This window comes from Epinephelus fuscoguttatus, linkage group LG10, assembly GCF_011397635.1.
Source record: "Epinephelus fuscoguttatus linkage group LG10, E.fuscoguttatus.final_Chr_v1".
Classification (NCBI taxonomy): domain Eukaryota; kingdom Metazoa; phylum Chordata; class Actinopteri; order Perciformes; family Serranidae; genus Epinephelus; species Epinephelus fuscoguttatus.
This window is the reverse complement of record NC_064761.1, coordinates 17,195,266-17,464,961: the sequence shown is the minus strand read 5'-3', so window position 1 is coordinate 17,464,961 and position 269,696 is coordinate 17,195,266. Positions and strand designations below refer to the sequence as shown.

Here is a 269,696-nt window from a genome sequence, read left to right as displayed (position 1 = left end):
TAGGTTAAATATCAATGCATATACAGTCATGTACATACATAGACACATGTAGACAGTTTGTTTTTGTCTGTTTTATTATTTTTATCCTGACACTGTTTTATCAAATTGTTTGTTTAGTTGATTTTTTGTAAACCCAAAAGCCTAGTGAGGGATGGGGCTATAAGTTGCAGTAGCTGTATGTATGTCATACATGACAACTGTATTGTCCCTGTTAAATAAACTAGCAAATAAATAAGTATTTTTGTACACCTATCTGAAATCAAGACTCCATACTTTCTGTATGACTGAATCCTGCCATCACATAGATGCATTTATACATATCTTGTGCATCATTATGTACAATCCCCCCAAATTTAGCCTAATATATTTGATATGGTTGGAAACTTTGGGATGTAATGATTAACCAATGGTTCAGTGAAGTTTAAGGGGTCAGGAAGTCAGCTGGTGAAGACAGGAGGAAACACATAAGGAACATAGCTTCGACTTCCTCTTCAATCAATGCTCATCCATCATATCGACTTCTGTGTGTGTGTCCATGCAGTCAGGCCTCTTGGGGCACTAAATAGACCCTGTTATTTACCACCAATACAGACAGAAATGCTTATGCTACCTCTTGCATACAGTCACAACAGGCGTAATTTATAACCACAACACAATCTCCTTGTTCAATTGTTTTGCGTCTTTGGGACAGACTTGTCCTCCAGTCACACTTATACTGAACCTCCAGGGTCCCACTGTACCAGTGTGATAAAAAAAGAAATGTGTCTGACTACCTATAAAAGTCATTAAACACAGCTACAGCATTGATTTCTTTTATAATGCCACTGTTGGCCTGAACAACAATTCATCCTACTTGCTAGCTTTAAAGACATGTATAAATGACCAGTCGTGTGCAAGCAGAAAACAAGTATGTAATTTAAACACATCCCAGTTAGCATTGAGTCAGTGATTTGCATGTCAAAAGACAAATTAGGACTTACACAGTTAAATATAGTCATTTAAATGCTGTTGAAATAATGATTTGGAGCTGTAAATCACTAAATGTATGCATGTGATAGAACTGTAGCTTGAAGGATAGTACGACAGCATGTCTGTCAGACATACACAGGATATATTTCAGGGTTTGAGTGACAGGAAAATATGTACCTCTGGATCAACCTGCTTATCAAATTCAGATAAGATGATTGAAATCCTGACAGTCGTCCCAGAGGAGGGTAAGGCAGTAACACTGGTAAGGTGCATGAAGAGGAGGTAAAGCAGTTTTTTCCCATCAGTTCTTCAGTGTGGCCTTAAACATACATTTGGTGCAGTTCATTTTTGCTGTTCAGATCCTCACGAGTGAAAGACACCAGTTCTTGCAAACAAGCAAGAATTTGTGCTATCACCTTGGCATCAACAGCTGAGTCAGTGTTGGGTCTGTCTTAGATGACTCAGGACACAGAGCAAGGCTGTATCTCTCCTTATAACCCTGCTGCAGATCTAATAGAGTGAATTTTAGCAGCTCTCAGTGTTGTGCTTCACACATGGGGCCCTTACATAATGACTTTGTAAGAGGAGAAAAACTGAATTGATTTTAGGTCTGAACGAGAATGAGAATGGAATTTATTTTAATATAAATGCATCAACAAGTTCTGTAAAGACTAGTTGATAAAGTACTATTAAACACAAAAAATGTGTTCTTCTCGCATGCCTCCATGGAAACAGGCAAACATATTGATGTATTGGTGGCCACATAAAACAACAAAACTATATCTAAACATCAGTTTACAAACTCTCACACAACTCATGCAGTATAATCCAAGTCTTATCCAAGTCCAGTCATGTGCGAAGTACCTCCTAACATATATGCATATTTGCTAAAACCTTACTGTTTAAAACTGAACTGAAAGTGGAACTTACCTGTGCTCTCTTCAAAGCCAATGTTTTCTTTGGAGGCATGCTAGAGAAAAAAAGATTTCCTCATGAATTCAAGGTAACACAGCATGACTAATTGATTTACCAATTGTCATTTTGTGGGTGAAATATTCCTTTAAATATCTGTTGAGAATTAAATAGTGTATTTGGCTCTCACACCAGTCAGGATTTAGATAAAGTGGCTGCTGCTGAATATCTGTGCAAAACCTCACAGATTAGTCACTATTTTTAATGACGTTTAAAATGTATAACTGTGGTCATTTTCTATCTTAAGTACATGCAACTGGTGTCACGGTTGACACTGAGAGCCCTGTCACAGTTGCAGCTGTTCTGACTCACTGCTTCATCCTCACATGTCCTCACAGGTGCTCTTATACATCAAAGACACGAGCAGTGAAACGCCTCTGCTGGAGGTGCTGATGCTTGATGTGATGCTTAGTGATGCAATATTAAAATCAAAAACACAGGGTGCAGCAGATCATAATGTCAAAGACAGTGAAGCGGAGCAGCACAAGGTTATAGTTAGAATACATTTCCTGTGAACTATCAGAGATGATTAGATTGTCATCACTTCCACCTTCAGACTTGCACCGAGCTGCAACCAGGAAGAGAACATTTTACCACAAAGTCACGAGGCGAGATATATTTTTTTAAGACATCTGTAAGAGTTTGTGTTACAAGATATAAGCAAAACAAGATTAAGATCACGTAGAGTGTTTCCTAATCCATATGTTAAGTGTAAGATGACATACAGGAGGGTGAAATACAAGCTGTGTGATTATACACAAACTCTATACTCTATACCAGTCTGACTGGCAGTGTCCCCCGCTTCCATCTGCTTACACAAATGAAACGGAGGATAAGCCTTTAATCCACAGTAAAATCTTCCAAATAAAATGAAATGAGCTGTCGGATTTAATTATGTATCATCAGTGGTTGTCACCTGTTGGTATTCCTATTCTTATCCTGAGTGAATGTTGCTTCACACACCAGCCGATATGCTTTCATTTGTCTCCCTCTAAAGGTCCTTTGTGATCATGTTTCATTCATCTTATCAATATGCTGTGAACTATTCATTGTGACAGGCTTTTTCATTATTTCATTTAGATTTTGCAGACGCTAAAAGAACGGCTTTCAATAGCTCGGTCATCCAGAAGCTGTGTGATCACTTTTTGACTGCTTAATTAAGCATGTAAAATACAGATGTATATAAATTTGAATAGAAATTAAACTCAAACAGACTGGTTTCTTAAAAGACAAAGTGCCGTGCTTGTCCTCTGCTGATAGCAGGCTGAGATAGTTGTGTTATGTCCTGTTTTCAACTACAGCATGTTCATTTTGCACGCAGCCAGAAAGTTACTGAGCCTCTATTCAACTTGGGAGACGGCAAGAGCAAAATTTATCTACTGAATGAGGCCCAATGTGTACACCCACATGCTCTGCATCACCTCTCCTCCTGCGTGTCTCTGTGTTTCTGCCTCGCACCGAGCTCTCTGAACAGACTGGCTGATTAAAGCTGCCAAGACAGAAGATGGCCTTCATTGCTGACAAAGCACAGACACAGTTTTGGATCCAGAAAAAGAAGCTGACTCTCCCCTTAGGGGTCCTCTCATCATCTCCCCAGCAGATCCAGTGTGTATGACATCCATCTGTGATAATAAGTGCTTTGTGCATCGTCTCAGTGATATTATTGCCTTTTGCTGTCTGGCCCTCTGTGTCAGGTGTCTGTCTCTCTCTGGGCCTGTTGGCCTGCAGGGAGGTGAACAAGGACACTGCTGCTCATGTCTGTGAGCCACCAGGACCATTTTTAAAAAAGGAATTCCATGAAGATCAAATTTAACACCCCTGGTCAATAATTAGTTTGTATTTTTTTGTATGATTGTCAAGAATGTATAACTGTCTTTACATACATATCTTGTATATAGGCATTACTTATTGTATATCTTCAGCATCCATATTAAAGCAAAAGACTCAGTGTGCTGCTATTCTGGACTCATTAGACAATTCTCCTGTGCCACAATAAACTGGAAATCAACAAATTAAATAATAGTTTGTGCATGACAGCAAAAAATACAATAAGTATTACAAGTAGTACAGATATGACAGGAAAGATCAGAAAGTTGTTTCAAAAAATAATATAAAAACATGAACTGGAAAATTGGGATGGATAAAACAAACAAAAGCAAAAGAGTGAACAAAATAAACAGAGCAATGCAGCACCAATCAGCCAAAACAACATTTAAAAAATGAAACAATTATTTACACATTAAGATTCACCATGAGTCATATCATATATAATTCATGAAGGGAATTGTGGCCAGACTGTCTGGTATTGTTAGAATGAATTTGTGGCTTGAGATCGAGGAAATTACTGAAATATGATGGTAGAGAAAGTGGCAAGGACACATGTTTATATCTCTGACATTAATGTTTGTTTTTTGTTATGTTCCTGATTCACAGAGCTACGAAAACAAGACGCATGACCGCAGTTAAACTTTATTTAAACACACCTTCTACTTCGAAGTTGCACCACTCAAGCATTTGGGACATTATTATCAGGGAGCACACTGTCATTCATTCATTCACTCATTATCCAGATGGACCACAAGTTGGTTTCTCTTATCTTAAGCCTGCCATGTCATCCTCTGGAGTACATCAAAGCAGGTTCATTTTCCAAATTGTCTGAACTAGCGAGCAGTTTTTGCCGACACTGAGGGAGACCAAAGAGACAAAAGTGAGACAGCTTCCACCGTGCAAAACTTTTAATTGTCAAACTTTAATTGGGACCACGAGCTTGACAGTTAAAAGTTTTACACTGAGACTGTGTTCTGAAACTCTTCTCTCTTGAGCTTATAGATGTCAAACTATTGCCCAACAGAAATGAAACTCTTTTGTGAACACAAGGGGGCGCACTGACTCTACTGAAGTAAACTTGACCCAGGCAACTTCTCAGTGTGGTATGAGCTGTCTCTGGGTCAGTGTTGTTCAATTTATGATATCAAGGGCTTGATACTTCCTTTTCTCATGGTGCTACAGTGTCTATGTTTACCTGACTGTTTGGTAGGCCGAGTCATTTCAACCAGATCCTGTTATCATGATTGTGTTGACACAAGCGCACTAATGAGCGCTTTTCCTCTAATTGGACCATGACATGAAGGGAAAATACCATAGCCATGATATGATCCATCAACACCTCCAACCACAAAATTCCCACAGTGCAGACCAGCCCTGAATTATAAAAATACATCCTCACAGTGATCAGTCTGGTATAGTACGAGGGATCCTGCATGTTGTTCCCTTTTAATGAAAAAAGCCTCACAGTAACTCTGTAAACACAGACAGATGTAGTTAACTGATATGGAAAACATCAAAGGGGTGACGTCAGGAAATTTAAGGTACTTTTTGGTAGATTGCTAAGAAAACACCTAGATTTCTGACGACTACATAAAGTGTTACTTCTCATAGCCCTCTGTGATATTCCTATAAAGAATATATGATGTTAAGTGAAGTACTTTAAAATTTTGGACCCTAAAACACTCTAAGAACCCCAACCTCACTCCGATGACATGTTCGGGTAAAATGTCTGTTTATTAATAGTTAAATACATTTATTACTTCAGTCAATTAATTCAATGTAACCGAACTATTTATTAAAAAAGGTCATCCAACTTTTCTGCCATGCGTTTCCTGTTCTTGTTCATACATGTGGGTAACAGTGATGGCTGATTCTGGACTAATGTGGCTCACATGGACTCACTGCATCATCTTTAATAGTTTTTAAGTGACAAAAATATGATGTGATGGGGTGGCATATGGCATAATAACTTATGATGTAGCTTTAAAACATGCTGGTTTCAGCTCAGAAAAATGTCCCATTTTACCTGAATGCATTAAGCACTCGCTCAAAACCCTTTCCCATGAAAAGCCAAGTGTATTGTGAGAATATTTTAATTGTAGGTCAAAAAGGTAATGAAATACAACATCCTACAACCATTTTTGGTGTATACCTCTATTGCTTCAGGTGTAGTAGGCTAAACATGAGAAAATCAACATGCCACATGGCTGTCCTGGCAACTTCTGGGACCAGTGGTTTTCTGACTTTGCTTTGTCCATCATAATTATCTCAGACAAATACAAATGATTGTTTCATGTAAAGCACATTTCTAACAACAATGCAGCACTATGTGCAGTGAGGGCAGCTAATCTTTATAGTGAGGAGGCATGAGAAGACACTGCTCATCTTATGGAGTCACACCTTCATGACAAACTTATAGTTGTTTTCAGCCTTGAACAACTAACATGCTAGTAGATAGGAAACAAATATATATTTTTTATTCGTCAGTAAATATGATAAATAATATGTAAATAAATTTAAAATTGTTTTTTAAAAAACATATCAATGTGAAGCCACCTCCATATTCTTAAAAACAAGTAAAAAAGAGGCCGATACCACATTAAAATTTACACAGCAATAACTGTAATTGCTGCAGTGGTGAAAACAAATATATTTAATGACACACAAGGTCATCAAACAGATTGCCAGAAGGTCGTTGTACTGAAGAGTCACTGCACACAGCCAACACAAACCAGGTCAAGTGCATGTAAACTCACTGGCTATATACCATAACAGAAAATATTTCCTCATCAGTGATAGAAACCTAAAATATAGTTACGGTAGTTAGCCCAAGTTTGCCTCTCATTACATTCAATGTGTTTCTCAGCAGTGTAAAGTTACTAAATGCAGTGACTCAAGTACTTTACCTGAGTACAGTCTTGGCACTTATACTTAACTTGAGTATCTACATTTTATACGACTTTAAATTTTCTGCTCTGCCATATTTCAGAAGCAATTTTTAACCTAGCTAGGGTTTTCAGATTAAAATTTCTAATACAGAATAAATCAGTTTGTTTTTTTTTAAATTTATCACACACTGTTATTGAATAACCACCCAAACGCATATAATATAAAGCAGTAAAAGAAATTGCTCCACTTGAATGAGCATAAGCACTGCTTTCATGTTCATGGATAAGTTATATCATAGGCTATTATAATACTGACAGGGGTCATCCTGCCTGAGGAATACTTTTACTTTTGTTACTTTAAGTACGCTGCATTTTGCTAATAAAATATGTACTTTCTTGAAAATTTTATGAATAATTTAATATTTTTATAATGTTGTTTTTGTTGCTTTTACTTAAGAAAATCATCTCATGAAGGCTTTTATCATGTATTTCCATTACATATAATAACACATCATGAAAAACATCAGAGGGATAAACTGAGGCCACTATGGCTCTCAGGGCAGGTATCCATAGACACTATCAGGTGTTAAGCCCAACACTTGAGCTAAAACAAACATGTTTTTGCTTCCTTTGTCTTTTGAAGACTAAAAGATAAAACACCCTGCTGACTATTAAAAGTTAAACAATTGAACTGACTTCAGCTGAGTTATTTGACTGTCCATATGGAAGTGATTTGACAAACCCTATGAGGATGTGAAGGTGTCCAGTTCACCCACAGTGTGACAGGAAAGCAAGTCACGACCCCTTTTTTCCCCTGCTGCTCAGAAGTGTGTGTGAAGTCAGCCGTCTGTCTGGCACAGATGTGTGTTGATGTGCTTCCAGCTGTTTGTGGGGATTCATGATGTCTGGACTTACGGTCTGGTCTGGACTGGACTAGAGGATCCTCCCTACAGCCTGTGAGATCATCTCACTTTTAATTAGACCGGATTTGCCAATTAACGGGAAGTCAGCCGGTCCCTCTCAGCCTTTTAAAAGCAGCCGTGTCCAAACGTCTGGCAGAATTCTGACAGAGGCTGAAACAAGGTGGGTGAGGATTTTCAGAATGAATGACTGACTGACTGACTGAATGCACTCTGATTTATTTATTCATTGTGTGTCTCATGCTTGGTTTCAGATGAGCAGAAGGATGTCTTCCACTGTACTTTGTGCTGTTATTTTGCTGGCGTATGTCTTGACATTAAGTGCTGCTCAGGGTGAGTACCACTTGTGTGACATTTGTTTTGCACTGAGAAACATTTACATTGACATGTAATATTTTGTATTCTGATTGCCAGGAATGTGTTTTTAAATGTAAGGCTTTCCTGGAATGTATTGTGTGTTTTCTGTTCTTGTACTCGTTCATATTTACTCTGTTGACAATTATTTACCAGAAGGGGAACGCATGTCTATATACATGTCACTACTTTAGAAATCAATTCCTGGCACAGTTTTATGATTAACACACTATGTCCTCAAGTAGTCGATGTTATTTGAGAGACAGTGATTCAACTTTTAAAGGCACAGATAGCATCATGCCCTCTTCTTTTTGTTTTCATGTGCTCTTTCTCACATACAGCGAGCTGTAAAGGTCGATGCGGTGCTGAGTACTACAGGGGTAACACATGCCAGTGTGATTACAACTGCCTGTCTTATGAAGAGTGCTGCAGAGACTTTGAATCCCAATGCACCACAAGTGAGAGTCTTCAGATGTACTAATAACCCTGTCACTAGCATTACCAGAGGTTTTTACTCTGCTGATCTCAAACTGCAGATGCTGATATCCAAACATTCTGAGTTACTGATAAAATTGTTTTTTACACTCATCAAATGTGTTTTTCATGTATGATTTACCAAGTTTGCACTAATGTTGACCAATCCCTATGGAGAGAGCAACATTTCATATACTGCTTAAATGTCCACATGAATAATCAGTCTAATATAATCAGCACAGAATAGTCTTATTGTACAAGTCTGTTGTGTTTGTGTGCAACAGAAAACTCCTGTAAAGGACGGTGTGGAGAAAGCTTCAAAAGAGGCCGACTGTGTAGCTGCGACTCTGACTGCGTTAAGTACAATCAGTGTTGTCCAGATCACAAGATCCACTGTGATGCAGAAGGTGAGCCTCGTCCAACTAAGTCAGCATGATTGTGTGATTTGTGCACGTCAACCTTGACAGATTCCCTTTTCATTTTTACTGTAGCATCACTGCGATATTTACTGTCCTGATTAAGTTAAACATAGTCACGCATCTTTGGTGTCTTCTTCTGACATTTGGTGGTCATTTGATGCATGACCAGCAAATACAGTCATGGCCATGTGACAGCATGGCTGCTTCTTAATGTCACCTTCACTTTTCTTAGCACGTGTGCATGAATGGTGAAGTGCAAAGATGCCAGGATTATTCTGACATGGCATGTCCACCAGCATGTGGCATAGCATGCAATGCATGCAGTAATCTGCACCGATGCATTGGGTTCAATTTGACAATATTTTCTGTCTTGGTTAATTACCACAGATGAAATCAGTGGAACAGCCAGTGAAACTGCACCAGTGAAGACTAATTCATGCCATAATGTAAATGATAACAAGCCCAAAGGTATATTTGAATTGGCGAAAAGGTTGATTTTTTCCCCTACATTTTCAGTAATTTAGGATTTGAGATATAATGTTTGTACAGGGTTAACTGTCTAACCTTTACTCATGAATATTCCCATAGAGCCAACTGTGAATGGAGCAACTGAACCTTCTACATTCAGCGAGGGAAATAGTGCAGGTGACTATGCTTTTTCATTTTACCAAGGAAAGCTACAAAACTTTATTTCACATCCTAAATAACAACTACTTAATTCCAGTGACAGAAACCAATGGTCATACAGTAATTTGTTTTAGATTACTTAAATCTGAGATGAACTCAGTGGATTTAATAAGACATATGTCGGGAGGATGGCAGGAAGATGTGTACCATTGACAGCCACACTGTGTTTCTGTTGCTGCGGTTCGCTTTGGGGGCCAAGTTTCACCAGAACAAGCCAAGAGCACAAGCCCCACTGGCCAAAAAAAACACAAGGAAGCAGTGTTGTCATGAGTGTGTAGGAGGGTTTACGGGCACAGGCTCAGTCACAAGAGAGGAAAGCACAAAATGAAGCCAAGAAAGGGTGACAGAACATTTTCTTGGAGGTTTTAATTGGATGGTTGGCTTGGAATAGTTTTGTGGGTGGAGATACTCTTGCATCCGTGTTACTTCTCTCTCAGGAAGAAGACATGTCGCAACATTTCCGTCTGGAATGTCACAGTCGGTGATGTGCATGCTCAAGAAAACAAATGAAGGAGAAGTACAGAAAGAACTGATTAAAAATAATGTGTTCACACTGCCAATTATGAACATCTATATTTGATTTTACCCACAGATGACCCTTCGATTCCACTGGTCAGTCCAACATCATATCCCAAAGATGATCTCACTGATGGTGAGCAACAATGTGCATGGATAATAAATCTAGCCAAACATTTCCCCTGGTAAACTTTCATGAGTGTGACATCCAGGTGTGCACCTCCTCATACTTTTCACATTTCTCTAGATGTGTACAGCCAGACTTTTCCCAGTGAATTGGACCTATTGGACCCAGAGACAAGTCCGATCCCAGAGAGCACCAGTGGCTATGGATTGTCTACAGTTGACCTGTTGGATCAGATTTCTATTGAACCCACCCAGGATCCAGACACTCTGGAGCTAAGTACAGAGACGTTTACAGTCTTCTCTGAGACACAGACGACCCTCTCAGATAATGAACCAACACAGGCCGATAACAGCCCCTCCACCCTCCACCCTATCACTGAAGGAGCCCCCACGGAGAGCACAGGTATGTGATGTCCAGGGCAGGGAAAATAGATGGGTGGCAAATTAAAGTGAGATGTAGTGACACCACCAGCCATCTATTTACTGAAGGATGAACACTGCTTATTTGGTGTTTTAATAATGGTGGAAGAGAGCACTGTCTAACCTGCTGATATAAAGCTGTGGCATATGATTCACATTTTTAAACAGCAAAATAAATTTTTTATTACAAGTTTTGGAAACTGTCTTTTCCTCCTCTCACTGCTCAAATCCTGACACTGAACTGTAAGAAGACAAAAATAATTATATTTATATTATCACAGTTTACCACTAACTCCCTATCAATACTAGTTTTTTCCACCCTGCCTAACATTTCTGCACTGTACAGTGATATTTTATAATTACGGCCGCAACTAACAATTATTTTCATTGTCGATTAATCTGTCACTTATTCTCTTGATTAACTGATTAGTTGTTTGGTTTATAAAATGTCAGGAAATCGTGAAAAATGTTGATCAGTGTTTCCAAAAGCCAAAGATGACATCATCGAATGTTTTGTTTTGTCCACAACCTAAAGATATTTAGTTTACTGTCATGGAGGAGTGAGAAAAAAAACAGAAAATATTCTCATTTAAGGAGCTGGAACCAGAGAATTTTGGCTTTTTTTTTTTTTTTTTCTTAAAAAAATTGCTCATCAATTATCAGACTAGTTGGTGAGTGATTTAATGGTTGACAACTAATCAATTAATCGTTGCAGCTCTACTTGCAACATTTTTAAATCTTTCAGTTTTAAATTATTCTCCATGTTTGTGTGGAAAATAAATACATTTCTAAAGAGGATGGTTATTTTCATACTTAACAACCCATTCACAATATAAAAGCATCTGTGTTTTCCACATTTCTCTACTCATTTATTCAGGTTTTTCTTCCACTTTGCCACCCGACTATTGACACTGTCTTTAATCTGATGATTTTTAGAAAACGCTTCTTAGTATCGTTTAATAAATTTGTTCGTAATCAGTTTGTTTGTCCTCCTCCAGGTGCCAGTGATGCTACCAGCTCATCCGATACAGGAACAGCTCTCCCTGAGTCCACAACAGCAGCTGACCATGACTCCAGCCAGCCTAATCCAACCTCAGTACCCCAGACTGAGTATTCTCCTACAGCTAACACCCCCGAGCTGGAGACAGTGGGACAGGCAGAGGCAAAGCCTGAGGAAGAGATTTTGCCTGAGGATCCGACAGTAGCCTCCTTAAATGACCCAGAAGTCTCAACCCTGCACTCCAGCACAGCCTCCGCAACCCCTGTGGCTCCAGTATCCACAGGACCCACACAAGGCTCCTCAACAATGCTGGAAACAACACCCACCTCAGAGGCAACCACTCCAGTCCTGGCAGCCTCTGAAGATCCTTCCACCAGTGTTTCTCCAGCAGGGCCCAGGGGCATGCCAGAGCTTGATGCCCTGACAACCAGTGCTCCCTCATCCACAGATGCAGTGCAGGATAACACAGCAGCTGATGTTACACAAGAAGTCGCCACTGCTGAACCGCTAAATGTCACCCCAGACTCGACTAAATCTACAACATCTGAGGCCACCTCAAAACCCCAGAAGAAACCTGACTCATACAAGCCAATGCCGGCTAAGCCAATGCCAGCTAAGCCAACTCCAGCTAAACCCAGCTCCTTCAAACCTGAGACTAAACCTCTGGACGCCACACAATCTCTTAGTACAGACGATCCTAGAAATTACCAAGCAGGTAAGAAATGTTCCTATCATCGGCCCAACACAACATCCACAGGAAACAAATAACCTGCAAAGACAGATTTCAGTGCCAGTATTGAAATTTCTTTCTGTCAGCTCTGATTTTATCTAATTCATTTTACACCAGTCTAACACTGTTGCAAAAATGGAGGCCTCTAGTTTCTGGTGCATATTTATTACAGCTCTCAGCCTGCTTTATGAGCTTGGTTGTTTTGTCATTATGCTTCTGGGTGGACAGAGCTTCCTTCAAAGCCTGGCTACGGTATATTAAGTGACAGAGGTGACTGTTTTCTCACACTGTAAATGAATCAAACGCGCCTTTGAAATTGGAAATAAAGCTCAGATACTTTAAAGAATGGAAAAAAAGTCCTTATAGCTCCTGGAGCACAACATTACATTTGACAGCCAGTAACTCAGTGTTTGATTGCATGGCTTCTCTGTCTTACTGCCTGTTCATCCAAACAGATGGTTTTTCTTACAAACTGTGTCATTTTTCCCAGACGACAGCAACGATACAAATCTGTGTAGTGGGCGGCCGGTCAGTGGAGTCACTACGCTGGGGAACGGCACAATGGTGGTTTTCAGAGGTGAGTGCCAGCCAGGCAGCCAGTCATCATTAGAGACAAGAATTGTATCATATGTTAAACCACATATCAGTTCATTATTAATATATGAGAGAGCAGTGGTGGGAAATACTTGGTTTTTTAATGTTGCTTTATGTACATCTACTACACTACATAACTTTTTTTTAGTTCACTACATTTATCTGACAAGCATGGTTACTAACTCCATTACAGAGTGATTTACATTTAAACAGCCTGAAGAGAAATATCATCAGATATTTCTCTTCTTTTATGTCCCATTAATCATGCCACAGTCTGTCAGATTGATCTCACGATCCTTTCTGAGGGCCCGGCCCCGGGGCTGGGAACCTCTGGAGTATATAAAGGACATATAAAGAAGCTAAAACTAGCTTCAGCTCAAGCAGTTACAACAATAAAATGCTATGCAGACACTGATGTATCTGCATTAGCAATCTAATAAGGTCAAAGGCAATTTTTCTGCATAATAAGTACTTTTACTTTTGATACTTTTAGTACATTTTGCTCAGTATCTGTATGTTTACAATTTTTAATGCAGGACTTTTACTTGTAGTGGGGTATTTTTACATTGTTCTATTAGTTCTTTAACTAAAGAACAGGATCTAAATACTTCTTCCACCACTGCAACAGTACAATGAGTACAGAGCTGAAAACAGAAATGATTGATCGAAAAGATGTTATGTCTCTTTTATATTGCGGTAAACTTTGAAATTGCTCTGATTGTTATTCTTGATGTTGTGTGTAGGTGAACCACACTTATGTGGCAATGTTATTTTATTTTTCAGGGCACTACTTCTGGATTCTGGACAGAAACATGGTGCCTGGTCCGGCTCGTGGCATCACCCAGATGTGGGGTGTCCCCTCTCCAATCGACACTGTGTTTACCCGCTGCAACTGCCAAGGCAAAACATACATCTTCAGGGTAAATTTTCTCGTCTGATCCAAAACCCATAAGCGTATTCTGCAAATTTGATTTCGAAGGATGTCATGGATAAAACCTTTGCACTGTATCAAGATGCATTTTGCTGCTAAAAACTCAATCTCAGATTTCCTCTTGGTCACTTGTCCACTTCTGTGAAGTGCTGCACATGTCTGAGGTGTAATGTTTGGATGTTGTCTTTGCAGGGATCCCAGTACTGGAGGTTTGAAAATGACGTGTTGGACCCTAACTATCCAAAGGTCATTGAAACTGGGTTTGATGGGCTTCGGGGCCACATTACAGCTGCTCTGTCTGTGCCTCAGTACCAGACAAGGAGGGAGTCAGTTTACTTCTTCAAGAGAGGTGATGAAATGATGCTGCAGAGTCAAACTACTTCATACCTTTTCGTTTCTTTAATTGCTGTCCTGTTTTTTTTTTCTTCATTCAGTGAAAAACATAGAGTATATTAAATATTGTGTATATCATACTAATGTTCTGAATGAATACATTCTGAAATTAACTCTACTGATTCTTTCAGGGGGGGCTGTCCAGAAATATTCATACCAGTTTGGCACCAGTCCATCATGTAGCAGTGGCAGGAGAGTCCAGAACGCCGTTTACACAGCCCGCAAACGAATGGTTCGACAAGCAGGTAATCCAAGGATTTAAAGTTCTTACAGGACACAAATATATTGTAGTTGCATTATGTTAATCCATCCCAACTATGACGTAGATCTAGTTTGATCACCCTTTTCCCCCTAATTTGTGTCGTCCATGATGAGTGCACTGGGCGTTTCCTGGGCATTTTAAGAGATTCACTTAAACATGTTTTGGGTTACACCACATGTAGTTTTCTGGAAAAGTGAGTCATGCTTTTGTGGAGGTAAGAGGGTCAGCGAGGTCCATCTTGTAAATAACTTGCTAGTGGAAATAAGTTGCCTGTGTTCCATTTCTGGGAACGCAACTGTTGAAGGGCTGTGATATTTAATGCGTTAAAACATTGCAGCTGAGGAATACAAGAACTATATAATCAATTCACTCATATTACTCTGATCTCTGTTGTTTCTAGTGTCTCTTCTAGGGCCAACCATCAACATCAGGACATCTTGGAGAGGTTTCCCTTCCACCATTACAGCTGCTGTGTCCGTCCCCAACAAGAGGGAACCAGAGGGATACAAATACTATGTCTTCTCAAGATGTAAGTCGACACGTAACAGTCGTCATTTCTCTCCTTTGAACAGATGTAGGCAGTGGATTGTTTTATTTTCAGATATTTTCTGTAAAATCAATTAGTGCTAAGGATATTTGTTGGAAACAAAATATAGTTTAGGCGCTGTGTTCTGCACATCAAGGCACAAATTTAGTCATTAGATCATCAGTTAAAGAAGAAAGAAACTCCCGGCATTATTTTGGATTTGCTCCCCACACACCCTGATGACTGACATAACATTGAAGAGGTCTTTCAAGTAGTAATTGTGGATCTTTTTCTTCACAGTAACTACATTTAATTGGTCATCTTCAAAGGAAAACATCATTCACATGTCTGTCTGCACTAAGACTTTTGTTAGCCTCATTCACATCATGTCTGACATGCCTAACGAGGACCATGTGTATCTGGGTGTGTGTCAGGGTGGGGTGGGGAATTTGGCAGATGTAAAGGCCATTGAGGGTGTTGCCCATTCACCTAAAGCTCATATGGAGTAACCACAGTTAAGAGTTTCCATTTTAATGATGATAACGATCGTCTGAAGAATACGGTCACTCCTGTGTAAATAATTTTACGGTTTAGTCATCATGAGAGCTTTAACCGTCTAGTCGTTTATGTAATTCAAGAAAACACTCCAGCTCCTCAAATTCATGTCTTGCTGTAGCCAAAGCTGTCCAAGTTAATCTCTTTAAATCTGTTTATGCCAAATTCATGTTCACCAAAATGGAAACTGGCACGTACATGGATAAAAAGTACATCATGAATACTATGCATAAATTAAAATACTTAATGAACCACTCTGTTTCTTCTGCAGCCAAATCCTACAATGTGAGGATGGATGGTGAACGTCCCGTCATTCCTGCTCCGACAGCCAACGCGTCACCTCAGAGCAACAACTTCTTCAAATGCCCCAACAAAGTCTGATGAAAGTTGTGTCTCATAAACAACGTATTTTTCGTATAGTTTTTAAGTTTATTACATTCTTCATAAAAACACACCGCTTCAGCATGGACTGATTACAAAAAGGTACTTTACAAGTACAATTAAAAAAAAGCCAAACTAAAATAAAAACAACAGGCTTCAGAACAAGTGAACATTAACAAGGCTGAATGCAGAAATTTAACTTGCTGATTGGAAAATGTGTAATGTGTTTCTGGCGGGACTGACAAGATCTCCGGTTGCTGCTGTCCAGTTTAGTGCTTCATCGGGCGAATCTTCTCCCATGCACACCCCGAGAAGGAAATCCCTGACCTGTTGAGACATTAAATATTTGTTCAAACAAAGCCTGGTATACTGGTGTAAAAATTATGTACAGTGGCTGTATAAAATGTGTCTGACATGTTTAAGACTGTAATAACGTTTCCTCTGTTATTCTCATCGACATTAAACTGGATTACAATACACCCACATGTATTTACTGCCATGACTGGTTATTAAATGAAACAAATGCTTTGCCGGGATTTGTGTGCACATCATGACTGTTCGGCAGTGATTGTGAGCATATATACATGCTGTATGTAGCTGCCAAAAAACATGATGCACTGCAATTAATGTGCATTATGAGTAATAGAATAAAGAGACATTAAAACCAGTATATGTTGATTTAGTGAGGTTTTTCAGGCATGCAACAACTTGCAAAAAATGTATCATTTAAGAACAAGAAAATCATATTTCATTATTCAAAACTGTTTTTATAACAAGTGGGAAACATCTACATACAGATGGAACTCTTTTAGGTCTGATTTACAATAAATATAGCTGTAACCTTTCAGAACTATGTGTGGAAGCCTGATGTTTATTGGAATCACACATTGCAAAACGCTCAAGAAGAGTCCCTGACTGGACTGGAACTATGGACGTTGTGGTTTGTGGTCAGCGCCCTGATCCCCTGTGCCTCCTGAGCATCCCACATTCTGCTAATTTCAATATGAAAATAGAAACACTGTGTAAAACACTGCATTAAATAAGACTAGTGTTATACGACAAGCTGATCAACACTTCTTGACACCAAAGTATGGAGAGCATCTTCGACCGCACAGTTGTTCTGTTTTTTCCCGTTAAAGAGGGGTTTTTCGGGAGTTTTTCCTTGTCCACTGTGAGGGTCCAAGGACAGAGGGATGTTGTGTGCTGCAAAGCCCTCAGAGGCAAACTGTGATTTGTGATATTGGGCTTTATAATAAAAACTGAATTGAAATTGAAACTGTGGTGGTTGCGCTCTTAAAGAAACCTAAGTGTGCTGAACGCATTATTTTATCAGGAAGAAACAGGACATTACTCTGTGGGAGCAGCTTTTTTCTCTGTTGTTGATGTTTTTCTTTTTATTTTGTTTCCTTTTTTATTGCCTATGATCAATCATGATTCTCTTCTAATCCACTGGTTTGGGCATCATTTTGTTCAACTACTCCTGATGTCAGTCACAATAACTTGTCATGAGCAAATGTTTGTAATCCATTTATGTGGCGTAGGAGAGATTTTAATGCTTTTTATAAATGTTTTATTATTCCGCTCAGCTCTAGCATCTTGAAAACGCGGCATGGACTAAATGAGCACAAAGCCACCGTAGGCTTGGAACAGTTACCCGCTCATGATGATACAATATTAGCTCCATTACCACCCAATTTGTGTGTGCGCATTCATTTGTTACCTCCTCTCTTCATGCGGCCGCCGCGGTGTTCTGGCCAGCGTTGCAGCTGTCTGCTGGGTCCAGGTCTAGAGGGTTTAGGTGGAGCACTGCTTGTGTCTGAAAACAACAACACAGCAATCAGAAGTTAGCACTAATTAAGATACAAAGGAGATAAACTGTCAATCACAGCAGGGATATGCACAGTCATGTGGCTGCACTGTACCTGCAGAGCTGGAGGAAGGCTCTTGGCTGGTGGAGGGGAGGCTGGCCTTGTCAGACTGTTGGCTGGGCTCCTCCATATCTCCCTGTGAAACCACTGGATCGACTGACACTTCTGCACTGGGCCTGTGATAAACAGACCGACACATAACATGCATGTGATTAGATCAAATTCTAGTCATTAAGTCTTACAATCACAACATACACTTAATGATACACCTGTCAATTTGTACAGTCAGCAGAGTTTTATATTTGATTCAGCTATTTATGTTTACAGTGGAGAGGGACACAGATTTTCAGTGAATAAAGAAGGGGTTACATTTCATAACAGCCTTGAAGCCAGGGAAGGCTTGCTGACTGCCAGACATCTGAATTTCAACAGCAGCCAAGAAAAGAGACACACAGCAGAGAGGAGTGAACCCCACCTATCAGTGTCTGGCTCCAGGAAGACGTCGTCTCTGTCCTCCCCTGTTCCAGCTCCTCCTGGTACAACCAGGCCTGGTGTGGACGTGCTCACCATGGGAACCGACTGGGAGGCATGCTCAGTGGTGTCAGACTGAGCCACCTCAGAGAAGATTGTTACTGGGAGAGAGGAACGTAAAAACAAAATACACTCACTGATTTTGTTGTAGGATAAGATAGCAATCCCACATCTGACAAATCTGACAACTTCCACCAAGGTTACTGACTATTTTCAGGGACTGTAAACTGTGTTGAGTATGTTGATGAAAAAGGTGCATCTGCAAATAAACAGAACAGATCCCATTATATCAGACAAAGACAGATACCTGGTGCTGAAACTTGTGATGGTGTGGTGGGAACACTGCGTCCACCAGACTCCTCTTCATGGGTTGCAAGGAACAATGGGCTTTCATACATCCCAAGACCTGAAGACGAGAGACACAAAAAAAACCAACTTTCAAAATATATGAAAAATCACAAAACCTGTCTGTTGCAGTTAGCTAGTAAAATGGTAAATGCTGTTTTTACATAAACTGCAAACTCTGCCTGACATGTGGTGGTGGAGTACCTCCTTGTGAAGCGAGCTGTCCCAGGTCAGAGTGCGAGGAGGAGCTGGTCTGTGGCATGTCCTCGGGCAGACCAAAGCGGAAGCGAGGCACACCGGCCACTTGGGGAGAACTAATAAACAACAAATGAACAAAAAAAGTCATGCAGTGCCATAAGACAGCAGAGTGATAGCAGTTCACGGTGTTTAAGGCCCTTTCCCCCCTACTTTTTTCCTGTTTATATAAAAATATCTAAACCTTCAGTCAAGCCTCAGGCTCTGTAAAATTCAAAAGGTATATTTCCAGGAACATGAGAGATATGTATGACTTTTTTAAGTAATCTAAAGGATACAAAAGTCTGAGATACGCCCCAAAATATCAATTAAAATACAGTAAAATAAAAACATTAAAAGCAATCCATAAGTATTAAGTAAAATCATGTTATCATACTATATTAACAGTGATTTTGTCACTACAAAAATATTTCAAAAGTTTCCTGGGCACTCTGATTTCCTTGTCTGTGTCCACGTGTGTCAGACTTACTGGATGGCCTGGTCAAAACCATCGGAGCGGTGTGGTACCACCAGGGTGGGAGTGCTGGGAACCATCCTGTCATCATCATCAAAGAAGTGCTGCTGCAGAGGGACAGATACCAGAAACGTGTTGAATACAAACACACACACACACGTGTAAAAGTTTCACACAAACATTGGTATGAATAATGTCATGACGGTAAATTGTCTGATGTTATAGAAGACTTACAGAACTGCTTGGCACTCCAGGAGTGAGCTGAGGGACTCTGCCCACGGACTGACGACGAACAGGGATACGCTGAGAAGTTTTACAAAAGTAATTAGCAGAGATTAAGATCTATACACAGAGATAACATTAAATTATTACTGTAATAATGCGAAAAGCAAATCTGGAAGAAAAAGGAATGGATGTATTTGTGCCGTAAAATGAATCTGCTAAGGTTTATACCTGAACTTGAGCAGGTGGTCCCAGTTCTGATGATGGGGTGATGTTTAGGCGAGGGGGCAGCTGATGTGTTGGTCTCCGTGGCGACTGGGGCATCCGCGTACCAGAGCTTGTGATAGGCTGTTCTGTAGAGAAGGCCTCCATTGTACTGCCCTCGACTGAAACAACAGCAGAATTGCTCAAATAAACAGAAGTCATTTTTATTTGAAATAAATACAATTAATCAATGGGTGGATTAACACACTAAATTATTTATAGGCTCTAAATTTCAGACTTTGACAATTTTTAAACCAATCAAATCATGTTTAAGGTCAAAAACAGTCATTTGAAAACTCACACTCACACAGAAACTATCAAAAATGAGAGAAAGTCAAAATGACTTGAGAGGAATGTGCACGTTCAACAAAAAAAACATAAAAAAAAACAACCCATATTTGTCCTGTTTTTCTGAATGAGTGAGATCATAATCTCAGGGGGAAGTTGTCATGCCAAAAATTTATTTTCATTTTTCTAAATTCAAGAGCAGAATACTGGAGAATTTTGGAGTGGAATGAAATCAGTATTGGACGTTTTCTCACCATGGGCCCCTGACTGGAAGTTCTACATTGCAGACACCTGGTGATATGGAGCCAAATAATAACTTGAATCATTCGATTCATTCTTACAGTAAAGCAACCTTTATGTGCCCTTTTGGAAATGACAGTTTCTTTTGGCTAACACGGACCACTCTTCCCTTCAGACAGACAACAACATATTACATCTTTCTCAGTCATCGTCAGGAGTCAGATAACTAATTGAATGGCGAGACAGTTTGTGAGAGCATGTGGAGAGTCTAAGGCGGATCTACGTATGTGCATTTGACAGGGTTTCCTGGATCTTACAGCTGGGTGTCTGGGAATCTGCTGGTCTCTGGGTGGAGTCAGACGCCCCCAAACTCTCCTCAGTCTCTGTTCCTGGGTCTGTTACATCAGCTCCCTGAGAAAGGAAAGAACAAAAGGGAATAAGAAGAATAGATGGTTGAAAGGGTGAAGGAAAACCACTGAGAGAATTTTAAAAAGTCAAATGGGGGCAAATAAAAAAAGTCAAGTGAGGAAAAGAGGAAATGTAAAGATGAGCAGAGAAGAAAAACAGGGGTTGGGTAGAATTGGAGGAAGCGGGTTATGGGATAGTTCCCACACACTGTAGATGCCAAGATATACTGGCAGAGCACCACACACAGATTATGACTCATTTTCTCCCTATATGGAACAAAGATGCCATTCAGACAAAACGAAAATTCTGAGTAAAGACACTCACAGACTTCCATATGTATTAGTTTACGAGGTTGGGGACAATTTAAAACTGGACAAAGCCATTAATTCTATCTTAATGCTTTGACTGTTTGATTACATTTCACGTCATATTAAAGCCTTATTATACTCAACACTCAAGGTGCGCTGGAGTTTTTTGTTTACACATTTTAGGGACTTATCTGTCATGCTGCCTATTAAAAAAAAACTTTTTAAGCCAGCAGACAAACCCAGTGCTGGGAATCATTAGCTGTAACCCATAAGATAAATATTTCATTTGTATTTAGAATACTATCCTAACTTCTTTGTCTATATTCAAAAAGATGAGTTAAAAAAAAAAAGAAGAAAACTATTTTATCATGAAGCCAACATCGACGCAAAAAGAAAAAAGGGCCATCAACATGATTACCATAATGAAACATTACGTGTCGTTGAAAAAGAAAACATACTGCTGTCAAGGCCTGATGAAGGCGTCATGCTATGAATCAGCACATTTGTCCGCCCATTGACTGTAAATAAAACTCACCCAAAACATCAACACATTAGGTGACTCTGCTGTTTGTGACCTCTGAGGTGCTGTGACAGGGCCACAATGTGTTTCTTAGATCTGAATTTAGGGTTTAAGTTTGACTGTAAGAGGAGCTCAATAATTTCAGTATTATGTGTCAGCATAATTTAATGTGTTAATTACATTTTTTTACAGTTTTATAGATATGTTTCATTAAAAAAAGCTTCATTTTATTATTCAGTAATCACCTCTGATTTGTATTGTTGATTTTTGCTTCAACCCAAGTTTATAGGTATTCAGGGTAAAGTCATAAATTAACACTTGGAAAAACAAAATTGGTTTTCTGCTGAGGTCGCCACTAAATGTTTTACAATGACACCAACTGTTTATATTTCAATTGCTTGGTAATAAACATATTGTTACAACTGGTGTGGCCCTTTTTCTTCTAACAACTGCTTTCCAAAATAATGAATTATTATGTAATGTCTAAAACATATGCAGGACAGTAGTTTACAGACACCCCACTTTAAACAACTGTCACACATGCGGATTACAAGCAAAAGAACGCAACTCTCTCTTTGCCGACACTGACTCAACCCACTGAACATGTGCAACCAAGACTAGAGTAAAAAGGTAAACATCTTAAGTCAACACTTGCGCAGCTTTCACGCAGACAGAACGTTACGGCATAGGGGCAAAATGCGACAAGTGACAGTGAAATGAGACTGTGTGGAAAAACTGAGTGTGTGAGCTGGAAAAGGTTCAAAAATCTCTGACTGAAAGTGTGAGAAGGGTTAACATGGTGTACGGGATGTGAGAGCTGTGTGGGCGACGTTATATGAAAGGTCAGAGTTGTAACTTTGAGTACACTATGTTTCACGGGCAATCGAACCTCCGTGTCATCTCCCTCGTAAGCCTCGTTGCCGTCTCCGCTCCCCTCGTTACTGTCCTCTCCTTCTTCCCCCATCTCTCCATCATCCTCCTCCTCATCCTCTTCATCGTCCTCCTCCTCTTCTTCCTCTTCCTCTTCTTCCTCCTCATCGTAGTCCTGCATTGAGCAGTGTTCAAATCATTAGTGGAAGGAGACCAAGACAAATTCTGCTACTGGAGTCTGATGGCACTTCAGATATTACTCCCTACCTGCTCTTCCTCTTCATCCTCCTCTTCCTGCTCCTCCTCACTTTCTGTGTCTGTTACTATGACGATAACTTCCTGCTGCAGCTGGTCAGTGGTGTCACTTTGGGTCAAGTTAACCTCTTGGTCCATCATGGCAGACTGGGAGGCTGCACCCTCATCTCCTTCCTCCAGTGCTGGGAACTCCTCTGTCTGCAGGGCGCAGCAGTGAACAACATGTATTCTACCCATTTACACTCTGTTTGACAAACTAATATCTTCCATAAAAAGGTGATATATGTGGTGCCATCAAGTAATTATCACATTACTTCTGCTTTAACTACTCCTGCCTGTTACAATGTATTTACTGGCATCAGGTAGGATTTCATGGTGAGCCTTTAGATATAAGCTTTGGCAATGGCAGGACATGTAAAACACTTGCAACATATTTATCCTCTCTGAAATGCAAAAGAGAAAACTTTTTGAACTTTGGAATTTATTAATATCTATATTTTCTGATGGCCTACCTGGCTTGCTTCTGCACCATCTTGACTGTCTGTTGGCACGACCCCTTCAGCCTCAGCACTGTCTTCCACCAACATCTCCTCCTGAGGACCACACACAATACATACATGATGTAACCGTAGCAGCTTTCAGGTGATTAAAAAATGAAAATGCTGATTAAGATTTCTGTGTAACCCCCACCCCTCTTCACCTCTGGACCCACTCTTTGGATGATGCGCAGCTTCTTGGTAATTGGTGCCCTGGAGGTATCATCCTGGGTGGACTCTGTGTCAGTGACCACGGAGGTGCTCTCCTCCTCCTCACGAGGCCTCTTAGACATGGAGGAGGTTCCTGGAGTTGCTGAAACTAGAGATAAGGCATGAAGATATTTCAGACTTCTCCCTGGTTTGGATAAAATGATACTTTTAAAACCACACCATGTCTAATAGTAGCTTAATGAAAACAATCTTTTCAAAGATAATATTCTTCTCTCCAACGTTTGCAAAACAGGAGCCTGAGGGTTTAACCTAATAAGTTCATTTTAATATGCAAATATAATGTGTCCATGCCTCTTTAAAATGTACATCTCCTATACTAATATCTTCCCAAATACAGCACTATTATAAATGTGTATTGCTATTCCATATAAACCCTACAATCATTTCCATTTTAAAATAGTTTGGTGTCTCACCTGTCCCAAACACAGAGGAGGTGGAGGACGTTGAAGGCCATTCCACCTGCGAACTAGGTGTTGCCTCAATGACCACAGGTGTTGGCTCCTGATTGGTTGGCTCTGCATGGGTCATGCTCTGCTGCTGAGTTGGTTGGACGAATGCTGTGGCCTGCGTCTGAGTCTGCTGCACAGTCAACATGGGGCTTGCTAAAGTGGTCTGGACATTGGGGCTGGCGGAGCGCACCGAGCCACTGGCACTGCCGTACACAGTCACGTGCTCCACTGGTGGGCCTTCAGTAGACTGCATGGCTGTAGAGGAGTTTAAGTTAGTAGGAACAGATTCGGCTTTTTGTTTAGCCTGTAGCTGCATAGTTAGACTTTACACACATTTGTAAAGTCCTTTGTCACGTCATTACCTTTACTAGAATAACTTCTGAGGCAATACTGCTTTGTCTGGTTTCCTCTATTGGAAGCTTATGCCTTAAGTTTTGCAACTGGACTTACCTTCCTGGGTCTCCACCTGTGTGGTGGGCATGACAGTGGCCGTGGGTGTTGGGGTGGGTACAGTGGCTGGGGTAATCATGGGCCTGATGCTTGCTCTTGGAGTGGGTTTGTTCCCTGGATTGACAGGCTGCTTGCTGGCTGTAGCCACAGGTGTTGGCTTAATGTTGGCAGTTGGAGGCTCAGATGTGCTGGCACTGACAGAGACAAAGATCAGGGCATGAATAATGACTCTAATAATGTACTTTTAATATAGGAAAGACTTGAATGAGTCAGAGCAAGTGTACTAAAGAGCATCCCAAAACAGTGGGAAAAAGTACGATGTGTTCAGTTCTATATACTCATGTTGCACCACAGTGGAAACTTATATTAAGGATGAACAGTTCTAGCTGTTGTGTTTCATACCTGCCCCTGTCTGCAGCTGGGGTCGTCTTCAGACTGATCTGTCTCTGTTCTGTGCTCCTCTGCTGCTCCTGGGTCTGAAAATCAGGACAGGAAGACACAAGTCATGATGAGAACAAACAAGATGCTTAAAGTCATGACTTTGTGGTGGCTTAACTGTTGTTTGGTTGGTGCAATGTCAGAAAATGGTTGAAAATGTTGATCAATGTTAACAGGAGCCAAGAACAACATCCTTAAAATTTCTTGTTTTGTCCACAATCCAAAGATATAATCAGTTCAATGTCACAGATGAGTAAAGACACCAGAAAAAAAAACATATTTAAGAGGCTGGAATCAGTTTTCTTAAAAAAAAAAAAAAAATACTTGAACCAGTTTATCAATTATCAGATTAGCTGGCGATTATTCCAATACAAAAAAACTGAATGTCTGGCTTGTGAAAATTTCACCTTGCTGGGACCTGCCTCAGGTGGTTCGTCCCTCTGCTCTTGTCTCTCCTGTTGGCCTCGCAGGTCTCTCAGTTCTCGCTCCTGTCTACTCAGGCGGCCCTCGTATTGAGACTTGAGAGCGCTCACTCGCACCTCCAGCTCTTCGCGCTGTTGCTTTAGCTCCTCATTTTCCCTCTGCAGCTGCTCCTTGGCGCCTAAATATAAATCATTTTTGTCTCAGATTCAAACAACAAATAACACAATAAAGACAAATAGAGGAGAAATCTATAAAATAAGGAATTTTTCATAGGTCCATTGGTTGTAATGAGAAAAATCCTCTCACTATTGAGCTGGCTGATCTTCTGCTTTGCAAAAACAATGGCCTTTTTGGTCTTCTCCTCCTTTTCAGACATCTGCTGTCTTAGTGTCTCTTCCTGGGTAACTTTGTCCTGCAGCTCCTGCCTCAGCCGGGTCAGCTCTGTCTGCAGCCTGGAGGACTGTTCCTGGGCATTACGCCCTTCAGTCTCCCGCTCTGTAACCACCTGTCGCAGACCAAGAAGACATGATGCTAATGATTGTATGTATGTGATAAAGACAAGCATATTTGTGTGTGTGTGTGTGTGTGTGTGTGTGTGTGGTGGTGGAGGTGGTGGTGGTGGGGGGGAGACAACTGCATATATACTGCATTTTTCAAGTGATGTAAACAGTAAACTACTCAAGCTATGTGATCTTGTGAACTGATAATGGTGTACAAAAAGAATGACCTCCCCTTCTGTTAGAGGCTGTATGCATGTTTTTTGCGCCCTCAAATTCCTCGAGATAAACCAAGTTCAACTTTTGGAACGCAGCAGTGCGCATCGCATGTCATGTGACAAGGAACAACCAATCACAGCCAACAGATATCTTTCCCTTCTTCCGTCAATGTCAGTCTGTGGTAAATATGGAAAAGTTGATCACTTTTGTGCAGGGCTGCCAGAGCTTTTCATCTGTCTCATGGACGACACGCTCAGGATTTCAGATAAATAGGCTATGATACAGTGCTTGTTTAGGCTGCTTAGCAACCACAGACACAACCTGCCACCATGCTCTTGAAAGCTGGCTTAAAAAAGGTACAAAAGTAGCGCCCAGCGGCCAACCCTACGCTTTCCAGGCAGTTATAGACGTTGCATGTGTACGGGCCCTTAGAAGGCTAAGAAGAACATTAGTCTAACTATTAACATGACTGTTCAGTCAAAAGGTTTTAACTGAAACTTGTGATTTGCGGTTTAACCTTGCTGATGTTCTCCAGCTGTCCTTCCAGCTCTCTGTTCTTGGTTTCGGCCTGGTTCAGAGAATCTCTGAGGCTCTGCAGCTCCTGAACTGAGGCTTGACGAGCCTCCTCTTCTTGGGATGGGCCTGCTGCAGCCTTAGCTACCAACTAGGAAAAATGCAGTATAAAAGATTAATTATGCTCAAAACACCACAACAGGGATGGCTTTTAGGCAACTGCTGAGAATGGATTAAAACAAACAACACAACTATGTTCTTTTTGATTCAAGCTGTAGAGTAAAGATGAGAGCAGTGAGAATAACAGCTGCTGAGCTCTCACCTTGTCATGTTCAACTTTGAGTTCATCATACTGAGTCTTGTAGCGGCGTCCAATCTTCTTGACCTGGGTGATAGTTCGCAACTTTTCCTGGAGTTCCTGGTTCTTGGTCTCTACGTCCCTCTTTAGTGCATTCCTCTCATCAGTTATCTTACTCATACTATCACGCAAGTTCTGTATCTGGCCTTGCAGAGATGTCGTCAGATTATTGGTCCTATCGAGAGAAATTGAGAGATTGTGAAAATTAATGCTACAGTGCCAGAAAATAAAGTACTGATTGAATGAGAGAAGATGAACACTCTGTATCCTCATCAACTCAATAGTTACATCATTTAAAATTCCTAACCTGGAAACCTCAGCTTTAAGCCTGTTGCTCTCTTCACTGAGCTGCTGAATTCGTTTGAGATGTGCCTCCTTCTCAGAGTGCAGGCGCTTGTACTCTTCTGGATCGGAATCTTTTTGCTGGCTCACCAAATGCTAACAGAACATGAGAAAGTTGTGCGTCAGTGGTGTGAAATGATAAAACATTGGGAATAAAATGAAGATCACAAGACAGTCTATTTTTCTAATGACAGACGCATTTCTCTCCCCCTTACAAGAGGCATGAATTTTGTTTTTCTTTGTAGTCTTTTCACCGACCTGGGTCCGAGCTTTCCAACGCTTTATCTCCTCTTCCAGTATCTTCTTCTCCGCTTGCAGCATACCGCTCTTCTCACTCAGCTCAGAGTTGGCCTGTTGCAGTGGCAAGATGTCTGACTCCAGCTTTTGAATCTGAAAGGCACATAAAATGACCTGAAACTATTCTAGATTTTGAGGTTTATTCAGGATTACTTTTCAAAAATATGACAGCTTGCAACACCAGGATAATGGAGTGAGTTTTGAAGTGAATTTCATGAGTATATCATGTACACACCAAATTCACCACCACCACTACATTTTTCTATAACATGCAAACAATACCTTGGCTTTGGTTTGCTGCAGTTCTTGCTCAACCGTGTCCTTCTCCTCTCTCAACATCTTGTTGGTCTCCATCAGAATGCTCATCGTTTCAGTCTTCTTCATCAGCTCATCATGCTGAGCCAGGGTCTTCGCTGTCACCTGAGCAGAATTAGCATTGGGCTTTTAGTCACATGTGGTATCTCTACGTTTGAGCCCTAGTGGCCACGTTAGACACATGCCTCGTGTATTTCATTAAGTAAAGAGTTCTCACTTTAACCTTCTTAGAGGTACGCGAGCTAATAGATGATTTCTTTACACACAGATTACGAAAAACGTTCAAGAAAAGAGATTCTTAATCTTCCAATTAACAATCAACTCAACTGACTGGCAAAGCAAACCTACACATAAGATTTTTTAGTGGTCAGGAGTAAAAAAAGATCAGTGAGTATATAAACACACCTGCATTCTCTCCTTTGCAGCACTCAAACTGTCCTGTGCCTCCTTCAGCTCTCGTTCCAGGTGCTCCACCCTCAGACGGTAACGTAAACTGTCCCCTTGGGCAACTTCAAAACGAGATTCTGCAATCTCCTTCTCCCGACGCACAAACCTTTGATGGAGAAGAAACGAGGATTTCAAAAATGTTGAGCAACATGGCAGGACAAGAACAGTAACTAGTATAACTAGTCAAAACAGTGTGGAGTTGTATAGATTGAGACATCTGGACTCCTTGTTGAATTCTTTTCTTGACATTTTTTCCAATATACTAACAGATTTTATTTATAAAACTCAAGTACAATGACAGATGATGTAATGTGAGATAAACATTCATTACCTAAGAATCTCAAGGACCTGGTCTTGAGACTTGCCCTCCTCAGTTAGGGAGATGTTCATGGGGCTCTCACTGGCAGCATGCTGCAACTTTTCAGCCATCTTGCTGCTCATTGTCTGGATCTGCTCATGCAGGAGGGTGTTCTGCCTCTGCAACTCCTCGTAGCGGCTCTCCATCTTCGACACCCCCTCCTAAAATAAAGGCAATATATTAAGATTGAAAGCATAAACATAAGTGGTCAAAATAACCACAACAACTTAAAATATGAAATCAGATAGGTTTGAAATAAATGAAATTTTAATTTCAATTCTTGGGTTCAGAACGTTAAATTTTCATTGAGGACTGATGCTGATGTTCCTGTGGTTTCGCAAACTCCACGTCGTCGTATCTTATCTTGTCTTGTCATCACCTGTGCATCTACCAAATCACCTTGAGGATCTTTTCCTGCTCCCCCCAGGACACCCTGGCCTCCAGCAGCTCAGCGCTGACCCTCTGGGCTCTCTCATCCAGCTGGTGTCTGAGCTCGACGGCCTGCAGGACCTGAGCCTTAGCAGCCTGCAGGGCCTCCACGTCTGCCGCATGAAGCATCATCTCCCGTTCATACTTATCTTGTGCTTCAGCTGCCAACTTAGCCTAGGAAACAGGATAAAAGATTTGACATAATTATTGCACATTTAAGTGGTGATATTAAATCATGTCTGGTTGGCAGTTTTCCTAAATGTCAAAGAAAAATGGAAATAGAAAGTGAGAGAAATGAAAATTAGAAATGCATTAGAAATGGAAAGAGAGAGAAGTACGCAGAAAAGGGAGACTCAGATTTTTTATAGTTTGACAGAATATAACAGGATGCAATGGATCTCTGCTCCTGATAAAATATGCTTTGTTTTCAAATGTGTAACTGATATAGAAGGATACTTTATGAAATCCATTTTATTTTGGGTAATTCGTGGACATAAGGAAATGTGGTGGCTGATTTTACATTGACAGGTGATTGTTAGCCTTAATTGGAACATTCCCCAATAAATAAGAACTGATATTAGTCATATTCTTCTACATTGAATATTGTAATGCCTGCTTACCTGCTCCTGGCTGTCTTGTAGAGCTTGTTGCTGTTGGGCTTCAGCTACTGCCACTTGTTGCAGCGCTGCTTGGTGATCTGCCTGGGCACTGCTGAGATTTCTCCTTAGAGTGTTCAACTAACAGACACACATCAAAAATAAAAAGTTTTCTTTACTTGTATAATGACAGTTATACCTGAACACCAAAGCAGTGCTCAGAAGCCCAAATGTGGTGAGGAAAAATGTGCTCAATAATGTGGGATTTACTATACCTGTTCCTCCAGAGAGACCAGGGCTCTCCTCTTCTGCTCCTCTACATTCTGTTTCTCTTTCTCTGCTTCCAGAAGCTTCTCCTCCAGCCGGCGTTGCTGGTTCTCAGCTTCCTTCATACGAACTTCAATGGATGAGCGAGCCTGCTCCGTTACCTGGTCATTAGTTAATTCAAAAGTTAAACAATTAAACAATCAAAGATACAAATATGTGTATTTAGGAAAATCAGGATTTTGGCCAAGACAAAATGTCATATGTTTTGTGGTGTAGAAAAGAAAATCAAGCAGGGCTATTTTAACAAATAGCCATGCGATTTGCTAAATTAAGAGGCATGCTGAATACTTTTGTCTGGCTCAGCATGACCTAATGGCAGGCACATTAATAGGAAAATGAAATTATGCCATAGTAAGTAATGACAATGAAGCACTCACTTTATTGGAAATCTAGCATTTCAAAACATTGCTTTTCTAGTTCTCACAGTGTGCAGGAATTAATTACAGTCTTTATATTTTGGTCGGATCATTACCTAGGGTGTATAATTGTAATAAAGGTTGATGTGCTTCCCACATAATTGCTCACACAAGTTTTTATAGTTCTTTTTTATCATCAACATTTTTGTGGTTGTGGTCAGTGGTTTTAGGAGAGGTGGAGCATGGACAGGAAATATGGGTTTGTTCTGCACCTGTTTCTCCTTGTCCAGGGACTCCTCCAGGCTCTGAGCCATGGCTCTGTACTGCTCCATGGTGGAGGTGGCTGCCCTCAGACTCTCTGCCAGCTCCTCTGCCCGGGTTTCAGCCAGCCGCAGGCGACCTTGTAGGTCCTCTCTGTCTTGATCTGAACTTGGCAGGCCTGAAAGCAGAAAGAGTCAGTGGCGGAAGAGAATACAGTAGGATTAGCATGTGCTTTTAAGAAGGGAGGATGGACTGTGGGCTGATTACATTGTTAGGAGTCTGTGCTTCAAACCCACAAACATCTGAAAGAATGTGGCTCAGACATGCCATAATGTCTTAATGTCTCTTTTTGTTTTTTTTCTGGATCTCATCTCATAAACTGTACAGCATGAGCAAGTGAGACCGCAGCATGTTAACATCTACTTTTTTGCTGAAAAAGTAGGTCAGGTGTAAAATTGGGTCAGCCGCCTGTAAAAATCAACAGAACATGTAAAATTTGGGCAATTTACTTGTCACGTTATGTCTCTTATTAACTTCTCACAACTGCAGGCATGTCAATGATTACTGTAGTGTACTTAATTACATAGACAGTGACTTCACGAGAAAATTATTTGACTTTAATTACGTTAACCTGAAATTGTTTTGCTTAAATTTTTGTGGTCATGGGATTTGATGACAACCAGTGAAGATGCTATACATTTAAATGTGTACTTGTATAGATTCATCTGTGTACTGTGCTTCTTCTGCCTGTATGAACATGCGTTTGTCTGTTTGCGCTAACCTCTTATAATAGGTGTGGTGGGGGAGCTCAGGGTGTGACGTGCTTCGCTGCTGCCTGACTGCAGCCTGAGGGTGTTGAGCTCCAACTCCGCAGAATTCAGCAGCTCCTTGGTCTTCTGGTGTAATGTTACCTGCAGCTCCAACTGCCTCTTTGCCTCCACCAACTGGATCTGAGCATGAGAAATGAGTGACAGCAAAACGTAAGCAAACTACTGAATTGTGTTTAAGATTAAAGTGGGTGTTAAGTTTTTCTGTAAACATAGTAAGCAGTACTGATTTATCAGTATACCATAACACCTCTGAACCTGATTTAGGTAGAGATAGTTTAAGTGGTATAATGGTGTATACCAGCATAAAACAGATGGACTATTCAATTTTATGCTTACTTCCTGGTTTCTGCTGAGCAGGTGGCGCTGCTCCACTTCCTGCTCCAGCCTCTTCTGTAGCTGGGAGATCTCTCGTTCCTGCTTCTCCAACTGGCCGTTTAGACGCTGACGTGTATCAGTCTCTGAACGCTCAAGAGTGGCCTAGAAGAGCACAGCAGTTATAATTTTGAACTGTTTTTATGTGTTTGTGTGTGAAACAAGGAGTGATTTAATACTTATAGATGACCTGAATGGTCTGGAGGTTGGTCAGCAGCAGGTTCTGGCTCTGTTGTTGGCTCAGGATTGACTCTTTCTCCTGATTAAGCTTGGACTCCGCCAGCTTCAGCATGTCTCTTTCCTCACGCAGGCTTTCAGCACGGCCCTAAGAGACAGACAGAGATAAGTCTAGATTACTCCTTAAGCAGTCCCAAATTCAAATCAAGCACCACTGCAATTCCCCACATTATGATGATAAAATGCTTAAGGAAAAAAACTTGGGTGCAAACATCACCATAAAAAAGATAAAGATTACTGGAACGAGGACAAACCTCAGCCATATTGAGTTTCTCTTTGGCAGCTCTCACGTCCTCATTCAAAGTGTGGATGGTTTGCTCATGCTTCTGTGTGGCAGCTGACATCATCTGTCCTTTCTCTCTGAGGGATGCAATCTCTTTTCTGTAGCGCTCAACGTTGTCCTGCAGCATCTCATACCTGATATTGTTGAGACAGATATCCTTTTTAGTGGCAGGCGACGAACTCTCCTATGTATTCTTTAAATACATTGAGTGTTGAGAAACCAGAAGAAGGGTTTTCAAACTGACCTCTTGGAGGCAAACTCAAGCTGGGTGGATATCTTGCCATTCTGGGAGTGGAGGTCAGAGAGCTGCTCCTGGAGCTTCTCATTTTGCTCCGTCAGTGCCTTTTCACTCTCCATATGCTCCTTTTTATAGGTGGAGAACACCTCCTGCAACTGCAGATCCAACCACACATTTTCATTTTGTGTCAAAAGAGTACATTTAATGTTGTCTGAGAAATGTCATTTTCATGTAGGGCAAGGAACAACACGTGATACATCAACCTTGGACCCATTCACATGAGATTACTGTCAAAGGTTAATCACTGGTCGTCAGTAAAACCTATGTCTGCAAATATAGTTCCATACACTTCACTGCTGAATTTCATTTTCCGATGACTTTTCAATAAAATAAGAACCAAATAAACGTAAATCCTCTTCAGTTCATTTTCTTTCTTGTTTGCCCACTTGGCACTGTTGTACTTTTTTCATTCTCTAGCATCATTAGCAAAAAAGGTCATCATCTTTGTGGCACATAGTCAAAATAATGCAGATACAATACAGACACACTGCCATCTAGTGGCACACATGGGAAACAAGTGAGGCAAACTCATACGTGCAGTGGGCGACAATTTCCATAAATACTAATTTGCAGATAGCGTAACCTTGCTACGTTTAGCAGTGAGCAGAAATCTGAATATCCGAAGCCATGGTAGTGCTTTACAGTAAATTAACCTGCTAACAAAAATCATGCCTGTAACTGAAAGTAAGTCATCACCATGCAACATACACAGGGCACTGCTTGACATGCACTACAGGGTGTACAGATGACTGCAATGCTGAGATTAATACACTTAAACAAACCTTATATGGAAGTTTGCTCACCTGTCGCAAAGCTGCCTTGGCCTCCAAAGCTTCAGTGGACTCTGTTGCCATGGAGACGAGTGCAGTGGGTGTTCCTGCGGTGGGAATGGCTGCAGGTGAGCGTCGCGGGGTGGAGGTCAGGGAAAACTCTTCTGGTGGTGTACCTTGACGTTTAGCCAAATAGGAAAAAAACACCACAACACTGACAGAAAGACTGAACAGAAAGTGAGCTATATCTAATTGCTTGGTGTCATAATGGAAGCTGTTGAATGTGCATGTACTAGATACAATGTCTTGCATCAAGAATATGTAACTTGGACTTATCTTGTCTCTTACCTTGCTGAGGGAAGCTGACTCCGGTTGCCTGAGCCAGTAGCACACGGTACATGTCCCTCTGCCTCACGATGGACTCAGTCATCTTAAGCTGTTGGCTACGTTGCTCCTTCAGGGACTCCAGCTCAGTCTGGGCTTTCTCCAAACTCTGCTCCAGTTCACCACGCCTGTAACAGATCATTTTCTATTAGCCTAACTCACAGTTTGACATCTTTGGTTACTTAAATTAATGGGTTCATAAAATGAAGGTGGAGGTGGCAGTCCTGTTCTTTAGCATTCTCTTCGAAAATTTTATTACTGCAAGAAAAAAACAACAACAAGGATGAAACAAAAAGAAATCGACACGCATTCTAACGTACTTATTGCCAGTGGCCTCAAGCTCCTCTTTCTCCTGGGCGTCACTGAGCTCCCTAAGGGCCACCAGAAGACGCTGGTTTTGCTTCTGCAGCTCCTCTACACCGCGGAAGGTCACCAAGTGTTGGCTGATCACCTCTGATGTGCTGCTGACGTCGGCCGAGCTCAGCTCCTCCTCATGAATCACGTGGTTTCCACGAGCCTCTTCCAGCTCAATCAGCAGTACACGCACCTGGCAAGAAAGACCAACGATGGCATAGAAAATAAGAATCTGGAGTATTCTGATAACCAGGATTATCCTTTAAACTGAAAGAAGAGAGTTAGAACTCACCTGCTGAGCCATGTCTCCTAGCTGCAGTTCACACCTCTGGTTGTCCCTTTCCAGTACAGAGGAGCGCTTGTTAGCTTCATCAGCCTCTTTCTGCAGACGGTGAACCTCCTGAAGTAAACACACCAACATGTTGGAGAAAAAAAAAATTTGTTGATGAAATGCAGAAAGTGTTATGTAGTGCACTCTTTAATAACCAGTCTCAAAAAAGCAAATTCTTGGCCTTACCTTAACCATTTTCCTTCACCAAGAAGTATATTTGTTTACTTACATATTTATTATGCATATCTATTTTTTGTGCAAACCATAAAACTTGCTTTCACACATGTCATGGCCACCACAACAAAGAAATAATAAAATGTAATCTCATGGAAAATCCCATTCCACTGGACATATACTGTACACAACTAGTCTGCATTAGATGGACAGACAGATATACCCACCTTAACAGCCTGCTCCAGCTTGGCAGAGAGACTGGCCACTGACTTCTGCATGCGTTCATGCTCATCTCTTTGCCGTTTGAGGATGGGGGCTTTGGCTTCCACTTCCTGCACAATGTCATCCAGGTACTTATTGACCCTCTTGTTCTCCAATCGCTCCAACTGCAGCTGCTCCTGGCTCTCCACATATGCTGTATAAAGCTAAACATACAGATAATATCTCGTATCAAAATAGGATAGTCCAAAAGGGAAACACAAGCGGTGCAGACAATTGTACTGAAAGTTCAATACTGTTTACTGAGCAATAAACACAAGCAAGTCAATAACAACCGAAGTGAAAATGCTAAAAACAGTCCCGTAATGGTGCACTCTAAATACATTTGTCGCCTTAATATGGTCTAATAAATTGCATTACATCAAATAACATTGGAAATCCGTTGTGGCAGTCCACTAATTTCACAAGCCAGTCCATCAGACCTATTTCCAAAGTCAGCTAAAATTTCATAATAAAATAATTTAGATGTTGAAATTTAGTTGAACATACCTCTGTTAGCTTCATGCCAGGCTTTATCTTGGATACAGCCGCTGCTGTTGGAGACATTGTTGTCATTTGCTCTTCTGTGATCACAGATGTCGTACCAATAGGGCCTGGATATTAAAAAAAATAGAAAACAGATCACAGGTCATAGTTGTTAATTAAAAGAAAATCCCTAAAAAGGCTTGCTGTTGACATGTTTCAAAAACATCCAAAATGTAAACCAGTGCAGTTGTGACAAACACAGTATCAGAATCAACCAAACAGACCTCTAAGTTTAGAACTTGATAGCAGCTCATTGGCATTGTCAAGTTCTTTCTCAAGACCCTGGATCCTCTCCTTTAGCTCAGCAACACTCTTATCTGTGGCACCATTCATCTCCTGCAACTTCTCTTCCAAGGCCTTGTTGGCTGTGGTGGAGAAAGTAAACAGAGCAAACGTCAGGGAATACCAACAACTAGGGCTGTCCCCTGAAAGTCAGAGATTCGATTCATCTGTTTGAGACCCCTTAGTCTGCTGAGATTGCTTCAAGTCAAGCAGTCTTTTTTCACAGTGTGCTGTGCAGTATATTTCTGGGGATGCTTTGGTCCCCAGATTTTTCTGCAGAGCGAGAGCTCTTGACTTTCACAGTACTCTCTGATACAGTCAGCTGTGGACAAGACATAGTGGTAAAGAGGGGGAAAGATTCTGCACCGTAAGGCTCCGAAATATTTTTTCTCTCTTCTGTTTATAAGTGGTGAATTTACAGCTCACAGCAACTCAGCACAACACAGCCTGTCTTTTGTTTCACATCTAGTGTCATAAAAAATGGTGTTGTACATTTCCAATCCATCCTTAGCACAGTTAGCTTGTGTACTATATTAAGGGAATGCCGCTGTCATACTGAACATCCTGCTGAGCCCATTCAAACTTTAAAACTTTATATGGAAAAAAAACAAACAAAAAAAGTATTGTTGAATATTTGTACAGAACAGCCAAATCTGATTTGAATGACATAATTCTAAGTCAGGTACAACTCTCCCAACAACAGCTACCTTAATTAGCAGTTAAACCACTACGCTCAACAGACAAGCATATTCAGACTCTCTTTCTTGGAACAAGTCAAGGATTAAATACTAGGAATGGTAGTTGTGATTATTCTGCTATAGCCCCGCACCTTCTCCTGCATCCTTGAGCAGCTTATGTAGCTCCTCAACTGCGCGGGTCAGCTCTTCACTTTTTGCCTCAGAATCTGCTGCCGCTCCCTGTCACCACAACAACAGTATTAGAGTTTGCAAAATAATGGCAAAGGAACAAATACACAGTGAATCATTTCAGTCATGGTAACAATAAATCCTGCTGATAAAGCCACAGAATTACTTAGCAATTACTTTGTCTCCACAACTATTTTTAAAAATCTCATTCAAACAATGTGAGTAGTGATACTCCATGGATGAAAAGAGGAATAAATCACTGTGAGTGAATGCAATGCAGTACAAAGCAATGCATTGCATCAGCTTGCTATCATACACATACGTACCTTATACAGATTGGAAAGCTTAATGTTTGCATTCAGCTCATTTCTGAACTTTTCCTCCATGGTGACTTGTTGTTCCTTGGCCTAGAATGAATAAAGATTCAGTCACACACTTCAATGGTTAAATGTCACATTAAATGCTGCCATGCGGATTAGTTTGTTGAAGAATATCCAGTGCATAACAAAAATGGATAATTCTTTGTGTAAAAAAAAAGACTTGGGGCAGACTGTTAGAAATGCCAAACACATACTTCTTTTAGTTTGCTGATCACATCCTCGTTCTGTTTCTGATGTTGTTCATTTGAAGTCTTCAAAGCGGCCACTTGGTCTTGGAGTCTGTTCAACTGAAAGTCACAAGCAAAAAATGATGAAGTAATGACCACGGGAGATTATGGTAATCATTCATAACTAAAGACGTGCTTAAATTAACTCAATACACAGAGAAACTGCTGGCAGCCAAGGTCAAGCAGAGCATGGGCAGTAAGTGACTGTTTACTGTCATGCTATCATTGTATTTGTTGCTACTGCCCTCATGACTTTTTTCTCCATGTCATTCAGCCTTAAAAAAACAGTTGTGTAAATGTCAAGAAGAGACATACCTCGTCTTCCTTGTTCTCTAGGTTGCACTTAAGTTCCAGGATCTCGTTTCCCTTCTGTCGGGACAGGGACAGCAGTTCCTCGCTCTTAGCCTTCAATTCTTCATTCAGCCAAGATGTTTGGCTATGCAGCAGCTCCTTCTCTTGCTCCATACGCTTCTCCTTGTACTATAACAACAAACCACCACAAATGCATTAAGTTACTTGTTTGTAAAGGTAAAACACAGAATTTACTCTTTACAAATTAGCCTCCTCTACAGACAAATTTGATGTTAAGTTATCATTTAACCTCGGCAAAAATAACAACATAACGCACTTTAATATTGACTTCAGCCGATTCAAGTTCATCCAACTTCATCTGCAGGGCCATCTTAGAAGTGTTGACTTCCACCAACTTATCATTGAGCTGCCGTAAGTCATCTAGTGAAACAAGAGAAATAATATTAGTGCGACCTCAAGTGACAGTATGTAGAAAAAGAAATGAAAAGTTTTGACAAATGTCTCCAGACGAATTAATCTGTCCATGCCATTTAAATGCTCCACTTCCAGGGACCTCCTCTGCAGTGTTCGCACAAGTTCTCGCTTTTCTGCCTCCAGTTCCTCTTTGGCTTTTGACAGCAAAGACTAAACAACAACAACGACAACAACATTGTTTTTATTACATGTGGAATTTTCAGGACATAAATATATCAGTTAACTAGCTCAACTAACTATTCAGTTAAATAACTTGGTCCATTTTCAAATTCATTAGAATTGCATATATTTGTTTATTTAACATTTTTCAAAACATGTAAGCCAATGGGCGCGTCAAAGAAAAACACAAAAACCAAATGCACATCTTGTAACCCACTGACATGTAACAATGCTTTCACTTTTCTGATGAGCTGATGATACAAGGTTTCTGGACACTTTAGGTTAAGCATTGTGATGACAAAAGCTTGTTAAAATCAATGTGTTAACTCAGTTTTTGTTAAAACCAGAAAAATACAGTAACCACATGCAGGAAACTGGCCAGTCTAACATCTGGAATACACAGAAAAGCTGTACTAAAATTAACAGATAAATTGACTGAGTCAGGTGAAGACATCAAACATTACAGCACTACTTCTGACAGGTGAGCTGCCAATAAATTTGACAGAGAGACTAAAACAATCATTTGATTATTCATATATCTGATTTGGTTGCCTTACCTGCTCTGATGACAGCCTCCCTTGAGCGGATTCATATTCCCTGTTCTTGTCACGCACACTTTTAAGTTCCTCCTCTACAGGGAGATTTGGGAAAGGCGATATCATGAAGTAATACAACCCAGAGATGCTTAGTCAAGCTAAATCAGTATACAATATTGCAATACGTTCACTCTTACCTTGCTTGGTAAACTCCTCTTTGAGTTTAAGATGATCTTGGGTCTGGGACAAAAATTCTTCCTGACACTGAGCAAGTTGTTTCACTTTTTCAAAGAAATGTTGCTCTGTAAGAAAGAAAGTCAGCAAAAACTCAACCATAAAACTTAAAACTGGTTAACTGAGTGGAGATAATACCGTTATTTCACCGTACAATGTCATCTTGTCAACGCTAGGTTAGCTCAGTAGGTTAGCTCCGGCTAGCTTTAGCCTGAAATCGTGGTTGCTGATAACCTCCAGTGTTACCCAGAGAAAGCGTTATTCCACAACCCCACAGCCGTTGCTTGACATTTAAAACAATGAACAAAGTGGGGTTAATATGTGTGAACGTTCAAAGCAAAACTAGTAACTTTAACTTTGTTCAGTTAACCGGCATGAATGCACGATGAGCAAAGCAAAACACTTTAGCGACGCTAACGTTAGCGAATGTAATACGAGGCAATATCTTACCGTTGTCTACCCGAAATTGCTCCTGTTGTGCTTTCAAAGAATCGATTTCATATTGCTGATCCGATAAAATCTTCTCGAGTTTGTGCTGAATTGTTTTGGGGAGTTTAGAAATCTCGGAGCTGTCCAGCTCCTGCAGCAGCAGTGCCGCCATTTTTCCGACAACTGTTCGAGCAAGCGCAGTTTGCGATTTGAGTTTGTCTGCTCGCGGAGCATTATGGGAGTTGTAGTTTTTTACATTTAAATGACAGAAACAAGCATGTGTGGGGCAATTTAACGTGCATATTCTGTAATAAATATATTACTTTACTTTTTGCTTGGTGAAAGAGGAATAGATACGTCCATAGGCCTGCTGCAAACTAAATATCCAATGTTCATTGTATTGTATTTACAAAGAAATTCAAATGAAGTCATAATTAAGAACATAGGCCTACAATTGAAGAAGCTATGATAATGCAGAAAGAGGTCTTGAAATGTGACAGTTGTAGGCAGGGTGTCACTTGTATACACAGTGAACCTCCTGGTGAGCATGCTGACAAATAAAAAACAGCTCTTTTGGAAAAATGATCTGCCATTCTGTCAGATATTACGCAACCATCTCAATTACAAAATGTTCATACTAAAAGATTGTAGACTCAGTAGATTTGAAACCTGCAAAAATTGATGCTTTGGCCACTTGGGGGAAGCAAAAATTAGGCTGTATCAACAGGAACTTTTTTGTAACACTCTAATACTTGTAACATAATAGATTCATACCAGTTTTTATATTGAAGTTCATGTCAAGACAAAACCTTACTAGCTTCTTCCTGAGACCTTTAACTGTATGTCAGTCTTCTCAGGTGTCACGGAGTTCTGTTGTCAACACCTGAGGATTTTTGGATTCACTTACCCACTAGCTTTTATTATTTAACAGAAAGCTAGTAACTGAAGTATTATTTTTTGTTACTGTTTCCAATGTAAAGAATACACTATTTAGTCAAAAAAAACCCAACAACTATTAAACTGTTAGTATTACTTTAATGGTCCTCTGTGTTGACCTCTGGTGTTGACTGAATGAACATGCCCTCAGTCAAAGGTGCTCAGCAGATGGCGCCAACACACTGCATACGTGTGTTTGTGTGTGCTTGTGTACACGTGTACAGTGTGTTTGTGTGAATGTGTCACGTAGAAGGAGGATGTAATTCAGTAAAGGATGTTTTTTTTACGAGAAACTTATTGTGCATTTCTGGAAAGCCCAGAGATGACCAAGCAGCCTGACCTCTGACAGATTAAATACAGTAAGTTGTAAAACAATATACATGCAAAACAGCACAGAGCACAATAGTGCTTAAAAACACTAAGCACACTAAACAGGCTTTAGTGGTCTCCCCCAGAAGTGCGTATCTGGCAGTGAAGAGAGAACTTTGAAACATTATCACCATTTAAACTAATAAAGAAAAGGTGAATTTTTCTGATCTTTGGTTTTGTCTTTTGATGGCTTTTGGGATTTGGACTAATGATCTCAGTATTTTTTAAGGTCTTGGCTATAAAACACTGAATATATTCTCATAACCATGGTGTCAATTTTGTCATTGAAGGGTTTTGAAATGACTGACCTTATCTTCATTCCCTTCAAAGCTTCATACTTAAAGTTATACACTTACACAGTAAATAATAAATTTATATGTGCCACGTGTGCATTATGAAATGTACGGATGGGCTATTAGCAGCAGACTATGTAAAAAATATGATATCAGGCAAAGCATTTGGAAATACCTGAGATGTTCTTGAAGAGTGAACATCTAAAAATTCATCAAGCATGTTTTTTGGGGGCTTTCTTTTGTTTGTTTAAATTGTACCACAAATTTATAGTTTTAGTTATACTGATAAACTTTAATTGTCAGTTACTACCCTATATGTGGGTTTTAATTATTTCCACACTCTCAATTTCATTGTCATTTATCACTGCTTCCCTGGTGACATATGCCTGGTTGGTATTTAGGTCCTGTCTGGACTAGTTTTGACAAATACCTCAGTGGTTTATTGATTCATAACCAAGGTAATACAAGGTGAGACAAAAGACTGATGGCACGAACACGTGAAGTGTTGAGGCAGAAGTTTGCTCCAGGCAGGAGAACTATTTTTATGACACTTGGCTGTCACGCCTGGATACCACGGATGTATACAGTAACCTATAGCAACATTGGTGTGCACACCTCATAATCTCTAAGTCAGCCATGTTGGTTGTTGCCTGCACTTGTCGTAAGGGTGAAACCCAGAAGCACGGACACAGACAGTCTGAAGTCTGTGATGTTTGAGGTGGGTGTGATTCATGCTGACAAGTGTCTTTCAGCATTGACAAACAGGTGACTTGTCACCCACAGTATGACAAAAATTCAAAATGACATTTTTATCCATCCACCTCATCCCTGACATTAGTTCGTGTATCTAACTGTCCATTCATTTAAGCAATCAGACTAGCGTGAGAAACACCAGTAAGACCAACCCAAAGGTGGACTGTAATGTGGGGGTGGTAGGTGCACTGTAATTTATTTTCTGCAGCGGTTTGTTTCTCATCCTCAAAGCCATGATTCTTATCTCTCCCATACTCCCTCATGTTATCTTTAACAGTTTGCGCACTCCTCCTTTGTAATAACATGATGAGTATTCTGTGCTGATGTAGTGGTTGCATTGTATCTCCTTCTACCCCCCCCCCAACCCAAAATTGAAGTTGTTTATTTTCAAAATAAAAGTCTCATTTACGTCATTTACGTCATCAATTAATCATTGGAAAATAATGAGTCACGAGGGACTTACAAGCACCTAAACAAAATGACTTAGAATAGGTTTACATTTAGGATGACAGCCAGTGAGCACAGTTTGCAGTTATGTCATCTCACCCACATCCGTTGTCCATATTTGGTCACGGGGGCCATGTTCGCCTCAAAACAGCTCTCCACTGCCGTGTCATGACATCACCTCAGTGAAATAGTTTTTTATGTGGGTGAACTAGAGCGTAGCAGCTGGGCTTTCCAAGAGTCCATACACAACAATCACAAAAGTCCTCCAATTAGGGAAGCAGTGTAAACAAAAGGGGGAATCCAAACGTCAAAAATGGGGGTGGGATCAGGTGATCACTGCAGGGGTAAACACTGAGGTAAACATTCATTTGGGGGGATTGATGAGTCAAATCATGCTCTGTGACCAGTCACAAGATGCAAGTTCATTGAGCTAAATGGAGTAAAACCTCAAACACCATCAAATCTGAAACACAATTTTCCTCAGCAAAGGTATCCTGATCCTGCTTCTTAAAGAGGCCTGTGCTTCAGTTACGTATATAGTCTGCAGAATGCTGAGGCAAAATATGTCCTCTCACTTCTGAGTGCTTTAATATATATTCTGAGCTATAGATTAATCATTTTATATTAAAATGAGTCTTCTCTCAACCCTTGCCTGGCCTCTGTTGCACTCACTGAACCCTGCTCACTGTTGGAAGAATGCCACACATATTGAATTGTACGTATCTGTGGAGTGGGGCTGAAGCTTGAAGGCATTATGCCTCGGTAAAAGTTACTGTAGTGGACTTTGCGAGCCAGTGGGGGCACACGTACACTGTCTGAATAGTCAAAATGAAGTGTTTAAGCTAGCTGGCTGACACTCTTGTGTACTGTACAGTGCCATAGTCTAGGTCAGCAGCAACCAGTCTGACTGACATGTTTGGGCACCTCAGGAAAACCTCTCATTCCTAAGAAAGCTCCTGTGGGAGGTATCCAAAAGGTTTTTGATAAATCCGAGACACGCTACTGTGAGAAAAACGAGGTGTTACCAGCTAGAGGCTATGCAAGCCTTGCCAGATGCGGTGCTGTGGAAACACAGACACGTGTACATAACCTCAGAGAAATATGTGTTAGCGTGTCACAGTTCTTAAGCTCTTGCATTTTGAGTAATTAGAAATGAGGAGCTCCTTTGCAGGCAATATGACAGAGATTACTGGAACTTACTTACGTGAAACCACATAAAAGCAGTCACGGTGGGATGTGTTTTGAGGTGCTTTGCAAACCTATACTGTAAATAACTTTATATTACTCAATTTAACAGCTGGATTGCAATGACTATAACATTTTCTGTCTTTGGACCTAAACAGGTGTGAATGCACCTAGTATACCACTACTACTAAAGCTATAGCCTTAATCCTTTAAGAGGATTGACCTGATTACCTTAGCATAGATCACTGCACTACGCATCATTAAATAACACTCTTTGATGCAGCCTTGCATACTGCTATCTGATACTGTGACGATGTTATGCATGGTAGTGAGTCTGCATCATATTAATTTTAATTCAAATAAAGCAGAAAACCAACAGTTAAATAGCTACTGTCTGGACTGCCTAGCAAGATATGACTCGTCTAGTTTTATACAGACAAAGATGAACTGGCTCTATATTGATATTGATACTATTGAGACTTAAACATACAAGAATTTAAAATAGCCTACCTTCGGTGCAAAGTCAACGTTGGGGAATAACTTGTTACATGCAACAAAGTTACATAATTAAATTACAAAATAAATGTAATTGTAATCTGTTACAATTACTGAGAAAAAATATGAAATTAAATTACCGTTGCTAATCAAAATGTTGGTGATTATGAAGGGCTTACCTATGACTGTTCTTTTCTGGAAAAAGCAAGCTGCAAACCTCCAGGGCTGCAAAATGAAGCCAGTGCAGAAATAAAAAAACTGCAGCTCTCTGAATGACCAATTGAGGCTGGCTCCAAAAACCAGTCAATCCTGATAGGTCCCCATGTTAAGATACCAGACTTTACAGCAGAAATAAACATGTTTACAGCTTGGTACAAAAATGATTTTGGTGTCTTTGGCTGATTTCTCCCTTCATGACACTTATATGGGGGTGATTTTTTCACAACCAACCTGTTTTTATCTTATTAAGACTTAAATTTGCACGGGGTGTTGGCAGCGTAGAGGATAATGCCGGCGCCCCATGTACAGAGGCGATGCCTCGCTGCGGTGGTCGCAGGCTCAACTCCGGCTTGCAACCATTTGCTGCATGTCACCCCCCGCTCTCTCTCTCACCCCATTTCACTCTGTCCTGTACATTAAAGGCAAAAGCCCAAAAAAATAATCTTTAATTAAAAAAAAGACTTAAATTTACGCATAGTTAAAGGCTGGCCACTTTGAATGACAGGCTGTCTGATCTGCTGATAGTGTCCTCGGCTTCTCAGTTAGATCCCTCGCTCCTCCACAGCTCCAACCTCTCACCCAAATATTGTCACTCATGTCTCCAAAAAACCAAGATGGTGACGGCCAAAATGTTGAACTTGAGGCTTCAAACCAGGAGTCCATAAACCAGTTGGTGCCATCACACTGGCTAGGTCTATTATTTTTACAGCCTATAGTAAAAAGCCTATATCTAGGACATAACATTCATGCTACTGCTTTGCAGCTTTTTGCCATGCAGGAATATAAAACAGTTCAGCAAAGCCGTTGGGATTAACGTGAGTGCAACATTTACACACTTGTGTTTTTAGAACTTTTAAATTTTATTGCCTAGTTTTAAGTAATCAAATGTAATTAGTTACATTACTATGATAAAGTATTTCATTAGTTACATTACTTATTACATTTCTAACAGGGTAATTAGTAATTTGTAAGGGGCCTCCCTAGTGTAGTGGTTAGAACACTTGTTTTCCATTCAGGTCCAGGGAACAATCCTGTTGGGGTCAACACCAGCAAAGGCATGCAGTCGCAAGAGGTTCCCACCACTGAATCAAACGGGATCAGATTAATCTGAGCCAAGTCCTCATCATGGGCACATTTCAAGCCCATCGTAGATAGGAAGTTCCATGTGTAAAAGCAGATTCAATTAGTAATCTATAACCTATTACATATCAGAAGTAACCTTCCCAACACTGTCTTTGGTAGCAGTGGCTGTGTTTGTGTGATAATGTCTTTGGTAGTTTCAGAAAAGTTATGAGGCAATGTGATTTAAAACAAAACAAATTGTGGGTTAGCATTGCAAAAGTGTTAAATACCTTATCCGGCTTTTATGTTGTGGTTTTGGCACGCCTGCAGCTCACTGGGGTCACAAGGGAGTCAAGCCTATCATGCAAGACCAACAGATGAGGTTATTTAACATGTGACAGCCCGCTTCAGCAGGAGAGGAGTCCTCTGCAGTTGTAAGTTTTTTTCCACTTGGTACTTCTGCTCTGAGAACACTGAAGTAAAAAGACTTTTTGTTTTAAAAATTCCCGTGAAGAAATAGAAATGAAATTTGAGCTTAATAAGTTGTACTGTCCTTTTGGAAAAGCGTAAGGCAGTGGTCGTTAAAAGCAATCAGTGGAGCCTCATTTTTGGCTGAATCTCTTGGGATCATTTTACGATTATGGTGGTGACATAACAAAGCTTTGTAATGCTCTTTCTGTGAGAATGAATCACATTTAAAGCAATAGCTCAACTTTTTGGGAAATTTACTTTCTCACCAAGAGTTAGAGGAGAAGATTGATAAACATGCAAGCAGCTGGTTAGGGAACAGCTACCCTGGCTCTGTCCCAAAGGCAAAAGATATCCACAGACCAGCACTCTTAATGCTCCCTAGTTAACATGATAAATTGTTTCTTTAATCAGTCCAAAATCAAGTGTAAAAAGAAAAAGTTCTGATTACTTTCTCGACTTTATAGCATCTTGCAGTCAATGCGAGGATGTAGTGTCATAAAGCAATAAAACCCAATGCAAAGTCTTACTATTTTGTTATTTTATTTGTTTATTTTTTCTTGACAACATGTATATGGGGCTATGATTCAACTTATTCCAGTACACAGTTTAAAATAGTAACCAAACCTTTCGCAGAATCATCAATATCAGTGATGATACTGCTGAGTCATATCACACTAACCCAATACTCACGCCCCCCCTATTTTGTATATTCCCATGACTTTCTCCCACTTTCACAATATAAAATACACAGACATAGATGAACTCACTGATGATGCTTCACTGATGATGGTAAAATACCAGAGGCTCATAAATGTTTTTTCCAGACACAATATGCACCTCCCACCACAGCAAGGGTAGGTAATGTTGTCCTTGACAGATGGAAGACATCGTTTATACAAAAATGTTTCCACATCCAGAGTGCTTTGCCCTCTTAAGTATTAAGAGTTCCTGTCCTGTTTAGCCCTTTAAAGTTTCATTTAAATCTTGGCAAAAACACCACAGGGACCTGAAGTATTCACATGTTTAAATATTGTATCACATTCGAGGATGTCACTTTGTACAAATTCTCCATTTATAAATAACCCGTGTACAGATCAACCCAAGCAAATGCTACAAAACCTCTTTGAATTATTACATTTTTACAAGTACATACAGCATGTAATATTGTCTATCATTACAAAATAAAACATTGCAAATATTTGAAATTACAGTAAGTTGGATTTGGCTTTTGTTTGGGTGGTGGTGAGGGGATTTGTGATATATATATTTACAAACATATAATTGCTGTATTTTGTCACCGTGCTGTTACCCACATTTTGAGAGCATATCTGGGACATCAAAGTTTCTTCACCAACTGGATGTAAAGTGTCTTCTTTAGGGAACAATCCGTAAACACTAGTGAGCTAGCGGAGATGTTTTTCTACTTGCTGTAGCCCAACAGAATATCTGTCTTTCATCGCTCTCTGTCCAGCTCTCCAATACAGCATCCTTTCTTCCTCATTAGCCAGACTCTTTGTTTACTCAACATCATGATCCTCTTCATCCTCCACACGAGGCAGCTCTCTTTCTGGCAGCAAGCCATAGCTGTTGAGGAAGGCCTCCACATCAGTGGCGAAGAACTCCTCAGTGAGGTGCTGCGTGCACGCCAGGAAGTTCCCAAGTAGTTCTCCTGCCTTGTACACCAGCAGTGTCGGCAAAACCTCATCCGAGAACCGCTCAGCAGCACCGGATGCGACAGCATCGATCCTGCAGAACTTTACAGTGGGGTACTCTGTGGCCAGGCAGTCAAGGCAGTTGTTGAGCTCTTCGCAACCTTTGACCCCAATCTTGTAGATGTGGACAACCACCACTGTGCTGTAATGCTCCTTCTCGATGACTTCCAGGAAGGCCTCTCCACTGTCCAGGTCATGCACACCATCAAACTTGGGCCCAAAGCTGAGTTTATCATGCATCTCCTGCATGCACCGCTTTCTGTATTTCTTTAGACATCCTTCATCCTCCTCCTTAAGCAGCTCATACTCTTGGACACTCATCTGAGAAATGATATCACAACAATAGTTAGAGTATATATTGGCTACTGACTGATATAATGTGCAATATATAATGATTATTAGATGCATTCATTCATTCAAAGAGTTTTCTAAAGTAACTCCAACAGGCTCTCATCAGACTTGTTTTTTCTGTAAGTGCGACACTGGAAAACCATTTCACAGATGTTTCATAATGCACAGTATCCAATGATCACGATCAAAAGCAAAGTTAAAGTCTGCCATCTCTGCTGTGGCCAGTTTAGCTGTACCTTGCGGTTAAGGTTTGCTCTGGCGTCATCTTTAGGCCTGCTCGGGGATGACATTTGTCTCAGCAGCTCTTTCTTTGCAGGTGGCAAGTTTTCCTGGTCCATACTTTCCAACTTGAACCTCCTCCAGTCATTGATGACTCCCTTTGGACCTATAGAGAATGCAGTAAGTATTTTGTGTTCAGTTATTGAAAGGTAAAGAGTGAGTGTAACTCCGGCTAGCCATCTCTCTGTTTTAAATCATGACGTAAAGCTCACTTTTACCTGAGAGCCTTTTCTTAAATTGTAATCCTGTCTTGGTTTTAAATTTGTACACTTCTCATTATTCAGCTGATTTAACTTTTGTTTTAATTTTAAGTTCTTCATTTATTTAGTTTAAAGCACTTTGTGACTTTATTAGAAAGGTGCTATAAAACTAAAGATATTATTATTACTATTGTATGTCTATAATTATCTAGTTATAGTAAAGGCTGATAGAAGCAAGAAAAAAAGGAAAACAGAGAAATACATTTTTGGAGGCAGACACATTTCAAAGGTAGTCAGTCAAGAGTAACTTGGTTGTGGTTTCATTAAGAAGCATTCACTTTAGGCTACTAGCAATGCACAAATAATTAATAAATAATGGCTGGTTTATTCCTTTTGTAAAATGACAATGTGCAGCTATGACTCATTGATAGGTATTGTGTCCTGTTTAAATTTGGGGATTAATGCTTCATCTCCACCTTCTACGAAGTGTCCCACTATTGCGTAACATAAAGAAGATTAGTGTGCCGGTTATACTGCCAAAGCTTTACAGATCTGTGCTCTGCTTTTTCTTTGGGCTTACTGTTATACATTTAGAACCAATTGCTCTGTCATCAAAGCTTTTGCTATACTGTTTATTTGTAATGAAGACTTCTTAAGACTTAAATTCATGGCACAAGCACAAAGGAAGTTGAAAAAATATTTATTTACTGCATTACTTTTACTTACCTGTGTGGGTTGCGGTCTCTTCCAAATCAACCACTTTGTCAGACATTCTTTTGGTTAGGTACCTGTAAGATAAAACATTGAGAATCAAACTGAGTTAAATGAGGTAAGGATGTGGTTAATGGATGCATGTTGGTAGGCTTTCGATGTTTGACTGAATGTATTTTACTCTTCTGAAGTGTTAATGGCCTGTAGCACTTGTTTGTTCACATTGCTCTCAGTAAGCTATTTGCATGGCTGCAGATTTAAAATCTTTGCACTGTGACAGAGCTACTAGATACAAAACAAGTCCCATGATATTCAATTAAATAAATGCAGTCTAAGTGGATTACTGATCTGCAACAGATCCCTGTTAGCCCTCAGGGCGAGACTTAGCTAGCTGCTGATTTAAGATGGAACAGATGGAATTAAAAACAGCTAAAAACACAAACGGCAAGCAAAAACAAAATCATCAAACAATGAAAACAATGATGTAATAATTTAAAGATATTATGTGTGTTTATATAACACGTCCGATGCATTCTGAAAGAAGAAAACAGGAACAAATGAATGACTATAGATATATTCTTTCAGGTTCCTTACTATGATGTGGGATTTCATGTGTCTGTTTATCATTAATAGAAAATGTAAATGTACATCTATAGACAGCGTTTCGACCAGTAGATGTGTGTGTGGCATGTGTAGAGTCAATATCTTATTGGATACAATGGTTTCAGTGTTTTAATTAGTGTGCTCGTCCTTCCTGCGTGCAGTCATGATGCTGATCTTTGCTGATGGTCTTTGTGGCCACCTTTTTAACCCCCAAATCCAGTGTAATCAAGTTGAGATCTGCCCTGATTAGCTCTGGCATGAGCAAATGAAGTCACCTATAAGTGTTTCCGTGCTGTATGTGTGTGAGCAAGAGATACACAGTAAACTCTTTCAAACAGCTGACTCTCAGTTCGACACAGACCCACGCCTAAAGTCAGTACCAAAAGAAGGAAACTTTTGTTCTCATTTTGTGCAGAAACCTTTACTTTAAAATACACAAAAAACTAAAACAGAACCGATAATAATAATATCTATGTGATATAAGATATAAATAGCAAATTATGTACATTAAAACTACAGATAGGCTGTAAAGTTTGTCTCTAAAGTATGCAAAAACACGACTGAATAACTTCTCTCCTATTTCATCTATTCAAAACTAAACTTCTCGTGTCAATACATTTCAAATGCTTTTTTTTTTTTTATAGCTGAGTTCTCTATTATTTTCCAAAAAATAAGACAGATATATATCAATATCAATAGATTTTTTTTCCTACCTCCCACAGTCACAGTGAAGTCCTTCCTTGGTATCAGTATCTAACGACACACTCTTCACTCGATCACTTCACAGACCTATCTGTTGCTGGATAGTGTGTGTTTCTGTGTGCATGCGTGCGTCTTTCCCAGCCAATGAGCTTGGTCTAATGGAGATTTCAAAAAAAAGACCGTATAGACCAAACAGAAATAGAGCATAGATCCTAAGAGGATTTCACTTCAGGAATTAGAAGCCTCTACTTGATACAGGCCCAACTACACACAACGAAGAGAGGGAGGGAGATAAAGAGGAAAAGAGAGGGAGAGAGGACACAAAACTTCTCTTTCCAAGATTCTGAGTTTCTTTGTTTTTTCTTTTTTTACAAAAAAAAGAAACTAATAAATAATAATGCTTGATGAGACAGCCGATAACAGTGTATACTATTCTATTCAACAGCAGTACACAAGATCTGTTGTGTTGCATTTCATTGTAAACAGCACATTAGGAGTTAATAATAACAGAGGCACTCTATCCCTGAGATGGACTCTCTGATAGAGTGATCTTGTCTGGAATTCAAAGTTCCTCCAGGCAAAGAGCTTCACATGAAAATAAACACATGATGGGAAAAACACAAAACACTGCTAGCTATGGGTGGGAGATGTTTAGTGACGCTTTATCATGTGCTTCTTGATCATTTTCAGAAAACACACAGTAGCTTCTTCTCTTTTCTTTTATATTTTCCCACAAGTACGTTTGAAGTTAGGAGAAGTCATTTATTAATACTTCACGAAATTGCTTTTTTGTGAATAGAAAAAAACCCCTGTATTTCTACAAAGACAGATAAGGTAAAGTAGAAGCATCTGTGCATCTCACTGGTTGTGAATAACTTCGAGACACTAAAAATATCAAGAGCAAACAGTCCTGTTGCCAGAATAAAATGTTTATTCAAACTACAGATGTGTCACATTTGTACCTTTTATACATATAATATATCAACATCACTAATGTGACGTTACTGATTAGACACACATGAGCTCAGTTTCTCATCAGGAGGAGATCTGGCCGATGCCATGAAACCTAGGTGGGACGGCTGCCAAGCAGTAGACAGCAGCAGATCACAGCTTGAGACCAACAGACAACAAAAGCGGGTGTTTTTTAACATGTCGGGACATTTCCAGGTCTGTTAGTTGCAAGCAAAACAGAGATTTTTTTAATGAAGCATTTCAAGCTCTGTTTTTGGTGACCAAACTGGGTATTTTAAGCCATAACATGATATTTTCCTCACTCTTAGTTAATGTTTTTTGTGCCTAAATCACGCATTAATCACAGCATTGTCACAACATAAAATCGATCATATCCATGGTTTGTAGAAACGTACACTGCCAACATTTGGCGATTGGACTGAACATAACATATATTATATGGTTAGGCACTTATAGTGAGTTCTCCAAGTTATGGAAAAGTTAAACGTAAGTTGAAGTTGAAGCCTGGCTTCTATTAAAAATCATCTATTCTTTATGTGATTGACTGATTTGATGGAGATGTTTTACTTAAAGGTCCAGCGTGTTGGATTTAGTGGCATCTAGCAGTGAGGTTGTAGAACTGAAACTTTTCCCATATTCCGTTTGACCAAGCGCTTAGAAGAACTAGTGTGACCAATGGGAAAATCTTAACAGCCCTATTGAGACCCAGCCTTTGGTTTGTCTGCTCTGCTTTAAAGACAACATGGCAGACCCTTTTGAAGAACACTGGCTCTGTATGTAGACATAAATGACTCATTTTAAGGTAACAAAAAAACACAATGATTCTTATTTTCATGTCAATATAAACTAATAAAAACATATTTAGGAATTTTATATTCTATTTTGGCCAATAGCTGCCCCTAAATCCTACAAACTGGACCTTTAAGTCACTTAAACATTAATTTTCCAATGTAAAAACGCTCAATTTCAAGTAGAAGATCTGCATTAAAATCTTTTTGAAGTACAGAAGTATTATCAGCAAAATATGCTCAAAGTATCAAAGATAAAAATACTCATATTGGCAAGTGTCCCCTTTCAGAGTGTTAATAGTGTAATAAATGTATGATTGGAATACTACTACTGATTATTTCATGTGTGCGCAGCATTTATAATGATGATCATCTGTTTTACATGTAAAACTTGCAGTGTTATTATAACTGTCAAATAAATGTGGTGGAGTAAAGAGTACAGTGTTTCCATCTGAAATATAATGGAGTAGAAGTGTAATGTATCATAAAACAAAAATACTCAAGTTAAGTAAATCCAAATGTACTTATTTACAGGCTGCATTCATAGTGGAAAGAAAGTAATCCATTATTCCAATCACCACAAACACCCATAAAGGAGTGTATTGTCTAATGATATATAAAGGTCTCTGTGACACCTCTGTGTAGTAATATGTTCATGGAGTCTGTGAGACAGACAACCAGCATAGCTTTGACTCTCCCCTGAGATGTTATTCACAATGCATACTCTTCGGTTTCACCTTAGAACAACATTCAGCCAATAAATTTGAGACTTTTTTTTTCTCAAAAGCTGCTGTATGAAAAGAAATTCCTCGGTCACTCCTCATTCTTTGTATTTTCCCACACGCCTTATTGTTAGCTTTTATTTAGCCAAGCGCTGAATCACTGCAGTGCAAATACAACGGTAAATGCTCTCCACGCCCACACAAAATTTTCTGGGACAGCTCATGCAACCGTGTTTGACTTCTGTCCTCAGTCTCTGTGGTTGCATCCTGTATTTATTGGCTTAAAGGATTACCAGACTTTTTTATTTGGCCACACTGAGCATGCAAGTCAGACGGGGTTTCATTCTTTAGTGAGCATGGGTTGCTTAAAAATGGAATTCAGCTGATTATTTAGCACCTTCTGTTCTAAAAATGTCTGTCAGCAACTGCATAGAGTCCAATATTAGCCTCGCTATACATAACTGAGCTCACTTGATCATATGTTCAAACAGCCAATGTATTTGTTAAGTCACATGTCATGGTATGTGCAGACCAACAGCAATACCAACATTTTGCCCAGAGCAATGTCTCCTTAAAAGAAGCCTTGCGTAGGAGATACGTTTCAGTGTTTCTGTGAGTATGGAGTATAGTCTATCCATTCAGAGTCGCTCTGTTACATGATCATGGATCACTGGGCTAGTTCTCTTGGCTGGACAAAAGGCTGAAACTAAATTAGCTCTCTTACACCTTTGTTAAAGCTAGAGGTCAGCCTTGTGCCGATGCAGGTCTGGAATGATTTTGCTATTCTGCAAAGAGTTTCAGAAAACTTTTTAAGCTGATGATCTTTTACACAATGGACCTAAATAGATGCAGATTAGCTGACTTATCAGCTCATCCACTACAGACTGTAATAATTTTAATGACATTTAGTGTTTCCCACATAGCTAGTTTTAGTCTACACATCCAATTAAACATCATAATACATCATAGTAAGTAGATTTATTTCCCTTGCTTGAATACACCACGGTTTGCAAACAAAATGATTTAATTATTTTCTTAAATCTCCCCATGAGTACTTCTGGACTTAAATATACCACATCAACTCATTTAACTACTTTAACTTAAACTTGTTTGTGTTGTGCCTCAAATATACAAATTAATGTTTGTTATGTATTCTACAGTAAAACAAATCACACTGTCTTTCAATTTCAGTTTCAATAGATTTTTCTAAATACTTTCATTATCAAAATTTCAAAGTTTCAAGTCCCAGTGAGATTACAAAATCTCGCTCTCAAGGGAGCCCAAAAAAACCCCATGCAAATATCAAAACACATAAAAAAACCCCACACAGTATCACAATACATAAATATATATAAGAAAACAAAGAAAAGCATTCAGTTCCCTATGATCTTCTTGACTGACCACCAGACTGCAGATGTGCAAAATATGTGAAATTGGACAAAAGAAATGTTGAACTCAAAAAAACCCTTATTCCCTTTTTCTTTATGACTCACCAACACCAGTGCGTCTCTGTTTGGTTTATAAATATGCCTTTACGTCTACCAGCATGTCCCCTCCACGCAGGGGCTGGAGAGTACAGAGACAATAAACTCAAAAAACCATGGTAACCAATGTAAATATCACACAGCAGTTATGCCTACACAGAGGGATTGGCAGTTGGGCTGAGTGGTGAAAAGATATACGGGAATGGGAGAAATTTACTGTAAATGAGGTGTGTGTGTGTGTGTGTGTGTGTGAGTAGCTCTGCACGTGTGCGTCAACTCAGCTTCCCTTATAAGTACTTGGAAGGACAGATTCGCTTATATGAACCATACACGCCATGACGTCTTTGTATGTCGGGCGAAGGGGTATAGACTTACCTCATTTCATAAAGCCTGCAATTACAGCCACTCACTGCTTCCTTTACATACATGCTGAGCTCTGTGAATGTTCTTTCTCCCTTTTCAGCTTTGAGTCACATAATGTGAATCTCCGGGGCTGCTGATGGATTTCAGATCTTTAGTCTCACTCACATGTTATACTACAGGTAGAGTAGGCGTGCCCTTTTTCCTCATACTGATCAGGTGAGTCAGTCATGTGTGCATACCATAGTTCAGGTGATGGTTTTGGAGGCGGCTAAATTAGGCAATGGCTTTCCCCGCCGAGGCTATTAATCACTGACTTAGTAATGCTAACAGGAGGAAATCACAGGTGGCTTGTTCATACCAGTCTTATCAGGCACAAGCCAGCGAGGCACAATGTCCTTTTGTTCTTGACGTCGCAGTTTCAGTTCATGTTAGATCATAATAGATCATTATGGATTTTTAATGAAAAGTACTTTCTTTATACACCTTTTATGGATTGATTGCAACTGTCAGTGTGAAGGATGCTGAAAAACAAAAGAGGAAACCACTGTCATTTCTTATAACAACAAACTTCTGGAGTAGCCTATTTGTTTTAGCATTCACCCATGACAAATAATAAGTAATCTCTTTACAATTCTTTTAAATGCAGCTATTAAACATTTACCAATAGTTGCCCTTTTGTTGACCCCTTTCTTTCCCTTGGTCTTAGACACACACACACACACACACACACACACACACACACACACGCAAACACACACACACACACACACACACACACACACACCTTTCCATAATCAAAGACAGACATGCCAGATGATGAGTTTTTGCTTGATCTTTTGGTCTGTGAAAGGAAAACTTTTACCGTTCTGTAATTTTCCTCTGGCCGGGCTCAGACCACAAAGTGGTTTTCCTTCTGACATTTTAATCACCCTTATGAGCAGGAATTGAGAGTCTTCCAATGTTGTGACAGCAGGAGGCTATTACATTGTTTTGAGTGGAGCTTTGAAAGTCCTGTCTTGCTTTATTTGAGGCCCACAGCCAACACATTTCTGCTACTCTGACTCAGGTGTTTTATATCCACTTCAGTGAGGATGACATTACAAACTGGCAGTGAGGGAGACTTCACACAGTCCCTCACTGAGGCACCTGGAGTTTGAGGTGACTGTTAGGTTATGTTTTCTGTCCAATCCGGAGGCTAAGGATGGTGTAATGACCAGTAGATTCCTGTCTGAGGGTATGAAGAGCTACTTTCGCAATGTGTGTCTTCAACAAATTTTCTCGAAACCACACCCACTTCCTGCAACCAGGTGAAAATGGGTTCTCCCCATTCACCGCCTACACAAATTCCTTTCCTCTCAGTACACTCATTTCTCTGTTTAATACATTTAATCAGTTGGATGCTGCCAGTATTGCTTCCTTCCCTTTCGCCTCCTCTCAGTAGGCCCTCACGAGCATGTGGCACGGCATACCTGGCAGCTTCTTTGATCTTCCTTAATTAATGCTGAACTTATTAAAGGGTCAGTTAAAAAAAAAAAAAGGTTTATTTGGCCAGGTGCTGAGATCATTTCAATGGAAGTGAATGGAACTGTGTTTGTGGTACCCATAGCATTTAGAATATAATTTGTATGTATAGTAGTAATAAATGTATTCAGACAGTTAAACACTTAAGAAGTTTTGTAACTCTTTTTATTTAAATTTTAAGTTATTTAACTTCAGTAGTTTGGCAGAGGACATAGCACAAAGGAGGCTGAATGCACTCATACAAGTAATGTACAGTCCATAATTAAATGCAGTCTCATCAATATGGAAGACATGCCAACATATCTCTTTGGTCTTTACAGTATAGAAACAGATCAATAAAAACTTAAATTCAGGAGACTGACAACACTAATGCAGATGCAATGTTGGTACCCAACCCTTTTGCCTTTAACCTATGACCCAATGGCTGTGAATAAGAAAGAATAAGTAAATAAACAAATAAAATTAATACATCAGATAAAACTGAGAATATTTAAAGATTTATCATAAACCTCTGATATTTTAAACATAATTCAAAATAATGATAAACATAACTCGTCAACAGTGTTAATGGGACCATATTTCTTTAAAGTCAAGTTCTTTTGAAAAGTATTCACACCAAATTGGGACATTATTTCTGGAAAGATCAGCTCCTGAAATTTCTAAAATGTTATTTTTCAATGTTCTGAGCACCACACATAGAATTCCATTCACCTCCACTGAGGCTGTGAGAGAAATCTCAGACATAGGAATCTCAAAACCTGTTCAGGTTAAACCAAAACTACCTATGTGGCTAGTTACAATTAAAGGTAACAAAAAAAAATGTGGACAAACCCTTTAAAAGCCGTTACAAACTGGATGCACCCAACACCGACATGCTTTCCTTTCTGCTGCCTTTACTTACAGTAAAATTGCAGTGAATGCCAAAAGCACTGATTGCATGTTAACTCTGAAGCAAACAGATGGAACTTGTGATGAAGTGCACTGTAGATAGACTGGGGACAGGTTTAAAATGGATAAACTAAAACAGGAAAAGGAGACGAGGATGAATCAATGGCATGCTAGACCCATATGGTTTCACACACAGAAGGATGTTTTTTGTATGAATGTTATGTCTCTATGCGTGTGTCTGTCTGCCCCAGTGTCTGATGTGAGCACTGGAAATGCACGGACACTCGTCTGATCTTATGGAGAAAATTAGAAAATAACCTTTGTTTCTTCAGTGATTCATAGCGGGCAAAGGTTTTTTTCCTAAATGCTCTCCCTGCGTGTGAGATGGCACGAATATTCTGCAAAGTCGAGGCAAAATGACAAAAGATCAAAACAACAGACATGTCCTCTCATGAGAAACTCATCCATACTGCATTTATTTTGTGAAGCTGAATATTTCCTTCTCTGTACTCAAAGAGAAAGCCCTTATTGTAATTTATAACTATTTACACAGATATTAGTTACATTTCCAGTCAATTTATCACTCAAGTGGGATTTAAATTGTCAAAAGAGAGGAAGAGAGTACAAGTTATCTGCACAAATTTAATTCAATCCATGTATACAATGGAGACACTTGCACGTCAGATGTATATATTCTTGGAAGTCTATTCATTGTTATTTATATGATATATTTTACACCCTTATCTCCATTTTTTTTTTAGCAAGACCAATCACAAACTGCTTGAGCATGAAATAGACAAAATCAATAAACGCAATTGAATAGAAGACTGTCTGTAATGTAGTGAGGAAAAGGAGCAATGAACAACAAAGAGATGTATGTTGGTCTGAACAACAACATCTATACTGTAATATTAGCTTCATTTAGCTTATTAGCTTCATGAGGGTTTTAAAGTTTATGGACAGTTAAACAAACTGTCAATTAATAACATATTCTTTGATTTTAAATCAACTTTATTGATCCTTTCCAGGAAATTGGTTTGTTGCTGCAGCAACGACACAACAGCCACAACAACATAAGTCAAAAGAATTGACTTATAAGATAACTTTTCTGACAACAGGTGGTTATTTTTTTGGTGATTTAAGAGAGAAAATGTGTCTTCAACAATTTTATTAATCATACAAATTCTTAAAGATCCAGTGTGAAGGATACTGGGCTCTAGTTTCCCGGCGCAGCGCAGGGTGGCACAGGGTGGCGAACCCCGCACAGAGCTAGTTTCGAGCAGTGCAACCTGAGGCGCGCTCAGTTTGGTAGTTTGGCAGACCGAGGTGTGCTGAGATGGGTGTGGCGGCGCAGCAGGGGGAGGTGTCGACAGATCCAACTTGGCCAGGGGCGGATCTAGAAAAATATTTATGGGGTGGCAAGAGTGGGGCAGGAATTTTTGAGGGGTGGCAACATATGGCAGACGTATATATACTGAATTTAATCACAGTTATCACAGTTTGATGAGAAATAGTATGTTCACACTACACAAGGGCACAAACTGCCATTTACAAACTCTTACAGACAAACATAATCTCATTCAATCAATGTCTTGCATTTGAGGTTTCATGTGAAAGAGTTCATATTAGGAATAAGTGTTGAAGGAGGTTCAACAAACTCTGAGTCTAACCCTGAACTCTGAGTTGATTTACCATGAGATGGGAAACTCTGAGTTACCAGTTCCAGAACAGCTGATTTGAGTTAGTTCAGTCAACTCTGAGTATGTTCACTCTGAGTTAAGCTGACAATAAAAAGCCATCATCAATGGAGCTCCAACTCCATGATTCACCATGGCAATGGGTAAATAAAAGACAGCACCTCCATTTTAATCCAGTGGATGTAGAGATATTAATGCATGTGTAGCAGACGGTGCACGTTTATCTTTAAAAGACGAGCCTGAGTCAGAGCGAGGAAAGTATCAATAAGTTAACCATAAAGTTAATAAAAAAGTTTTATTCAGTGTTGTCCGTTTATTCATCATTTATCAGACTTACATTTTCTTAATGAAGATAAAGTGGTGGAATCTGACTGTGTATCAGGCTGTAGATATATTACATTATATTAATAATAGGCTATATAATAATATATTTGTTCACATTTAATCTGATGGGGAAAAACACAGGAGGCAGCAACTGAAAAACAGGAAGATTTAAAACATATAGGCTAGGCTATAGATCAAAGACATAAAGACATGGCTGTAAACTCACAGTCTGACCCAGTAATAATGTTTGGTGATTTGCACTTGAAAAGACGTTGAGGTTAAAATACAGTAGATTTTAAAATGTTGGACATCTATTTGTATCTTGACTCAACAGCATTCATTGACTTTATTTCAGCTACAAATGTAGTAAATTTAAAGACACTGAAATGCCGCACCATTGCTCACTCAGAAATATTAACATATAATCCCCAATATTAGGCTATAGGAATTATGTTCCATCAGTGCGACCAATGACATCAGAGATCATTAGTCATTGATACTACGTGTCTAAAACTTCATACCGATTTTTAAAATTTAAATAATTAGACCTACACATTATGTGCAATAAACATTTCGGAGCTGCTCTAACAGACTGACAGTCTGATGCTTGTGCACAGTAATATAAATATAAAAAGGACAGAGGTTGTGTAGTATTTGAATGTAAAGACAAAAACCGATGTCCAAAGAAATGATTGATGTGCATAAATTCAGTAACTTCAGACAGTCCTGAGTAACAAACTAATATCCAGCAGGATTTAGCCTGTGACAGACGGTAAATCTCTGCTAATTAATGTGCTTCGATACAAGCTTTGACACGGACTGAATGAACGAGGAAATTAAACAGCGTGCAAGAGGGAGGAGACAGAGAAAAACCTAACCAGCGAACAGGTTAGGTTCACGGACTCAGTTGCCATGGTGATTGACTCAGAGTTTGATTTAGGGTGAATTCAGGTAATGTGGGACAGTTTTTGGTAGATGCTCCGGTAGACTTATATAAAAACTATTTACTTGCTCCAATGATGTTTCATTAAATCATTTTAGGCCTTATTAACATTTTATGTTTGAATTCAGTGGGAATACAATCTTTTTTTAGAAGCTACACACCTTCAAACATAACATGACACCCTCTTTCGTTCGAGCAGCATGTTCAGGTAATGTGGGACAGTTTGTTTGGTAAAGTGGGACAGTCATTCTTAGATTTAAAAAACAGGCCTCTTTGCGGTGAATACAAATCATTTCAATTAACAATTAACAATTAAAGTTAGGGTACTTTTCAAAGACAAACCAACAGCTGCTGGTCACCTTCTACTGCTCCACCATCGAGAGTGTGCTGCTGACGCAGTGCATCTCCCTGTGGTATTGTGGATGTTCGGCTGCAAACAAAAAGGTCCTGCAGTGGGTGATAAAGATTGAACTAACATTGATTTTTAATAACTGCATGATGTATTTTTGTATGAAATTATTTATTAATTAAGAATTATTTATTAATTAAGAACAGATAATAGGAAATAACAGGAAACAGAAGAGAACAGAAAAACAAAAATATCCAGTTTTATCACCACAAAATCATAAATGTCTTGCTTAAAATATCCAATTTGATCACCACAAAATCGTCAATGTCTTGCTAAAAAATGCTATCGCCACAAAATCATGAACATCTTGCTAAAAATAAACAGTTTTATTGCCACAAAATTATGAACATCTTGCTGGAAATAACCAGTTTTATCAACCCTGACCAACCCTGACTAACAGTGTGCGAGAGTCTTGCTAGGCATAAATTTATGAAACAGAAGATTAAAACACTATTTCTGAATATTTTCAAAGTGGTAACGTTGTGAAAACACTGATATACACCCACAACTGTGACAGATTATGTTTAAATGTGCTCTGTATTTGTGTCGCGACAAAGCATTGACTGCTTGCTAGCTAACACGAGATAGCTATCAATGTTACCTATAGCTAGCTAAATGAAATGATGGAGTAGGCCTAGTTGTAGTTCTACAAAGGTTAAAACTTAGGAGGGTTAGGGTTAGGGCCAGTTTTATAGCATAAATAAAGCATAACACGCTGTCCCACTTTACCTGAACAATGCCATCCCACATTATCTAACATGTTCAGCTAATGTGGGACAGTGACATAAATCATGTTTTCATAAAAACAAAGGATTATTTTACACTTTTCTCTCTTGTTTCTCAACCAGTGTTTAACCTACTTCATTATGAAACAGAAGTATAGGTTCTTACCTAATTTAAATTTCATTAAAAGCCTTAACATTGAAAAATTGAAACCCACTTACCGCTGAACTTACCAAGCGTTTGTACTGTGCAGACCTCCTGTGAAGATAGGCCACGCCCACTCTGATGATGTCAGACCAACCCAAACCATTGTTTAGTGGCAAGAAGTGTTGTAGCAACAATTCAAGATCAGTTTTGATCATTGTGTATTGATTTTGACCATATTAAATCATCACAATGCATAAACGTCCCACATTACCTGATGTCCCACATTACCTGAATTCACCCCCTCTCTTTCTGGAACTGAAAACCCAGAGTTTCCATCATTTCAGGGTTAACATACTCAGAGTTTTCACTAAACCCGCTTTCTGGAATAGGCTACCCCTCCGGCTCCACTCAGTTTTCCAAACAAAGCAGTCTCTTGCCGCTGTAGCGTTATCTCGTGCTGCATTCATAGCAGTTGGACATTGGAGATTCGCGCTCGTAAATGTCAAATTGGCCATAACTTTTCTTTGAATTCGTTGCTGCCAACTGGGGTGTCAGCAGGGGTGGCATGGCTTTCTTTTAGGGTGGCATTTGCCACCCTATGCCACCCCGGTAGATCTGCCATGCAGCTTGGCGCAGTGACAGTTTCGGCCAAAAGGCTCCGCCGAAGGTGCGCTAAAAGCTCGCCTGCTGAAACCACGTCTACTGTCAGCGCAGGTGGAGCGCAGCCGGTGTAAGCCGAAGTTTGTCTGACCAAAAAAAAAAAACACTTTTCAATGCAAGTATCTGCAATCAGCACATAAATGTATCTCTATATCGACTGTCCCGTCACATCTGGTGTCAGATCAAAGGGGATTGGCACCGTTTGGCACGCGTAATGGAAACCCAACCTGATTTGATTAACAAAACTAATGAGTTCACATCCCTCTCAGTCAACCACAAACAGCCACAGCATCAGATAGGGAGTATATATTCAGCATCTGTCATCTTAGAAAAGTCAAAAGAAAAGAAACAGAGTGAGACTGCGAGAGAGAAAGAGAGAGCGCGCGTGCACGAGAGAAACGCAACATTGATTTACAATTGTGGTGACCTCCTCCCAGGCTACCTTTGCATCATCAGCCCGTGGAGGTCTGCTCGCAGTTCCGTATATTCGGACACTGCAAACTTGGACCTCCCGGATCAAAACATCAGTTTCCTCCCGGGAGAAGTTTGGCTGTCTGAGCTGCTGCTCTCTTCTGCCATGGTGAATTGAGTAAACTGTCATTACGCCTTCGCGCGGCACATTTAAGGGCGAGGAGAGGGGCTCATTTGATTGGTGTGATGTGTGTAAAGCCCACTCCACGCCTTCTCTCCTCCCTCTTTCCGACTTGCACAGGTAGGAGGGACGGAGGTGGGATAGAGGAGTAGCCTCACGTTCACTCTGAATTTTGTCTGGATTCTGGTTCCGGTCTAGGGAGCGGATGCGGTATTCACGAAATTCACCAAACTAAAAGTGTTCACCATAGTAAAACTTTACATTCTGGCGCACCATCGATTTGGGGTGATGAGGGGTGTAAGAAAATCGATTAACTTAATGGCTTGGGGCTTTTCTTGTAAATTATATTCTTTAAATTAAAAGTTTCACCGCATTTTTATTAGCTTGGTGCTTTTATTTTTACGGAAAGGCACATCCATCGAATTCCGGATCCTGTCTCACTCGTCCTGGTTCCGTTTCCTTACCAAAATGGCCACTAACGGCCCCAGACTAAGAGGAGTCGGATGAGGGTTTTGGCGGAAGTGGAACTCGCAGACTCGGTTGGCAGTAGGATTGAAAATTGTTTGGCGGTTTCGCATAACCTGTACTTTGACTGTAGCGCCATGTCCTCGTCCTCAGGGGGGAAACAGTGAGAATGAAATGGAGTGGATGATCTCTAGATCTGCTAGAATGAAAAGAGTGCCTAGAGATAGGCAAGAAAGAGCGAGGAGTTGGTCAGAAGAAAGTGACAACTGGAAAAGTCATAATCATAACAAGAAGACGCGGACCTCTCCAATAAAAACAGCGCATGAGGAGCAAAAACAGACAGATGAGATGAAAGTAATGATTGAATTTGATCGGGAGGGGGGTCATTTCCACCCGCTCAAACTAACAAGAGCAATTGAACAGGAAATTGGTAAGATCAAGTTAGCAAAGCTGCTGAATAAAAAGAGAGTGCTAATTCATGCAGTGAGCAAACAACAGCAGGATAAGATCATTAAAATGACATTGCTAGTAGGGGAAAAGATAAAGGCCTATGTACCTGGAGCACTTGCCAGGTTGAAGGGAGTAATCTCAGGGATACCAATTAGTGTGACTATGGATAACATTAAAAAAGAAGTCAAATGAGGGAAAGTGATTGATGCGACCAGGATTAAGAGCAAAAGGGATGGTATTCTGAAAGACTCAGTGTCAGTGATTCTACAGTTTGAGAACAGCATCCCAAAATCAGTGCAGATTGGGTACATGAATTACATTGTGAGAGAGTATATACCTAAGCCAATCAGGTGCTTTGTATGTCAAAGAATGGGACATATTGCTAAAGAATGCAAAGGGAAACTACGGTGTGCACGATGTGGAGGGCAGCATGAGTATGGAAAATGTGGAAAAGACGCTCAAATGAAATGCTGTAACTGTGGAGGAGATCATAGTGCTGCATACGGAGGATGCCTAGTTCAGAGAGAAGCAAGGGAAGCTCAGAGAGTCAAAATAACGGAGAATGTCTCATATGCAGAAGCTCTAAAGAGAATAAGAAAGGAGGGAGCTCACAGTATGGATGTCAGTAGAAAGGGACAGAGGGATACAGTGGAGAGAGCAAGCACTCAAGGAAATCAGACCCAGATACGAGGGCCCTCTGTACCAAAGCAAAGGACATGCTCACATAAATGTAAAGTGGATGACAGTACCATGGTAGTGAAAAAAGAGAACTTTGTGGCTTTTATCTGCCATGCCATCAATGTAGCAGTAAACATGAAGAAGAAAAATGATAAAATTAAGACAATTGTAGAGGCAGCGGGCGGCACGGTGGTGTGGTGGTTAGCACTCTCGCCTCACAGCAAGAGGGTTGCCGGTTCGATCCCGGGCGTGGGAGCCCTTCTGTGTGGAGTTTGCATGTTCTCCCCATGTCAGCGTGGGTTCTCTCCGGGCACTCCGGCTTCCTCCCACAGTCCAAAGACATGCAGATTGGGGACTAGGTTAATTGGTGACTCTAAATTGTCCGTAGGTGTGAATGTGAGCGTGAATGGTTGTCTGTCTCTATGTGACCTGTCCAGGGTGAACCCGTAGCTGGGATACAGAGATGATAAGCAAGTGAATGAAGATGGGTGGCTTGAGAGCAGCAGGAAAATTCTCACATGAAAGAAATTAAAGCTGATCAAATACATACACTGTTGACAGTAGCAGAAGCTGCAGAAAACACCAAAGATGTAGGCTTGATGTTCACTAACAGCTTATGGGGTTATACATTCTTATCTTACAGACAATAACGGGAGTGTAGTTGAGGAAATGATGGATGAGAGAAATCTGGTTTGTATTAATGATGGAAAAGGAACCAGAATAAATGTAAACAGAGGAGCAGTATCAGTACTAGATCTTACTCTGGTGTCAGATAAAATGGTGAATATTTGTGAATGGTGTGTTAAAGATGACACTACACTAGGAAGTGATCATTTTCCAATTATTACCACAATAAATGATAATGTGTGCAAGCAAGAAGGGTATACAGTCACCAGATGGTGCATTAGTAAAGCTAACTGGGAACATTTTAGGTTGTGTTGTAAGGAGACTGCACACATTGTAACACTTGGAGGAAATATTGAGGAATGTGCTAGTGAAGTTACAGAGCATATCTTAAATACTGCAAATCTTTGTATTCCAAAAAGAACAACAAAAGGTGAGGTAAGAATAGTCCCCTGGTGGAATGACGAATGCAGCAGAGCAATAAAAGAAAGAAACAAGGCTCTTAGAATGTTAAGAAAGAACATGTCAATAGAGAACCTTGTAGATTACAAAAGGAAAAGGGCTGTAGCCCGAAGGATAATAAAGGAAGCAAAAAAGGAAACATGGAGAAACTATTGTTCATCCATAGGAAGAGAAATAAAACTGCAAAATGTTTGGGCAATGTTTAAGAAAATGAGTGGGAAAAAAAATTCTAGTAAAATCCCAGTGTTGGTCAGTGGTCAGAGGTTAGCTATAGCAAACAAAGAAAAGGCAGACGTGTTAGGTGAGACATTTGCTGCTGTGCATAGCGGTGAACACCTGAGTGATAAGCATAGGCAGCAAAAGGAGAGGATACTCAGAGAACTTGGAGAGGTAAGGAAGAAGAAAGAAAGCTTTACAACAACACTAGACATGGAATTAACAATGCAAGAACTTAACGTAGTGCTTAAAGGTACTGGGTACACAGCCCCAGGGGAAGATCAGCTATGTTATGCCATGTTCCGGCAGCTCCCTGAAGTGTCATTAAATAAAGTGTTGAAATTCTTTAATAAAATCTGGAGAGATGGAGATGTTCCAAGTAGTTGGAAAAGGGCAATTATATTGCCATTTAACAAGCCAGGGAAAGATCACATTAACCCTAGTAACTATAGACCAATAGCACTCACGTCCCACCTGTGTAAATGGATGGAAAAGATTCTTGTACACAGACTTTTGTATGTATTGGAACAGAGAGAATTAATAAAGGATATTCAGTGTGGGTTTAGAAAGAGTCAATCCACTACAGAAACACTAGTTAGGGTAAGTAATGATATTGAAAAAGCATTAAAGATGAAAGAAACAATGGTAATTGTATTTTTCGACATAGAAAAAGCATATGATTCAATGTGGAGGGAAGGTTTACTTATTAAGTTAAATCACATGGGCATTAATGGAAGAATGTATAATTGGATAATGAGCTTTCTCTCAGACAGGAGAATAAGAGTGAAAGTTGGGGCAGAACTTTCAAAAGAGTTTAAAGTGGAAAACGATACCCCACAAGGGAGTGCAATTAGCCCAGTGTTGTTCAACATAATGATAAATGATATTTTTGCAAATGTAGAAGGAGGTATTAGATCAGCTTTGTATGCAGATGATGGGGCCGTCTGGATGAGGGGGATAAATGTTTCTCAAGTGATGGAAAAAATAAAGAGAGCAGTTGAGGAAGTAGAGAGATGGTCATACCAATGGGGCTTTAAGATGTCAGTAAATAAGTCCTGCTATATGATGATCACAAGTAAGAGAAAGATTGAGGTGGAGAATATAACAATGTATGGTCAGCCACTAGAGAGGGTGGCTGAATTTAAGTATCTGGGCCTATGGCTTGACAGTAAATATTCATAGAAAAAACAATTTGAGTTCATGGAAACTAAATGTTATAAAAGTCATTAATTTGCTGAAAGCTCTGGCTGGATCTGACTGGGGGGCAGACAAACAGGCTCTTTTTGACATGTATAGGGCACTCATGAGGTCGATACTTGACTATGGATGCATAGTGTATGGTGCAGCAGCTCAAACGTCATTACATAGATTGGACAGATTACAGTACAGAGCATTACGTGTATGCACGGGAGCCATGAAGACTACCCCCATTAATGCTCTGTTAATAGAAGCAGGAGAGATGCCTCTGACGTTACGGAGAGAAAGGGTATTATTAGCTCATTGGATCAAGCTTAAAGGAAGTGGGGCAAAGAATCCAGCTGCACAAGTTCTACAAAGCTGCTGGGAATATTCCAGGTTTCAGAGGAAAGGGTTTGGGTGGACAGGAAATGAATGGGCCAAAAAGTATGGGTTAGATCATTTAGAATTCACACAGCCCAGTCCAGTCAGTATGGTCCCTCCATGGATCTACCCTGAAGCAAAGGTGGACATGAATGTTTGTAATATGAAGAAAGAATGGCAACTGAGTGAAGTGGGTGAAAGAACTAGTGAATACCTAAGAACTAGGTATTACAACTACCTCAAAATATTTACAGATGGATCTAAGAACACAAAGGAGTGTGTGAGAGCAGGGGTGTACATACCATTATTTGGAGTGAACATTTCAAAACGCCTGTCAGACCACTTGTCAGTATTCACAGCAGAAATGGTGGCTGCAATTATCAGTCTACAGTGGGTGGAGGAGGTCAGACCAGATAGGGTGGTGATATTTACAGATTCAGTTGCTATTTTGGAAAGCCTACAGTCAAAAAGCATAATCAGGGAAGATTTGTTCATTGAAGTACAGCACAGTTTGTTCAGACTTCACAGGGGTGGAACTGAGGTACAGTTCTGCTGGGTGCCAGTTCATACAGGGGTGAAGGGAAATGAGGTAGCTGATAACCTAGCAAAAAGGGCTCTGGAAAAGAACATAACAATCACAATACCTTATGGAAAAGGAGAGGGTAAAATGATAAGGGCGATAGGCAAGGAAATTTGGCAGAAAAGATGGGAAGATGATCAGAAAGGAAGAAAATATCACAACATAAAAAAATCGGTTATAACAAAAATCTTTAAAGAAAGGAACAGAAGAGAAGAAATCATCATGATGAGGCTTCGAGTTGGTCATACTGGTCTGAATGACACAATGAATTTAATTGGGAAAAAGAATACTGACAAGTGTGAGAGATGTGGTATGAAGGAAAATGTGGAACATATTTTAATACACTGTCTAAAGTATGCTTCAGAGAGAGAGAGGCTACAGAGGAAAGTCAGAGCAGCGCAGCAGGACTGGAGTATGGCTGGAATTCTAGGAACTGAAGGGGAAAGAGAAAAGATCCAAGTTGTAAGGAAAGCATTATTCAGCTTTCTGAAAGAGACCCAGTTGATGGGTAGAATCTAGAGGTGGGGATATGACGCTACACACTCTTGTACAGTAGGTGGCGGTATGCTCCTGAACGTTGCTTGCGATCCACCATTAAACGAAAGAAGAAGAAGAAGAAGAAGCCTAAGAGGAGCAGCTGCGCCAGGCGCACGGTGTCCCAAACTTGCAAAATTCGCCTGGCCACACCCATTTGGCGAAGTGCAGGTGCGCTGCGCCCCCACTTTGCCCAGTCTGCGAAACTAGAGCCCTTAGAGGCATCTGTTAGCAGAAATGGTATTAGTAACTATGCTTCCATTAGTTTATAATCACCTGAAAATAAGAATTGCTGTGTTTTTGTTACCTTAGAATAAACCATTTTTTATCTTCATACAGAGCAGGTCCTCTCCTATGGAGTCCGCCATGTTGTTTTCAGTAACTCAGATCAGACCTTCGCTTGAGACAAGAGTATTCACGTTTTGTGTCCACCACCATAGCTCTCCTACACGCTGGGCACACGGTTTGAGTTCTGCCACCTGACCACTAGATGTCTCGAAATTCTACACACTTGACTTATAAGTTAAGTTTTTAAGCGCAAGTGCCAAAACTTTACTCTTTCCAGATTTTTGTACATACATATTTTTCCTTGTCTCATATAAAAGTAAAACTGAATATCTTTGGGTTATGGGCAGTTTATCTGACAAAACAAGTAATTTGAAGACATCACTCTGTGCTCTGGAAATTTATATGATAGGGCTTTTGAAAATTAAATGAAGCTGATAATGGATTGATCATTCGCTGTAGATATGGATGCAAAGAGTAATCTTATTCCTCTTTCACTGAGTGTTAAATTCAGTCTGTACACTCAAACTGCCTGCAGACTAATGATGTTCTGATAATTTTCTTGCACAACTGAAATCACTTAAAGGGACATTGTGTAACATTTTCAGTTGTTTATTGGCAAAAAATGATGTCTGCATTCATAAATATGTCATCACTGGTGTACTATTACCTCCACCAATAATCTGACTTATTCTCGTAAAAGGAGAATTTCAGATTTGTTTGTACATTGTGCGGGTAAGTCGTCTGTGGGGTTCCATTACATTTCGCCATCTTGAGAATACACCCGCCAGCAAGGGACATACAGCACCGCCTTCGGCGTTTTCGTTGAGAGCCAGGCCAGCACTGCGTGACTGAGGAGCCGAAGGAGAGGAGCAAGAGACGCTTCGCTACTACCCTGGCAAATTTGAAACAAAGTCCCACTCTTTGAGCATAATGCAGGATCATGCATATGCAGCATCATGGGAGACGGAATCCTTGTTGCCAAGAAAGAGCAAAAGGGAATAGAAAAGGCAGCATGACCGGCGAATTAAAAAAACGAAGGCCCACATCAGGGTGGCCTTTCCCAGGTAGAGAGAGCTGCTGTAGAAGCAAAAAAGTCATGGTCCCGAGCCGTGCCAGAAAGCTCGCGACCTCGCTCTTCTCCTCTCAAACGGACTTTCTTTGTCTTCCATTAGATATCAAAAACTCAAATACTCAGAGGTCAAAAAATCACTGGAGACACGTAGAATCAGATGCAACTGAGTTTAATGTGCTCGCAGGCAACAAACACATCACAACCCAATGAGTCAAGCTCCGGAGCGAGACTGAAGTTTCTTTGTTTGCGCTCGCTCTTTTATCGTAGAATTTCTGCTGAGTCATCTCTTTTCCTTAAACTTTTCCACTGGGCGCTGATCATAAAGGTGTCACATTTCTGCTGACTCAACACTTTTTAGTCCTTCCCCCTCTAGTGGCAGGCCTTTTTGCCTTTGTTCAAACACGTCTGGACATGCCCAGACATGCCCAGGCATGTCCTAATGGTGTAATCTTTTTCTCCCGGCCTACTACTACTGTCTACTATCACACTTCCAGGCAATATATGGTATGGTATGTGTGTTTTCAATATATGAATATGCAAACTTGTGTGAAAGTGCTTCGCCATACATGGATACATAAAACATGGTTACATGAACTCCAACCTTAATCAACTTATGCAAAATGAAACATTTACCTGATTAGTGGTTAAATCTTACACTACACTGCTGAGGGAGAATGGTAATGCAATCACAGGCCAGCGCCGCTGTTGGCTGTTAGCCGCTGTGAGCGGCCAGTCGCTAACAGCCTCATCCCTCTCCTCGCATCACTGCGCCGCTGTTAGCTGTTAGCCGCTGTTAGCGCTGGACTGTGATTGTATTACCTTTCTCCTTCAGCAGCTCTCTCCACCTGGGAAAGGCAACCCCAATGCTGACCCTTGTTTTTTTAATTCGCTGGTCACGCTGCCTTTTTGATTCCCTTTTGCACTTTCTTGGCGACGAGGATTCCGTCTCCCATGATGCTGCATAATACATGATCCTGCATTATGCTCAAAGAGTGGGACTTTGTTATGCGGCAGTAGTGCCGCTGGCCACTAACAGCTGTTAGCGGTGCAGTAATGCGAGGAGAGGGATGAGGTGTGTGAGGTTGAGCCACTTGTCAGTTGTCAAAGGACAAGACGTGATTGGTTTGTTTCAATTTACATCCGCCCCAACAGTCCTACGTTGTAAACACAGCCAGCATGGTGAGGAGGGGGTTTGTCAACTCGCGTCGCGTGTGTCTGTGTAGGAGCCTGAATGAATACTCCATGTAGTATCGGATGACATGGTTTCATCAGTGTTATCATAGCTTTTTGGTACACAGCGGCTACAGTTGTTGCAATACGTGTTTGAAACAGTGAGGCGCTAGAGTGCGCCATCTGTTTGAATACAATATATGATTTCAACGTTAGATGGGAGGAATTCCTACACACTGTGGCTTTAATTAAAAGGGGCTGAGGTTGTTCCTTTGTATCTCCATATCTATTCTCTGTGCCACTTAAGGTCTCTATGAGTCTGGAACTTTCTAGCCAGATATAATTTTGCATGGGCAAATGATAAATGTTTCTATATTCTCAATCTCTGCTCTGGAACTGAGATTTAATAACCCATTTCTGTCTGATGACATTCTTTTGTCATTAGGTATGTAATGTAGAGCATATATGTGGACTGAGGAGGCTAACGCTGTTGGTCAGTAATTTTCCCTGATCATCATCGTCATCATCATCACCATCATGCTGCTGAGAAATAAGAGAAAGTCATCAGATGCAGGAAGATGTGAGTTTCATTTTTTAAAACAATGTGGGTATGTGGTTAAATATCTCCATAAAGACCCCTGATTCACAGTGTCTGCGTGTGTGTGTGTGTGTGTGTGTGTGTGTGTGTGCGTGTGTGCAGGTTTGTATGTGTGTTTCTGTCTATTGTGCAACACTAAAGCTGGTTCAGCGACTAGTGCGTAAGAGAGGAAGGGAGGGAGTGACGTGGCAGCAGTCATGAACCTCCTCTACCCAGCCACTGTTGCCACTATCACGACCCATTCATAAATATTAGTCATCCCTCAGAAATGCTGGTTGTTTCTGTTTTCAACCGAGAGGCCCCTCTTGACTGTTTCAAGTCAGAAGGGAAAAAGTGACGCACTCTTTGAAAACATTGTAGTGTGTTATACATGTTATCTGAGCTGCCACTGGGAGGAGCTGGAGCACAGAGCAAACCACAAGAAAGGCTGCAATCACAGTCAATAAGTGAGCAAAATGCAGGAGCTCACAGAGGGAGAGAGGATATGATGTTCTCTGCATGGTGCTGGGATTGTGACTTGTTTTGGTTATAAGTCAAATGGATGATTTAATGCAATCATAAATGTCCTGATCTTATCTCAAGACACTGGCACACAGTCACTGATGGGAACATGCAGGAGATATTGTAAGTCAGCAAGTAAAAGACCGCTGATACTGAAATCTATTTATACATTAACTTACAAATCAGGGTTACATGGTGAGCAAACAAAGAAAAAGTGATTAAAAAGAGATAAATAGATAATGGACAATGAAGCAGATAAAAATCAAGGCAAAGCTCAAAGATAAAATAAGACATAGCCACAGTCATGAGTCATTTTTGCCCAAAAAAGTACTGAAATTATCAATCAGTCATCAAAGTAGTTGCTGAACACGTTTTTGCAGATTGACTTATTAATTAATCTTTTCAGTTTTAATTATTGTGCAACAATCAAGCTTTTGGCCCTGTAAACAATAGACCACTGATTCAACTCTCTTGTTGTTGCCAAATTGATGTTTCTTAGGTTATGTTTTATATAATGTTTAAAAATTGACAATACTACTGCAATAGAAAGTTGAAAATAGAGTAAGGTACAAGATAAGATGAGATACATACATATACACATTAGGCGTCTTGTAGCTTATGTAGAGTTTTAAGAAAATTCTACACAGAATCAAAGATTAGATGGAAGGTTATGATAGATGAATACAAAATATGGCTTCATGTGTCACTGGATCATTATTTACACGTACTTCTATGCTTGTGAAACAGAGTAAGCACCTCAGAGTGGTGCACAGATGAACAAGTTGTGACAGTGATCTATACGTCACCAGACTGCAATTTTTAAAAAGTCTGGGAGCCCTGATACCAGATGAAACATCGATACTGGTAACTCAGGTGTCTTCTTCTGTAAATGCCTTACCACCCACCACTCCCATTCTGCGTGTCTCTAACTTCCACCTTCACTCCCCCCTCAGACTAAAGGTGTTTACATGCAGACTCTAGCCCACGATGACTCATCCACTGTAAGCATGCAAACAGCTCCTGATGGTTTCCTGTTTGTTTTCTCAAACATTATATCAGCAGCTAAAACATTAGGAACTCCTTTTGAAGTCACTGTAGTTTCTTAAACATTTACACATAACTTAAATAACACAATTTAGAAAATACACCCACATGTCAGAGGACTCAAGAGATGTTTTGAAAATTTTATTTCTGTTATGACACTACAGTATTTCAACTGTTATTTCATATGTGAAAATATTAACAGCAATAAAAAACAAAAAGATTAAACCCTGAGTGGCAATTCTTGTATTTTTGTTATTGTTATTGCATGAAAAGACAGAAATCAACAATGAACTGATCCAACATTCATTATTGTCTGTGTATCCAAAGCGCAATACAACTTATTCCTTTGTACTGTGAAGCTCCATCTGCCACACTTTCCACTGTGTGACATGTTTATTCATTATTAACATGCACTGTAGTTTAAATTTTTGTCAATTCCACATACACCTTCCTGCTGCCATAAATACCCACTGGTACACCGTGTGTAGTAATCTGCGACTGAAAATGGTTCCAAACAAATGCACTATTTACCATTGTTTGACTTATGTTTGCTAAAAACTACACTGTCAAGTCATTTTAGGAGCTTACCATATATATGCAAGACTTTTTTTTTTCTTTTTAAGATTTACATAGAAGCCACTGAGCTTTGAGCTGAGTGCAACAGTCGGGATATGGAAGTCAGATTTTGGAAACAGACGAACACGTTGTTAGTTTATTATCAGTCTCTTCATGGGATTTTTTCACAGAAACAAAAATATAGAATATCACCAGCTTTATTTTCTTAAGCTAAGTGAGGATTGAGGCCTGGCCACGAAATCAGACAAACACAGGACTTTAATGAACAGACAGGACTTTCACCCAGGAGACAGCTATTCTTTAGCGTGGCGTTGCCAGACCCAATTCGCAAAATGCAAATGGGTCTGGATATGGAGTGTACATTTCCTCTTTTCCCAAGGGGCGGTATCAACAGCTGTCACTCACAGTGCCCCTTCACGCAATTGGAAAGACGGAAAACCAATCAGAGTAAATGAAAACGTGTGATATAGGCTAGCGCAACGCCACTGTAAACAGACCAGCAAGTTGCAGCAGAGATGAGCTGTGATGATGTCTGGGAAAGAGTGTAATGAGATTTCCTCCTAACTGTGGACTCCGAGTTGCATGGCTGTGATTCCCAGCACACATTCCAGTTTGTTCAACACATTTACCATCACAGTTTCATAATCAGTAGCCATGTTGGTTGTTTACGAAATGCATTCACTCCACTCCTTGTCCCATGACGTGCCCGCCCCAAAGTAATAAATGACTGTGATTGGCCTGGTAAGCTTTAACCGATAGCAGAATGCGCCTTTATGATTGCATGGCCAGACTGATCTGCAGAGCGAAATAGAATATGAGCTTGCGAGATCAGAATGGTTTCACCAGGCTAGCTGTTCTTGTCCCATGTGAAAAAAAAGTCAAAACTGAGTCATTTACACTGCTGTGAAGTATATCACGTTACGTTACATTAATTACAAATGTACTAATTTTAAACAACCATGATTTTTCCTAAATCTAGCGTAGGAGTTTTGGTGCAATACAACTGTTTCACAACATTAACCATGTATTTAAAACTGTGACTGTTCATAGTCAAATATCAACTTTTTTTTGTTTAGGTATGAGGATGTGTTGATCTCCTGCAACCGGCAGGTGTGCTAATTTAGGAAACTCTCCTGTGGGTCAAATGTGAGGGTAGGAACAAAGGACCTATGTGGTTGCATAGTTTAGAGGAGTGGTTCCCAACTGGTGGGTCGCAGTCCAAAAGTGGGTCTCAGGTCCATTCTGAATGGACCACAAATGACTCACAAATGTGCCAAGTTTGTAAAAAATACACTTTATTTCACAATACAATCAATTTCCAGCATAGAGCTTTTATTTCAAAGAGCCATTTCCTGCTGTAGAGTGAGTGAATAATGGACAGACACAGTAAACTAGCTCAACAACATGGCCAATGGCAAGTATAATGCTGAATACACGATGTGGACCTTAAACTAATGACTAACTGTACGTTCAAACCAGAAGCTTCCAAAGAGGCCAAGTGTTGCAGACACCCAAGAAGCATGACTGCCAAAAATATTTGTGGCAGCTCTGGTCACTGTAGTCGCTCATCATGTGAATCATTGAACGTTCGATCGTGCTTGTCAATTTAAAGGAGCGGCAAAGTGGAGTACTGGCTTGAAAGCAGCGTAGTTGCTGCTTGCTGTTGTCCAGTCAAAAATCTCATAGTTGGCCTACAGAAAGTTATGTTTGGTCAATGAAAACAGCAAGGAAGACTTGCATGCTACGTCGCAACATTAGCCTGCAATTCTCTCCTCTATTACTAACATTACACACTTTAAAACTCACCTGATCAACCAACTTCCTCTGCGACGCGGTCCCAAGCCTGATTCTTTTAATTTTTGGTCTCTGTAACCGAACACCAACACATTATAAAGGACTGAGTGGGTGCGAACGCAGGTAATAAACTCCATTGTCAGAGCAAGTGTGCCGTAGAAACCAAAGTTACATGGCTCGTTCTCTGGGACCTGCTTCATCAAAGCATGTCAGCATTCCGACTGGTTGCCGCCGAACCACGTCAGAGCTCATTACCATAAAATTAAACGGGTTTTGACCCCCCCTCTGGACCCGCTCCAGTTGCTTTGGTCGCCCAAGATGTGTGGCTCACGGCCAGGTCGCCCAAGTCACCGGGCTCTCATTGAAAATGAATGACTTTCACCGCTTTGGAAGCACTGGTCGCTTTTGGTGTGAACGTATAGTAAGGACAAATCTGGACCCCATGGCTGAACCAGTTGGGATCCACTGGTTTAGAGGACATGTTGAAATATCTTCCTCTTCAGTTTGTTGTTATAACAACATTGTTATCTGTTACAAGTGCCATGCTGTTGTGCCTGTATTCTGGGGAATTTTCTATTTCAATCTAAGGACACGCTTGACTTTTAGAAAACGATGAGCCTCTGTGAGTCAACTTCAGTGTAAGTTACCTTCAAGCTGTTGTATGATGACACAATCACATCCTTCTGTCCACCATCCAAGGCAACATGAGGAAGTGTGCTGTATTTCCACTAATGACATGCTTTGAGTTCTTTGTTGCCTCTCACCTGATGTGTTGTGACAACACAGTTTAAGGTTTACACATGTCATGGAAACTTTGGTAGCAGATTGTGTTTGTGAAAGGTCACAAGTAGAGTCACTGTGACAGACAATATATGGATTTCTGAAGAACGACACGGAACCTAAAGTTGTCTGTAGAGTGGAAAATATGGTTGTCATGTTGGATCATGTCCATCAAGAATCTCTGAGTTACTGCTATTGTTTCAATTTCCCTGTTGTTGTTTTCTGTGGAAAGTTGCACTACAAGTATCTAATGTTTCACTTTTTCAGAAAAACATCAAACAGGTGTCTTATATTTGCATTTCTGTCAAAACCAGCCAGCACCTGTACAACGCCTACAGTTCATCATCTAAACTCTAAATTTCCTAAGCAGCATAATGTTTTTTTAAGAGAACATGTTGAGATTAAAAAAATGTGTTTCTGTAAACACCTCAAAAATGTTATTGTAAGTTTAGCTAACAGCAGAAAGCTCAGTTTGTTTAAGTGTTCCTTCAAAATGTTCAACGTTCAAAACACCTCATTTGGAATTTAACTCTTCTATTAAACAAACAAACAACATAAACAAGACAGTGATAGTGAGTTCTGTAACTTCCTTGTTTCTGTTTCAGAACTCAGCAGGTTTGACTTCAGTTAACGAGGAATGGTATAATACTGCCATGTCTTATGACACAATGGGAAATTTCCAACAAATCGCTAGTAGCTACATCCTGTAAAAGTCCCACTCTAACTAGTATCAGAATTACAGTCAATTATTATAAACAACTAAACTATCATCAACACTGCAGCCACCATATCTTCTATGTTGTTTGGCTTGTTATGTTTATTTTGGTTTAAGTGTGATAAAGAAAGTAGAAGCTCATAACATAGAAATCCCCTTCACAACATCCGTCATTACAACAACATCCAACTTTAACTGAGCCATGGGAGACACTGTATTATGACTATTTTTACTTACAAGCAAGAAGCACAGGACTAATCTATGTAATCCTAAAAATCAGTCACACCAGTGGCAATCTGGAAATCCATCGGTAAAAAAAAAAAAAAAAAAAACACTTAACGGAAGTGCAGGGGCCTCAGCGATCGCTCACGCCCTTCACTTCTGGCGGTGCCCCCAGTGAATTATCGTGTTGTTTACAAATACTTCGGGTAGAAAACCAGCAGAGTTTAGCTATATATCACATTTTTCACGTCACTATATTACCGTTTAGACTAATCTGATGTTTGTTAAGTCTATAAACACAATGATTGAACAAACGTTACTATTTCTGTGTGCTTGTTTTGTAATAATAACATGGTTATCGTAAATTAGCAGGGCTAACCGTTAGCTGTTAACGTTAGCTGTTAGTGGTGTCTGTAATAACCATAGACTGTATAAAAATAAGGTAATAACTCATTAAACGGTCCGTGAATAAAATATTTTTGCCAGTGGATATCTTAGTTACAACATGATTGAGCTAGCAAAGCAGTTTTGTGTTGCTATGTGTGGTATTTATTCAGTTATGGGAAATCACAATGTCTAGAAAGCATCAGTGGCTGCAGCAGCAGCAAAGCTAACATCAGCACGTCATCTGTTAAAAGCCTCCCGTTGTCGGATACTACATGAAACTACTCCAGTTAGCTCAATCATGTTTTAACTAAGACATCTGCTGGAAAAAATTTTTTTTTTTTCACGTTGACGAAACAGTGTTTTGTGTGGAGCGGTCGCTATGGATGCGGAGCTTGCTGTTTCTGTAGGTACACATTTCCTGAGGACACCTGCACGTCTCGGCCACGCCCCCTCCATTGTGACTGGCTAAAGCGCAGCATCGTTCAAACTCAAAGCCCCGCCCTCCCCCTCTCTCTAGTCTTCTTTCACACAGGGCTGCCGACAGATTCTACAATGTAAATTGCAGAATCTGTCTTGAGAGATTACACCAGTGGTGGACCAGCATTTACTCAAGTACTGTACTTAAGCACAACTTTGAGTGATTCAATTTTCTCCAACTTTTTACTTCATTATCTACATTTCAGAGGGAAATACTGTATTTTAAACACCACTATACATTTATCTGCTGGAATTACTGGTTACTAAATTAAGAAATTAAGAGAAAACATTTGATAAGTTTATAGAATAACAACTAAAACTACACAACAGTATGATTAAATGACCCAAATTAATCATTAATGCATCTACTCCATTTTATTTATTTATCATTATGGGTGCAACTTCCATTGAGACAGCATAAGTAGCAGTCAGCACTGACTGCCTATGTTTGACCCATTGGCTAATCTTGGTGGCTAACCACCAGCAATGGCTCTTTTCGAAAGTAGTTAGCCTGTTTATGGTAGATATTTAAGTAACGTTAAATTAGCATTTTCTAATACTATGTCCTCATGGAGCTCTGGTACCTGTTGCACTGTCTGCAGCGCTAACATTACTACCAACCAGAGTAATCAAAATGTGAGGCTTCAACAAAAGTGTTGAACATGTAGCCAGAGCAAAAAGGGATTGTCTCTGGAACCAGTGGTACCATTTTCATTGCCTACCTACAGAGAGATATAGACTGCCATCCGTACTATATAATCTTAATACCAGATGATTTTGAGAGGAAAGAAACACTATTTAGAATTTGCGGAAGAGAATGACACCTTGAATAACCAGTCTATCACTTAAGCAATATCATACAAGAGGGAGTGATGTTGTACTGTATATCGTCAGGGCTGTGATTCGGACGTAGGCACGAGGCCGTAAATTACAGCCGTGGCGATATACAGTACAACGTCACGACCTCGAGTGTGATATTGCTTTTATACAACAGTTAAACAACAGCTTAAACAGCAGTGCTGAGTAAGGAAATGTTAACAAAAGGTGATGAAATAAATTATTTAAGTATGTTATGTAGCTCCACGAAAAAAAAACAAAAAACAGTTCCCCCCAGTCTGTTGCCAGGCAAAGAAGCACACACGCCATGAACTCACAAGCTTCTTCGTATTTACGTTGATCTGCAACTGTGTAACTTCGTCCAATTCGGCTGATGAAACGTTGGCAAACCTGGATGTTGGCACAGCCGGATTCAGCTTCCACTCTCCCTCATCCTCATCAGTACCTCATCAGATGATCATTGATAATTCCTGACCGTGTTCGCTTAATTTTTGCTCCTCTCCAGTTTGTCGAGGTCGGCTGATGTTACACAAACACACCTGGAGGTCTACACAGAGGAGTCCTGGCTTTACTTTTCCTCGTCCTCTCCTGATGACCTCTCATAATTTAATTCAAATGTAATTTTGGGGAAAATATTCATCTTCTTGGTGTAACGCTATAGTGTCAGTTTGCGTCAATGTAGTGAGTGTGACAGTTGGTTAATTAACGGCTGCCATTTTATATATATACCTGTGAGCGGAGTGATTTTACTGTTACAAGTCCCAATGATGTTATACTCTATATCAGCACTCATGGAATGTTTCTCGTCCAATCAAATTACTCGGTCGGAACTAACTGTTGTATAATCTGCATTAGCACGTGATATTCCCGTCTTTCCCTGTTTGACTGCATTCACAACCCACATCAGAAAATTGTCCATTATGAAATAAACTCAACAGCATAAATTGAATTATGGCTCGAGTAATCTAGGCTAATATTGTTTTACTGATTTGCTCTTTCATAAGTAAGTTGTTTATTATACCACTACTTTATTGTCTGCAGAGGCCTCCCCCCTTCAAATCAAATGGATCAATTGATTCAAATCGGAACAAACACAGAATAAAGTAGTTTCATGTTGCAAATCAGTGTTTCTCCTACGCTCTTGTAGTGGAGTTGCTGCTGACTACGGTGGCTCACACGAAAATGTGAATGTCCCTATCTAGAGCCAGTGTTTGGTTTGTTTGTTCTGGGCTACTGTATACATGGTGGTTCAACATGGCAATCTCCTTGAAGATACCAATACATCTTCCACGTCTGCTCCATTTACGATAAATTCCTTTTGTAAAAAAAACTCTTACCAAAAGTATTTTAAAGAGGCTATGTCAATCAGGGATGTAAAACTGAACAAGTGTGCATAGTTTATGAAAAGTCTGAATGTCCAGTGTTTGGCCCACATAGTCAGTGTGTCAGTGAACATGACAAATAAGGAATGCCAGGAAAGGTAATGTTAAACAAAAGAGAGATACCTACACATTTCCCAGGTCATCATTACTGTAATAATCAAATCTAAAACATTGTAGTTTTTGCACTGTTCACTTTACTGCAAAACTTTTGTATGTTTAAGAAGGATTTCAAGCAATGTAGGAAAGGCTGTATATTTCAAACTAGCCCATGATGTCTACCTAAAATATAGGATTAATTGAAAAGAAAAAAGGTGGAGTTTGCATGTTCTCCCCGTGTCAGCGTGGGTTCTCTCCGGGCACTCCGGCTTCCTCCCACAGTCCAAAGACATGCAGATTGGGGACTAGGTTAATTGATAACTCTAAATTGTCCGTAGGTGTGAATGTGAGCGTGAATGGTTGTTTGTCTCTATATGTCAGCCCTGCGATAGTCTGGCGACCTGTCCAGGGTGTACCCCGCCTCTCGCCCAATGTAGCTGGGATAGGCTCCAGCCCCCCCCCCCCCCCGCGACCCTCAAGAGGATGAAGCGGTTAGAAGATGAATGAATGAATGAAAAAAGGTGTAGCATTGGGATTTTGATTTTGCATCCAAATCATAAGAAAATAAACTCCTTAGACATGGTTCGGCATATCTGATTCCTCAGATATGCCGAACCATGTCTAATGCACGGTTATTTGTTATGGCGAATATAAACCTGAATTTTGCTCAGAGGCAAAAATGTTTTGAGTGAATGAAATTCAAGTCACTGCAGACTTTTTCTGTATTAGCCCAGACCATGTTCGTTCTCTCACCTTAAGTGCTGAGAGTGCCAAGTCATAACCATTAAAGTTAAATCATTCTGTAGTTGTTATGAGAGGATGTTGTATTGCAAAATGGAATATGTAGGTGAGAAACAAACGAAATCACGTCAGTGAACATTTTACTTCACCTTCATTGCGACTTGCCAGACATGATAATTAACATTTTCCTCATTATGTGAATAAAACTGTAATCCAACATTACGTCTTCTTCAAAACAGATTTGCTGTTGCAAATTAGTTGTACATAACAGTTTTAAGGAGACAGCAATGTCTTGACACAGTGACAACAGTGATTGTTTCTGTGCCATATTACAATAGTCCACTAAGATGTCGTCCTCGCCATTGCTTCATAATTTGTATGATAGAATCCTACTGACTTTCTCTTTTTAGAAACCACAATCATGCATGAAAGCACTACTCAGATTTCCTGGTATCTAATGTGACTGTTAAATTCTCTGATAAGTCCGGACAAGAATCACATCCTCTTCCAGAAAACAACAAAGACTGTTGACGTTAGGCTTTGATGACTAAAATAAATTTCACCTAAATAAGAATTTCCTCATGCAAATAAAACTTCTTAGGAGTTTGATTGTGTAATCCAAGAATGACAAATTACAACCGCCAATCGCAGCCTAGTGAAGTCATACAGGGTATGCATGTGTACAAATCCACATACACCCTAAATACTCTAGAGACATGTTAACAGTTAGTGAGTACTAACTAGTAAGTAAGTACTCAAGTACTGTACTTAAGTACAAAGTCCAGTCACTTCAGTATTTCCTTTTGATGCAACTCCACTCTTGTCTGAAAGCTTTAACTACTTTTCAGATTACACCTTTTCATGCTCTTCCTGTCCAGTGAAAACCATGCATTGTCAAATTTTGCTGATCATTTCTTAAACTAAAGGCCTCTTGCATCAGCTATAAAAAAATAATTGCCACAAGCTAAAACAGAGCTGTTTTCAGAGCTCAAGAAAAAGCTGATATTTTAGAGATAGCCTATGTGGCTTTCTCAGAAGAGTGATGCTCCAACCAGTGGCGGAGCCAGAAAATTTTCTGTGGGGTGGCCAGGATGGTTATGTGATCATTTTGGGGTGGCAATGTCTCACTAGAAAATATAGGGGTATTTAGGGCACCTAAACCACACACCTCCACAATATTTGGAATGCAGGTAATGGTGGAAAAGATCAAATAATATTCAGTGTATCTAACTTTTTTTTTATTCCTGCAAGTAATGAAACAAAGATGCTTACACTATACAAATGTAGCACAATATACAGACAACTGTACTGCGTACTGTTTCTATTATATTATTATTATTATTATTATTATTATTATCATTATAATATTGTTACTTTTTCAGCTGGCACTGAAAAAAGAACACTAACAGTATCCCTCAGTCAAAAGTTCAGCCTGCTGTTCATGCTCAGTCACGTTTTAACTCTCTGGCAGGTAGCGACACACCAGTGAATCAGACAGCATACACTCGAAGTTCTGTTACAATCACCTGCACATATCCAACAGAGCAGTGGTTCTCAAACTTTTTTACACCAAGGACCCCTAAACTGAGACAAATTACACCACGGACCCCCATTTGATAACATTTGAAACATAAACTCCAGAAATACTCGAATCTCCCCCCTGATATTATAGCTTACCTGTTATTATCTGTTGTTCAGTCACATTTGGACAGCCCCGCCAGCACTCAGTGGTGACTGGGCTATGGGTGTGCTCTGGTCCACCGATACTGGATTACTACGTTATCCACCATCTTTGTCTTCTTTTCTTTTTGTTTAACGGCGGTACTGTCTTTGTCTGGTCGCACCTTTGCACCAGATATCCAAAACGCAGGATGTGCGCGCATCTAAAGTGTCTGGTAGTGCCGTCGCAGAGCAGAAAAGGTTCTGCATGCTGGAAACTAGCGAGGGCTGTGATGCGGTGGTTGGGGTCAGGCCAGGGTGGCCAATAGGGTGGCCAGGATTCAGTGTGAGGTGGCCACGGCCACCCCCTGCCACCCCACACCTCCGCTATTGGCTACAACCATTTGATGATCTTGTAGAATATGATCCAGTGCTGAAATCACCCATTTAACATTGTGGGGGAAGTTTTTCAAACAAAAATCTCTAATCAGGAGTTGTCAGAGTTGTGATAAATAAGTGCTGTTCTGGAGTATATGATTGACACATTGGCACTATGACTTTTGTATGACAATTTTTACAAATACTGTTTAACGACCTTTTCTATTTCATACTTACACTTTACAAAATCTATGAGAGTCAACAGTGATATTGCCTTCATAACAATTAAATCACATTCAAGTTTTCCACTTTTTAATACATTTAAAGTAATGAAATAGAGAGTTCAGTACCTGACATTGATTGTATACCAACAACAACTCATGCTGCATTACTGAATGGGGTGACCAGGCACAGGTCCAGGGGACCAAAGTGTCAGGGGGCCCCCTCGTCACCTGCAAAATGTCACTGAAATTAACACGTACTGACCAGGAACTGACTCAAAGTAACCATCAAGAGACACAAAACAATGATGAAGTGACACAAAACGACCAACAACAACAAAAAAAGAGACACAAATGACCACAGAGAAACACGTAACCACAGAAAGATGCATAACAACTACAAATAGATGCAGAACTACCAGAAAGTCAAACACACTCAACAAACACACATGTTTGGGTTAAGGCGACAAAAACACGTGGTTAGGTTTAGGAAAAAAACTCAGACTTTCACCCCCTTAACTTTCGTCCTTGTCCTGCCACATTTCCCTCAACGCCGCCGGGCCCCAATAAACAATAACGGCAACCGGCCACGTATCGTGGCAACGTTAAAGGACACCTCTTTTGGTTGGTTTCTGATGTCGCTAGTCACTGCCCAAGCCTCAGATTTCGACGGAGTGAGACTGGGCTCCTATATATGGGGCATTCTACCGAATGTGTGCAAAGTTGGGCTGGAAATATTTTGAAATTTTGTATGTTTTATTTCCAAAACTTTGTCCCTATATATATTTTACCATATGTAAAGGTCACATATCTAGTGAAATGACTGTAAATTTTTATATTGTATTTCCAGACTGTTTTGGAATGTTTTCCCCTCCCAAAATTTGTCACTACCGAAACATATAGTATTATATTCTACAAAAAAATATATACCAACCTGTTATGCTTGTTCCTTCCCTTGTTTAAAGATTTAAATTTTTCAGGTTTTCACAATTAAATCTATAAAAATTAATATTTTAACAAATTTCGAAGTTCAAATTATAGAATTCTTCAAAATCTAAATGCAATCTTTCTTTGTAAAATGCATAACGCTGATCACATTGATTTCAGAGTTAATAATTGATGAAACAGAACGTAAATGTAACCGATTAGCATCATAATACTTTAGTTGATAACTCAATATACTTTATTTTTACAAAACACCCAGTGTTTCGGTAGTGACTGCACTGTTTCGGTAGTGACCATTATACTGTTTTTAAGGTTGCATCATATTTCCTCAAATGTATGCCTTATGGTGGGAATTACAAATTCAAAGACAAATGTTTTGTGGTCAATAAAACAATTAATTTTTGAGAGGGCAGAGCAGAATATAGTAGAGTAGAGCAGAGTAGAGTAGAGCAGAGAAGAGTATAGTAGAGCAGAGTATAGTAGAATAGAGCCGATTATTGCAAAGTAGAGCAAAGTAGAGCAGAGTAGAGCAGAACAGAGCAGAGTATAGTATAGTAGAGCAGAGTAGAGCAAAGTAGAGCAGAGTAGAACAGAGCAGTGCAGAATAGAGTAGAGAAGAGTAGAGTATAGAGTAGAGCAGAGTAGGGTAGAGTAGAGCAGATTATAGAGTAGACCAGAGTATAGTAGAGTAGAGCAGAGCAAAGCAGAGCAGAATAGAATAGAGTAGACCAGAGTAGAGCATGGTAGAGTATAGAATAGAGCAGAGTATAGTAGAGTAGAGCAGAGCAGAGTAGAGCAGAATAGAGTATAGAGTAGAGCAGAGTAGAGTATAGAGTAGAACAGAGTAGAGTAGAGAAGAGTAGAGTATAGAGTAAAGCAGAGTAAAGTAGAGTAGAGCAGAGCAGAGTAGAGCAGAGAAAAGTAGAGTATAGAGTAGAGCAGAGCAGAGAAGAGTAGAGTATAGAGTAAAGCAGAGTAAAGTAGAGTAGAGCAGAGCAGAGCAGAGCAGAGCAAGACTTTGGACCACAAAATTATGGGGTTTAACTACTGACCATTCCATTTTTTCACTACCGAAATGATCATGTCACTACCGAAACTTTACCATAGGTTTCGGTAGTGACTGTTTCGGTAGTGACAATCCTAGCTATTTTTCAGGATAACTAAAGAATGCTAGCAGTCACATGGCTAACAAGCACATGTTTGAAGAGTTGTTCACACAGAAAAACATAATATTTTGCATAAACCCCCCAATATTTTTTACATAATTGAAGAGAACATGTATTCGGTAGTGACAGTTTTAAAAGTTACACACTGATTTTCAAACTTTGGAAGACATTTATTTAAAAAATGATGGGAGTCAGCAACTTACCATGCAGCCATGTGGGACGGGGGTGCAGTACTACCCCCCTTCTCAGAAATTCAGGGGTGTGGCTAAAATCCAGACTCAACCAGAGCATTAAAACTCTTGTGTTTCGGTAGTGACATGAAAACAAGGGACACTATTTTTTTAGCATAGTTCCTTAATTTAAAAATTAATCCCACAATACATCTAAATCTTTCAACTTCTGTTTAAACTTAATCACAAAGATGTTTTAAATTAGGCTTTTGAAAAAAATATGAAAAATGTTTTAAGTGTTGTTTCCATGAATTGAATTTTACAGGTCAGGGTTGGGGACAGCTACTTCCCAATAGAAAGTACCCTATAAATGGTGATTTTGTATATATTTAGCTTATCGCTTTTTCATTTAATGTCCTGGGTTTAAATAGGTCATAACATAATCTTTGTAAATATCTATGTCTGAATACTCAGTTTTATTATTTTTGTTGTTTTTTTGGTAAGGGACAGCACTTTGCACAAAATCGGTAGAATGCCCCATATATTATAATTACAGCCTAGATATGATGCATTGTTGTAGATGAAACTTCCCAGAAGTATATAACAGGATTTAAAATGGATGCAACCTTAAACATCTACAGCAGTAAAATACGACACACACATTAATGCAGCATTGATAGTAATCCAAAAACATCATAAATAATAGTAAAACCCAAACAGGGAACATTGTCCTGCAGAATGAGTACTGTTTTTCACATACACGCACATTAACATATTTTCTTACAATCATCATTCACACTTAACTTTTGTTTGAAGACTTTACTTCCACTTATGAGAGCTGAATGTGACAGAAAGGGCTGCTAAATGTCCGCAAGTCTAAAACACATATACGCACATTCATCATCAAAGTTACATGCTGATTCTGGACACAAATTAAGCATTGATATGTTGAATGTGATCCCAGTCAGTCTCTGGGTGTTCTAGGGCTGTCCTGCCAAATTCTGGATCCCGGTGTTTTTTTCTTTGAAAGGGAAAAGTACTGGAAAGATTTCTAGCCAGGAGTGCATCTACTGAATTGGTACAAATGTGAATCTCATGGCTGTCATTATAAGTTGTAGTCATTGCTTTTGTTTGCTGTCATTTACAATGCCAAAGTTTTTATTGCTGCTTGTTTGATTGTTATGAGACAAATGTTTCCAGAGTATCATGTTATATGTGGAATGCAGATAAGAATTAGTGAAAGGGCTGAGCAAATGTGACAGATATGCAAGGCGTGCCAAGGTGTGAGAGACTGAGACACCCTATTACTAACATGGGAACACTTTCAAGACACCAGATCAAATAACTGACATTTTACAAGTTAATTGTAATGCACGGTTAGTCACTATTAATGATGTGTGAGAAAGCAGAGGAACATCGATACCAAAGTCTGTGTGTGACAAGAAGTCAGACAGTGACAAATGACACTGGTAGCACTGATGAATGTGCTTTGGATGTGTGTGTGTGGGAGGGATTCTTCATCTTTTAACATTTTATTTTCTTCTTTTCTTACACGGGTAAATAAATAAATGAACAAATAAATTCTATATTTGGATCCCTATAAGATTCTGCAAGGGGCTTTCTAGTTCCGCAAAGAAATGAATAACAAAAGTTGCATAATTTCCGATGAAAACAGAAGTGCAAGTCCTGACATACGTTCACTTCAGTGGAAAAAAATCCTTTAATCCTTTAAAGGAAATGATGATTTATTATTACTCCATATACACACAAGCGATATTAGAGTTCAGAGTTTTTATATCAGCTAATGTATTGTAATTCAAGTGAATAAGTATAAGAACTCAGGTAAAATAAATAAGCATGCCAATTAATGCAATACATCAAATAAAATCCAGACCAGTAAGCAATAAAGCATCATCAAGCACATGTTACGTACTTCTTAAAACCTTTATTAAAAAGAAGTGGTTTAGAGGAGTTCTCTCAGCGGGTGGATCCCCAAAAATAAATTCTTACAATAATACAAATGGATGAAGGGTTATTGTTTGAAGAGAATACTGGCACTCACAGATAAATTTACTTATTTAATGTGGACAAAACAAACAGAAATAAGATGAACAGAAACAGATGCATTGCAGCTACAAAGCCATCTTCAGTTACAAAGCCATCATCAGTGTGATGAAACGTTTCCATTTCTGGTTGTTAGCTTAGCCTAACATTAACACTGTAAACGGGAGGAAACAGCAAGCCTGGTTCTTACTAAAGGTGACAACATCTGCCTACCAGCCCCTCTAAAGCTCACTCATCCAGCTCTATTTCTTGGCTGGACGCAGTGATTTCCTACAGTTCTTTCATCATGTTGAGGTTGTAAAACAACCGGATGAGGCTCAGATTTCCCAGATGTCACACTAATACTTTACAAATGTAACAGATGAATATGAGAGTGGTAGAAATACTCTCATTTAACTCTCTGCAAGAAAGTGCATCTCCCAAAAAGTCTATTAATCTTAACATACTATGAGCTATCATGAGACATGGACCACATCGAAGTAGTTCCTGTTTTCTTATGTCCCCCTTTAAAAAAATTCTGTCTACGTTGGACTGCTAAAGCCTCGTTTAAGGTTCAACTGAACATTAAAAACCATTCTTACACAGAACGAGTGCTTGGTATTTTGTTGTCTATCATCTGCATTACAATTTCCCTTTCCCTGTGTGGCCAATATCGACTGTAGGAATGATTATGGCAACGAATACCCTTTTAATGTACACATTGCTGTGCCAGTAATGTTTTGTGACAGATTTAAAAAAAATGTAAACCTATGAATTCATAAAACCCCAACTGGGGCTGTAGTTATGATACTTACAACTAACGTGTTTCAGGTTTAAGTGATTGATTCTTATCAGGTTAAGTACAGATCCGAGAGTGGAGTTTGATAAACAAAGATCATCTCTAACATCTTTGGTATGTGATGTCATCAGATGTGTCTGCTTCTTCAGGCCCTCAGATGGCCTTGTATGATGTATATCGGTGATGTGTCTGCACTGTTTCATATATGAGTAAGATGAGTAAGTGTGTGCTATGAGTGAGTATGTGTTGATGATATGAAATGACAGCATGTTTGTGCGAACCCCGACAGTGTAACAGCTGTCTGTTGTAATGTTTTTATTTTGTTGTTTTATCATCCCGTGACACAGTGTTGTAGATGGAGAAGGCTTCTTACCTCCTGTGTGACCTTAAAAGGCTCTGTTACAGAGATACTTTAGGTAGTTTCTTTCTAAAGGACTCTTGTGATGTAGATGTTAATCAGAAATGGAAACAATCGAGTGCCAGGCACTCTCTTCGCTGAAGGTCACAGAGGCATGAGCATGAGGTTCAGGACCTGGCAAGAGTGAAAGCAATAGAGCCAGATTTGTTCTTGCTTTCTTAGTTTATTTCCCACTTTCTGTCCGTCTTTCTTACACTGGACTAAAATACATATGATGTTTCTTTCTCTTTATTAGCTTCTTTTAATTATTTCTTTTTGCCGTTTTTTGTTTCTTCTTTATTTTTCCTTTATTACCTATCTTGTATTTCATAGCACTGAATCAGTGTTTGCTCTTTTTTGAACATCAATTACTTCCTCACTTAAAGCTGGGGTATAGGAAGAAATCTGGAAAATTTGAAGATGCACCCTCCTCCTGCACCACCCAGTGCTGGGTGTCACAGCAGACCTGCCTGCTGTGACACAGCAGCACCAGGTCGAACTTGTGTAATGGCAGCAACAGAAAGTTTGCTGATCTGGCGAGGAGTTGGGGCTGTTCAGTCCCCCGGAGCTGGCGTTTGCACTGGCTGGATTTGGGTCGCTGCAGATGCTGACTGGGGGTCCCTCTTTGGAGCTGCTGCCTGCTCTCTTCACGTTGAAGTGGTCTGTTGCACCAGGGAGTGAGGCAGAGGACACACTGTGACTCCAGGCTCTCACTAACATTAGCTAAACATAATCTTGTAGCTGTGAACATTTGCCTGTGTTTTAGCAGGAGGCTAAACTATTTGCAACATTTTCTCTCCATTTCTGAATCACTTTGCCAATATTGACTGTGTTTTATTTAACATGTTCTCAGACTCAATTTTAGACTCTCTTTTTGATAAGTCTGTCTTCCTTTTTTGGGTTGCTTTGCAGTATAGGTAGTTGTTGCCAATGCTGGAATAGCAGCTTTTTCTGCAGGATTCTGCCACTGAATCAGGCTTTCACCTAAAGGACGTGCATGCGCATCTGCATTTGTACAACAGCCACTTGGAACGTCCTCTCTCTGAAATAGCCTGTGATCGGCCAAAGTCTCTTGTCACAGACTAGTTTTGCTAAGGCCTGAAAACAGAGCCAAGAGGAGGTGCAAAACTCTAGTGTTCTCTCAGACTACTTGAATTATGGTATGCTCAGAGTTTATTATTGGATTTTTGCCTAATGATGCCAAAATACAAAGTGCCTTCCCCAGCTTTCGTGTTGATAAATGAGCGGTTTAAAAAAAAAAATAAATAAATAAATACATAAAAAATAACAATCAACCTGCACTGCCCTTGACTGAATTCTTTACAGTAATATTTAGAGGTTAGAATTAATGGTACATTTCCATGATTTGGCAGATCAGAATCCAGTATGATATAATTTTCCGTTGCCAGGAATGAAGATGATTCATCAGGTCTTCTCTTTCTCTTACTTGCACAATGTTTCATTGTGTGTTTGGATTTACTTATTTTTTTTAGTCACCTGCCCTTCCCTTTCCTCCTTGCAGCGGCCTCTTTTAAATCCTATGGATTCACCTTAATTGCACATTGACTGTTAGGACCAGACTTTTTGACTTCTTTCTGCCCATTACAGGAATTTTTTAATGATCAGGTTCACAGTTAAAGTGGTGACTGGCCACAGAACAACTTCCGATTCAGAGAAATACACTCAGACAACAAAAAGTAAACTATGGATTCTTATAGGAATCTTGCCTGGCCAACACCTCATAGGCCTTGGACTTTTCTTTGCAACAGTCACAATGACTTAAACTATCACATGCTCATGACAGTATGAAAAAAATGTTATTTGTGTGCGTGTGCCAAGAGTCTAGTGAAACTGGCATCAATTTGAAAGTGACATCATTGAAAATGACAAATGGAGATCTTCCCTGAGGCGGAGTTGCCCTAACAGCAGCAAAACACCTCACATCATCATGGTAGAGAGACTCAGCGTTCAATGACAGGGTAACACGTAAGCTTAACGAAACCTTCCACTATCATATGGGTGGATACAGGTTAGGCTAAATTGCAGCAGGCTGTAATAATCTCTTTTCCCTTAATTGCTTAAGCAATTTTCTTGAACACTGTTAAAGTTCTCACCACATCATTTACTTTTTTTTTTTTTTTCAAGACTTCATTTGTCCTGCAAAGAGTCATCACTTATTGAAAACATTTAACTCACATAGAGCTAAAATGATTGGTCGATTAATTGATTAGTCAATCAATAGACAATTGATTGGCAAACACACCAAATACTGTCTGGTTTAAGCTTCTCCAATGTGAGGACTGGCCACCTATTTTATGTCACTGTAAACTGAATATTTGGTTCTGAATTGTTGGTTGTACAAAGTACATATTTTGAAGGTTTCACCTTGGGCTCTGGAAAGTTGTGGTGAGTATTTTTCAAATTTTTTGATATTTTTTAACCAAAAGATTTGATTACATTTAATATTCCCTCAGTCCAGAGATGCTGTTGTGTGAAAAAAAATGTGCACAGCAACTACAAACATAACACACCCAAATCTCTGACCAAACTGTTGGCAGTTGAGTTGCGTTACGGGCAATGTAGGCTGCAGGTTTTGACAAGCAAGAAGAATGCATTAAAGGGGAACGCCACCTAAATTAAGAATTTAAAAAATGGGGGCGCCCAGTGACTCAGTGGTTAGGGCGGACAGCATACAAAGGCACTGTCCTTGCCGCGGCGGTCATGGGCTCGATTCCAACCCATGGCCCTTTGCTGCATGTCATTCCCCCCCCCCAAACATGCTTACCTCTGTCCTGTCAAATAAAGCCAAAAAATAACCTCAGGGAAAAAAAGACGAAAATGTGTCGTGTAAAACATCTTTCACCATTCATTGTCTATGGAGCAGCTTCAGACGCTGTACCCTACGATATCACAAATTAGAATTTTAGCACTCTAGTTTTTGGAATGGAGAGGAATGTACATGTTTACTAATATTTTTGGACTGTTAGCTCATAGGAATAACATGACTGAATTTTGAAAAAAAATAGTGTAGTTTCCAGTAGTTTTTAAAAAAGGAGAGAAAAAATTATGTTGATGGTTCGGCTGTATTGATTCTGATCCTTTTCTTAAAGAGTACAATGCTAAATTGCTGGAGAATTCTTCTACCCCAGTGCGTCACTGGATTAGATATTTTGGGTTATACATTAGAATTATGTGTGAAAGCAACAACAAAAGGACACTGTAGATTTAAGAATGTAACATTTAAAACTTTGTTGTTAGAATCATGATTTCCTCTCATCAATTGTGCCAAAGCAACAGAGAAAAACTGTACTCATTCGCTGTGTTCACACTACAAGCAACACAGCAACAGGCTACAAGTCATTTTCAATAGGAGCCAGTGACATGAAGCTACAAACGGACACTTGACACTTGGCCCTACAAATAAAAGTTGAGCTGGCCTCCACGTTTTTAGCACCCCAACGAGGCAGTGAAGCATCAAGAAATCATATGTTTTTGTTTCTAGCTGTGGAACAGTTTTATTTAGCTTAGTTAGCTGACATTATGTAAGTTGCGGTGCACACAGAGATGTGAAATATGATGTTAAAATGGGACATTGATCAACAGCATAGATATAACCAAATACAAACTCGAAATGGCATTCAGCTGAGTTGTTTTGTGCCAGGTAGCAGACACATACAAGCATGAATTTTGACAAATCTTTCTATGCAGCATTTGCAGCACTGGTTCAGCTGACCAGGAAAGTCCCAAAGTGAGCTCACAGGATGCTCTTCAGCAATCTGTGGTTTCTGATAAGCATTGCAACTCGTGGGAGAGAAATACGACAGTCAGAAAAAATATGAGTTGGAGGAAGTAATTTCACATGAAGTGTTTAAAAGAGAGAAGAGGAGGGAAAATAAAGCTTTTTATCAAGAATGGACAGACTCTTCATTCTTCCCACTGCAGGTCAAAATTATCACATTTCATCATATGAGATCATGATGATTATTAAAAGCAGTAATTGAAAGCACCACTATGAGGCAAAGCACAGAGCATCTTCTGAGCAAACATACCCTCTCAAACCCAAACTGACATTAGATGAAGAGGGTTGGGGGGGTTCTGTCCCCCCTGGTAAAAATTAACAAATGGCCTACTGTTTGTAAGGGACAATTAACTTCCAGTGGGTCCGTGCCAGTACTTCACATGCAGAGGTGACTGGCACCAGCTCCCAGTTGACCCCAGTTTCTGCCACCTGCAAGGTGTCACGTAACTCGAGTCAAGGATCACAGCCCCCATACGGGGTCTGGTTCCAGGGAACTCCAGATGCAGTCAGAGGGAAAACACACACTGAAGTCTCCTGAACTACTTCCACACCAGGGCCCACTGCCTGCTCATGCTCATTACACCCACACAAAAAGAGATTTGCTCCCTTGCTCAATCTCATAGACCAGGACCTGAGCACGCCACACATTGATGCACAATGAAATAATAATACTCACCCTTGGGCAGCTGACAGTGGGTAAAACAAATAATGTGCACGCACAATTAGGTCATTTTCATGCTGTGATGGGCCAAGTCCCTGTGACGGGGAGTCCTACGCCTGTTCCTTTGAAGTACAGGACAAAGATTATGCGACGGAGGAGAAACTGACAATTGGGTTCAGTTGGGATAACAACTGATGCACATGACTTAATTAATGTAATTTCCCTGCTTGTGTGTGTGGTTTTGTGTTTAAAGCTCGAATCGTCCGATCTGATGGGAGAGAGTAAATGTGCTCTCTGTATCGGTTGTGAGAAATGTGTGAATGGATGGGAAAATTTTGCTTGTCATTGTCTGTGTTTACATGGGAGGATGCCCAGCGGCCTGACTCGCCGTTCTGTGCCGCCAGTCACGTCAACATTCCGTCCACCATGTTTGTTTTGGAATGGGTACCCTAGAACAATAACGTTAATCCTCTGTTGAGCTGCCAGCCTATACTGCTGAGGCAAGGTTTCCTCTACACTTCTGGACAAGGTGCTAATTTTCACACCTCATATACAGTAAAAAGGTATTTTTAGCCCACCACATCTTTTACCGGCAACACTTGCTTTAAGTAATGGAAAGTTTTAGGGATGTGCTGTGCATAATACCACAGTCTCTTACCACGTCACTTCCTCTTTGAAACACGCCTGTTGCGTGCGTTTTGTTAGTAATTTTAAATCAACACAAAGCAATATCAAAACAAAAGAAGTACACAGAAACTGTTGCTGGGAAGATATTGTACAGTAACAGCAGCATTACTCAAGGACACATTTTAACTTTGCCTCAGGAATAAGATCTGATAAAAATCTTTCCTTTAATTAACAGACATACTGTACCAATAAAGGGGAAGGGAAGGTTACAGTGAGAAATTCCTCATCACACCACAGCTTATCTGTGAAACAGAAGATCATACCACGCTGCAGCCTGCAGACCCCTCAAGCCTGACAAGTCTCTACATGTTATAAATGATGTGCTGAAAGGTGAAAGTTTAAGCAATCTAGGCTAAAATAATAAACCCTCAGCTCACTTAAAATAATCTATTAGGGGGTGTTGGTGGCTTAGTGGATAGAGCAGGCGCCCCATGTACAAGGCTGTTGCCGCAGCGGCCTTGGTTCGTGTCCAGCCCATGGCCCTTTGCTGCATGTCACTCCCTCTCTCTCTCACACTCAAATGTCCTGTCAATTAAAGGCTAAAATGCCCAGAAAAATATCTTTAAAAAAGAAAAACAATAATCTATTACTAATGACAATTTGATTCATGTTTATTTGTTCCTTTGTGCAGCATCATCAGTTGTCGACTTGCACTTTCCTGTAGAGTTTATTCATACAGGAGGTGTTTAACTTGACAGCACACAAAAAGGCCCCAGCTTGCATTTACAGTAAATTAAGCAATAACATAACTAGTGCCAAAATAATAAAATGATCATAGAATGGACCACTTAAAAACTCTTTATCCTGTGTTAACATCATAAATATATTGACTTATCACTGTAATTGCAAATGATTTTAAAAAGGCTTTTTAATAACTTCTTGTTATTCCATTTCTTATAACAGAATCTGCCTCTGTATCATATCAAACACGTCACAATTCATTTTATTCCTGCTATTCATTTCCATTTTGTCGACAAACTGTTCTTAGGGCACACTTAAGCTTCTGTACAGTGACTTACTGACACGTAAGGCTTTTCTTCTGTCTGAAGACAAGCTGGTCTGTATTCTTGTGACAAAATATTGTGATGCCCTTTTGTCTCTGTTACCATAGAAATGCACAAAACAAACTTGAAGGGGTGCAACTGATTTACGCATCCGTCATTCATCACACCTACATTAAAGTATTTGTGGGATGTGTAAGATTTAGCAAACTGTCTAAGTTCTTAACATCTGTGTGTCAAAGGAGCAGCAGTACTGTAACATCTGTCTCTTGCTGTTGCCATATCTCTAATTTAAGAAACATGATTGTCACAAAAAACCTTACTCTTACTTTTTCAAAATTGCATATATTCTGAACTGCTATGTGCTTTAGATTTATCCAGTACCTGGATTACACTGTTTCCTCAGAAAGACAAAACTTATTTGTTCCCACAGCATCATTCAGAGAGTGTGTGTAAGAGCTTTACATCAGAGTCACAAAGTGAAAATGACAAGAATGTCAGCTGATTTCTGAGAAATGCCTTTTGTTCTGGCAACATTTATTAGTGTCAACCTTACAAATCAATGGGCACTGAAAACAAGACTTACAAATATTCCTACTGTATACAGTACATGGTTATTTTAAATAGTACATGTTTGTTTTAAACAATATCTATAACATGACAATGCAATTCTAAACAACAGTGCAGCTTAGTTATTAATGTCATTTGAAATTTCCAAAGCCAATACACAGACTGAAGTAGAAAAGAAATCAGTAAAGCAATACTGAAATAGGAATGCACTCTAGTAATGTTAGATCAAGAGAGTTAACATCAGTCATTAGGTTCACCGTGAACAATGCTATACTGTATCTCTCTGTCTGTAGAACAGATCACTGCTGTTCTGGGACAGTCGCATAACTGCAAAATGGAAGAGTAGCAGTTGATCCCAGGGAACAAGTAACAGGAATGTAATGTGCACTACTATGTAGTTAAGACTGTAAACTAACCTTCAAGTATCAAGTTGCATTGTCTGAGGTCATAACTGTCACAATAACTTACTGTATGATACAATTAATCTCTTAATAAATAAACACAACCACAGACTTCTGTTCTTGATAAGTAAACAAAAATATACAAAATTACATATAAAAATTCTGTTTTCCTTGTTACATTATAAATAGAATACAATAAATACAAAAATAAATAAATAAATAAATAAACTAATATGTTAAAAAAAAAGAGAGAGAAAACCTTATAGAATAAAAAATTAGAGCTCAGTAGTCCTTTTTTTCAAAATGACTGTGGGGTTGATATCATTGCTACGTGAGTGGGATGTGCTTGAGTTGATGGTCATGGACCCCGTCTCTTTGACGTCAGGCACATGAAAGGAAGCCAGAGGGCAGGTGCCCTTCACGTTATTGCAGACGAGCTTCTGAAGAGAAGCGGTGTTGACAATTTCGAAGCCCACACTGCCTCCAAATGTGCTCGGCTTCCAGTACTCGGGGGAGCAGATGGGGTTTCCCAGTAAGCCCTTGAGGGAGTACGGAGCCCCCATCTCCACCATGGTCTCCCCAAAGATGGCGTTGGGCCTGGGTTTCTCCACCAGCAGACCTGGGTACAGCTCCACAGCATCGACGTGTCCATACAACTCCTCGAGCACTGCAGCCATTTCTTTCTCTCCTGAGTAGCACAAAGTAGGAAATAGTTGTAGTTAGTGTCTCCATCTGGTTTCTCTCACACACACAGCAGCTGCAAAGCTCAATGCTAGTCTAAATATGAGCCCAGTGTTTTGACTGATTCAAATCCAGCAAATAGTAGATAAAAATGATCTCCCTTCTTGTCCTTACTTCTATCTTTTCATGTCTCTTACAAGCACGCACATTTTAATACATTTTTATCTCCTCATACATCACACTTTGTTTTTAATCAACATCAAATCCTCTTTTCTAGTTAAACTTAAATCTCCTCTGCAGCAGGAGGCCTTTCTCGTCTGTTTATGCCTTGCTCTCTGTGATGACAATCTGCTTACATTATCTCAAGATGAAATGCACATCTGGTTCTTACAGTCACGGAAATAAATTCCTAACCTCCAAAGCAGCTGGGGACTAAAGCTAGGTTCATTTCTTTAATAATAAGTAATGCATCACATGAGCTTTGATGTTAAGATCTGTAGCGTCTGGGCGTGTTGTTCAAGCTCACATTTAATTTGTGCAATCAGTTCACAACAACACTATCAATAATGCAGTAATAATTTGGCCCGAGGCAAGATTTCCTTTCACTTCAAGTTGATAATAACCTCTTTGATTATCTTCTGACGTCAGACTTTCCACCTGCAAGCATTAGGTTTTGTAACTTTGTCTCACCTGTGATGTCTTCAAAAGAGGTGTAGGGCTTCATGGAGAATCGTTTCCTGTAGGCGTTCAGAGACTGGTAGCGCATTTTTCTGCTGTTCTCAATGGACTTAATGGCCACGTAAAGGATAGGTCCTGGGACATTTCGGCCACCGGCAACCTAAAAAGATGAATGAATGAAAAGTCAGTTAATCATTCTTAAAGCAACAGTGGTTTTAAAATCTAAAATCTAATTGCTGCTCAAAGAGTTCTTACCCGTCCAGCAATCTGCTTTGTAAATGACTCCACAAGGTTGTTGATGCCGTGCTCGGTCACCACAGAGGTGTTGAAGACAAACTCTTTATAGCTGTATTCTTTCTCTTCAATGTGGAAAGTATCAGGCATCAGAGGGTGCCAGTGATACAGGGTGTTGAACTCGGACGCGATGCGGTTCTGGTACTGGAAGTGCTGGCTGAACAGCAGCTCGGGGTCGAACTTGAGCTTGAAGTGATAGCCGCTCAGGTGCTGCACATAGTCCTCGATTACAATCTTGATGGTCTCTCCTACAGGATAGAAGATTTTATATTTAATTAAATGCAGATATTTAAAACCATATTTCTTTTTGCTACTTTGCTGAGGAAACTTGAAACCTCTGGTGCGCATACACTGAGAATTAAGTTTTCAGTGAAGTTGGATGACAAGTTGTGCAGCAGTTACACTTTTGAATACAAATATTTGCACATTCGTGTTTTTTTTGTTTAAATCCATATCATAATATTATTATTCAAGCAGTGTATTTCATATGCCTTGAAAAATGTTTAAAGGGAATATTTAAATCAAAATCATAATTTGTAAACAAGCAGTTAAGTCTGGAAATAAAAACAAAACATTTCTTCTTTTTCTCATCTTTCAGTAAATCCTGTTTCTTACAGCAGAGTTCAGATGCTCTACTTTGTGCAACAGGGTTGCTGGTTGGTGACTGACGAAACAGACAGTACAACTTCCGCTTTTCACATCTCCCACAGTCACTACATTAATGTTATGATCTCTTGCCTTTCTTGTTTTGACTTTTTTTGTCCAGCAACATTACAGAAAATGTTTTCAAAAACTTTTGTACATGAACTCACCAATCAGAATGAGCCGGGTGGTCTGGAAGAGCCTGTCGTCGTCCCAGTCAGGGTGGACCTCCTTCAACACATCACACACCCGGTTGTGTTCCCGCAGCCAGATAGTGGCGTACATCATCAGACCTGGGACCAGGCCAAATGCCTCATGGCCCACAGCAAAACGGTCAGAGTCGGGAACATGAGGAGGGTAGTGCATGTCGACACCCACTTCCTTGACTGTTGGGGGATACACCTCCCCATCAATGATCTGCAGAGTTACACAAGACAGGAAGCAACTGTTAGACACTTGTGTGGTCTGAAGCACTCGGCTGTTTAAAGTACTGTCCATCTGTGTCTTCTCATACCTGATATTTAAGCTTGCCATCTTTGAAGAGTCTGAGCTTGTGCTGCCTCTCCAGGTTGTCCCCATAAATGTGGCCGAGGTCCACCTAAAAGCAAAAACAACACCATAATTAAAGTTTAGCCTTTCATAAATCTTTTTGTCTCTCTTTCCTGACTAAGATCCGATGAATTTTAAATCTGCTGTACTTACTCCATGACCTTTAGCTACGGTGAAAGCAGGTCCTTTCTTCATATCAGATTTGAAGAACTGGTGGGTGAAATGCTGTGCAAAGAATGCAAACATCAGGCTGGTACCCTGCGGGTCGGGGATAAACTGTCTCCTCACCAGAAGCTTCTCAGCCAATATCTTAGCATCAGGTAGCTCCTTTTTACCTGGGGAAACAATTTAGGACATTACAGTAAGCATACAACATTACAATGTAGAGCCAAGAAACTTTAATGTTCACATGACTGAAATGTGATGATTTATTGTAGGAAAAGCTTTAACTGAGGTTCACTGTCATTGTAAATTCCTGAGACAAGTTCAATGTGGTTTTATGTTCTTTCGTTTTGGCTTGCTGGGGCAGGATTTGCTGTGTTCCCTCAACACATTTCCACTCAGTCAGTCCAACAGAGAGAATCATTTCAAGTTTGAGCACTTCCTGTGATGTAACGAGGCCAAGCTACTCTTGCTCAGTATTCAAGAATCTGAGAAAACTGGTTTTCCAAAGGCAGAGAGAGCGAGAGTGCGTACTCACCTGCTACTCCCATTGGGGTTGGGCAATCCTCTGCAACAGGCGGGAGGGTACGTGTGTAGTAGGAAAGGTTGGAATAAGCCTCCCAGCTTATGTAGCCGTAATCCGCATTGAAAGTTGGAGGACTATCGATGAAGTGGGATCGAGCTATAGAGAGGAAAAAGCATTTCATTATTAGTTTGAATGCCACAACTGCATCTTTACAAGCTGCTGTACGAATGATTCAATATGATATGAAATAAATCCATGTCCTCATTTTACCCTCAGCTACAGACACTTACATGTCAGCACGTATCTCATGATGGCATCCCTGAGAAATGAGATGTTGTTGATGATGTTCCAGAAGCCCTTGAAGTGGGTGAGAAGGTAGTGGATGGTGTTGGGTGATGGCTTCAGGGAGATCTTGAGCCAGGTGAGGAATTCAGCTGTGAAAGTCAAAGGGGGAAGTTAATTATTGAACAAATCACTGCAACAAACACATCCAGGTTTTAACATTAACCTCATGTGAGCCATTCATACTTACGTGTTGTGCAGTTTTGTCCATGATACCCTGTACGTGTGCAGTCACACTCATAATTATCTGGTCCAAGTGCCGTACACACACCTCTATTCTGGCACGGCACTGAGCAACATGGGTTACCTGCAGGGTACAATGTTGGGTGGTTACTGACAATTCACTTCAGATACTAACAAAAATCTATTAGAGAAGCTTCAAATATCCTCCAAATACTAGAATACTCGTGTTAAAGCCTAATGTAATAAGCCTCTGAGCAATAAAGACAAACTTTAATGGTATTTTGTAACATTTTAGTGTTAAGCTTTAATATTTCTATACATATAACACATTGTGAGTGTTTAAAAATTATGTCTTAAATAAAGACTCACAGAGTATAAAATACAAAACTTTTAGACACCTAAAACCTAAATTTTGAGTTTGCATGCCTCTGTTGAAGCAGCGTAATGTAATTTTCAGTGTCCTCTACTTACTCCCTTCGCAGACAAGAAAACCCAGTGCCACAAGGAAAACCGCAAATGTGAATCTGTTCATACTCCAAAGACTGTCGGATCTCGTTTCTCTCTCCTGCTCTCTTCTCTCGCTGTGGTATCGCTCCGAGGCTGAAACGTTGACTGTCCAAACCTGCGCGTCGCAGCACCTTTATACGCCTGTAAAAAGGGGGTGGCGTTATCTGTTTGTCATCATGAATAGTTGTAGGCTAATGAATGATACAGAGATGTGGCTACGAATTCATCGAGTAATAAGTAATACCCGAATATTTTTTCTTACACAATCGTTATTTCTCTGTGGTTTAAAGTGGGGGTATTGTGTGTGTTTATGGCACCGAGCTGATTTTACTGGCAACGCTTCCCTGCCCCCTTCTTTTTGCTCCTGTTTTTTTCCAAGTGGAATTATTTCAATAAAAAACATGAATATAAAACAAAAAAGTGTTCATATGTAAAGCTTTATTTCTTCCTATGAAAACGGCAAGTTGTAAAGAATGGGCTTTTACAGAAATGCATTTTGTTTTTGTTTTTAATTTTTTTTACATTTTAATGCATAAGTATCTGAAGTAGGCTACAGCAAGCAGACACTTTAATATTAAAGATATATTTCCCCCGAATATCTCAGTTGTATAGACTACATGTCCACAAGATGACGACTGTAATTCAAAATAATAATCTGATGTTTAAATCATGGAGCAAATATATGAAAATAAAGATATGTTTAGTGAAGTATTTCTGGTATTAGATTCATTGATCAATCAATCAATCAATCAATCAATCAATCAATCAATTTTATTTATAAAGCCCAATATCACAAATCACAATTTGCCTCAGAGAGCTTGCATATGCCATCCCTCTGTCCTTTGGACCTTCGCAGTGGATGAGGAAAAACTCCCCCAAAAAACCCTTTAACATGGCAAAAAATGGTAGAAACCTCAGGAAGAGCAACTGAGGAGGGATCCCTCCTTCTCCAGGACGGACAGACGTGCAATACATGTCATACAGAACAGATCAATTCATGAGAATTTACCTGCCGGTGTATTTTCTGTAAGACATGAGGAGGTAATGAATGTAGTATGATTGCATTTAAAATGACTGGCTGTTGGAGACCTGTAGAGGTTTGGGTCTGTCATGGCATTAAGTCCGCTCAGGGCTCTTTTTCATTGTGTAAGAATTATGTCTATGTAATAACAGTGCTTTTTAAAAAATTATGGCAATACTGCATTGAGAAAAACATTTGATTTAATCATAATTGTGTCAAAGCCACAGGGTATGCTAATCACTGTTTGGCTTCCAACAGTGTGGAAATAACCAGCGGACTGATCTTTTTTGTTACTAATACCCTTCAGTTTAGCGTCACCTCTGTGTCATGTTTTTCAGTAATTCACCAAAAATGTTTATTTTGCTGCCGCCGTGTGGACGTCGTCTCCAAATGCGCACTTGGTGACTTGGAGAGAAGTCGCGAGCTGCAACTTTCCTCGCTGAGTCAAAATCTGACAGTGCGCAATTTTCCGTGACTCTTTTCTGCTCGTCACAGCTTTTCAAAACTAACATTTTAAACCCACAGTTATTTTTAGTCATCTACGTCAAGTTTGTGTTTGTTAGATTTTCCCTCAAACTTCAGTCTTAAAACCTTAATTTGCGGTCCTCCTCACTGCTGTGCGTACTGCTCATCTGTCGAGAAGCACCGCCTTCTTCTCCAGCAGTGGTGGAACTATATTCTCGATCAGTATGACACATTTTTCAGGATTTGCGCGAAGGTAAGTTTCCAGTTTCCTTCCCTCTTCAGTCTAAAGGCTTCTTTTTTAATGATTGGACGGGAGTTTGGAGAGGAAGGTGTTTTAACCAGCGTCTTCGAAAGCAGTTCCCTTTACGCAACTCTTTGAGGATAAGGAAATTAAAAACGCGCTCGTGCCAACACTTACAGAGAAACAACGCTTTGTTAATCTAATTGATTGCAAACTGTATTAAACGCTTAATGTGGGTGTGTGAGTGTACAGGTGCCGTTGGTTGCCTCTTAAAAAGTGAAGGTTTTATCTTCGTAAATACATATCCTATTTCCAATGTTGACATCATTGCAAAAGAACAGCTTACACTACCATCTCTGTTGTCTTACATTATCTGAGGCAAAAATCTATCGTTGCATTTTGCAAACTCACACAGTACTATCAGGACTTGTTAGATCTTGACCCTATTCTTCCTACTCAATGGGAATCAAGCAAAACCTGTTTACAGCGGCCTAGTAAACAGTTTTGTATGAAACCTGTAATTCAGATAAGGGTTACCCTGTAATGACTTCCCCCTCTATTATTTCTTCTGAGAAATGCACAGTGATTCATAGAGGTGATATTTCCTATCTTTACCTTTAATGCCACAGGTAGGACTGCACTTGCACAACAGGAGATCTACTGTATGCCTTTAAACCTATTATTAACTACAGCTGTTTTGCATCGTGGCTGGTGGCTGTGCGTCTCTTTCACCTTTTGCGTCCTCGTATGAAAATGTAGTGCTGTGAAGCCTCTGGGTTTTTTGTTGGCACACACACAGGACTCAGCAGCCCGCATGCACTCATTGTACGCTGCAGAACAAGGGCAGAGTGAACTGGCACTTGCAAAAGTTGGACCACCGATGCAATCTACGTGACCAGTGCTGTGAACGCACAGACTCCCTACGTGCTCTCAGTCCCCTCAGTAATGATACGCTTTGGTGAACATCTGAGAAAGGGCTCGCTGACCTTGATATGCTATCACCAGCACGCACACACACACACACACACACACACGCACGCACACGCGCACACACACACACACACACACACACACACACACACACACACAAACCCTGTATGCAAATTTCTTATCAACATACATGTTCAACAAGTGTAAAGAGAGAGCCTCATGCACACCCGCCTGTACCTCAGACTGTACAGTACGTTAAACTGTTATATATTATACACAGAGCATCTCGGTTCAGTCATTTCACTCGCATTTTGTATCACAGATGCATTTCTTTTTACCTCCATCTTCCTCTCTCGCACCTTCTACATATGCATGTGGTGTACTTGCACTTGCGCACACATAACTGGTTGCTATTGGCCCAGTCCTCCTATCATGGGTTTGTGGCTCAGCTCACTTCCCCTTGCCACTGTTAAGATGGCTTCACTGATATTTCTTGTTGTTTTCTTTATTTAAACATCAACAGGTTCACAGTGAATGGCACATTTTACAGATGAAAAAAGCCAATGACAACCCAAACAAGAAATGTACAAACACAATGTGCTGAAAAGAAAACATCTGCCGTCCCCATGCCACCACACCACAGAGTTCATAAACAGTCAGGTCCTAAGTAAGCTGTAAAAGGACTCCAAACTTTATAAAACCAAAGTGGTCCCTCTCTGAAATAGAAGCTGAGAGCTTCAAGAGGCATGAACTCTCATACATTACTCATCCACTGTATGATGGTAGGGGGCTCCTCCGACTCCCGGTTTAATGATTTGCATCTTCTAGCACAGAAGAGGAAGATTTTTGGTGGATTTGGAGGAATATTTGGGGCATTATGAAGGAGAAATGTTCATTATTTGACTAATTATGTCAGTGATTATTTTAGGAACATCTTTCTAGAATTTTGAATATACACTAAGGGTACTCAAGTGGCAATTGAGGGAGCCAGCATATGACTTAAGGGCCACACAGGAAAAGCACATCTGGGAGCTGTCCACCGAAATTGTTAACTTAAGCTAACAGCACTAGCATTTATGATAGCATGTAATTACAGCAGCACTTGTAAGGTGCTAGTAGTAGCTTTCTACAAGTTGTCACCCTGAACCTGACAGTCCCAGAGGAAAAGAAAATTCAAAATAAGATCCCTTCTTTGTCCAGCCTATTTCTCCTAGACATAACTGAGCTCATTATAACATCAATATGACATTTTGACAATTTTCTTACACTTCCACTTTCTTATAATTCCACCACTTTACTCAGCCTGATCCCTATTTAAAATCTTAAAATGCTCTTTTCCCTCTCTTGCTGCACTAATAGGTAACAGTAAGATCCAAATGAAGACTTGATTGGCTTTGAATGAGCCTGCACCATTTCAGAATTTTGTCTCAGTAGTCAAATTCGAATATCAGCTCTGTGTATTTTATCTGTTCTTAGAGTTGAGAAACCTCTGAGAGGCCTATGATCACAGCAGCTCTGTATTTCTCCAAATGAGGGGTGGTTAGGACAAACAGATCAGAATGAAGTAATCTTTATATTAGTTTAAGCTTTCTTTTTGGGAATGCTTGTTGGGGGGCACAGTTTGATGCAGTCACCTAGTCGAGTTTCAGGGTCCACGCAAAAAGTTTCTGAGTACCAGCATTGACCCCCAGGCCACACTTTGAGCAACAGTGATATATACACATACTAGTAAATGATAAAAAGTTTGTTTTTTATTGTGTCTCATTAATATGCTGTATATGATTTATCTTTGTAGTTCCTGTGCTCTTTTTGTGGTAAAACAGCCAGAAAGGTTGAGGCACATATCATCCTGCTCTTTATCTTCAATTTTCAAAGTCATCCTCCCATTCTGGTTTAAGCTGTATTATCTTTCACTGTGGCTGAGGTTATGACAAGGTATCATCCTTCAAGTAGTTACAGCAATAAGCCTGATAGTTGATGTTGTGGTAACGTCATGGTGGTGCGATGTTATTGACACCCACGAGGAAATGTTTCCATGTAAATGTTGTCTGTCTGTTAAAGCTGTGCTCCTGCATTTGTCTGATAATGAAAGTTTTTGTTTCATCCCCCAGGTTCCAAATACTCCAGTTCTTCACTGAGATGTTCTCCTGAGTTAAAGTTCACATCTAGACGAAGGCTTTCCTGAGAATTATTCACCTGACAACTCACAATGGCTTCCAATATAATTGTGAGTACTGACATGTAGAGAATACGGAGCAGTTTAAACAGATGAAGAGATTCTGGTGGTCACAATACGAAGCAAATTAATCCATAGCATGTCTTACCTTACTGGGTTTTTAGATTTACAGTAGAAAGAATTTCACACTAATCACTTCAAAGCAAAAACTCACCGGCAAGATATTTGTCCTTATCACTTCAGCAGACAACAAGGGCTAATGTTGGCTGGTTTTAAACGAGATTAGCATGAGATAATCTGTGTGATGGCTGCATTTACATGCCTGCAGGACAGGTTTACATCAGTTAAAAGTCTCACAACTCTCTCTGTGTTGAGACTTGTGGTTGGCTGAAATCAAATTCTCTCTCCTGCATAACTTAGGATGTGCAACTGGCGGTCAGAAACAAGCAAGCTTTAAAGGCCACTTGTGTCCCCCATGAGTGGTCACACCTTAAAACTACAGTGAATATAAACAGATGTTGAGATTATTTGAGAATGACTGATTGTTCTGGCTAGTTGTAAGGCTGACACAAAAAACAACACAGAAAGAAAAATGCAAAACAACTTCCTAATCCAACATGTGGGTTCAGTGATGGATATCTGTGAAGGACAAAGGAAATGTTGTTCAGAGATTAATGACCTCTGAAGATGCCTGTATTTTAACTCATGTACCACATATTTTTCAACATTGGAGACTGAATACATTAGCACAAACTTCCAAGTGACCCATATACTCTATTTAGTACCCGTTTATAATACAGCATGTGATACGTAGTGTAATATTACTGCACAAATCAGATACCAATAACATGCTTGCTACTAGTGCTTACATGCAGGTACAATGGAAGAAAACAAGGCTATGGGCAACAAGGAAGTAACAGTTGGGCATTCAAGAGGAAAGTATGTTTGTAAAGGCTAGTTACCTACAGGGCACAGTTGTAGGGAACAAACCTGCAGTTTGGGAAAAATGGTGTTAATGACACTCATATTCTGTGGGCGGCTGCAGCCCTGCCATGGGGACTTAGCTTGGGAACCAAAGGATAACCTGGTTCAAGTACCCATACTGACCAGGGGCAGAGTGTGGACTGGTAGATGGAGAGGTGCCAGTTCAATTCCTAGGCATTGCTGAGGTGTCCTTGAACCCCAAACTGCTTAGGGCACCTGTCCATGTGCAGGTCCGTCGCTCTGACATGGCTCCATTAATGCATGTGTACTGGTCCTGTTCGTGCATGTATGTGTGTGTTGGGCCTGTGTGTGTAATGTGTAAGGCAAATGCCTTCTTCTTCTTCTGCACAATATGCTACCAAATCTGTAGGGGCACAGTAAGGTAATGAAAGCAGCTATGGGGAAGTCTCTAATTGAAAAACACATAAAGTTTTTGAATTATGCTTCCAAAATGACCACAAACCATTGCTGAAGTACAGAAATATAGTTTTGTGTTAGGAAGCTCTGAGAAAAGGGGTATAAAACTTGGAATAATGAGGGACTTGTCAATTGTTTGTGGAGTACAGCAATGTCTTTGTTGTACAGTCTATGTTCTCTGGATTGACTACAGCATATGTTGTAATGATCACCACTTGGGTTTCAACATAGTGATGTCACACTTCTGCTTTGGTGAATTGCAGCTTTAATACACTTGTCTAAGCTGCTGTCACTAGTTTGTGTTATAAAGCTCATTTTGGATGATGAAACCTTCAATGTATTGCAACATTTGCCCACAGTAACATTACAACTGAGGTATGGAGACTTTATCTAGTGTTCATCCACACTACAGTGTGCTGTTACATATAGTAATGGATAAGGTACAAAAATATATGCTTTTGCCGTTTTCTCACGGCAGTTACCAGATAAGGTTTCCACAACAGAGTAACATCTTGCTGTCATCTGACAAAAACTGCCATCACAAAGTGTTGTCCAGTTGTTACTCCCTTGTTCCTGACAGTCTTCCTCTTCCACTGTTCCTACATTTAAGTGCCACTAGGCACCAGAAAGTATTTTATTGGTGTGTAATTCTTACAACAAATTAAACTGTAAATCCCAGGTTGCGGTCCCACAAATGAGCATTTTGCTGTCCAAATGCAAGAAAAAAGTAATTATTGATGAGTGTGAACACAGCTGGAAGGTGAACCTACAGTAGAGAGCTAGAGGATTTCACAGCGGATGTGTCAACCTGCCAAGAAACCCAGCTGTTCCCACTGATTGACGTGTGACTCTTACATCATATTTCATCACTAAACTAGCTGCGCACTATGGGTTACGCACCTACTTACCTCTGAGGTTATTATCTTTGTTATGATTGTGGCTGGACGGATTTTTCCACTTGAGACAATGAGCTGAGTAAATGTTGTGTTGCAGGTGGAGCAGCAGTTCTCTCACAAATTCACAGTGACGGTGGTTCGAGCCGAGAGTGTCACCAAGGGAGCGCTGGGGGACCTGTGTGAGTCCTAATGCATGTCATTGAATTCTAACATTGACACATATTTTTGAGGCAGAGAAAAATTTTCCACCAAAATTAAGATCAATAAGAACTTTTTACACAAAAAAACAAAACAAGAAAATAACACAAGCATTATGCTGACATTGGTAAATGTGCCTGTGTGTGTGTCCATGTGTGTCTGTGCAGTGGACACCCCAGATCCCTATGTGGAGCTGTTTATTCCAACGGCCCCAGAGAGCAGAAAGAAGACCAAGCACATAGACAATGACATCAACCCAAAATGGAACGAGACCTTCCACTTCATATTAGACCCCAACCAGCACAACATCCTGGAGGTTAGACCTGCATTTTACTGTCCAGCACAGTCCATACCAGTAAACCATGACAAGCAGGGATGTAGTGGAGAGTAAAGCCAGAGTGTATCATTTTTAGCCTGATATGAAATAATGTAAGATAAACAGTAACATGTTAGGATCTCTATGTTTTGTTTATATTAATCATTGTTTAAGATGTGTATAACTATTCAACTTGTGATATTTATTTCACTCAGTTAACATTAATGGACGCCAATTATGTGATGGATGAGACACTTGGGACGGCGACCTATGACATCACCAAGCTCAGCATTGGCCAGACAAAGATGGAGTCTTTCCTCATTGGCAAAGTAAGACCCTCAATCACAGCAGACAATTTGGCAGATTCATCAATATAAGTTAATATTATGCAGGTGAGCATTGTTAAAACTTAGAGGAGCTTTCTTTAAATATTAGTTAAGATCCCACCTTTTCCAAAGACATTGAATATGTGAAGATGGAACACAAGGTAAATGTAATATTACATAAAATATAATATTAGAGACTGAAGATAGTACTCCATGTGTACGGAGACTAGATTGTGCTAACAAAATAACTTTATTGATGATTAATTATTACTTGTATAGTTGTATATAAAAATAAATAAATAAATAAATAATAAATAAAATCTCTGCTCAGCTGAGATCTGGTATTTTGCCTTTGACAGTTTAAACTAGATGGTATGTTAATCTAGAAAAAGAAAAGTGTGTTTTTCCAACGTGTTGTCTAAATGATGAAGTTCAGTTTTGTTTTCTACCATCCTTTTTATTGTTAACTGCACAAAGCTTTGTTTGGTAAGATAATAAATAGAAATTGATTTTGCAAATATGGAAGATTGACAAAGACGGAAATATCTGTTCACGTTTGAAAGAGACAAATAATTATTAGTGTTTTGAGAAGAAAGAGGGCTTTTTCTTAAAATAGTCTGTAAATGTCTGGTAGTTTCTCATGCAAGCAGTTTATTTGGGGTGATTTTTTTTTGTTAATAATTTATTTGTGTTTCTTTTCTTATGTTTCTTTTTCTTTTCCACATTTTGTTTTGTGCAAGACTAGAAGATGGTTGTGAAACAGGGTCTTCTAGTCCCATGTGGGATGGGCTGAAAAAGGAACAACACTATGAAAATGAATGAATGAATTAATTAATCAATCAATAAATGAATAACAGATTATAACTCAGTGAAATTTAAATTTCTGTTTAAATAATACAATGAGTCTGCAAATGATGCAAAAAAAAAATTAGCAAAAATGTTTTAAATTAACCATTCTCCGTTTTTAGATTTTGCTTGTGACACTTTGTGTTTGCCTGTTTATTATGACCAACCACTATCAGCTGCTCCTTTACTGGACAGTAACCACATATTTTATTGTTTTGGCAGGCAACCAAAGTGTACTTGGAGATGTCGCTGGAAATCTGGTATGTATTCCCTGCAAATTTAACCATCGTCTTAGTATATTTTTTTATTTAGTTTTACAGCAATACGTGTTTTAAGAGTTCACCTTGAACCTAAAGGTGCTTGTGTGAAAAGGCGATAAGAAATATATGAGGAAAGGCCTGTGTGAAAATTCCTCACAGGTTCAAGAATACACAGGAATGCACCCAGAGCGATGCGGAAACTAAAAATTGAACTTAAAGCAGTGTGACTCAGTAAAAACAAGATACTTGTGTAAGCTAATATAGGGTTAAGGTGCATCATAGTTCCCATGGCATCACTACATAGGGGGTAGTGGGACGGTTTGTAAATGCTATACATGTTTTAAGGGTTTGTAATCATGAGAAGATGAGTAGTAAAGTGTGAGAGGTCAAGACTGTTTGTCTGTCGATGTGTATTTCACACCCAACAGCCCAGAGGCAGACCTTATCTGACTTCAAGATCGGTTTCGACATCATACTAAGTACATGGAGAGATGATATCCTCTACCTGCATCTCAGCAGAAAATGTTAATCAAGAGTTATCGCTTGTCTTCCCACTATCAGATCTGGTCAACCTTAGTTCTTTCATTTGTTGCTGCAGCACCAAACTGGATCTGCGGTTCAGCCTGGCTCTGTGTGACAAAGAGAAGCAGTTCAGACACACCCGCAGAGAGAGAGTGATGCTGGGCATCAAGAAGCTGCTAGACATGGAGAAGCCTCGTTTCCTCCCCAGTTCTCCGGCGGAGGTGAGAGACAAAGTCAAGTTTTAACATAAATTTAACAAGGAAACAAAACAGTTTTCAGCCATTTGGGTAAATCTGTGAGGTGACAGCTTAATTTATTCAAGCACTTAATTTCATCATCCATTTGCACTTCACTATATATAATGCTCAGGTACCGAAATGTTCTTCATGTGTCATGAAAAATGAGATACTGCTATGCACTGACATGAAGACAGTCCCTTACTGTGGTTCTCATGATTGTATAGTTTTGTTTCAGCAAACTTTTCCTTCATTTCAACTGAGTTACTGATACTTAAGTTCAGACAGACAGTAATTTCAGACAGTGGTTCCAGCCCACAGCTACTTAGTCTTTCTTACTTTAACGTGTTGTATATCTAACACACATTGTTTATTATGGCAGTGAATGAAGTTATCAGCGCTCTCCTTTTTGCTGCCACACCGCTTACCTGAAAGATATACTGTCATTTGTTCCTACTGCTGGTATTAGAGGAGCATTTCCAAAGCCCCACCTCCACCTGAGCGTCCACCTGTAGGCTCTGTATCTACATTGCCCAAAGGGGAAAGTTAATCTCATCAGTCCCCGCTCCCTGCTGTGCAAAGTTTTCTCATGGGGAACAATTAGGTCAGAGCCTAGATGCCACCTACGCTGTACATATTTTACACTTGCATAATAATACATTCCACATGAGTTAGCTGACGGAGCTATAGCTGCTGTGCAGTACATCAGTATATATATATATAGTAATAATCCTAGATGTAGGAAAAGTAAAAATAACAAAACTGTGATGCCTTTTTTAAATAACCTGCGTTCTTAAACATACAATAAGCCTCACAAACCTGCGAGTTCTGCTCCCCTGCTCTCTGCTTGAGTTTCATTTTCTCGCTTGTGTGGTTTTGGCTAGGCGCCCTTGGGGCTGGCTGTAATCTAAAGCCAAGCCTGCTCATGTCCTCAACATGTACCGGAAGCTCCAGAGGAATGAGATAACCAGCTTCTGCTTTCCACTATGCTACAGCATCCCTTTACTCCCTATCCAGGAAGACTCTCGTGGAGTTATGTCTGTCAGAATATTCAGAATAACCTAAAGATAAACACAGGCTGCAGAGAGGAGGCAATGTTGCACAATGAAAATTGTGAAATAGCTGAAAATCTGAAGGCACAAGTGAGAAAAATGTGTCAAAGACACATGGAGGCACAGGAGGGAAGTTACACAACCTGAAAGAATGAGAATGAATGTGAGACTCATAGTCTAAGCTGTGTAGTATATAATTATGAGATTAGGTACGCTTTTGTCTTCTTCTCCTTCACATTATGAATGTCCCTTTATGTGTGTGTGTGTGTGTGTGTGTGTGTGTGTGTGTGTGTGTTACAGGTGCCAGTCATAGCCATAGCGGGCTCAGGAGGCGGTTTCCGTGCCATGGTCGGCTTCTCAGGTGTGATGAAAGCCCTGTTTGAGTCTGGGGTCCTGGATTGTGCCACATATGTCGCCGGCCTCTCGGGATCCACATGGTCAGTTTTTATTTTATACACCTTCTCTTTCCCTGACCTTTATTACTACAAAATACACTTATCTCCTTTTTATCTTTCTGTGTGTTATTACTGCTGTGTTTCTTTCTTTCTGGCTCTCCCTCGGTGTTGTCTCCTCCCTTCTCTGGCAAACTTGCCTTCCTCTGCTGGTACGCCATCAAGTGAGCACCTCTGGGTTGTTTCAGTCTTCACCTTCATGTTTGTGGAGTGACTTATTGGATTTAACTTCCTTAACAGTGTTGTTCCTCCTTTGTAAATCGTGTAAAGAGCAGAGTGATATCTTTTAAGCATGTATTGACTTATCTGATAACATTGTTTACATTGCATTAAGATTTGTGCAATGCCTCAAACTTTTTTTGTTCCTCTTTAACCCTACAGGTACATGTCTACTCTGTACTCACACCCAGACTTTCCAAATAAGGGCCCAAAGGACATCAACCCTGAACTGATGAAGAGAGTTAGCAGTAACCCACTGAAGCTGTTGCTGCCCCAACACATCACTAACTACATCCAGGCCCTCTGGTCCAAAAAGGCTTCAGGGCAGCCTGTTACCTTTACCGATATCTTCGGTATGCTCATAGGAGAGACGCTTATACCTGCGGTAAGAACCACCTGACCGCGTGTGCTTGTTTTCGTTTTGATGGAATTCTTATTTCTCTGTCTCCGTATTGATCAGCAGTACATCAACCTCTTCGCCCCTTGAGTCTATGTTTCATTTCCTCTCTTTTCTTTTGAGCTGGCATCCCACCCACAACTTATTTTATTTTCATTTCGTGCTGTATCTTCCCCTCCCTTTGTATTTCTGCATATTTTTTATTTTACTTCCTCATAATCATGACAAAGACAAGTCCTACTACCGGCAGAGTGTGAGTATAAAGGTCTCAAAGACTGTGTTCTGTCCCACCAGAGGATGGACATCAAACTGAGTGACATCCAGGAGAAAATAAACCAGGCTCAGAGTCCTCTTCCTCTGTTTACATGTCTGCATGTGAAGCCAGATGTTTCTGAGCTCATGTTTGCAGGTAAATATCTGTCCTTTTCTAAGTATCTGCATTTGTGTTATATGTTCAATTGTACTCCATGTCCCTCTGAGAACTACTTTGCATATGTAATGAGTAACTAGAAATGATCAGATGAGTTGGGCCACATGCAAAACAACCAAGCGGTGCTTATTTCCTTATAATGCTGCTCCGCTAGTACAGGGAGGATGTGTTATGACGGGGTGGGCTGTCATCCAATGACAGCTCTATGGTGGCAGATAGTAGCTGTGCTATATCGAGGAACTGAGCAGTGTGCATGAGGCCACGATAGACTCTTAGTCATGTTGCACAGTACTTCCTCATTGTTGATGCAGCCTGCTCAGAAACTGTACACCATGCAGCAATGGAACAAGCATTTGAATAGAAAATACAGTAAGGAACCTCGGACAGATCAGTGAATATTCTCTATATGCTGGCTTCAAAGCCAGAAACTGAAGCATTACAGTAAGACCCAAGTGGGTGATGTCCTGTGGAGACACTTTCTGGAGCTCTTCTGTAAACAATTAATAGGTTACTGACGAATAGATAAAATCTTTGCATCATCACTCACTGGATAACATTACACACCTGACTTGTTCCTATTGCTAACTTAAGGAAAAGTGCGTTCCCCCCCAAAAAATTGAACTGTACTTTTTTATGTCTAAGTTTTGCTGCTTTATTTCATGCTCAAAGAAGCACAACACAAAGAGTTTTAAACTTCAGTTGAGCTCATTCAAAAAAAGAAACAAAAAAAAAATATGCACCAACCACTAATGAAGCTGAAGAGAACCATGTCACGAATCTAGAATTATATGTCAATTATTTTTGTGAGTTCTCACCCTTACAGCTAAACTTAGAAAAACAACCTTTAAAGAGGAGACATTCAAACCATTAAAAGTATGACTGAAATAGACCAGGCTTGTTCTTCAGTTTCTTTCTTGGCTCTCCTCTTACCTAAAATCACTGGTTTCTTTATGACCTGGCTCAATGGAAAATATCATGTTGTCAAAAGACATCTAAAGTAAAGTTAAGCTGTGAAATTACTTCACATTTAAGAGGCAATTATACTTTTAAAGGTTACAGAGGTTGAAGTATTTCTATTGTGTGTGCGTGTGTCTGTGTGCATTTGTGCAACTGTTTGTGCTTGCATGCCTGCGTGTTTGTGTATGTGACAGCTGCTGTTGCTGCAAATGCATCATAATGACTGGATTGTATAGACAGAAATGTAGTCGGGGCCAGAGTGACCCGGTTGTGACCTCAGTGACCCCTGTAGTACCTCCCACTCTGTTTACATATGTCGAACTTAAATATCAATCAGGCACAGCACAAAAAACACACAGGTTAGGTTATATTGACTGACTGTATTGACTTCTCCTTCTTTGATTTACCACTGAAAACCGCAGGCACTATTTTCAATCCAGCTTCCTTTATTCAGATTTGAGCTACAAGAAATGCATTTTAGGGGCATGACATATCAAATTGAAAGTGGCCATCTCCTCAAAGGCCGCCATAACCCAGATTTGTTTTATATTCAGTGCTTCAGTGCAAGCATAACTTCTTAAACTTGTGCACTTATAAAGCAATGACTGCATTTACACATGCATTGTAATTCCAGTGTCTTCCCACTGAGCACATGTATTAGTCAGTGACAAGTATTTGATAACTGGTACTGGTACTTGATAAATGGTGATCATATTGGTCCCAAAAATGTGTTACATTTCCGTTACATTAACACTAAGGTTTCAACTTGCAGACTGGGTGGAGTTCAGCCCGTATGAAATTGGGATGGCAAAGTACGGCACCTTCATGACCCCCGACTTGTTTGGAAGCAAGTTCTTCATGGGAACTGTCGTCAAGAAATATGAAGAGAACCCTCTTCATTTTCTGATGGGTGAGAACAGTGTTTTCATCTTAAACAGTTGGACCATTTTACAGTAGTAAACCCACTAACACTATGTTTCCATTGTGTTAGGTGTGTGGGGCAGCGCCTTCTCCATTCTGTTCAACAGAGTGCTGGGAGTCAAAGACACAGCTGGTGGCAGCACCATGGAGGAGGAGTTAGGTAATCTTTCTGTGCTTCTCGTCTTTGTTTTTTGTCCTTAGCTGCACTGTTCTGATTTAAAGATGTGTAGCTGTAACTATTGTTTCTTTGCAGATTAAGTGCAAATCAGTTGATTTACTGGAACAGCACAGAAATCCAATAACTGACAAAACAATCTCACCACTAGGTCGATTCAGTTGCTGTGGAGTGGCTTTCCATTACATCACATGATCCTCAGTAGCAGATAGAGTTCACTCAGCTGTTATGGAACTTCAGATGTTCATATTTCCGTCTTCAGAGCACTTTAAAGGGATACTTTGCCAATTTTCAATCAGCTTTGTATCATGGCAGTGTGGGTAGTATGTGTAAATGAACTATAGTAAACTTCCCTCCATTTTAACAGCGCCCAGATGTCCCTGCTCATCTCCTCGCTCATATCACTGGCTCAAGGGCTTTTGCTCCTACTACAGATTATACTTCCACATGCCCAGTGGTACAGACACAAAGAATATAGAAGTGGATTGAGAGGAGACCTGCCCCTTTTTGTCGCACTCTCGGACCAAACTCAGATCAAACTGTAAAACTAGGCAGCACTGATCAAATATAAACCATGATGCTGGCACTGTATTACCTATCTCTCACCGAAAATGTCTTCAAAAACATATTTTAGTGCACAATTTATAACATTATTGATTCACAATGTTGCAGTCTTTTAGCACAATTTACCATGTAAATAAAAAGACTATTTCAGACTCATAATTTATCCAAAATATACCATATATACTTGGACGTGCTGGGTATCTTGTAGTACCTTGTAGTATACATGACAATACATTATGACAATGTGGCTCTCGGAACCTCTTGAACATTATCTGGAATGTGTCCTTAGTCACAGTGTCTGTTTCCAGATAATGCCATTGTCTCTGGTCTGTATTAATCTAACTGATATAACTTCCATGGCACACCCTTTCACTGACACATGCAGGGCTATTGTTGTCTGTATTTTCTTTCATCTTCGTCTCATGCCTGAATTATTTTCACACACCTGATTTAGATTGTGTAGCATGAATGTATTTGTAACAGTGGGAATTTATCAGCCTCTTGTGAAGATTCACACAGCTCATCGGATGTTTGATTTGGTTGAACGCATTTGTTTGGGGTGACCTTTACACAATCATACACACTCTGACAGTGCTTTGTTTGTGCAGAAGTGTTAAAAACATCTCCACCCAGTTTGAGAATGCATTGCTTTATCAGGTGTATTGCATTTATCTGAAGACTTACATGATAGAAAGTCTATTTGATAATGTCACACAACTGAAGAAAAACATTCTGACAGGTGCACTGTTGATATGTGGTGTAATAAGATTAACAAGCTGCTTTTAAAGTTGTAACCTGATGAGTGAAGCTGTCTTGTGTCTTACAGAGCAGATTAAACCACAGCACATCGTCGGAGAAGACATTCTGGACAATGACGACGAGCCACGTAAAGGTGAGCTAAGATATGCATGAATCATACGAGGAGTTTGCAAACAGGCACCTTATTGTGCAGCATGATTAAGTTTGCTATGGTGCAATAGATTTGCAACTTTAAATGGTGTCAATTAACATGTTAACACATTACTGGGGTTAGGGGAAAGTCAACACCCTAACACATTTTTTTAAGTTTCTGTGGTATTGTTGACTCAGCTACATCGGAGCAGTGACTGTGGTTTCTGTCAGGTCAAGAGGAAGTGCTGATACATTAAGCTTTCATCTACAATCTTTGTGTGTGTGTGTGTGTGTGTGTGTGTGTGTGTGTGTGTGTTCTGCACCTCATGATCCCATTAATAATAATGTGCAAGCCAAATTTCAGTAACTTAGATTTTCTTTGTACAAATGGCATGAAAAAACCTATTTTTATAGTTTAGAACTGGTCATAAAATCACTTCTGGCTCTTTTTCTTGTTCTGGAAAAAAATAATAATAAAAAATAATAATATAGCATTTTTAAAGTCACTGAATACTTGTTTATATATGTTTGATATTCATTACTAAATACGCAACACTTTAACCTTCAATAAATTATTTTATTTTTATTATTACACTGTTTACACATCTAGCACTCACAGCAAAATTATCATTCAAATTGGAGTTGTGTTTCTGGCCACCTGATGACCAATATTCACTCTCTTTTAGCTCTGTTTTTGGCCACCACCAGTGTTGGGTGGGTTCCTGTAATCACATTACATTTGTCAGTAACGCAGTGGTGTAATGCGTTACTCTTCTAAATTTAGTGATCACATTACGGTTAATAATTAAAAGAATTATGTCAAAACTTCCGTAACCTTCTTCAGTTATCTCCATATGGGCGGATAGAAATATGCCATCCAGTGTGCCTGTGGAAAGGCTCTTCAGGCTGGACAGTCTTGTGCTGACTCCGAGGAGGAGCAGGCTGTCAAAAACACAATTTGAAAGAGTCCTCTCCATGAGGTGTGAACGCTGCTTTAGTGATTAACACGTCAAATGTTTACATGTAATGTAAAGCCAAGGTTTGTGAGCACGCAATTTGTTTGAGTTTGTTTTAATGTGTTTTGCCCATTAAATGTCGTTTATATGCCCTTTAAATGTGTTTGAAATTTTTTTTTCCTTTTAAGTCTGTCATCATCATGCATCATGCATGTCAGAAATCTTATTTTATTTAGGCCTATAGAAGTATTTAAGGCAATAAATAAAGTCTCTAACTGTGTGCGTTTACACTTTTTTTTTTACCACCACACCACTGAGCCACATTTGCAGTAAGTTCCTTGCCACAGCATTTGATCTGACAGTGTTTTCTCTGTCATCATTTTGGTGCTCAGGTGGGACAGAGAGCCAGGAGGCAGAAGATGAGTACCATCGCACAGCTAAGGCTAGCTGGGGTGAACGAATGTTCACATCGCTCTTCAGTGACACATCCTTATTTAACACAAGAGAGGGCCGGGCTGGGAAGGTAATTGAATATGTTCACATGTTCAGCACGTCATACAAAACACTGCATGTGCTCTGGCTGCATTCTTGTTCAACTGTTTTCTCTCCGTAACCCGTCTCACCCTGTTGCCAGGTGCATAACTTCATGCTGGGCCTGAACCTGAACACCAGCATGCCGTTCTCTCCGACCACTGAGGTGCCGTGCCATGCTCCTACACCTGAGGAGGAGGTGGATGCTGTCACAGGTAAGAATGATACATGACACATCACACTGACGAGAGTGGTAAAAGTGAACCAAAACAGTAAAGTTGCAGGCAGGGAAACTGAATCAGTGTGCTGAAAGTAGAGCTGAGGGGACTGCAGAGATGGGTGTTAAATCTCTGGGTTCATCACTACAAATGACTTCTTCAAAATTACATGCAATCCCTTTAACCCATTATTATATAATATATCATTATATATATTATATAAAACTATTTATTAGTGCAGCTTTACTTAAAAAAAGAGAGAGAGAGTAAGGCTTGGTATTGAAACACAGCTGTGGTCTGAAATTGTTTCAAATGATACCCAGCTCTACTTTCATTGTACATCACACTGGTTAGTTGACTCAGTCAACAAAATTTGGCTGCATTCAAAGAAAATTTCCCAATCCTGTTTCTGCATTGTTTATTTGATTTAATGTGTTTTTTCAGACCCAGATGAGTTTGATCGTATTTACGAGCCCCTGGATGTGAAGAGCAAGAAGATCCATGTAGTGGACAGCGGCCTGACCTACAACCTTCCGTACCCTCTCATCCTGCGGCAGCAGCGCACGGTCAACCTAATCATCTCCTTCGACTTTTCTGCAAGACCCAGCGACTCCAGTCCTCCATTCAAGGTCAGAGTCTGAACTCTTTCTAGAGTCATGAATTGCCATAAATGATTTGTGAAACAGGGAATCATGATGAATCATTTTTTTCTGATTTGGAAATGTGTACCACAGGAACTCCTTTTGGCAGAAAAGTGGGCTCGTATGAACAAGCTTCCATTCCCCAAGATCGACCCTAAAGTCTTTGACCGCGAGGGCCTGAAGGAATGCTACGTCTTCAAACCAAAAAAAGGCGAAAAGAACTGCCCGACTGTCATCCACTTTGTCCTGGTCAATATCAACTTCAGGAAATTCAAGGCACCTGGTAAGTATGTGCATACGTGGAGGTTTCCACAGCATGTGTGAGGAGGAAAATATGCCTCAGTTCTTTGTATTATTACAAAAATGTTGTTTTACCGTCATGGCATATGAGGTATCCCTTCCTTGAAATTGCACAATGTAATTTAACCATGTGTGTTCCGCCAAAAGTTGGGCCCCTTATCTGAGTGACCCCGATAAAACTTCCCCTGTTCAGGGTCAGTCTGGTTTTGTAGTAGAGATGACGAAACGTACCCGCAGTTTACTCAGTGTGAGTGTGTGCGCACACACACAGATGCGGGTCACAGTGTGTTCAGTGTTTTATGAGCTGCTCGGGTGAATTATGGTTCCTGAAGGAGCCAGGTGCCGGTAGGGAATCTCTCGCTCTAGTGGAAGAGCTCTATGTGTAAACAGACCATATATCATGAGCCATAGCAAATCACGCTATCTCTGCATCTCCAGATCTCCACCTCATCTCCTCCGCTGCCTCTTTACATTCACTACTTAGGTCATCAGCCCACATACTTCCACAGTCTGTTTATGGATGTTACATAAGCTTTTGGCACTCAACCCCCAAACGACATCCGGAATTTTTTTTACCATAAATGGACTTCCCATTTGAAGGACAAACCATTAAGGAGTTGGTTCACTCTTGTATGCATGCATTTTTTTCTTTAACTGTAACGTCTTCTTCTATGTGGTCTTTCACCTTTTCTCCTGTAATAATACAATAAAACCAAAATCCGGATCAATGTTACACTTTTCCTCAAAAAGCACATGATGAATCGGGTGTGAGTGGAGCAGGATATTTTGAATACTGAGCAGTAAAGTTCTTTCTTGACCTGAAAATTAGTTAATAGATGTACAAAATAATACTGAGAAACTCCATATGTGATTGAAAGATCTAAAAAAAAACTACAATTGTAAATTAATCTTAAGAGTATTTGGTTAAACTATTTTTAAATCAATAGGCGAGGCAGACGTTTTTACTTACAGTGAATGAAAAACCTTTTTTAAAAATAATTTTCCAAACCTCAGCATCATTTATTTTTGATTCTCTTATTTTCCAGTTTTTTGTTTTGCACTATAACGTCACTTTTCGTTGCATGTCTTGTTTCTGGCTACAAATAAAGTGAAGAATTAATGTGAATATTGTTTTTCACCAGCAAATAATGTCAAATTTGAGGCATACATATTGTGCTTCAACACACCATTGATTTTTATTGCAGTATGGAGTTTGCACAGAAGCTTAAATCTAGTTTTTTCATGCAATTCATGTGGGCTTATAAGTTGAAAACCAAATAATTTAGTTGTTTTCAAGGTCAAAAATGATCTTTGAAACTCAACATTTAAATCACATGGAGGAGAGGCTGGGAAAAATGAAATCAAAACATCTAAAATGCCTGTGAAGATCATGTGATGGGATCAAGCGCTCCAGAAAAACTAATAAACAGACCTTGAAGTGAGACTGTGCTGTTTCCAAGATCAGCTCAACATATTATATCTTTTGCCCCTAGTCTCAAGTCTGTTTTTTCCCAGTGGATCAGTTTTTGCAAATTTATTTCCTTACGTTCTCACTCATTAATCTACTTCCAGGTGTTCCCAGAGAGACAGAGGCGGAGAAGGAGTTGGCTGATTTTGACATCTTCGATGACCCTGAGTCACCATTCTCCACCTTTAACTTCCAGTACTCCAACGAGGCCTTCACCCGACTGCATGACCTCATGGAGTTCAACACTCTCAACAACCTGGAGGTCAGTTCTGTCCTTATAGTGGTGTCTGCAGTTTGTAAGACTCAAGGTCATCAGAGGGTTAAAAAGTGATTCAGGACTTTGGTACATCAGCTGATTGATTTGCATTAATGCCCTCAGTCATTCTTTGGTAATCCGCCTTTAATCAGTGTTGTCAGTGGGGAAGTTTTGAATTTTTGCCTTGTCATTACACAAATATCAGTTGTGCAACATTGAAAATTTCTAATCTCAAAGGCCTGTCTAAGACTGGGTAGTACAGGTTTTGTCTAGTTCACATACTTACTTTCACTCACTGTGTCTGAGTCACTTCCCTGCTGAGTAAGGACTCAGATGTGATGCAATTTATTTTCTGATTTCATTGGAAGGTCAGCTCATTCAGACACACCTAAACTGCAATGACGGATTTAACCCTGTATCGCCAAGTGTATCATAATTGATACATTTGATTTGAGTTTTTGAGACCTCTACATCATCAGTGTGATATTTTTTTCCTGAAAAACCTGATGTATACAATCAGATACATGCAGTGCATGGGCAATCCACCAGGGATCAGTAATTGATGCACCAGAAGTCCTCCAATTGAGACATCCAAAATGGCTGCTGTCAATCAGTGACCCACACATGATTTTTCAAGGATATTTTTGCCAATTTTGAAGTTCAGGTAAGAAAAACTTGCAAATTGTTACTGAAACTTCAATGGGAACATTTGATGGATTGATGCAATGTAAAATTACTTAATATTTCATAACTTAATTTACAGTAAAACCATGTTGAAAAAGTGTGTATCAAAATCGATACAGCAGGTATATAAGGTAATTTATTTGCAAATCTGTCAGTTGTCATTTTATTGCATTTCATGCATTATTCATTCAATAAAGCAACATCCAGTCTTTTTTCTTATTTAAGTAAACTAATTAGAGGTTTAACTGACATAATTAGGTTTATTTAGAGTAGAAATTGAAATATTATTAACCTATATTGTATATGCTATTGTATATACCTGCTGTATCATGATGATTGATAAGTAGTTGAATGTTGCTATGGCTCCCTTGCTAATAATTGTCTTTTGTTCACTGATTTCTACTAATACTGAACAATTCAGAGAAAAAATACACAATGATTTGTGTTTTGGTGCGTATTTTTAGATGGCAAAAAAATGGAGTGTTGAAGATGTGTTGAAGATGATTATGGATGGGAATTCAAGTGACATGGAGCAGTTAGAGGAAGATAATGATGAGGAAGAGGATGAGGAATGGACTCCTACTGCAATGTGTACTGAGGAAAACTCAAATAGTAGTGATGAGGAGGATTTACAAGATGAAAGCATGGACCAGACAAGTGCAGAAGTCGAGGACCCAACACTAACACAGAACACAGCAGCAAAGCAGTTTGCAAGAGGCAAAGTGAAAAGGAAAGAGTATCAGTGGAAGAAGAAAAAGTTTGAACCTCCAGATGTTGAATTTGATGAATGTGTTGAGGAAGACTCAGAAGATAGGCTTGACTGGACACCATACATGTATTTCAAAGATTTTGTGACTGATGAAATGCTACAGGAAATTGCAGAACAAACAAACCTGTACAGTGTGCAGAAAGAAGGAAAGTCAGTGAACACCAGTGATGGCCAAATGAAGCCTCGTGAAGCATTTTCTTTATTTTCTGAGCCCACTAGATGGCGCTGTTTGTTCATCAAAAGGTTGAAAGCACACTGAATTGCCATTCTTTGAGCCTCTCTCTTTAAGCCATGAGTGCCATCTAGTGGGCTCAGAAAACAAAGAAAATGCTTCATGGGGCTTCATTTGGCCATCACTAGTGAACACAACTGCTAAAGAGATGGAGCAAATTCTGGGTATGTACATGCACATGGGTTTAGTACAGATGCCCAGTGTACGAGCCTATTGGGAGATGGAGACAAAGCACTCCGCAGTTTGTGATGTGATGTCTCGAGATCGATTCCTGAAATTGCTGACACTGATTCACTTTCAGGACAACCTCAATGTGTCTGATGATGCAAAGAAAGATAAAATTTGGAAACTCAGGCCATGGTTACAAAAACTGCACCAACAATTTCTTTGTGTACCTCCTGAAGAATGTCACGCTGTTGACGAAATCATGGTGCCTTTCAAGGGAAAATCACATCTACGCGTCTACATGCCAGCAAAACCTCACAAGTGGGGGTTCAAGATGTGGGGACGTGCAGGACAAAGTGGTTTTCTTTATGACTTTGACATTTGCCAAGGGGCAGAAAATCCAGACCAAGTGAAATCTGATGTTGGTGCTTCTGGAGACGTTGTCCTGAAGATGACCTCAACCCTTCCAGCAGGAAAAAATCACAAGGTTTTTGCAGACAACTACTTTACATCAGTTCCATTGGTGGAGCACTTGAAAGAAAGACAAATCTACTACATAGGCACAGTCCGAATGAACAGGGTAAAAGACTGCAACATGATGGATGAGAAAGATATGAAGAAAAAGGGAAGAGGGTCTCTGGATTTCAGAGTAAACCAGGACGACAACAACATCATTGTGAGATGGTATGACAACAAAGCTGTGAACCTACTTTCTTCTTTTGTCGGCATCGAACCACTGGGCAATGTGAAGCCTTGGGATCGAAAATCCAAAACCCGCATAATGGTTCCCAGACCAGCCATCGTTGAAACATACAACAAATTTATGGGAGGCGTTGACCTTCTTGATATGTTATCTGCACTTTACAAATTCAGCTTCAGATCCTGAAGATGGTATATGTACATTTGGTGGCACACTGTCACAGTGGCAGTAATCAATGCATGGAACCTCTACAGAAGAGACCAGGAGAAAATAAAGCCCATTAAGAAACACATTCCCCTGCGAAGGTTTCAAGCTGCTGTTGGCACCTCTCTCACAAGCGCAGGAAAGGAAATCAAGAGTGGCAGACCACTATCCTCTCCAGAAGCAGGAACACCTCCCCCACGCAAAAGGCCAACCTCCAGTGTGCCCCCTGATGTGAGAAAGGATGGCATTGATCATTTTCCAGCATGGGAAACTCGACAAAGATACAAGCACTGCACAGGAAATCACTTCACCCATGTCTACTGTGAGAAATGTAAGGTCCAGCTTTGCCTGAACAAGGACAGAAACTGTTTTCAGGTTTACCACAATGCAAAATAAAGAGGTTGTGAACCAAAAAATGAACCAAACTAAGTGAAATGTTACTCTTCCACCATGCCGGTTCTGCTGGTGGGTTTGTCACTGCTGCGCAATAGCTTCATTTCAACAGATACAGAATATGTATGACGTTGTTGTGCTATATGTAAAAAATGTTATTTTGTATGTTTGAAATTACTTGAGGAAAATTTTAAAAGACACTCAGAGTTAAATGGGTTAAAGATGTTGTATTTTATATGTTTTGGTTTGTTTAAGATAAACAAACTGTGAGCAAGAAAGTGCACAGAAATGCCTAATGTAGCATAAATGATACAAATTGAAACTCACATACGCAAACTGATATTTTTTTTTGTTTTGTTTTGGTCAGAAGGTTCAATAAACACTCCAGTTTCAAAAAATCTGAATTTTCTGGCAATAATTTCATGGTTCAGGCTTTACGGGGTTAAGTGCTGTTTGGCAGTGACGATGATGTAAAGAAAGACCTCTTCTTATAATAAACATAACTGATAGAACTGCCTGAGCTTTTGAAATATAGCTCAATGAATTTGAGGTAATGTTGGCATTTTGGATTTAACCCCTGTATTTTGTCCCCTGCAGGTGATTAAAGACGCCATCAAGGACTGCATCGTGTCCCTGAAGGAGGATCCCTCGTGCGTCTCTGTTCCCTTCTCCCTCAGTGCAATCCCGAAAAAGAAGTATCTTAAAAGAGATTCTCGGGCAAAACCCTGGAGCCTCCTGGGAAATGATAACCAGTAGCCTGATGGAAGACTCTGGATAAAGCGGACTTTAGGGATTTTTTTTTGTAGACTCTTAAAGTAAAGCATTTTCTTTTTGGAAAACGCCATCATGTTGATCTCTTTTCTGTATATTAATCATACTCTTAATTTTTAAAGAACCTCAATGTTTACTGTTAAAAAAGCCTCTTGATTGCATTCACATACAACACAGTGAGAATTTTTGATCTGGCTCTATTTGCACGAGTGCGACTTCTGGGAAAAACTGTTGGTGTTCATTGACCACAAAGAGCTGATGTTCATAATTCTCTGCTGACCGTGAGAATGATGTTGAAAATCAACACTTACTAAACACTGCAGTGGGACTTGATTGTTAAAGCAAACGTCTGGCTCCATCACAAACAACAGGATACTGTGATCCCATCTCTTTTGTTTTTACATTAACTGAGAATCCCAAACTACGATATCTCTTAGTTCTTCAGTAATGATTGTCCTCGTGAGATCCACGTGTTCATTCACTTCTCTTAAATGCATAATGTGAGATTTCTGCTCCAGTTACAACATTCCCAATTCATGTGGACACCTTTTGCTTTCAGTTCTTGCTGCATTTGCATCTTTCCTGTGACTATTTATGCTGCCATTTTAGAATTTTCCTTGGAGCTGTGTGAACGTGCTGTTAAGCCTCACCTGTACCTGTAAATGTTTATTAGCTGAACTCTTTCCATACTGACTACCGAGCATGCAAATTACTGTGTTTATGTTTTTTTCTCCGGATGGCTCGTCTAAACACGTAATCCTGCTTGAAAACGTGGAGCACGTAACCATTGCTTTTGTTTGATGGCAACTCCTAAATACGCCAAGTGCACCCCCTCTGGATACCTCAAACATCTCAATGATGCTTACCCACCTACATGGTAAGAGCACTCCCTGCTTCCCGGTAGGGAGTGTCTCATATTAAAGCCACCATTTTGGAAAAACAAAACCTGATGCCATAGAAACAGCCCTGCTTCTTCTCTCCTTCTTTCTTTCTCTTTACCTCTAGGTGTGTTGATTTTCCTGATCATGTTGTTTCAGGCTGCCTTTTAGATATCGCAACAGTTTGTTTTTCTCAAGCCATTTCCTCCTGCAGCAAACCCAACTCGCTATAGAACGCCCTAAATGCCCCACTGCGATAAAGTGGAGCTTGGGTCAGGTTGGGTGGAGGTGGCGAGTGTGATCAGGAGACCCGCTCGCCACTGAAAACGATGGCTCTCTGCAGCACACAGTGGAATTTTACACACTACACCTACACCTGCAGCAGTGGAGGCCTGGAATCTGACACACTACACCTATACCTGCAGGGGCCCAAAGGCTGCACACAGAGCAGTGGAATTTTACACTGAAGCACTTCCAACCCCTCTATGCTCATGTTTCAGCCCCCGCTGTTTGGAAGAAAAACAAACAAACAAAAAAAGGCGTTCTGCAGTCATGCTTCAAGGATTCATGACCCACAAACTTTTGCTACTTGCCTTTGTGATGATATTTCAACAGATGATTTGTGTCTGTTTTTGCATGTTAACAGCAATGTCTTCTGTAAAGAAATGTTTATTCGCTCTCTTTTTTTTTGACACCACTCTTTTATCTATCTGTTACATAAAGAACCGAAGTCATGATGTCACATCACTAGCTTCTGTTCTACAAGCCTCTGTAATTGTTTTTGTGTGTGGTTTAAGCTGGGATACACATGCACACACACAAAACATGGCTGAGGTCAGAACAAAGAGGAGGAGAAGGGGGAAGGCAGCATGTAAAGCCTCTCATTAAGGCGAGGTGATTGCACCTTGGGAGGGCGGTTCCTTTCCAGGCAGGAGTGCTGGTCATGTCTTTTCTGCCTCAGGTCTGATCATGTCATCGCTGACCGTAACTCACTGCAGTGTCTCATTCAGCATTTCCTTAATGGGCCAAGAAATACTGAACTTAAACTGAAATGAAACAACTCACAGTTCACATGAAATAATTACTAATTTTCTGATGTCAGACACCTCGTTTCCAGTCAGCTTTGTGGAGTGGATGGATTCTAGCATCTGGTTATGGTTTCCAATTAGTTATTTGAATTTAATTGCTATCTCTGCTTTCTTTTAACATGTTCACTCCACGCCTCTTTTGTGGAGTGATGACCTTTTAGCTCACAAAGGTTGGTTAATGGGAAATGGTGTTTGATCAAAGGTCACTAAAAAACACATATATTAAGTGGCAATGTTAGATTGTTTTTCAAAGACATTGAAGTAAGGCACACAACATGCTGTTAAGAAAGGCTCTGCTGCTGATTTGGAATTATCAGCATACAAATGTCAGTGGGATATTGAAGGAGGTCCACTTTAACTCTAGGCTAAGCTGGTTAGTTTAGGTCAGGTCAGCATAAAGCCTGGAAACAAGGGTAAACAGCTAGCTTGTCCATATAATATGTTGTGAGCTTTAGGGGTGCTGGTGGACAGACCTTGTTGCCTTTGGACACACAGACTAGCTGTTTCCCCAAGTTTTCGGCCTTTAGCTAAGTGAACTGGCTGCTGGCTGTAGCTCTAACTGTAAAAGACAGACATGAGAGTGGTACCAATTTTTACATGTAGTTGAATTTGCAAAAAAGCAATAAGCACATTTTCTGAGATGTTTAAATACTCCTTTAAGTTTAGACTCAAAGCTTTGTGCAGCAAAACAAGCATCCATCATTTTATTTGACATTTTCTGAAACTCTGTGAGCATTCATGTTACACTTTATTCTTAGAAGTTTTCTATTTTTCATTGTAGGATAAGTTTAGTTAAGCATACACAAGCTGTAGCGATTTTTTTTTCTAACATTATTTTTGTCATATTATATTTTCATGATCTTTGACAATGTTTACAAATGTGTAAGATGCTAAACGGTCAGTTCAAGGGAATCAAGATGTAACTGTATAATGACTGGCAAACACAATACATAATGTTTATGTGCATTGTGAATAAAAGGAAAAAGGACGATCATAAAAAGAGAAATGGTCTTGCATGTAATGTTTTCTGTTCAAATATTTGACACCCTTCCTTCATCCGTGTGACCGCTCCTGAAATAACACAAGACAAATGTGCAGGGCTGCAGCTCCAGCCTGTTCTGCTGCCTTTTGTTTGGCTTATATATGTTTTAAAAAAATGGGGTCGCAAGATCGGTCTGTATAGATAGATGAAAATAGGCTTTGGTCTGTGTTGGACTATAACTCAAGGCAGAGATGTGGAATTCCAGTATTTGTCTTCCTGTCTGTCTGACTAACATATTCAGACCCTCTGTGCTTTTATCTTACCACATGCATAAATATTTTAAAACAAAGCTCGATTTCACTGGAAGAAAAACATTATGATTTACTTATTACTCACTTATTCCTTATAAGATCATCCTACTGTAAAGTTACAGTACTTGTTGAGATCATGTTGATCTGATGCACATGTGAAATATTTCAAATGAAATGACTTACATTTTATTATTTCACACATAACGATCACTTTATTGGCAACGAGGTCTTTAAGGTTTTCTTGGTTTGGGCACAAATTTGTAACAAAAAGCCTGCAGAATCTGGGGGTATGAAGTTTGAAAGGCGCAGATGTTTACCACATAGATAGGGTCTAGAGATGCACCAATCCAGCTTTTTCAGTTTCAATACTGATCCCGATGCTGTGGCTTTGAGTATCCCAATCCGATACCGTTGATGACCTAAAAAGCTATATATCTTTACATGTAGAACAGAAAAGACTAGAGGCATCAGGCATTGATGACTACACAGTTCTTTCCGAAGATAAAATGAAGCAAGATGAAACAGATTAATGCAATGATGAGCTATTTATTTTGAACAGAAATAAGGAATTGTGCAACAGCAGTTAAAATAGTGTGAAATACCTCCACACAGCAGATTCTCTCCTTCATTCCATGACGTATGACGTAGCTCGTGTTGCGGTAGATTTAAAGGGAAAGGATTGCCTCAGGTATAGGTTGCATTTTCCGATACCCGATCCATCTATTTTGATAATATCAGGGCCGATATTCGGTCCAGATATCGGATCGGTGCATCCCTAATGTGGTCACACACAAAGATACAATTTCAAAAATGGGAGGTTAAGGATCCAGCATTTTTGCTCCGATTTTCACTTATTTTTTAAATCTATCAGTAAAAACATTAGATTTTTTTTTTTTTTTTTTTCTTTTTTTTTTACATTTAATCACTCATAATCTCAACATTATCATGATCCAAGTGGGTATTATTAGAGGGGTTGACAAACAAACAAAAAACAAAAAAAAACTTGGAGGTGGTTTCTGGTTTTATTTGCATAAGATTGAGATAACTGGTTCCATCTGGATTTGTAAAGGTAATTTTCCAACACCATGAGCACCATAAATGAAATTCATCTGTTCAAGGCTCTCAAGTCAATAAGCAGCAATATATGGACACAAACACATTTATCACTCAGGTGGTTGTGATCTGCATGATTGTGAGTCAATCTACTGTCTGATACTCCCACAGAGGGGACGAAGCATGCCTTCATGTAAACAGCAAAATGGAAAAAAGCATCCGTTTTAAGATAAATAGTATGCAGGTGCATATTAAATGTAACACATCGAGTTGGTCCATTGAGTTGGATATGTTAACTAACATTTTTGGACTGTCTTAGATCATTGGAAAAACATGTATGGATTTAGAAAATGAGCATAGGTCCCCTGTAAAGGGGTGATTCACCAAATTAAAAAATCTTTTGTTACTTCTTGTGGTATATATGTAACAGGGTCAATTAATCAGTTCATTTTTCAGCTTAAACTTATTGTATAATATGCCAATATATTCCTGTGTCACTTAATTTGTGTAGGGGCTCAAGTTATATGGTCATTATTGACGGAGGGCTTTGTTTATACCTCTTCCTGTCAGGTATGTTTTCTGTGTTTTATTGCACTGACTTGCACTGACGAATGTAACATGGCCGTCACCCCCTTTTTGCTGTTGTAGTTCATGGGAGAGGGGCTCCAGATATATTGACAGAAGATTTTGTTTTTACCTCTTACTGTCAGAATCGTCAGGAATAAACGGAGGTCGCCTCCTAAGATATCCACTGTCGGGCCTCTTCATATTAACACAACGCAGACAACACTTGAGTCCACGGTTACATATAGCCATTGAAATAGTATTGTGGACATGGCAGAAATGTCAGAGACAGTATCCAAACCTGGACAAATGAAACCAAAACTATCTGCATAGGTAGAAACTAGTAGAGGCAAATGAGACTATGTGTTTTTCATTTGCTTGTTTTCTTGTAATTGTGGTGCACTGAACCTTTAAATGCACAATAAACGGTGCTGTAAAGACCTAAATCTCACAACTGGATATCTCAAAATCTGTGGAAATGAAACCCTGGAGATATCCATGTACGGGCATGTATAGATAGATTAATATGTCAGTAACTGTGTCCAAAATCACCTCTAGCTTTCCTCATAATTAGTCAGGAGCCTTATGTTGACTGATAATAAATCTCAAAGCCAAAAACACACGCAGCACCATTGTGATAATCACAACATGCTCTAAACTTTAAGATGAATGGGATGTGCAACAAAACAACACACCAGGACCACTTTCACCTCCAGAGAGGAGGAAGCCACCCACAGTCTCTCCCAGCCTGAAGGCCTGCTCCAACACAGCACCCGCTAATTCATTACATTCCCCAATTGAATCATCATCCAAGAGCAATATGCCCCTCATATGAAAGTACTAATTAAGTGCTTAGGGTACTTTGCTATGGTGTTAGTCCTTTTCTCTGGCACGGAAGCACCTAGCTCAGCATCCTGTAGATTTGACACTGAAATGTGGGGCACACACAGAGACTTTTTTTTTTAAGCCCCCCCCCCCCTGCAGTGCCTGTCTGTCTCAGAGCACGACAGGAGGTAAAAGCTGTCGGCCTTCATGTTAAAACTTTCCAGGGCTTGTTAATTTGCATGCTCACGTGAAGGTCATGTATGTGCCTGTATCCTCGCCTTTTGATGTGTTGAGTCATTCACATAGCGCAGACAGGTTGGGGCGCTCCACAAAGCCCGAAATGAGGATACTCATGACCAATGCACGCAAGGGTGTATGTATGTGTGTGTGTGTGTGAGAGAGAGAGAGAGAGAGAGGGAGTGGAATGAAGACAGATAGAAGGAAAAGTACACGTTTTATGCATGAGTGTCTATTTAGAGCAGTCTACAGGGGAGCAGGAGAGTAGTGTGTGTGTGTGTGTGTGTGTGTGGGTGGGTGGGGGGATGGGTCTATCAGAAAATCCTGCTATTCTGGTTGTGTCATTCAGCTTTACGTCTACATGCCCAGTGCAATGAGCAACACTTTCTCGCTCTCCTGATACACACCAATTACATTCCTGAGTCAAAAATGTCAGATATAGTTGTGTGTGTGTGTTTAAGGGAAGGAAATGGATTAACTGGTGTTATCTTTTCTTCTCCCGAGGCAAAAGGCCAGCAGTCTAGACAGCTCAGATAAGGAAATTAAAAATTCCAGTTCTAACAACAACAAAAAAAACCTGTATCAATGAAATGTAGCTATGTCCAACTTTCTCAACTTCCCAGAAAAGGCCTGTGTGTTATGAACTATTTTTTCAGACCCGCACACATATTGTGTGCCTGTTCCCCATGGCAACATCACAGGACTCCCAGCCAGGACTCCTCTCGAGCTCTGATGACGTTTGGGGATGAAGAGATTGGAGGGCGCCAAAACTTTCACACATTTGTCTTGCAGGTTGACAAGCGCCTATGTCTGTTTGGGTTTATTCCAAATTTTCACTGTGATTCAAATAAAGATGAGTGTGTAATTTGCGACATGGAAAGTGTGTCTTGCTTCCTGCAAAGAGCAAAAATGCACCTTCATGTGACGCAGGGAAACCCTGACATCATAGAGCTGACACGGTGGTCTCCCATTAGTGACCGAGCTAAATAAACACTTCTGCCACGGTAGTGAAATGGTCAGTGGACGCAGTGAGTCAGCGTGTACACACACACACACACACACACACACACACACACACACACACACACACACACACACACATACATTAATGTTGGTTTTGAAAACCATCTGTTTAGATTCCAGCAGATGAAAGTCAGCTTTAATCACAGGCCCTGTTGCATCATCATCCCATCAGACTAAAGCTCCCATAATCGTACTGTGTTACGCAGGTTTTTCAAACACTCACATTACCACTGTGTTATGAGCATTGCTTAGTCTGTGACAAAAGACTTGTTTACTTGTTTACAGACCTTCTTTCATTTTTAGATTTCAAAGCAGTATATCTATGCAGTTATAGTGTATGTTTTTCCTTGTACACAAGTTTTTCTTTAGAAAGAGATCATAATGTGAGATCTACCTGTTTAAATGACTGTCTAATCAGCACCATAAAAAAGGATGGCTGCAGCATTTGCTGCCAAAACAATATTTGATATTCTGTAAATGGAGAGACAGTTTTAAGTCAAACATGCTGTTGGAAACTGGTTTGAAACTTGAAAGAGATACTGATAGGCTCTTTGGATAATAATAATTATTTGTGGTGATACATTTTAGCACCATTTTGCTGAAGGCAGGGGAAAGTTGCTTGGTGCTGAATGTTTCATGTGAATTTTTTCCCTTAGTAAAATGAAATAAAATAAAATAAAATAAAATTGAACTGAATTGAATTAAATTAAATTAAATTAAATTAAATTAAATTAAATTAAATTAAATTAAATAAATTGTTATTGTGTATGACTTTTGTTTTAAAAGGGAAACAACTTTGTTGAACATGGTGCAACAACAAACACAATAGATTATAGATCATAATGGACAACAATAATTGTCAGGACCCAGCCTGTAAAGGGAAAGGGAGGCAACATAAAACCAGATGTTTTTGGTATAGAGTTATATATTACCAAATGAAGTAAGGATTATTGTGACAAACAAAATATGAGGCAAACTACAACCAAAAAGGGCTTGTGGGTGCTGTTCAGCTAAAAGAAATAAATATAAAAACAGGAGTTGCTAATCTTATCTAATGAAATCAAAAGCGGGAAAATAAAATCCTAACTATCCTGAATTACTTGATGGCAATGAAAACAAAAGGAATGCTGAAATGTCAGTGCAAGTCAGTTTGTAAAATCTTAAACCAAGCCCAGTCCCAAAATAGCAAAACTAGTGCCTCAGAATGATATTCTTGAGCAAATACAAATTTACCTATTAAAAAGCTTAATACACAATGGCAAGAGGTATAAAAATGCACTTACTAGCCACTTTATCAGGTACACCTTGCTCACACCGGGTTGGACCTCCTTTTGCTTTCAGAACTGCCTGAATTCTTCGTAGCATAAACTCAACAAGGTGCTGGAAACATTCCTCATATATTTTGGTCCATATTGACATTATAGCATCACACAGTTGCTTCAGATTTGTCAGCTGCACATCAATTATGCAAATCTCCCATTCCACCACATCCCAAAGGTGCTCTATTGGATTGAGATCTGGTGACTGTGGAGGCCATTGGAGTACAGTGAACTCATTGTCATGTTAGAGAAACCAGTCTGAGATGATTTGAGCTTTGTGACATGGTGCGTTATCCTGCTGGAAGTAGCCATCAGAAGATGGGTACATTGTGGTTTTAAAAGGATGGACACGGTCAGCAACAATACTCAGGTAGGCTGTGGTGTTTAAACCATGCTCAGTTGGTACTAAGGGGCCCAAAGTGTGCCAAGAAAATATCCCCCACACCATTACACAACCACCAGCAGCCTGAACCGTTGATACAAGGCAGGATGGATCCATGCTTTCATGTTGTTCACGCCAAATTCTGACCCTACCATCTGAATGTCGCAGCAGAAATCAAAATCTCATCAGACCAGGCAACATTTTTCCAATTTTCTATTGTCCAACATTGGTGAGCTCATGCGAACTGTAGCCTCAGTTTCTTGATCTTAGCCATGGCACGTGGTGTGGTCTTCTGCTGCTGTAGCCCATCTGCTTCAAGGTTAGACATGCTGTTCATTCAGAGATGGTCTTCTGCAGACCTTGGTTGCAATGAGTGGTTATTTGAGTTACTGTTGCCTTTCTATCACCTTGAACTAGTCTGGCCATTCTCCTTTGATCTCTGGAATCAACTAGGCATTTTCTCCCAGAGAACTGCCGCTCACTGGATATTTTCCCTTTTTCCATCCTCTGTAAACCCTAAAGATGGATATGCATGAAAATCCCAGTAGATCAGCAGTTTCTGAAATACTCAGACCAGCCCTGTCTGGCACCAACAACCATGCCACGTTCAAAGTCACTTAAATCACATTTCTTCCCCATTCTGATGCTCAGTTTGAACTTCAGCAGGTCGTCTTGACCAAGTCTACATGCCTAAATGCGTTGAGTTGTTGCCATGTGATTGGCTGATTAGCTATTTCCGTTACCAAGCAGTTTAACAGGTGTACCTAACAAAGTGGCTGGTGAGTGTATTTAACAAAGAAATGGTGTGTTTTACAGGCTTTTTAGGGCACAAAATGTGCAGTTGAACAGGTATTGTGTACAATCTGCTGGCGCCACACACACACACAGCCCGGAGTGCTCTGATTACCACTGGCACCACTGTTGCCTTTACTTCCCACAACTTTTCTAGCTCTTCTTTCAGCCCTTGGTATTTTTCAAGCTTCTCCTGTTCCTTCTTCCTGATGTTGCTGTCACTTGAGATTGCAACGTCTATCACCACTGCCTTCCTCTGTTGTTTGTCGATCAACATGATGTCCGGTTGGTTCGCCATCAACAGTTTGTCTGTCTGGATCCGAAAGTCCCTCAGGATCTTAGCTCAGTCATTCCCAATCACCTTAGGAAGCGTCGTCCATTCTGACCTTGGGATGTCCAAGGTCACAATATACATACATATACAGTACAGGCCAAAAGTTTGGACACACCTTCTCATTCAATGCGTTTTCTTTATTTTGATGACTATTTACATTGTAGATTCTCACTGAAGGCATCAAAACTATGAATGAACACATGTGGAGTTATGTACTTAACAAAAAAAGGTGAAATAACTGAAAACATCTTTTATATTCTAGTTTCTTCAAAATAGCCACCCTTTGCTCTGATTACTGCTTTGCACACTCTTGGCATTCTCTCCATGAGCTTCAAGAGGTAGTCACCTGAAATGGTTTTCCAACAGTCTTGAAGGAGTTCCCAGAGGTGTTTAGCACTTGTTGGCCCCTTTGCCTTCACTCTGCGGTCCAGCTCACCCCAAACCATCTCAATTGGGTTCAGGTCCGGTGACTGCGGAGGCCAGGTCATCTGCCGCAGCACTCCATCACTCTCCTTCTTGGTCAAATAGCCCTTACACAGCCTGGAGGTGTGTTTGGGGTCATTGTCCTGTTGAAAAATAAATGATCATCCAACTAAACGCAAACTGGATGGGATGGCATGTCGCTGCAGGATGCTGTGGTAGCCATGCTGGTTCAGTGTGCCTTCAATTTTGAATAAATCCCCAACAGTGTCACCAGCAAAACACCCCCACACCATCACACCTCCTCCTCCATGCTTCACAGTGGGAACCAGGCATGTGGAATCCATCCGTTCACCTTTTCTGCGTCTCACAAAGACACGGCGGTTGGAACCAAAGATCTCAAATTTGGACTCATCAGACCAAAGCACAGATTTCCACTGGTCTAATGTCCATTCCTTGTGTTTCTTGGCCCAAACAAATCTCTTCTGCTTGTTGCCTCTCCTTAGCAGTGGTTTCCTAGCAGCTATTTGACCATGAAGGCCTGATTCGCGCAGTCTCCTCTTAACAGTTGTTCTAGAGATGGGTCTGCTGCTAGAACTCTGTGTGGCATTCATCTGGTCTCTGATCTGAGCTGCTGTTAACTTGCGATTTCTGAGGCTGGTGACTCGGATGAACTTATCCTCAGAAGCAGAGGTGACTCTTGGTCTTCCTTTCCTGGGTCGGTCCTCATGTGTGCCAGTTTCGTTTGTAGCGCTTGATGGTTTTTGCGACTCCACTTGGGGACACATTTAAAGTTTTTGCAATTTTCCGGACTGACTGACCTTCATTTCTTAAAGTAATGATGGCCACTCGTTTTTCTTTAGTTAGCTGATTGGTTCTTGCCATAATATGAATTTTAACAGTTGTCCAATAGGGCTGTCGGCTGTGTATTAACCTGACTTCTGCACAACACAACTGATGGTCCCAACCCCATTGATAAAGCAAGAAATTCCACTAATTAACCCTGATAAGGCACACCTGTGAAGTGGAAACCATTTCAGGTGACTACCTCTTGAAGCTCATGGAGAGAATGCCAAGAGTGTGCAAAGCAGTAATCAGAGCAAAGGGTGGCTATTTTGAAGAAACTAGAATATAAAACATGTTTTCAGTTATTTTACCTTTTTTTGTTAAGTACATAACTCCACATGTGTTCATTCATAGTTTTGATGCCTTCAGTGAGAATCTACAATGTAAATAGTCATGAAAATAAAGAAAACGCATTGAATGAGAAGGTGTGTCCAAAATTTTGGCCTGTACTGTATATATATATATATATATATATAAATTGCCATTGCATATAGGCCTGTAATTACTACATTCCTGTTTAAAGTCAGTATATTTAATATGTTATATTTTATCCCTATATTATAACTTGCACCATTGTATGTCTTCTTCTGTGATTTTCTTTTTATACATATTCATTGTTAAAGGGAGCCTGAGATATGTTTTCTTTTCTCAAAGATGACTGCTTCTCTGTAATTGTTGCGCACAGGACAATAAATAGCTTGAAACGGCATTTCTTGTGTTTTGTCGCCCTCTTGCGGCCAATATGGGAAATACATACAGTAACCTGCAGTTTCACATTTGGTCCACTAGGGGCGCTGTCGTGTATGCGGAAGCAAAAACCACCCAGAGGAAAAGGGAGGAAGTCAGGAAGCTGTCTGTCTGTGACAGCCGTATCAAAGAAAAGCACAGTAAAAAAAAAAAGGCCGGACTTGAGCTTGAACTCTTGTCCTTTTCGGATAGAAATAGACTCCTAAACCCGCCACCGACATGTCGAAGAGCACCACGGCCGCCCGCTTCAGGCGAGTGGACGTGGACGAGTACGACGAGAACAAATTCGTGGACGAAGAGGACGGAGGAGAAAACCAGCTGGGTCCCGACGAGGCAGAGGTGGACTCCCTCATCAGACAATATCCTTCACATGATTAGCTAGCCTGTCTGTTAGCATACACGGTCTGCTACGAGAACAGGCACAGTCCGGTGTATGTGTGTGTGTGTATTTTGGGGTTCAGTTTATCAGCATATTTCCTCTCTGTCTGTATAAATGTTGTCTCTACATGGGCGTTTTGCAAGTAGGCCAGTCACTGTCCAGACTTGCCTGGCAGTCACATTCCAGGGATTTCTGCTCCAAGACAGAACAGGCTTGTATGTATGTGTATTAACTGCAACCCAGTGTGCATTTGCATCACTACAAGTTCTCAATTCAATCCTAGAAAGCCTTTATGGACTGCTGTGACCTTAAATATCTGTGCAGCTTCATTGTGTTTCAGTACGTTAGTTTGATGAGAGGAGTTTTGCAGAAGCAGGAGGTTTAGCTCATGTGCCAAAATATCTGTTTTCTCGTTGATACAGCAGTTATATTTTGGGTGCGAGTCTGTGTATAGAGGCTTTGAGGTGCTTCTGTAAAGTCTGCAGCCAGCAGTTTCAGTCTTATAGGCCTTATAAGGCATAGAAGAGCCGCACTTCCTCATTGAATAAGACGGTTTCCTCCCACCTCATGCAACAGTGAAGGAGAAGTAAAGGTTCGCATTTTTTCAAGTCTGACATCAACCACACTTATAATATGAACAGGAAAACCAGACTGACGTGCCTTTATGTACAGTCCCGTAGGGCACACTGCTCATACTGGTTTACACTGGCTGTGAGGAGCGTGAATTGCACTCTTTGTGTAACTAGTTAAGCAAAGACGGAAGTTAGTACTGAAAGGACTGCAACAGTGGAGTATCTTTTATTAGTCTAACTCAAGAGTACTGAACCCTTATGATACTTCCTGCTGAACATTTTAGCATGCACTTTTTTCCAGAACTGAGAGCTGTGGCTTTGCCATCAGCTACATTCAAGTTGCACTCAGACAGCATATCTTCACAGCCTGTGTTACAGTTATAGGATTATCTTTTACAATGTAGATATGGATACAAGAGTATTGTTTCAAGACAGACTTGAAGACGGTCATTTCTATTGTATTAAAGCACATTTCAGAGCAAGTGAACTCAATGTGCTTTACATTAAAATGTGCAACCCCCCACCCACAGCCACGCTGCATACTTAAATTGCACAGACATGCACAGACACACACCTACAGTATCTAATCATAAACCTTAGAAAACTGAAGAAGCTAATGCTCATAAACACACAGAATTGTGGTGGCTCAACACTGTGCTTGTTATGTCATATTTGGGCTTGTAGCCATTATTGTGATGAGGAGGTCTGTCCCTGCTGTGCTGTGTTGCATCCTTAACCCTCCCTGCACAGGAAATCTCATGGAGGCTTTACATGCTGTCCTGAAGAACCCGCCAATCAACACAAAGAACCAGAACGTCAAGGTGGGCGTTTGCCACATTCTTGATTCTGTAATGAGTCACTTTGTGGGCTTGTTACACCCTTGATTCAATACTGAAGACATTTGTGAGAAGAGGTTACTTGAACATATTTAATGTAGAGATATTCTGTCATGATACTCATATTGTAGCAGATCTTGTGTAGTTGTAGACCCATGGCTGTTTTAAACATGTCAGTATCTCCTGATGTAAACGCATCATTCTGAAATGCATCTTAAATCTTGTGGCAGAGTGTTTACGAAGCAGCCAGTTTTGTTTTACTTCATTATGCAAAGGAATTATATAATATCCATCCATCCAAACAGCCTGAGATGTGGGTTGTGATTCAGAGGTCTGGAACAAGGCTAATAGTAACTCCTGTCTTCACACATCTCTCCTTTTCTTGTCAGGATCGTGCTGAGGGTTTGGTGCTGAAGGTGCTCAGCGCCTTTAAGAGCAGTGACATTGAGAAGGGAGTGCAGTCCCTCGACAAGAACGGCGTGGACCTGCTGATGAAATACATCTACAAAGGCTTCGAGAGGCCGTCAGAAAACAGCAGCGCGGTTCTCCTGCAGTGGCATGAAAAGGTGAATATTTACAGTTCATTCACATAATCTTCAATCAAACCTAAAACCGTTTTAGACAAATTATTAATTTGTAGATAAAACTGGATTGACTAGAGGGAGAAGCTGACATTTGAGATGAAGGTGGTAAGCAAGATATAAATGAAAGCACCTCCAGGGCAGCTCAAACATGAAGTCCATGACGTTGGGTTTACTTATGCTGGCCTTACACCAAATGACTTTTCAAGCTATTTCACTGTTGTAGACAAATTTCCAGTGTCGGGCAAAATCCTTAGAGTTTTATCTCAGTTGGTGTGCACTCCTATGGTCATTATTTGGTGTAAGATGGTCACAAAACTCAGTCTGAGCTGTCTCATGTTAGTCTTTTTTCTAACGTGACATTCTGACAAAATCAAACATGTTTAATATTATCGGAAGTTTTTAGTCGTTGCTCATGCAAATAGTGAAGATAGCTGCACTCTTTCCAGAACCAAACAAGTAGCAGCAAACCGAAAGACAGTATAGGTGGAGGGTGTCGGTTCTCAGACTGTGAAAAAGAAGGAGGAGCTTTGGAGTGAACAAGAGTTGGAGATTAGTTTAGCATGTATCTGAGCGTTTAACCGGCACTTATTTTAGTGAGAAATCCTCTTTTTTTAATTGGTTTGCCTCTCATTTCCATGGTCTCCTCCTGCTAAAAAAAGCACTGCTAACCAACAGGAGCTGGTGGTGAGTTGAGGCGACAAAATCCAAAATTTAAAGTTTGTGTGCAAGTACAGTCTATCTTCATGGATTCTTTTGATGCCAAATTTACAAGAATACGCTTGACGTATGCTGCCTTTTATCATGTGTTTTTAGAGTTATGTGTTTTTGCAGACATCTAAGGAATTGTTAATATGTCATACTACTTAAAGGGAGTTTGGTGCAACATTTCCCACCTGGAGCAAAATGGGAAATTTTCTTAAAATGAATCTAGCCTTAGTCTTGCAAATAGTGACCCTGCAAGATCCCCAGTCCTTTCAAAATCTTATAGTATGTGACTAAAAACACACACTGTCATTAGATGTGAAAGGGGGTCACACATATTTTCAAAGTATTTTCAGTCTTCTAGTATCTTATAGACATTAGATGTAGCTTTAGAAATACTTTTACATGGTAAAGAAGAGTAATCACTGTTTATAAATGGTGACATTGATGATGATGATCAAGAGTTCTCAAATAACATATTAGACTGAAACGGCTGGTTTGAGATGGCCTGAGTTTGGCCACAAGATACCACAACTCTGAATACAAGATGAGCTGTTAGATTTCAGACTCAGTTTCAGCACTAAATAAAAAAAGCCTAACCACATGTCTTCCTCTTGTATCTCCAGGCTCTGGCAGCTGGAGGAGTGGGCAGCATCGTCAGGGTACTAACAGCGAGGAAGACGGTCTAAAATAGGAGCGGAGGATCAGCTTGCTCCACATCACTGACAGATACAAGGGGGGTGCACTGTACTGTACTGTACTGTACTGTTCATGTAATCATAACAGATGGCATCGGGACTAAAAGGAAAAACAGATTTTTTTAACCCAATATGATCCTGCTGCTGTTCAAGGCTTAACAAATCAAATCTGGGTCACATTCGGTTAAAAACGTGTCTTTTCTTTCTGTTCATGATCACAGCCGACTGAATCGTGTTCCTCACAGGGTGCTACAGATAACTTTGCATCTCATGTGTCTGTGCTGCTTCCCCGATCTGTTCACAGTATCGTCATTATTATCATGTCATTTCCATACAGTGTAAGCTCATTGTACACACCAGTGGTTCCCAACCTTGAGGAGATAAACCCAGAAAACACATATTCCTGCTATACAATTTACAACAATCTTCTTCCTCCAATCTTTGCTTTTTACCTCTCTTATTGGTCACAAGCCAAAAAGGTTGGGAGCCACTGCTGTATCTACACAGTCACATAAACACACTTGTGCTCAATCACAGGCATATATCATTACTTGACTGATTTCCACACAAACACACAGAAGGTTTCAGCTTTGCTTCTCTCAGGAAAACTCTCTCAGTATTTGTTTTTTCATCATTCTCCTGTGTTATCTCTCCAGTGGAGACTTCCTGATGGAATAAAAGCCTGATTCTCTGTCAGTAAATCCTCTCATTGCCTCTCCCTGTAACACTAGCAGTGGGAGGCTCTTGAAAAGCACAGTCACAGATGGAGGGTGGTGGATATGCTCACGGGGGTCGCTATTTACCCTGTGGAGCGGGAGGAGGGTGGATGGAGGGGGTGGGGGGGTTGGTGTCATCCATCCATCCTTTCACGCTGCCTGCTGCCCCAGTTAAGGATTATTACCCACGATGCATCTCCACCACCACTCCTATTAATCCCATTTCATTGTTCCCCATGCCCCTCGTGTGTCTGACTCTCTCATGCACCCTCTGCTACTGCGCAGGGCATCATGCAGCTCTGCTGGTTCTGTTTATAGGAGCTGCATTTTTTTCTGTACTTTCAGGAAAATGGCACGTCACCCTGAGCATCCTGTCTCAGATAGCTTTTTGTATTTAACAGAAAAAAATAATCTAGGATTAAACATTTTCCTCTCGGTTTTGTTTTATAGTGATGATTTTTGCCTCAAGGCTAAATCTCTAAATGATGGAAATTAAAAACCGCTTTAAGGTTTGACAGTGTCAGTGTTGCAGGAGAGACTTAAGATAAAATCATGATTATTTTGTCTCTGGAAATGGCAAAGAAAGTTTATGTGATTTTAAAAAAAATATATATTGTTTGCATGATCCCACTTTTGAGAATATTTTCTCAAGCATTTCATACCTGTCTTTTCTACATGTCGTGTTTTTTCTGGGTTTAAATTTCCACTCATTTAAACATCCTCCACACATGGTGTTGTCTGGCAGTAGAAGTCACACTGTTACAACCATGTTTGCTTTTTAATTTCCACACATTTTCTAACATGAGGAGGGACACTGGAAATGTTTATCTGCCTTATCAGGTAGAAAACGTCTGTTGCCAAACGATTTATTTTGCTTTCATGGAAATATTGTAGCTCAAATTGATGGTTTTGTTGCCCCTGTGTATTAGAGAAGAATCTTTCAAAGTGGTGGAGTTGTAACTATAAACAGTATAAACAGCAAAGTGTGTTACGGTTAAAAAAAAAGTTTCCGTTTTGAAAATACTACGTAGTGATCAGGGAAATTCAGTTCCAGCATGTTTTGTTCCTGCTCATTTCCAACCAGACACTGAGTGGAATTTCTCAATCAATGTTGCTTTTTCTAAAAACACACATGTCACAGTTGTGTTTTACTCACCGGTTGATATTTAGACATGGGTTATCATGTTTGAATACCGTCATCAGTGATGATGCATCCAGACATTAGATTCCTTTTTCTAATGCAGTAACGTCTAGTTTTACATGAAAACAAGATTTCGTCTCCTGCTTCATGTATTTCTAGTCAGAGATGCTCTTCTAGACGAGATCGAGAAGACGAGGGAGCATACCAAACTGATGTACAAACTGCCTTACTCGATATTCCTTTTTTATGTTTGTGCTTTTTTGACAAAAAAATAAAGGTATGAATGCTGATCATAACTTTGTCACGACTTCATGTTTTACATGCACATACCAAGTTTTATGAATGTAAGTTAGTGTCTTCATCACTGATAAAATTGGAGTTTTGGACTTAATGTGCATTCAGAAAGTATGCAGGCCTTACATTTGTTCACATGGTTAAGTTGCAGCCTTGTGCTGTTTTTTATTCTTTAAGAAAATGTAGTAATATTTGCAATTCTTTTTAAAGGAAAACTTAAATATCACATTGACATAAGTAGTCTGCAGTCCTGATTTTCCTTTATGGGTATCTCTGTACTTTGCTTCGTTAAGCTGTCCCCTTAACTCTGATCTCAAAACAGCGTGATGCTGCAACCACCATGCTTCACTGTTATTTTCTCACAGTCTTGAGAGTCCTTCAGGTGCTTTTTTTGCAAACTCAGAGTGAGTTTATTTGTATCTTTCCCTGAGGAGAGGCTTCTGGTTGGTCACTTTGTTATAAAGTCCAGATTGATGGTGTTACAGTGATGTTTGTCTGGAAATTTCCCCCATTTCTGACCATCGTGCTCTTGGTCACCTCTCCTACCAAGGCCCTTCTTTTCTGATTGTTCAGTTTGGCCACAGCCAGTTCTAGTAAAAGGTCCTGGTTGATACAAACTTCTTCCATTTAGGAATCATCAATCATAGTGCTCTTGGAAACCTTCAATGTTGCCTACATTTTTTTGCTGCCTTTCTCAGATGTGTGCCTCAACACAAACCCGTTTCTGAGCTCTGCAGGCAGTTCCTTCAACATCAAGGCTTGATTTTTGCTCTGAAATGCATTGTCAGCAGTTAGAGTGTATGCAGACAGGTGTGTGCCTTCCCAAATCATGTCCAATTAATTTAATTGACCACAGGTGCACTCAAAGCAAGGTGTAGAAACATCTCAAAGACAATCAGGAGAAATGGAAGGCATCAGAGCAAAATGTATACAGGGAAATGGCAACGGATCTGCATAGTTATGTGAATGTGATTTTTTTTTTAAAAATAAAATTGCAAACATTTGTAAAATCCTGTTTTTGCTCTGTCAATATGGAGAACTGACTGTAAATTATGAAGCAAAACATTGATTTAAACATTAACATGACAATGCATACCAATATCTGAAAAAAGCAAAGTGAAAGTTATGAGTAAAAATCCTTCATTTTAACATCCCAGATGGCTGCCGCACAGACAGAGGTGAGCACACACCTTCTGAGAGTGACTACAAAACATCATCGGTCATGATAATACGTAGGCTGAAGCCTCATTTACAATTCAGATCAGAATAGGTTGGTTACACCATTTTTTTTCTTGTTTTGCCTTTATCAGGGGAGCAAACAAGAATAAAAAGTTTATATTACTTTTCAGCCACTTTCGCGCTTCTTCATATTCTGAATTGTGGTACTAGATTCTCCTTAAGATTTGCTTGTTTGTGTCTACCAGCTGTTTCCATTTCAGCCAATTTCCCATTATTTCATCACTATATATATATATATATATATATCCAAAATAAATATAGTAAGATTGTTGTTAATTAAACACGTGATTTGCTACTGGAGATAGTGAGACATTAACTCAAGTAAAACTCTTAAAGATTACAATTAGAACTTGTTTGTTTTGCATAAACAATATGAGGATTAAAAACATGTCAGACACACTGACTATAATCATGTGATCACTTGACCTTGATATCATCTACTCCCACATGTGACTAATAAGGATCAGTGCTGTTTCATGTAGCAGCGCTGCAGACATACATTGTGCTTAATTTCAGCGTATATTCATTTATTACATTTTTATTACAAAATGGATACAATAAGTACAGTATGGCAATACATTATGAGAAAAAAAACATATGTACAAGTCATAAAAATAAAATACATCTTGACATCAACTACAGGATGGAGCAGTATATGGCACATTGATGGTGTAATCAGTGTAATGATGAGACAGGGTTTTTATCTGATGCACTTGTGTGTGTATGATGGGCTGCTACCTGAGGATGCAGAGTGCGTGACAGTCAACTTTTCTAATCACCAAAATGAGCACCATATCTGTGTAGTCACAACTCCACTGTGGTGACTGGTGACACAAAGACTAAACAAAGGTGGGAACTGCCCATTCTTTCTTGTTCAAGCACTTCCCAATAAGTTAATAATAGGTAGATGTAAATAAAAGGCTAGATAGGATTTCTGGAGCAGGGTTGAGTCCTACTTTCGGAGCCGGCAATGGACGGGTCTGAGGAGCAAAATCTTGTTGATCTTATAAATAAATCTGAAGGGACGGGGGGAAATAACAAGGAAAAGTATCAAACATTTCAAGGAAACAGTCCCGACAGACTGAGGTGAGGACTCCAGAGATTACAGCCAGTTCCATCCAAGCCACCCGTTAACCTCCAGTGGTCTGTATTGTATCCACTCTGAATCTACTTCCTCTCATCTTCAGGGCTGTATGCACTCACTGACCTCTCTCACACTGAACACACAGTCTTTTTCAGTCTGTTTACTGATGTGGTTACTTTTCCAAAAACCACACAGGACACAATTCATCACCTTTGTCTTGCATCATTTAAAGTGCTCTCAGTAGGGGTAGGCAGAGACGGCGATATAGACGATAAAGGTCGTCTGGTACTCGATGCCTCCGTCTGCGCTGTAGGAGAGGGCACGGACCTTCATGCGGTACGTGCGGGGCTCTCGAAGGGCCAGAGTCGTAAACAGCACCCCCTTCAGGTTCTCGTCTCGCAGGGCAAAAGGTAACGTGACGTCCTCGTCCACCACTAGGAAGCTGGTCCTGGGGTGCATCACGCCGTCCTGAGTGTAGGCCACCAGTCTGATGAGGTCCTGGTTGGCTGCAATGCCAAAGGGAAGAGACAGTAGCTTGTACTCCAGGGCGTAAGGGCTCAGTGCACACTCCAGGTCGTTTGGCGGGCAGTTCTTCAGGCAAAACCTAAACACAGCATAAACAGCAGATTTCAGTGCACTGTGGGAAAGCAGAGAAATGATGAATACTATCTGAGCTAGATAAATAGATAGATTAACTTTATCATTTAAAGGGAAATTGCAACTATCTATTGTGCATAGTTAAGATTAATTTTTGAAGAAATTATATACAAACCAAAAATGCAGTTTACAAGCTCACTGGCACTGGAATATGTCTGAATTGTACTGTATTTATGTTTATATTCTTTGGCACAGTTATCATGATGGATAAAGAGAAATGTTTGTTAACTATTTTCATGTGCACCATTTTCCATTCTGCTGGGGTGGCAACAAAAGTCCAAGCATCATTTGTCGCTCAAATTACCTGCATGATATGGTACCACAATGACCATGTGAAGAATTTTTTTTTTTTTTTGATGAACTGATCCTTTAAAGCAGGAGTCTTCAACGTTTTTTTGGCTCCTTGGCTCAAAGACATATAGAGCAGAGAGTCCCTGAGTTGCGTTTGAGATAATTCTCTGAATATTTTCAGGCCTTTTCTTGTCTATTTTAACCTGTAGCTTATAAGTCAGCAGCAGCTGTAGCATGGCTAGCTGCATTAGCCTCACCCTCTGTACTTATGGTGGTGGTTTCTGTGGGGAACCATATTTCAGAGTCTCTTGCTCGAAAAGTTACAAAGCGATACATTGCAGCTCACAAGAACATTCGGAATAATGATACAGATAATAGGCCAATATGTTTGAACAACGTAATGTACATGTTAGCTAATCAATTCATCTTGTGGTTAGGGATGGGTGCCGCACAGTGATTTAGTGCTAGCTATCTTACAAGATTGCACAAGGATTCATGGGTAACAGTTAACAATTATGTTGTGTACTGTAAATTAAATGTAAAAAAAATTATCAAACAATAATTTGGCGGCCCTACTTAAGTCACTCTGAGGACTCCTAGGGGCCCCTTGTTGAAGATCCAGGCTTTAATATTTAAAATGATCCAAAAACACAAACTGCTCCATAATTGTAAATCTCCTAGATTGAACCTATATTTTATTTTGTTGTCATGTTGTATCTCTTGAAAGTGCAAACAGACAACTTCTCAGCTTTCCAAGTGGCATTACTTTCAGCACCACAGTCAACTCAGACAACCAGATCGCTTTGCATTTTCCTCTGAGCCTCGCAACTACCACAGTTTCCACAGTTCCTACTGTTGTTCCACCATCCACCATTTCCACCACTGTGGACAGTAACTGCAAAGAACACTGATACTCTTTGGTAGCTGGGGATAGCTACCAATCACTACTGGGTAAAACAAAACTGTTACCCTCTTCCTGTTGTAGTTGCGCAACGGTTGACACACTTCCTCTGTGCTATAAATTGAGCTTTCATTTTCCCAGGAGATCATACCCAGTGACAGACAGAATTGCATTGTGAAAGTGAAACTTATAGAAGCCAATCTAAACACAGATAGTGTCATTATTCTACAGCCATTACATTGTGTGATCAACACTTATTTCATAAAGATAGGTTGAGTAAAGATAAGTAAAACACTGTCTTTTTCCACTTTAATGGATAGATCCTAACTGAGTGTATTTCTCTGAAGGTTTACCCTGTGGCTGGATCCCTCTGGTAGTTTGGTGGACAGGGTGTGTCAATACACTGGTAACTGCCTCTCATGTTAAAGCACATCTGGTTTGCTCCACACTGGATGTTCTGCTCCAGGCACTCGTCAATATCTGCAGATGCACCAAACAGCTTATCATTATTACGGAACATGATCTGTTAAAAGAAAAATGATGGGTGATTGAAAGAAAGAGGTGGTAGCTGGTGTTTCTCACCTTGACATGTCTTGCCATTAGTCATGAGGCGGTAACCAGGGGGACAGAGACACCTGTGGCTCCCTGGTGTGTTCATACACTCATGCTGACAGGCATCCCTCACCTCACACTCATTTATGTCTGTTGGTGTCCCACAAACGCACACACACACACACACACACACACACACACACACACACACAACAATACAGAGAAAATGAGAGCATAAACGATGCATTAAGATATATTTTTAAAGCTCACAGCAAGCAGCAAAGCAAAAAGAGTCTCACTCCATCCTCTCCCTCATCTCAACCCTGCCTGTCCTCCATTGTTACCTAAGCAGGTGCCACCTCTGGCCTCAAACCCCTGCTGACAAGCGAGGGAGCCCTGCTGTGAGGAGTGTTTGCGAATCTCTCTGCGGCTCCGGCTCCTGCTGCGCCCCCTTGTGGTGGCTGCGTAGGAGTGGTAGCTCTGAGAGGCCAAGTTGTGGTACAGTCGCTGGTAGGAGTTGCGGTCAGGAGAGGATTGTGATGTTTGGTAGCCGAATGAGTAACTTTCATAGCTGGGCAGACGCTCCAGACCAGCGCAGGATTTGCCATCCCCGAGCAGATAGCGCCCTGGTGGGCAGGTGCACTTGAAGCTGCCGGGCGTGTTGATGCACTGGTGGGCACAGGGCTGTGGAAGCCGCTCACACTCATTTATGTCTGCCCTCAGCACAAAGAAAGACCAGCAGCAGGAAAAAAACAAGAGGACAGAGTGATAGGAAAGAAGGAGAGAAAAAGGTGCAAAAAGAATGCAGAGGTAACGTAGAAAGGTGATATTTAGAGGGATAAAAAAAACAAACAAATGAGGTGGTGCAGGCCATGAAAATAGAGGAGGGAGATGAGAATGAGGGGGGGACAAAGGGTATATGTCAATTACCCCACTGTACAACAATACATTTTCATGTCCCTAAGACAGAAATGTATTGAGACTACAAATACATCTGTCAAATTTGAATGAGAGAACGAAATGATCCCCCATATCAAATAAAAGTAAGACTTAGAAGATAAAAACTTCAAATTCAATTCTGAATCTAACATTTTATTTGAGGAAATGATATCAAATGTAATTCACATTTGATATCAGCTATAAAACCAACCATGTTAATGATGTCACGAGGGGAACAGTGAGTGTGAGCCATTACAAAGCAACTCCAGGAAATAGCCAGATCCAAACATATAGGAAACAGTTTAAAAACTGAAGGAGAGTGAAAGGAAACAGAGGTATAGACAGAGCTGTGAGGTCGTGGTGCTGGTCTTTTTATGGATGATGTGTCAAAGGAGACATTTATTATCAGTTTCCCTTCCTCTGTAGTCTGTTCCTACCCTTTCTCGCCCCTAACTGACGGTGTAGATGAGAGGATGTAGCATCAACATACCTGATACCATGCACTAAACCTTTGCAGGGTCTTTGCATTTAATGTTATGAGTTAGTCTGCAGCTTTAATTTCAGCAGTATGGAGATGTTAGCAAGCACTGGCACAATATAATGTCCGAGCTATGATGCAAGTGACAGCAGAGTTATTTTAGACTTCCACAGTAGTGAGTCACTGACAGACAGAGAAGTATACTGGCAGAAGCAAGCAAGCTGATGGAAAGCCTGAGGAGCGGTGCAAAAATGTTGCTTAACATGCTGTATGCATTGGCAAATATCCTCAGCTTAAAAGAATGACACACTGGCAAATGGCAAGTGTCACCTGCGTGATCAGTGCAAACAAAGCTCTTTCAATGTCATAAAATATTGGATTATATTTTGTTATGTTTATGAGCGACATAAAGGATGTACGTACCAAGACAGGGACGACCCACTCCCTGTGATCTGTGGCCACGCGGACATGTGCAGTGGTAGCTGCCTCTAGTATTCTCGCAGATCTGGTTGTATCTGCATTGATGAGTGCCATCTCTGCACTCATCAATGTCTACGGCACAAAGGATACAGAAGTAAATCACGGTGCATAACTAGAATATCTTGCAGCCTGTACTTTAAAAGGACAGTTAAACCCCAAATCAAAATGTAATTTTTTCCCTTATGTGTAGTGCTGTTTATCAGTCTCACCTGGTGCGAGTTGTGGAGTGTTGGAGATATCGACTGTAAAGATGTCTGCCTTCTTTCAAATATAATGTAACTAGACAGCACCACAAGCCAAGTGCCATCTAGAGCTATTATATTTGAGAGAAGGCTGACATCTTCAACACTTGGCAACGCACATCAAAACAATCGTAATTAATAATCAGCGCTACAAGTAAGAGGAAAAATATGTATCTTTGATTTGTGGGTGAACTGGCCCTTTAATGCTCTCTGGCTTAACAAGAAATACCGTGTGCTGGTAAACACTTACCTACACATGTCCCATTGGCACCTTTGGTCATACCATTGGGGCACAGGTCAATACAGGTGTAACCACCCCGTGTGTTTTTACACTGCTGGTCTGATCGACAAACCCTCTGCCTGCACTCGTTTATATCTGGGGTGATCGGAGAGAGAGGAGAAGTCAAATCCAGTTTCTTCAAGGAAATTACATTGAATGATTCATGTAATGACATTATATAAAAAGTCCCCACATAGCACCTTCAATTATGATTTATACAGATGAAGCATTACACAGAGAGGAGTAGCTGTCTCACCTATACAGCGTCGGTTCCTGAGTTGAAAGCCCGGCTCGCAGGCGCATCGGTAGCTGCCAATCGTGTTCAGACAGTGTTGATTGCACGGATTGGACTCCTGGCACTCGTTCACATCTGAGCAAGAAAAAAAAAAACACTTACTTTCAAATCAGTACCACTCACAACAAATGTTCAGTTTATCATTAAAGCTTGTTAATGTACCTGTGCAGCTGAGACCATCGGCTGTTCTCCTGAAGCCGCGCCCGCAGCGCATGACGCATCTGTAAGAGCCGATAATGTTCTCACAATCCTGGCCATCGTTGCACACGTTCTCACCCAGCGAACACTCATCAATGTCTACGAGAATGAAGAGCATTGAATCATTTAAAACAATGACCTGTGAGTGTAATAATCATGCTGACAGCACTGATTCAGAGGGGAGTTGCATACCCTGACAGGTCCTGCCGTCAGCTGAGATGGTGAGGCCTCGGGGACAAGAGCAGTAGTATGTGCCCATGACGTTGTGGCAGGCATGAGAACAGGGGTTCCCAGCCTCACACTCGTTCTCATCTGCAGCACAGAAATGATACATTAACAACAATATTGCAACAGATTTAAGAATACAATGAGCAAGTTCTGCTAGGTATGTTTGGATAAGCTGTTAAATCATTTAAAGGTGCTTTAAAATATACTGTGTCTTTAAAAAAAATCTTTTTAATTTTTAACATATCACTATTATTAACTAGCCATGGGCTGCTATGTTGTTTAACTGATTTTCAGAGTTAGGAACAGCGTAATATGTTGTGATGAACATTACCTGCACAGTAGGGCCCAGCAGACACCAGAGTGAATCCCTGAGGACACTGGTTACTGCGTTCTCCTGGAATCATGTAAACGTTTCATCATTTAGTTTTGATTATATTTGAAACAATAACATGGACTGGGAAAAAAAAGATCCGATGTAAAATGTTGACTGGATGACTAAGCAACAACAGAGGAAAAATGGAGAACATAATATTAAGCTAGCAGCCTTTTTCATTCCATTTGTTGACCACGGTACAAATATTATTCCCTCATTCAGTCATTTTAAAGAGCAGTATTCTCACCCTTGGAGATACTAGCTTGGATGCTAAACTCCAACATCTCCTCCAGGGGGTGGTAGTGAGCGCTGATGGCTGTGGCATGCAGCATCTCTACGAGGTAAGGCATCTTGCCTTTGGACAGGTCGTAGGAGATGGTGTGGTTCCAGGAGTAGGGCACGCTCTCCCTGTCGATGCTGAACATGCGGGTGGACAGAGCGTACAGCTGGCCTGGGCCTGTCTGGATGTAATCCTCCGTGTAGTCCTGAGTCAAACAAAGTGTGCAAGTGAGGCAGTGGAATCAGTAACATAAATAATGGCTGAGTTACATCCAAGATCCAAGTATCCAAGAAAGCTATTCCTGTGAGCCAGCATGTGCAATAGCAAGATGCCTGTGAATGCAGCCATCATTTATGTCCTTAATTACACCCGTGCTTTTCCTGCTATGATATGTCAAAATGTCATCCATGAAAAGGGTCTACACAGAATCACTGTCTTGCAAAGTCTCCCAGAAAGTTGCTTTCATGTTATTACAAATCATCTCAAGCTTTAGTTTCAAGCCTCTGCAACTTGATTTTTTTTACTGTGCTGAACAATACACTTAAAATCAATTCAAATTTGCAAAATATGACATTAATTAGAGTTTCATACAAGATGTGATCTGGTTTAAACTAAGTATGATTATAAATCTACCAATAGGCCACAAAGTCTGCGTCTTTATTTACCTTGATGCTGATGTCAGCATGAGAGGGCAGCTGCAGGATGTGTCCGTTCACTACGATGTCCAGTAGCAACGCTCCATCTGAGTCCAGGCCTCTGGCAATGTGGGTCATCCTCAGGATCTCACCTACCAAGATCCAGTTACACATCAGATGTTCGTCAGGTTTCACCCTACTAGCAGTCACATCCAAAATCATCAGTCCACAACAAGCACCAGATTGAACCCACAATGTTTATTTGTACAAATTGCTCACATCGTAGTAATAATACAGACACAGTAAAGCATGTTTATTCTTACCTGTGGCAAACTCCACCTGTGTCTCTCTCCTGAAGATGCCTCCTGTTAGCGTGTAGCCGTTGACAGCCTCTCCTACTTCCTGTGCAGTTGTCCAGTAGACAGGGTTCAGGATTGAGATGAGCTTTCTCATTGCAGGACCTTGAAAGTAAAGGCAGAGTGAGAGTGTATTTTATCTAATATGAGATTTAATGAGAAAGTTCAAGAGAACAACTTCGGTGCAATAGTTGCATGTAGGCAACTATTTGGTGAAAATCACAGCTAAACATTTAAACATATGTAACTGTTGGAAACTGACCTAATGTTCTTGGCACATTAGTAATAGTAGCCTTGATGATTTTGCTGCCAGACTTGCTGTCTGCGATGGTAGAATTGAGGATGGCGATGCCAAACTCAATATCATTGATGTTCCCTATGATGCTTCCTCTTGCCGTCTGGGGCCCACCTGGAAAAAACAGAGAGGGTATTTAAGAATGCCTTCATAGCTGTGCTCAACTGCACTCAATATACAACAAATATTTTCAAAAATGTCTCACCTGGGCAGGCCTGAGCGTTGCACCTGGACAGCTGAGAAGAGTCTCCTGGACATGGCCGACCACCATTGACAGGAGATGGAGTGTTACAGAGACGGACACGTGTCCTCTCTCCGCCTCCACAGGAAGCGGAGCATTCCCCCCATGGCTGCCATGGACCCCAGTTACCATCAACTACAAAGATATACCCAAAAACAAATAACATACAAATCATCAAAAACGGGACACACACGTCTTTTAGGGATATCTTGAAAAAATCATGAAATATACATTCCCCTGACAGTTTTAAGCACGCTGACTCACCAGGACAGTTGGCTGTGCCGCATCTCTGTATCTGCGTATCTGCACCTGCACATGCTCTCCCACCATTGGCAGGTCTGGGGTTGTCACATGTCCTGTAGCGCCTCATCTGACCTCCGTTACATGTCTTGCTGCAGCTGCCCCAGCTACTCCATGGACCCCAGTTACCAGTGACTGAGAGAAAGAAAGTCAAAATGTCAAAAACAGAATAGAAAAAGTGATAAGCCAGGTCCATTACTGGCAAGAAACCAAACATTTTTACAGATTATTATACAGAAAAATTTACAGATGTAAAGGATATTTGTTTTTTTTCCTGTAAAGAAAAACAAGCTACATTTGTAAAATCTGACCTGTGAACGGAATAAAGTTAATATGACTCACTGGGGCAGGGGTCGCTGTTACAGAAGTCAATGTGCACGTCGTTGCCTTCACACTGCCTGCCACCATGCTGAGGGGCAGGGTTGGCACAGAGGCGTGTCCTCTGTCTGGTCCCGCCTCCACATGAAACACTGCAGGCTCCCCAGGTCACCCATGATGACCACTTCCCATCCACTACAGGGCACAAGAAAAGAAGAAGCAGGAACATCAGTAACTATGATCTCTTTCAATCTGATTCCATCATTTAGCACAATTCCTGAGCACTCACCAGGACAAGGTCTCTCCTTGCACACTTGTGTTTGCGTGTCAGTGCCCTCACACTGCGGCCCGTCAAATGCTGGAGGAGGGTTGTTGCACAGGCGGACTCTGGACTGCATACCCTTACCACAGGTCTCACTGCATGGGCTCCATGGTAGCCAAGACCCCCAGTTACCAGCCACTGCAGGAGTATAAACAGATGGTTAATACATACAGTCCTATAGTCACATATTTAGGCTCAGCGGTACAAAGAAACTAGTACATTACAATGCGTTATAGGCGGTTACACAACTGAGATAGGTAGCATTAAAAAATAATTGATTAAGCACTGATTAGTATTTGGAAGATGAGAAAAGATGATGATTTTATGTGTCTGTATAGACATGCGTTTCTTCCAGTAGCACTTCCTGTGACCACCTTTTGGCATACTCACCTGGACAAGGTCTGACACTGCACATGATGACCTCCACTGCCTTCCCCTCACAGGGCCTGCCTCCATGCTGAGCTGGAGGGTTGCTGCAGGTCCGGACCCTGGTTCTGTTGCCCTGACCACAAGTACGAGAACACTCCTCCCAGACAGACCACTCTGACCAGTTACCATCCACTGTGGAGGGACAAAGGTACAGACTTTGGTACCACATATGCCTTTTGTCTTTTTTACAAGTACTGGTATTGAATCTTCTGATCTTTCAAAGCATTCTCACCTGGACAGGGCTTTCCCTGGCAACTACGTGTCTCTGTATCTAATCCTGCACAGTGACGCCCTCCATTGGCAGGTAGAGGATTGTTACACTGTCTCCGCCTCTTCTGGGATCCGACACCACAGGACACACTGCAAGAACCCCACTCTGCCCACTCTGAGTACCCCCCATGAACTAGAAAATAAGGGAAGCGTGTTAACAAAGCATGTCTTTACCCATGTGGTCAATTTAGATGATTGTTTGTTTTTGCTTCCTTCTTTTGTTTTGCTCACCTCGTACAGTAAGAGTGACCCTGACCAGCACTGATCCCAACAAGTTTCTGGCCACACATTCATATTCAGCTGTGTCCTCCTTCTGGACACTGCTGATCCTCAGGGAACCGTTAGACAGGGTGGAGAAGCGGTCATTGCCCAGCAGAGGGCGCCCCTGGCGGGACCACTCTATCATAGGCGTAGGCTCACCCTCCGCCTGACAGTTGAGCACAACTGTGGTGCCGGCATCCACCACTGTCTCCACTGGCTCCACTATGATGGTGGGAGCACCTGGGAAAAAGTACAGGGGGATTCCACTGATTTCACAAATCAAAATCAGTTTACTGGACATGAGGAGCACCAACAACTGCTGATGATGTCACTACTTAGGTGCAATACTAAATCACTGGACTACACTCTAGGTTATAATAACTTTATCATTTTTTCATGTAGAAAATGTCAGATTTTATGCTAAATATGACTGACAGAAAATATAGACACTTACTCTGCAAAGTCAGTGTGACACTCCTTTCCACCACCCCAGCATCGTTTGTTGCCACACACATGTAGTTGCCTGCATCTTCACTCTGTAGAAAATGTAATAAAAACACATTTAGTTATCATAATCTCAAATAAGTTAAAACAAACGCCTGTCTAAAAATCTGCACAAACTTTTTATCAACATTATGTACTGGGTTTTACAAATAAGAAATCTAAGCCTCATGTGTTTTCCTACCACTGTGCCATAGATGGCCAAAGAGCCGTTGTCCAGCTGACGGATGCGGTTGCTGATCTGGATGTTTATTCCATTTTTGCTCCACTGGATTGTTGGCAGGGGGTCTCCCCGAACCTCACAGTTCAGGATGGCATTACCACCCAGAGGTTCAATACGGTTGGAGTGAAGGTCCCCATCAATGATAGGAGGCTCTGGAGACACACACAAGAACTTGCTTTCACATTATGGTTCACTTGATTAGAGTTGAGCTGCGAGTTAAAAGGTAACACTTTACTTTAAATCCCCCTTCTTAAGCATTTATAAGCACCATACAAATAATTGCTGAATATGGGGAGTGGTGCTAGCTACTAAAGTAAAATGACGACTCAAATGGTTTCATGGCAGTGTGGTTTTACCTTTGACATAGACAAAGCCCAGTGACTTGATCGTTCCTACATTGTTTTCTGCCACACAGGTGTAAGTCCCAGAGTCGTCTTTGCTCACTCTCTCTATCACCAACTCACTGTGGCCATTCATGTGGTCGTAGTGAACTGAAGCATTAACATAAGACGGTAAAAAACAATAAGTGAAAAACACAGTTATATATCACATACAGCTACATAAAATGACATTACTCTGATGGATTTGGGTGGATATTTTTCACTAATCAACTGAGATCTTTTTATGTCTCTATATACCTGGGATGATGTTATTGTTAAAGGCCCATGTGATTCTGGGTGGAGGGATGCCGCTGACTCCACAGGCCAGCAGCAGACGCTCTCCCTTGTTGAGGGCCACATCTCCGGGCAGCTCAGTGAACACTGGGTGAGTGTGAACAGACAGGGTCGTTGTCCGACTGTCCTGTCCAACAGCGTTTGTTGCAACACAGGTATAAATGCCTGCATCGTCAGGCTGGTACAGAGGGAGGGGAGATGAGGAGAGTGGAAGCATGCAGAAAACAATCATTAAATACATTTTTTAAATGCAAGACAAGCTTAGCATGTGTCACACAACATGCATTACTGGTAGCAGAGCTCTAAATAATATAAAGGTGGGACCATAGCTACTTGAGCTAAATGTAATACAAACCAATTTCGCTCTCCAGCAACATAGACATAAACAAAGAGAAAACTAATTTGCTTCTTTCCCATACCTGAGCAATGTCTATTACCAGCTCTCCAGAGGGCAGGATTGTGTACTCCCCTGTGCTTTCACTGAGAGGATTACCATCCTTCTCCCAGGACAGGCTGGGCTGAGGGACCCCCTCCGCCACACACACCAGCTGAGCCTGATTGTTTTCGACCACTGCCACCTCCTGCTCTCCACCACGTATGGAAGGTGGGACTGCAAAGGAAACAGATTTCATTATTCAGTATCACATTAACTATAAAACATTTGTCTAGTTTATACACTGCATTTTACATCTGGGGGCAAATTAGATTACTTTATGGCACAAAGTGAAAATAATAAAAAGAAAAAGGCATTGTTCTTCCAGCTTCCTCACAATCACAGATGGTAAAACTTGTGAAGTGTTGATGGAAAAACTTAAGTTAAACCGAAAATAAATGCACTCAGAAGTAGCCAAGTAGCAAAATCCTCTTTGCAATGAGAAACAGAAATGTGGTTTTAAAGTATTCAAAGATATCAAAGTATTACATTCAGCTAGATCAGTTTTATGATTTACTTTGAAGGTCGTACTTATCTCATGTACTACAGAGACACAGCATAAAGGAGAACAACAACGTTTTTACACAAACTCTACATCTGTTTAAAATACTGTATGAACTGAATCTTACTTTGTACAGTGAGGCTCATCTCATGGCTGACAGTTCCCGCTACATTGGCAGCAATACAAGTGTAACGTCCGGTGTCGCCTGGCTGGATAAAGGCGATCTGCAGGGATCCTGAGCTGAGCACCCGCTGGCGCACAGATTCACTCAATTGCTGCCCGTCTTTATGCCATGTGACAGAGGGCGGAGGGGAGCCGTCAGCTTGGCACTGTAGCGTCACAGAGGAGTCAACAGGTGCCAGATACTGGTGAGTGTCTGAGCTGATCACTGGAGGGACTGCAGGGCACAGCAAATAGAAATTCCCCATCAAGTCAAACATTCAGAATATTTATTGACAGCATCAACAAAATAAAAAAGTGGGCTGTTAAACATGAAATAAGACGACTGAAAGGAGTACAGGTTGGAGCTTGGAAGACACACAACTGTTACATTAAGTATCAGAATTAATTAATGCATGTATATTGTATTAGAGTACACTAGATTAGGTATTTGTCTTACATCCCTGTACAAAACTCTTGAATATTACATAATATGTCTGTTAATCAAGTTACTTTTACTTGAGTGCATGCCCCACCTTGTACTCTGAGTTTTGTCTTGCCAAGCGCAGTGCCTGCAGGGTTTTGAGCCACACATATGTATGTCCCAGAGTCCAACACAGCAGCCTTTGAGATTTGCAGACTTCCATTAGGCAGCACTGTGAAACTTCCACCTGGCATGAAGCAAAAGACATAATGTTATGACTGGCTACTTTTAATTACTAATACACACACACATAGAAAGGATTAATTACCTGAGGTGGGTATGTTGATGCCCTCCTTCTGCCAGGTGATGGTGGGTCTGGGCGAGCCTGTGGCCTTGCAGGGCAGAGTGACGGGGTTATTCAGGATCACATCCAGGGTGGACGGATGAGACTGGATCACTGGAATCTCTGTGGAGAGGGAAGGGAAAGAGTGAAGCTCAGACGGATCTCAAGAAAAAAAAGAAGTTGTAAAGTAAAAGCATATCACGGTCATACAGCTGTTACAGGATAATATAAAATGTATAAATTGAATAATTTTTATTACTGAACATGAATCACCAATGAAATGTGCATGAATTTGAATTAAATTAGAATCCATAACAATGATATGAAAAGCAATTAAGTCCTTGAGTGCACTCTGAACAGCTCCCAAACAGAGGTGTGTCGAGTCATGTGTTGATATACTGCTCCTCACAATGATCTTACCCTGCACTGTGAGCTGCACATGGCGGTGGGTGGAGCCTGCAGCATTCTTGGCCGTGCATGAGTAGCGTCCCGCGTGACTGAGCTCAGCTGAGGTGATCTCTACTGGACCTGAGCGTAGACCATCACACACCACATCAACATGATTAATAAAGATAATTAAGTAAAGTACCAGTTGAATAATTTACTGAATACAATAACATCATTAATACTAATAACTATTTACATTAGTATGATTCTGACCTGTGGACAGGATGCTGTAGCCCTGTCCCTCTTTGGGAAGCCTCATGCCATCTTTGCTCCAGTGGATTGTGGGCTCTGGCACACCAGAAGCAGTACATGCAATGACCACTGGGGACAGTCTGGTTACAATTAGCTCTGTGGGTTCATCTGCTATAGATGGAGGAACTAGAGGGACATAGATAAGAACATGTAAGTAAAAATATCTGGTCTTGAAATGAAATGTTAAAAATGATTACATCAGAAAGCTCATGTCAAAGGTATCACAATGTAATATTAATAAATGTATTGTAATAAGAATGATCAATTTATCAAGGAATGCTGTGTTACTCACCATGGACAGTAAGGTGGATGAATCTGGAGTCTTCACCTGCCTCATTAGAGACCACACATTCATACACCGCTGTGTCTTCCACTGTGGGTGCTATAACCACCAGGGAGCCTGAGGATAGTAATCTGGAAATGAAAAAAAGTGTTAGTACCTAAAGGTGGTTTCATTATGATGTCTACCCTATAATAATGCCCAAAAAACATATGATGTATGTTTTTTAAAAAGTTTATCTTGTAATGAAGTGTTCTAGCAATAAAGCTATTGGTCTAAGTTGAGCTTTTATGAAAATGTCTCCTAAGTTCAAGTTTTGTCTTAGTGAGTTTTTAATCTTGAATTAGAAAACAGAGAGGGAGAAAACCTGGATCAACCTGAACATATTCTGGTTCTGGTCAGTATTGATGACTCGACCATTTTTCATCCAGCTGACGGTGGGTTTGGGTATGCCGGTGGCCTCGCAAGACAGGGTGGTCTGAACGTTGACTGTAACCGTCACATTGGTGCGGCTGTCAGCGATGGAGGGAGGGACTGAAAGATGAGAACCGAGGATCACAAAATTACTGGGTGACTGTGAAAAGTGCGGAAGCATTTATGTATTTTTATGCACATATTTACCACCCACCATATACTTGCAGATCCACTCTCTTGCGTTGCGTCCCGGCTGGATTTGTTGCCATACACAGATAGCGACCAGTGTCGGTCACCTGAGCAGAGTGGATGTGTAATGACCCATCCTCTGCAAATGTGTACCTGCACATGTTTATACAAGCAAGGTAAGACACAGCATCGAGGAAATATGATAATGACAGCAATGCTTATTTGAGATAGAATCAGCAACAATGCATTATTGTTATATGATAGATGAATTACCTGGGGTTGTTTCCAGCCAATATGGCTCCATGTTTCCTCCAGGTAACACGAGGAGGTGGGACTCCACTTACAATGCACTCAAGCACCGCTGGCTTGTTGATGTGCACTGACACTGTCTCAGAGCCTGCCTTGATAGTTGGGGCCACTGAGGGGACAGGTGACACAGTTTTTCACTCATTTGTAGCTGGGTGATGAGTTCAGCTCTAAGACTAATCACAGAGGCATTTGAAAGAAGACAAACTTCTTTTCTTTAGCTCTATAAGACAGGATATGCAGTATCTGTATATATGCATTAGTTGTAGATGTAAGAGCAACTGTACCATTGACAGCCAGGTTAAACTCCCGCGTGGTCTTGCCGGCGACATTGCTGGCCACACAGGTGTACTGAGCTTTGTCGCTAAGCTCAGCCATGTTGATCTGTAAGTAGCGGCCACTGGACAGAATACGCACACGGGCAGAGGCCTACACAAAGGTAAATTGTAATCTGTGAACACACTTTAGGAGAAGTCATAGCATCACATGGACAGTTGGTGGTTTTCTGACCTGCAATGGTTGGCCATCTTTGAGCCAGGTTAAAGTTGGAGGTGGAACAGCGTCAGACTTGCACTCCAGTGTCACCTGTCTGTTCTGCAGCACTGACACATCCTGAGGTGTACTCTCCCCCACAATGTTAGGAGGAACTGTTACAGGAAAATCAAAAAGAGACAGGCACTGACATGTGAGTTTCTGGTCCAATCTCATCTCACTTTATTTATTGATTGACTGGAGAGAAGAAATATTCATAATTAGTATGTTTATCAGCTGAGCACAGTTTGACTCAATCATCCCTTTTGTACCTGTAATATAACCTCATTACCTGCAAGTCATAGATTGTATCCACAATTATATACAGTACACACTACAATGTGTATTACTTATCTGTGTTACCCACCATGCACTCGGACCAGGAACTCCTTGTCATCGTCTCCTGCTGGACTGTTGGCTAAGCAGCTGTATCTGCCTGTGTCCTCCAACTGAGTACAAGTGAAAAACAAATTGAAGTATGAAAACAATGGAAAAAGACTAAAATTTGCTGCACTTATGTTATCATATACAGTATACCATACTTGTCTTTACCATGAGTATGATTTTAATGTTTTTATATAAAGAGTTGCGTATTAAATTTCCCCATAACAATCCCTCGTCACTGACCTGTGCCGAGGCCACACGGAGAACCTCTCCTCCCCGGAGGAGGCGCAGGCTGTCTGTCTGAGGGAGCGGGCGCCCATCCTTCAACCAGGTCAAAGAGGGTGCAGGGATACCTGAGGCTTCACACTGAAGCTCCAGGACATTATTAACCACAACAGATACTTCTGCTGGTGCATCAGAGCCCTTGATGTGCGGAGGGTCTGAATGACAAAACATGAACCAAACAAAATGAATTTTCTCTTCATTGAATCAAAAGCAGAAGCTGGAGACAAGAGCTATAATCTGCTTTTACTCACCCAGCACCTTTAGGTTGAAGTGGCGGCTAGCTTGACCAGCAGTATTGTTTGCCACGCAGGTGTAGCGTCCTGTATCATTGACCTGGGCTCGGATGATTTGCACAGAGGTATTCAGGTTGAGGAATTTAATGTGGCCATCAGGAACTAGAGTCCTCCCTTCTTTGAGCCAGGACACAGTGGGGGTCGGGGTGCCATCAGCAATACACAGCAGAGAAGCTAAGTTTCCTCTGACTACTGTCACATCATCTGTGCTGCTGGCTCCATCCAGACCGGGAGGGACTGGGGGGAGCAATAGAAGATACGGGTGGTTATTACATATTGCTAAACAAGGCTCTTAGAGTGGTGTTTGATGATGTAGTCCTATGGTCTTAGAAGTAATGTTTTCACACTCACCATGCACCTGTAGGTTATAATGCCTGTTGTCCACTCCTGCTCTATTTGATGCAACGCAGGTATAGGTGCCACTGTCTGACACCTGGGTACGTGTAATCCTGACAGATGCAAAAGGTACAGCGTATAAGTATCCTGTTACATTTTAAGACTCACTAAATACCAGCCAATAGTATTTATGAGAAATTTATCTTTGTTGGAGACAATGACATACTTGCTAATGCAACCCATTACAATAAAATTGTTTTAGTGGGGGTGCATTTTTTTCATACTGATTTAATTGTAGGAAAACCTCTGGAATAAAGCAGGTTTTAAAAAGAAAATTCATTTATGAAAAACATACACTGTACACTTGTGTTTTGCACAAGTAAATTAACAAGTACTAAAGATTTCCTTGCAAATTTTACAGATAATAAAGTACAGCAATATCTCAGTTTTACCCTGATTAAACATACTGCTTTGCAATAATTTCATCTGAAGTGTGGGAAAATACTGAGTAGAGTTTTCCCATACATAGATGCACAAGAATGCAGCACCATGTGTTACAAACTCTCCTTGAGCCCTGTCCACTGACCTACCGGAGCACCTGTCCAGCAGAGAGAAGCCGTATGTGGGAGGACACTGGCAGAGGCAGGCCATTTCTCAGCCAGTTGAGCTGCGGTGGAGGAGAGCCCGCAGCAACACACTCAATGTTGACAGAACTGTCAAGAACAGTCGTCAGCTGCTCAACAGTCTCACTGTTGCCGTCTATCACAGGAGGCACTGAAATGTAAATGTCAAGCACAGTCAGTGACACGAAAGGAACTTCTCATGCGATCATCAAGGACAAGTGTTTGTACTGTCGTGTTTTTAAGACTGTCATGGACGATACATGTAGTGAAATTAATTCAACCCACCATACACATTCAGATTGAATATCCTGTCTTCTTCTCCTGCAGCGTTGGTGGCCACACAGGTGTATTTGCCACTATCAGTAGTGTGAGCTCCAGTCACAGTGAGTGTGCTGCCATCTGGACTGATCCTGTACAGGCAGCATCATATCATTATAGGTAATCACTGGATTAGTGCACTGTGAAATCCTTAATTTTCTTCTACTTTTTTTTGTGGTCAGCATTACCTGAGCCCTTCATCCCTCACATTGTTGATGACTTCTCCATCCTTCAACCACTGGATGGTTGGAGTCGGGGTTCCCTGGGCTCGACAGAACAGCTGGATGCTTTCATTTAGCAGAACTCCCATTTCACTGGGCAGCTCTGATCCAGAGATACTGGGAGGAACTAAGAGAGAATAAAAGGTCTTAGCACAACTGTATGAATGCTATGTTAAACACATGTATTTGTATGATGACATATAATATGAGCTTGACAGGCTTGACAGCATCGGTTGTAGCATAAAGCCTTAAAAGAAGGTGTTGTAATATTCTATAGGGCTTTTAGAAAAGGGTTAGAACTGTTTTACAGTGACTGGGGCTATGCATGTGCACATACCTTGTATGGTGAGGTGGTAGCTTTTGCGTGCCTTCCCCTCCACGTTGGAGGCCACACACATGTAAGTGCCACTGTCTGAAAGCTGTGACCGTGCAATCTGCAGCTTGCTTCCTCCTGAGAAGATGTGCATCTCCAGAGACTCTGAGTTCTCTAAAAAAAAACATTAATATGTTTGGTATTAGTGGCATGTCAGTGACGTTAGTTTGCCTCATACATCCTTACTTATGTTTTTTTCCTGAGTAAACTTGTTGAGAAACGACAGGTAAATTTATTTAAATGTAAGATACAGATGATGAGAGAATATCCCTTCCCAGGAGGACATTAAGAGACAAACAGTTATTTTGTGTTTTGTGTGATTAACTGTACAGCTCAAACTTAAATGCAGCCATACCTATGGGTCGTCCATTTTTCAACCAAGCGAGGCTTGGTGGAGGTATTCCAGTAGCGTCACATGCAAAGGTGACTGGGTTGCTGATGGTTTCCACAACACTCTCCTCTGCTGGGCCATCGATACTGGGAGGTACTGAAGAGAGAGGGAAGCAGAGGTTTTTCTTTAATATTATATTGTGACATTTCAGATGTTTGAATAAATTAATGTCTATAATTTAATACCATAGATATTCAGGTGGAAGTTCTTGTCCACTTGTCCAGCAACATTGGTGGCCTTGCAAACATACTGTCCAGTGTCAGACACCTGAAGAGCAGAAAAGACATATCAGTAAGATGTTGGGAAAAAAAAAAAAAAAAACATTGAAAGCTTGAGTATTAGTTCCAACAAAAAAGTAAAATGTGAAAGCAACTTGGTGAACGTTCCTATGGAAGCCAAGCATTCATGTTAAATGATGTTTTGACCCATGATATTCTTTGGCCCTGATCTAACGGTACCTTTAAGCTGCCTTTAATTCCTACTCTTACCCAAGCAAAGAGCAGATACTTGGCCCTTATACTGTATCATCACTGTACTAGAGGGCGACCTGGGAGTGGAATTTCACTCCTGTCCTAGTCCACTATCACAAATAAGTTCCTGTCTCATCCCAGTCCCTAAGGAATGACTCCCTTCCCATCCTGGTCCCACATTTATTTATATTAGACTTGTACGACTATTTATAAAATGGACTTATTGTTGTTATGATTCCCATCCCGCCTGCTCCTGTTTACTTTTTTTTTTCCTATCCAAGTCATGCAATGAATCGTGAAATTCTGACCCTGTGGGAATCCCACAAGAATCCCTAAAAAATGTCAGCCTCTACTCTGCACTGTGTATGTGCTAGGGTCAAACTACAGTGGCAGGGGAAAAATGCTTAAAGAGAGACATAATGTATTTACTTAAATTACTTGAGAAGTGGCAGCTTCTATAGCTGACACGACAAAGGCAAGGGTGGCTGCTACAAAAGCTCAAAACTGTCATTGAAACAAAAAGCAAAGAAAAAAAAAAGACATCACAGTAACAGCCACACTGTTTGACCTTGACATGCAATTGCTGAAAGGTGTTGCTGAAACAATAAAAATAATAGAGAACAAACAACATGATAACCATCCGTCTCTTACCTCTGAGCCTTTGATCTTAAGCATCTGTCCCTTGGCCAGGATGTGCAGGTTGGCTGATTCTGTCACCACCCTGCCATTCTTGTACCAGGTGATGGTGGGAGGAGGAACAGCGTTGGACTCACACTCCAGAGTTACTGATTTACCAACAAGGACATTCACCACAACAGGAGAGTCCCCACTACTGTCGCGGATGCTCGGAGGAACTGAGAGGCCGAGGAGAGAGGAAAACAAGTACCGTCAGTTTATGATGTAGAGTCAGGAGCTCAGCGTACAGTGCACACAGTGTGGATGTGGACTGACCGAAAACAGTGAGGTAGATGTGTTTGTAAGCCTGTCCTGCTGCGTTCATGGCCACACAGCTGTACTTTCCTCCATCAGATACTTTTGCTTTCAGAATCTGTAGTGTACGACCACCTGAAGTCACAAATGGACACACAGACACATTTACATTATGCAGTTTGTTGTTGGTCTTGATCATTTTATGGCATGCTCATATACGGATATTCTATTTTTTTTTAATGCAAAATGGCTTCAACTACCATTCTATTAAATGTGAAGCAAGTTGGCTGTACCTGGCATGATGAGCGCATTGGTGTTGCCCTGAATGGGGCCCCTGTCATTCAGCCAGCTTAAGGTGGGAGGAGGAAAACCAGTAGCTTCACAAGAGAGAGATACAAAGTTGTTCACCACCACGGTTACAGTCTCAGGACTCTGGCCTATAATGGTGGGAGGCACTGAAAGGAAAAAAAAAAGTATTCAGTACAGAAAATGGTCACAAGTTGAATAGATGTAAATGTATTTTCAGTTGATCTTTTCACAAATTGGTAAAAATGTTTACCATTTAGTTTCAAATGTAAATTAACTTTTCACATGTGACTCACCATGAACATTAAGGTTAAAGGACTTCTCTGCACTCCCAGCCACATTGTCAGCCACACACGCATAGCGCCCTGTGTCCGATACCTGAGCAGTCAACACCTGATGGTTGGGTAAGATGGAGAAAAATAAAATCTAGTATGAACACAGATCTATAGCACATACACAGAATATACAATATCAAAATGATGGGGCATTTCTTGTTAATGTGACTGATTCTCAAATGTAAACAGTATAAGCTCTATTGAAGTAATTTTTTATTGCATTACATCATTGCATTACATTGTACTGGGGTTCCAAGATTTCTGATCACTCAGTGTAAGGGGTGTTTACGAATGAAGTAACTGATACATGAATGAATGTGTGACTGAGTCACTTAATAAATTTGACAATTAAAGACTTTATGTGGATTATACAGGCAATTGGTATATTAGAGTAACTCTAATGAATCTGAATGATAAAATGGGCTATGGTTTGAAAGATGTCGAGAGGAGCTATCTGTGCGTCCTGGTTGTTACCTGAAGTGTTCGCCCATTGGACAGGATTCTATGTGGCCCATCAGAGCTGACTGGCTGGCCATCCTTAAACCAGGTGATCTTGGGGGTGGGGTTTCCATCCACATGACACTCCAGTTGGGTAGTTTTGTTGACTAAGACTGTGACCTCATCAGGCAAATCGCTGTCTGTTCCTCGTATGACTGGAGGCACTGATGCAGGACAGAAATACACAATGAGAAACTGTTCTATGTGAAAAGACTTTCACTCCAGCTCTGTTAAACTGACTTGTAGCACAAAGAAAAGTGTTTTTACTCACATAATACTCTGACATCATACTGAATGGAGTCTTCTCCTGCTTCGTTTACAGCCACACACGTGTACCTGCCTGAGTCTTCAGCCCTGGATCTGGGAATCTGTAACACCCGCCCACCTGAGAATAAAACCGTCAAAGGTTAGTATTAATTAATTCTCTGCCTTGCTCCCTCACTTTCTCCCCATTTTATTTGTCTGTATCACCTGGCAAGATCAGAACTTTGTCACTGGAGGTCAGCAGTTGTCCATCTTTGTACCATGTGAGTGTTGGAGGGGGGACAGCATTGGTCTCACAGTACAGAGAGATGGGATTGTTGAGTATCACATCTCGGACATCCCCTCCAAAGCCTTGGGAGGACGTGGTATCACCAACTCCACCAGGCCTGTTGAAATTAGGTGGAACTGAAAAGGGAAAAGAAGGAGAAATGTTTAAGCACCTGAGTGTTTTTGAAAACTTTATTTTAAAGTGTGGTTGGAAACACAATCAAGGCCATGGTTCTCCATTTATCTCAAGAGATGCTGACTTCAAAATTAATGCTATTACTCTAAAAGCACAAATCATTTTTGCAGTTATCATGTTCAATTTTAGTAATACAACAAACACACACATACAACAACAGCACGAGAATACTCTCTGAGTCCATGAAATGCACAAATAATCTCAGTTAACACATCGGCATCAGTCAACCCAGTTCACCTTGTATATTTACATCAAAGTCCTTCTCATCCTCTCCAGCTATATTAGTGGCTACGCAGGTGTAGCGGCCAGTGTCTGACACCTGAGCGTGCTGGATCTGGACAATGCGACCATTGCCTGTTATGGACACATGTTCATCTGCCCGTAGGATCTGTAGAGGAGAAAAGTAGTTGTAGCTTTACAGGTTATTTTCTCCCATAATCTTCCATTAAAAGCAAATCAAATCTCTACCTGTCCATCCTTGTACCATTCCAATGCTGGGGTAGGAAAGGCCTGAGCTGCACACTCCAGGGTCAGTGTGCTGTTGACCTTGATCTTGACCTCTTTGGGGGCCAGTCCTTCCCCTGGGATATCATTCTTATTGATCTGAGGGGGAACTGGAGTCAAAAACATGTTTTAGATTACACTGACACACTTATAGATGTATGTTTATGGGATCATCCTTGATCCATCATCGAGAATTTATAGATTGATTATCCCACGTTTAAATATTGTCAAAAATTAGATCCCTTGCTGATTGTCAGAAGTGATTTTAGTTAGCTGTGCTAGACCTGAGATTTACCATTATAAACACTTCATACTACACTGTCCTTTTCTTTTCTGGTAAAGAAAGATAGAGCATGTTTTCAAAAATGTAGAAATCTCACCATAAACCTTGACCTCGTAGTGCTTCAGTGTCTCTCCAGCCTCATTAGTGGCCACACAAGTGTATCTCCCAGCATCCTCTTCTTTAGCATTAAGAATCTGCAGGGTGCGCCCACCTGTGAAAGCATGGGAAAACATGAATTAAAAAATTATGTCCTGTATTTAATGTAGTTTGACTCTCCTGGTATGTGCATGTGATTTCAAACCTGGAAGGACTCGGACATTGCGGCTGGACTCAAACGGAGTGCCATCCTTGAGCCAGGTGATGAGAGCAGGAGGGTAGGACTGGACTTCACACACCAGAGAAGTGGGACTGCTCAGAGTTACTGTCACCTCCTCTGAAGAACCATCAGGACCTGACCCAGCAATGGTGGGAGTAACTGGCAAAAAAAGGAAGGAACACAAAGCTTTCAAATCTGGAACATGACTTAAATTCATCTCACCTATTGTGATTCATTGTAGAAAGGATTCAAAAGAGTTGTGTTTGTACCCAGGACATTGAGGTTGAAGTACCGGCTACGATCCCCTGCACTGTTAGATGCCAGGCAGCTGTACCTGCCGGTATCTGCAACTTGGGCCCCAGAGATTTGGAGGAAACGGCCATGAGACAACACTTGGTGGTGTCTGTCAGGCACCAACAGCTGTCCATCCTTCAGCCATTTAATCTCTGGTACAGGGTTACCTGGGAAATTATCAGGTGTGGTTAACAAAGTGGCAATATATAGATTACTGTATCTTTATTGCTTTTCACATTAAGGATTAATCAAGAGAATTTTCATCAGCAGAGATTGTGATTTTAACATCAATGCAGAGATGTATTCATTTTGCAATTACCTGACACCTCACAGGTGAGAGTGATGTTGTGTTTCTCCTTGACTTTAGTATCCACGACAGTTCCCTCGTCCACAATGCTTGGTGGAACTGTCGAATTAGACTGAAAATCAATTACACGGTTCTCACTGTCTCCCCATTAATCACAGTAGGATACATGTTCATCACATCAGGATGATGTTATAAGAAATTGAATGACCTATAAATGTTAACAAATGTTTACTGTTTACATGGACTTTTAAATAGTATTTTAATCTGTACACTGGAGTTGACATTTGTAATTCAATATGATGCCGTCAAGCAAAAAATTAAAACAGGTTTTTAAATATCTTTACCGAGAATGTCGAGGTCAAAGTTCTTCCTTTCCTCCCCAGCGCTGTTAGACACAATACAGGTATACCTCCCAGCATCCTCCACTGCAGCATGCATTAGACGCAGGCTCCGGCCCCCTGGGGATTTAACAGGCCAATTACTGTCATTTATCTATTGTCATCATGGAATGTTTTCAAAGGCTGTGTTGGCAAAACCCTGCCCATTTTTTCCACATAAGGAAAATGTCCCATGGACGTGTAAACAACATTAAAAGCCTGATGAAAGTATATCAATCCTCTTTGAAAACTGGGATCAATTACCAGAAGGAATTTAGACTCTGAGGCTCACAGCTGTTAAAACATTAAAAACCCATTTAGTGAGATTAAAGACTAAGTGCATCTGTCTTTAAAAACAGCTGTGTCTTAACAAGGTTCATCAGAATCTCCCGAGAAAACAAGTGATATTGACACAAGGTGAATTCTACTTTACCATATCTTACACATAACTGATACCCCTCAGCATCTTAACACTGGCAATTATTTGGTTCCCAAAGAATTTGCTTTATTCTGAGCTGATGTACAAGATGTTCTTTTAGTTCTGCACAAGTGATTTAAATAGTATGCCTAAGTTCAGGGGCCATGATTTAATTTGGAAGCACCCAATACATCTTGTTAAATATCTGAAAATACAATTCAAAGTAATTGCTCCTGTTTGTCTTCTTTCCCAGATCTCTGTCTGTTGAGTTTGGCCCCAGTTGCAATGATCTTATTACATCTTATTACTGGTGATGTATTACAACTGCTTGGCCTTTGAAACCCACCTAAAAAGCAAAATATCTCAAGTTACTTCTCTGAAAATTTATGATCATTCACATTCCTGGTGGCTTGCTTTCCTTGAGTCTATTACTTCATGAACTGGACACTAACTTGAGAACAAATTTTATAAAGCTTTCGAGGCATCTGACATGTTATACAACACAGGAGGAACCAATCTTAAGAAACAATTTAATTTTGCAATTCTGCATTTTATGAGCTCTGTAATTTACATTTATCAAGCTCACAGAGTCAAACAGGAGCTCACCTGAGAGGATGCGCACAGAGCTGGTAGCTTTGATTGGCCGACCATCCTTCAGCCAGGTGATGGCAGGAAGAGGGATGCCCGAAGCCTCGCAGCTCAGAGCAACTGGGTTCTTCACTACAACACTCACATTTTCTGGTAACTGCACCTGACCAATTATACTGGGTGGGACTGTGAATGAGGGAAAAGCATATAAAGAAAACTTAGGACCTTGAGATGGACTGTAATTCTCCAAACTGAAGAACAAAAAAGATTAAGGCAACAAAACCCTTTTCATACCATGTACACTGATGTCATGCTTGCTGTCAGCCTGTCCCGCCACATTAACAGCGATACAGGTGTAGCGTCCTGTGTCTGACACCCTAGCATCTTTAATCTGCAACAGCCTTCCCTCGTTCAGGACCTTGGCACCATGCTGGCCTGTAATAGGCCTTCCATCTTTCAGCCATGTGATGGCTGGTCGTGGCACGCCCTCTGCAGCACACTGTAGGGTCACATCGCCTCCTTTTGTCACAGCAACATCATCAATGTCGCCCTCGCTGCGTCTGATGGAAGGGCGGACTGAAGTGAGAGAAGCAAGTGAGTGGGTGCATATGTTTCCTCAAGAGATGTTTAAAGCTCAGCCAACATATGTTAAAAGTATACTATGCTGGAATTTTTCCTAAAAAGACCCTGCCCTCTGCCTGTTTTTTCTTATTTTGCTGTGTGTGGGATGTTTCTGGGCACAGTGGTAGGTGATGTCAGGACTTTATAAAAAAAAGTAGCGGCCAGGTGTCAGACTGAAAGCAGCACGCATTTAAGAGGAAGCTATAAAAATTAAGGACACAGTGCTTAAAAATCTACAAACTTACTTTCACTTTTGCTGGCAATATTGTTTACAAACAGCAACGCACATTCCCTGCATAGTATACTTTTGAGAATATAGTAGATGGTCAGCGGTACTTTATTTATCCTATACACCGTGGTTTGTAAGTATTTGCTGCATATATACCCTCTATTAAACTGCCATTCACAGTTCAACTGCATCCAGTTATCTGCATGATGTTTTAGTCATGTTAAACCTGTTATAAATCAGCATCCCTTTAGTGCCTTGCACTCAGTCTAAGCCCTGGTCAAAAAACTAGAAATAAAGGATACGTTTTGTCTGTTGTTTTCCACTGTTCCTTTCTCTCTTACCATCGTCAGCACAATGTTGTTGCCTACCAACATGTTAAATGCATCATTTCCCCTTCCTGATTTAAAGGATGTTTTTAGCGTTCATACCGCTCTGTAACTGATTAGGTTTCTCTGACACTGGAATCCCCCTTCTGTTTGTTTTCCTTTCTAGTGATAAAAGGCAACAAAACTGAGATTACTTTGATCGCCAGATGTCACAGATCTGGTGGTACACACGTACCATAAACTTGCAGGTTGTACTCCTTGGAAGTGGTGCCGGCTGCGCTGGAGGCTGTGCAGGTGTAGGAGGCTGTATCTGTCCTTTCAGCACTGGAGATCTGCAGTTGGCGACCTCCTGACAAAACCCTGAGCCGTTGGTCCGACTTGAGCTCAGAGCCTGGGACACACAAACCACATGTTAGTGTTGAGTTCACACATGACAGCCACACAGTATTCAGTGCATCACACAATGTCCACATAGCATATTTCTCTTGCTTTTATTGTTCTTGGTGTTCTTTGCTTACCGTCCTTTCTCCAGGTGAGGCTGGGGGGCGGTATGCCACTGGATTCACACACCAGAGTGATGAGACTTCCTTCAATCACAGTCAGAGGAGACACCTCCTCTGAGCCGCGGATACTGGGAGAAACTGTAATGATGACAGGACACCAAAGGGAGGCGCTCACATTTCATTCAAAAACACTGCTGTGACATCTCTGTTTGTGAACATATGAGAGGAAGATAAAATGTAAACAAAACTACCTAGACAACCTTAACAACAAAGTTTACATCATTTTTTACATAACCACTTATCAAAAGAAAAAATTCCAACCATGGAACCTAAACAGAACAGTGGATGCAAAGCTAAAACTGAAATGAGGCCCAACCATACACTAGTAACTAGTGCTTGTCAAAATCAACTTCAGAATCAGCTTCTCATCAAACACAAAAGATAGAGACTCACCCCAGACATTGAGGTTATAGTTCTTTTCTGTTTTGCCAGCAACATTGGTGGCTTCACAGGAATACCTGCCCGAATCCTGCACCTGGGCGCTATCAACCTGACAGTTACATTTGGAGACAAGCCATGAGACATGGTAACAATAAACAAATACACTCTAATAAACAGGAATTAACAGTTTTTTTTAAAGAGCTGAAAAGTCAAAGCACAAAGGTTTGGATTAGGGGGAACCACAGATGTGTGTAACACCTTCACCAAAATGGGGAATTTAAGTGACACCAAAACGCTGTCACCTCTTAAGAAGATTAAGAAAAATAATTTTATAATCTATAACTCTGGTTTTACCTTGAGCACACTCCCATCTACTGAGACAGTCAGACCAGGCTTCCTGAAGAGCGGACGGCCATCTTTGCGCCAGGTGAGGGTCGGTGGAGGGATTGCATCGCTCTGGCAGTGCAGCTCCACTGGACGGCCGAGCATCACCGTAGCATTCACCTCCTCACCCTTGATATTAGGTGGCACTGTGGCAGACATCATTACATTACATTAAATGACCTTTAGAGTTAGCCTGCTGGGCCGTTCTAAGTGCTGCAAACTCTTCATATTACCTCACGAGCAAACACAATAATTGCTTCCTTAGATGCACAGGCTCTGTTCAGTTGGGCATCTGGTGCTCTTTAAGTACTAATTCTATCTTGGGCTATGACAGCATCATTAAACCAGCTCAACATTTGTTTGTGGTATTAACAATCAGAGTAGCTTCATTTCCCAAGAAGTTCATGAAACCTAATCTCCATGGAAATTGCTAACATGCACCGAGATGCATAATGACTCACGAGCAAAGAAAATCCCTCAAGAATGTTTTTTGTTTCACTGTGAGTATCATCACAGAGACCCGTTTATTTGATTTCCTACATTTCTGGGACCAAAACACACACTTCTGTTGCCACCCTATGAATGACAATGAATATGTTCACATTACAAGCAAATGTGGCCAAAATCTGTTTTTTTCACTCTTATATGACCCAGATCTGTCAAGCCAGCCAATAAAGCCCGACTGCCAAACGCTTTCTGAAGGGGACAGCTTGACTACATGCTGTGACAGTGTTATTGTGAGGTGCTGACAGAGAATGTAGCCCTGGACATCCTAAAGTTTAAGAAAAACTGTTCCTCGTTTACACCATTCACATCGCAGCTCCATCATTTCTGACTCCTCCCGCATCATCACATCATCACTCAGCAGAACTACCAGCAATGCTAATAGAGCTATGGCTGTGGCATTTGCTTTCCTTCATTTTCTTGCCATTGTTCCAAACGAACCCTTCAGAACAGTGGGAAGTCGCCTCCTCAACATATGAGGAACTGTCATCCGATCTCTGCAGCAAATCATTCGCGAGATGAATGTTTGCACCAATATGTCATTCATATTTTTCTCCCAATGCCCGTGTGATGTGATGTTTGTTGTTTTTGCTCCAACAAGCATGTGTGTAACATTAGTGGTCACATGTGAGGCATTTCAGGGCAGAAAATTGTTTAGGCTGATGTCAGATATGGGTCACTTCAAACATGAATGTTAACAGTCTAGGCAGAAAGATCAGATCTGGGGAAAAATTTGGAAGCCCTGTAATGTGAACATAGCCTATGTCTCTACTCCAACAGCAGACTGGACTCCATCTATATAAAATCTACTTCAAGTGGCAATTTTGTTCATCAAAGCTTGTGTTTATCAGTTTTTCAAGAGACAGGACAGTCACACTTTGTTTGGGTGAATCTGGCCTGGTCTAGAAAATGACTGCTGGCCAATTTCCCCTGCATTATGGTCACTGGGGTAAGGACAGAAACAGCCCCTCAGCTCAGCGTTTGGCCAGACACAGGAAGCTGCAGAAGAATGGTAGCAATTACCACAACAAATCTGCCTTTATTTCTCTAGACAAGCTCTTTTTGATCTTTCTGAGGGGAACGCACGTCATGTGGATGTTTGTATTCAGCGTACACATGTTCAAACGGACATACAGAGACAGGCACAAACTTTACAAATCCTTCAATGTAAACTGCTTGTCTCCTCTTACCTCAGTGACACTAGCTTTGATCAGACTTGCATAACAACTGACCAACCATCAAGCTCAACTCTGTGCAGGAAACTGACAAGGTTTACTGAAATGCTAAACCTTATCAAGTCTTACTTCCTCTACATGCACATGTTTTGCTCGAGGCCTTTTTCAAATATTTTTTAGTATTTTAATCCATGTTTCGTGCTGGATCTGGTGCTCTGTTGACAGACATACAACAGCTGGCCATAGCCATTACTCAAGAGGAGGAAGAAGGAAAATACATTAAATTTATGAACAGGAAGACTGTCTCCTGCAGAGAAGAACTGAACATAACTATTTTTCTTTCAACAGCGCCTGCCAACAACTGGCCTAATGAGGCTAATGTTTCAAAACTAACTTAATGCTAAAATTCATGCTTATTTCAAAGCATCCCAATAATAAATAAAACACTTCTCATCCAAGGCATGACTTAATTTATAGAGTAGTGCAGCATTTTTTAAGTCTGGGTCATGATAATAATAAAAGTTACATCATTGTTGGCTGATTAAAGGCTCAGTCTACAATCAAAAAGTGAGCAAAAGTGAAACCCACCACCAAAAAGCAAAACCCTCTAAAGCTGCAACTTGTTTTCATTCTAGATATATCCACTGATTATTTCTTCAATTAATACATTTCCTGTTTTGTCTGTAAAATGTCAGAGGATAGTGAAAATCCCTGAGCTGAAGATGACACATTATAATTGTATACATTGCATCATGTTGGACTAACAGCCCAAACACACAAAGATATTCACTCTACTATCATACCAGGCAAAGAAAGGCGGAAAAATGTCACATTCAAAAACCTCGAGCGAGAGATTTTTGTTATTATTATTATTTTTTTTTTCATTACTAAAACAATAAATCGATCGTCAAAGTAGTTACCAATGTATCACCAATTTGATTTACTGCTCGTGCTAAAACCTGCTATTACACATTTTAGATGCTTATCTCAAAATCCAAAACAAAATACTGATGATTGTGCCTTTTTGCAACCAAATGTCTGCAAATACAACATAACTAAAAATAAGACTATGTTTACAATTTCTGCTCCTACAAGTTAAGTACATGGCTGTATTTATCACTTGTTGCATGTACAGTATGTTAATAATACATGTACATAACAGCTACTGACAAATGTTGATTTACTCACCATAAACTCTCAGGTCGTACTCTCGTTGCTGTTCTCCACCGGCATTGACAGCCACACAGGTGTACCTGCCTGTATCACTAACCAGTGCACTGTTGAGAGACAGCACTCTGCCACCAGACAACACCTAAGAGTCAGACAGAAACAGGTCAGAAACTCAATCACAGGGCAAAGCGCACACACAAATACATACAAGCAAAGGCATCAGAAAAACCCAATGATTCACTGACACGTTTCATAAAACTTAAGGCAAATATTATCTTTAACTTCATCTAATATCACAATCATACCACATTTCACCTATAACAAACCTATATAATGACAGTGATTCAAGATCGGAATAATTTGCATACACCCACTGTTTTATTTTTGGGCACATCAACGTTGCTTGGCAAAAAATATGTCAATACCTCAACATGAACTGATTATTTAATTTAACAGATTTATGGGCACCTGTATGCCATGTGATACGCTTGCCACAGGGCTGCCATCTTTGAGCCATGTGAGGCTGGGCAGAGGAACACCGGTGGCCTCACACTCCAGTCTGACAGCTTCATTCACCACAACTGTGACTGTACCACCTCGGCTGGAGATGACTGGAGGCACTGCAATGAAGGAAATGGAAATAATTGCATAAGTACATTATATATAATCAGATACAGATGAATTCTACAATAATGCTTAAAACGAGTTTTAAAGGAAATGGCCACTTTAGAATGAAAATCCAGACAGTATTTACTGACCCTCATGCCAGCAAGAAGTCCAGTGTAGCTTTTTAATCCACAAAACTTGTTCTGGGTATCGGAGGTTAACAGCTAGCCGGAATAACAGCTACACTTTAAGTGCATGGTACCCACATTTTGAAAATGTAATAAAACTCCGCTGATGCATTTCAAAAACGTCAGAGCGGCTCGTCCGTCGTAATCCAAGTGCCCTGAAGCCGCGGCATGCAAAATTGACTTGAAAAGACGTAATTTACTCCACTTTTATGGCATAATTTCTTACTGTGGTCAGTTAGCCTGCCCTGCAGGAGTGCTGTGTTTACATGGCAACTCACGCAAGACTCGAGAACTAGCACCACCACGAGCCATCAGCTTGTCTCGCACGAGTTGCTATGTAAACACAGCACTCCTCAGGGCACTTAGATCACGACGGACAAGCCGTTCTGACGTTTTTGAAATGCATTAGCGGAGTTTTATTACATTTTCAAAATGTGGGTTCCAAGCACTTCAAGTGTAGCTGTTATTCCGGCTAGCTGTTATCCTCCGATACCCCGAACAAGTTTTGTGGATTAAGTTGTAACTGAAGTGTATCTTATTCCTGTGTCACTTAGCCATCTCCTGATTACAGAGAAACATTGTGACAATGTCTTCTTCTCTGATCTCATGGAGGATTTTTATTATTTTATTATTTAATCTGTTAGGTTTAGGTAGTCTCACTGAGATTAAGATCTCTCAAGAGATCCGAGAACATGAACAATTCACAGGAGCATAATCAGTCATCCAGCAAATCTGTATTTGATGTATGCCATATAAAAAGTCACTCACCGTACACCTGCAGGCTGTGGGTTATCTCAGCAACTCCTGCCAGATTTACCGCCACACATCTGTATATCCCAGCATCAGACAGTTGAGCCCGTTCAATCTCCAGTACCTGGCCACGCTTCAGCATAGTCACCCCAGCTGCACTCGTCAGCGGTCGGCCATCTCTGTACCAAGTGATAGCTGAAGCACAAAGGGGAAAATGCATGAAAATGATATTTTAAGACATCAGAAAAAAAAAAATGAGCATAATGACATAAAATTAAAATGAAGTGAGGTTACAGTGCAAAAATGACACAAAATTTAATGAACAGCATCAATATTTTTAGCCTTTAATACCTTTGAGTTTAGAGTTGGATCAGATCTTAGACCTGGTGCACATTTGTTCCAGATATGTGGTGCACAGAAACTAAAAGCAGCTTTACAATGTTTTATTCTAAACCCCCAGAAAAGTAAGCTAATAATCTCCAGGTGATTTTAAAGGTCTGGAGAGGTTGTTACAAAGAAGGAGATCAGAAACATGTATTTTGACCTATTTCACAGTTTAGTTTTTCAGTAACAGTAACAGAATTTACTATTTCATTACATGAGGTTGTAACATTTGTGAGCACACAGTATGATGTGTATTTTTTCATGTTTTTGTTTTAATGTTTGAATCATGTAGAGACTGACAGAGCAAAGTAGCTCACTGACCAGATCTATGTTTTTGCTTGGGACAATGGAGCTTAAAATCTAATAAGTATTTTCACATGCAACAATTCACAGTTATCAGATTGTTGGAATGAAACACCTGCTGTAAAATGCAGAAACATCCCAAGAAAAGAGTGTTCAATTACACTGGAATGTGACTTATAATCTGCACTGAACTTGTACACTGGAGAGAAAGGCAGTGGGAAGAGAGAAACGCTGCCTGTAGGGAGTCATCTGAGATCAATTTTCCGCTCTTCCATTAATGGTTAAAGATAAGGAAAGCTGCAGTACAGCCAATTTCAACTCAGCAGTCAGAGGAAACTACGCCCTGGAGCCTGTGAGTAAGCACAGCAGGACGGAGGAGGAACTTTGTGAGGCGTCTTACCAGGTAATGGGCTGCCTGTGGCCTTGCACTCAAGCTCAGTGGGAAAGCCTGACAGGATGGTCTGGTTGATAATCTCTCCAGAGTCGGGAATACTGGGAGGCTCTGAGGGACACACACAAGTATTACACATAAGAACTCTAATTTATCAGATGATACTCTCCTGTCTCCACCTCCTCCCTTGACACAGAAAGTGGAGAAAAGTATATATGACAGAAACCAGGAGATGAGCGAGACAAGGGACAAAAACATGCAGAGATAGAGCTGTGTGTATCTTTGAGTTACCATGGACACTGAGCCGTATGTGCTGTTGGGCTTCACCAGCTGCATTGGTTGCCAGGCAGGTGTATCTCCCAGAATCCTCAAGTCTTGCCTCGGTGACCTTCAGCATTCTGCCTGCCGACTCCAGCTGTGACGGATACAAACACAAACACAAAAAGAGGATTCAGACTGGTAATTACCTCTCATGTTGAAATGTGAGCATAAAAACCTTCTACATTATACTGCGTAAACTCTGTCTTCAAGCATGATCCTATTTGTTCAAATTCATGAATTAGTATTCAGTCACTCAGGGGACCAACCTCAAGGTTCCCCTGTGTTGTGTCGACAGGTCGGCCATCTTTGAGCCAGGTAATGCTGGGAGGAGGGATGCCACTTGAGATGCACTCCAGACTGATAGGTTTGTGGAGAACCACCGAACGTTCAGCAGGCCCAGTGGTCCGGATGGATGGAGGAACTGTGGAGATTAAGAGGACAGCATTAATCACTTAAAAACGCTTAACAGCAAACTCAAAAGCGGTATTACAAAAAGGCAGAGAGTAGTATTTACCCAAAGTGGGAGCATCCCTGTGGCTTGCATTAAAGCACAAATTAAATTTATTACAATTACAGTGCATGCAAAGCTATCAAATATATACATTTGTTGTCAGAAAACAATGAATTTTCATGCAAATCATATGACAAAGCACTTCAATATTTATACCGTGGACAGCCACGTTGAAGTCCCTCTCATGGTCTCCTGCTTCATTAGTGGCCACACACTGGAAACGAGCCGTGTCGGAGACCTGAGCGCGGGAAACAATCAGCTGTCGACCATTGGCTGCCACCCGCAACCCTTCGCCCTGTCTGACTGGCTTTCCATCTTTATACCACCTGTAAAAGAAAAGTTTACACGGTGAATATGTGTATGCATGTGTTTGCATATCTGTTTGCATGAGATGGAGATCTTACGTGATGACAGGTGCAGGTGTTCCAGTGGCGTGACACTCCAGTTCCAAAGGGCTGTTGATTATCACCGTGCTGTCTGTCACATCATCAGCTCCATCAATGAAAGGAGGAACTAGGATTGAGAAAAATGAATTTATTTATTTCAGTGTTTTTCTCTCTAGAAAACCACAATAAATGCACAATTAATTTTCTTATATTTAAGAGAGGTTAATCACATTATAATGAACTAGAGGCTGTTTTTAAATATTTCCATTCTTTAATTTATCAAAACTTTGAAACAGTCATTCCATTACTTTTACTATACTATTACTTCTCTAATTCTGCTGCTGATCATAGCAATATTGGAAGAGATCAGTAAAAATGGTGAGAGGAGTCTACAGATAAAATTTTTTGCCTGAGGTCTCCAATAAGTATATCAGTGCAGACATGCGACGCCACAGTGAAATGGCAGGTGTCGGTTTCCCATGTGGACGGCACACATGGTGCAGATAGCAACAGCCTAAGCAGGAAACAGCAGAGTCAGCTCAGCTTTCACATGAGTTGTCGTGGCCGAGTGGTTAAGGCGATGGACTAGAAATCCATTGGGGTCTCCCCGCGCAGGTTCGAATCCTGCCGACAACGGCATAATGTTTTCCAGCTGGTGCAGACCGCTAATAAATAAACTGCACAACAGGCTGTAGTTGTTGGAGTGATTAGCTTTGCTCATAGAGACTGAAATACTGGAGAGGGTGCTTCCTATCTGCGCTGTGTTTACAGAGTGCTGATCCATTACAGGCAAATTTAGACAACTGCTTCATACTCAGAAGAAAACACTGCTTTTACCCCCGGCATTTACTGATAGGCATCGTAAAAGAGATAGAGGTAGAAATACATAAAAGCAAATTGAGTTTTTACTAACATGATTCTCTTAAGTCCCACTTGGAGCCATGTTGAGAGTGCTTTTTCAGGATATTTTCTGATTTATGGTGACAGCTTAAGCCACATGGCTGTAGATATAACAGTACAGCTTAGGTAACATGTAGCAAGATAAGACCTCAACAAATGTCCTGGCTCATGGCAGCTGTAAAACACTTGTAACTGGGTGGCCACATTCTCTCTGATGTGTTTTTACCTGGTTTTGGCTGAATCAAATGTTTGGCTATTTGTTTTAAACTTGTCTTTGTGAGCAGCAAACTAAACACTGAACTGCTGTTCACTGACTTAACAGGGAGACAAGTCATTCTTTATTTCATTCACAATTTGAGTCAAACAGTAACTAGAAATAAGGTCCAAAATGGAAATCGATAGTGAGGCCAGGCCAAGGTTATAGAATGGCCACAACATGTATGCGCATAAGCAAGCCAACCTCCTAGAAAAGTTATCCTCTATAAGATTTAAAAAGGTACAGTACACACTTGTTGTCCCACCATGTCTTGTTTGTTTGGGCCTGCCAGATAGTGACACTGCATTGATATAAAACAATAAGGCACGAGTGTGTGAGCATGTGCTGTGCAAGTTAGTGTCAGTACAGTTTATGGTTATTTTTGTGAGTTTTCCATACCTAAAACTCTGACATCATATTTGACCTCCTTCTCTCCAGCGATGCTCGTAGCCACGCAGACGTAACGTCCTGAGTCCGACACCGTGGCTGAGACGATTTCTATTTTACTGCCCTGCTCGAGAAGACGGACACTTTCACCATCACGCACAGGCACTCCATCCTTCAGCCAGGTGAGGGAGGGGGGAGGGTGTCCCCCAGCCTTACACTCCAGAATCAGAGGCTTACTGAGGACCACTTTCCTCTCAGTTGGCCCGTCATCACCCCCTGCAATGGTGGGAGGCACTGGGGGGGGAACATGCATAAAATAGGAACAGAACAAAAGGAGGGTTAAAGCTTCAACGACTTTTCTGCTTGACTGATATCTTATTTCCAACACACACTTGAGGCTTTCATCATCCAACAACACGTAAAATTGCTTAATGCATCAAGTCCCCCGATCTGTATCCATTTTTATGCTTTTCAGGGATCAAGGATATTATTTTTTACATTAAAATGTTTGCCGACTATCCGCAGCTGTTTGAAATTATTCTTGACTGCTGCAAATGTCTTTATGCTTTGCGAGTGAAGCCAAATGCCTTACAGCTCTGATTAATGAAATAATAAGCTTCAGAGCTCATAACATATGCGAAGGCCTGCAAATGCAGACAATGGGAACTTATGTCCGGAGAGTTCCTCTGTTCAGAAACCTTCTTTGGTGCCAAAATGTGCCTTAAATTTTCTAAGTCATTTAGTGAAGATGAGTTACTAAAAGATTTTGTTTTAAGCTGACATACTGCACAATTAAAAGGAAAAGTGTGGAGATTATCAGGTGTCACATGTCAGGTTCTTACAGTAAACGTCAAGTTCATAGCTCTTCTCAGCGTTCCCGGCCACACTGGTCACCTTACAGGTGTACTGGCCGGCATCTGCCGCCTGTGCCCGAGGGATCTTCAAGTAGTGGCCTCGCTCAACGTACTGAACCTGTCGATTGGACAGGATGGCCTCTCCGTTTCGGTACCAGGTGATGGTGGGAAGCGGCACTCCACGTGCCTCACACTCCAGTGTTACCATCGTGTCCAGCAGGGATGTGACCCCTGTGGTTATGTTACCACCTTTGATGGACGGGGGCACTGGAACAATGGCACAAAAATGACAAAATCTGCAATTTAGACAGTCATTTAAATGTCACAGTTATGACTGACAATGATTACAGAAATAAACAAGTTTGCTTATCTCTGCAGTTTAAATCAATTGCCAGTTGCTTACCCAAAAGCGATCGTTGTTGGTAGCATGACGTCACAGGGATTCAGTCTATAAAGAATAGGCTTTACACACAGTACCTGAATGGATATGATCTGTGAAAATCCACACTCACCATAGACACTGAGGTTGAAGTCTTTGGATTGTTTGCCAGCTGTATTCATGACACTACACTGGTAGCGGGCCTTGTCGCCAAGACGGGCACTTTTTATCCTCAAAATCTGACCCTTGTTGATGACCTCTAGATTGGGATCACCAAGAAACACCAGCCTGGAAACAAAAGTTTGACCCAGTTTATTCAGTTTGTTTCACAAAGCTTAGCATAACATGGAGTGTGGAGTCTGGATATTAGAAAGTGCTTACTTCCTGTCCTTGTACCACTGGATTGTGGGAAAGGGCACACCTTGCACGTTGCACTCCAGACTGATCTCCTGTTTGACAATGGCTGAAACATCTTGAGGAGAGTCTGACCCTACAATGGTCGGTGGAACTGAGAAACAGAGTGAGAGAATCACAGATAAATGAGTATTTATAAGTCATTTCAGAAATACATTGTGTGCCATACAGTAATTGTCAGACAAATAAACATACAACTATAATCATTGCATATTGCTTGACTTATCAAGGAACTGATCTAATAACAAAGTCCAGGAAGTTAAGAGTTGTACACATGTGGCTGCTTTTCTGTATTAAAAGGGTTTAAATGGTTTTCCATTAAACTGAAATTAATGACATGTTCTGTATGTCCACAAGTCTGCATGCATCTCTTTCCCCATAATTCTTGGAGTTTCCATGAACAACTGCTCACTACCCTTACTCACCCAGCACATCCAGGAAAAAGTCCTTTTCTGTGCTGCCAGCAATGTTGATGGCTTTACAGCTGTAGCTGCCTGCGTCTGCTGTGGCTGCCTTCAGTAATCTCAGGGTTTTCCCCATGTCAAGAATCTGGATGCTGTTGCTAGCAACCACCTGTCGATTAATAATAAATCAAGTCAAACACAAAGGCAAAAACAACAGCATGAGTTACAGTTTAGGAAATACTGTCTGACAGTTAATACGGGACTAATTGTAAGACATCACGATAAAAGGATTCAAACTAAAAAGCTGCAGCTTACAATTCAGGCAGAATTGAAAAACAACTGTTGTCTGCGAGCCAAGGATCTATTCAGCTGAGAAAACATTAGAAGTTTTAAATTGTTGCTTCGAGCCAAGAACATTCAGAAAGCAGAGAATCCTTCGTTAGATTGTTTATAATTAACAGATTGAACAGTTTAACTGATTTTCCCATCTGTGCCTTGCAGGAATAAGTAGTAAGGCAGCCAAGGGAACAAAAAGCAGCCAGCTAACTGGGATGTTGCAGTACAATCGTGTGCTAACTCTCTCTCTTCTTCTACAATTTATCATACTTATTCTGTCATTAAAGCTTTGACCATGCTGCCACCATGGCTGGTCTGTCTGGTCATTGTTACACACACACATGCATACGCACAGGATGCGCGGTGGTTTAATGTCTGTTCTCTTGGACGGTGTACCCTGTGATCAGAGCTCACTCAGTCTTTATGAGCACTTTCATTAATAACTGAAAGGAAAGGTCATTATAATTTCTCATTACTTTCATGCATGCAAAGTTTTGTGATCCAGTCCTTGTAAAGGACTTATTAAACCACAGTTTAAGTATATGTTATGAAAATTATATGGTAGCATGTAGTCTGTCTGACTGTGTCTTTGATGTGTCTATTTACCTTTAAAAGAACATTTGTACTGGATGTTTCTATAACGACAATGGATGGATGAAAAATATGTTAACAGCTTATTAAACAGGATTTCACCTACAGGAGTCCCATCCTTGTACCAGGTGATGACTGGGGTCGGACTTCCTATGACATCACACACCAAGCTGGTGGACTGGCTCAGGACCAGCGACACGTTGTCTGGTGTTTCCCCATCACGGAAAACTGGAGGCACTGTGGAGGTGTCAGAGGTGATTATCGAGCATCAAGCATTTGTTACAATTATAACAAAAAATAGTTAGAATGATTCATTTTCCATAACCCCTTGTCCTGATGCAGGGTACTATCCCGGCTGTCATTGGGCAGACAGACTATCACAGGGTGACACATAGAGACTGAAAATCATTCATGCTCACATTCACACCTATGGGAAATTTAGAGTCACCAGTAAACCTAACCTGCATTAGGAGTGAGGCAAAAAATTGATACAGCATAGTATCATGATATTTTTGTCTGGCAATATTGTATCGTAACGGATGCCAACTATCGATTTTTTTATTATATAGATTATTTATACTTCAAATACAAATTAAACTTTGTGGTAGCCTACTAGAATAATATAATCAATTGTCTTTCAGTCCACTAAATACATGTTACTGCAATAAAAATCACTGAAGTGAAAAGATTGTATCCTATTAGATAAAACAGATTTTGACAAAGTTTGACAAAGAGCTGGTCAATTACCATTAACTTTGAGCTGGTACTTCCTCTCAGTGGATCCAGCATCATTGACAGCAGCACAGACATACTCTCCGTTGTCCAGCGGTGACACAGAGGCCAGAATCAGCAGTGTGCCGTCCTCCAGGATGGACACACCAGGCTCATTACCAGTCAGTTCCTGGCCATTACGCATCCACCGAATCACTGGCTTAGGAAGACCTGAAAGAGTGAAGAAGATAGCAGAAGGATCAAAATGAAACCAAAACCACTGACAAATATGAAATGACAAGTTGTATTTGATGTAGTCATGATTGTAAAAGTACAGTGTTTACTTTTAGCAGAACTAACTTTGCCTCACTAAATATCACTTTTGATAGGAGTGTAAGTAGTTTTGATCTCCTGCACAGGGAAAGAAAATGATCAATGATTTTCCTCTTCAATATAACAGACGGTAGGTGTAAATTTACCATTACCTTTTGCAGGGCAGGGGAATGCAATGCGCTGGTTTGCAACTCTCTCTTGCAGGGGACTATTGAAGGGGGGCTCCAATACCTCCACCACAGGGGGTACTGAAAACACACAAACACATAATCAATTAAAAAAAATTACACTGTATTGAATTAGTCATCATTTCAACAAAGCATTATAAACTAAACTGAACATACCGTACAGCATGTCATACTTCAGCACATGTACAGTGTTTTGTGCTTAATCCATAAGTATAATGAACACAATGCAAGTCTGTAGGATCAAGACATTGGGCCTCACTCACCAACAGTTCTTATGAAGAAATTTTCTCTTAAAACACATTTACACAGTTTTTGTATTTGACATATTTGTGCAGAATAAATTGGTTATTCTACAGCTGTATGAAAATTAAATGATTTATCTTACAATAACGTTTTTTTAAAATCTATAATTTTTACTACATTACACTGCACTACACTTATAAATTCACACCTGTTATGTTATACTGTTATATTCATGGGTATCATGCCATCTAACAGTTAGCACTTGTCTGTCCTCCTGACAGTTGTGCTTCTATAATGCATAAAATTTGCGGTTTGGGGGTCGGGTGGTTGATTAACGCGTAGTTTTAGCATGCTGTGCATCCTTTTTGTGTTCTTTTATGTACACTCCTGATGCTAGTAATTATGACAACTCATTTGGCATTCAATTTCCGCAGATGTAGGCTACCTCTACTTCAAAACAGAAGGTTTTTTTTTTCTTTTTTTAATGTTTGGAGTCCAGTGCTCCACTCTCTTCAGACTTTAATTTAGGCAACTTTTTCTTCTTCTTCAGTTTCTGTGTGTGCACACAGCCCTGCCGTCTCATGCCCTTTTATGGGGATTTGCCGAGTGTTTACTTATGCTAATTAGGATCAACTTGCCCGTGCTTTCAACTTACAAGAACAATGAGCTTCATCATTGTAGGAACACAGGTGCAAACAATTCTGCGGTTTGAGAACATGTCATGAATCTGATGTGGACTTCTTTTAAAGAACAAATGAAGGAAAAACCTTGGGAAGATACTGGTGAATGAGGCCCATTAACTGCAGTGTTGCTGTAGCCTACTTGAGATTGATCTTGGTCTCGAGACCTGTTTTATGACCACTTTTTAAAGGTCTCGGCCTCGTCTCGGACTCCACTGGATTTTTACTCAGTTATGTCTCAGTCTTAGACCAAGAGGACTCCGTATTTTATTTCAAGACCAGTGAAGACCAGCACTTTGGGGATATCACTAAATAGCCTGTATGAAAAATCGTATATCTTATCTAACATCTTGTATCACAAGTGTGTCATGTAGTGTGGGACTCGCACTGGTCTGGTCTTGGTTTTGACACAGTCTCAAACCTTCAAAGTCTTGCTCTAGTCTTGGTCTTGATACGCTCTGATCGTAACTTGCTCTCAGTTTAGGTGGTCTTGACTACAACCCTGATTAACTGAAACCAACCTTGCACGAGAAGCTGAACTTGAGCCTCGTCTCTGCCTGCAGTGTTGGTGGCCGTGCAGGTGTAGGTTCCTTCGTTAGCCAGCCCCACATATCTCAATGCCAGGCTGCCATCAGGTGATACTGGGTACCGCTTACCATCCTTAGTCCAGGTGAGGGTGGGCTCTGGAACCCCTCTCACCATACATGGCAGCTCCACAGGGTGACCCACCTGCACCTTCATTACTCTGGGGCCAGCCTGTATGCTGGGGGGGACTGCAGGACAGAAGATTTAATAAGAATTAGAACCTAGTCTGCACCTGCATGTTATGGACAACCTGGAAGTTTAGTTTCTCTAGTGTATTTGTATTTTCAATCTTTGAACTTACCCAAAACACTTAGCTCAATGGATTGTGTCAGGTTGCCGGCAATATTTGAGGCAACACACACATAAAGGCCACTGTCTGACACTCTGGTCTCCAGGATCTTCATGGAGCCTGAGGGAAGCTGAGTGTGCCTGAGAGGAACACAAACACACACGAATACAGCATTTTTTGGCAATTTTTTTTCCACTCAATAACTTGTTCAGTAATTTCTGTAAACAGATACTGCAATAAATCTTACTAATCCACCATCAACCACGATTACAGCTGCTGTGGCAGACGCACAGTAGGTACAACAGATCACAGAGAAGAGTACGATTACTCAGTCATCTTATGAAACCACAAACTGTACCCTGAGGCCATGACTGCTCCAGAATTATAGCACAGCAATGTAGACAGCACGGAGGTTCTCTTAGTCTTTTAGAACTACAAATCTAATCTTTACTTTGAGGTTGCAGCCAGGTTAGTATGGTTTTAGCAGATGCTTATTCATAGTTCACAGACAATATTATTCATGTGGTGTAATATAAGGCGATTTTGGTCAAAAATTGCTGAATACTGAACTCCAGCAGTCTACAAGGAGTTGTTGGATTATAAATGAACATCAGTGCTGTGTGTTTTATGTGTTTTACCTGGGAGAGAACGGTGAGATGAGCTGCCTCTCCTTGGCCCAGCTTATAGTGGGAGGCGGGACACTGTGGACCTCACATAGCAGGATGGCATCCTCACCTTCAATCACTGACATTCTCATTGGCTCTGCTGAGCCTCCGGCGCCCCCGTCATTGGATCTGGGACGGACTGCACGTACATACACAGAAACGGTGACTCAATTCAATGCTCTTAGAAATACATGTGAAAATTTCAGACAAGGTATACATAAAGTACAATGACATGAACGATAACTTAATATAAATAAAGAAAGGACAAGAAGAGATTTTTATCAAATTGCCTGTTGATGCAATAAGTGCATTAGTATTGTTCCTTCCTGTGCTGAATACCAGCTGTGTCAATTAAATTAAAAAATGGACAGAAGGTTGGCACTTTTTTTTTTTAAACTACACCATGTCCTCCATTAATGCAAGCACAGGCAATGGGGGTTGGCTGACATGGACAATAGCACACTAAAAACTCTAAGGGAAAGTGGAGAAAATTGACCTGCTCATGTTACACATATATACACATATATATACAACTGCTACAGGCAATGAGTTAATGAATTAACAACAATCACTGAGACTGGCTCATGGACAAGGTAAACTACAGTTAAGCCGTCTGTCATTGTGCCGTGAGGTCATTTTCTCGCAAAATCCGACCCTGTGACATGACTTGTAATGTAGTTTGCCAGCTGGTAGAGGCTGCTAAACGTCTTGGCAATGATCACAGAATAATACATTGTATTGCTGACGTTAAAAGCTTCATACAGCTCCTTTGTCTTTGTACAGATTTTATCCAGGCTTTTTGCTGCTGATGAGGTTTACCATAGACAGTAAGCTGGACCTTCCTTGAGGCATAGCCGGCAGCGTTGGTAGCCGTGCAGATGAACTCTCCAGTCTCGTTTCCAGAGGGGGAGGTGATGAGGAGGCTGCCGTCAGAATCCAGGGAGAAGTCTGGACCACCCAAGTACAGCAGCTCCCCACCCTTCAAAACAAATCACAGCAGGGAAAGGGCAGGGGCCAGAGTTTGTTTCATTAACTTTATTAACACTTGACATATCCAGGAAAGAGGTAGGATGTGTGGTTTGACCTACTAAGTGCTCTTAAATTTATGATTTGATTTTCTTCCCTGCTGTTAAATAAAAAAGCTGTGAATAAAAATGTGAATAAATATACCATAGAAAAAACACAAAGCACAAAGCAAATGTGATGTAAATGCATGAGGACTGTGTCATCGCTGTACTGTCCTTTTGGATCTTACATGACTAAGTTGACTTGATTGATGTTATAGAGAAAAGTAAAGGAATCAGAGGGAATCACATCTTCACAGCTGGTGCAAAACTTAGCAGGATCAAGTTTCATGTGTCCCTGTAGCCCAGTTCACTTTAACAGCGTCACTTTTACAACTCCGAGAAAAAGTAAAGAGTAAAAGATGGAAAAGAGGGAGGAATTGCCCACATACACACACTGGCTTACAGTACACTCTAACACACAAAAGTGCACATGTAAATACTGAGACCAGTGTACATGCCAGTGGCCACAGGTAAGCTGATACACGAGACACACACATGTACCGTCACACAGACACACAGGCATTTTCCTATCATGTGCTATTGTCTGGCCAGAGCTCATCAATAGAGTAGGCATTGTACTAAAAATATGCAGCAACCCTGACCTTTGACACAAAAAACCCCACAAGGATCTGTCCCCTTGTAGCTGAAAACAGTGCATCCACATCCACATCAAATAGTACACAAGCTGCATAACAGCATTCACTTGTAAGAGTCAAGAGGTGAATCTGTGCAGTGCGTAAGTGGGAGTTTGTGAGTCAAGACATCATAAAATGCCTCTTGGACATGCAAAGCTGTCAGAAACACATTGTGACTGGATGGCATGACGATGCTTACTTTGGCAATAGAGTCTCATATGGTGATAGTTGGCCAAAATGTGATGCAACATGAGCTGTTGGCTGTCACACATTTGACCTGCGTCTTTTTCCTGATTCAACTACATACTCATTTCATGTGGTTTCCTTCCATCTCCCTTTCTATTATTCTGCCATTTATAGAAATAGAATACGAAAGTTGTCAATTGCAGGGATACAGCACATCATAGCAAGCAAAGCACTGGCTCTTATTTGTTGTACTTAAGATCCAGAGAGGTGACACCAATACATACCTTGGTCCAAGTAATCTCAGGGGTGGGCATCCCATTGGCACGGCAAGGCAGAGTTATGGGCGAGCCCTCAATTGTGCTGAACACTTGAGGGCCATACTGAATGGTAGGAATCACTGGAAACGAGTAGACACAGTTAGTCTAATATGTTTTTTTGTGCACACATACATTTATTAAAGTATTACTAACTACAGTGGATGTACAGATTCTCTGTGCATACTGTGCATTTGGTTGACTGTGTGTGTCTCTTATTTTATTCTTCCCTTTCTTGTCTTTTCCCTCCCTCCCTCACTATCTGTCTTGTTTTTGTTGTTGGTCACAATGCTGAGAATCTGCAGAAAAGATCAGCCCTGGGAGGCTTGGAGCATCTTCTTGGAAATGAAAAATGTGATTTAACTAAACAACAAAATCACACGCAGCGCACACAATAAGAGCCTGTATTGCATGGCGGTCTCCTATCTGCACTCTTTCCATGTACTTGGCATTATGTGGGATCTTCGGGAGAGTATTTCTCATAGGTTATGGCAAATGTAACTATAAACTGACCTACATAGTGTAAATGTCCAGTGCTTTGTGTATGTACAGCTGAGAAGGACTGACCTCATTTCAAGAACAGAGGGAGCCAGTGTTTTTACGTACATGCTGCGGACAATTCCTGTTTAAGTTGGTAGGATCTGGCAATGACTGACTTTAGTTTAAATGGAGAACACATTTCCCCCTCTCAGTGTGCTCCAAACTCTGCCATTACCCTCAGCTGCTCCTGGTTTAAACGCAACCTCAAAAATAATCCTATTCATGAGGTTAAGAGCCCTGCGCAGCATAAAGGAGACATTTAAGTGGGGCAGTGAGAAATGGAGGAGGTCACAGAACAAAAGAAAAATAAAAAAGAGAGGGGGCATTTCATAACTAATAAAATATTTTCAATGGGCTTTTTCACTGAAGATGTTCTGACTCATCATAGCAGAAAAAGCACAGGTGATTAGTAACATTAACCACGGCTCAATTCCATTAAGTATCCCTGTATGCACAATACCAGGAACGTATAACTACAGTGTATTATAAACCATGTATTATATGTTCATATTCAGCTTACAGATGCTAAATATAGAGATGTAAAGAAAAATATTGCTAGATCAAAGGGAGCATTTTCTGTTTCTTCTTGTTAGGTGCATTGCTATGTTTTATATTACATTAATGTCAACAACTGCTGGTATGTGGAATTGTGCAAGCCTTGTACAGTCATGTATAATTCCATGTGCCTAGTTTATGGGTTCTATTACTTAGCCTTAATGATCTCCTGATGTGGTGTCACTGTGAATGTGAGATATCTACTGCTGTCTCTAGTTTTTGTTTTATTTAATTTTGTTAATGAATGTCTTGTCTTGTTTTTTGCGTTTTGTGTGAACCCCAGGAAGAGTAGTCATTACTGTGGCGACATCTGATAGGGGATCCCGAATATGTGTTTGTCCTGCTAATTTGAAACACACAATATGAGTCTTGCTAGTGCTCAAAAAACTCCATGAAGTACCTTAAAGACTAAACTACTGTGCTTTTCATCATTTTTGTGCATACTGCATGTCTGTTTATAGTTGGTTTGTATCCAAGTTTTTGTATATTACCATAGACGTTGACAGTGGTGGTATGGTTGGTAGCTCCAATAACATTTTCAGCCAAACAGGTGTAGTCCCCCGCATCTTCCAGCCGGACTCTTTCAATATGCAGACTTCCGTCCCTCCTCACTGTTACATACTGGTCTGAGCTAACCTGAAAGATTTCAACATTTAAAATGGTTCAAAATAAATCATGCCTATTTAACTCTGACACTGAAGACTTTTAAACACATTTCCTCTGTGTGTACTCACCAAGCCGTAGTTGTGTAGCCACTGTCTCTCAGGCAGCGGATTCCCAGCCAACAGCACACAGGGTAAAGTCACCTGCTGGTCCTCGATCACACTGAGCACAGTCGGACTCATCGCAATGACAGGCGAAACTGCAGATACCATGCAAACAATTATACAGGGCTTATGTAAAAAAATTAAGAAGGCTGAGGGGATGACAGAAAAGTATTCAAGGAAATTATTAAGTAGATTCATATCAGCAGGCGGCTGTAAAAATCCTGTGAATCTATTTCAAAATAGCAGAATCATCTGTACATAGAGACCAGAGACATACACACACAAAGGACAAGTACCTCAGAACCACACTAGTTACTTCAGTCCTGTTCATCCTTAAAGAAATCTCACATTTGTCTGTTCATCCAATCAACTTCACACTTGGCGGGTGTATTGCTGAGGACCCAAGGAAGTGCAGTCTCAAGAGAGAGCTCTTAAGATCTTAAGATATTTATTAGTTGTCTGTTATTTAAACACTGTGTAGTGTATTGAGAAGAGGGGATTCCTATTAACTGTTACATCGCTGAACAGTCTCTCTCTTGGAGAGATAGGAGATTATAAACTCAAATGACGTGTGTACTCTGGCATTGCAAGGGGATACAACTATGTCATAGCAGATGTATTGCTCAGGACCCAAGGAAGCACAGCTTGTGAAGATGATTAAATGAGCAGTTCTTTTTTCATGTTATCATTATTTTTTAGGGATTTTTGCCTTTTATTATAGAAAAGACACAGAGCAAAGTGTGACCAGGCATCAAACCTGAGCCACTGCTAAGGACTCAGCCTACATGGGGCACACACTGGATGAGCACTTCTTGAGAAAGCTGCAAGCAGCAGTACCAGAGGCCAAGCAATCGGCTGAACAGGCATGTTTTCAACAGGCATTGTACAAGTGAAATAAGATGCAGAATACATGACAAATGTTTTAAATTTGGTGTGTCAAAAGAATGCACAAAAAAGTGAGGGTGTATTTATTTTCCGACAAAAACAATATACTAATGATCAAAGGTCTTCACGTCTAGTAAAACTCAAAGGAAGCACATGCGTAAGTGTTTGTGTGTGTACCGTATGATGTACATGGGAAGCTTGGTTGCTATAAACAATGCAGAATATACAGCGTACATTTTCCACAGCTGCTTAAAGTATCAACACACCCCTTTCTCCCCTCACATATGCATACCTATACACAACACATAAACACACTTAATGACATCACAATTGTCTAAATGATTTGGCTGTATTCACAAGGACAGTGCTGATGTCACCTGTGGGGGCTGTGATAGACAACAGGGTGTCGTCAAGAGGAATTTGACAGCCGCTCTTACTGGCCTGGGAACACAGCTTCACAAGAACACATACACACATAGACGTACGCCATTGCTCTCTACTTGTACTATTGTCCAAAAAAGCTTCTTTACATGTGCTTCTGCGTTGGGTGTGTGTGTATCTCATGAGATAATATTGTCAGTAGGGAAATGGGGCAGTGGGGCAGTAATACATGTCATCTGGGTGGGTCTTTGGTTTCTAACCTTTGGCCCACATATAAGAGCTCAGTGTGTTTCCACTATAAAGAAAACGGTGAAACAGAAACAGTGGTTAATAAGGCCCATGTGTTCAAACACACCCACTGAAATGTGCTAATGAACTCACACTCATGTGTAAAGACTGGAACAGGGACTCAAACACACACATCCACAAGGACATACAGACAGTTGAAGGTACTCAAAGGTATTGTATGTTGTTTTAGGAAATGTACTGGACACGGAGACCAGATATGATCTTTGATTAGAAGCACTCAGAAAACTTGATGGAAAAGGGAATGTAGGCAGTGTGAGTGTGTATGTAGACTCCCCACAGGGCCTTGTCTTTGAAGTGCACAAGACAGGCCGATCCACCATTATAAATTTGGGGATTTTTAAGATTATTAACCAATCAATAATTAATCGCAGGGAGCACAGAAGTAAATCCAAAATGACAATGCCTGTTTCCTTTCTGAAATAACTGCACTCTGAAAACTCACACTGATTTGATTAAGAGATGCTAATTTCTAATCTCAGAGGGACAGGCAGACAAAAATAGACTTCTCAGACTCACCCAGTCCAGTCACAGTGATCCTGGCCTGGGCCTCGATCCTGCCAAAGTGGTTGTGAGCCTCACAGACATACACTGCCTCATCTTCCACCCACAGGCCTGAGAGAAGAAAAAAGGATTTTTATGTAGAGATAAACGTAGAGCATTTACGTGTAATGTGTACCCATATATCCCACTAAAAAAACTCACTGTTGATATGTAGAGCCTCCCTGCTCTGTGTAATAGTGCCATGTGCGCGAGGCCTGTTGAAAAGGGGAAGTCCATCCTCTCTCCTCCAGGTGACCTGGGGGTCAGGATGACCTTGGGTGAGGCACAGCAGGGTCACATTGGAGCCGATGTCCGACGCCACATCTGATGGCTCTCGAGTGAACTTGGGCGCGGCTGAAATAATCAAAATTGAAGATGGAAAAGGTGAAAAGGTTTAGGGGATGCTCATCCATCTGTATTGCATTGTACAGACAATCAAGCTGTCCATCATGTAGGCTTGGGTTATTCATGACTGATTTTAGGACCAGATGTACTGTGTGTGTATGGAGCTCTAAAGTGTTCAATATTTCACAAATAAATAAATAATCACATGAATAAATCATAAAAAATATAATGTATTCTACATTATGATTTTATAGTTCATTTTTATTTCATAATAGACTTTTTTCTTCAAAATGTGCTTTTTCAAAAGTCTGCTTTGTGTATGTGTAAAAGTCTTGCTTGCCCAGATCTTGACACACCCCTGTGAAACCCTGCTTAGGTGTAAACCAGAAACGTGTCCCTGGCCTGGTAAAGGCATCGTTCATTAACAGCACCAAAGCGGCCTTTGTGTCTCTAAACACTGGCATCACACACCAATGTATACTGTGAGCCATAACAGCCATTCATTGATTGTCTAGTGTGTAAGAGTCTAAAATGCATACCATCAAACAGCCACCCACTGCTACCTTGCAACAGAAGAAACAAGCTGTGACTCCATCACTACCAAACCCCACAGTCTGCACAGTCTTATTCTGGGTTCATTATAGTGAGCAGTGAACACTCACCTCCTACATCCAGAGAGATCTTTCCTGACGAGGTGCCAGCAGCATTGACAGCTATACAGGTGTACTCTCCAGCATCGACATCCTGGGTCTCCCTGATTGTCAGTGTGCCTCCTAACGTGTCCACATCCAAGAGGGATGATGACTGCAGCTGAACATTACCTAGAAATGAGAACAAATGCAACAGAGTGTGGTCAGCCTGGTTCTTAATAAATAAGTGTTATTTTGGGGGTGCTTGACCATACTAATAAATCCTTCTATGCAAAAGAAAAAAAAAAGTTTCCATAATTGAACGGAGGTGTTATTTTATCTTCACACTTGTACTTCCGTCATTCTCAGGTGTTACCTTTATACCACCAGATGTCAGGCTGTGGGACTCCAGACGCCGAGCAGGCCATCACAGTAGTTTCTCCAATGCCAATGAGAATATCACTCAAAGCCACGGTCACAACAGGAGATTCTGGGGAAGGAGAATTTTTGAACAATAGACAGAACACAGTGTGATGACAATATGGAAATGTAGTACACACTGTATGGATGTGCTGCTAAAGTAAATGTTTGTGTTTTTGTTTGTTATTTGTGTTTTTATTATATTTGTTTTTTGTCTTTAAATATTTTTATTTATTTCCAAATTTCGTGCATGTGCCCTGGAGTGGCATGAATGTGCAGTGGTAAGTTACTGTTTCCTCACAGCAAGAAGAGTTCAAACCTGCCTGATATAGCAGGTATAGCTAAAGGATGGCTGGATGGATAGATGCAAGTGCTCTGTGGCACTCACCAATGTAAGTGAGGATGGAGGTCACTGTGTCTGTCCCAGCCTGGTTGCTAGCCAGGCAGCCATACACTCCTCCGTCCTTCTCTTCCATGTTTTTTATAATCAGTGTGCCACCGGGAGTCATCCTGTGTCTGAACACACATTACATACACAATTCAGTTTTTGTATAAAATACAAGTGATTCTGATTAAGACACACAATGATAGCACATAAAAGTCCTAAAATCTGCTCAGTTGGAAGGAGATGAATGCACCTGCTGGACGCCATGATGAACATGCCATTGTGGGTCCAGACCAAACGGGGTGGAGGGTAGCCGCTGGCCGAGCATCTGATCCTCACTTCATCTCCTGCTGTAAAGGTTTGGTTCAGAGGCTCGACTGAAACCCTGGGCACCTCTAGAGTCAAAGAGAAAAAATACAAATTTGCGAGATTAGTCAATAAATCAAAATCCTGTCTAAATCAGCCACTAAATTCACGTAACACATTGTAATGATTGCACTGGCTGCACAACTGTTAAGTCAATAATCTATCTATCATCACTGTGAGAAGTTTTGACTGTGGAAACAAGTTGATTTGGGGCTTCTATTCTCACTATTAAAATATTTTATTAAATATAATTTCTATCACTTAAATGTGAGTATATGTGGCTTTGAGAAATGTCACATAAAAATCTTGAAACATGTACACTGTTACATCTCAGTACACCTAAGGTTGTTGATGTTTTGTACCTTGATGTGCAGGTCAGGCACTTCTTCCCTGGATGACTCTCAGCTCAGCCACAAGATGTAACAGAGCATAAACTTTTATTGTCACTGTAGCAGGAAGAGTGATGGCTGTTACTACAACTAATAATGTTTCAAAGCATATCTTTCACCCTCATCTCCTCTTTATTGGTAAAACAGGGAGGAATATTGAATCCAGACCCGGGGAAGCTGTGGAATCAGAAAAGATTTTCCAATTGATTCATGATGTGTACTGTAAGTCTTCCCTTCAAGGGCGTGTTTTCTCTATTCTATTCCCACTGCTAGAAATATCTCCAGAGTCTCTGACCTTTCCAGAGTGTAGGAAATACAGTGTGAGAACTAGCTGTCATGACAGGGAGACAGAACCCTTCCAAAACAACAAAACTCTGTTTATCTAAGATGCCAGAGAGGGATTTATTTAGAGGTATTTATTTTTTTATATAACTAAAAGGAAGGCAGTCAGTCAAACGTGTTATTCCTTGCATGCTATCTATAAACCAAAATAGGACAGTGACTTTGGGTTGACTAAGAAAAGCCCTGTAGTGATAAAAGGCCAGTAGCCACAAGTTCAAAAGGTTGACATGCATGAGTACAGTAGATGTGAAGGAATGTATAGACTTCTGTACTGATGCTTCAATCATCAGGGATGCCACAGTTGAAAAGAAATACAGCTCCTTTACCAGATGCTGATGATAAATTCACAGGCGATACTTTTGATATATTACAACCTTGACTTGAAACAAATTGAAAAACCTCAACTTCCCACCCATCTTAATCTCAGCGCTGCCTCAGTCTGTGCTGTATGTACGAACCAGATAAGGTCAAAAGTAAAGGCGTCAAAGGAACTGTATTTACAGGCAAGCCGACCTCTCTCCTCACTTGCCTCTTCCAACTCACGAGGTCACCCTGCGCCCTCTGAGTTCAAGAACAAGGAGGTTCCTGAGGAGGGAAGACACATTGTTCCAGCCTGACTCAGCAGCAGCCGTACATGTGTCGGAAAGAAGCCTGTCTGTGAAACTCTCTTCATCACCTGCTTCATCTTTCGCTCTCTCTTCCTCCCTCACTCATCCGCTTTCACTCCAAACTGCAATGCATCTTCCTCCTATTCCACCGTCCACTCTTTTCTAAATCTCTTCCATCAACGATGTGCATCCACAACAGCTATTTAGGGTTGTTTTCCCAAAGATGTTCGACCACACTAAAACAGCAGGAAAACAGCTAAAAATCTCTCCTTCTTCATCCTATTTCTGTTGGCGTATGGTTATGCACTGTGTTCCACTGTGTTCTGTCCAAGTGTTGTAAGATGTCAGCAGCTCTACTCACTTCAAAGAGACTAATAACTAGGACGGGACTGACCAGGGGGTAATTAGGAAACCCTAAGGGCCTGTTGACAGCTGTTTTAGTGAAAGAAAGAGATAAGGCAAAAAAAAAGAATAATGAAGAAGCAGTAAGAAATTGCTTAAAGAAAAGAATAACAAAGAAAGTGTGGGAGGATGAAAAATGAAGAACAGGTGAGGAGATAAATAAGAGAAAAATATCCAGTTAAACCAGGGAAAATGTTTCAGGGTCTTCTGTGCAACGTATCACTCAGTGAGACGAGCCAAATGACAGAGTTCCTCTCCAAATCTGTCTGCAGCATTGGTATTAAACCTGCAACATTTCAGTCTGTGTTATTGAGGTTTACTTTACAGAGACAACTGTTCACTCCAAGTAAAGATCAGATTGAACTTTTCAATTATTCAAATTTAGGCCAGGAAAAAAATCTTTCTTCTTTTTGTTCTACAAGAGAAATAATAACATTTTTGTGCTTCAAAGCATCAAGACCTGGCAGGACACATACGAAGAGGAATTTAGGCGACAGTAAGCAGCATATGGTCGTTGAGTTAGCTTCTTCTTTCAGGGACTTCTGGTTGTATAACAAAGTAAATACGGGATGTTCATTGGGACTGGGTAATGTAAAACAAAGTTCTTTGCTGCTCTCACTTGCTTTCTTTCAGCTTTCTATACCTCTTGGATTCTCCTCAGTGGCTTCTGGCTGAAATCATCTGCTAATGACAGGTTTTAGTGGCTGTATTACATCGGCATTTCCTGGCCAAGCGCAGGCCGGTGCTCTGTGGTGCTGGCCAGATAGTCAGCGATACTTTGTACAACAAAGTGTTTCGGATTTAGTGTCAGTGAAGTGTTAGAAACGGGACTACAAGAGCTGTCCGGAGATGGAAAACTCTACTTAAGCGCTGCCTGAGAGTCACACATAAATTATTTTCACACGTCCCATAAAGCATTAGGGTGAATTATAGGGAGCTAGGGAGGGAAGAGGGGCGGGGGCACTTGGGAGACGATCATGTATTTGGGAAGGGGGTTGTGTTTGCCAAGAGTCATGTTCCCCCACAGTGTAAATCACACAGAAGCATTCGTACAAACACATGTAAGCACATACACCAGCAACAAAATCAGAGTTCAGCTGTAGCCTGGTAAGCTCAGCATTTGGAAGCCCATGTGTGCTCTGACGTATCTCAACACGGGCAACAACTTGTTTCCAATGTCACTTCTTCTTCTAACACCACAGACTGAAATTAAACACACACTCTTTACCTTGCACAGTGAGGTAGATTCGCTCTGCCGTCACCCCTCCTTCGTTTACAGCAGCGCACTCATACCAGCCCAAGTGATCTGGGGTCACAGAGGACACCTGGAGCGAGAGGTTGGTTAAGACGTGCACCTGTGGGTCCAGACGGGCATCCTGACCTCCTCTCAGCCAGGTGAGGTTATAGTTGACTGTGCTGACGACGTGGCAGGTGAGGACAGCACGAGAACCGGGAGACACGGTCACATTACCCTCGACTGTGATGGCAGGAGGCGGCTCTGCGGAATGATGGCATGATGTTGTTGGCAGCTGACAGGAACTTTACATTACAAAAAAGGCTTAACAGGAATTCAGAGCAAGCGGTTACTGACAGTTAAAGATGTAGAGACATGCAGTATATTCCAGCCCTGGGAAGCAGTGTTGCAGCCCATACTGATTTTCTGAAAACTATAGTCATTTGAGTCGAGTCATGGTGAAAAAGCCTTTGGCCTCTCATTTAGACCAACTATTCATAACTTGACAATTTGCAAGGTAAATACAAAGGATTAGGGGATGATGGAGGAGTAAAAACACATTTCTGTTACACAAATTATGTTTATGTTTTCTAACTTTTCTTTATTACTTGCTCTTTAATGGTGAAGTACTGATTTATTTTACCTCTTCGGCCTAAAACTATTCAAATTAAAACATACTGATAAAACATTGTATATGAGAAGGTTCAGGTTCAGGTTCAGCTTGGAAAACACAGATTTATAACAGAAACCCTGTGTTACAAACTACAGGCAAAGAGTTTGAAAGACATAAGTTGACCCGATGGAAATAGTTTAACAAAAGATGCTGTCCAGTTGCATTAGGGGAAATATGGGTTGCAGTGAGAGTACTCGGGCCTAACTGTGTCTCATACGTTCAGCAACTTTATGAATTACAATACCAAACTGTTGGAGTACCTTAACATAAAAAGCTATGCAATAAAATGGTATTTTTTACTTTACAGAGCTTATGTATGTAGCTGTCCTATGGGAGGAACCTCTATCATCTGCATGAGCAGTTTAAATAATCAACATTTCATCACCAAAATCAGCATATTAATGTCTTTCTAACTCTCATATAATGCACTGCTGTCACCTCTTGGTTTTAAGAGTTTCTTGACTCTTTATAGAGGTATTCCATGTAGCTGGTCTTTGCTGTGTGCGAGAGAAATGCAATTTTTTGAAACACCCACTTGAACTAATCTTGTACATCAATCATCTTTTTTTTTCTTATTTCTCTCTCTCTCTTCAACCATCTCTGTCTTTTCTCTTGGCATCATGTTGACAACACTCCCTCAGTGTGTCTTCAATCATATTTTTCAGGGTTTAGCCGGAGCAAAGCGGGGACAAGGGGAAAACAACAGAAGATGAGGGCGAGGAGAGGTAGCAGAGGCTTTGGCTCTGATACAAGGAGGATGCTGGGGATTTCAGCACAGCTCCTTGGGATTCGGATGACATATATTTGGCAGCTGAGCGGGTATTATGTGTGTTTGTCTGTGTTCAAGCGTAAAATGCGTAGGCCTGTCATCCTATTCAGGATATCACTGGCCCATTGACAAGGGTTTGAGTTGTGGCTGAGAAGGATTAATTTCACCTAATTTTAGATGTCATAAGAGGTAAAAGCTGGACAAACTAAGTCCCCTCTGCACCTTTGGACTGCGAACATGGTGGGTGAGTTACAGTAATGACTTACGCTCATACATTACACAGATCCCTGCCTGGCTCCCTCTCTCCTTCTTCTGTTTCATGAAGCATCTTTCAACTACCTCTCACTCTCTTTTCCTCTGCGCTCCACCTTCTTTCTTTCGGCTTGGCATTCATCACGTTGATGGAGCTCCAGTGAATTTCACAAAGCAGGAAGTTTTTTGGATAGCAACATTTGGACAAGGAGACTTTTACTGACTGCACTGGGACTCATGTGGTGTCAGCTCTAGGGTCTCATAATGGAAAGGACTCAGACTGAAAAATAAACGCACTACAGAGGATTTTGGAAAAGGCAGAAATTAATTTTTGCCTAGTGGTGGAACTAAAGGTATAAATCATTATCCACTGCTTAAAGCTTTGACATCATGATGATCACAAAGTCATCCAGTAATTTATTACACAGATTATAAATTTCTCAGTGAGATCGTAAATTGTTATGCATTTATTATAGTGGTGACCAGTAAGCATCTGTGTTTACGCAGCGCTGTTGTATTGAAACTGCAGTACTGCCACCAGAACTATATGATCATTATACTGTTTTTGGTGCAAGCCTGGAATGTATTTACAGCTTCATTTGTATTCTCATCTTACATCATATTTACAGCCCATTGCTTTACAAATCAGGCACACAAACCATCCCATAAACCCACAATCCCATGATCACTGCGAGGCATGCATTACAACGTCATGTTATGGGGTCAAATTTTCCTTAAAGCTACATTAATTCTGCCTTCATGCAGGTTCTCTGCATGGGATCCACAGCAAGAGACTTTGAACCCTATGAAATTTAACCCACATCAACCAGCACTTGGATTCCAACCACATGTCCATGAGTAGTGTAAGTGTAGTTTGTGTGTGTGAGCATGTGTAAACCTATTGAGCGTGACATAAACTCCATCTTGCTGCACCATTTCACTCAAAGTGTGTTGTGTCTTTAAACAGTAAGTGTTATTTTGTAAACATGATACGGTGCATTAAAGGCAAAGATACGTTAGAGTCCAAGTGAAACCACATTTAGTCATCCTTTTTGTTGATATGAAAATATTGTTAATGGTTTTTAACATATATTGTTAATAGTTTTTATTATTAAAAGGAAGAAACAGGGTCTTTATGAATATCAGAAATGCTACTTTTCATATCAGCTCACTGGAGGGGCCTGTTTGTATTTGACAGCAGCTAACAGGGTTCCAGATTGCTGGTGTTACACTGTAGGACACAAATAAGACACAAAGGGTGCTTTTCATTATGCTAAAATGTCTCCTCACTCCCTCACATCTTTGAAGATGTGACGGAAAGATGTGAGGACGAAAAATGCAAGACACACCTAAGTTTCTGCCCTCCAAAAGCCTCCTGTGTTTCTGCTTTTTGTCTACTCAAGGTGCATAAGAGACATGATGGCTGAGGGGAAACGAGTTCTGGGTCAGAGGATGCAAGGAAGCATAAGTTAGCATCATGAATAGTATCTAAAGTAAACAACCCTGCTCTGCAGCCTACCTGTCATGGTCAGACACTGGCTTATTAGTAGTAGTGTTGGGTAAACCGCTGTTACTCCTTTAAAAAAAGATTTGATTGGCTGTATCTTAAGTCTGTCTACTCCATGCAGCAAATACATTTTAATTTCTCCCTCTTGGTTTCTGATTTGTTTTCTCAAAGGAGAACGCAGGACAAGTGTTTCACAGAGCAGATATGTATGCTATAGCACACAAAAAAAATCCAGTGGAATTTTTTTTCAACTTTAAATTGCACACTGCCCTGCAAGTAGATCCATCACACACCAATTACACTTGTTGACAGTCTAATGCTTGCCAGCCCCCTAAGCATTCCTGTCCAGCAGTCCTGGCTCATTACCTGCAGTGATGGAAGGTAGTTCACTATGCACTGTTAGTTAACATAAACTACAGTATCACAGTCCATTAACAAAAGTCAACACTGCTGTACATGTAGCGAGTCTTTCTGACATGTTGTAATAGTGTCGTAATACATCATTGCTCTCATATTCTGCTAATTCCTTTAGTTTCAGCTATTTTTTGGTAAAGGGGACCTATTATACTTTTCCTTATTATCCTTATCCTTCCTTTTTTGGCATATATATGTAATGTTACAATATCAGATGTTAATACTAAACGTGGCCAAATTTCAAATAACGAGGTAAACATATGTGAAAGTAATCCGTGTGAACAAGAACCTCAGGCTCTGAACGTTTTATTTTTTACTTTCGTGACGACCTGACGTCAGATCATGACAGATTTCTTTTTATGGTCATCATCTCCAGGCAGGCTATTGCCAAGTGTTTACATTACATACACTGTTACATATAGCTACATGCTAACAACAGGGAAACATGTAATCTTGGTTGCTGATGTTGTTCGTTTCTCCCCAATTCTGGATCATTTTCCTGCTGGAAAATGTGCAGTTGAGTTTAGAAGCTTTTATTGGTGATTTTTTATGGTAGAAAGCTCCATTACTCTCCATTACATTTATTCCTCTGGCTTCAGTGGCAGTGCAGAGACAACAAGACAGCATAGAAACTAAGACCCACAAACACTGACCCATCAGAGCAGACTGGGTATTTTGGGAGGAGGCCTTAAAGAGACAAAAGCTAAAGCAGAGGATTTCAGACAGGGCATGAGTGTATGTGTGTTCAGGAACAGACAGTATGAAGAAAATAAAGTGTTTTTTGAACATTAAAGAGTGTAAACATGTTCTAGTAGAAACCCCAAATACAAGTATGAACCTAAAAATGAGCATAATAGGTCCCCTTCAAAAATATACTTACAGTACTAATGTCACTGAAATAGGTAATAGATTAGATTTGTACAGACAGTTTAGATTTTCATTTTGTGTCTGCTTGAAATGGTTTTAATGGAGCTATTACATTATAAGGAAATCATCAATAAGTTAAACAGATTGCCTATTATCATCCTGTGACAGGGTGAATGAGTCTTGGTATGTGTGCTTACCTGAGACATCCAAAAATGTGCGAGCTCTTCCTGTCCCAGCGCTGCTGATAGCAATACACTCGTAGTAGCCCTCATCCTTCAGAGTTACCTGGGGTATTTCCCATGATGCATTGTTGGACTCACTAGAATCAAAAAGGAGAACATTTTTATCCCTCTATTTTCAGTATTTGCTGAGAATAATGTTGAATCCATTCAATCTGCTACTAGCTCATCTGTTGATATGGTGGAAATCCAGTCAGATTTAGTCACACAGGAGAGCAGAGATGGAAACACAATATGGGAGTTTTAGCCTCCAACGGAGTTGGAAGGAGAGAGGAGTTTTGGTCCATTCTGTTTGTCTTCCTGCCTGCTCGAGAGACCTCTCAGAAGGTATCAACAGATTTGCAAAGTATGTGGAACCATTAGTCACTGGCCAAAGGGGTAAATGGTTTCACGGCATGTAATGACTGAATAGACTTGTATCATCATCAAATTCTCAGCTGAGGAAAGAGGGGGCAACCCCTTCCTTATCGGCTCAATCCTGCAACGTAGTGCATCTGTGGAGCTCATTTACTTTGAACATGACTGCGTGGCTGTTTGTTTTTTCAAAACCTAGTAAGGTAGTAGAGGGACATACAATAAAGCCTCTGAACAAATACATTCCTGACTAACCTCGTGTTTCTGAAATAATCGTCTGAAATGCTTAAAAGGTGTCTGAGACTTTGACAGACAAATCTCATGACACAGTTCAGGTACAGCCATAAATATGTGACTTGACTTCAAAATCACGTTGGAAACAGGACATGGATAAAATGACTTTATGGTGTAAGTACATCATATGGAACTGGCTTATAGTGGTGTTGTCAGCATGTCTTTTCATCTTGGTATCTGGCTATAGAGACTTTTGCTTTTATTTAGGAAGAGCAACAGAGAAAGGGTCCCTCTCTTGTCCAAGGAGTTTTTCCTTATCCGAATCAGAGGTATAACAGTTGAAGGTGTATGTACTGTAAGGACTGTAAACCACCCTGTGCAGGCTCAGACTGGCTATCGGGCAATTCTATCAAATGCCAGATGGGCCGGCACACCTTGTGGGTTGCAAAAACTCCAGGGGGAAAAAAAAAAGGGAAGATCTGCCGGCTGCAGCCCACTTTTAGGACAGCCCATCATGTGGATCTGTCCATCAGGTAATGTCAGAGGCCAAGCAAGAGAGGTCAAGTGGGAAATACACAAAATCTAGACAGAAAGAGCGGAGTAACTGGAATGTAAATACAGATTAAACAGATGAAGGAGCTAAAAAATGGAAAGGTAGAGCAGAAAAGGTCAGAGACAAAAAGAAAAAAGTACTCAAGGCTGAAGCTGGAAAGAGTTTCTAATGTTAGCAGCAGTGACAACAATCACAAAAGTCTGCTGGCGGCACCAAATGAAGAGGAAGAAAGAGTAAAGTGGACAGAGGAGCAGCAGCAGGCTGATAACAGCAGAGTCACGCTACAGGCTAAGGGCAAGAGGAGGTTGCTACTTAGTAATGGGACCGGTCCAGAGGAGATTTGCCAGGGCCGAACTTTGTTCTCATTCCAACCCTGCCCCTGTGGCAAATTTGTGATTTGTGAACTGACACTTTCCAGCCCTGCTCACCTGAAGAGTTGGTCGACCCCAAGTCGCCTCCCATCTCTAGTAAAGCGCAGAGTGAAGGGGATCAGGCTCTCTGCCTGGCAGTTGACAGCCCCTCTTTGGAGGTAGTAACCATGACTTATGGCTGGCATCAGCACCTTAGGGGCATCTGGAAGAGCAATAAAGATAATCAACAAAAAGACTTACTCACCTTAAATAACTAAGCAATCCCTCACATCTAAATATGGGTGACAATCTCCATCACTGACCAGGTATAATACTGGAGAAGGAAACACTGGAGAGTCTCTGGAAAGGGAAACCATCCCGGTCATATCCTGTCACCCGCAGGAAGAAGGCCTCGTTGGGTGGAATGAACTCTGTGATGTTCCAGAGGCCGTATGGCTTGCGCTCAGGGTAGTAGCGGATTGGCAAAGTTTTGAGCACCTCACCCTTGATTGACAGGAGCTCTAGCCTGTCAGCCCGAGCAGGAGGTGAAAGCCCGGTGGTGTTCAGAAGGATGTAAGTGGGAATACCTGGAAAGAATAAACAACATACACTGTATACTTTAATGTCCCAAAGCTTACACATGTAAGTGAACACAACAGGTGAAAGAACACAAACAACAGCTGTGGAGGTTTTTTTTTTTACAATTTGGTTTCTGAGTTCACTGACCTTGAACTGGCCTACTAGAGGTCTGTTTAAAATCCAGGGTGGGCTTTCTGGAAAATCCGGCCCGGAAGTCAATGGTGCTGAGACCTGAGATACGGACCGAATGTCTTCCTTCACTAGAGGTCTGTGTAAAAGAAAGAGGACGTGTAGATTTGCAGATATATGTTTAGCACCCAGGTAGTATGTTTGGTAATGTGACTCCATGTTTCTGGCGTTATCTTCATAATAAGGTTTTGTCTTAATGTGCTGTGACATATCAGTATCTATATACAACAAGTCCTTCATGCAGTCACACCTTTCTAATTGAAAACTGTCATTTGATAAGTAGTATTGTGGATGTCTGGTCCAAATTGATTTGGTGAAAAACCCAGACTAACATGTGATGGTGATTCGTTTTCCATTACTTAAGAAAACAAAAGAGAGAAGAGTTGCTGCATCAAAGGCAGCACTGAGTGGTCTAAATGACAGACACAGCACTGACACTGTTGTGTAACAGCCTTTTGTATGCCAACCATCCCTGCATGTACGGACAAGCAACTCAAAGTTAAGTCAAGGCTGGCTGTCAAATGCCTCAGAACCGAGCTTATAAAACATCCACGATTCAGAGATGACCCATTCAGTCTGGCATTCATACTTTAATTAAATAAACACGACCACTATAATCACAGAGTGCCTCATGTGGTCTTCATCGCGTGGAGGTCTTTTGAAGCTTTGCAGTAATAGAGACAGAGTAATTACAATGAAATATAGGCTTGGTGAAAAGTGGAAACTCCTCATCTTGGGTAAAGCACCTTAGAGGTGTCACAGACATTGACTCACAATGTGGAGTGAGGCATGCAAACCTAGACTGTCATTTGCAATTGACTGAAATGAAAGAGAATGTGTGGATTTACTGCATTTTACAATTACTGAGTTCTGACTGACATAAACTTAAATTCCCTGTGAAAAGAAAACTACCAAACTGGCTAGAGCAGTGCATTTAAGCAAACACATGAGACAGCTAGAGGTGAAACTACAAACAATGAGGTAATACCAGGACAAAGGGGCATCGGCACAGCCTCAAATGCTAATGCCTGCTGTCATGAAAAACAATACATGTCATGGTCATCAAACCTGCCTCAATGACCACCATGAAATTAGCCCAGGTCATTAGTTGGTTGTAAAAGAACCAATAATAAGGGAAGAGGTCCCTTAAAGGTCATGCTCTTACCTAAGACAAGAAGAATCCCTGTCATTAAAGCTACTCATTTCCTAATTTCACACCCATCCGCACAGACTGACCAATGTAGGTCTTAGATACACCCTCACTGAGATCAATCAGGTCCTGTGTAGCTGTGATGAGGTAACTGATACAGATTTTTACACCGAAGACCTACTGATGTGATTCTCCAGAGCACTCACAAAGAGAAAACTGCATTGGTTTTCACTGTTTTCGGTTTGATTTTGCAAGAAAATTGACCTAGACATGCTATTATGAATCATGAGTCATTACCAGTTTGAGCATAAGCATTGCTCAAAACCTTTTATATAGTGCACAAAACAGAATAGTCCAAGATTCTTTAAAAGTTACATTATATCACATTTTATTTTATCTTTTATGTAAAGCAAATTGAATTACCTTTGCATTGGAAAGGTCCATCCATCCATCCATCGGCATATACCAATAAATTTAACTTGTTCTGTCACTGGCAACAGCAACGCCTGCGTGGATTAGTTCTACAGTATTTTCTTTTTCCAAAATGTGTAAAGAAAAAAAAAGTCCTTCTGTTGCAGTCTACAATCCAAGTGAGGTATTTAGTCCAAATCTGTAAATATGGGTTTAAGCATCAAGCAGCAGAAGGGAACAGCATGGAGTTTAAGGTCAAAAAACAATTGTTTAGTCTTTGATTTCTATGCACTTGGCAGATGAAAGCTCTTCAGGTACTTAAAATAACTGTACTGCTTCTTCCTCCCCCATTATTTTAATGACTTGATGTTTTGTTTAGATGTTCAGCAGGAGACCTGAATGCTGTCCACACATTGGACAGAAGAATATAAGAAGAGAGGAGAGCAGAAAAAGCAGACACAAAGAACAAGAGTAGGACATTTCACCGACTCTCTTCCTGTTTGCAGGAGCTGTTTGCATGCTTTTAAAATTACAGCCTTCCTAAACTATTATCATGGGCTATAAAATTAAGTGTGAAGTTTTAAATGCACTCATCAATGAGGTCATTGCAGCACAAAGAAGTCTCACCTGGATTAGTCTCGGTAGAGTACAAATCTTAACACGCATACAAAAACACACTCACACATAGTCCCACAAAGAACAAATGAAAGAGCTGTTTGCTATTAATGAACATCTTGTTTTTTTGATCTGACAGATGTGACTGTCTGACAAGTTTTCACATTTGAAACTTACAACAGGGTCACTGTTTGCATTATGTTCTCACTCCCAACTCGTTAACATGACAGCTCAGTCAGCAGCCCTGCGCTTTAAACTCTGAAGCTCTAGGTACCCCTTAAGCATCAGTTTTGGACATTCAGGGGCCATGTGTTGTTTGTTACATATATAGTGGCTTTTCAGAATAAACTTCCACATCCACAGGAAACATAGGTTTAGTCACCAAAACTTCTTTAGGTTTAGGCAACAAACCTAATTGGTTAGGTTTAGGAAAAAAGAACAGTTTGGGTTAAAATATGTATGTTTGTTACGTAGCTTAACTTGCGTAAGCATTAATGAGTATGTCAAATAATGCATGTCACGTGATGTATGTCATGTCACATTTACTACGTAACATAGTTTTAAAAAACTCAAAATTGATTTGATTTGATTGATTTTGATTTCACATGGGACACAAACATCTGTCTCTCAGGTAAAAATCCTGTGTTTGTTTGACTCATTCACCATAACTCCCTCCCACCCTATGCAGACTTTCTCGCTGTTTATACTACGTCTTTGCCATGGATGGGTTTACATCGAAAGTAGTTGTTGAGGGCCCAGTACGTCTTATACAGATGCTAAAGGCATCTGTGCATGCTTGGTATCATTTCATCTTTGGACAAAATGAAAAATACATTATTTCTCTTGTAATAATCACCAATACAGTATTTGGACATTGATTTCATTTAGTAATAGTAGTAGAATATACTGAATTTAGCAAAAATGAATGTAAGGTGTAAAATTATGGCCAAAACTGAAAAAGCAGAGGGTGATCATGGGGTGATCCCACCCTCTACACTCCACCACAACATCCAATTAAAGGCAGATTAAAATGGATCAAATTCCTTTTCACACACAATCTATGGTCTGGGTCCTACACTGTGGTGTCACGGGCCATTAGCCTTACTGAAACCCAGCATGGCAGAACAGTGAAATCCCCCTAAAGTATTCATGCACATTTCTTTCGATGCCCTGGGAAACACGGTTACAGATGAGAGGGAGATATTTTTAGATTGCAAGACAGATAGAGTAGAGCGAGAGAACAGAAGAGCCTCCTGTGCTTCTCTGAGGGAGATAATTAGAGGAATAAATGTGCTGGGAGGAAGATGCATGAGAAAACAGAAAAGAAGACGTGTGACAGAAAGAGATTCATGAAGAAAGATGAGACAGGGTAAACACAGGACAAAAATGAGACAGGACGATGCTATGTCTCTTTTTCATGTCTGTTTGATATCCCTCATCACTTCTTTGAACACTGCCCATGGAACAACTCACAAAATTAACTGACTGAAGTCTAAAAGCAAAAAGCTCAATCCTGACCTTTGATACACTCTTATAAACAAGGGTTCCAACAGGGTTTTTTTCTGAGGGCCAGGATTTTACCCAGAACCTTTTTCATCCAAAGAGCACTTTTTAGAAGAAGGAATCCGTTAGGGATTGTGGAAAGCATGGGTCATCCTTAACCTCACATAAAATGTTCATCCATGTCTCAAATGATTTTTTTTAAGTACAGATGTATCTGGAACCCCTTTATCAGTTCATTTTATTGCTATAGTTGATATTTTTACCATCATTTCATGCCATACAATAGCTGATTGCATATCTGTATTGAACAGACACTATAACTGGTGAATTGGTGGAGATACTGTTCACTCTGCCAATGAGTATCCTGGTAGAATTGAGATCCACCACACCATTGAAATAGTAAAGGCTGTAGTGGTGATGATTTCACAAAATCTCCGCCCCCTAAAAACATGATTGTGAACCATGACTGTTGATTGTTGTGGGTTTAGCTGGACCACATCGGCCCAGCCCTTTAGGAGCTTCATGAAGCCCGAGGCTGCTGGACTTGGTTCCTTTGGCCCCAGGCTAACCTGTTATTACTAAAACCAGTTCCCAGATAGATAAAACCCTTGAAATATAAACCCCTGACTGGGATCTTGTTAGCTCCCTTCGGAGGTGGAAAAGCACTGGATTGAAACCGATATAAAAAACATAAAATACCTCTCATATGGGGTTCTGGGTCTAACCATTTACAGATGGTTACCCCTTTATGTTGGGTTCTAGGATGAACCCTCTGAAAGGGTTCCAGGTATAACCCTTATAAAATGCTCTACCAGAAATTAAAAAAAAAAACCTCTCCTTTGGGGACAAGCAGAAGAACTCTATGCGGTTCTACTGAGTCCCTTTATTTCTAGGAGTGTACGATGTTTAAGCTGATATTAAATAGAATACACAGTGATGCAGAGCTTTTCATGTCTGAGCATCTTTGTAGGAAAAGAGGAGAAAGACAGCCTGCGATGCTGCAGTAAAAAATGTTGAGCTCCTGCCAGCTCTTCTGTGCGAACAAAAAAAAGGTTTCTTACACCGGTGTTTAGTGATGGCTCACAGCAGGAGATTAACCCGCGGGTTAAGTGCAGACACAGCTGGAAAGGGCTTATTTCATCCTATACATTAAATCAACCTCAGTCCACAAAAATGCGTCACTGATTGAATGTACGTTCCACATCCATCTTTTTTTGAGAGACCTTTACATCTAGACAAATGAGTGCATGTTATTCAAACTTTCAATAGATCTCCCATCATGTCCATAATGTCTCATAATGTCATTACTGCCTACTGAGAGGGGATTACAGAAGCATTAAAAGGCATGGCAAGAAGAAAAGAAGAAGCATCATGAGGAATTCAATCCTGAAAAAAATGCTAAATACCAAAGCATACATGCATCCTCATCTCCTCACGACTGTACTGTTCTTTAAGAGGAAACACAGAGATGACACAGTTTTCCACCTAATCTCTTCCCCTGTAAATCAAATGGGCGCTAACACATAACACAGCAATGCAGAGATGAGGGAAAGCATCCCAGAAGGAGTCTACAGAGAATACAGGGGCCACCGGGGCCCCATCAACAAATCACTCAGGTAAAAATGCTTGTCATTTCCCAACATCTGGCATTGACAGTGCAGAGAGTCAAATGTGTGACCTTTTTTTCTATAACCTCGACAGCAGGGTGCCAACAGTTTCAACTCTGCAAGGGGAAAACAACAGCAAAGGTGCCCCAAACAAAAATTAAGCCAGCTTGTGTTGACAGCAACAGCCTTGAACATACTTTAACTTCATCTACCAGGACTGTCCTGAAAATCATCTCCATGCTCAAATGTGTCTTTCTGATCGTGTTTTTGTTTGCACGGAGATGCTTTCACCAGACGTCATGCATGTTAAATTGATTACATATCACTGTATCTCAACATGCTGATATATTACAGCAGTAATTCAACTTAAGAACCTTCCTCAAGGGCACAGCTCCCTCCCGGGGTGTGAGCTGTGACCTCATTTCAAGGTTATACCACTGAACTGTTTGCAGTAAGTCTTTTCAAAAGACAGCTCAGCTCTGGGAATTGTTATAAGAAGCCTGTAATTTAACACACATTCCCTGAAAGAATGAATTGTTTACCTTGATAGTCCACATCCCAGGCTGTGGTTCCTTGATGTTGACAACTCTGGCAGAGTTGGGAATGTGCAGGAGCTCAGTCAGGCCGTCACTCTTCCCCACAGACTTCCCTGGAGGCCAAACATGAACACTTAGACAATTATTCACCCTTTCTGCAGCTCTGACTGATACAAATAACTTCTTAACACTCATTGATGCATTGCTTCAAATTACAGATACAAAACTGAACATTAGTTGTCAACATATAATGATGCAGGATATGGTTTAAGCATTAAACAAAATACTGTAGGCGAATGTGCTAAATGAGTGGACCCCCGATGATGTTAGAACCAATCCACTCATATGATAGAGAAAAAAAATCTGTGTACTATATTTCAGCTTCTACAGTTAGCTTCACTTCCTAAGAAATAAAATGTCTTTTTATTTTGGGACCTTGATCCAAAATCACCTAAAAAAAAAAGCTTCTCTTTGATTTAGAGAGACTTGCACATGAAATGTGAAATTTACACTTGTTAAGATAGTTTGTCTGCTTTCAAAATCCACTGCAGTTGCACTGAAAGTATCTTGGTGTTGCATTATCAATGCTTGTATCATTATCTACGCAAACAACATTTCACAGTGAATGTTCTTTATTAAAGTATTGACTAAGAAAATGTACTGTAGTTACTATAATGTTGAGGTCTTTCCTTTCAACTTTACAAAATGGCCTACAATGACTGGACAAACTAAAATCAAAGAACTACTTCTTTCATGTCTGTTATGTGCAAAAACACACAAAATATATAGCTAAAATCATAGTCAATATTCACAATATCAGTGTGACCAATAAATGCACAATAGATAGACATGTTTTTGGTGAGTATATAGCCGTGTCTCAATTCAGGGGCTGCAGCCTTCGAAGGCTGCATTTGAGGACCAATTGTGTCACATCGGTGCGACCAAGGCTGTCCCATTTCGAAGGCTCCTTCAAATGTGGCCGAGAGATGCAGCCGTCTTTCCCAGAATTTGGAGGATGCAACAAATGAATCGTTCGTGGCCCAGCCTATCCCAAGATGCAGTTAAGTTTACGAACAGTTGTTAACTGGCTAATGTTGACTGTCGTTAGCATTACTATAGCTAAAAGCACACAGCTTAAATAAACTTGATTAAATAAGTTTACCTGAAAACAGTCCTCCATCAGCCTGAAATATATCAAACGGCGGCGTCTCCGGCAGTGAATCATCTCCTCAAGTACTAAATTAAATATATATATATATATATATATATATATATATGTAACAGTCTCTGGGTCCATGATTTAGGGTTAACTAATTTACTAGCTTACTCCTTCTCTTGTCAAGCACAGCTGGTTGCTAGGTAACAGTAACGTCAACTGGTCGGGGCGAGAACAACTGGTAATGCAACCAGACCATCCCATTTCGGAGACCGTTGGTTTGGCTCATGCGGCCTTCAAAGGACGTGGCCGACGTCGACTGCAAAGGCTCTGTCCTTCAAAGGCTGCAGCCCCTGAACTGAGACACAGCTTATATATAGTTCAGTGACAATTTAAGGAAAACCTAACATACAGTGGCTCAGTGAGGTGTTGGGCCACCACGACCAGCTACAACAGCCTCTGCAGACTCTTCATAGAAATACTTCACCCAAAAAATGATCATTTGTATATGAATCCCCTGGGGTACAGTGAATTCATGAAGAAAACTCTGTTTTTCTCATATGCCTCCATGGTGAACGAAAAATCCAAAACTGGAGAAAATTCTTGATGAACAGGAGTAAAGGTAAGGCGCATTTAATGACAGCATAACTACAAACACTCACCCAACTCATGCAATACAATCCAAGTCTCATAATCCAGTTGTATGCTCAGTACTTGCCAAACTCATGCATTTTAGAAGAAAACCTTACCATTTAAAACACTTGGAGTACTGCGCCTTTCTCTAATTCCTTCAGAATTTCCACAGTTTTTGGATAACTTTGTTCACCATGGAGACATGCGAGATGTTTTCTTCACAAATTCAATTAAACATGGTTTAAATTATTGAAATATAAATGATAATTTTGTGTGTGAGGTATTCTTTTAAGTCTGAATTGCTTTACTGGAGCAATAGAAGATTTTTTTTTTTCCAAAATGTATTTATTCCCTCATCTGGTGTTATTATGATGTGGTGGAGAGTGTTGTATTACATATTTCCCATAGATGTTTGGATGGGCTGAGACCTGGAGACTGTGACGACCACAACATATGATTCAGATCATATTCATGCTCATCAAACCACTCTATGAGCCCTGAATAGAAGCATCTGCATTTGTTATGTTTCTCCACTCATGTTTTTCATTTATTTTTCTATTTTTTTTGTCACCCATCAGCATACACAGTATATACTGTATATATATTTAGTATGTGTAGTGCATGTACTAATAAATACATCAGTCTAAACAATTCAGATGTTTTGGAATCCCCTTGACAATCCTGTTTATATGTATGGTAACTTTTATCATACCCTGAGGGTTTTTTATCTCAATGTTAGGCGCTGGGCCGCTGAGGGCCACAGTGACTTCCTTGAGGCTGGGGTCAAAGGGCATCTGCCAAGTGTTGGTGGCCCCGCTGAAGTGATCAGTGGACAGCAGGTGAATCTTGGATGACTGCACCGCCTCCTCCACCCATTTCAGAACCTGCAGCGATGGAAAGGAAAATAAAAACACATGTATCACACATCATTTATAGTGCGGGAAATGCATTCTGTCTCTGTGATGTTCTAAATGCTAGATAAGGTATTATTATTCATTATTTTGAGACCACAATGCTAACAAATGCAAATAACATTATTAAGAGAAATCCATTTATTCATTTTTTAACATTAATGATCTACCAACTAACACACACACACACACACACACACACACAAAATTACCCCCTCAGCTGCACACAAGGTCATCCCCTCAACATGTGTAAGGCTTTTTTCAGGAAGTTTCTAACATTCCCCTGTGTCCTGGCCCCCTGTTTCCCCCCTGTCCCTATAGAGAACTCAGCAGCTACTGTGTGAAACCCAGATCCAGAGGCTATTTAACCATTAATATGCAAAACAGGAATTTGTGATGCGAGAGTAGTGGTGGAAGTACTTAGACCTTTTAATGAAGTAAAAGTAGTAAAACCACAGTGTAAAAATACTCTGTATGGGAGACTACTTTATGTTCTTCAAGTGTATTTTGTTGAAGTTAAGTAATGACCACAATATATGATTGCTGCTGTCCTCAGCTCACCACCTGTCAGACACCACTGGCTCTGTTAGTCCATTTATAAACATATACCAAAAATTATTTTAATCACATAGTCATTTTGCTTATTACTAATGCTATATGAGCTGGTTGTAGGGCCGTGATGCTGTCGGCACAGGTTGTTGATGTAGAATACTTTTTAATCTGCCGGAACATGTCATGATGACAAATGCAGGTTCACCTGATTTAGATAAAATAAAACCAGTTTAAGCTTGTGCACTGGACCAGTTCAGCAAAACCAGACATCGACCAACTCTAGCTACAAGCATTTTTACAATAAGCACTACCAACAAACCAAACCATGGTCAATATATTTGCTACAAGGGTTTCTATAAACGAGTTAAAAAAAGACATTTCTAATTAAATTAAATTAAATTAAATTATTTTTTAGTAAATGATGCTGCTAAGCAAATGTAATAGAAGACAGAGCAAGAGAAACAGAGAAGGTGAGTAAAATAAATAAAAAGACAAATGGGAGTATTACTAAAAAGACGGACAAAGAGCCAAGGATTCTATATGACAAATGCAGTCTTACATTAAATTGTTCAAAATCGAGAATCCTGTCCTCCTCTAGCAAAGACTCTTATCTTACAGTAGTAAAACAGCAATACTATTCAAACTGCAGGATTTGACTCACTGCCCAGTCCAAGCCTGCTGATTTACACCTCTTGGAAAGGTTAAAAAGAGCTATGGTATGCATCAATCAATTAAATGTTTCCTGCACATTTGATCTGGAGTCCAGACCTGAACATGGGCACAGCAAAAGACACAAGAGAGGCTGTAAAACCTTCTACTGCCATTTAATTTACACAGCTTAGGGGCAGAACCCAGGCCATGCTGAAATGATCTGAATACTGTGACCAAAGCACATGTTTTACCAGAAAGCTGCTCTTGAACAGAAGTGTAGCTCCACATTTCTGTTTCCAGTAATGCTCTTACCTCATTGACCTGTTTCTTGTCTAGATGGAAGACCTGCCCAGAGCTGGTGGATGCGATCTCTTCATAAGCCTTGTATCCAATGTGAGTCCTATCATCACAGTCCCCTGTGAGCACAAACACAACCTACACACACAAATATACAATGTGATCTCTTTAATTGTAAACCTGTGTATAATATAATGTATATTGCAGTAATATCCAAACCTGTGACTGCTTCTGCTGAATGAGCTGCAGAACTTCATGGGTCAGCTTGTAATCTTTGGAGCGGGCATCTGTGAAGACATAAATAAAGGATCCCGGCAAAGAGATCTCCAAGGCAATCTTGATGGCACCAATGCTCATCTCAGGACAGTCCCCACCTCCCTGAGAAAGAGAAGGATGTCATCAGCAAACGGTGTAAGTGCTAATATATAGCCTCATTTCCACCAAACAGTCCAGTATGGTAGAGTTCAGTTCCGTACACATTTTCACATTTCCACTGTGAAAAGTTGTGGATGGTACTAGTGCAATTGTTCCTTACTATCCCCATTTTTTGGTCCCCACTCTGTTGGGGTACCTAGCACACAGATCTGATACTAAAAGGTGGAGCTGTGAATACTGCAGTCCATTGATTGGTCAATGGCTGACAGTCATTCTTGCTCAGGGCCGAGTTGTGGCTGGTTTTGAGGCTTATGTTACCACTGTTCATACCGTGGAGAGTTTTACATATATTAGTAAACTATAACTATAAAATGAAAGGATATTATGCTGCTTCTGGCAGCAGCTGTAGTCTGAGAAAAAAATAACTTAATTCACTGGGCCGACTGATGGCAGCTTTTAAGGTGGAACATTTACCTGTAATGCATGAGGTGACAAAGTGAATCCATCAGCACGCCTTACATTTCAATATGACAACTCTGACCATTCCATAAGTTTTTATTGTCTCTTGTGGATGACATACACTTTTAGTAATGAGTGAATCTTCAAGTGTTCAAAAAAAAAAAAAAAAAAATATATATATATATATATATATATATATGTATATACATATATATACATACACATATATATAATTATTTTTAACCATATTATGCAAACTGCATATTCTAATCCTCATTGAGAGAAAAAAAAAGCATTGCGGAGTATCATTCCCATGGACGACAGCAACACTAAAACCCTGTGCTTGCCTGAAAAGGACTAGATGCACAAACTCTCTATTTTTAAATATCCCATCAAGAGAGACTCTCACTCTTGCTTGATCTTTTTTGTTGTGAAAATGTAGGTATGCGACCCTGTTCTGTGGACGATAAATGAGGTGCAGACACCGGTAATAAGGAAATATAGTAAGTGCTTGATGGAGCAGTGAGTGACAACAACCCTGCCCACATTTAAGTGTACTATTTGTGGTGGAAACACTAGGGTCTTAGTACCACGTCTGAAGGGTCACTTTTGGTTCGAAAGGTGGAAACAGGGCTTATGTGAGCTTGAGAGCCACCAACACAGCTCTCTGATTTATTTAGGAAATTTATTTTCTAGTGTTTGTTATAGAAAGCAGTCTAAGGTGGCAATTTTATTAGGTATGTCTGTAGAACAATAATGTCAACAATAACTTAACATTATACGCATTATAAAAGTAGACTTTATGGCAGTACAGTTGTATTGGACTGCAATGAATTGTGAAGATATCCCTAACAGAGTGGCCAGTGTGTCGAGTGTATGTGATATATAATTAGCAATGCAGTGTTGATTCAGGGCTTTGATCACATGGATAAATTAAATATAACCAAAAGGCATGTGTTAGTAGTCTGACATTGCCGGACAAAATTGCAAATGTGAGTTAGTCTGGAACCTCTCAGTTCATTTTTTGATTTCCAAGGTCTGTTATTGATGGCTGTAGATCAGAATACCTGTGGACTCAATTGGACAGACCGTCAACCAATTAGATGTAGCGCTGATGGGGTTTGACGGTGTAGCATCAATATGTCTGTGAACGCGTGTTGCCATTTTTGCCAACATAATTTGAAAATAGTACATCAACAGAAAGTTCCACATCAGCTAAAGCCATCTTGGTTGTTTCTGAAATGCCTCAAAATCACTCCTCTTTACTAAGCTTGGTTAATGCTTGCCATAGAGTATCCAGAGTGTAGCCAAGAATTATGTCATTGCATATTTTGCATTAAGCAAGAAGGTTCCTCAAATTGTTGGTCATCATCTGAAACATGCCCCATATTAAATAAACAGTTGTGATTGGCCAAGTGGAAATCTGTCTGAACAGGAGAGGGACCAGATGGAAGGAGCAAATAAAACATGAACTTGTAGATTCGTCCGGTTTCCAGGCTAATGTAGAAGAGCACAAGCCCATAAAGATTTTCTTGGAAACCCACAAAACTAAATACTATTGAATTAGAGTGAATGCTTGGTATTTTAGCAGTACCTGTGAACATCCTTGATGCCAGGCTTTCCAATTAGTAATACATAAATATTAAACATTATCTCTAGTGGTACCACATCCAGGAGATTGTCAACATCTAATAATCTTTGTAGTTTTTAAAGAGTTGTTGCTAAAAATAGCCAGTGGGGTGCAAAAATAATCTTATCTATCATATCATATGGAGAGGTGCAACACACAGTAATAAGAAATGTGTGAAGTATGTATAGGTGTGAGTGCTCAATCTCTTTGACTCATCTCTGTCTTGCAGGATGGGGCAGAGACAAATGTCCTCTGCAGCATTCCAGACACATTTCAGTCTGTCTGAGGGGTTCAACAGCTAGCTAGGATGCATCACCCCCAAGAGTAACATCTGGAATGGAGTGACCCATGATTTTAGGCCAAGGGGGGTTGGAAGGTGAAGAGACAGGAATCCTCTGTCTCTCCTGAACCCCATCATCTCCCCTCTGGACAAAATCCCACTCCCCCGCTGCCCCTAACACTAAGCCTGATAACCTCTCTGTGCACTTTTGTTCTTGTGGTTTAAAAATATGAAGTGTTGCCTAACATCCTCATCCTTACACACAATGGCGTTCATGTCAAGAGAATTTTAACTCAAGAAAAATGTCAATTCCAAAGAGTCTGTTTTCCATGCACTCTGGCCAAAACCTCTTCAGGGGTTGTGCAGGTGAAGAGGTGAGGGAGGAAAAACAGACTCAGGAATAAAGCAGCAAGTGAGAGGAAACTGGATCTCTTCCATTCTACACACAACACGCTTGTGCACCAGATTAACTGTAGCACATGCCAAGGATGCACAGACAGTTGCCAAAATCTTTTTCTTCAAAGGACAGACCCCTGAATGCTACTTGTCTCTATCCGTGCCTGTCTGTCTCCCTGTCATACCGCATACTGCATGTCCATTGCATGGACCGGCACAACTCTACTCAACTCAACTTGCTCTTTTTTGGTTTTCCATTGTCCAAGGTTGTGGATAGTACCTGGTACGTAGTACTTTTTTTGGTACCACCTTGGTCAAGCAAGCTGAGCCGATATTAAGTAGAAACACTGCAGACCACTGATTGGTCAGAGAAAATCATCACTAGATTTATCACTTACTGTATACAACACCTGACACACTGAATAGCCAAGCTACTGTCAATATCCATTCAACCCAGATAATTAAAAACGGCAGGCCACAAAAGCACACCACACACTATGTCGCACAATTAATATAGTACAGTCGCTCCTCTGTTGGGTTGTCGAAAGGATTCAGCAAGTGTCATGTTGATAGGCAGCTTTGCCAGCTGAGTATCCTGCCCACACTGAGGGTCTACTAACCGCAGTAGAGAAAAGGACCTGCTACCAAAAGTGAGTGGAGTCAGGACGAACCATGCAGTGGAAATAAGGCATTAGACATGAGGGGTGCCAGCTTTGCAGTTTTTCTGCTTTGCTCAAGAAGTACACAACGGGGTTTCTGCACAACTTCCTTTCTCTCTCCGAGTGATTACACAAAAATGTGAACTTGGCAGAAGTCTGTTTAGCTGTCTAGCCGTTGTATGTTTTTGTTTATACATTTATTTGTGATGGTGCAGGAAGGCAAATAATCATGGAGGGAAGACGGGTTTTTTAATTTGCTACGGTAAGGTCAACATATGATCAAAAGCCAAGAGTGTTTGAACCCTTAACTACCATTACATGAGGACTGAAACACACTAAAACTGAGAGCAGCAATTCCAAGTCTATTGTAAAAGTAAAGAAAAATAAACAAAATATAAATCATCCTTTTAAACTTCTTTCATCATCCAGTGTAGACTGACCGATTAGGCTTGGTCTCAATCAGCTAACAAACTTTCCTACCCAGACGTCTGGTATGACAACAGTCTGGAGCTTTTATCAAGGCCAGATGACCTTATGCTACTGCTATGACAACCAGGCTACTGCTGCTGTTTCCTCGGTTCGATGAACACGATCTCTGAACCCACCTGAACGTACAGCTCTCTCAACTCATACTGGAACTTCTTGGGGTCTGTTGTGATTGTTACAGGTCCAATCTCTGAAAAGAAACAACAGAAAGAGGCTCTGTGATTAATAAGGCCACAGGCTGAAGTCTACATCAGATGAATAACTGAAAGCATTTTTGTTTCCGAAATTCTTGTCCCCAGCCAAATATTGCTTTTGGCAGATGTGTACGGATGTCCAGATTAAAATGTCACAATATGAACTACAGTGAGGAAAAACTTCAGGAAAGAAGATATATTTAACTAACAGAGAGAGGGAAAGAGGGAAATGTGAAAAAGATACTTATAAACCGACAGAAGGAAAGACATAAAAGGAATGACGACGAAAGTTGGAATTATAGTCTTGAAATGTTTTTAAAGACAGATATAATAATGATGAAAATTTGAAGGTCTGTACTGATAAGACATGAGCTCTGGAAAACTTCCAGTTTGTTCCTTCACTGATACACCAAAGCTGGTATCATCTACATGTTATGAACCAGAATTAAGACCAGATATACTGCAAGACAGAGCAGACAAAGGTGATAACTGATTAATCAACTAATCGTAACAATCCTCCTTCCCATTCCTTGTGTTATCGGCTCTCCTTCTGTTTAAGACAAATGACTTTTCCATTGAGTTATTGGAATGTTTTTTTGCCAATGTCTGCTTAGGAGTTGGACGAAGTGGGGCTATCTTTTGTGCTCTGTACCTCTGCCAGTGTTGGTAGTCACTGCTGTTTCTCAGCTTACTTTGTTCTATCCATTAATGAGCTGCTAAGCCCCTTCTTGAGTCAAACTGTGACTTCAGCCACTGCAGCTGTGCTGTGGAATGAGCCTGATGAGGGGCTGCAAAAGTGCACACAAGTAGGCACACACACAAGTAGGTACTCACACACACACTGCCGTTTTGCACATGCAAGCAGATTGGAAAACAAGGTTTCCCTTGTTGAAGAGAGGGCAATTACAAAGGATCCCTGACTATTGAAAAGGGATACAGTTTGAACTGTTTTACAACAGTCTTGTTTAACGGCCAGGGCCCAAATTCAGTGCTGAGACTCCTTAAGCACACTTATCATTGAGCTTTCTACTCTCCTTCTGACTCAAGTGATTTTATTGAAGTAAAACTTTAAAGGTTGTTGAGTTTGACATAACTTTACACTGTATACAATGAGGAATCAGAAGCATTTTCTTTCCTTTGCAACCAGCATCACCTCTTCTTGAAAAGCACTCCCCAAGCACTTCCAGTTTCTATAATAAAGTACACAAAGAAGCAAGAAGCCTTTTTCCAAATGACCCAGATTTTGGCATCCTTTTAAATCCTCAAGGTGGAGTGAAGGAACATTTGTGGCGATCAGAGACGCTTTTTAAAACTAACATGGAAATGTGTCTGGCGGCTCTGAACGGAACATGGATCTCAAGCCAAACTTCTCAGAGATGGAAAAGCTGACCTCTCTTTTCTTATGGGAGAAGTTCCCATGGCTGTTGTAAGTATTCTTTAGACTGTTTTGGCTACGGTGTCCATAACCACAGTCACCGTCTTTGCACCAGCACTGTGGAAAACCATAGCTAATACTCATGTATGAGAAGACATACACCTAACCCTCCAAACTGTGTGACAATCTTTGACTTCGACATATCAGAATAACACTGGTGCTGTTGTCATTATTTTCTCTTTAGATGTGTATTTATCCACATTTAGAAACGAGCATTAGCACCCACTTTTCAGCGCCAGTACCGAAGTCAGTTACAAGCATTCACGCCTCAAAGCTTTCCAGTTTCAGAAGTCCACTAGAACCACCAAGGGTTAAGTGCCTTGTCCAAGAGCATCTTATGAGTTATGGTTAGGGCAAGAAAAATCATTACAGCTTCATTTCCATTATAACTCAGAACAGATCTATTTTCCTCATTTACCACCTGAATGTTATAAATAAAACATGTTTGAGGACATGACTGGATGGAAGCTCATCTTACATGACTACACATTTAAATGAAAACTTAATGCAGTCGTCTGGCTGCCACGCAGGAAATACTTTTAATGCTTTCTCTGTGATGACAAGGAACACATAAGTGGCACAAACATGGCCAAGTGAACGAACTCAGGGTGAAAGAATGCTCTAAAGTCTGACAAGAAGGAACAATGAAAGAGGGAAAATTATAAAATCGAAATAAAGATCTGCATCTAATCCTGTTTTTTTTAATCTGTTGTATAAATTGTTGACAAAAGTTGTCTTGAAACAAATGATCAAAATAAATTATTCTACCTTGATCTATTTATAGCATTCATTCGTAATGCTGGCTGTAAAAGCACGCATCTGCAAATAACGTGCAAGCTTAAACACGCACAGAAAGTCTAATGGGATGGAGCAAACTGGGCAACTGTCCAATGGCAAACTCAGTTTCACCTCCACTGACATTTGGGCTTAAACTAATTTGCTGGGAATCACTCACGCATTCAATGCAGAGTGAGTTTCTCTTTCCTTACAACATCAGCAGCGAGGAATTCCAGGGCCATGCATTGAAAGGTCACAGCCGTTAATGTCTTCCAACCAAAAAAATTCTGAATTTTGGCAGTAATACACGAGACAGGGGAGCTTCACAAGCTGCTATATGACAGACAATTGAAAGTGACATTGTACTGACATTTCTCCAATGTTGTGTCCATGATATGATGCAGCAATTTGGGAAAGTTGTGCTCTTTATGAGCTCTGTGCCTCCAGGACCTCTGCCACAATGGAGAGAGTTTATATAGCAGTGGCAACGATCACATATACGGTTATTTTTCTTTTACATTCCTGAAGGCAAAGACCAAGATGTTCCTAACTCACAATTACTCTGGTTTATAAAAGCCTAATCACAAAGCTTCAGAAAACAGATCAACAGCGACCTGAGGAACCCTTAAACTGAACCTTCTGTTCATCATTGCCAGCAGCAGCACAGTCAAAATGAGTTGTATTCTTTTTCCTATTTACAGACATTTGTGTCAGTTGTGGATCAAAATTTTTATCAACAAAGTGTGCCCTATTTTTTTTTTTAAAGATATTTTTTGCCTTTAGTTGATAGGATAGTGAAGTGTGAAAGGGGGAGAGAGAGAGAGGGAGAGACATGCAGCAAAGGGCCACAGGCTGGAGTTGAGCCCGGGCCACTGCGGCAACAGCCTTATACATGGGGCGCCTGCTCTACCACTAAGCCACCGACGCCCCGTGTGTCCAATTTTTTAAACGAATTTAATGAGCCCCTGTATGTTACCGGTATCCATTTTTTGCTCAAATAATGTTCAGGTAAAGGAGGTTCTTTGGCTTTCCCCGTCCGACAAAATCCAACAGGTTACACAACATGTTGCTGTTACAGCATTTAACAGCAACAGAGGCCGTAAACACATGCTGCTTTTTGTCATTCTGCTGACTCAGGGTAAAGTCTGCCAGAAAAAGAGTGGCTGTCATCCTGACCGTCAGCTATGGGGTATAATTCACTTAATCAGCCCCACTGAGAAAACACATGTGAAACAGCAAACGGTGCAATTAGAGTGCTTCAGTGAGGGAAGTGTCCAGCACTATACATACTACATACAAACCATTAAATTTGTTTGCAGACACACATGTGAGGTGAGGCACACAAGTCCATTTACACTCTTGACATACAAACACACACAAATATACTGTGGATTAACATAGTGGTCTGTAATTATGAGCAGCCATCACTCTTAACAGAGTGCACACAGATGCTATGTCTCTCTTGGGATGTGCAACAAAATTAAATACCATAGGTCTGAGTACACTGCATACACACAACAATGTGCACTACGTAATTGTTAACATTCTTTCTTTCATAATTGCAAGCTCCCCTATCCCATTATTTTTTAACTATAAACTTTACAATTCATTGTTAAGTTTTTATTCCTTTCTGGTCCTTTCAATTCTTCTTATAAGAAGACTTATAAATCCCTAATTAAATTAGCTCAAATTGGCCAGCCTTACTCAGACACAGTGATGAAATCAGCCTGAAAGATTTTCCCAAACAGGAAATTACTGCCTTGTAAAAAAATTAAATCCTGCTTTTTTACCAAGTGCATATGTGTTGCCTATTAAAAGCATAATTAAGACCTCACGTGGTAATAATCTCCATTTATTTCAAACAAAGTCCTGCACTCATCTCTGGTGTTGACAGTGACACAACAATGTCCTCACCGCTACAGAACGATAAAGACTTTTGTAATGGTGCCAGATCAAAAAATGTGTTCTTTCACCACATTGAGACCAACTCATTCAGATTTTACAAGTATTTTCACCTTCTAATAGTTTGAGGTTTGAGAAGGTTTCACCAAATAAAATATCCAAATGTGGCATAGTAAAAAGGTCATTTAAGGAGCAAGGACTGTTTCAAACATCAACAAGGTAAAGTTTACATACAGTATTTCCATTTCCTGTCAGACCTACTGTCAGGTATATTCTCTAATGCATTAAAGCTGCCAATGTTCTTATAACTGTCAACCTAAATAGATCACAGTTTTTGCTTAATATAAACTGACTGTATTCGAAAAATCTCCTTTTACTCTTTTCTCTAGATTGGATTCAAAGCTCATCACCACGCTCACTCTTGCCTCTACTCTTCTTTCTTTCTGTTTTGCCCCTCAGTTTCTTCACTACATTTTTTCTCTGTCCTTTCTTACAGTGTGTCCCTATTGTCTGACTTCAGCTGCTATCTAATGACTGAGGTTTAGCCCGGAGCGACGGAGCTGACGACAGGCTTGATTTCAAACCACTACAAAGTGAACTTGTGATGGAAACTTCTCCCCGCAACCAACAGAGAGAGAAAGCAGGACCACCAGGCAGCTAACCTCTGCCTCTCTTGTTTCACTTCACTTGACGCAATTGGATGTGTCTCATGATGATGCGCCACAAAACCATAGATCACTAATAATGGCACTCATGAGTTCAAATGATCACACACAGCCATTTGCACATAAACATATAGTGACACCCAAATGATGCACACACACACACACACACACACACACACACACACACACACACACACACACACAGGCATGCAATCCCTCCCAGATGCATGGCCTGATGAGAAGCATGCTCAAGAGACAGACGACGGCTCTGGGCCCTGCACCAGTCATCCATCTGATTTGATAACTGTGGCTGGAGGCAGATATAGAAGAGGATGCAACCTGAGGCTAAGTCTTTAGTAAGTGTGCATCACGTGTGCATGTTGTATGATTGTCATTTATGGAGATGTGTGGTTCTGTGGTGTGCATGCAACTGAAGAAACATGGTGACCATTCAGGAAATGAAATCCCCTGCCCAAAGTGTGTGCATATTAATATGCAGGTATGTTAAAAGTAATAAGACAATGAAATGCTAAGCAAATAAATGCTGCTGTAGGGATTAACAATAGTAAAACATAGCTTCATGTTCTGTCTCCTATCTTTTCTGTCACTTTCAAACTTTTTGTAACATGTTGCAGGCATCAAATTCAGAACAAGGGTATATTTACAAAAAACAATAAAGTTTATCAATCCGAACATTAAATAACTAGTCTTTGGATTGTATTCAATTGAATATGAGTCAAAAAGAATTGGCGAATCAGTTGTATATAATGACCTGAAAAGTGAAATATCTAATGATAAACTGTTCTGTGTTTTTGCCGACATACGCTCAACTTGTTAAAGTTCAAGCTGATGTTAACCAACTTTATAAAATCATATTATACTGTATGAACTGTTTTGGCCTGGGCATATGTACAAACCGCTACCATCCTTAAAATGTCCCTAACAGCAGTCATTCCCTAAAGTTATCTGATGAAATGTGGTCGACCAAAGATTGCAACATAACCGTCAACATCTGCACACTATTATGGCACTTGATCTTCATAAAAGTTATCTAGACGTCATAAATGCATAATAGGCTGTAAAGCTAAGGAATTAAATGATGATTTCAACTTGTTGCTGCATATTTTTTTGTCCTCCCTTTACATCTGGTCTGGGAAAGGGTGGTGTCAGAGGCAACGATCACGATGGACCAAACAAAGATGTCTTTTCTTGAGGATCCATATAAACATTATCACATGTTGGCAGTCAAAGCATTTTGTATCATTCTCACCACAAGCTCTATGTCACTGAATGTGACGTGTGGAGTTACGAATTCCTACAAAGAAAAACATAAAAGAGAGAGTTGAGTGTAATCTTGCCTGTGCGGCTGGGCGACCGCCTAGACTTTGTGTCTGAATACCAGCCACAAGAAAGAATGCAGACAAATGTGAATGGAAGAAGAAGGCAAAAGCAAATGAATAATTCATATTTTAAAATGGGATCAAGTTCTATTTGGCAATAAGTGTCACTTGTTTCCAAACTCTATATACATTATGCCTGTTTGCAACAAGGAAGATGTTAAGATTATTTAATTATTTCGTCACATTACTTGTCCATGCTGACATCACAACACATAGCATGTGTTCAAAACAAATGCCTTACATGTAAAGCTTGCCGTATAATAAATAGGTTGTGAAATCCTTCAAAGCAAATTCTGTGACTTTGCGCTGTATAAATAAAACTGACTTGGTAACTGGAGTAGAGACGAGATGCTCCTCTACGGTATTCAAAGAAAAGCACCCCAAGGAGGAATGAGATATCATTTTCTGAGACCCTGCCTGACCCTTTCTTCAAGGCTGACTTTTGTCCTTTACAGATTGTCCACCAGGCTTTGAACTCTGTGAATGGTCTGGACAGAGTCTAAAGCACATTAGCTTACCTTTTCATCCCATTTCAGAAGTTTATTTGAGTTTTCCGAACTATTGAGTGTTGTTTTATTCATCTTATTTGGCTATATATGTTTACTTTTAAGATCTATTTAAGTTAAGTTCACTGTACTGTACAAAAACACAGAGGATTTAGAATTTTGAGCCAAGTATGCCATAGAAGATGTTTCACATAAGAGACATCCCCAATTCAGCAGATACCTTTGTCTCTCTTCTGTACTCAACTGACTTTTCTGACAAAAGAAGCCTTACTGAAACACTCCAAGTCAATTGACAATGTTATAAAACATGCTAAGTCAGGTATGGTTGCTCATCTTTTGAGTTTGTCTCTCTTCAACATCTTTGAACAAACCTTGAGTCAGGCAATCAAGGTATATTTTTAGATTCCTTCAAATTTATACAGTCGTCACATATTTGCAACCACCACTTAAGTGGCTTATGTATAACATGATTTGTTGCTGGTGACATTGCCTCTGACGTCTAAAAGCAAATAGTGAACACAAAGACAATGATATGCGTAAAATTTAAAGACTTCTGGTCTGATTTATGATCCTTGCTGTCAGGGCTGTGTTATCAATTCTCCACTCAGCACCTCCCTACTTTGTTACGTAAAGGCACCATTTTCTGGGTTTCTGGGTCAAGCTGTGATAAATCTTCCAAACGTCTTTGTCATCTCCACCTCTGAAAATTGTAAAACCCAAAAACAAACAAATCATGGTCATAAATGCAGGTGACACTTTTTTTATGGTAACAACATCTTTCAAGACCAAACTGCTTACAAAACTGACCCGACCCCTGGTTGGTTGTGTTGCGTAACATCTCCCTTACCCATAATGCATAACAGCAAAGAGGTAAGACAGATGCTCAGTGCATTGCCTTGACAACATAATAAAGATGAGAGGAAGGGCTGGAGAAGAGGATAAAAAAGACAAAGCTGTGGCTTAGAGAGGCTTCAGGTAGTATTAGGTCTCTAAAAGCCTCTCATTGAAAGGGAATAAATTGGCACACACAGCATACACACAGAGAACATTGTGACGTTTCTACATATGGTCTCCATTGTATAAATAAGGCCAAAACCCTGACACTTGGCTGAGGTTGACTCTATGATTCATCCTCAGGAAAAAAAATACTTTGACTACAATTAAATGTGGCCTTTTAACTGCATTAATTTGCCTCAAAAAATTAAGCACAAGGCTTTAAAATAAATGGCAACAACCTCAATTTTACAACCACAATACTGTAAAGCTCATGACCAAGTATTTTATGAGTGATGGTATAATCCCGGGGCACTCACACAAGTGATTGGGTGGTGTTTTCTGTTTTATGTGCCTCTTTTGTTTTACTATGGAAATTCTAATTGTGCGTGCTGAGCGGATCAGCACCGCCGACCACACACAGATGCACACACATGTCTGAGGCAGTGATTTCCAACCAGTGTGCCACAGAGCGCCTTCAGAAACGCCCAGGTGTGTTGTGAAAATCAAAAATTAAAGTTCGAAATGGTTGTATGGAAAAGTAGATTATTTCAGCCTTTTGTGGTTTTCAAGACATGTGAGCTCAGCATGTGCTTGTCATCAGTCAACCCAATCACCAGACAAATGTTAGCATTGTGCATTTCTGCAAACCACAAATATGTAATATTTGTACACAGATCTACTGAAACCATAGAAATAGAATGAGAGTAGAACAGACATTGAACTATTTACCGTGGTCTAGTACATAAGAAAATCAAAAAATTTTTAGGTGTGAAAACACACATCAGTAGGGCCGTAGAGTGTGTCACATTCACTAGTTTGAGAAATCTGTTTCAATCTATTTTTACACCTTTATTCATTATTCAACAGAAAAATACAGCCATACACCACTCCAAGTTTCCTTCTCACCAAACCAACGCCATGTTCACACTGGATGTGGAAGCATTGCGAAGTGCCCCGATTTCCCATGGACTGCTGCCTGCTTGCTTCTGGGACCATGGTAACTGATTGGTCCGTTCACACTGGACCCAGTATGGTGCCCAGTGCTGAGCGCCAAGTACCCAGGCCTGCTTCTAGTCTGCAGCAATAAATTCTGTGTCTGGTCAATTTTTTCTGCGACACACTGATAATCCCTATTGAATGATATAAAGGAAATGTTTAATATGATATAAATGATCTGACTGATAAATCATAGAAAATGCACCCAGTGCTTCCAAATATTTGTCAGTTGTGTCTAAACAGAGAGTGAGAGAGACGAGCAAAGCCACATATTCACTTACAAATACACACACGTGCAAAATCAAACACACACACAAGCACAATCACACACACACACACACACACACACACACACACACACACACACACACATACACAGAGACACAAGCAGACAGAGAGCTTTATGTGTGATTTAAACAGAGCAGAGAGCAGAATGGCTTGCTGACCAGCGCAGAGAAATGTTCTTCTGGTGTGAAAGGCCAGGCAACTGCTGACGAACAGCTGCGCAAGGATTAAGAAATTGGGGCACTTCTACGTGGACTAGGCGAAAGACCAGTATCAGCTTATTTGCGTTGTTAACTCATTGTAAAACACACTTCATTCAAACTCAACAGAAACCAAACAAAAGTCAGCAAAACCATCTTAGGTTGTTTTGTTAGTCATATAGTGAGTTAGTTCACTGGTCCAAAAATCACCACCTCTGGTTTAGTCGAAATAAACCCTTAATTGAGTCACATCTAACTGAGTTAGCTCTCCCTTGTACTTCTGAGGCAACTACAGTTTCAGTTTATATGTTTCAGCAAACATACAATTAATGGCAACTACAGAAAAAGAGAGAGAAATAACAGCTAAAATAATATTTTAAAAGTAACGGATTGCTTATTTGAAAACATACTTCTCTACTGGTTTAATCGTTACTGCAAAGCCTCACCTCAGTGAGTTCGCAACTTGGCAGAAGTCAGTTTGTATACATGTAAACTGGCCTGCTACAACGGTTGCAATGACAACAGTACATATAAAAATGGCCGTTGCTCTGACTACCCTGCAATGTTGATTTGAATGGGAAACGTCTGTTCTACTCTTACGTCCAATTCTGCGTCCGCGTGTCCTTGAGGGTCCAGTTTGGTACGTTTTGGTCTATGTCACATAATCATCAACCACAAGGGTCCACACAGACCCCTGTGCTGACGTCCCCATGCAGCCTATTTTTTTGTCACCGCATGGACAGTAGGCCTAGCAAGTGCCAACATGTGCCAACTGCCCATGATCCATTCTGCAGCTCTCTGCGGACATTCAATGCAGAAAGTATGTCAGAGCCTTTTTTCTGTTTCAGTGATTAAAATTTTAAGTTTCTTTATGTTGCAACAAGGCGGCACGGTGGTGTGGTGGTTAGCACTCTCGCCTCACAGCAAGAGGGTTGCCGGTTCGATCCCGGGTGTGGGAGCCCTTCTGTGCGGAGTTTGCATGTTCTCCCCGTGTCAGCGTGGGTTCTCTCCAGGCACTCCGGCTTCCTCCCACAGTCCAAAGACATGCAGATTGGGGACTAGGTTAATTGATTACTCTAAATTGTCTGTAGGTGTGAATGTGAGCGTGAATGGTTGTTTGTCTCTATGTGTCAGCACTGCGATAGTCTGGTGACCTGTCCAGGGTGTACCCTGCCTCTTGCCCGATGTCAGCTGGGATAGGCTCCAGCCCCCCCGCGACCCTCAAGAGGATGAAGCGGTTAGAAGATGAATGAATGAATGTTTCAACAATGCTGTGATTCATGTGCGATTATGTTTAGACACAAAAAACACTTGGTCATGGTGAGTATAAGATTTTAGCTTAAAACACCCAGTTTTGGTGACACAGTCACAGCTGGATATGTTGCGATTGTCTTGCTAAAAAACAACCAGTTTGGTTGTTTGTCGGTCTCAAACAGCAGTCTGCAGCTTGGCAGCCATCTCACCTAGGTATCTAGGTACCATTCATATACATGTAATAAGAACTATGTCACTTTATGAACATTGCTAAAATACATACAGTACAAATGTACCGTAGGTGGATTACTGAAGCATACAATGCCAACGTTCATCTGGGCTGTATCAGTTTGACACAGAATACCAGGTTCATCAAAACAAGCTCAGGGTTCACAGGTAGAATGATCCTATATTTGTAGGGAATGAGCTCAGTTAAACATATGTATATTAAGTGCTTTACAGTGTGCCCAGGGATTTTTGGAACACAGAAAGTGTTGTATTGTAGAAAATGTTGGAAAACACTGGTCCAAGGTGGTCTTCATGATACATGGCTTCCCCCAACACAGACCCCTCAGAGGGAGGGGGCAGAGGGCACTAACAGCCTGACCTTCAGCTTTGCAGCCTGTAATTGAGATTCCTACAACACTTGTCTGGTTCAGACACATTTGCCACAATTAAAATCCACACAGGCCTCCATGCCAATCAAAATCCTTGTTGTTTCATCTCTATCCCTTGCTTCTATGTTTATGCCCTTCACTCTGGTGCAAACACATGGACATGTCACCATCTGTGCAGCCTTTCAGCAAATGCTTCAAGAGAAGACGAAAAAAAAGTGAAAAGAGCATATCTGCAAAAGGTAATTGTGAGGAGGCTAAATGCATCAACCACAATGCATTGCACACAGGTACTATGTTTTCTTGCATACCCACAAAGCAATTTTAATCATTACAGGAAGCGCTGCAGAGATTTGGTTCACTACAAGCAAGCCAATCTGATGAGTGGTCTTCCACTGCGACCCATGAGCACATCTTGTACATAGTGTCACTGACAACATCCTGCTTATGTATGGCTGTAAAACTATAGTCCTGTGATAATAAGATCATTAAACTTTTACAAGGAGGTAATGCCCTGCTCTGTAATTTTCAATATAGTAATAGACCCAGTAGACAAAATTTAATTAACGCAACAATAATTGACTTTTCTGGCGACAAAACTGACATATTATCACTTTATAAATTGTGAACGTGTTAGTAAACAGTTCTTTATTTACATACCCAACAGACATGGAAAGTATTCATTTGGAGTTCTGTCTCTGACTAACTGACACCTATGTAAGTCCAATATTCACACTCTTTTTACCTCCGTTTTGGTCTCGACTAACTGCAGAGAGAAATATCTGTCTCTTTACAGCTAAATGCTTCAACATGTTCATGTCGTGTTTGTCTGACATTTAGAGCTATGAAGGTAGTGCACAATGGTTTATCAAAGGTTTTTTTATGGAAAAGAACTACCTGTTGAGGTTGGAAACAAGACTGAACCAAAACAGTAAAATGAAACCAAAACAAAGTGCTGGAAGACACTAAAAGGCACTGTGGCGCTGAGGGGAACTGATTAGTAAAGATTTAAGTTTTCAGATCTTTACAACATAGAAAAACAACACACGGCCACCAAAACAAGAGCCAGGCTGCCCTGCTATCCTGCACATTCACAATATACGTGATGTGTTTTTGAGGATCATCTTTCGCAAATAAATGCCTGCATGTTTTAAAGACAGAATAACTCAAAAAATGCATCCTCTGTATGTTTCTATGTGAAGAGGCACATCACTCAAGTATGAATATGAATGGTTTGACAGTGAATGTCACTCTGCACACACCAGCCAAGCTGCTGAAACCTTACATATGTTTCAACTAAAATGTACATAAACAGCTTACACAGTAAAGAAAATGAGGTCATGCCATAGTGAACCATGGGAATGTTCAACTCTGGCACTAGATCTGTACGAACGTAAATCTAATGTGTTCCAAATGAGTCCTCCAGACCCCAAAAGCATGACGTAAAACAATGAAATTAAATGAATCTGTGTTAAAAGTCCTTTAGGAAAAATGCTTCCTAATAATAATGTCTAGACATCGATCTGTTGAGTCTAAACTGACTATAAAAACTTTGATTTGAGGAAAGCCCTCGTTAAAGGGGTAATAGTCAAAGTGCTGAGGTTGCTGCTTATTATTATGTGTAATAAAGCACCAAAAATGCTGACTGGCAAATACTAATATACAACATAGTGCACGTATGTCTGCAGCTGGTGCAGCTGGCAATGAGCAGCTGGAAACTATCCACTTGGACTCCAGGGAAGTGATGTTGAAAGAGTGGTTTGTGACCCAAATGTCTGATGTAGAGGTGAGTAAAATGGGTCATGCTATTCATAACTATATTTTAAATGTGTTACATGGGTCAGGCCTCCTCTAGCCATTGCACTGTTTCAGCGATGGACAAAATAAACTGCAAGAACAGCATTTAAAAATTGCTCCCCACCAGCAAAAGACATGCCGTGGCAGCTGTTATCAAAATCACCTGACTTGCTTTGGGTGCCAAACTCTCCTAGATAAATGGTTTTGGAATGACTGGCTGCTTATGGTGCAGACACATGGTAAGAGTTAGGGATAGGTCAAGTTAACATGTCTGCCCCAGAACAAGGAACTTACATGTTGGACATGCAGCAAAATATGCATTTGTGACACAGTGACCTGCCTTAAATAGTTATTTTTTTAACTTGTTATTTACAGTAAATAACATTGATGTACCTCATTTGATGCAGATAAATTTGATCTGAAACGTCGTATTGCATCGCAGAAGAAGTTGAGCCAGGTTTATCATTGTTGCTGGTGCCCTCTGTGTTAGCACTGATATTATGCCAACAGAGAGGCCTCATTATCTGTATCTTTATTTTAATCCTCATTACGCTTTTCTGTATTGTAAATCACTGTGCAGCACTTTGATAAACTTTTATGTTTTTAAATGTGCTATATAAATAAAGTGGATTGGATTGGATTCAATGAAACTTTCTCAAGTCTGGGGTGATGAAAAAAAACTACATAAACTACATAAACTCTTCAGCCATGGAACCAGACTAATCTGCAAGCTCATGTTTTATTTGATGTGCGCAGACGCATCAAGCTCCTCTCTGCTTTCCAGCCAGCTCAGGCTGATCACAATCGTTTATCTAATATGGGGCATGTTTGAGACGATGATTGACAACCTGCAGAGCCTTTACGCATGACATCATTATTGGCTTGTGAACCCACTTGCCAGGGACACTACAGCCAGCACAAATCTAGCTTAATAGAGAGGAGCGCCATTGGGGCACTTTCAAAACCAACCAAGATGGCTGCAGCTGATTTTTATTTAAGTACTATTTTCAAATTCTGATTACAAAAACAGCAACACATTTTGTTGCTCTAATTGGTTGTCAGTCCATCCAACTGCACCCAGAGGCATTGTGGTCTACGGCGGTGATAACACCTCGTGGAAACTGAAAATAAACTGAGCATTTCCAGACTTACTCGCACTTGATTTGGTCTGGTGATGTCAGGCTATGAACTCTTTCTTTTCTTCCTTTCTTTCTACAAGTATTTTAAGCCTAAATTCACTTCTGCCAGTGAATCATATTATGTCTTCACCCTCATTAAAGCTTCGTCTAAAGTTCCCAATCTGTTTCTCCACTTTTTTATTACTGCAGCCTGTCCAACATTCATGCCTCTGCAATTACCTAAAAGATGGTGAGACAAAAACAAAAGACGAGGAACGAAAGGTCAAGATGATATTGTTGAAAGCCCAGAAGGTCACTCACAATCGGGGCACAGGAACCCTCAGGACCTCGTTCAGGGGTTGGAAAATGGTAGAGTACCGAAACTTTTGACATATGGGTCATCCATGTCAATCAGTGAAGCCAAAGGTCAACTACCTGTGACCACACAAGAAACTTTATTCATAGTAATCTTGGAATCAGCTGTAAGCCCTCAGGTATGTGCTGCCTTCCAAGATTAAAAGAGGATAACCCCTGAGTTACAAAGCTATATAGAGTTGAAACTATTGTGCAAAGACAGCATTTGTGCATGTACAGTCCTACAAATTAAAGGCCAATATAATATTCCAGGGTCCATTACAACATGAAACACACGGACACACTTTGTTTTCTGCCACACTCCTCTCTCCTCCTCTAATTCTCCAAAAACCTCCACCTCTTTCTTTTGGCATTCCTGCCTAATAGCATCATTATTGACTGTGTCCAGCTAAATGCAGGCTCCTTGTAATCTCACATGGGCGGGGCAGTTCAGACAAAAAACTGCTGCTCTGGAAGGAAGGAAACAAAGGGAAAATAGGACGGTGGAAAAGGAGGCTAAACACTAACAAAGGCAGCTCTGAGATGAGTGCCTTTGATCACGCAGAGGTAGAAGGTATCCCGTCATCTCCTCTCATCACTGCACGCCCAGAGCTTTGGTCCATCTCCTTCTAACTAAAGCTAACTGGCTGGAAAAAGGTAGCAAGACAGGCCATCAACTCAGCGTAACAATGCTACAAAACACATAACTGAAACACTTCAAACAGAAGCAAAACTCCAAGACATCAATGATTGATTTCATTATGGAGTTTGAAATTCCTGATGTGAGAAAGATGATCGTAGGCAGATATCACTCAGTAAGCCAGTCAGTCAATGTATGACTCAGCCTCTCCCTGCTTGGCTTGTACTGTTGCTTGCACCTTTTCTTCAACACATCCCGTTCAGACACAAAGTATTTGGACCGAAATATGTTTTTCTTTTTTAGCTTTGTTCTCCAACAGTGGATTCGAAATGAAATAATTACCACTACAAGTAATAGTGCTTAATTTTAAATGGTCAGTATGCTTCAAATAAAGTACTTGTTGGATTGTCGAAAAGCTTTGAAACCCCCTCCCTCCACACCTTTCCAATGACGCATACTGGGGCTTTATCTAACAATTTTTGTAACACTATGAAATTGACAATCCGGCAGGCAAGCCCACTTTATGTATTAACTGGCCAGGTATGCAGAGGTGATAAAGTACACTGGATTTGAACTTCTCTCTCTAGCTCTCTTAATATTCTTCATAGTCTACACAACTACCTCCATCACTTCTTGCATGTACAAATGTTTGCAACATTATGAATGCCTTCTATTATCCTCGTTTGAATATTTGTTTGTCCTTCCCAATCTCTGTGACAACAGCCATAACCACTAACAGGCTGTTCTAATGCACTCTTCATATGTATATCTACAAAAAACAATGCACCACAATTCATACATAACCCATGTAACCATGTGCCAGAAATTTGCATATAACCTAGGTAATCAGAAGGCTGTGATCACATGACCAATGTGCTGACGGGAGTAAAGAAGTAAGTAGTATAAAGAGCAAAAGTTTGTGGAAGGAGGGAGACCAGTGTGGCATATGGGTCAAACAACACAGGACTTTCCCCCAGGAGACCAGATATCAGAACAGTGTAAGACCAAATGGACTTTGAGTCATTTTAAGGTACATCGTCACCATGTTTCTTTTCCTAAACCTAACCCACAAAACTTTAATTAAGTACGTAACTTCTCATTAAGTAGGTAACGCAATTTGTGGGGCACTGGTTTGTTACGTATCATCCTGATTGTTGTATGTGCGTTTTCGTAAGCTATCATATGAAGATATGTTGGATTCTACAAACTAAGGTACCCCTGTCCTTGGCTTTTAGGGGATTTGAAAGTGTTTGGGACATCTGGTTCTTTTTTATAAAAGTCACTTCTTATAGACCAGCCTAGCATCACTACATTGCCAAGGCCGCGCCCCCTTTTGGGAGACAGAAATGCACTTAAGGAGACAAACAGGAGAATGCCAAAAAGCTGTTGAGTAGCGGGTTAACAAATGCTTTTACACCGAGATTTGAGGCACATAAGATGCGTGAATATTCACAACTAAATCTCAGCCTGTTGATCAACAACATTAACAAATGTATTATTTAGAGACAACACTTAGACGATACCTGATGATTCAATTAAATATGTATAGATGTCCGGATAACCAATATTCAATAACTAATATCACTGATCCATTTGGCTATATGGAAGACTGAAGAGGAAGGACAGCAATCAACCTTAATTTATTAAGATATTGCAAACACTCAGGTTCAGAAAAGGTTGAAAAACAAAATTTCCTTTAACAAGGAATAAATGCATGGAAGTGTTAAAATTATAATCCCAATACATGTCAAACTGCATTGACATCTACCTATAGCAGTGGTTCCCAACTGGTCCTGCCACAGTTTAACAAATTCAGCAATTCAGCATCATACGTGCGTTTGGTCATATCATTAAGCTAGCTTGCTGTCTTTGTTAAGTATCTGTCTGATATTCACTCACTCTACAACAGGAAACGTCACTTCAAAATAAAAGCTTATGCCTGAAATTCACAGGACTTCAAATATAAAGTGTGTTTTTTATAAACTTGACACGTTCATAAGTCACTCGCGGTCCATTAATAATGGCTTTTCGACCCACTTTTGGACCACAACCCACCAGTTGGGAACCACTGATCTATAGGATCTTCTGCTTTCTATCCCCCAAAAAGGGGCACGGCCTTGACGTCTTGCAAAGTACTCATATGTGCTTTTGTGTGTGAGTGTGTCTGGTCTATAGGACAATGCAAAAGAACAAAAATGTTAAACATTAAGACAAGACTAGGTAAAGCAAGCAAATAATTGAAGCTGGCATAATTTCAAGACGTGTAATTGAGGAAGATTGCATCTCGGAAAGGTTCCAAAACTTTGTTGACTGCAAAGGCTTTGCAACCAAATATTAAATATAATGACTTTATTTAAGTTAATTACTTGTCCTTTGCTTTTTGACATTCAAAATTGGAAGACTAACACTACTAACCACTATGGAAATGGGATAAAATATGCCACTTTTGATGTAGATGCAAACACCCTCAAATTAAAGCACTGAGTTAAACTGAATTAAAGCACTGCTTCATTTAAAATCTGAGTGCAAAGCCAACACAATAAAACAAAAAATGTCACTGAACAAAGGCACTGGATTCTGACCCATCTCAAACTCAACTAATTAAACACTGACACAGGCATATACAAGACACACAAACACACCCTCTCACAGCAAGGTAGTATTTACAAGGACGAGCATATGTGTGTAAGGACGTCAGCAGGGCCATGTAAAACATAAAGTCTTAGAGGATACTGGAAACCTGCACACACACTGCGCACACACACTTTATTTCATACCAACTCCTTTAGCAGATTCTTTGCACTTTGCTTAGTGTCTTTTTTATAAGCTTAGTTTGAACCCTGCACAGTTTAATATTAATTCTGGCATAAATGCCGCATTTCCTGACATGGTAATGGTAGGAGTGTTGTGAAATAAAGTTTATTTGGCTGTAAACTCTCAAATAAATGTTCCATGAGTCCAGAGAGCCTGCTTGCAATACACCTTTGACTCCTCAACCTAAGACTGGATTCTTTAATGACAGATTGTCATCGCTCCCTGTAGCTACAGAAGAGGGATGTGCATGTTCACAGCTGTTATTTGACCAGTCCTGGACAGTATTTCACAAACACTTCTTTCATAAAGTGAATGCCATTTTCAAAGGTAACTAAGGTATGAAATGATAACACAAGAGGGTGGCCAGAAATTCAACCCTACCACTGTTTCATTGGGGTGTTTTCAGACTGTAGCGCTAAATACACAACCCCTGTGCCTCAGTAAAATGACTTGTGAAGTATCCTCTTGCTTTCTTTCTTTCTCTCCCTGCAGGATGGAGGAAAGGGGGGAGGCTTCCTGACTGATCTTCCCACACAAGCCTGACCCCAATATCCAGGCATCCTCCTGACACTCTCGCTTCACACACACAGACGAGCACAAACACACAGGCCCAGAGAAACACAGATACACAAACACACTCTCTAATGTTTACCGTGTCAGATTGCAGTGTAAATAAAGGGGAAGCTCCGTCCTGTGATTTAAAAGGAGCCAAATAAAACAGGAGGGACTGTGTTATCGCACTGGGTCGGATAGAGAAAATGGATCTGTGTCAGAATGAGGCAAAGCCTAAATAAAAGTCCTTGTGAAAACAAAACTGATTCTCTCTGAGGGTCTGGGAGATTGTTGGAGAAGGACAAAAAGGGAGGCAGGGGCAGAACAACATTTGGGGAAATGTTCAGCTACCCCTGCTTGCAGTCACTGCACTGTGCTAATCATTCCTCTATTCCCCCGGGGATTTTGGAGAACACATTCTGACATCCTCGTAAACATTTTAAGAAGCAAATGAAACGTCACTTGGTGGTGAGGGACAAACACAAAGCCATGGAGTTTGTAAAGACCAGCCAGCACCGATTTTCTGAATCAAGCTGTTGCAGCTTCAGTTTACTGTAAGAGGGGAATCGTATAATTACTTCTCAGTGACAGCTGTAGTAACATTTGCTATGAATCAAGCCTCGAAGTTGGATACAGGTTATAATCACAGTATTGTTTCACTACTGTTGCTTTGTCCAACATACAATGCATCACAGCTCTTTCATCATCTGCAAAAGATCTAAAATTCACTTCTCCCCCCTGAGGCACACAATAATGAATACATCATTTGTTACACTTGTGTATACTGAGCATATTTCTTCCTTGAATATAATTATTATTCTAGGCACAGAATCTATGATTGAGGAATTGAGTTCCATAAGAATTTGTGACATGCTGAAATTTAGCAGAGGAGAACAAACATCTGGAAAAGGAATCTGCCTCTTCACCGCACCTCTGTCCATTCATCTCGTTCCTTTCCTCTGCAGTTGCTAAGTGTGTTCAAGTTAAATTGAGTAGATTTTGAAGGAGTGAGGGGAAAGTGCTTTAAAAAAAGTCCTAAATCACTTTTTGGCAGGATACTATAGAAATACTACAAAACAGAGTGTCTGTGTGGTAGGGTTTACCCTAAAATGCTTAACAGCTACTATTGGCAACGAAACATGTCTGATTTTCCATCTCTAATTTCTGCCACTACCTGTTTCTTTGATAAGGTCTATCCACAGAGGTGTTCCATCGCACACACTCTAGCATGTGCCCTTTGCTCTCGCTGTTGATGGAGCACTTTTTTGCAGGTGGACATGTAACACTTCTCACCCCCAAATCAGCACACAAACCCTCATGACATGGCTTCACAGCAGCCTTTGATGGTGCTTTTGCAAGCAGGTAAGTGACCTCTACTCCCTCTCAGAAAATAGTAATTACAGGGATGTTAAAATCCTTACACAAAGTCTCTCCATTACCAACACTTTCGAACTTCAAACACTGACTTCAGTAAAGCTGCGCTTGTGATGGAGACATGAATTTTACTTGGAAAATGATACAACACATATTACTAGACCTACTGAATGTGCATCCTCCAGTAGCTTTGTTTACACAGCCATATTACCAAAGCACTGTCCAGGAAGACTCAAGTATAAACTAAATGTAAGTTCTGATTATTTAACACTAATTATTCAGACTTCAGAACTGCACCTCTGACCTACAAGCCAGGGTTACTGTTAAACAGCACAGTGATATAATGTCTAGGCATTATTCGCTGTTCAGAATGAGAGAGCACCCAGGGGTGATGATAATCATCGAGATGCATTGCAAACCCAAAGCCACACACTCACTCTGGCGGAATGCTAATGATAGTGACCGCCAGGCTGAACATCTGTGTGCGGAGACGAAATCCCCCAGAGTCCCTCCTCTGTAGGTGTGAGGAACATTAGGCATTCAAAGGGCGGATTGTGAGCAAACTATCACATTTCTCACTTTTCTGTGTGCTTTTGTTGTCACAGCAGAGAGAAAACTCCAAATAATCCCAAAAGTGTACAAACATTTTGCAAAAAAAGCCACAATGGCATGCGTAAAAACAGACCACTACAGAATTTGATTTTCACTCATATTTTCATCACATTACCTGGATCGTGGAAGGGCACCAGGGCAAAGTTATACAGAGTTTTCTTTGGTCTGTTCAGGGATGTTTCCAAAATCTTAGACGCGCCCTCGATGACCTGGACCAGATCGTCGTACATGGAGCCGGTCACATCAAAGACGAATGCCAGGGTGGATGCCCCCTCTGGAATGTCCTCCTTTGTGGCCTCGGTCCCTGTGTCCTGCCCGGCGGAAAGCGCCACTGACAGCGCGAGGGACAGCCACACCAATCTGCTGCCCATTTCAGATCCAAGATGTTTCTCAGGGAAAGTTCTTGGGTATGTTGTTCTCGCCACACGGAACCTCAGGATGAGTCTCGAGATAAAGGTAGAGACATCGGGCTCTCAAAAAAATGGACTGAAACGTGTTGAGAACAATTGACAATGAGCACAGCTACCAAATTAAACGGGATAAAAGAATCTCCGTGCGCCTCTGCTTCTGCACTTTCTGTGCGCAAAAGTCGCAGCCTCTCACTTGTGTGTGAACGAAACTTCTGCGGTCCCAGCAGCTGCAGCAGCCTGTCTTCTGTTGTCTGCAGAGTCAGGAGCCCCTTGTTCAGCTCTGTCATACAAAGACCACCTCTCAGCTGGGCAGAGTGTCTCCAAGGCGCAGACTACTCCATGCAGAACAGCGGCGATCTGATTGGACGAGGTGTTGACTCAGAGAGACTGTGCGTAATTTACTTTAACTTCTGTCACGCGTTCCACAAAGACCGGCGGCACTATAAATAGGCACATATACGGTCTTATATGTGTAATGTTGGATTTATATGCATTGTTGCAGCACTCATTGAGTCAATCAGAATCAATACTATGTCTGAACCGATGAGATGCACATTTTTATCAGGACAATAAATGTTTGAATTATAGTGAAATTGAAAACTTCTAAATCACAGGAGCCAACTGTTTGAAATGCTTAACTTATGGATGAGACAAGCTGCTCTGAAACAAGGACAATCAAAAAGCAGCTCCTCGGTGATACTGAGCTCTGTATTGCCACCTAGCGGATTTAATTTGACCTCACACTTACAGTAATTGTCTACAACATAACTTTGAAATTTGTAGGCTATTCACCATGCAAATACTATCCTTGTGAATTTGATATGAGTAGATGTCTACACCACTGACGTTAAAAGTCTTGATTGGACAATTTTTTGCAAGTTTAACAAGAACAAAACACCAACAGCAATAACAGTACAAAACATTAGTTGGGTGGGGTGATCAATGGAAACAAATAACTAAACAACCTATTTAAATGATAAACATAAGAAGAGGTAAAACTGATCATTTTTAACATTGCCCCAGTTTCATAATTTTTATCAATTTGTCATCTCTCAGCTAATTTTGTTACTATGTTGGGTTGGTACTTTTACTCAAATAAAGGACTGTTTGAAAGTCAATCAAGCAGATGCAGTCAGGGGCGCACCATCAGCAGAGGCAAAGCAAGCAAAAGTGTGGGCCCCCCCAAAAAAGATTTTGGGAAAAGGGGCCCCTGATGGCATAATATTGGCACATTATGCACTGTTGATAAACTAGGCTTGCCACGGTGTTATATGATGTATGGGCGTACACTGATTACAATACTTGCCTACCACCTTCATCGTCATTTTTGTCGGACAATTGTGGCTACAGTTATAACCTGAAAGTCAGCAGAGTCGCAGCACAGAGTAGCAGGAGTCAGATTTCACTTAGCGAGAGTAAGGAGAGTTGACTGGCAAATGATGGTAGATTTGTTGTCAAATCCAAAACCAGGGGGCCTCGTTGGGCTTCTTTGCTTGGGGCCCCCCAACAGTCTAGGATTGCTTCTGGATGCAGTTACACACAGATGAAACAAATATCAATTAAGCATATTGCATGCAGGCACCAATACCTTTGAAAGCCACTCTGTGTATCGTGAAATCCATCTAATCACTCTTCAATTTGCTCTTTTTTCACTGATGATTTCAGCTCTCAGTGAGCCACATTTACAAAGCTGTAACATCTGTTGGGCTAAAAGACTCAAATATCATGTCCATGTTGACTTTTCAGTAATCCCGCTCTCCATCTTGGCCTCTAAGTGAATGGTGGGGGATACTACAATCACCTGACCAACATAAATCTCTGGCTTTTTTTCACAACAGACATTTTGCCCTTATCTTTATGTTTTTATTTTTGGACAATTTAAAATACACAAAAGTCCGATAAATAATGTACAATGCAGGGAGAGGCAGGAGACCCAGTGGGTCTGGTGGCCTCCACCTAAAAATGTTAAAATTTCACAGTGTCATAGAATAATATAACATGTGAACAGAAAATGTGAATGAATGCGTGTGTAAGTGTGTGTGTTCGTGTGCATACATGTGTGTTTGTATGTAAGTGTGCACAGGTGTTTGTGAGGAGGATATTGATTTATAAACTGTGTTGACTCCTGAGCATAAGCAATGATACATGTTGAGTAAAACAAATGAAACATGGATACATGGACAAAAATACACGGAGAAGATCAGTTACAAAACAGCAGTAAAATGTTCTTTGAAGTACTATTTTAACTTTTTATGAGGGAACAAGTTATTCTTGTAATAGTGGAAAAAGCACAGGTGTTATTAACAAGATTAACAACGGCTCCACACCACTTAGATGTTCCATGTAGCCATAATTAATGTTATTGATAACACCTGTGCTTTTTGCTGCAGGGACAAGTCAAAATGTCTGCTATGAAAAGATCTAAACCAGCACCCAGAAACCAAAGGAGCAAAAATGAATTTATCCATAAATACATACACATACACATGTGCTTTTCATGTTGTGATATGTCCAAAATGTCACAATGAAAAAGCCTGTTTGGCTGGGAAACTGTACTAATTTAACGTCCTGTTGATTTCCGTTCGAGGACAAATTTAAACACCAAAGAGTAACTGCTGATGAATATTAGATATAGTTACAGTGCAGATGATAATTCTATGTTTAACTGCATTCAAGTTGGAGGACTCAAGAGATTTCTGAGAGACTGTGTTCCTGCACATCTGTAAAATGAGTTTCTTTTTTTTCCACAACTGTGTCCTATATTCTAAATACTTTCAGATTGTTTTGGGCATATTTTTTTGCACCAAAGAATAAAACCCTTACATTGCTATGATCATCTATAGATAAAATATTGGATCAACATCTGAACAGTCATATACTGCAACATCAACATAAGCTTAAACTCTAAATCAATACGATGAATAAGAAAAAGAACACAAAAATAAAAGCGAATTAAGGAGAAAGTGCTTGTGAAAATACAAGGAATATTTTCTGTGTTTGTAACTGACAATAGTGCCTACTTATGACTTATGTGAGACACCGATAGGCTCAGTCATATGTTTTAGTTTCCAATTTGCATATTCAGGCCTACATAAATCGTGTTGCATGTGATTTCTTAAACTTCCAGTTTATGTTTATTTCATTTAGAAAGAGACACTGCACATTAATTTTTACATGATCACTTACGTTTCACGATCATGTTAACTGTGCCAGATTTAGCTATACAAGCTAATATTCATCTGCAGTCCCTGGCAGATTGATGACATATATGTGTATATAGGAAAAAGACATCAAAATAACACACAAAGCACAGAGGCACATAAGCACAGATAAAAGGGGGATTGATGGCATGTCCAAAAAAGAGCACATAAGCACAGAGCATGCACATAACCATAGACAAAAGCACATAAGAGGCACATAAACAAAGACAACAAGACATAAGCACGACCAATAAAAAAATGCCATAACCATACAACCAAAAACATACTACACAAAAGTACAACACAAAACACAACACAGACCAAAGCACATAGCCACAAACACACACACAAAAGCACAAAGCAAAGCACATCAGCAAGGACAACAGCACACAAGCACAATGAGCAAGATAGTGACATAACCATAAAACCAAACCATACAAAAGCACATAAGCCCTAACATATAGTAAGAAAATGAAGATATAATCACTATGGTTATGTCAGTCATATGACAATTGGAAAAATAAATACAAACGTGTCATAAATATACCACTAAAAATGTTCGCAGTAGCAGTTCTCTCTGCATTCTTTCATGCTCTTCACTGTCCTCAATCATTGTAAACAGCAGACAATTGGCATAAATTGGCACTAGGGGGGGCTATTACACCACTGATATCTCATTGTTGTTGCAAGGCTTATCAACCTGAATACGAGGAATACGTGGAATACGTGAGCAATTTATAGTGGATGAGAACATGGGCAATGAAACATAACAAAGTAAAGAGAACAAGATAGATAATATGAAAATCGTTGTCAAAGTCTTTTGCAAATGCATGGCTCTGTAAGGGGATCAGCATTTGCAAGTGTCTGGCTATTTTTCTTCAGAGGTAATTTTACCAGGAGGATGTGGATGGAAAGTTGCATGGAAACATTCAAATAAGAATCCAAACCTCAGTAACCAAGACGCACTCAAATTATGTAGGAAGAGAGCATCTGCTGATGAGAATTTTGCATGGCAAACAAATAGGGAGGCTAAAGCTTTTTGAAAATGTACCGTGACAAACCTTTGCATGCAGGCAGTGATTACACAACACATTTCTCTACATAAATAAATAAATCTTGTCTTTTCCAGGCGGAAAAAAAACAGCCTGGAGGTACATCCTGTCCCTAACAAGTTTATACGAGAAAATATAATAAAGGGATTGTTAACACAATCACTCACATTCCCGCACACTCATTTCACATTTCATTTACACAGTCATCTCTTTCTACTATCTGGGAAAGCTTGCAATGTGAATTACTCATCCAAAGACAATCTGCGGAAGTAGACGTGTCGAAATAATGTGAATCAACACTCCTCTCGAAATAAGGTGGAGTGGTACTCTAGATGTAATCTCAGACAGAGGGCAGGAAGTGTATAAAGAATGGTGTGAAAAGATTCTCTACTGTCAAACACACACACAAGCTGAATATTTCTCTCTGATACAGACACACACACGCTTGTTTTCAAGATAAACGCCAGGATAAATTCAGCCAAAGTGAAGAGAGATTCATTATCAGGTGTGGGAAGTGAACTGTGTTTGAGTTCAGCTGAAGGACGTACACTTGTTTCCACATCACAAGCACGTTCAGCAGGAACACCTTCATGACCCTTTAACTCCCAAAGTGTAAATGATTAAGGAGGAGGAAGACATCAGTTATTCATCATTATAATAAGGTAATCAAACTGATAGTGTCATACCTAATTAAAACAGAAAATCATGTTTTCATTTGGCATTTGTTCCCCCTGATAATCTGATGTTTTGTATCTTTACTTGCCAATTGCAACTTTAGAACAGTTTGTACTGTACAAACAGGATATTTGTTCACTGGCACAAACACTGTCCCAAGGCACCCACCAAGACAACCACAGCTCTATCCAAAGACAATGAATCAATGATTAATAAGCTGACTAACAGGTATGGACATTATGATGTCATTGTACCAACTCCTCAACTTGTCTCACAAAGACTTCACCGGTTGTAGTCTTGTTTGACTGGTTTGGGTTTCATTTCTGGGAATCTATAACATAATTGCATAATTGTGATTCTATGTGTAATACTTTCCTGTCTTTTTGATGAATTGTCTATGGACATCTGTGTGGGTTTGAACTCCACAGACCTCGTCTTCCTGGGGCTGTTAATGCAGGTACTCGAGGAAAACATTGCTTCGCTTTCTTCTTTCACTTTTCATTCAGAAAGCAAAAATGCTACAGGACCAGTTTGTTTTTTTAGATCCTGGAAATGTTTGACGACTTGACGGGAATACACTGGCCTGAAGCGGTTTCTCCATAGATTCACCAAACCTGACGAAACCAAATAATTTAATGGACAGACCTTATAGGTGCATAACTTCCTTTTCAATTGCGCAACGAATCTCGACACAGCCTTCACAAACTCACACGAGAATAACTTTCTCCTTCGTCTACCAGCAGTTTTTGAATAATACAGTGAGAGGACAAGGAAATGGAAAAGGTACTTATGCTGCAAATGCTCACTGACTTACTGTCTTGAAAAACACTGTGAAAATGTTTTTAAAATCCTGCACTGCAAGTTTCAGAAAGATGGTGGGAAGAGATTTTTTCAATGACTAATAATGAGGTATGACAGACTTGAACATGCGTAGCTAAATGGACGGCAGTCACTACACTGACAAAAATAGGGGAAAAGAGAAGCAGGCAATTCACCTTCCCTGAGGATTTCATTATTTTCCAGGCTAGGAAGGGAAAAGGAACAGATCTAACACCAGCCAGCCACAGGCACTCGTTATTCGACCATCATGCACTTCTATAAATTTAAAATCACACTTAGCCGTCCTTTTCAGTCTTTATTATGAATGAAAACATGCATTAGTTGCAATGTACTGACATAAAAAAGATGCCGTGGAGAACAAGAGATCTTAAGTGTGATCGATGAGAGTGCAACTATATTTGACATACTGAAACAGCTGTGGAAATGTCAAATAAATGCTGTGTTATATATGCTGTGATTTTGGCCAGACTGCAACTAAGTAATAAAAAGAGTCCTTTGACACTCAAGAGAGGTGTACTCTCAGAAGGAAATGAGCTGAGGTAATTACAGGATGGAAAGGGTGAGAAACACAGGCCACAACACAGTTTCACATCAAGAACTTTCTCCTGCCTGCTCTGCTCTCTCGACTGTTCTGAAAAATACCCAGGATGGTAAACAGACCAGAAAGTGCCAGAAAAGTTGAGTGTGTTCTAATTATGAGCTGCCGTGCATCTGTTTGTGAGATAATCCTTTTGTATATGCCAGGTTAAGCTGTTTCTTTCCCCATGTGAGTGCGTGTTTCTGCCAATTTGGTAGTTTTCTATAGCTACTAAAGTGCTAATTACTGGCTGGTGGACAGGCATGACTGTAGCACACAAACACCAGCCCCTCTGTCTCCCAAACACGATCCACATGACACATGGGCTCCATCCCTCCAGTAAGCCAACCAGAAAGCCCGCCCTGGGGCCTGGTGTTGTGTTGTCCAACAGACCTAATCCCTGGGTTTACGGCCTCTCATCTCACTAAAGTCACTCTTTTGTAGTGAACGCAACTCATCTGGCCAATGAGGCTCACTGGTTGTGCACATACACACCGACATATCCTTTGTAATCCCTCTCCATTCTTTCTTTTTATCTCTCTCTCCCACTCTGGGTCTCTCGCTTTGATAAACACACACTGTACAATATAGACATGGGTAACCACGCGAATACATTTGTGTGCACAAACAATTGTCCCCATTCTCTTACTCTCTCATCCTCTCTCTCTCTCACCCACTCAGACGTCAGTCACACAGTAGCAGCGATGAAAACATTCCTTTATTCCTCGGCTATTTTTATCAGGAGTTTGTAAATGATGAAAAAAGAAGTGAGAGAATGGAGGAGGAGAGAACAGCGGATATATACATCAAGGAACATGTAATAAAAAAGTGAAAGGGGACGTGTAATTCAGTAGAAATGCTACACTATTAAAAGTATGTGGCTTTTATTGTGACTTAAAGGTACAAGCCACGTCAGACCTAACACAATGAGACATCTGACTTCTTAAAAGTTAAGACAGGCTGCAGTCATTCTTCTTCTGTGATAATGGAAATGACAGATGAGGAAAGAAGAAGCTTCTCTCCACCTGTCAGACTGAGATCTAACTGGATCTGGCCAGATTGCACCTCTCTCTGTCACTCTCATTACTCTGGCCTCTGGCGCTATTTGGTGTGCACATTCCTCCCTTCAAAGCTACTGTTAATGCTGATCACATAATTAAGCTTTCATTCAGGCTTTTGTTTTTCACAGACCGTGAATACAGACTCTGCGAGAACGGTGTGTGCACATGTGTGCCCATGTGAGTGCATGGGCTTATCAGAAACTAAAAGAGAGATACAAAGAATAAAGGTGAGTGAGTGGAGCTAACTGTGGCGAAGCAAGGACATGACTTGTACCCTACTAAGCTCTGAAGGCTCATTTAAAAGCCAAGCAAGGTGAACACATGAGGGTATAAAAGTATCGGTGTACTTATTAAGGCAATAGCAATTGAAATATTTCACATACCATTAGATAATAAAAACAGTGTTTTTCAGGGCCAGTACCTCACATGATTATTATAAATCTGAAATAGTTGATTAGTTGATCAAATTAACCTTTAACAATTTTTATTATCAATTCATTTAAGGTTAAGTAATTTTTCAAGCCAAATGCCGAATATTTCTTTATTCCAGTTTCTTAATTTTGATGATTTACTGCTGGGAAAACACATATTTCCATATTGACATTGTTGGAAATTATGAAAGTATGCAAAGTGTGTTACACAGTCTAAGTGTGTGCTTTATTTGACTTACAAATACATGTTTGTGTAAATCACAACAATCACAAATCATTTGGTCAAAAACACCAAAACTGGAGATATGCTTTAACAAAAGCAACGGATATACACATAAGAGTGATTTGCAGAACCAAGGCATTTGTTATACTCAGTCACTACTGCTTTCTTTGGACAGTGGATTTGTCGAAAAAATCACTCACAAATCCACTGAGTTTAATCCCACAGCAGAAATGGATACACAGTAATACCAAAGCTGTTAGGAGGATATGATACTGACCACGTTACTGTAACATTTATGACTGTGCAGGGAAATTTGGGTCAGTCATATGACTGTTTCAACCAGGGTCATTACAGCTTCCCCTCTTTACTACCCTGCTAAATGGACTAATCGAGCTGTGGCAACTGGTGATTGCTTATCTGTCTGCAGCATGTAAACAAGAGCAGGAAGAGAAGAGAAAACTTTGCTGAACTGTCAGATATTTTCTGTCAATCTCCTACATTTATCTCTGTTTATTCCAATCTTTTCCTTTTATCGTTCTTACCCTTACTGCTGAGGTCATGTCACTTTCTCCTTTCAGTTACAAATATCTTCCTTCCATGTCTTCCTTCCTTTTTTTCATACTAGCATGCATACGTGTGTAACGGAGAGTGTCTGTGGCAATCAAGGGAGAGAAAAGCATTAAGATATCAGGCAAAAACTGGCCAATAATGACATCAATAAAGGGATGTGCCATAAATAATAAAATTGGAGAGTAATGGTGGGATGGATAGAGGGGTAATGGAGAGTGAGACGGGATCTAAGTTGAAGACAACAAAAATAAAAAGCAGGAAGAGGGTGGGAGGACGTGCGCTACAAATGAAATATTGTGCAATACTCTAAGTACACTGTGTCTGTCTTTCTCAGTCTCGTTGACAATCAGTTCATCTCTGTCTCCTTTTTACATGAACACACGCACCTGCACGTAGCCAACTCCCACTCATTCACACACACAAGTCACAAAACAAGAAGTAGATACACACACAAGTGCACTACAATATTATGGGAAGGCAAACTTCATCTGTTCCCATACAAACCTTCTCTCAAAACATTTCCCTGACCTTATCCCACTGAAGGAACTTCCACCATAATCACAGTTGGTTTTCTGACAACAAAGTCTTTCACAGCCCACTAAGTCTGCTTCCAACAGAGGGCATACTGTGTGTGCATACACATTTATGTGTTTGTAAGGGAACAAAATGTCTCCAAACTGCCACCCCCACAAGGAAGCATCAGTCAAAAAAGAGACGAGTTTCAACAGTAAGTCTCACTTCCCATGGCCTTGAGGAAGCTGATTCGTAGATGTTTATCTTACATAAGAGTAAGTACAAAAATGCTAAGTCTGAATGTTTGAAAATACTGGCTCTTCACAGTTGAACTGAGGCTCAGTAAACAAGCTCCAGTGTGGAACATCTGCTCAGTCAAGTGAATCCAAGGTTTCTATTACGTGAAGGAAATCGTGACATGAATTAATTAAATGTTTCACAAAATATATTTTAACTTTTACTTGGCTTGGGTTGAGCAAGGTTAGGAAGTGTTCTGTTATGTGTGCTCTCCCTCTCTGCACAGAATGGGCCTTTTTCACAGCAGACATTTTGACATGTCATAATAGGAAAAGCACTTGTCAGACTGATAACGTCAATGATGGCTCAGTTCCATCAAGTATGTCAGCAAGCTATTCCAGAGAACCAGCACACCTACTACCAGGACTTCCCCTAATAGGAATGCAGCTATGGTTTTCCTACAATGACATGTCAGAATGTCTGCCATGAAAAAAAGTTTGTTTGTAAAACTGTTGTACATTAAGTAAAAGGTGGAAAACATACCTCCTCCTGTAATTACAGTAGCACACATGGAACATCCCAAACTTGTAACCCTAATGGGATAGGCCTGTACAAACAGAACACTTGTAACCCTTTTGAAGGCTCTTGAGAAAAATTACCTGCATCACAGATTCTTAATATCATTTCAGAAACAAGAGTGAAACATGTATATCTGTCAGTGAAAATAATATGGATTCATAAAAGCAAAAGATGGAACAGCAAAGTGTGCTTGCTAGCTAATTAACTGTCATGACAACATTTCCCATGTAGGCTAACGTGTTATTTGTAAAGTTAATGACACACCATTTAAAACTTAAGTATTAGTGAGAAATAAGAGGTGTTGATGAAATTATCCATAAAGGTTAAATCCCTACAGAGGCTGGTTTTTGGTTTGTGGTCATGTTTTTACAGACAGTTATCTGCCCATACTAGCCCATGTTGAAACTAGCTAGTAGCTTAGCTAATTGTTGTCAGTTACACATAGGACACTGTTGCTGCTGGTTTAGGACCGAAATAAAATATGGCTGACAAATGACTGTGTTTTGAAGGTCCAGTGTGTAGGGTTTAGGGGGCATAGTTTATAACCACCTGAAATTGAGAATTGTTGTATTTCATTACCTTTGAATGAGCTGTTTATATCTACAGACGGCACAGGTCCTCTTCCACTGAGTCTGTTATGTTGTTTCTACAGTAGCCCAGAACGGACAAATCAAACACTGCTTCGAGACAAGGAAAATATAAAATACAGTTTATATGGCTCTAATAGGGCTTCTTGCATTTCCTTGTCGGCCACCGTAGTTCTCTGACACAGGGAGGGGTTTTCTTTGGTTGCAGTCAAGCCACAGCCTCTGGAGCTGAAAAATGAAGCCAACATAGAAGTCACTTGAGGCTGGCTCCAGAATCCAGTGAATCACCACTGACTATATGTTTAAATGCCCAACTTTTAAGTAAAATTAATGTTAACAACCTGAAACAAACAAACAAACAAACAAAAAAAATGGATTTGGTCCCTAACGCTAATTTCCCCCTTCATGGCAACTGTACAGGGGTAATTTTTAGTATAAATCACTGTCTGCCGACTGTGTCCTTGGCTTCTAAGCCAGATCCACCCGTCGCTCCTCACAACGCCAACCTCTCACTCAAGTATGGTCACATATGGCTCCAAGAAACAAGATAGCGACAGCCGTAATAACCAACTCCAGCTTTCAGTAGCAGTCCACAAACCAGTGTGTGATGTCACGGTAGCTATGTCCATTATTTTTACAGTCAGTGGTTGCAATGTGTAATCCTTACCACTATAAGCCACTAAATCTTTTCCGATAGACCTTGGTTCTTCAAGAGGTGGTCCCTGATAGGATCCTCAGAGTTACTGCAGAGGGGCCACCATTGTTTGATCTTTTCTCTCTTTTTTTTTTTGCAAGTTTCTTTTTCTTTTTATTTCTTTTAAAAAATTTAAATCCAGTGAAAGTGAATTTTCCTTTCTCACCTACGTTAAAAGCAAATACAGGTCAAGATCATAGTCTGTAAAAATAATAGACATAGTGAAGAGGCAAAAATCGGTGCCTGGATTTGGGCCTGGAGGCTCCCGACCTTGTCCTCAACATTGCTTCTCAGCTGTCCTCTGATGTCAGTCTAATACCTTCATCTAATTGATACTCAAAGAAACGCTGGAGACAGGCAGAGTCCAATGCAATCGAGTTTAATGTGTTCACAAGTTTCAACATATACAACTCATGAGTCAAGCCCCGGAGCTGGACTGAAAACTCGCTCTCAGTACGCTCGCTTTTATGCTGGTGGAGACTGGGTAGAGTCTCCACCTCTTTTCATTAATCCTTCCCACTCAGATCCAAATCTATTGGTGGCAACCTTTTCCCTTTTGTCCAACCATGAACAGGCCTGTTTTTAATGGTGTAATCACTTTCACTTTGGGCCTGGAATTTCCCAAATCTCCCACCCTTAGATCTGGATCTGCTTTCACTTTATTTTTAAAAAACATGTGAATCTTAGGGACTTTCTTTATGCAGTCCCCTGTGCTCTTATGCAATATGAACCTTTAAATGTGCATCAGGTAATGCAAACATTTGAATGTGTGTGTGTGTTATCATTAAACAGAACATGATTCTTCAGTGTGTGAATACAATGTGAGCTCATACCTTTGTAGTGTGCACACTTTGACATGTATAACAATGCTTTAACATATATAGATGCATCTCAATCAGTTTTATAAGAACTTATACATAAAACATGGTTATATGATGGTTATATGGCTTTTGTCTCTTAATCAACTTATGCAGTATAACACTTTTACTTGATTAGGGATTAACTTTTACACTACAATAGCTACTGTGACATTACCCATTGGTTTGAGGACTCCCATTCTGAAGCTTCAAGTTCGGCATCGCAACCATCGCCATCTTGGTTTTATGGAGCCAGAAGTGATCATATCTGTCCTGAGACGCCAGCGCTGTGAGGAGCGATTTAGATCTGAGGATCTGATTTAGAAGCCGGGGTCACTATCAACAGATGGTCTGTCACTCAAAGTGGCCTTCACTTAATTATAGATAACTTTAAACCTTAATAAATGTAAATGGGTGAGTTATAAAAAAGAGCTGAGAGTTGTCATTAATGTTGAAATTATCTTTTGTGTTTTAGTGGGCTGTAAACACGTTTATATCTGTTGTAAAGTTGGTCATTTTAACATGGGTGCCAATGGGGACTGACTGCCTTCTGAAGCCAGCCTCAGGTGGCTGTTCAAGGAACTGCAGTTTCTGGCTCTTCCCATTTGGCTTATTTTTCAGCCCTGGAGGTTGCTGCTTGGTCAAGACTGAATCTGATATGGCCCTCTGCCTAACAACATCCAGCCACCCAATTTAACATGCAACTAAATTTTATACAATAGTATCTATAGTAAGAGGGTCCCAGCTCTGTCCTACTTTCGGCTAAGGTGTCCTGGGTTTAAAAAACCTTGAAGACCCCTACACTGGCCTGTTGTGGTCAATTTTGACTTGTGTTTTAGAATTAGCTCAGCGGCCAGTAAATATCCTCGAAGAAACCATTAACTCTTGTGCTAGTTAACGATTGCTGCTCTGGTTTGTTTTGGCAACTCAGTTAGAATAGTCCATAAAGTTAATAATACACTTGTGTGGAACGTTAATAGTCTAGAAGAAACCTCTTTGCTAAGCAGTCACCTTTTTTAACTTACATCTGATAGTGAGGTGTGTGTGTGTGTGTGTGTGGCGGGGAGCAGAATGAACTATTAGATTCATACATCTTTATTTTAGTTTTGTTTGATTAATTGTATCTAAATTAATGCTGTATTTATACACAATAGTTATATATGATTAGTCTTCCTTCAATTTCTAGTAAACACATAGAGGCATATTTAAACACTCAAACAAAAACGATACAATCGTTTTTGTTGTAAAACATGTGAAAGAAATAGCCTACCTTTACCACAACATACTTTACTTGCAATTTACATTCCAACCCTGTCTACCTCAGTGATACCACATGGACTCACGTGTACAGGTTTCAGGTTACTAATATACCTCACCATGGCAACACACTGTAATATAGACTAGTGAGAAGATTTATATGCGGGAAGACAGAGGCGTATCGACAAGGTCACTGCAGGTTTTCCTAATCAGACAGGGTGCTGCTGTTGTATGTGTGTGTTTGTGTGTTTGTGTGTGTGTGTGTGTGTGTGTGTGTGTGTGTGTATGTGTGTGTGTGTGTGTGTGTTTGCTGTTAATGCATGTGTGTGCAGGTCGGTGTGACAGATTAAATGCTTCACACCCTATTGAAGCAGATTGAAGCAGGTGACCTATTATATCTCTTGTTTTGTTGTTGCTTTTCTTAATGAAGAAATTCTAACAAAAATGAGTAATTGCTGAAATAGTACAAAGACCTGAGGACAGAGGCAGGCTGGGCTCCAATAATAACATGGCGTGTTCAGCATATTCCCTTCCAGGTAGAGATGCTGTTCAGTGTATCAGCTCAGTGACCTTGGTCATCACTGAAAGGCAAGGATTCATTTTTGAACTGGCTGAGCGTGTATGTGGAAGCATGTGTCCTAGGCTCCGAGGCACGTGGCAGGACGAGCACTGAAAGAAAGATAATCACATTTTTGCTCGTCATTCTTCTGCCACTTATGAACAGCTTCAGTAAACTTATCCTTTGACTGTACATTAGTGTCGGTATGTCCTCCATCAATCTTTTTACACCAATGATGTCACCACTGTCCCCTTCTTCTTTCTCTCCCTCTCACATTCATACCATACACACAGCAAACCACCCACTCACACAAAAGGAAGGAATTTTGTGTAGTTTATGCAGCATTACAAAGTGTAAAATTGCTGGTATGTAGGCCTGTTTTACTCATTTACTCTTGTTTATTCTGATTATTTTTTACCAGAGTAGCGACTGTGCTGTACTTCCTATGGCAACATACAGTAATGTTGATCTTTGTTGCTTCCTGGCATTAAGCACAATGATCTAACTCTGTTTTATGTAGTTTCATCATTTTCATTATAATCACTGTCATTAAATTTCTTGTCCAACACTGTTTTCACATTTTAGTAAGACTTAAAAGGCAGTCAGGTGTCTCTAACATTTAGTGCAAGTGTGTTTTAGCTCATGCTATGACTTTTTTACGCACCCAGTAGATATATTCCTCTTTAATTTGTGAGCACTTGGACCCTTTCCATGTTAATCCATCCACCTGACAGGTGTGGCGTATCAAGGTGCTGATTAAACAGCATCATAACTACACAGGTGTGCCTTGAGAGGGTTACAATAAAAGGCCATTCTAAAATGTGCAACATGATCACACAACACAATACCACAGATATTCCAAGATTTTGAGGGAGCGTACCATTGGCGTGCTGACTGCAGGAATGTCCACCAGAGCTGTTGCCCATGAACTGAATGGTCATTTCACTACCATAAGTGAGTACCTGGTGAGAACGACGAACACACAGATGAACTTCCCTGAGAGGGTTTCTGACATTTTGTGCAGAAATTTTTCAGTTTTGCAAACCCACTGTGGCATCAGCTGTCCGGCACGCTGGTCTTAAACAATCCTGCAGGTGAGGACACTGGGGGGTGAGGTCCTGAGCTGGTTAGGCCACATGTGGTCTGTGGCTGTGAGGTCGGTTGGATGTACTGCCAAGTAAGGGACATTGGAGATGGCTTATGGTTGTGCAATGAACATTCAATTCATGGGTAACAACTCTGGTGGACATCCAGGCAGTCAGCATGCCAATGGCACGCTCCCTCAAAATTAGTGACACCTGTGGCGTTGTGTTGTGTGACCAAACTGCTCATTTCAGAGTGACCTTTTATTTTGACCATCCCAAGGCAAAGCTGAATAGTAAAGATGCTGTTTACAGTTTTTCTCAATTGTTTACACACAAATACTGGTACTTGAGACACAATGACCACAACATGTAACTCATGCACCAACCCCCTGAACCAATTCCGCTAAACTACAAGCACAATTCCTGCTTTACACTCAAATTGCAGTTCTAAAACACATTTTTTTCAAAACACTACACACAATTCTCTACATTTGGCACAATTTTCATGAAGAAAATCTCTTGTTTTCACAAGGAACACACTGTCATTCAAAATTCTAAAGTTAATTGCCCTACTATGCACATTGACTCATCACATGGGCAAACACCTGTCACACAGTTTTACAATTAGCAATCAGAGCTTTAGCATAAAAGGGCAACAGGTGAGCTCTTCTGTTTTGGAGCAATGGATGCCAACATTGGAAACAGAGGCAGAGCCAGAGCCAGAGGAGTGAGAGTAAGAGGAGGAGGACGGGGAGGATGAGGATGAAGAAGGCCAAGGACCGTAATCTCTGATGAGATCCAAGACACTTTTTCTGCCTGGAGATGGAAAGTGTATGACCAAAATCCACAAACGTGTATACCCCTTCTCTAAACTATGGAAGACGCATGTGGAGATATAGCAGTTGATGCTTTTCATGGCTGGATTTGCCATGCTAGGCGATATTTCCCCCACTGCTTGGCCAGGGAAAACATTGCTTGTGATGTGGATGAGGTGCTGTGTCCAGAGCGAAACAGAAGAGAGGATGCAGCATAGTTTTGTTTTGGTTTTTTTTTTACTGTAACTGTATACAGTAAATTCTTCTGTTGTTTTGTATGTAGACCACTGTATGTGCAACTTTGTGTTGGTTGGAATGTACACTGTGTACATTGTTTTTGTGGGAAAAATAAAATATATTTGTTACCGTGTATTTGTTTGTTCTGAGTATAAAAACAATATTCTAAAATATTTTACAACACACTTATGTATGTACTGTCTGTAGTGTAACACTGAACAAAAAAAAGGCCTGAGTAATTATGATGAATGGAGAAGAAGTGTTTTCCATTCATCATAGTGTTTTACAATGAGCACATCAGTGTTCAACTGGTTCTTATAAATGTCTATTCATATGATGGTTTGTGTGTGTCATTTGAAAACAAAATAACATTTTGAGAAGAAATAACATTGTTTTGAATGTAAAGTTTCATTTTGCAGGAGAATTGAGGGGTTTTGCCCATTGTGTGTGTGTTTTTTGATTTGTGTGTAGAGTTCTGAGAGTATGAGGCATGCTTTCAGAAAATGTGTGTAAACAATCGAGAAAAACTGTAATCAGCATCTCAATATGTCACACCTGGATTATCTTACAAAAGGAGAAGTGCTCACTGACATGGAGTTTAACAAATTTGCAACCAAACTTTGAGAGAAATGTATCTATTGAATGCATACAAAAGACATAGATCTTTAAATATAGGAGCAAAAACAAAAGTGTTACATTTAAATTACGCTATTAAATTAAGTGTACATGCAGAGTGAGGGCAAAAAACAGATGATTACCCAAATATTCAGTGACTAAGGAAACTGACAACAGAGGCTTCTCAAACTAAATGCACCTTTTTTGAGCTTTGGCACAAACACAACCAGAAATGTATCTATTCCACATAATTCCATGTATCCATCCTTTGTATATAAACAACTTTGAGTTGACTATAGCTAACAGCTCAACTGAAGGGAACACACATTAGGCTTGACAGGGCCATTTACTCTATGGCCTGCAGTCATCAATGCTGCATCTGTTGTGCTGCCCGTCAGAGGCTGAAAAGTTCCATTTCAGCCCATCCAAAGCAAAAAGTGGCTTTCTCAACTTATGCCTGAACATCAAAATGTATTAAAACGGCTGGCTAGTAAACCGTAATGGAAAAACAAATACTAGTTCATTAATCCTTTCAATTAACCAGGAGGTGACGGCAACCCTGACCTAGATAGTAAGCTGACCTCAACTGAGAACCTGTCCCCAGCCTCACCGTGTGGACTGTTTGTCTGTTTTCATTCTATTTAACCTGAAAACAGCTTAGTGAGACCTTTAGGAGGGCCAAAGAAAGTACTGGGGAAATGTGAGTTGTTTTTGACCAAAACACAAGATGATGGTCAAAATATCAACACCTCTCTCCATTCCTGGAATGTGACATTGAAGCGTGGAAGCGAGCAACAATACAGGACTATTTTTAAAGAAGGTGCTCCATCTGAGGCAGTTGCAATATTAATGTACTTTCAGAAAAGGCTCATTTTAAGAAGCACCTCACGTTGCTGTCTGGCTGCAATTTATCCACTGTCCTCTTCTTTCATTACATTTACTTGTTCTGAGCACCATTGTTTTCTTTTTATTCTTTTTCATGCATAACAAGCATATAATCAGAAAACTCTTGTCACTTGCATTTGCATGCTAACTGTAATGTCGGCTGTGTCTTTCAGGGAGAAAAAGCCCAATTAATGATATCTTTTATTCATTTAGAGTCATATATACACAGGAACATTTGTCCCTGAAGAAGGAGGCGAGAAGCATTTCTTTGAAGCTATAACATGACACTTGATCGAACTTTTTATATATTGAGTTTCTGTCTTGCTGCACCTAACTTCACCTTTCAGCACAAGCTAGGTTTTGCCATTTTAAGAGCCAAAAAATGCTCAAAAAAGCATAATTTTTAGTATTATATAATATATGCAATGTTTATTATATAATATTGTGCAAATTGTTATATAATTACTCATGAATATGCAATTTTCCTAAATGAAATGTTATGGTACACTGTTGTGCCATATTCAATTACGTATTTCTAAATGTTATGCTATACAGAGCGAAACAGCCACGGATTTGTTATGATCCCATTTCTATAGTAAATATTATGGTCTGCCACAGCAGAATATACCTGCTGACATTTGCAGTTGGTGCCGTAACAAAACACATCACAGACAACACTGATAAAACAGAAGCTGCTGGAATAACACAACAGCACGGAGGAAGACCTGCACATTTTCCACAAGATAAGCACATGGCCTCATCACTGTGTTATTGAATGAGCAGAGAGTGCAGACATATGATCAAGGCCCCTGTCTCTAAATCTGTTTGGGCTGCTGAATTTAAATAGGAAATGTCAATTTTTACCTCTGCAGGTCTCGAACAGATTGCTAACTCTCTTTTCACCCCAACTAGCGAGATCTGCAAAGAGCTCTGAAAGCATAATATGTTTGTTTTTCTGTAATGTGTACAGTATGCAAAAGATAGACAGAGAGCTACCACATATCCATATTCATTAGCATTCTGGTCTCTCCACAACCCCACATTTAATTCACACTGTCCAGCCTGGACTTAAAATATCATGTACAGCACTGCTTAGTTGGGGTTAGACTTCAACAGGAGCAGAGCCAGATGCTGTAAACATCTGAGGCTAAGTCCAAGCTCACAGGGGTATGAGGCATGCTCCTTGGGGAGATTAATAGAAAACCTAAAAATCTTTACATCATTTGGGAAAAACATGTTAGTTGCCAAAAAGTCATCTTGTGGAACCTACATCCTGTTTTGTATCTACCCCTATCAGTGGTAGTCTGGGGCGGCTTTTTGCAATTGTTTTTAATCAGAGTGAAGCGATAGGCTTGCTACTTTTGCTTTATGTGCATCGTGTTTTTGCAGGAGCACCCTGACTGCTTTAAGTTGGAAAAGCCCCCAAAGTCATTGGCATTTGTCCCATTGTCCAATCAGATACATTGAGAGGCGTGCTTTCTGCGGTGGTCATCACAGCAAGTAGTACAGTACAATGCTTAGCTAACATTAGCTCACTTTCATCGTCACCCTCCCAGGCAAGCTGCAAGACATATCTGAGCAAACTGTAGCCTCATCTACTTTCTGTCATTTTACCAAATGTAATTAAGCCCAGTGATTCACAGTAGAGAGTCATATTGTCTCTGACTCATCCTAAAATAAGCCTTGAGCATCAGTCAGGCAAAGCTCTTGGACCAGCTGGTGGTACTCCCTATGTTTTCTCCTCTTTCTGAGGGTCTCATGTACCCAGAGGTGTAGTGGCAGTTGATGAGGCGGGTGTACTAGATGGGTAGGTTACCTAGGAGGAAGTGGGTATAATACTGTGAATAGCCAGCATAAAGGTGGCTATACTAGATCTCTGTTTCCTTGTGTCCAGTCCAGTGTTCTGCAAATTTTAAGGCACAGATTTTTGGGTTCATTTTACAGCAAAAAAGTGGTTAAGCTAAGGACGAATGATTTGGTGGCTGCTTAGCAGAATGCTGCAAAAAGCGCTCTGTCTGATTGGGCCTAACACAACAAATGTTGGGTAGGAATTTGGCGTAGACAGCATTGCTAATCTTGAAAGCTATTTTTGTTACACTATGCTGGAGTAGAGCTCACAGAATGAATGTTTAGCTGACAAATCTGCCACATCTGAATCCATGCCATAATAATCTGGGCTGCTCTACAAAAACAATGCCAAGTAAATGTTGTCTTCAGTGTTCAGAATTGAATATTAGGCCAACAAGAGAACATTTACTCAATTACATTAGATTTCTTTAGGCAACTGCATAGATTCAAGGCTTTTGAGAACAAGCCCTGATACTATACCCTTAAAAGCCCCACGCTGCCCCTGGACTTGAGCATCATCAGCCTGCTTTACTTTAACAAACACAAGACACTGAAGCTCAGAAAGAAGTAGATTAGAAGATCTAACTAAAACTAGCTGGAAATAAATGTGAATATGATTTATCATGCATTTTGTCCATGAGGCATCCAAACAAGAGCAAGCATGGATTATTTTCCAGTATCATTACAGGTTTTCAAAATACTTATTTTCCTTTTCCAATCAAAATTCACAGCCCATATGACAACTTCAGGCCAAATTCACTTTACAGAGACATGTATATAGAAACCACGTCAGCTGCTACAGAAAAGACATGAATACAAATGTCCAGACCTACTTATTCAGCCAGCCTATTCTGCAGCTCTAACATTTAACAAGAACTGTGACTCTGTGTCCAGTCATTTCCCCGGTTAATCAGCAGAAAATCTCAGATGTTCCTCTTTATTGTGGTGTCCTTGATTAAGTCTGAGTAAAGCCCCTCGGCCCAGACAGCAGAGCTGATAGAGGTAAGTCTCAGGTACAGTTCAGATACCAGTGTGCTGCTACAGTACTTTGCTACAGCTACTGTAAAATGTAATATCTCCTACAATCAGTCTGTGTAAACAACTCTTGAGGTTTTAGGTGTCAGGTATAGGTATATTTCCTCTCCTTGATTTAATAGTAGTACTGCTACTGTGACACTGGTGCTGAGCTACTCCGGCTATAACTGGATAAATGTGACCAGGGTAAAAGTGATCTAAAGCTTCCTCTCTGGAGGCACACTGGTTAAAAGTTAAACCGCTTAAACAGATTTATTACAAATAGACCACTGTGTTTGTGCAGATCTGTGTGATTGTGTTTGCCCACATGCATGTGCACGCAACATATGCCTCAGTTGTGTGCCACTGTTTCTGCTTTTTGAAGTTTGACCTGTGATGTTATCTAGGTCACATTTCATGTCCACCTGTTTTACGGATAACCCACTCAGGAGGACAAACACAGAAAAATCCTATTGCAACATCAGCAGCCCTGCTTTAAGCCTCAGTTATTGGCAGTCTGGGGAAATGACTTACTTAAACAGTGGAAAATTCCCTTTGAACAACGGTGTGAACAGAATAATGATTTACTGTGTACGCAATGACAGTCCACATTCTGTCACTGCTTGTTTACTGTATCATCATAGTTATTCAAATCATTATTCTAATACAGGAAGTGGCCATATACTGTATGTGTCAGGCAGCTGAAAGGAATGTACACATTTTTTAAGGTCCAGTGTGTAGGATTTAGAAGGATAAATTGGCAGAAATGGAATATAATATAATGTTTTCTTTAGTGTATAATCACCTTAAAATAAGAATTGTGTTTTCACTATCCTAGAATGATATCTAAATAGGGAGAATGTCCTTGTCAATGGAGGTCACCATGTTACACAGCCATGTTTCTGCAGTAGCCCAGAACAGACAAAACAGACATTGGCTTTAGATATAGGGCCATTCATGTTTTCACATCAGACACCATAGTTAGTAGTCTATCTGCATTTTTTAACATTTTTACAAGTTTAAATCACCAGGTCCATTTGTTTTTGAGAGGCAGAAACCTCTGCAAATAATTTGGCTCCAGCTTAAAACTTCCTGAACGTCTGGATCTTAAGTTATCAGAGAAAAAAGGTGAGCACACATTAGCAGATGCGTGGCTAGCAGGCTGCCTCCAACATGCCAAACAACATAAAAAAAGCACTGATTTTTATGTCACCTGCTTTATTCAGTGTTTTACCTGCTTAAATCACCAGCTCTGTTTGGTTTAGAGAGAAAGACCTGTAAAATACTCCTGAACAATGGACGCTGCCAGAGTTCCAACCAGAAGAGGTTTAAGCTGGCTGCAATGTGCAGTTCTCACGGCTAGATACCACTAAATCCCCCTAAATCTTACACACTGGACCTTTAAAGAAATTAAAATAAGACTGTCAACAGCTGGCTGACACCAGGGCCTCAAAAACAGGTTTCTGGCTATCATAGTAAGTAGTGCACAACACACAATGTGTATCACTGTTATTCCTCAGAGGGGATATGCTGCTAACCAGCTCATTATGGAGAGCACAGTGTGATGAGCTGGCCGTTGGTACACAACTAATTAGGTATTGCTGGCAGCTTTTCTCAGCACCCCACTGTCACCATGGGTGAAGTCTGTTCAGAGGGAAGCTGTGCGTTATTAAAATCTCATTAAGAAAGACACAGAGGAATTAAACAACAAAGGGCATACTGGGTATAAAGAGAATAGTGCATGGAGTTCAATTCAGCATATCAAAGTGAAGGTTGCTGCTATAAAAGGGATAATTCAGATTTTTTGAAGTGGGGTTGTATGGGGTACTTACCTATAGACAGTATATTACATACAGTAGATTGCACTTGGTACATCCCCAGTTTGGAGAAGCAGGCTTGAGTCTGACATGGAAGCTAAGCAATCAACTGCTATAGAAGGGTTTGCAACAAACTGTATTTTAGCCACCTAATAAATAAAAAAAATATCAGTTTAAGTGTATGCTATACTTAGAATATTTTCACTGCTTTATCTTGCTGTCAGTCTGTGATTTCCAACAGGAAAATGAAGCGGTTATATCACTTTTGTCAAAGCCAGATTCCATTGAGAAAAACAGTAATTTCACATTGCTGAACATAGAAGCTGCTGATCTACTGCTGTCGCCGTCACTTAGTTTGTTTGTGCTACTGTGGAACATTGGCATTAAAAATGGTTAGTTTTGACTCACCAAAGTCACACAATAACAGAAACTAACTAACTGACAGAGGCAGCAGTAGAACAGCAGCTTCCTTAATCAGTGAGCTAAAATTACTGTTTTTGTCAAGGGGGTCTGGTGGCCTTGGGGAACTGACGCCACTACCAGGATGGACAGTCTGACAGAAGGGTAAAGTGGACAGGATGGACAGTCTGACAGAAGGGTAAAGTGGTGATAACGCTCTCAAGATAGCATACACTTAAACTAATACTGATTTTTTTTTTAAGTATGACTTTTTTTTAGGTGGTTAAAATATGCTTTGTTGATGACCCACTTCCACAGCACATTGTTTAGCTTCCAGGTCACACTCTGGCCTGCTTCTCCAAATTGGGGACGTGCCGACTGACATTTAATACACTTTAATACACATGTAATACATTTACTATGGATAAGTATCCCATACAACCTCACCTCAAAAATTCTGTACTATTCCTTTAACATTAATCAAAAAACAGCAAATAAAGCATTTAACCGTGGTAGATGAAATAATTTTTGCAATAAGGATGTTCTTTACTAAAGCAATGACTTTACCATTTACACAGTAGACTGATATAACTGTAAAAGCAGTCTAAACAAAGAGGGAAAAGATCAAGAGATTATGAATGCTACTTGTTCTGGAATAAACACTAAGCCCAGAGGAATCTGCTGTACATTGTGGGAACACAGAACACTGCAGTCCTGTGATGTTGATTTTATTTTCAATAATCTATGTCCACAGATTATTTTTTTAAGTTATGAGCATGTGCTTTTTTGATGATACATTGCTCCTCCATTATTGACTTGAGGCCTCCATGTGATGTCTCTGACACTGACGTTGAGCTTTTTTTTAAACTGAATGTTTTTTTCTTGTGAAATTCCCTGGATCACAGAAACATTTGCTCCTAGCTCTGTGCAATATGTATGAGGTTTTATGAGTTCAGCTGAGATAATCCTGTCTTAACAGTCGTGAGGAGAAGAGAAGAGAGCTCAGCAAGAGACAGCATCAGATTAAAACACTTGGCTGGTGATAGAAAGAGTAAAAAGAACGACTGATGTTATTTATGCATCTCAACAAAAAGAGAGAGAATCTAACAAATCATCCACACGAAAAGAGAGAAGGGAAGAATCAAAGGCTAAAACCAGAGGATGAAAAGGGAGCGATGAGAGAGAGACAGACAGAAAGGAACGGAGGAACAGATCGGAGCGGCCAGTGATTGGAATTATCTGAGGCCAGACACACTGTCACATGCACGTCTACAGATTTGCATGTTTATAAATTGGTGTCTCCGGCATGAGCAGTATGAGAGGTCATGTGTTGTCTTAATCAATCATTTGCACTCATGCTCACATCTGTTCACAGATTTCTACCACAACAACTGCATCAATTAATCAGTGGAGGCTGATTTTTTTTTTAAAGTCACTGGCCCTTTGAATTGAACTAGTATTTGATCCTCTTTGGTTCAAGCTGTTTCTTAGATAGGAAACCTGCGTCTTGGAGGCTGTTTGTCAAGTGACTTCTTGGCATTTCTGGAACAAACCTGAACCCCTGAATGGGAAAATAGGTAAGACAAGAAGCATTTTTTCACTGTTCTTGTTCACTGTCATTGTTTTTTCAAGGATAGATGAGCATCTATTCATCAGTCATTTAAAAAGTGACTTTTTTTAAGCTTTTGCCTACACATTTGACCTGTCTTGTTATGCACACCCTAATGCATTAAGTGCATTGTTCAAATTGTCTTTACTTGAGAGAACTGGGCCGATAAAGGTGAATGTGTTTGTTTAAAACCGAGTTTTGTTGGGGACATTATTAGTTGTTCTAATTGTCACGTTTCATAATTACTGAAGTTACTCAAGCAGATTTCGTAAGGCCAGTGCTGCCTTATCACTGTTTAAATGCAGAGGTCAGTAGGAAAGACATGATGCAAGTGGCGTTCAAGGATCATGACCTCTGGACCTATCTGCACAACACAAGACTAAGCATACTGCAGTCAGGTATAAGTGTCTTGAGGTCAGCATGAAGTCATTTGGCTGGAAATTCAGTGCAAATTTGATTTGTGTATGACTCTGAGTTCATCACAACATATTCAGTGCAGCAAAATACTGTCTTTTGTGTATCAGGTGGAAGTGGAAATAGTTCAGTGTTAGCAAAGATAATTAGAAACTGAATCTGGCAACAGGTGGGTTCTGGTTGACTAGAGAAAGAAATGAGAGCAAGCCTAGTGCAGTATTTTAATCAAAACACACAGACTGTTGTTTCTGAGTTAATTAGAGCCACTAATACATTTACAGCAAGGCAGTGTGTCCTCCGGGGAGATCAGTGCAACACTGGGTCAGGAAAGCAGCTCAGTGTGCTGCTTACCAAGTCTTTTATTTCGACAAAATCTAGCTTGGGTGTGTGTGTGTACTATTCTCACTGAACTGACCCACTTCCTCAGAGTGGGACAGACCACAGGAGGGCAGAGGTTTTGAAAAGAGAATGTCTGAGAGAGATTTTGTGTACTTACATGGGACAGAAGGCCAGACTCTCGTGACACTCCTGCGACTCTTCCTCTTGTGGGGATGAGAGGAAGAGCCTGGCACAGATCTGTGGGAAAGACAGGAGAAGGTGTTTGGCCACAGTTAGCCTTTGTGCGTCTGCATAGTCACAATTACCAGTTACAAGAGAAGGTGTTTGCTGTAACTTATCATCTAACTGTAACTGATAACTCACATGGCCGCATTTTAATTCAGAAGCAGTCTGATGGCTTGCAGATTGTGAAGTGGTGCAGGATCAAATGAACAGCTCCATTTCGCCACATTTAGTTCTCCTCACCGTTAAAAATGCAGTCCAAAAAATGTATTCATTTAAAAATGGGACTTTAAATCTGCTTTTGAGGTTTTGGTTTGTTTGTTTGTTTATTTGTTTGTTTCTAAGTGGGGCTATATTAAGCTGTTTGAGCATGCACCACATCACATCACACCACACTATCAGAGTCTTATTTACATGCGAACACTGGCAACACTTGACTGGCTGGAATTAAACTTTTCCTCTACCCTATGATTAATTACATATACACAGTGCTGTAACTCAGAATTAGTTAGGACAATATGATGTCATCATGGGGAAACAATGAATTTGAAAAAGCGAATATTGATCAGTGGTGCCACGCCTACCTTAATACAATTGCTGGCCCAGGCCCCTCTTGGGGAAAGTATTTGGATGGTGATATCACTGTCTTTAAGGGGCTACGGCATGCTCATTTAGGATAGCACAAAGGTGGTGGTATCTTGTGAAACTAGACAATCTAAGGCATCTATGGATAGTAACCACGTTGGTATATTTGTCGGTAAGGGGGATTAATACTGCTTCAGATTTATGCTAAATTTTGACGAGGAAACAACTGGCATGGCCATTTTCAAAGGGGTCCCTTGAATTCTTACCTTAAGATATCTGAATATTGGGTTCTATGGGTACCCATGAGTCTCCCCTAAACTTGAGTAGGCTTTTTTTCTCCTTACGATCATTGTACTACCTTAAATTAAAGCTGTATATGTCTCTTTTTAAGGACAAGGACAATCAGCCCGATATGTATAGATACATAACACACTAAAATAGGATTATTGTGGAGCTCAAAATATTAGCCATACTGGTATAAGTCTATGCTCATTGGATAATCAGTAATAAATAAGAAACCAAAGTCTATCAGTATGTGATTCCTTAATTCTCCATATTGACATAGTTCCCAACCAGTCCATTAACTTCAACAGCGTCATCACATTCCTGAAATTCGTTGATGGCTTTTGGTTTTGGTGTGTGACCCCCAAGGTTTTCAGTAGCCCCATCTGACCACCCCTGTGAAAAATTTCTGTTTGATTCTTGGGAAATAATCCAGATTATGAGGTTGCACAAGTAGTGTGTTCACAGAGCACAAAGTAGGCCACAAAACTAAAAAGACGTGACATTCTCTCTTCACCTTTGAACTAGCCCCACTGAAAACCCACTGCCCCAGTTCTGTCAACGTTATTGGTCTGTCATGAGAAGGTCGTGAGTTTCACAGTTTATCGGTACCTTATCAGAGGACTATGTAACTTCACTCTCACGTGGCACTTTTCCATTTTGCAGTGCCCCAGGGTGAGTTAAGGAGGTGGTGATATCACAAAACTCTCTGTTAAATGACTCCAAAAGACACACACAGCTTTAATGCTCTAACGCAGAACGAAGCGTAAAGGGAAGACATCAGTAAATGAATTTACTATAGTGCAAAATGAAATTCTTCATTCGACATTACATCAATGCAGACTAAAAAAGACAAACTTTATGATGTCACATTTATACCAAGTAAGAAATCAGTAAAAGGCTATTAGGGCCATCAATGGCATTTGGTATTTCCTTTAAAAGTGAATACAGTTTTCAGCACTGCAGTGTCACTCTAAATTCTTCACAAGACTTAAACCTCCTGCTCACATCAACTCCGTCCACACAGCAGTGCCAGCCACGTGTTACTGCCAGGCCAAGATACCTAAAATATTCATAGTGTCCTTGTCAGAACACATTTATGCAGCCTCACTGAACAAATCTCTGTAGAATGGAAGAATGAGGGGGGCGCCAGAGTCTACAAGATGACTCAGCAAAACGAGTGTTCTTTGTGTTAGTGTCAGACAAAGCCAACACACACACACACACACACACACACACACACACACATCAGAGATAAACCATCAAAAAGGGAGGATGTTTCGCTGAAGATCTTTATCCTCCTTTGATATCTCTTTAGTTAACTGTCACATTTATAGAATTAAACAGCCATACTGACTGTTGTGGGTACGACCATAAAGCACTGGTTCAACAGCTGTGCTACAAAGGCCTTTCAAGGCAATTCAATACCACACATAAGCGCCTCAGAAACCATGATAACCTGTGTCAAAGTCTCAACAAAAATTGCAAACTGTATACCTACCATATGTATATGGCATTATCACTCTAGATACCAATGTTTCATTGTCAATTTCTTCAGTGTCTTTCCCACTTTTTGGTCCCAATCCAATTCCTAAAAACACCTACTTAAGAAAATAAGTCAGGCTGCAGCCGGTTGGCTGCACTCCATTGCCTGTAATCACTATTTCCCTGTCTGAGACACCAGACACTGTGCTGAGGAGATGGACTGACTGCTTGCCAGGGATCTTCATTCACCTTTGCAGAATGCCCAAGTCAGACAGCCCAAAGGAGCTTTTGCAAAGACAAAACTTAGATTAGTGAATGAAAGACACTTTGAGATGAAGAACGCTGCTGATTTGGGGTTTGCACTCTGTAATTCATGAACACAAGCCATAATTGTAAGGGCAATCATATTAGAATTTTCATAAGTATGTGTTTGGCAGTCACATGGAAGTTGCATACTGCTGTATCAGTGATGGCATGCACTGTATCTTATTTCAGTTTGTTTTGTTGAAAGCATCCATGCGAAACGACTTTAAAATTGTGACTTTCCTGCAACAATCCAGGCACAGGTAGACACAGCTAAAAAAGAAATGGGGGTGAAATTTGATGCAGGTGACCATTCTTGGAAACCAGCCAATCACTTTCTTGCGAATGAGCCAGCAGTAACTTCTTTCACCTTGTCAGGAATGTCACCCCCACATGGATGGAAGCACAACGTGTCATGATAATAATACCAGCACAAGAGATGTTATGAAGAGATTACGTTGTTTTGATAAACCTATTCTGCGCTGACCGGACCCCGGCTTTGGATGTTAACACTGTGGTTTTCAACACAATGGTCAATGCTCTGCTGCTGTCACCTGGGCACATTCGATGCCAGGCTTTCACACAACACTTTGCATGCAGACAAATACACACACACACACACACACACACACACACACAGATGGCTGGCTGACACATTGGTATAGAGGCAATTTTTATCCTGTAATCTAATCAACTAAGCTCCATTCAGTCAGCGCAGGTGAATGGGTTCTTCTTCGTCCAGATGACGTATGTGCAGTAGTGGAGTGAGTTGAGCCTAGATGTTCCTTCCTAATGGATATCAACCGACTTATGCCTGTGTGCTGTCATGACTCACAGATGCATGTAGAGGAGGATATGACAAATGGCAAGTAAATGGTGGCACAGTGGCAGCATAAATTGAATAGCTAAAGCAATCAAAAGACAGGAGACACAAAATGTAGAAGAGAGAATTCCATATAGACGTGACAAACAAAAGGCCGAGGAGCAGTGCTTGCCCCAGGTGGACTTAACTCAGCAAGCGTCCACCCTCCTGAAGTGTCCTTGAGCAACATACTGAATCCTAGATGCAGTCAAGGGTGCTGTTTCATAGCTCACCTGCTCTCTGTCCTCACTCTTAGGGTCAAATCTGGACATTCATTACTTAGTACAATCAATCCACTACTCGTTGAATGAAAAGACCCCATGCTTTATGATAAATGAAGCAAACAATTAATATTATAAAGATTTTTTTTAAAATATACATATAAAGGATCTGGATCATTAAAATATGGATGGCTTACACTATCAGATTATAGTATACCTCAGTGAAATGTAACAAAACACATTTACTGTGGTAACAGTACAGTTTTGAGGAACTTGCACTCTACAAAGTTGACTACTTTCATTTCAGCTATATTATACCTCACTATTTCATTATTTGACATGCTACATGATGATAAAATTTCACACAGCCACTGATGAGCTTCTTGATTAAGATGCTTTTTTATAGTTAAGATGTATCAATAAAAATAATCCAGTGTTAAACTGTAAAATATAACAACTCTTACAGGTGCTATTCCTTAAATAAATACAAAAAACAGTATGAATGCAGGACCTTCAATGAAGTGTTGTTACAATGTTGTATTCCCACTTATACTTAAGTAATTTGTGATTAAATCCCTAACTTGAGTACCCTACTTCTTCTACCACTGACTGTGTATATCAATATCATGATCTTTACATCGTCATTAGCAGCAGTGGGATGCAACTAAGTATAAT

The 269,696-nt window shown here is 40.4% G+C and overlaps 7 protein-coding genes and 1 non-coding gene across 9 annotated transcripts; 4 read left to right on the top strand and 4 right to left on the bottom strand.

The window, feature by feature from the left end:
* The first annotated feature begins 7,495 nt into the window (after positions 1–7,495).
* Positions 7,496–17,628, top strand: prg4b (proteoglycan 4b). 2 transcript variants are annotated; one of them, XM_049587490.1, is made up of 15 exons: positions 7,497–7,739; positions 7,831–7,909; positions 8,272–8,388; positions 8,689–8,811; positions 9,211–9,291; positions 9,412–9,468; positions 10,103–10,162; positions 10,274–10,555; positions 11,571–12,287; positions 12,793–12,879; positions 13,680–13,816; positions 14,020–14,176; positions 14,352–14,465; positions 14,883–15,011; positions 15,835–17,628. In XM_049587490.1, exons 2-15 carry the CDS (start codon positions 7,831–7,833, stop codon positions 15,942–15,944), a joined length of 2,250 nt encoding a protein of 749 aa, XP_049443447.1. In that variant the 5' UTR covers positions 7,497–7,739; the 3' UTR covers positions 15,945–17,628. The 2 variants fall into 2 exon arrangements, with proteins under 2 accessions (XP_049443448.1, XP_049443447.1); XM_049587491.1 differs by lacking the exon at positions 9,211–9,291 and having other exon boundaries at positions 7,496–7,739.
* Positions 16,066–39,529, bottom strand: tprb (translocated promoter region b, nuclear basket protein). Its single transcript, XM_049587489.1, has 51 exons — positions 39,372–39,529; positions 38,885–38,989; positions 38,709–38,782; positions 38,046–38,142; positions 37,835–37,938; positions 37,522–37,686; positions 37,174–37,266; positions 36,926–37,006; positions 36,563–36,650; positions 35,676–35,816; positions 35,416–35,519; positions 34,875–35,072; positions 34,435–34,542; positions 34,109–34,335; positions 33,753–33,916; positions 33,438–33,580; positions 32,581–32,729; positions 32,308–32,470; positions 32,007–32,141; positions 31,781–31,921; positions 31,396–31,564; positions 30,626–30,792; positions 29,946–30,098; positions 29,695–29,811; positions 29,045–29,248; positions 28,619–28,806; positions 28,246–28,393; positions 27,808–27,945; positions 27,487–27,618; positions 27,194–27,324; positions 26,851–27,061; positions 26,533–26,679; positions 25,606–25,804; positions 25,284–25,477; positions 24,841–24,914; positions 24,439–24,632; positions 23,953–24,243; positions 23,473–23,627; positions 23,285–23,365; positions 22,785–22,970; positions 22,537–22,692; positions 20,729–20,822; positions 19,851–20,005; positions 19,632–19,700; positions 19,413–19,504; positions 18,893–19,002; positions 18,651–18,749; positions 18,288–18,444; positions 17,867–17,988; positions 17,665–17,760; positions 16,066–16,271 (listed from the first exon to the last, which is right to left on the bottom strand). Exons 1-51 carry the CDS (start codon positions 39,520–39,522, stop codon positions 16,222–16,224), a joined length of 7,110 nt encoding a protein of 2,369 aa, XP_049443446.1. The 5' UTR covers positions 39,523–39,529; the 3' UTR covers positions 16,066–16,221.
* Positions 39,530–46,192: 6,663 nt separating this feature from the next.
* On the bottom strand, positions 46,193–50,379 carry pdcb (phosducin b). The gene is made up of 4 exons (XM_049587266.1): positions 50,150–50,379; positions 48,849–48,910; positions 47,880–48,028; positions 46,193–47,613 (listed from the first exon to the last, which is right to left on the bottom strand). The coding sequence occupies exons 2-4, from the start codon at positions 48,892–48,894 to the stop codon at positions 47,098–47,100; spliced, it is 711 nt and encodes a 236-aa protein (XP_049443223.1). The 5' UTR covers positions 48,895–48,910; positions 50,150–50,379; the 3' UTR covers positions 46,193–47,097.
* Positions 50,380–95,051: 44,672 nt separating this feature from the next.
* Positions 95,052–100,201, bottom strand: ptgs2b (prostaglandin-endoperoxide synthase 2b). The gene is made up of 10 exons (XM_049587265.1): positions 100,046–100,201; positions 99,582–99,698; positions 99,340–99,483; positions 99,062–99,205; positions 98,515–98,696; positions 98,327–98,410; positions 97,983–98,229; positions 97,132–97,418; positions 96,889–97,036; positions 95,052–96,205 (listed from the first exon to the last, which is right to left on the bottom strand). The coding sequence occupies exons 1-10, from the start codon at positions 100,104–100,106 to the stop codon at positions 95,793–95,795; spliced, it is 1,827 nt and encodes a 608-aa protein (XP_049443222.1). The 5' UTR covers positions 100,107–100,201; the 3' UTR covers positions 95,052–95,792.
* A 1,304-nt stretch (positions 100,202–101,505) lies between these two features.
* pla2g4ab (phospholipase A2, group IVAb (cytosolic, calcium-dependent)) lies at positions 101,506–125,886 on the top strand. Its single transcript, XM_049587264.1, has 19 exons — positions 101,506–101,820; positions 104,850–104,965; positions 107,309–107,390; positions 107,577–107,725; positions 107,941–108,054; positions 109,120–109,157; positions 109,756–109,900; positions 111,268–111,404; positions 111,801–112,023; positions 112,330–112,444; positions 114,195–114,332; positions 114,414–114,503; positions 115,909–115,974; positions 117,322–117,452; positions 117,564–117,675; positions 118,123–118,307; positions 118,413–118,602; positions 120,192–120,349; positions 124,088–125,886. Exons 2-19 carry the CDS (start codon positions 104,948–104,950, stop codon positions 124,244–124,246), a joined length of 2,250 nt encoding a protein of 749 aa, XP_049443221.1. The 5' UTR covers positions 101,506–101,820; positions 104,850–104,947; the 3' UTR covers positions 124,247–125,886.
* Positions 125,887–136,123: 10,237 nt separating this feature from the next.
* On the top strand, positions 136,124–141,986 carry arpc5b (actin related protein 2/3 complex, subunit 5B). Its single transcript, XM_049588010.1, has 4 exons — positions 136,124–136,422; positions 137,763–137,834; positions 138,239–138,415; positions 139,762–141,986. The coding sequence occupies exons 1-4, from the start codon at positions 136,282–136,284 to the stop codon at positions 139,822–139,824; spliced, it is 453 nt and encodes a 150-aa protein (XP_049443967.1). The 5' UTR covers positions 136,124–136,281; the 3' UTR covers positions 139,825–141,986.
* Positions 141,987–143,618: 1,632 nt separating this feature from the next.
* hmcn1 (hemicentin 1) lies at positions 143,619–240,409 on the bottom strand. The gene is made up of 107 exons (XM_049588337.1): positions 239,778–240,409; positions 219,297–219,367; positions 215,112–215,270; positions 214,908–215,030; positions 213,194–213,365; positions 210,699–210,805; positions 204,829–204,949; positions 204,426–204,689; positions 204,181–204,325; positions 202,570–202,691; positions 197,885–198,154; positions 194,803–194,944; positions 194,553–194,680; positions 194,121–194,234; positions 193,778–193,936; positions 192,933–193,124; positions 192,747–192,842; positions 190,623–190,750; positions 190,380–190,524; positions 188,764–188,876; positions 187,411–187,570; positions 186,565–186,730; positions 185,939–186,066; positions 185,574–185,825; positions 184,094–184,189; positions 183,645–183,839; positions 183,004–183,134; positions 181,992–182,139; positions 181,534–181,660; positions 181,286–181,440; positions 180,762–181,040; positions 179,932–180,213; positions 178,395–178,503; positions 178,147–178,316; positions 177,746–177,900; positions 177,450–177,573; positions 177,168–177,269; positions 176,099–176,275; positions 175,005–175,156; positions 174,555–174,678; positions 171,658–171,833; positions 171,316–171,412; positions 170,878–171,000; positions 170,595–170,750; positions 169,478–169,759; positions 169,202–169,369; positions 168,145–168,258; positions 167,813–167,899; positions 167,469–167,660; positions 167,185–167,358; positions 166,981–167,094; positions 166,565–166,710; positions 166,334–166,484; positions 165,841–166,038; positions 165,641–165,754; positions 165,346–165,533; positions 164,833–164,929; positions 164,524–164,685; positions 164,252–164,365; positions 163,952–164,154; positions 163,016–163,097; positions 162,795–162,926; positions 162,404–162,553; positions 162,034–162,193; positions 161,813–161,937; positions 161,495–161,678; positions 160,920–161,017; positions 160,527–160,805; positions 160,234–160,430; positions 159,974–160,055; positions 159,586–159,722; positions 159,363–159,504; positions 159,043–159,187; positions 158,795–158,922; positions 158,544–158,700; positions 158,179–158,300; positions 157,848–158,012; positions 157,608–157,715; positions 157,173–157,310; positions 156,957–157,091; positions 156,389–156,658; positions 155,746–155,936; positions 155,291–155,504; positions 155,009–155,143; positions 154,614–154,804; positions 154,383–154,464; positions 153,899–154,168; positions 153,630–153,800; positions 153,359–153,529; positions 152,936–153,106; positions 152,671–152,841; positions 152,293–152,463; positions 151,993–152,163; positions 151,755–151,901; positions 151,460–151,597; positions 151,167–151,288; positions 150,469–150,706; positions 150,180–150,242; positions 149,813–149,932; positions 149,585–149,719; positions 149,384–149,497; positions 149,098–149,223; positions 148,549–148,677; positions 147,053–147,421; positions 146,739–146,858; positions 146,510–146,636; positions 143,619–144,911 (listed from the first exon to the last, which is right to left on the bottom strand). The coding sequence occupies exons 1-107, from the start codon at positions 240,031–240,033 to the stop codon at positions 144,545–144,547; spliced, it is 16,875 nt and encodes a 5,624-aa protein (XP_049444294.1). The 5' UTR covers positions 240,034–240,409; the 3' UTR covers positions 143,619–144,544.
* trnas-aga (transfer RNA serine (anticodon AGA)) lies at positions 178,931–179,012 on the top strand. The gene has a single exon. It is a non-coding gene; the product is annotated as a tRNA-Ser (tRNA).
* Positions 240,410–269,696: the final 29,287 nt, after the last annotated feature.

Excerpts from the sequence above, each read along its gene's own strand:
- prg4b (XM_049587490.1), top strand. The coding sequence starts at position 7,831 with ATGAGCAGAAGGATGTCTTCCACTGTACTTTGTGCTGTTATTTTGCTG. Across the intron at positions 8,389-8,688 it reads TGAATCCCAATGCACCACAA|AAAACTCCTGTAAAGGACGG; the intron begins GTGAGAGTCTTC and ends TGTGTGCAACAG. Across the intron at positions 15,012-15,834 it reads ATACTATGTCTTCTCAAGAT|CCAAATCCTACAATGTGAGG; the intron begins GTAAGTCGACAC and ends TTTCTTCTGCAG.
- tprb (XM_049587489.1), bottom strand. The coding sequence starts at position 39,522 with ATGGCGGCACTGCTGCTGCAGGAGCTGGACAGCTCCGAGATTTCTAAA. Across the intron at positions 23,628-23,952 it reads CTCCTCTGTGTTTGGGACAG|TTTCAGCAACTCCAGGAACC; the intron begins GTGAGACACCAA and ends CCTTATCTCTAG. Across the intron at positions 18,445-18,650 it reads ATCACAAGTTTCAGCACCAG|TAACAATCTTCTCTGAGGTG; the intron begins GTATCTGTCTTT and ends CCTCTCTCCCAG.
- pdcb (XM_049587266.1), bottom strand. The coding sequence starts at position 48,894 with ATGTCTGACAAAGTGGTTGATTTGGAAGAGACCGCAACCCACACAG. Across the intron at positions 48,029-48,848 it reads AGAGACCGCAACCCACACAG|GTCCAAAGGGAGTCATCAAT; the intron begins GTAAGTAAAAGT and ends CATTCTCTATAG. Across the intron at positions 47,614-47,879 it reads GAGCAAACCTTAACCGCAAG|ATGAGTGTCCAAGAGTATGA; the intron begins GTACAGCTAAAC and ends ATCATTTCTCAG.
- ptgs2b (XM_049587265.1), bottom strand. The coding sequence starts at position 100,106 with ATGAACAGATTCACATTTGCGGTTTTCCTTGTGGCACTGGGTTTTCTT. Across the intron at positions 99,699-100,045 it reads TTTTCTTGTCTGCGAAGGGA|GTAACCCATGTTGCTCAGTG; the intron begins GTAAGTAGAGGA and ends TGTACCCTGCAG. Across the intron at positions 99,484-99,581 it reads TGGACAAAACTGCACAACAC|CTGAATTCCTCACCTGGCTC; the intron begins GTAAGTATGAAT and ends TGACTTTCACAG.
- pla2g4ab (XM_049587264.1), top strand. Across the intron at positions 109,158-109,755 it reads GAGATGTCGCTGGAAATCTG|CACCAAACTGGATCTGCGGT; the intron begins GTATGTATTCCC and ends TTGTTGCTGCAG. Across the intron at positions 112,024-112,329 it reads GAGAGACGCTTATACCTGCG|AGGATGGACATCAAACTGAG; the intron begins GTAAGAACCACC and ends CTGTCCCACCAG.
- arpc5b (XM_049588010.1), top strand. The coding sequence starts at position 136,282 with ATGTCGAAGAGCACCACGGCCGCCCGCTTCAGGCGAGTGGACGTGGAC. Across the intron at positions 136,423-137,762 it reads TGGACTCCCTCATCAGACAA|GGAAATCTCATGGAGGCTTT; the intron begins TATCCTTCACAT and ends CCTCCCTGCACA. Across the intron at positions 138,416-139,761 it reads TCCTGCAGTGGCATGAAAAG|GCTCTGGCAGCTGGAGGAGT; the intron begins GTGAATATTTAC and ends TTGTATCTCCAG.
- hmcn1 (XM_049588337.1), bottom strand. The coding sequence starts at position 240,033 with ATGGGCAGCAGATTGGTGTGGCTGTCCCTCGCGCTGTCAGTGGCGCTT. Across the intron at positions 158,301-158,543 it reads CAGAACCAGAATATGTTCAG|ATTACTATCCTCAGGCTCCC; the intron begins GTTGATCCAGGT and ends TTTCATTTCCAG. Across the intron at positions 153,530-153,629 it reads CCAGGGAAAGCCCTGTCCAG|TGGATGGTAACTGGTCAGAG; the intron begins GTGAGAATGCTT and ends GTCCCTCCACAG.